The 222,465-nt window shown below is 40.6% G+C and overlaps 4 protein-coding genes and 1 long non-coding RNA gene across 14 annotated transcripts; 3 read left to right on the forward strand and 2 right to left on the reverse strand.

The window, feature by feature from the left end:
• Positions 1-535: 535 nt before the first annotated feature.
• On the reverse strand, positions 536-24,161 carry batf3 (basic leucine zipper transcription factor, ATF-like 3). 2 transcript variants are annotated; one of them, XM_052012134.1, is made up of 4 exons: positions 24,055-24,161; positions 23,278-23,769; positions 23,078-23,182; positions 536-2,589 (listed from the first exon to the last, which is right to left on the reverse strand). In XM_052012134.1, the coding sequence occupies exons 2-4, from the start codon at positions 23,350-23,352 to the stop codon at positions 2,377-2,379; spliced, it is 393 nt and encodes a 130-aa protein (XP_051868094.1). In that variant the 5' UTR covers positions 23,353-23,769; positions 24,055-24,161; the 3' UTR covers positions 536-2,376. The 2 variants fall into 2 exon arrangements, with proteins under 2 accessions (XP_051868094.1, XP_051868093.1); XM_052012133.1 differs by having other exon boundaries at positions 24,018-24,137.
• A 3,169-nt stretch (positions 24,162-27,330) lies between these two features.
• nsl1 (NSL1 component of MIS12 kinetochore complex) lies at positions 27,331-41,739 on the reverse strand. 2 transcript variants are annotated; one of them, XM_052012620.1, is made up of 7 exons: positions 41,500-41,739; positions 35,469-35,553; positions 34,489-34,619; positions 34,256-34,336; positions 30,997-31,054; positions 30,279-30,346; positions 27,331-28,908 (listed from the first exon to the last, which is right to left on the reverse strand). In XM_052012620.1, exons 1-7 carry the CDS (start codon positions 41,620-41,622, stop codon positions 28,627-28,629), a joined length of 828 nt encoding a protein of 275 aa, XP_051868580.1. In that variant the 5' UTR covers positions 41,623-41,739; the 3' UTR covers positions 27,331-28,626. The 2 variants fall into 2 exon arrangements, with proteins under 2 accessions (XP_051868580.1, XP_051868581.1); XM_052012621.1 differs by lacking the exon at positions 34,256-34,336 and having other exon boundaries at positions 27,334-28,908.
• A 12-nt stretch (positions 41,740-41,751) lies between these two features.
• Positions 41,752-72,981, forward strand: tatdn3 (TatD DNase domain containing 3). Of its 2 annotated transcripts, none has more exons than XM_052012623.1 (10): positions 41,752-42,023; positions 48,108-48,140; positions 48,915-48,988; positions 55,396-55,480; positions 57,180-57,242; positions 61,776-61,885; positions 66,849-66,904; positions 67,355-67,467; positions 69,730-69,810; positions 71,479-72,981. In XM_052012623.1, the coding sequence occupies exons 1-10, from the start codon at positions 41,970-41,972 to the stop codon at positions 71,620-71,622; spliced, it is 813 nt and encodes a 270-aa protein (XP_051868583.1). In that variant the 5' UTR covers positions 41,752-41,969; the 3' UTR covers positions 71,623-72,981. The 2 variants fall into 2 exon arrangements, with proteins under 2 accessions (XP_051868583.1, XP_051868584.1); XM_052012624.1 differs by having other exon boundaries at positions 69,733-69,810.
• A 12,224-nt stretch (positions 72,982-85,205) lies between these two features.
• On the forward strand, positions 85,206-132,103 carry LOC127568598 (uncharacterized). Its single transcript, XR_007956036.1, has 3 exons — positions 85,206-85,412; positions 118,698-118,904; positions 131,435-132,103. It is a non-coding gene; the product is annotated as an uncharacterized LOC127568598 (long non-coding RNA).
• Positions 132,104-164,785: 32,682 nt separating this feature from the next.
• Positions 164,786-196,459, forward strand: flvcr1 (FLVCR heme transporter 1). Of its 7 annotated transcripts, none has more exons than XR_007956026.1 (12): positions 164,786-165,602; positions 174,194-174,338; positions 177,419-177,556; positions 178,464-178,531; positions 179,063-179,166; positions 181,547-181,657; positions 185,985-186,090; positions 187,613-187,724; positions 190,505-190,539; positions 192,153-192,252; positions 193,873-193,928; positions 194,922-195,001. XR_007956026.1 is itself a non-coding variant. In XM_052012451.1 (11 exons), the coding sequence occupies exons 1-10, from the start codon at positions 164,967-164,969 to the stop codon at positions 193,879-193,881; spliced, it is 1,464 nt and encodes a 487-aa protein (XP_051868411.1). In that variant the 5' UTR covers positions 164,787-164,966; the 3' UTR covers positions 193,882-193,928; positions 194,922-194,991. The 7 variants fall into 7 exon arrangements, 2 of the variants coding, with proteins under 2 accessions (XP_051868411.1, XP_051868409.1); XR_007956027.1 differs by having other exon boundaries at positions 192,156-192,252; XR_007956028.1 differs by lacking the exon at positions 192,153-192,252 and adding an exon at positions 193,197-193,310 and having other exon boundaries at positions 194,922-194,964.
• The last annotated feature ends 26,006 nt before the right edge of the window (positions 196,460-222,465 follow it).

Raw genomic sequence — 222,465 nt, forward strand, 5'->3', positions numbered from 1 at the left:
AAATGCAGTGGGTTTCGTATATATGAGTAAGAAGTGCGAGTAGGTCACTCCACCTGTCATGCTTGCTCTGCCAATATATCATGGATGATCTGATTGTAACCTGAACTCAGCATTCCTGCCCACCTCCAGTAACTTTTCAATGCCTGTTTATCTCTGCCTTTTAAGGCAAAAATAGTGAAAGACACTGCTTCCGCTGCTTTACAATGAAGAGTGTTCAAAAGACTCACAACCCGCTGAGAAAAAAAATGTCTCATATTTGTCTTAACTGAGTGACTCCTTACTGTCAAAAAGTGTGATCCCTGGCTCTAGATCCTTCCACATTCTCTTCACATTCTGCATCCCTCTTCCTGTTCAAGACTTCTCAGGATCCAATATGCTTCAAAGATTAAAATAGTTGATACTCTAGGTAACTATCAAAGTGCAGAAAAACATGTTTAAGACATTGCTTGAAGCCAAAGTAAGATATATTTTATATATAAAATTGAAAAAGACACAAATAACCACCAAATGGGTATCATCATTCAGGTTGCAATTGGAGAGTTTTATTTGCATGCAGTGATATGAAAAATGCTTACTCATAATGTTTGAAGTAAACTTTAGTGTGTGTATGCATTCACAACCAAAGTCAGAATGAGCTGATTTCTTCTCTCACATTTTCTAATTATTCTACAAATCTCACAGAACAAAGGATTTTTTTGCGAGGAAGCCAACTACTTTGCCAATCAACCTTGTTTTCCATTCTCTAATTAGGTGAAGTAAGTTTCCACTCTGCACTTTGCTAAGATTTCTGATATTATGAGTGGCTGATTGATCCTTGGGGAGGCGGCGAGAGAGCAAGAATTCCAACTGTCAGTTCACTGCAATCAGATGCATTTCTCATCATTTTAAGCACTCACTAGCATCATGATTGGAAACCACTGAGCCATGTCTAATACTTCATCTGTTTTTTAATTTAAACAAGGTCACATGAGGTCATTATGCAGAAGAGAAGCATAAAAAAACCACAGTAAACAAGGTAATCTCATAAAAGCCACATAAAGATTCATGCATTTTAAACATTTTCAAAAATTAAACAATTAATCAAAATGTAACAGTTTATGTCGTATTGCTCTGCTAATCACTTAAGCTCAAAATACCATTGTACGAAAACTTCATAAATGCATTTGAATTTCCTCTTGTTTCTTTGAAAGTGGAAGTATTAACCAATTTATGTTAAATAGTGGAGCGAGATTTTAAATAACTAATGGATTGACTACATTAGGGTGTGGTCTGGGTGTTGTGACAAAGTTTATCACTGGACATCGGAACACAGGCATCAGAAACAAATTAATAGAAACCTGATAGATCATTGGGTAAGGTCGTTCAATAGAGCTGTGACAGGCTAATAGCGCAGCAACGAACTAGGGCCACATGCTTCCAGTAATGTTGGGTTTTGGCTGTAAAGCAACATGAAAACAGTCCATTTAAATCAGAAAGTAAACCACTCAGAATCTAAGGAGACAATTTATTTCACACAAGGGTAGCATCACTCTCAGGGGTTACTGAATGGTATTCCTTATTAATATCCATAAAGAGATAAAAGCTGAACAATTCTAGTCTATGTAGAGTCAGCTCTGTGTCATTACTTCATTTAGTGCAGGATCCTGATGGCTTGGTTCCTTCATGCTTTAGAGGAACTGAAACACCCATACAGTAGGGTTCCAGAGCACACGGTCACAAAATGTAACTGTTCAGTTATCAATTTTCTACTAGATTGAACACTGCTATTCGACTTTAAGTGCTGATTTCAACATTACAAGATTGATCATTTGGCTAATAATGGAAAAAACTTTTAGCTTGATTCCTATTTAAGCACACAATGTTGGAATGATTTCCTTCAGAAAGCTGCCTTTGTAATCAATAAAATCTTATTAATATGGTACACCCAATTATTGTTGTTTCTTGGTCTTCTTTTGATTACAGGTTTAAAAATAAAATCTCTGAGGGCTAGTGTCTCAATGTACCATGTTTCAGCTACATAATTGCTGAAAAAAATTGCAAATACTGCATTTGATTTGTGAGGAATTTATCACCTAAAGAGTCCAAAATAAAAAGCTGTGCATTTTCAATATACTTTCTTCCTGTTCAATAGGTAGAGTTTAAGCTAAGCAGAAAGTACACAATGGATAATAAATTTGCAAAATCTGTATCCTTAGTCTTGACCAAACAGTGCACAGGGTCACAGCAGCATCATATAGGTCACAATTTGGCCCATGCATAATGTACCTGGGACTCCTTAGGTTGCACACAAGAATAAAACACATTTAAAATTTTGAATATATATTTAACTTTTCATTAAGAAAAATATCAAATTTAAAATTTCATTGCTTGAACCATCTATGAGACTCCACTTTGGCCTTCACGAGATAAACAACTGGCGATTACATTAGGGTGAGGTCTGGGTGCTGTGGCAAAGTTCATGGTACAGTGTATGATTGGACATATTCGTTCATGATCTTTCAAAGCATCTGATAAATGTTTCACTTCTTCACTAAGTTTCCTTATTTCCCTTTTTAGCGCAGTGTTTTCCTGTTCCAGCCCTTCATATTCCTGTAAAAAAAAACAAGTCTTAAAGAAGAGGAACTCAAACCCATTAAAAAAAATGGTAGGCTAGAAGAATATTCATCATTAAAATTAGCTTCAGCACAGCTGCCTGGGAATCTAATCTTACAGTGCCAGAGTTCAAAACAAGAGGAGTTTGGGGTGAAAGCCTTCTGTGGGCTTGGGTTCATGCACACTTACTTTCAGTGCATGAGCTTCACAAGTGAATTGCTCGGACCTGTGTAACGGTTGTTATCTGTGTAAAGGACAGAAATTTGAAGAAGCATGTTAACCTTCAAGTAAGCATAAAGTTTTATCAAAGCAATTATAAGAAACATGGTGAGAGATGACGGAGGTCAGGGGGTAGTAGGACAGAGAAGAATGGACTGTGAAAGCTGAAAGGGGAACAGATTTTTCTAAAAAAATAGAATAAGCAGTTTTTCAGGGCAGAAAGCCGGATCAATTTCTGGATCAGGTTTTTTTGAATCTACAATTAGAAGTAGATTGGTTTGTTCAGTGTCAAGTTTCTTTGACTTTGATTCCAACACAACCTGATCTATATCAATGGCTCAGAAAATTCTGGGGTCTGGATATTGGAGGAGGCTGAGCTAGAAATGAATAGACTAAGATTTGCAGCTTCACAGCCCATGGTGCAATTAGATTAAGTTTACCTGACATAGACTTGATGGGATGAAGGGCCCCTTTCTGTGCTGTAACAGATCTTTCTCAGGTCATCTAATATAAACACCGTCCAGAAGGCTGGAATCCAGAGAGGATGGTGGGAGATGGGCCATTGTGGGCAAAAGAAGCCATCTGGGAAGTAAGATGTGGATTTAAAAAATAGCACAAGCTTAAGGTTGTACTGCTTCTCCTTCATGTTGGGGAGTGGGGATGCTGTAATAATGGTCTTGGGGCTGGATATCAGGGTGTGCGCTCTATGTAGGAACAGGTTCTAGCAGGAGGGAGCAGGCAGGTGCACATGGTGCAATGTTATTAAGGTAATCTCTCAGCAATTCCTAAATTCCAGCAGGGTCAGCACTGGAAACAATCAGAGGACATTATCTTACTGTAAGTGCCAGGACTGGGCCCCATGGATTTTCAGTCACTAATTGTTTATCGTTTATTTTTATAGATCAGGTAATAATAATGCACTGCATCAAAGTAGAAAGGGAAGTATCTTTGGATGTTCTCTGTTTTTATTTTAGATTACCAGTATCAGCAGTTTTTATTTTACTCTTCAAGTTTCATTTGAAGGTAGAATATTACAATTTACTCTCCTTACAAAACCTCCATGGCCTTCTTTCCTCCTGCGGGTAACAGAATAACTCATTCTCTGTTCTCTGCCTATGCTATTCTGATCAGCTGGGAGGATGTGCAGAAGAGGGATCCTATCTAACATATTCTGTAGAAAATGAATATAACACTCTTAACTGCGACATGGCATGCCAAAAAATAACACTACCATTATTTAATACAAAAAGAGAAAAGCTCGTGTTTGTAAATTGTGTTTACGAATTGCTTTTCACAACCTCAGGAAATCCCAAAGCATTTTATATCCAATTAATTATTTTCATGGTTACAACTTAAGCAATTTTTGGCAGCCTATTAATTGGGTATTAGTTTAGGGATAACAACAGCAGGAAGACCTCCACAGATCTACCTCAGATAGTGACCTGGGATTTTTTACAACGACCTAAGAAGTGATCCTTGATTTGTGCCCCTCCTACAAGAATGCATTGCTGACAATGTAGTACTCATCCTTTACTGCTATGCTTAGAACCTTGGAGAATAAAACCGCAAACAAATCAATCTTGTCAACTTCCCTCAGGAGACCACAGGTAGGGAAGAGTTTAGCTTTAATAGAACCATAGAACAATACAGCACAATACAGGCCCTTCGGCCCACCATGTTGTGCCGACCTTTAAACCTTGCTTAAGAATATCTAACCTCTTCCTCCAGAGTTTAGCTTTAATAGAACCATAGAACAATACAGCACAATACAGGCCCTTCGGCCCACCAAGTTGTGCTGACCTTTAAACCTTGCTTAGGAATATCTAACCTCTTCCTCCCACATATCCCCCTATTTTAAATTCCTCCATATGCTTATCTAACAATCTCTTGAACTTGACCAGTGTACCTGCCTCCACCACTACCCCAGGCAGTGCATTCCATGCACCAACCACTCTCTGGGTGAAAAACCTCCCTCTGATATCTCTCTTGAACTTCCCACCCATTACTTTAAAGCCATGCCCTCTTGTATTGAGCATTGGTGCCCTGGGAAAGAGGCGCTGGCTGTCTACTCTATCTATTCCTCTTAATATTTTGTATACCTCTATCATGTCTCCCCTCATCCTCCTTCTCTCCAAAGAGTAAAGCCCTAGATCCCTTAGTCTCTCCTCATAATCCTTACTCTCCAAACCAGGCAGCATCCTGGTAAATCTCCTCTGCACCATTTCCAATGCTTCCACATCCTTCCTATAATGAGGTGACCAGAACTGGACACAGTACTCTAAGTGTGGTCTAACCAGAGTTTTATAGAGCTGCATCATTACCTCGCGGCTCTTAAACTCGATCTCCCAACTTATGAAAGCTAACATCCCATAAGCTTTCTTAACTACCCTATCCACCTGCATGGATATGAACCCCAGATCCCTCTGCTCCTCCACACTACCCAGAATCCTGCCATTAACCTTGTACTCCGCCTTGGAGTTTGTCTTTCCAAAGTGTACCACCTCGCACTTCTCCAGTTTGAACTCCATCACGCTAATGCTAAGCCTAATTTTGACTAAAGCATACTAGCACATGCACAATACCCCATGATGTTTGCTAGCAATGAGCCATGTTACACAGAAACATAGAAACATAGAAAAACTACAGCACAATTCAGGCCCTTCGGCCCACAAAGCTGTGCCGAACATGTCCCTACCCTAGAAATTACTAGGCTTACCCATAGCCCTCTATTTTACTCAGCTCCATATACCTATCTAACAGTCTCTTAAAAGACCCTATCATATCCGCCTCCACCACCGTTTCCAGCAGCCCATTCCATGCACTCACCACTCTCTGAGTAAAAAACTTACCCCTGACATCTCCTCTATATCTACTCCCCAGCACCTTAAACCTACGTCCTCTTGTGGCCACCATTTCAGCCCTGGGGAAAAGCCTCTGACTATCTACCTTATCAATACCTCTCATCATCTTATACACCTCTATCAGGTCTCTGCTCATCCTCTGTCTCTCCAAGGAGAAAAGGCCGAGTTCCCTCAGCCTGCTTTCATAAGGCATGCTCTGCATTCCAGGCAGCATCCTTGTAAATCTCCTCTGCACCCTCTCTATGGCTTCCACATCTTTCCTGTAGTGAGACGACCAGAACTGAGCACAATACTCCAAGTGGGGTCAGACCAGGGACCTATATAGCTGCAACAATACCTCTCAGCTCCTAAATTCAATTCCCCATTGATGAAGGACAATACACCATATGCCTTCTTAACCACAGAGTCAACCCGCACAGCCGCTTTGAGCGTCCTATGGACTCGGACCCCAAGATCCCTCTGATCCTCCACACTGCCAAGAGCCCTACCATTAATACTATATTCTGCCAACATATTTGACCTACCAAAATGAACCACTTCACACTTACCTGGGTTGAACTGCATCTGCCACTTCTCAGGCCAATTCTGCATCCTATCTATGTCCCTCTGTAACCTCTGACAGCCCTCCACACTATCCACAACACCCCCAACCTTCGTGTCATCCGCAAACTTACTAACCCACCTGTCCACTTCCTCATCCAGGTCATTTATAAAAATCACAAAGAGTAAGGGTCCCAGTACAGATCCCTGAGGTACACCACTGGTCACCGACCTCCATTCAGAATACAACCTTTCAACAACCACTCTTTGCCTTCTGTGGGCCAGCCAGTTCTGGATCCACACTGCAATGTCCCCTTGGATCCCATGTCTCCTCACCTTCTACATAAGCCTTGCATGGGGTACCTTATCAAACACCTTGCTGAAATCTATATACACTACATCTACTGCTCTCCCTTCATCGATGTGCTTAGTCACATCCTCAAAAAATTCAATCAGGCTCGTAAGGCAGGACCTGCCCTTGACAAAGTCATGCTGACTATTCCTAATCATATTATACCTCTCCAAATGTTCATAAATCCTGCCTCTCAGGATCTTCTCCATCAGCTTACCAACCACTGAGGTAGGACTCACCGGTCTATAATTCCCTGGGCTATCCCTACTCCCCTTCTTGAATAAGGGAACAACATCCGCAACCCTCCAATCTTCTGGAACCTCTCCCGTCTCCATCGACGATGCAAAGATCATCGTCAGAGGCTCCGCAATCTCCTCCCTCGCCTCCCACAGCAACTTGGGGTACATCTCATCTAGTCCCGGTGACTTACCTAACTTGATGCTTTCCAAAAGTTTCAGTACCACCTCTTTTCTAATATCTACATGCTCAAGCTTTTCATCTGTATGGAAAAGGGAAAGGGGCAGTGCACATTCTGTGCTTGTAGGAAGTCAACACTTAAAATAGGATCCTCTGTGTTTTCAAGAAATGAATATAGTAGCATTTTTCTAGCTTTGTGCTGAGAACTGTTTACTGTGTTTGCTTTTATCTGTTTTACGAGTTTTTCTGAGGTTTTGGTCAAGGAATTGTCTGACAATTTTAGTTCAGGCAATTTTTCAAAAGAGAACTTCAGTGAGGATTCCTCTTTTTTGAATTACGTCAAGAACTTCAAAGCTGCACCAGAAATAATGGTGCTTTGACATCTTTCTTGAGCCTTGATTCGTTCTACTCAAACCCACAACAATACACCACCAAGAGCTGAGAAGATGAAGCTAGACATTATTTTGAGTCTCGACCACTCTGTTTCCCTCTCCTCCCACGATATTGACAGCTAGTCCATACAGACAGGTTCTTTCTGGACCTGTTCTCACTGCAAACAATTAATGAGGTCAACTTCAGAAAATACAGTGATGTTGACCAAGTATGAAAGCCTCCTCTGGTTTTGTCATACAGCTTTCCAAAACTAAATGCATGTGCTCTATGTAGCATGTTATTAGTTTATTAAAAACTACCAGGGATTATTAGCTATATTGTATGTAGGATTAGTTGTAAAAAGTTAATATAGTTAGCTGTTCTCTAATTTGCAACATTTTTGTAGAAGCTTCCAGAGCCAGTATTTGAGGAGGCATTGTAATAAACAGTCAAGTTTGTTAGCAGCTCCTGAAGTTTGTGTGAATAGATTCAGCACCTCATCTCTCACTACTCTAGTGATGAGGATGGAATACTTCATAAAGCAAAAACCGTAGAAAGTAAGTCTGGATAAGTCTGATAAGCAACTGCAGCATCCAGGGGGCAGACCCAGGTGTAACCAATTAAGAAGCAGTAGTTGCAAAGAGGAGTTTACGTAAAACTACAGTTCAAACACAACGGATATGACGGGAATGGGAAGCATTTCAATATTTACTTAGAATATGCTTTTCTATGCCAATAACATAGTAGGGCCAGTGGAAGGAAATGATCATGACAACATGGCCATTCAGAAGCAAAAAAAAATTATTTTAATAGAAATTAAGTTAAATGCGTAAATGGTTAATTTGGTAGCATTGCACGGGACTACTGATGTCCCATTTCATGAAGCTGTTTGAAATGCTGCAGAATTACTTTAAGAGATTTGGTACTTGCAAAAGCCTGAAGAAGGGATCAGTGATCGAATGGGTGAATTAAAGAAATGATTGCAGATCTACTATTTCAGAATTTTTTAGACTAGGCACTGCAGGATCAGCAGGGGAAAGCATTTATACCAAGCTTTTTAATACAATGAAGCTCCCATTTGATAAGACATACAAGATTGATATTGGTATGCAAAGAGCATCAAAGGACATGGGGGAATTCTGTTCAGTGCAGAAAGCAGAAGTGCACGGGATTGCTCTACATATGAAATAACTGCAGCATCTTCTTTATCAAGCCTAGGTCACATGGATGCAAAAGGCAGGAATCTCTGGTATAATTGCCAGGGAAACCAAGTTGCCCAATCCTGTCCATTCAGCACAGCTGACTGCTTCTGCTGTAATAAGATGGGCTATATAACATTGGTTTTCAAGTCATAACAACTGTAGGTACAGTCAGTTCACAGATATGCCGACAGCAAGAAGGCAAGCTCAGGAAGTAAGCATAGCGGGGAGCTCTGTATAATATTGAAATTAATGCAAATCAAGAAGAATGCATCTTAAATGGAATTCATGCCAACACCTGGGAAAAAAAGGATTTCAGAGCAACTTTTTTTGTGAGTAACCAGGATTTAGGGGTGAGCATTGATACAGCTGTTGGTTCACTTATGCCAAAGATTCAGTAGGATCCCACTGGCTAGCAGCATAAAAGGTACTGAAGACAATGGGCAGGATGTTGTGCACTGTCCTTCACAGTGGTCAGGGGAATGAGGTGCCTGCCCCTCATGGTGTAGACTGTGAGTGTAGGCCAATGTTACTGGCAGAGATTGGATGACAGTTATTAAACTTGATTATAATCCCATATTTGACCTTCCTGCTCTTCACCCAAATTGGAAAAAAAATGCAAACCCTCCTCCAGTAGTGTTCAAGTGACTTACACTTGGCAGAATGTTCGACTAATGTGTTGCAGGTTTTAATCTGCTCTCTATGCTCCTGCCACACAGGAAGAAGAAGGGTAATTCTCTTCCTCTACCTGTGTGGCAAGAGCAAACAGATCCTGGGAAAAAAGAGCAGGGAACAGTGACACTGGCCAAAAAGCAAAAGCCTAGCAATTGTGCCTTTCCACTATTTATTAGCAATCTGAAGTTTGAGGAACTGAAGAAGGCACTGATTCATCTTCTTCACTGAAAAGATTGGGTTTCACAAGAAATTTGGCTTTCCAGACCATGTATACGAGGAATAACTGGAAAGGTTATTGGAGCTTATGGGAACAAACTGCTGGATCAAGCAGTCAAACTTAACAAAACATGAAGCAAAGGAAGCAATTTAGGAAATGGAAGGCAAAAGAATTGTAGAACATTGTTTTATTATGAACCTTCTATATGAGATCACTCAGGAAATTTTCAAAGATGCTATTAGCATCAGAATTCTTGCCTCTCGTGACAGTTCATGAACACAAGGCACAGTGTATACTTAACTCAAAGGCAATGAAACTGCAGAACCTATACTGAAACAGAAGCAAAACATTGAGTTCAAAGGGTTCTCCATCATTGTTAACATCACTGGCAACAAGAGTCCATTCAATACAAAATGGGAACTAAAGTAACTTGCACATTAAACAACCTGATCCATGTTGCTACATAAAATATCTCTTCAGAATGTTCTTGAAAGTACCAGTAAATTAGAAAACCAGGGAAGGATGGGAAACAAAAGCATTTGCAATTGCCCAGTTTCAGTCTTTTGAAGATGTCAAAGAAACTGTTACAGCAATATCCAAATTAACAGGCTAATCTGAGACAAGGACAAAGAAGTGCTAATGCACACTGCAGGTTTTCAACTCTTCCTGACATGATGGATGAAACTCAAAGAGAAACTACTGAAGAAACCTAGACAATCAAAAATGAGATAGGCCAGGATACTAGAAACTTGCCAGGTTTTGATTCTGAGACACATAAATATGAAGAAGCAAAGTCAGTCAGAGTAATGGTGTAGAAATTCATGAATGCAATGCTACACTTGGTTATGTGTAACTTGAGGCAACGAGGTGGTGGCAGAGCCAAAGGATCCAAGTGTTGAAAGACTTCAGCACTGAAGGAAGGTTGTTGGGGGGGGGGGGGGTGGGTGCATGTTGCCACTTGTTCATACCATCCTCCAAGAAACTGGGTATGCTCTGGGTGAGGTGGATAAGGACGCTTTCAATGTTTCTTTCAATTGGACATTAGACACCAGCTTTGAGTCTGAGAATGATTGTGAAATTCATGCTAAACATGGACAAAGGCAATGATTCCAAAATAAAAAGCAAAGTAGGGTAATAATGGGCCCAGTCATGATCTCTAAAATGTGAGGGTGCTATTGCAGAACATGAAGAAGCTACAGAGCAAGTGGCATCAGAAAGCCCAACATTCTGCTGAATCCTCAAGTTAATAATCAGTTCATAGAATGGTTACACCAGAGAAGGAGGCCATTTGGTCCATCATGCCTTTAACAGCTCTCTACCAGAACAACTCACTCGTTCCACAGCCCTTTCTCTGTGGTCTTGCAAATTTTTCTTAACATATGTTTGTCCAATTTTCTCTTGAAGGCCACAATAGAACCTGCCTTCATTACATCTGGAGGTAATGCATTACAGATTCCAACCACATGCTTCCTAAAAAAGTTTTCCCTCTTATTGTGCTTAATTCCCCTTTATTTTATACCTTTGATCTCTAGTTCTCAACCCCTCTCCCAAAGTGAGCAGCCTCCCATTACCCACTCTGTCCATACTCCTCATTTGATATACATACAGTGGCATGCAAAAGTTTGGGCACCCCTGGTCAAAATTTCTGTTACTGTGAATAGCTAAGTGAGTAAAAGATGACCTGATTTCCAAAAGGCATAAAGTTAAAGATGACACATTTCTTTAATATTTTAAGCAAGATTACTTTTTTATTTCCATCTTTTACAGTTTCAAAATAACAAAAAAGGAAAAGGGCCCAAAGCAAAAGTTTGGGCACCTTGCATGGTCAGTACTTAGTAACACCCCCTTTGGCAAGTACCACAGCTTGTAAACACTTCCTGGAGCCAGCTAAGAGTCTTTCAATTCTTGTTTGGGGGATTTTTGCCCATTCTTCCTTGCAAAAGATTTCTAGTTCTGTGAGATTCTTGTGAGATGTAGATGGGCATCTTGGCTGGCATGGATGAATTGGGATGAAGGGCCTATCTCCATGCTGTATAACTCTATGAATCTCCATTAATCTAAAATTAGAAATTATGTTTATTGCCCTCAAGCCTATGCAATTAATATGGATTAAAAAAGCAATGGTCCTAACATTGATCCCTAGGAAATGCCACTATTCACCTTCCTCCAGTCCAAAATACAACTATTCATAGTCATACAGCATGGAAACAGGTCCTTTGGCCCAACTTGTCCATGCCGACTATGTTGCCCAGTGAGCTAGTCCCATCTGCCCGCATTTGGCCCATAGCTCGCTACACCTCGCCTAGCCAAGTACTTATCTAGATGGCTTTTAAATGTTGCTAATGTGCCTGCCTCAACCACTATTTCTGGCAGCTCATTCCAAATACGCACCATCCTTTGCGTGAAGAAGCTGCCCCTGATGTCCCTTTTAAATCTCTCACCTCTAATCTTAAACCTATGCCCTTTTGTTTTTAGCACCCCCTCCCTGGGAAAAAGACTATGTGCTTTCACCCTGTCTATGAACCTCATGATCCTATGAACCTCTATCAGGTCACCCCTCAATCTCCTATGTTCCTAGTTTACGCAGGCTCTTCTTGTAACCCAGGCCCCAAGTCCAGAAAATATCCTGGTAAATCTCTTCTGCACCCTTTCTAGTTTAACAACGTCCTTCCTATAACAGGGTGATCAAAACTGTACACAATACTCCAAGTTCAGCTTCACCAACGTCTTATATAACTACAACGTAACTTCCCAACTCCTATACTCAGTGCCCTGACTGATGAAAGTCAGCATGCCTAACGCCTTCTTCACCTTTCTATCTATGTGTGATGCACTCCTGGGTCCCTCTGATCCATTTAACTCCCCAGGGCCCTTCCATTCACTGTATAAGTCCTACCCTGGTTTGATCTCCCAAAATGCAATACCTCACATTTATCCTCAGCCCACATACCTTGTTGATCAAGATACCCCTGTAATTTTTCATAACCTTCTATACTATCTACAACAGCACCTATTTTAGTATCATCTGCAAACTTACTAACCATGCCTTGTACATTCACATCCAAATTGTTGATATAAATTACAAACAACAAAGATCCCAGCACCGACCCCTGTGACACACCATTAGACACAGACCTCCACTCAGAGAAACAACCCTCAACCATCATCCTCTACTTCCTACCACTGAGCCAATTATGAATCCAATCCACTATCTCCTCCTGGATCCCATGCGATCTAAACTTCCAGACTCACCTGCCATGAGGGACACTGTCAAAGGCCTTGCTAAAGTCCATATGGATAACATCCACTACTCCACCATCATCTACCCTCTTGGTTACCTCCTTGAAGAACTTCAAGAGATTTGTTAGACATGACTTCCCACGTACAAAGCCGTACTAACTGTCTCGAATCAGACCCTAACTCTCCAACTGTTGGTAGATCCTGTCCCTCAGAATCCCCTCCAGCAACTTACCCACCACCGATGTCAGACTCACCGACCTGTAATTTCCTGATTAGTTTTTGCTACCTTTTTTAAACAATGGTACCACATTAGCCACTCTCCAGTCCTCCGGAACCTCACCTGTGGCCAGAGATGAAGTAAAAATCTCTGCAATGGCCTCCGCAATTTCTTCTCTACCTTCCCACAAGGTCCAAGTAGGCACTAGGTTAGGCCGTGAGTATTTATCCACCCTAATGCACTTTAAAGCCTCCAATACCTCCTTCCTGCTAATTCATATGTGATCCAAGACAACACCACTCATTTCCCCCATTTCCTTAGCTTCCATCATTTTCTCCACAGTAAAAACTGAACAGAAATATTCATTGAAAATCTCACCCATTTCCTTTGGTTCCATACCTTGCCGGCTGGATCCTTCTCATATCCTCTTTTTGCTCTCTTAACTTCTTTCTTAAGTGATCTCCTGCACTTCTTGTAATCATCAAGAGATTCACTAGTTCCCAATTGCTTACGCGCAGTTCCCTCTTTTCCTTAACCAGAGCCTCAATATCTCTATTCATTATGAATCTTTGTTGTTCATTACTTAGCCAACTTTATTTCTAAACTATCAATAACTCCTTTGTGCCAGGTGCTTTAACTTTGCTGATAAGCCTGTTAAGTTGTACTTATCAAAAGCTTTCTGGAAGTGTACCTGATATTCTATTAAACTGGTTAAACGTGATTTGAGTCATGGAGAGTTACAGCAGTGAAATAGGTCTTTGGCCCATCAAATGTGTGCTGGGCATCAACCACACATTCGCCTGTAATGAGCCTGTATTGCCTTGTCTTAATTAATCCATTTTCCTCCATTTGACTATTAATTATGTTCCAGATCATTATTTCTAAAAGCTTTCCCACCCCCAAGGCTAAACTGATTGGCCTCTAGCTGCTGGGCCTATCCATACTCTTTTTTAAACAAGGGAGCAATATTTTCCAGTACAACTGGCACCACCCCTGTATCCAAAGAGCACTGGAGGATTTAGATTAGGGTCCCCGTGATTTCCTCCCGTATTTCCCTAAAATCCAAGGAAAAATCCCATCCAGTCCTGGGGATTTACCCACCTCAAGTTCAGTCAACATTTCTAATACCTCTGCGCTCTGAATGTTTAACTTAGATGTCACAACTATCTCCTATGTTATTACTTTGGAAGCATCTTCATTCCTGGTGAAGACAGATGCAAAGCACTCATTTAGTGCCCTCAGAATCCATGTGCAAGTTCCCATTTTTGCAGATAACCAAGGGAAACAAAAGTGAGACTTTGGTCACATTTACACATCATTATAGAGGTCTGATGGAATGAGAAGACACATGCATGGTTAAATATGTAATTGTAACTATAAAAAACATTCTTTCTTTTTAAAAAAGGGTGAGTGTTCCTTAAAGTACTGCATCATGTGATTAACTTGTGTATATGTTTCCAGACTGTCAGACTTTTGAGGAGCCATTGTAATAAATGGTTGTGTCTGTTTGCAGCTCCTGATCTTTGTGTGAATTTATACAGCACCTTCATCTCACAGTCAAACAGAGAACACTAGTTAAGTAACCAGCATTGTAACTTATCAATTTGTGTTTCTTTTTTGAAATTTCCATTATTTGCATAATTTCTCTGAAAGGCTCCCCTTTCCAATAGAAGGATAAGAATGTCAATAAAGATGAATTCACAGTTCGATTCCACTGCCTTTGCCTATGAGGAATCTCAGTCCTTGGCAGTGTTATTGGAAAACACAGAAAACGGGTGTAATTTCCTAGGGAAAACATGTACTCTGAAAATTTCCCCCATGTGTCAAAGCTTATGAATAACACAACAACAAAGGGCATTATGTCTCACTGAAACATGGCTGACACCTGCCTCACCTGACTGTGCTATTCAACCTGAGGGCTTCTCAATTCATCGAATGGACTATACAGTGTCCTCAGGCAAAATTAAAGGTGGAGGGGTCTGCTTCTTAATCAATAACTTGTGGAGCTTGGACGTGATGGTCCTGGCGAGTTCCTGCTCACCCAGCCTGGAATATCTAACGGTGAAGTGTCGACCATTCTATCTGCCAAGGGAGTTCACTTCAGCTATCCTGATGGCAGTCTACATCCCACCACAGACGGACATGAAGCCTGCATTCAATGAGCTATACTCTGTGGTCAACAACCTTGAGACAGGATACCCTGAGGCCCTCTTCATTATCGCAGGTGACTTCAATCAGGCCAACCTCAAGAGTGTGTTACCAAAATACTACCAGCACATCTCCTGCTCCACCAAGGGTGCTAACACCCTTGACCACTGCTATGCAACCATCAAAGGTGCCTTCTGAGCCACCCCTCATCCTCACTTTGGGAAATCAGACCACCAGGCTGTGCTCCTTCTCCCTGCATACAAACAGAAACTGAAACGCAAGGAACCAGTACAGAGAGTTGTGCAGTGCTGGTCTGAGGAAGCAGATGAGCTCCTACGTGACTGCTTTGAGACAGTGGACTGGTCCATGTTCAAAGACTCAGCTGCCAGCCTTGATGAGTATGCCACCACCATCACAGACTTTATCAGCAAGTGTGTGGAGGACTGTGTACCAAAGAGGACAATATGGGTGTTCCCAAACAGGAAACCATGGATGAACCAGGAGATCCACTCCCTACTGAAGTCGAGGACTGCTGTACACAAATCTGGTGATCCTGATCTGTACAAGAAATCGAGATATGACCTTCAGAAAGCTATCAGGGATGCCAAGAGGCAATACCGACTCAAAATAGAGTCCCAGACCAGCCGTCAGTTATGGCAGGGCTTACATACCATAACAGGCTACAAGATGAAGACGGGCTGCATAATTAACAAAAGTGCATCCCTTCCTGATGAACTTAACGCATTCTATGCGCGTTTTGAACAGAAGGGAAGTGGATTGTCACCACCCACCCTGACAGCCTCCAATGCAACTGAACCTGTGGTCACTGCTGAGGACGTAAGATCAGTCTTCCAGAGAGTGAACACGAGGAAAGCATCTGGCCCAGATGGTGTCACTGGCTGTGTGCTCAGATCTTGTGCTGATCAGCTGGCAGAAGTATTTGCAGACATATTTAACCTCTCCCTGCTTCAATCTCAGGTTCCCACCTGTTTTAAGAAGATCACTATCATGCCGGTACCGAAGAAAAGCAAGGTGACATGCCTCAATGACCATTCTCACTGACCAGTGGCTCTGACATCCACCATCATGAAGTGCTTTGAGAGGTTGGTCATGGCACGCATCAACTCCAGCCTCCCAGACAATCTTGACCCACTGCAATTTGCCTATTGCCGTAACAGGTCTACAGCAGACGCCATGGCCCTACACTCAGCTCTGGAGCATCTGGACAGTAAAGACACTTACATTAGACTATTGTTTGTTGACTACAGCTCTGCCTTCAATACAATAATCCCAAGCAAACTTGGCACCAAACTCTGAGATCTAGGACTCATCACCTCCCTCTGTAACTGGATCCTTGACTTTCTAACCAACAGACCGCAATTAGTGAGGATAGGCAGCAATACCTCCGGCATGATTATTCTCAACACCGGTGCCCCACAAGGCTGCGACCTCAGCCCTCTACTCTACTCCCTATACACTCATGACTGTGTGGTCAGATTCTGCTCTAACTCCATCTACAAGTTTGCAGATGATACCACCGTTGTAGGCCGTATCTCAAACAGCGATGAGTCGGAGTACAGGAAGGAGATAGAGAGCTTAGTGGAATGGTGTCATGACAACAACCTTTCCCTCAATGTCAACAATGCTGAGGTTGAGAGGGTTGAGAGCATGAAGTTCCTGGGAGTGAACATCACCAACAGCCTGTCCTAGTCAAATTATGTAGATGCCACGGCCAAGAAAGCTCACCAGTTCATGCACCTGTGTTTTAACCTATGTTGCTTTGTGGTTTACGGAAAGGAACCCACAGAGTCTGGTTAAGTATCTTCAATTAATCAAATTATAACAGATAAAGATAAAGTTCTACAGTAAGAGAAAGGGTCGGTCTTGGCTTCTGAGGCCAAATGGACAGTTCATTCTGCCACATCAACTCAATCACTTCAGTCAGTGGAGGCTAGGGAAAAAAACCAGAAGACTCTGGTCCATGTGGACTAACACTTATTCACCATACTGAGAAAGAAACAGTAGAAACACAAAACAAATCCATCAGCTGGTTCAATCTGGGCACTCAAACAAACACTACAGACCAACAACCTAACAGTGGGCAATGCATAATCATTTCAAATGTGGGGAAATCAGACATCTTGTGGTTGTACAATTGATATTTTCATGACTCCCACTTTATTACTGTGGCCACTTAGTCGATGTAGGTCACAGATCCAGGTTGCAATATTGGCAAGGGTTATCTGATTTCTTAATATACTTTCATAATATCTTTTACATATCAACTGAAGAACACTTTGACTAAAGTGATCTAGCTAAATGGAAATGCAGTAAATAAATAAATCCCAAGCATTTCATAATTCCTTTAAAATCCAAAGGGATGAGATATCATAATTTATATCATCATAACCTTAGACTTAATTACCCCTCTAACAATTAATATATGTTTTAAAACTGGCCAGTCATAAACTTCACTAACTTTTGGTAGCATTAGTTTATTTCTCTGCCGTGAATCTATCAATGATTAATTGAACTTGCTACATTCATCCCAAATACCACATTTGACATCTTCAATCCATGACTCAGTCACACCTGCAGCTCTACAAATTCTACTACTCAGCTGAGCTTCAAAAACTGAAAAACGGACAGCTGAATAAATATACAAGACAGGAATAAAAAGGTAGTTGATGGGATGGGTTGAGGAGGGGTGGCTGAGTTCTCATGCATGGACTAATGGGATGAATGGCTTTTTCCTACGATATCATTAATACATTCTGTGGGAAATATATTTTCCCTGATTTTCCACAGGTAAAGTAATAAGAGATCCACTAGCTTAATTAAACTATCACAACTTTCACATTATTATATAGGTTGTCCCCAGGTTACGACAGGGTTCCACTCCTTTGAACTGTTTGCAACCCAAACAGTTCGCACGTCAGAAATGCAGTGGTGAACTGGTTCCCTGGAGGCAGAAGATGCCTGCAGCACCGCAGCAGCTGGCAAAATCATACCATTGGTCTTCCAAATGCTTGCTCATATGTACAGTATATAAGTTGGACATTTGTAAGCTGGGGAGGACCTTTACCTGTTAATGTGTCAAAATGCAAACCATTGTAAGTCATAGGATAAAAATGATCTTCTCGTTCAATATAGCCTTGTTTCTTAAATAATCAAAGATTAAAATAACCATGCATAAAAATACTCATCTTGATTCAGTTGGGGTATAGAACAATGAAGAATGCATAAGTAACAGACATCACGGTAAGCAGATTGTCACTATGGATGGGAAATCAGTTGCGGAGTGGCAAGCTTGAAGACCTGATCTACCTCAAAAATGTGTCTCTGCTCTTCCTTCAATGGAGAAGGGCATACCAGAATTAATGCGGTAAAGAATGAATAACATGGGGTTCCTTCTTTTAGTAAAGAGAAGGCTGAGGAATAATCTGACAGAGACCTTTAAAATTATAAATTGTTTTGACATGCTAAATGCAAAGATGTTTCATGTGATGGGAAGGGTTAGTAAGTATCAGGCAAATATTTATTAAATCCATTTAGAGGTTCTGTAGAAACTGCTTTATCCAGATAGTGATGTGATGAGAATGTGTAAGTCATTGCCATGTGGTATTGAAGGAACATAGCATGGATACATTTAAGCGACAGCTGAATAAATATACAAGACAGAAATAAAAAGATAGCTGATGGGATGGGTTGAGGAGGGGTGACTGAGTTCTTATGCATGGACTAATGGGATGAATGGCTTTTTCCTGCTCTTTAAATTCAATGTGAATGCAATGTGAACATTTTCTATCCAGATTATGAATTCAATATTCACTGTAGTTTCACTCAGTGTTTGAACAACTGGATAACATTGACATGTGCTTTAATGTGCACCCACAACTTCGGTTTTATACCAATAATAACTTCTGTACACTTTGTAAAAAAAATAGGTTGACATTTCTCTTACTCGCTCCTATTCACCAAGCTTATAAAAACATTTGCCATTGTTTATCACTTCTAAACATTATCCACAACATTTTTACGAACAGGGAAATATAGGGAATCTACATTCACAACATTCATCTTTTTGTACACTTCAAAACTCTTAAAGTTTGCTCCAGCTGGATAGTCTAGAACTAGGAGTCATGTATTCAGGATAAGGTGTTGGACATTTCAGACAAAGATGAGCAGACATTGTTGCACCCAGACGTTGTAAATCTTAGACATTCTCTACTCAAAAGAATGCTGAGTTGTTGAGAACATTCAAGAATGTGGTCAATAATTTTTTATATTTTTTAAATTTTTTAAATAATTTTCTATAATTTACTAAAAGAATTAAAGGATCTAGGGCCAAGGTGGGAAAGTGGGGTTCAGATCAGCTTTGATATTCAACAGCAGCGCAAGGTAATGATTGGCCTACTCCTATTCCCATGTCTTATATTCCTGCAGACTTAAAGTATAAGTGTTAATGTATTTCAGTCAATGCACATGATTGAGATGGTACATTATTTACAGTCATTGTAACCAAACACTTGTTTTATCTAAGTTAAACACAGGATTTAGTGAATGTCATAGGTGTTGTTTAGCAACCTGGAAATATTGACACTAAATATTTGTTTTTCAAGGCAAAGATTTTCAGCACTGGGAAATAGAGTACATTTTCATTTCAGACGGGCAATATCAGCATTAAAGTCAACAACAAATTGCAACATACCCTAGTACCTTGTTCAGTGCTCAGGATGTATTTCCTGGTATAAGGACTTTAATGGGATCAGTACTAAAATGGATTATTATAGCATTATGTATAGACATGTGTTACTGGTTGAGAGGTCAGCCTTATATTGGCTCACCTGCAACGATGTTATGTTAAAGTGATCTCATCACTGCATGGTGAGGTGTGAATGAACCACTGAGGCAATGCAGTGGTTGCTTGTGAGGGCTGGGGACAAAGGTGTAGCTGCCCAGCACTAAGATCTGAGGCTCAGGTGGGTGTAGCCATTACTGGGAACCAACATCACCTGTTCCTTGTGTTGACAGACAGCCTAGATGATACAGTCTCTCTTGGTGCCAATAGTTGGTTGTAATGGAAGCTGCTGTCTCTTCCTTGCTTTCTTAGCCTGTGCAGCTCTTTCCCTCACCTCTCCCACACACACAGCGCATCCGCCCCTGCCCACCTGGAAATTTTCTCTGTGGTAATAAACTCAATAGCCAGTATACACATTTGAACTTGTTACCATAGAGAAATATCTGGGTTGGGGAGAACTATGCAGCTAAACAAAGAGAAGGGAAGACAGTAGCTTCCGTTACATCTAATCGGAGGTGATGTGAGGGGATAGGATCCAGGCAATCTGTCAACACAAGGAGCAGGTACTGCCAGTCCCCAACAATGGCCATACTCATTGTGCCAGCCAGGGTGCAGCCCTGAGACCCAGGTCTCTTTGTTGAGTGACTGCATTGCCTCACCAGCCTGCCTCAGAGGCAGCCTCTCCATTCTGACCTCTGGGTAATTCCTTACTGTGGAGAGGGCGGGAATTCAAGTCAAGTTCCCAGCACAACTGTATGCAGACTGAGCATGCACCTATGAGTGTTTGGACTCCAAGATCAAGAATACTGTAATGACTTAGTTCTCTTTGTTTTAGCCGCACTGTTCCAAAGAGAGAAGTTTCAAGTCTGATTAAAAGACAGATTAAACAGAACTTTACTTTGCATTTAACCAGTACTTTTCCATATTTGTCAGTGATTGCTATGACTATCTGATGCAAAGAAGGGGAAAATATTCCATCATCAGGGTAACTTTCAGACCATACAATTCTAAGAAATTGTATATTCGGTAATCCTGATTACAGTCATAAGGAAAAGTCAACTATTTAGATATGATTGTATAGCACTACAACAATTAACATAACATTTCTCTGTCAAATCAAGTGCTTATCTTTTGAAGTCTTTAACTTTTGATAAATACCTCAAGCATGAGAAATGTATCAAAAAGGACAAAACCTGCATGAAAGGAATTTATAAAGAAGCCATTAAAAAAAGGTCCGATGCTGTGCACACCTAATACATACTAATGCAATACCTTTAATACCATGAACCCTCCAATCCCAATATGGATTGAACCAAAGAACAAAAAGGGACAATCGCACTCTCTTAATCTTCTTTTGATGTTTTGAGGTCTTGCTTCTTAATCTTTTCCCTAGAATCTGCCTGCAGGATTGGCTCAGTGGTGGGAAGCAAGGGATAACAGATGAGTGGTGTTCTTGTGATTGGAAAGCTGTTACCAATGGGGCTCCATGGGGCTCAATACTCAAACCCTTTTTTTATTTTGTAATATATATTAATGATTTAGACCAAATGCAGAGGGCATGATCAAAAAATTTGTGGTTGATACAGAAACTGGCCCTGTATTGACAGTGACGAGGAAAGCTTTAGACAACAGGAAATTATAGATGGTCTGGTAAACTGGGAAGAAAAATGGTGTATGGAACATAATCCAGAGAAATGTGATTAAGTGGGGAGGTGAAATAAGGCAGGGGAAGAGGCAATAATGTCTGTAAAATATTGATAGATGTGAAGGGACGGTGGGTCTTGAAATGTATGTCCACAAACCCCCAGGCCAGGTCAATAAGGTGGTTATTGATGGATCAAAACTGGTGAAGGGTCTCTGGTCTAAAATGTTGACTCTATTTCTCTTTCCATGGGTGCTGACTGATCTGCTGAGTATCTCCAGCATTTTCTTTTTTGTTTGGATTTACAGCATCTGCATTTCTTTGATTTTCCATTATAGATGGGAACAATTTTCTTTATGATATAAGGTATAGAATATAATAGTGAGGTTATGCTAGAACTGTAAACAACACTAGTTAGGTCACAATGTGTGTACTGCATGAAGTTCTGGTCATCACCTTACAGGGAAGATGTGATTGTACAGGAGAGGGTGCCAGCTTTACAAGATTATACCTGCAAGGAAAGAACAGACAAGCCAGGATTGTTTTCTCTGGAACACAGGATGTTGAGGGGGTACTTAACTGAGGTGTATAAAATTATGGCTGGCACAGATAAATAAGAAAGACCTAGTTCCCTTTGCAAAAGGGTCAAAAACCAGAGGCAATAGTTAAAAGTGGTAAAAGGGTTAGAGGGGAGATGAGGAGAGTTTTTATTTACCCTGAGGGTGGTAGGGATCTGAAACTCACTACTTGAAATGTAGTGGAGGCAGAAGTAGTCATTACCTTTAAACAGTACTTGCATGTGCACGTGAGGAGATGTGATCTGCAGAGCTGGAAGGCGCGATTAGGTTGGAAAGCTTTTTACTTGACCAACTCAGGCAGAATTGACCAAATGGTCTCCCTCTGTGTCATAAATGTTTAATGACTATGATTTTCTCCGCGATTTGCCAAGTTGTCGTTGTAAATGGTAAAATGGACAAACCTTTCCTATCGTAGTCATTTTAAGTAAACTGGCTCCTAATCGCTTAAACCCTACACTATGCATGAATGTTAGCGCTTTGGAAATTTCCCTAAACAACTAGCTTTGCGGTTAGTATAGGGCCAAGGCCAATTATAGTCGTGGCAATCTCAGGCCTCAATATTCACAGCACCATGTAGCAGGAACATGGCACATAACGCGATTTAATATTGGTAGAATATGCATTTAATTCCTTCCTACTGACACTTTCATGATTTGGAAACGTATACCCAGTCCATATAGATTCGATGCAAGCAAACTCTCCACACAGTGCAAGGATTTTTTAAAGGAAGTCCCAGTTTTGCCATTGGGCTAGTCAGTATTAATACTCGCATTGGACTTACGTTTAAATTGAAGCAGTGTTTCAGCTTCAGAGGTTCGCTAATACGGGAATATATTAGATTAATTACTGCTGTCTCAAAAGGGCGATATTACTGAAGCTTGTTGATAGTTGTATTTCGTTATGTCTAATAGTATTCAGTATTGCAGTTTAGTTTAATGCATTTCATTATCCGCAAATTATGTTATTAATTATCGGGCCACTGCTGGATCTGTGTCTCAGCGCTATACCTCGTGTAGTTTATCTGCCTTCAGGGTCTGTTTCTTCCGACTTCTTTGCGCAGCAATTCTGTTTTTTTCCCTTCTTCGAAGTTTCTTGTTATCGCTTCCACAGTCCTAGAGTCCAAATACCAGATCTTGCTTTACAACATGCAGTGATAAATGGCCTGCGTAGTGCATTACATACAGTGTGAGAGAGGCGTTCTACTGACCTGAGATGCCCGGTCTGTGCCGCTGCTGTTCGCTGGACTACGTGCGAGAAACTCTGCAGAATCTAACCCAGACATGACATACAAATAATCAGATCTATGTGTAAACACATGCACAGCAGTAACAAAAGAAAAGGGTTCAGCGTAGCATGCTCTCAGGAGGCCGGATTTCCCATTGAAATGGTGTAGAGAGCTGGAGTCAAGTACTTAGGCAGATGTTTAGCACGCCTTTGGCCATCGATAATTGATCTCGCAAAACCTTTTCGCTGTGATGTAATTGTAAAACTAAAAGCAATTTTGAGAGTTTCACTTTTTAAAACAAAACTATTTTCTTCTTGGAATGCGCTTGCCAAATTTCAGTCACGTGTCTTGGTTCATAATTTAGGAAAGTAGGAATCTCCAAACATCCGCCCTGTCACGCAGAACCTTCGCTGGGTTGCCTGTCCTCAGTTGAAGACACACAATCCAGGGCATGAAAATCTTAACCGGTTCTTCCTAAAAAGAACAAGAGACGATAGTTACTGACATTGCTCCGGATGCTGACTTGGTCAAAAATGTTATTGGCATATCCCGATGAAAATTATAATTCACCGGGTCAATTGGAAACAAAACACAATGACCGGATTTGGGCATCGTTTCAGATTCATTCACAAACAGTATAAGGAATAGAGTAAGATTAGATATAATGGCTTCTACCGACTGTACCCTATACGCAGCTCAACGTAACAATCTTGTTATTTTACCTGTCATGAACTTCAAAGTAGTCAAAATTGTCCTTACACGTTTATAGGTGTCTCCACTTGCGCTGCGTATCTGAAAAGGTTTAACTACGTGCGAGTAGGTTTACAGCGCGCACACTTTCATCCCATTCACACACACAAAGAGCGCGCTGTGCGATAGCGACAGTTCATCAAAGATATGTCATGGGCGTATCCAGAACAAACCTATCAAACCGAACCGCCTGTTACCCAGAAGAAATCACTGAGGCACTCGAAGTTCAGTTGGGAAAAGAAAAAGACTGACAGTTCAGCGTCTGACAGTGGAAGCCTTGCTCGATCAAAGTGAACTTAACTTGGAATATTAGGTTCCTGCACTGCCCTAATTCCTTTTGAAAGCATTTAGATATTTGGGGCATCCTGTAGGAGCAGTTCTATATTCTTATCGACCTTGGGGTAAATATATATTGCTGTTGAATTTATTAGTACCTATCTCAATTTATGGGCTGCATTGATTCTTCCACTTAGGGCATTCTGTTATTGTTTTACTTTGTAATACCTCAATGCACTATTGTAATGAAATGATCTGTATGGACGGTATACAAGTTTTTCACTGTACCTAGGTGCGTGTGACAATAATAAGCCCACTTACCGATTTACTTTGACTATTTCCTATGTTTTATATTCTTAAGTTCTTTTTGCCTTAGAGTATTATACGATTAAGGAAGGTTTTATTGAGATTTGGAATTGGAATTTGGTTTATTATTGTCACATGTACCAAAGTACAGTGAAAAACTTGTCTTGCATATCAGTCATACAGATCGATTCATTACACAGTGCATTGAGGTAGTACAAGGTACAACAGTAACAGAGTGCAGAAAAAAGTGTACACTGCTACAGAGAAAGTGCAGTGCAGGTAGACAATAAGGTGCAAAGTCATAACAAGGTAGATTCTGAGGTCAAGAGTCCATCTTATCATACCAGGCAACCTTTCAATAGTCTTATTACAGCGGGAAAGAAGCTTTCCTTGATCCTGGTGGTATGTGCTTTCAGGCTTTTATATCTTTTGCATGATGGGAGAGGGGAGAAGAGAAATTATTCTAGCTGCTTTATCAGGCAGCGAGAAGTGTAGACAGAGTCCATGGAGAGGAGGCTGGTCTCCATGATGTGCTGGGCTGTGTCCACAACTCTCTGCAGTTTCTTGTGGTCACAGGCAGAGCAGTTGCCATACCAAGCCGTGATTCATCAAGATAGGATACTTTCTATGGTGCATCCAATACAATTGGTGAGGGTTGACAAGGACGTGCCAACTTTCTTTAGCCTCCTGAGAAAGTAGAGGTGCTAGTGAGCTTTCTTGTATCTATGTGGTTGGACCAGGACAGGCTATTGGTGATGTTCACTCCTAGGACCTTGAAGCTCTCAATCCTCTCAACCTCAGCACCATTGATGTAGACAGGAACATGTGCAGCGTCTCCCCCCCCCCCCCTTCCTGAAGTCAATGACCAGCTCTGCTTCCTGTACTCTGACACATCATTATTTGAGATACAGCCCACTACAGTAGTATCATCTGCAAACTTGTAGATGAAGTTAGAGCAGAATCTGGCCACACAGTCATGAGTGTATAAAGAGCAGAGTAGAGGGCTGAGGACACAGCCAGTGTTGAGAATAATCGTGGTGGAGGCGCTGCTGCCTATTCTTACTGATTGCAGTCTGTTGGTCAGGAAGTCAAATTTAGTTGCAAAGGGAGGTGTTGAGTCCCAGGTTTTGGAATTTGGTGATGAATTTGCTTAGAATTATAGTATTAAAGGCGGAGCTGTAGTCAAAAAACAATAGTCTAACGTAGGTGTCTTTACTGTCCAAATACTCCAGAGATGAGTGTGGGGCCGGGGGATGGGATCCGCCATAGACCTATTTCAGCGGTAGGTGAATTGCAGTGGATCGAGGTTGTCTGGGAGGTTGGAGTTAATGTGTGCCGCGACCAGCCTCTTGAAGCACTTCATGATGGTGCATGTCAGAGCCACTGTTACGATTGTCATTAAGGCATGTTACCTCATTTTTCTTAGGTACCAGGATGATATTGATCTTCTTAAAGCAGGTGGGAACCTCAGATTGAAGCTGGAAGAAGTTAAAATTGTTTTATAAAAGAGAGATTAGAATATGTTTAAGTAGACACATTAATTAAACTTATTAAGGTCAGGACTAGGGATCACAATCCTGAAATTCTGTAAAGATAGAAGTAGATTAAATACTAAGATTTTCTTTTCTCCCTGGTCCCTGAGTCTTTCAATGAACATAAATCTTTTCAAGTGAGTACCAAAACTACTACCAGCTGCAGAAGAGATCACCTTGTACAAGACAGAGCTATCATTAGGGCCAGACCAGCCTTTTGGTCTGGTTTCAGTTTCCCGGTGGGATCAGAGATGAATTTTCCTGTATTATGTTTCCTCTAATCAGCTTGGTTTTTGTATTCAATTTGACCTCTCCCAGGAGATTACATTGGTCCTAGGGAGGGTGTGTAGTGTACGTATGGTGATGCACAAGACTTCACAACTGTAAAGTCTAGTCTGGATAAACTTAAGTCTCAACAACTCAGATTTTGGAAGCCCCACCCTCCATAGCTAAGGGTTCTGCTTTAACCATGTACAACCAACCAGGATACTGTCACCTCTTCTCAAGAAAAAGCTTTTTGTCCCTTCCATACCATTGCCTGCATCACTGGAATTACCCTTAGTAAAAGGAATGGGGACAACTACAATGACAAATCTGTCGAATAGAGCAGAATGGAACCCTGTGTAAGGAGTTAACAATTGGTTTCAATTACATATGGCACAAAAGGCAGAGTTTGAACTGTTTGAGAGTGGAACTCACTAGTGCAACATCCTCATGAAATTGTGAAGAACATTCAGAATCCATTTTTAAGTTTCTGATGAGAATATTCAGCATTTAACAATTATGTACGTCAGAAGAATCAAACCATGGATCATGGCATGTCAGTACTTACCTATTGAGTATATCCTGCATGGATGCTTTCTTCATTTTTTTTAGTCTAACCCTTCTTCTAGCCTGTTCCCAACACTGTGCACAGTCCACTAATTTAGAGCTTGAGAACATGAAAGATGCACCTGGATTATTACATACAAGTTTGTTATACTAACCTAAAAAATGATATACTACCATAGAGGGATTGCAGCAAAGATTTACAAAACTGTTTTCTGGGATGGTGAGTTTGAGTAGATTATGCTTTTATTCTTTTGCATTTAGAAGTATGAGAGATGTCATTGAAATTTACAAAATTCCTACAGCTGGATGTAGGGAAGCTGTTTTCATTGGCTGAGGAATCTACAGCCAGGCATCACAGTTTCAGCATGGAAGATCACCCATTGTATATTTGAAGTCAGGATGGCATGTGACAAGGAGGGGAGAATGCAGCATGTGCTTTACCCATGCGATTGGTGCCTCAGTCCACTTAGCTAGAAATTGAGTTTGAAGCTTTGGTAAGTAGGTGCAATGCATCTTGTATATAGCACACACAATAAACAGAGTAGGAGAGTTAAGGTGATAACTATGTGCATTTACTTATTTAGCATAAATGCAGATATCAGTGCTATGCACTAATTATCAGATTACAGAAGTGCAAAATTATACTTTAAAAAGTCAATTAAACACCTGCAATTAACCTGAGCAATTTCTAACCATTTATGATTACTTGGATTCCCAAAAGGAAATAGTTGTAACACTGGTCTTGAATGGCACAGATCAGGTCAAAATTAATCAACTGTTTCAAGTTCCATAATACTCAGTATTAGTACAGGAAGGATAAAATACAATATAATATTTTCAATGGACAGTACAAAGTTCCTATTATAAAGCATTGTTCCCAATGTCAGAGAAAATCATAACTTAACTGAATCTATTTACAGTTTTTAAAAATCTATTTAAAATTATAAAACTGATGTAGACATGCTAAAGGGAATGTACAATTATGGATTTTTACAATATTAAACAAAAATGTATAAAGGTGTGCCACATCTTTATTAAATCCATAACTGACTTAACAGTTTAATTTGCCTAGATTCTTATCATATTTATATGCTTGCTTAATATTTCAGTTTCTGAATATAAATTTGTTCAAAGTAACAATATCATATTTGAATAATGTTGGAGCAACTTGGGTAATGATTCAAAGAGTTTTTCTTCTCCCCAGCTTCACTAAAACAAAAATTAAACCATTTTTCACATTTTCAAAAGGATGTTGCAATCTTACAAAAGAAAATCGATCACTCTAGAGAATTTTGAAATGCAGAAAAACAAAGAGCAATTTAATATATAAATCAAGGTCCAAGTCTAGCATCTTCTGCAGAAATGGGGCAAGATGACAAATGTGTGTTATGTTAATACTTCACCTGCTTAATATTCTATTTACTTTTATTCCCTCTCTTATGGACCCCCAGTGTTCTGTTCCATCATGTAGTTAATATGATGAGGCTCAATCTTTTACATCTGCTGATATTACCATAATCTTTTGCACACTTGGGTATTAATTGCTTAACATTCAATTTGTCTAACATTCACAGAAAACATAACTATATTTTATACAGGAATATACAAATTGTTGGAACTAAACATTTATAAGGGTTTATTGACCAAGATGCAGTCTTCGCTTCGGATATTTGTGATTAACAGAAGAATTTATTTTTCTTTTCCGTGAACTACGATTCCTCAGCGATTTCTTTTTATCTGTTTCTATGGGAGTGACATCCGTGTTTCCAATTGGAAAAGCTTGCCCTTTGTCATTTTGGAATTCCATCTCTGTATGATTTGAGAAGACAGTCTTATTTGTCTGCGATTGTTTCACGACAGGAGCAAGACTCAGAGTTTGCAAAAGTCCTTGTGCTTTCTCCATAAAGACTGGCAAATCCTTGGGGGAAACAAAAAATATGGTTATTGGTGCTATTACACCACATTTATTTTGTTCAAGCCAAGGAAAATACACAAAAGCCAAGTGATTTTTTTTCCACATTTTCTCTCCCAGGCAAATCCTATCCAGTCGATTAAGTCAAGAAGTTATACAGCCTCAGTAACCAAAGTACTTCAAGTTCATCTAAAAGGGTTACCTCTAACAAGTGTAAAATTTGAGGGATGTTATGACAAGGATGGTAATTCAAAAAAAAATCTTACAGCATTTTGTGCTCATACCAGCTTCTTCAAAAGAGCTCTTTGAAGCTGTAATTAGGGCCAGGAGACCTGTACACATCTCTACAGGACTGATGATATAGCAACAGACCAGTGCCCACCAGCACTGTACCCATGTAATAGTGACAGATGTGTGCCCACCAGTGTGGTACACTAGCATCCACAGTTGAATACATACTCACACCCAGACTTGGGACCCAGAAATTCATATCAGGCAATGATATGGTCCCAGGTCCACTTTAGGTAAAAAAGTTACTGTCAGTTTCACAAGGTTACAACAGCAAATAGTGGTTTCACCAACAATTTCTCCATCATTTGATCCAATGTTTTACTATCTAATTCCAGCCACTGGGTGGAGCTCTGTATAGGTTGCAGTGTTCTTCTTGATCTCTTAATATTACCATCTAGTGGCTACAATTGGAAAAACATCTGTGTATATGCCTGTCCTCCAGTCCAAATGCAGATTTTTGACCCAAAACATCAACAATTCCTTTCTCTCTTCCCCCCCCAGAGGCTGCTCAAGGGCAGGGCAGAGAATGTTGTCTACACAGACATCCTCCAGCATATTTGTTGCTCCAAATTCCAGCCTCTGCAGTCTCTGGTGTCTCCTCTGCGCAAATTTAACTACTGGCTAATAATGATGTGCTTGAAAGGATTGATTCTAAATCTAAATAAATTGTGGATCCTGGCTCAGACAACCAATCAAGTTTTTTTTGTCTGGTACCTCCATTTGATGGACAGATGTATGCATTATAATAATCATTGAAAAATCATATGAACACTTAAATGATTCCAAACATCCATCTTGTTTTAGAGAAATTTTCCACAGACTAATGACTATGCTTTTTACACTGCACCATTTCAATTAGCCAAGAGTATTATTTGGGAGGTGGAACTGGAAAGCCACTCAGAGAGAACTGAAGACCTCATACACCAAACTAGGGCAGGACTGAGAGGTACTCCTAAATACCTACCAAAAGCTCTTGTTGAAATCTTACAGTTCAAGAAAACTGAAGCCTCTGAAATTTGTGTTACACTGCTGATCGAGTTTCCTTCAGATAATACTGAAAATATAGAGTAATGTGGAATTCTTACCTTCATTGCGTCACTCATATCTTGAGAAATGTTTGATGTAGTTTTCATTATTTCAGTCTCCTTGGATACTAATGAAAAATGTACTGATTAAAATTGGCCCATGCATGAGTACCAAAAAGAGTTGGCAACTACAGTGGTTGGAACATCATGTTGCAACTGTACAAGTCGCTGGTGAGACCACACTTGGAGTATAGTGTGCAGTTCTGGTTGCCCAACTATAGGAAGGAAGGATGTTCTTAAGCTGGAAAGGGTGCAGAAAATATTCACAAGGATATTACAGGGATATGAGGGCTTGAGTTATAAGAGGCTGGATAGACTGGGACTTTCTTTTCCCCCCCTGCAGCATAGGAGGCCAAGGGATGACCTTATAGTTATACAGAATCATGAGGCATGTAGATCAGGTGGATGGTCAGTCTTTTTCCCCAGGGTAGGGGAGTCTCAAACTAGAGTACATAAATTTAAGAAGAGAAAGATTTAAAGGGGACTTGAGGGACAACTCCCTCCCTCCACACACACACCCCCCACACAAAGGGTTGTGGGTGTGTGGAGATGCTAGAGGAAGTAGTAAAGGCAGGTACAATTACAACATTTAAATGATGCAGCTGTTGATGTAGACTTGTTTTACAACACTCCTGTAAACTACCTTCTGTTGTTTTATCATGTTAAATGTATTACATCAACTTCAGGTCCACAGCAAAAATTTGTGCTAGGTGATTACCTTGTTCTGGATGGACCTCCATTTTCATTTGCATATTTACTGCTGGCTGATAAAGCTTCTGCAAGAGTGAAATCTGTATTAAATTTACAGCAGTAATAAACCAAATACAAACTAAATCAATTAGAACACTTAAAAAGTAGTGTTATTTCAATAATTAAGCGATCTAAGATGCAGACTGCATCACAAATACTAACAGGAATCAATTTCACCACCCCTGACAATGAATACCTAGAGTCATACAGCAATACAGCACAGATAAAGGCCCTTCAGCTCAACCTCAACCACTTCCTCTGGCAGCTCATTCCATATACTCACCATCCTCTAGGTGAAAGAGTTGCCCTTCAGGTCCCTTTCAAATCTTTACCTTCTCACCCCAAATCTATGCCCCCTTGTTTTGGACTCCCCTACCCTGGGGAAAAGACAATTACCATCCACCTTATCTATGCCTCTCATAATTTTAAACATTTCTATCTATAAGGTTGCCTCTCATTCTCCTACGTTCAAGGAATAAAGACCTAGCCTGGACAATCTCTCCCTATAACTCAAGCTCTCTAGCCCTGGCAACATCCTCGTACATCTTTTCTGCACTCTTTCCAGTTTAACCACATCTTTCCTATAACAGAGTGACCAAAACTGTAAACAGTACTGAAAGTGCAGCCTCACCAATGACTTATACAACTACAACATAATATTCCCAACTCCTATACTCAGAGCCTGACCGATGAAGGCCGGAGTGCTAAACACTTTTTCACCACACTTTCTACCTGTGATGCCACTTTCAACAAACTATGCACTTGTACTCCAGGGTTTCCCTGTTCCATTATACTCCATAGTACCCTACCATTCATAGTACAAGTCCAAAACTGGTTTGACTTTCCAAAATGCATCACTTTGCACTCATCTGTATTGAAATCCATTTGCCACCCCTTGGCCCACTTCCCTAACTGATCAAGATCCCCCTGTAATCTATGATAACCTTCTTCACTATCAACAACACCTCCTAATTTTGTGTCATCCACAAATTTACTGATCAAGCATTGTCCATTTGCATCCAAATCATTTATATAAATAATGAATAACAAGAGTCCCAACACGGACCCCTGCGGCACATCACTAGTCACCAACCTCCATTCCGAGAAACAACCTTCAACCACCACCCTCTGCTTCCTACCTCCTAGCCAATTTCCACATCAACTATGATACTGATTGAAGTGCAGAGTGCATAGCAACTCTTGCTGCATGTCAATGCCTCCACATATCAGCAGGGAGCACAATTTCATAACTTTTGAACATCACTTAAAACTAGCTTGTACTGCAAAGCAGAAGTGCACTGTGGCTGGACCAGGTGATGCAAAATAGTAAAGAACATCTGAACAAGTGAAAGCTTGGGCAGTAAGATTTTCACTGGGGGTCTTCTGGGAAGGACATGGGATGCTTTGTATTGCTGTGAAGGTCAACTACTCAAGCCTTATGGATATAAAGCCTGGGGAGCAGAAAATTAGTGACTGCATCTCTCTGGCAGGCAAACCTGGGTTCCATCTTGACTTCTGGCATTGTCTGTGCGGAGTTTTCATGTTCTCCTTGTGATTTCCTCGGCTTCCTCCAGGTGTGTGTGTTTCGTCACACATCCCAAAGATGTGCAGGTTGGTAGGTTAATTGGCCATTATTAGAGTGTAGGTGACGGGTAAATTGATGGGAATGTGGGGTGAATTTTAAAAAAATTTGAGTAGGATTAGTATAAATGGGGCTTGGTGGTCAGCATGGCATTGGTGGGCTGAAAAGTCTGTGTGCTGTACGCGTCTAAATGATATATTCAAGCCAATGTGTACTGGCACTGGAAGTTGCAAATGGCATCTTGGGGATGGATGGGATGTCAATGAGGTTAGATGCTTTTTCCAGATAATATTGAAATTCTTCATTATTGTTGAAGTTGCACCTATCTAAGCAAGTCAAGCAAATTCAAGTGCATTCTTAACTTATAGATAATGGAACACTCTGGGAATCAAGTGATCAACATTTTACAAGATACCCACCTTTGACCAACTTTTGAAGCCAAAGTGTGTGTGGTTAATCTAGTTTGAATTAAATCTGTGTAGAAAGGGTGGCAGTGATGCTGCAGGCAGTGCAGCTGTCCCAAAGCTCCAGTGACTTAAGGTAAATCCTGATCATAAATGCAGTATTGATGGAATTTGCCTGTTCTCCCTATTGACTGTGTGGGTTACCCCCAGGTGTTCTGCTTTCTTCCCACACCCTAAAAACATGCTGGTTGTTAGATTAATTGGATACTGTGAATTATTCCTAGCATAGGTAGCTCGTGGGAGAATCAGGAGGGTGTCAATAAGCATGTGCGAGAGAATAGGTTTTAGGGAAATAAATGGTGGAATGGAATCTGAAACTTAGCATCGATCAATGAACCAAAAGGCCTCCATTTTATAGGAAATAAAAAAAATTAATTGAGCAGTACAGAGAATATAAATTAAGTTGAGGGAAATGGTACTCAATTTGAAAAGGAGTAAAGAACGAGATTGTGTTTCTTTTCCAAAGTCCCAATTTGCAGGATTTCTTTTAATTGCTGTTCCTTTAAAAAGCTTATTTGGATGTTTATGTCAAGAAGTGGGAGATTTTACCCTCTTTCTTCCGTTGTAACACAAGATAAACTGAAAGAGTAGGCCCTGTGATCTCTTAGCTCAGCACGACTTTCCTATACTTACCTCATTGTTTGATTCCAGTCATATCCAAAAACCTATATGTCTCTACCTATGATTTATTCAATGACTGAACCTGCAACAGCTATCTTTGGCAGAGATTTTACAAAGTTATTACCACTTGGGTAAGACATTTCTATTCTTCACAGTAAACCAGTTACTTTGAATTTGTGACAATGGATTTGAGATACCCAAGCCAAGGAAAACACCAGCACTGCGCCTGGTTATCGAGGCCCTTAAGGAATTTAATGCTTCAATGAGACCACCTATCAAACTTCTAAAATCTTGAGAATGCAGGCCCAGTCTACTTGCTCTCTGATTATAGACAAGGCTGCCAACCCAGGAATTAATGCAAATTCCCTTTCATATATCATGAAGTCTGTACTATATAAAAGTAGTTTATGCAATATATTAACAGCAAGACTTTATGAAATGAATTGAACATAAAACAGTACAGCACAGGAACCAGCCCTTACGCCCAAGATGACTGTGCTGACTATGCTCATTTTAACTAATCCCATCTGCCTGCACGTGGTTTGTATCCTTTCACGTACCAGTCTAGAGGCCTCTGAAATCTTACTATCATATCTGCTTCCACCATCTTCCCTGGAAAAACGTTCCAGACACCTACCACTCTGTGTAAAAAGAAAACAAAACTTGCCTCGTAAATCTCCTTTAAACTTTCTCCATCTCACCTTAAAACTATGCCCTCTAGTATTTGAGATTTCTGCCCTGGAAAAAGAGACCCTAGAACACAAAAGATAAAGAAACTGAGAATAAAACATACCAGCAATTCCCTTTCTGCTTTCATGGTTTTAGCAAGATGTCCAATGATCTTTCTGGGAAACTGTTTACGTTTTGAGGTTGTCTCCTTAATGCATTCATCTAAATCGTCATCCAAATTCTTTATGCCATTTCCTGAAAATAAAATTATATCAGAATATTTAGTAAAAATTGACTTTCTTTGCCAGATAATAACATCAACAAGAATTTTTGCAATTAATGGCACAGCCTACTGAAATCAGTTTCTTTAGAGAAATGAACAGAAAAACACATTAAAACATCCTGTTGTCTAGCACAGCATTTTAACAATGTTAAGTTCAGAGAGATTTAAATTGCAAAGTAATTTCTTGTGCATTCAGAAGCAGAATTTAATCAAAGTGCAATGTCTGCTACAAGTATGAACAAAGAAAAAGATAATTAATGGAAGCTATTAGGTTCCACCATAATTCAACATTTTGATTTGAAATTCAAACCATTTAAATAAACTTGAAACCAGGTCAATTGTTAAACGTGCATTGTAACTTGAGATGCCTGTATGAAAAATAAGGACAATCGATGAAAATTAAGTGGGGGGGGGAGGAGAGACACCAAAGAGGGAGGGAGGGGGGAGTGGTTTACAGAAGTTGGAGAAATCGATGTTCATGCTGTCAGGATAGAGACTACCATGGTGTTATATGAGGTGCTGTTGGCTTCAACTTGGCAGTAGAAGCGGCTGTGGACAGACACATTGGTGTGGGAATGGAAAATGGAATTAAAATGGCTAGCCACTGGGGAATTTTGACTGTTATGCCAGATGGAGCAAAAGTTTAAGAATGGTTATATAAAAGTGCAGCACTTCCTAGATTTAAGCAAAATGAAAGAGGAGCTGGACAACTGCCACCAGAATTCAAAGGTAAGATCTCCTGTTAAGTTCAACATCTATCTTATCACTTCCGTTTCCACCATATATTCTGATAATGAACTGGAGTTTATATCGCTCCATACCATATCTGAGATCCTCTTCCTCTGAAACTTCTTGCCATAACATTCCATTGATAAGGATATTCTCCTGAACAGCTGTTTCAAATATCTACAAAATTTATGGCATATATTCAAAAATAAAAAAATAACCAGATTAATACAATTTAGAAAACAAAAAAATTCTAATTAGGTGATTTGTTGAGATACACCCACATCCTCCATTTCACCCTATTCTAACCCCCACCACTCTCCCCCCGACCCATCCAAAGCCCCTTCCTCATCCCCCACCAGCTCTTCCCAATTACCCCGGCCCCAACCCCCACTCCCCTACCCACCACCTGAACACCACCAACCCCCAACCTCTGCTCCAAACCGCACCCTCACTCTCCTACCCCAATCCCCCTCTCCCCACTCCTTCTGCTCCCCACACCCCCATTCCCCTCCCCACCGATCTCCACTCCCCTACACACAACATGAACACCACCGACCCCCAACTCCTGCTCCAAACCACACCCTCACTCTCCTACCCCCAACCCCACTCCTTCTGCTCCCCACACCCCCATCCCCCTCCCCACAGACCCCAACCCTTCCCCTGCTGCCCCAGATCCCCACCCCCAACCCTCCCAGCTCCCCCAACCCACTGACCCTCCCCGCTCCCCGACCCTCGCAAATTCCCTCATCCCCTGACCCTCCCTGGTCCCCCGCTTGCCACACCCTCCCCCGCTCGCTCCCCCCACGCACCCCCTCTGATCCCCTTGCTCCCCCCACGCCCCCTCCCTCACACTTACTCCGACCACACCCCCCACCCCCTCACTCCGCCCTCGTACATCTCCCTCCCCGCTCTCCCCCACACACCCTCCCTCCACGCCCCCTCCCCCCCTCCCATGCCCATTCGCCCCCCCCTCCCCTCACACTCCCGCCCATTCGCCCCCCTCCCCTCACACATTCCCTTCCTCTCCCACACCCCCTCCCCTCACACACTTCCTCCCTCTCCCACACCCCCTCCCCTCACACTCCCTCCCTCCCTCTCCCACCCCTCACACACTCCCTCCCCCCTCAGCTCCCCTCCTCACTCGCCCCTCTCCTCCCTCCTCACTCCCTCCTCTTCCCCCCCTCCCCTCTCCCGCCCTCACCCGCTCTCCCCCTCCCCCGCTCTCCCCTCCTCTTCCCCACTCTTCTCCTCCCCCTCCCCTCCTCTTCCCCCTCTCCCCCCTCTCCCCCTCCTCTTCCCCTCTCCCCCTCCTCTTCCCTTCCACCCCCCCTCCTCTTCCCTTCCACCCCCCCTCCTCTTCCCTTCCACCCCCCTCCTCTTCCCTTCCACCCCCCTCCTCTTCCCTTCCCCCCCTCCCCCTCTTCCCCCCCTCCTCTTCCCTTCCCCCCTCCCCCCTCCTCTTCCCTTCCCCCCTCCCCCCTCCTCTTCCCCCCCTCCTCTTCCCCCCTCCCCCCTCCCCTTCCCCCCTCCCCTTCCCCCTCCCTCTTCCCCCCTCCTCTCCCCGTCTCTTCCCCCTCCCTCTTCCCCCCTCCTCTCCCCGTCTCTTCCCCCCTCCCTCCCTCTTCCCCCCTCCTCTCCCCGTCTCTTCCCCCCTCCCTCCCTCTTCCCCCCTCCCTCCCTCTTCCCCCCTCCTCTCCCCGTCTCTTCCCCCCTCCCTCCCTCTTCCCCCCTCCTCTCCCCGTCTCTTCCCCCCTCCCTCCCTCTTCCCCCCTCCTCTCCCCGTCTCTTCCCCCCTCCCTCCCTCTTCCCCCCTCCTCTTCCCCCTCCCTCCCTCTTCCCCCCTCCTCTCCCCGTCTCTTCCCCCCTCCCTCCCTCCCCCTCCTCTCCCCGTCTCTTCCCCCTCCCTCCCTCTTCCCCCCTCCTCTCCCCGTCTCTTCCCCCCTCCCTCCCTCTTCCCCCCTCCTCTCCCCGTCTCTTCCCCCCTCCCTCCCTCTTCCCCCCTCCTCTCCCCGTCTCTTCCCCCCGTCTCTTCCCCCCTCCTCTTCCCGCCTCTTCCCGTCTCTTCCCCCCTCCTCTCCATCTTCCCCCCTCCTCTCCCTCTTCCCCCCTCCTCTCCCCGTCTCTTCCCCCCTCCCTCCCTCTTCCCCCTCACTCCCTCTTCCCCCCTCCCCCCGTCTCTTCCCCCCTCCTCTTCCCGTCTCTTCCCCCCTCCTCCCCCCGTCTCTTCCCCCCTCCCTCTTCCCCCTTCGCCCCTCCCCCCGTCTCTTCCCCCCTCCCTCCCTCTTCCCCCTTCCCCCCTCCCCCCGTCTCTTCCCCCCTCCCCTCTTCCCCCTTCCCCCCGTCTCTTCCCCCCTCCCTCCCTCTTCCCCCTTCCCCCCTCCCCCCGTCTCTTCCCCCCTCCCTCCCTCTTCCCCCTTCCCCCTCCCTCTTCCCCCGTCTCTTCCCCCCTCCCTCCCTCTTCCCCCTTCCCCCTCCCTCTTCCCCCTTCCCCCCTCCCTCCCTCTACCCCCTTCCCCCTCCCCCCGTCTCCTCCCCCCCCCCCCTCTTCCCCCCTTCCCCCGTCTCCTCCCCCCCCTCCCTCTTCCCCCTTCCCCCCCGTCTCTTCCCCCCTCCTCTTCCCGTCTCTTCCCCCCTCCTCCCCCCGTCTCTTCCCCCCTCCCTCCCTCTTCCCCCCTCCTCTCCCCGTCTCTTCCCCCCTCCCTCCCTCTTCCCCCCTCCTCTCCCCGTCTCTTCCCCCCTCCCTCCCTCTTCCCCCCTCCTCTCCCCGTCTCTTCCCCCTCCCTCCCTCTTCCCCCTCCTCTCCCCGTCTCTTCCCCCCTCCTCTCCCCGTCTCTTCCCCCCTCCCTCCCTCTTCCCCCCTCCTCTCCCCGTCTCTTCCCCCTCCCTCCCTCTTCCCCCCTCCTCTCCCCGTCTCTTCCCCTCCCTCCCCTTCCCCTCCCTCCCTCTTCCCCCTCCTCTCCCCGTCTCTTCCCCCTCCCTCCCTCTTCGCCCCCTCCCTCCCTCTTCCCTCCCCCTTCCCTCTCCCCGTCTCTTCCCCCCTCCCTCCCTCTTCCCCCTCCTCTCCCCGTCTCTTCCCCCCCTCCCTCCCTCTTCCCCCCTCCTCTCCCCGTCTCTTCCCCCCTCCCTCCCTCTTCCCCCCTCCTCTCCCCGTCTCTTCCCCCCTCCCTCCCTCTTCCCCCCTCCTCTCCCCGTCTCTTCCCCCCTCCCTCCCTCTTCCCCCCTCCTCTCCCCGTCTCTTCCCCCCTCCCTCCCTCTTCCCCCCCTCCTCCCTCTTCCCCCCTCCCTCCCTCTTCCCCCCTCCTCTCCCCGTCTCTTCCCCCCTCCCTCCCTCTTCCCCCCTCCTCTCCCCGTCTCTTCCCCCCTCCCTCCCTCTTCCCCCTCCTCTCCCCGTCTCTTCCCCCTCCCTCCCTCTTCCCCCCTCCCCCCGTCTCTTCCCCCCTCCCTCCTCCCCCCTCCTCTCCCCGTCTCTTCCCCCCTCCCTCCCTCTTCCCCCCTCCTCTCCCCGTCTCTTCCCCCCTCCCTCCCTCTTCCCCCCTCCTCTCCCCGTCTCTTCCCCCCTTCCTCCCTCTTCCCCCCTCCTCTCCCCGTCTCTTCCCCCTCCCTCCCTCTTCCCCCCTCCCTCCCTCTTCCCCCTCCTCTCCCCGTCTCTTCCCCCTCCCCCCGTCTCTTCCCCCCTCCTCTTCCCCCCTCCTCTTCCCGTCTCTTCCCCCCTCCCTCCCTCTTACCCCTTACCCCCTCCCCCCGTCTCTTCCCCCCTCCCCCCGTCTCTTCCCCCCCTCCCTCCTCCCCCCTTCCCCCCGTCTCTTCCCCCCTCCCCCCGTCTCTTCCCCCCTCCCCCCGTCTCTTCCCCCCTCCCCCCGTCTCTTCCCCCCTCCCTCCCTCTTCCCCCTTCCCCCCTCCCCCCGTCTCTTCCCCCCTCCCTCCTCCCCCTTCCCCCCGTCTCTTCCCCCCTCCCCCCTCCCTCCCTCTTCCCCCCTCCCCCCGTCTCTTCCCCCCTCCCTCCCTCTTCCCCCCTCCCTCCTCCCCCGTCTCTTCCCCCCTCCCTCCCTCTTCCCCCCTCCCCCCGTCTCTTCCCCCCTCCTCTTCCCGTCTCTTCCCCCCTCCCTCCCTCTTCCCCCCTCCTCTCCCCGTCTCTTCCCACCTCCCTCCCTCTTCCCCCCTCCCTCCCTCTTCCCCCTCCTCTCCCCGTCTCTTCCCCCTCCCTCCCTCTTCCCCCCTCCCCCCGTCTCTTCCCCCCTCCTCTTCCCGTCTCTTCCCCCCCTCCTCTTCCCGTCTCTTCCCCCCTCCCTCCCTCTTCCCCCTTCCCCCTCCCCCGTCTCTTCCCCCTCCCCCGTCTCTTCCCCCCTCCCCCGTCTCTTCCCCCTCCCCCCGTCTCTTCCCCCCTCCCTCCCTCTTCCCCCCTCCCCCCGTCTCTTCCCCCCTCCCTCCCTCTTCGCCCTTGCCCCTCCCTCTTCCCCCTGCCGCACTCCCGCCGTCTCTTCCCCCCTCCCTCCTCCCCCTTCCCCCCGTCTCTTCCCCCCTCCCCCCTCCCTCCCTCTTCCCCCCTCCCCCCTCCCCCGTCTCTTCCCCCCTCCCTCCCTCTTCCCCCCTCCCTCCTCCCCCGTCTCTTCCCCCCTCCCTCCCTCTTCCCCCCTCCCCCCGTCTCTTCCCCCCTCCCCCCGTCTCTTCCCCCTCCCCCGTCTCTTCCCCCCTCCCACCCTCTTCCCCCCTCCCTCCCTCTTCCCCCCTCCCCCCGTCTCTTCCCCCCTCCCTCCCCCCCTCCCTCCCTCTTCCCCCCTCCCCCCGTCTCTTCCCCCTCCCTCCCTCTTCCCCTCCCCCCGTCTCTTCCCCCCTCCCTCCCTCTTCCCCCCTCCCCCCGTCTCTTCCCCCCTCCCTCCCTCTTCCCCTCCCCCGTCTCTTCCCCCCTCCCTCCCTCTTCCCCCTCCCCCCGTCTCTTCCCCCCTCCCTCCCTCTTCCCCCTCCCCCCGTCTCTTCCCCCCTCCCTCCCTCTTCCCCCATCCCCCCGTCTCTTCCCCCCTCCCTCCCTCTTCCCCCTCCCCCGTCTCTTCCCCCCTCCCTCCCTCTTCCCCCCACCCCCTCCCTCCCCCCCTCCCTCTTCCCCCCTCCCCCGTCTCTTCCCCCCTCCCCCGTCTCTTCCCCCCTCCCCCCGTCTCTTCCCCCCTCCTCCCTTCCCCTCCGTCTCTTCCCCCTCCCCCCGTCTCTTCCCCCCTCCCTCCCTGTCTCTTCCCCCCTCCCCCCGTCTCTTCCCCCCTCCCTCCCTGTCTCTTCCCCCCTCCCCCCGTCTCTTCCCCCCTCCCCCCGTCTCTTCCCCCCTCCCCCCGTCTCTCCCCCCTCCCTCCCCGTCTCTTCCCCCCCCCCCCCGTCTCTTCCCCCCTCCCCCCGTCTCTTCCCCCCTCCCCCCGTCTCTTCCCCCCTCCCTCCCTCTTCCCCCCTCCCCCGTCTCTTCCCCCCTCCCTCCCTCTTCCCCCCTCCCCCGTCTCTTCCCCCCTCCCTCCCTCTTCCCCCCTCCCCCCCGTCTCTTCCCCCCTCCCTCCCTCTCCCCCCTCCCCCCGTCTCTTCCCCCCTCCCTCCCTCTTCCCCCCTCCCCCCGTCTCTTCCCCCCTCCCTCCCTCTTCCCCCCTCCCCCCGTCTCTTCCCCCCTCCCTCCCTCTTCCCCCCTCCCCCCGTCTCTTCCCCCCTCCCTCCCTCTTCCCCCCTCCCCCCGTCTCTTCCCCCCTCCCCCCGTCTCTTCCCCCCTCCCCCCGTCTCTTCCCCCCTCCCCCCGTCTCTTCCCCCCTCCCTGCCTCTTCCCCCCTCCCCCCGTCTCTTCCCCCCTCCCCCCGCCTCTTCCCCCTCCCTCCCTCTTCCCCCCTCCCTGTCTCTTCCCCCCTCCCTGCCTCTTCCCCCCTCCCTGCCTCTTCCCCCCTCCCTGCCTCTTCCCCCTCCCCCCGTCTCTTCCCCCCTCCCTCTTCCCCCTCCCCCCCGTCTCTTCCCCCCTCCCCCCGTCTCTTCCCCCCTCCCTCTTCCCCCCTCCCCCCGTCTCTTCCCCCCTCCCTCCCTCCCTCTTCCCCCCTCCCCCCGTCTCTTCCCCCCGTCTCTTCCCCCCTCCCCCCTTCCCCTCCCTCCCCCCGTTCACTCATTCACCCGCCGAGCCTCCTGCTGCCGCTCTCCCTGCAGCCGGTCGCGCAGCGGCTCCGACAAGCGCTCGAGCGCCGCCAGCACCGCTCGCCGCGAGCAGCAGCGCACGCGCACGCCCGGCCACGCCATCCACCCGCCGCCCGGTCCGTTAGTTCGGTTCAACTTTCAAACCGCCCGGGCGCCAGCAGACTTTGCCGCCACTTTTCCGACCCGCTAAAATACCCGCCGGGTGCAACCCTCGACAGTTCCGGCGAGAAAGTTCTGGTTCCGGTAGAGCTGCGGTCAACCACGTCGCGGCAGGAATGTACGTCCCCAATAAATCAATTATTAGAGCTCCATCTGGTATTGTTCGTGCAGAATAGATTCAATTTGCTAATTTGCAGAAGACTTCAAAAATAGGCAAATCCGAAAGTGAAACGCTGCAGCTTGCTAATGTCAGAGGGTGGTGAGGTGCACCCTGTCGTGGTCCGGGCAGCATGAGCGGATTCATCGATTGCCACTGTCACTTGGCGGCGCCGGATTTCCAAACAGTAAGAACACGGACTCCGGGCCCTTGTATTCGCACCAGAACCCACTGCCCTCTTAAAATGTCAATTATTATAGTGTAATATTTCAGGTCTCCGCTTCCTGGCGCCTGGTCGGAGGGTGCATTCCTGGTCCTTGCTGCTTCGAGCGTAGCAACACTCTTTCAGACAGGGGAAAAGCAACCGGGGTGATCCTGATCCTGGGTCTGATTTTTTTTAATGATGAAATGAAATTAAACATTTAGGCCTGAAAGTCCAAGATTATGCCCTAATTCTGAAGCATTTGTTACAGATTGCTTTCAGGCCCTTTACACTTCAGCACAACATGGTGGGCCGAAGGGCCTGTATTGTTCCGTATTGTTCTATGGTAAATAATAATTAGTCACTAATTACTAGTTACTGCCTACAATCCAGAGGTCTTTGGTGAAAAGTGCATGGAGGTGTTTGTAGAATCAAGCTTCAGTGTGAGTACTTGAACAATAGAAAGCACATTAAAGCTTAATGACTATACATGCACAGTATGAGGAGTGTCTGGAGCAAAAAACAAACTGCTGGAGGAACTCAGCAGGTCGAGCAGCATCTGTGGGGTGGGAGGAATTGTCAACATTTTGGGTCGAGACCCTGCATCAGGACTGAAACTGTCTATTCGGATAGGTTGTTCATAAAACGGTAGACATTTTTCTCAGTTTCATCCTATTTGATTTGAACACAGAAGATGCCTTTATTTCTAAAATATATTTTTAAATAATGATAAATGCCTGCTTTTAAGCTGCTGTCCTGTACCATGTGGATAAAGGAGTTGTTGGGAGGGGCTGATGCAGTGCAGTATGTGACCCAAAGAGATGAAAGATAAGTGATTGACTCATTTTGTTGTGTTTCCAGTCTGATGCTGTGCTAAGAAAACCATGTTGTCCCTGGACTGTTCAATGATGTTTCTGGAACAACGTAGTTTAAGTTCCCTGGCAGTCGTACAAAAGCAAATACATTATCTTATGAATAACTGATTTGGAAAGGGCATAAAGTTAACCCATGCTTAATGTCATTCGCAAATTTATCAATCATGCCAACTACATGACTTTCTGCAGAGAGCTTTTCACTCGTGCTCTTATTTACAAACGCTAACGACACTAGAGGGCAGTATTGGCACATATTCCTGTGGAGGAGGATCAGCAAGTACCGGAAGACTGGAGAGTGGCAAATGTTGTGCCCTTTTTTTTAAAAAGGGCTTCAAGGATAAGCCAGTGAGCCTAACATCATTGGTGTGAACATTACTGGAGGGGTGCCTGAAGGACAGGATCTACCACCATTTGGAAAGATGAACAATTAGGAACAGTCATCTTGGCTTTTTGCATGGGAAATCATATCTCAAAAATTTGAACGAGTTTTCCTGAAGAGGTGGTGAAGAGGCTTGACAAGGGCAGGGCAGAGGTTGCTATCTACATGGACTTTAGCAAGGCCTTTGACAAGGTCCTGAATGTTAGGCTAGTCTGGAAGATTAGATCACATGGGATCCAGGGTGAGCTAGCCAATTGGAATAAAAATTGACTTAGTGGAAGGAGTCAGAGGGTGGTAGTGGAAGGTTTTTCAGAGTGCAGGCCTGCAACCAGTGATGGACCGCAGGGATCAGTGCTGGTCCACTGTGGTTTGTTATCTATATTAACAATTTGGATGAGAATGTAGTTGGCATGATTGATAAATTTGCGAATGACATCAAAATTGGTGGTATAGTGGACAGTGAAGAGGGTTATCAAAGATTACAATGGGATATATATCAACTGGGGAATTGGGCCAAAGAATGGCAGAAGGAATTTAACTTGGACAAGTGCGAGGTGTTGCACTTTGATAAGTTAAACCAGGGTAGCACTTGCACAGTAAAGATCAGGGCCATGGAGAGTGTAGTAGAACAGAGAGACCTAGGGATACAGATACGTAGTTCTCAAAGTGTCAACGCAGGTAGACTGGGTGGTGAAAAAGGCATTTGGCATGCTTGCTTCATCGATCAGAACACTGAGTACAAGAGTTGGGACATCGTGTTACAGCTATACAAGACATTGGTGAGAGTATTGTGTGCATTTCTGGTTGCCTAGCTATAGGAAGGATGTCATTAAGCTGGAAATGGTGCAGAAAAGATTCACAAGGATGTTACCAGGACTGGAGAGGCTAGTTGGGTTGGTTTTTTTTACCCTGGAACATAGGAGGCTGACGGGTGACCTTAGAGAGGTGTATAAAATCATAGTGTAGATAAGGTGGATGCTCATAGAACAGTGCAGCACAGGAACAGGCCCTTCAGCCCACAATGTTGTGCCAAACCAATTACATTCATAATAAGATGCCCAAGTAAACTAATCCCTTCTGCCTACACAATGTCCATATCCTACCATTTCCCTCACATTCATGTGCCTATCTAAAAGCTTCTTGAACACCCCTATTGTATTTGCCTTCACCACCACCCCAAGCAGCACGTTCCAGGCACCCGCCACTCTGTGTTTTAAAAAAAACTTGCCCCGCACATCTGGGTTGGGCCGAAGGGCCTGTTTCCGTGCTGTATGATTCTATGAATGATAAAGGGCTGTGAGTTTTATATCATTCATATTATCCATTCATCACAGCATTTAATTGCAAAAGCAAACTGCTTCGATCAATCCACCTAGCAACCGATACTCTGAGTAAAGAAACATTTGTTAATACGTTAACACAATGTACTTCCTGTTGCTTCTTACTTTACAACCTTGCATACCTTAAAGTATTGTTTCTAGTTTGTTTTATTCATTATGTTTTACCTATTTTAGGTCATTCCAGCATGTATTCTAGATCTTTGCATTGGCAATAGGTATTAAATGTCGTTTTTCTCTGCCCTGAATAGGTGGTGCTCCAAGCACCTGGGGCATACTACTCACATGACCACTCTCAACGTAAACAGCTATTCATCCTTGTCTTTTGTATTGGTCTTAATACACATTGACCTTAGTTTTAATGGACTTGCTTACCTTTTTGCCATCAAGTTGAGAGATTAACTCCTCAAAGGTTTACAAAACTAGACAGGCAAAATTTATTTTCCACTCTGAAACCTTGTTAACGTACAAAAGAAAAATACCATGGTTGCTGGAATCTGAAATAAAAACAGAAAATGCACAAAATGTTATGGAATGCAGTCTGTCAGTAATTGCCAAGTATTATCACTTACCCCTTTAAATGTTGGAACAATGCTTGGCTGAATTTATGTAATTTTTAATATCCATGGGATGATTTTCATGTAAATTGGCACCTAACCTGGCACTTATTGCACAATCTGTATATATTAATATTTTGTGCAAAATGTTACATTAATAAATATATATTACAGCAATACATCTATTTTCAATATTTTGAAAACTTGGATATGGTAGAGTAATTTCATAGTGTTTCTTTTCTAAAGCTACAGCCTGAATTTCAGTGATAAAATGCAGTCATTGTAGTCAGTTTGGCTTATTTGCTGGCGTTCTCACTTCTGAATCGGGGGTTATGACCAAGCATCATGATATAACTGAGCACATGATCCAGGCAATTAAGTCCAGTATTTTGGGAGTAGTGTGAATTTTTTTTAAGATAATGCTTTAAATCAAGGGGCTTGAATAGTTGCACAGGGAAGAAGAACAGAACTCTCTTTTTGGTGTCAGCATTCTGCTTTCAATCAATACTTTACAATAAGTAAATTCATTGGCCAAGAAGCTCTGTTAATATAATGTTTAAATGTGCAAAGTGATTGAATATTATAACAAAATGCAATCAGCAGAAATATCAGATACCTTGTGTGCCAGCAATATGATGTCAGATTTCTGAATCAGGTCTTCTGTATGTTTGATGTGTATTTGTATGGAGATTGCTGGCATACACAGTGATGTCAAATGGTGTAAAATAAAAATGGGTTCAGCCTCCTTGGCATTAAAAATACAACCCTCTGCTGCCTGGGAGTCTGATGTGTATAACGTGTCCTCCATCGCTAATGATTGCACACTATGATGCTGGAGGAACTCAGCAGGCCAGGCAGCATCTGTGGAGAAAAGCAGACAGTCAACGTTTCGGGTCAGGACCCTTCTTCAGGACTTAAAGTGGGAGAATTCAATGTTCATGCCGAATTCAATGTTTAAATAATCCCCACACCCCTTCCCCACCCTCCCCCCAACCATGCTTCTTTTCTTCCCTTTCCTAGCCTATCTCCTTTTTCTACCCTTTTTTTGTTTCCTTTCTCTCCTTGCCTTTGACCCATCCCCTTGTGGATCTGCTCTCCCCACCTCCACTACACCTGCCTATGACTATCTCTTACCTGCATCTACCTATCACCACCTTGTGCCCACCCCGCCTCCCCTCTTTTGTACACCTATCACTGCTCTGCTTTTCCCTCCTATATATTGGCTTCTCCTCTTCCTGGCTTCAGTCCTGAAGAAGGGTTCTGACCCAAAGTATTGACTGCCTGCTTTTCTCCATGGATGCTGCCTGGCCTGCTGAGTTCCTCCAGCATCATAGTGTTTTTCATCTAGATTCCAGTGTCTGCAGTCCTTTGTTTCTGTAACATCATTGCCCTCCTCTCCTTCACCACTCCCCTGCCCAACTGCCAGCTAATATCTTCAAGTCTTCTGGATTGTCTTCCAAACTCCCTCATCATCTCCCCCACTGAAACAACCCCATGCCCCCTGTCATCTACCTGAACAATTTCTCTCCCAACTTGATCATCTCACTGAGTGGTCCTCTACACCCTATTCATTTCGCAGCACACGTTTCCCTTATTCATCACCCTGACTAACCATCACCCTGAGCCCCTCTGTAACTTACACTCCCATCACCAGGGCATCTCCATGTTTCTCCTCCCAATCATCTTTCCAACACTACAATCGTCTCCTTGACTACATCAACACTCCTCCCTGATCAGCATCCCAAATGAACCACCTCCACAATTGTTTCTCCCAATACTTTTCTCCTCTCTCAGCTGTCTCCCTCCTACCATGATTATATCTCTGCCCCTTCTACTTCAGATCAGGCTCCCAATATAATTTCTCTATACACCCTATGCAAATGTAGATCATGGAGCAAATAGGTTTGTGTGTGTTTAAGCAGGTATAACCAATTCCTTTGTGTATGTGCCTTGGTCTTCATGAATGATAGAAAGCAGCCAAGGAATCTCACAAAACTAGGTCTCATGCATTGCAAATCTGAGGCTTATTTTTACATTTTTAACAAGGTCTAGGCTATTTTTTACCTCTTTGTGGTCCTTGCTATATAGAAATTGACTGCAATTTGCCTACAAAACAACAGAAAAGGTAATTAATTGGCAGTGAAGTGCTTTGTAACATTTTGAGCATGTCAAAAACTCTAAACAAGTGTAAGATCTTTAGTGTATAACAAGTATGTTAAGTATAAGATTTTCAGGCTATTGTGGGATTGGTTTGTAAATAACAAGTTAAAAGTTACTTGAATAGAAATGAATTTAATTGTTGTGGAAATGACTGCAAATAATACAGTGCAATTCCACATTAAACAATTCGATTTGGATAATCCACGATCTGACCATTCGGAAATCTCAGTAGTTTGGCATCTGGGTCACCAGGTGATGTTTGCACTTTCTGCTCACCTGTTATTGTGTATCATGTTTTAGAAAAGTGAATTAGAAGTGTATTGGAGTATTAATAAAATAACATCTGATACCCTGGGAAAAACTGATGGTTTGGCACCACAAAAGTCCCAAGTCTGTCAGATTAATGGAGTTTTACTGCTTTGGTTTCAAGAAGTATTGACTGTAGTTTTGCCAACATTACTACTGCAAAATCTGGCCAAAGATGTCTTTGTGTGAACCCTTTGAAACATCAAGTGTGAGACTTGTGAAGGGCTACATGCAAGACAGGACTTGTTAATTCTAAAGCTGTGTTAATTTGTCTGAAAAGATATTACACATCCATAATTGCATTCGTCAGAAGTAAAATATATTTGGTAGTTAACAAATGAAGACTACTGTCATTAATAGCTAACATTATTTTATGTTTGATCAGCTACCTTTAACTAACTTTAGTTATTATTGTGTTGTTGATGCCATTACTGATCTTGTTCCTTTTGTTTTAGGATATTGATGCAGTGATAGAGCAATCTAAGAAGGTAAGTGCTAATGTATTTCAATTAATCAATCCTTTGATTAAATAAAATACAAAATAACTATGTGTGTAGATAACAAAGACGTCTACACACATCATTTACACACAAGCTTTCAGGAACCAGTAACCCTGAATTGCCATTGCCGTTATTAGAGTTACTGATTCTTGTCAGAAAATGTTCTCTCTCTTTCTGGGATCTTAACTTCTTTGGGAAATAAGCTGGAATCCAATTACATGCATGCAACTTTGAAAAATCTTGGCCTATGATAGGTTAATTAGCTGCTGTAAATTATCGCTGGTACAAGTTGGAAGTAGGGGAATTGGGGTGGAAGGAAAGAGAATGGGTTGTAGGGAAATAAAGGGATTGATGGGATTGCTGTAGCAACTGACATCATCTTATGGGCCAAATAGCCGCCTTCTGTGTCGTGGCAAAATATGATTTTGATTTAACACAAAAAATTCTTCTAAGGGAAAATTTTTACTGCCTTGGGTACAATACCTTAAATATGAATAGTTCGATGGGACTGCAACCACTGTCTTTGCCCGAGCACAATTTGCCCCTGCTTCACAGACAGCCTGTGGTACAATAACAAAACACAGTAGATTGTCACTCTAGCTGATCTGGAGAAAGTGAATCAAGTTTGATTATTATGTGAGCTGGTATGTTACCAATCCTGTTGAATGTGTGGTCTTTAATTGGAACTGGCCTATATTAGACTGCATTACAACAGCTGTTGATGATGTGATTTGTCACTGCAGCATCTTTTGTTTCTTACAGGCTGGAGTCCTAGCTCTTGTGGCAGTAGCAGAGCATGCTGGAGAATTTGAAAGACTAATAGAGCTTTCAGAGAAGTATGTGTGTCATACCTTTTACACAATTATTTGTAAAATCTCCAATCTTAGAATTGCTTTAATTCAGAGGGTAAAAGTATTCTGCAATTTGGTACTGAATAACAGAGATCCTGCATGTTTTGATCCTTGGTCCATGCTGAGATCACTTACGCCAACTCAGATTTAGCAGTGGTGCAACAGAAGAACATAAGAAACAGAAGCAGGAGTAGACTGTTTGGTGCCCTGAACTAACTCCATCATTCAATAGATCATGGCTGATCTTCATCTCAATGCCACTTTCTTGTTTGAAGTACCATATCTCTCAATTCCCTTAATATCTAAAAGCAAATCTGTTGATCCAAGTCTTGAATATACATAGCAACAGAGCCTCCACAGCCCTCATGGGAGAAAGGATTCTGGGGATTCACCGGCACTGGTTCAGAAGAGAATATGGGGGAAGCGACAGTTTGTAGAATGGGTTTGAAAAGGGGTGGTTCGGGACTGATAGCACGTTGGAAAAAAGGAAGGAAATGGATAGAAATGGTTAATTGTAGGGGAGTACTTATCTGGGGGCCTCCTAGTTCAGTATTGTGGGAGGAAAGCGTGTTGTCCAGGAGTGTCCAAAGAAGGGCACACCCTGTACAATGTGTTCAAGTTTTTCTCCTAAAGGAGAAATGCAAGGGAAGTGATGTTGTCTCACTTGTCCTGACTTGCAAGCTGCTTCAGAGTCAGAAGGTGACTGGTGCCTGAGTGCACAAGGTTGGATTTCCAGAGTAATATGAAGCACAATGATTTTCCAGGCACAGTTGTAGTACTCATTTTCCTAAGCATGAAATGTTTGAAAGGAATTGTGTAAAATGTTATTTGGAGATTGTTCTTAATCTATTGTAAAAATTTGAATAAATTGTACATCTTAAATATTAATAAAATTCTGCTTTTCAAACTGGTTTGTCAACACAGTCATTTAATAATGATAAATAATACAATAGTACTACAAGGCCAAAAATAACTTGCTTGATATAAGAAGAGTTGCATTATTTGATTTAATGATTCAATAGCAACATGACACCACCTTGAGCTCCATATGGTGAGCTCACTCTGTTTGGAACAGAGACAAATATTTAGGAGTATGCTAGCATAATATCATCAATATTTATCAAAAGGTATTTAAGCTATCAGTAAATTTCAAAATTAATAACTTTTTGCCAAATTGTTAGAATGTTTAGTGAATATTCTCACCTTACTTTTACATGCTATTCCTAAGGGTATTCCTCTTCCAGTGTTGGCAGCTCTTTGGATTCACTGACTGCACCACAGATATGGGCCATGAGTAACGGTGACTAAATCACTAAACTATAGGTTGGTACGTGGCCATATTAGATTTGTTCTTTATGTGGGCAAGAGTAGCTGGGGGATTTTCTGTATTGCCAGGTAGATGCCAGTGTTGTTGTTGTATTGGAGCTTGGCTAGAGGTGCAGCTAGTTCCAGAGCATTACAAATAGGTTGTTGTCTGATCTCATAGCCATTGTTGTATCCAGTGCTCTCTACTATTTCTTGATATCACAAGCTGAGTTGGCTGGTCTGGCCTCTTTGATGCAGGGAAGCAAAAGGAAATTCATCATCCACTTGGCTTTTCTGGATAAAGATTTTCATATTTGCTGTAGCCTTTCCTTTGGCATTCATGAACTGGGCTCCACTGTCATTGAGGATGGGGATGTTCTTGGAATCCATTTCTCTGATTAGCTGTTTAATTGTCCACCATCATTTAGAACTGCTGAGCTATGATCTAATCTGTAGGTAATGTGATCACATAGCTCTTTCTATTCCATGTTGCTTTTGCTTTTTAGCAATGCATGTAGTCCATTATTGCAACTTTATAATGGTGGCAACTCAATTTCAGAGATGCCTGGTTCTGCTGTTGGTCTGTCCCTCTGCAATCCCTGTTGAACCTTGCTTGACACCAGTGGTGGAGTGAGGAATATACTGGGCCAAAGTACTGGAATACAACACTTCTGCTGGCCTACAATATTTCATTGACATCCAGTTTCGAGCCGACAGAGCTTGTCTGCATCTATCATGTTTAGCACAATGGTAGTGTTACCCAATGTGTTGATAACTGCCCTCTGTGGCTGACATAGTCAAACAACACCAGACATAAATGCTAGTCAGAATTCCCTTCGTCTGTTTTACTCAGTATTCCGCCATATGATATATTTACTTGTAAATTCATTTAGTTGCACCATGCTCTTAAAAAAAATTGTTTTGGAATATTGACAGTCAAATTAATTAGATTCATAAAGTTAACCAATACACAAACAGGCCCTTTGGCCTAACTCATCCATTCCGACCAGGATGCCTATCTATGCAAATCCCATATCCCTCTAAACCTTTCCTATCCATAAACCTGTCTAAATGTCTTTTAAACATTGTAATTGTACCTGCCTCTAACACCACCTCTGGAAGCTTGCTCCATGCATCCACCACCCTCTGGGTGGAAAAACTTGCCTTTCAGATCTCTTTTAAATCTTTTCCCTCTCACTCTGTGCCCTATAGTTGCTACCCTGGGAAAAAGACTGACTATCTATCCTATCTATGTCCCTCATAATTTTATAAACTTCAGAACTGCTTGTCACCCTAGTAACCCTACCCTTGTAATTTTATAAACTTCTTTTAAGCTCACCCCTCAGCCTCCTTTGCTCCAGGGAAAACCGTCCCAGTCTATCCAATCTCTCCTTATAACTCAAGCCCTTCATTCTCAGCAACATTCCTTTGAATCATTTCTGCACCATCGCTAGCTTAAACATATCCTTCCCGTAGCATGGCAACCAGATCTGCACACAATTCAATACATGTGGCCTAACCAACAATTTGTACAATTGTATCATGGCATCCCAGCTCCTATACTCAATGTGTCCACCATGGAAGGCAAGCATACCATATGCCTTCTTGACCACGCTATCTACTCATGTTGCCACTTTTAGGGAAATATGTACCTGTATCCCAAATGTCTCGCTGTTCATTCCCTAGGGCCCTGCCATTCACTGTATACAGTATGTCCTGGCCTGGTTTAACTTCCCAAAATGTATCACTTCCCACTTGTCTAGGTTAAATTCCATCAGCCGTTCCTTTGCCCATTTTCCCAATTGATCTAGATCCTGTTGTGACCATGAAGAACCTTCTTCAATGTTCACTAAACCACCAATTTTGGTGTCATCTGCAAACTTACTAATCATGGCACCCACATTTTCTTCCACATCATTAATTTATATGATGAACAGTAAAGGACCCAGCACTGATCCCTGCAGCACCCCACTGGTTACAGATCTCCAATTTGAAAAGCAACCCTCCACTGTCACCCTCTGCCTCCTACCACCAAGCCATTTTTATATCCAGTTTGCTATCTCATGTATTCTAACCCTCTGTACTAGCCTACTATGTGGAACCTTGTCAAAGGTCTTGCTAAAGTCCATGTAGACAACGTCCACTGCCCTGCCCCCATCAATCCCCTTGATCACCTCCTCAAAAAAAATTCAGTCAAATTTGTGAGACATGATCTCCCACAAACAACACCATGCTGACTATCGCTAATCAATCTTTGCCTTTCCAAATGCCAAAAAATCTGTCCCTCAGAATCCTTTCCAGTAACTTTGTCACCCCTGATGTTAGGCTCACTGGCTTTTAGTTCTCTGACTTGTTCTTGCATCCCTTCTTAAATAAAGACACAACATTTGCCATCCTCCAGTATTCTAGTACCTCACCTGTGGCTAACAGCTACAAAAATCTCAGCCAGGACCCCAGCAAACTCCTCCCTTGCTTCCCACAACAAGATGCATCTGGTCAGGCCCCTGGGATTTATCCACCTTTATGTGCTCCAAGGCTGCCAACACCACCTCCTTCATAATGTTGATATTGCTTCAGGATATCACTGTTCTCTCCCCTGAACTCACTAGCTTCCATATCTTCTCTGCAGTAAATACAGACGAGAAGTATTCATTGAGATAGTTCTGATTATAAAGACATGGTTTTCCAGTACCATCTGTTACGGATAGTTATTAGTCTCCCAATATTAATAACTAATAAACATTTTTAGTTATGGTTTTGGTTATTCTCACAGTTCTCCCCTAAATAGTGTGTATACAAGATGTCCACCTAATTGTCTTACCTAACATCATATTGCATTTAAATCTTCTTTAATGGTTAATTGGTCTCATAGGTTCTCCATTTAACTTTTACCTGTTTTATTTTCATTTAATCACATTGTCCCTCTCCAAAATGTTAACTCAAATTGAATACTTTAGTTTCAAGCTCTTTGTATTGATGAAGCTCCTTTTTAACAAGAGTGAACAGGCTACTTGGGTGTGCCAGAGCTTGAGCAAACTTCTCGGGAGAAAGGAGAAGAATGCTTTATTTTACAATGCCTCCTACTGGAATAATAGGTAGACTTAAATATTGGAAGAAAGGAAGGATCAAACTTTGCTAACGTTCCCTAATGAATGTTTCCCTTGACATTTCATGACAATGCCATCATTGAATCCCAGCATTAACATCCTGGGGTTACCAGAATCTTAACTGGAACAATCACATAAATACTGTGGCTGCAAGAACAGAGGCTGGGTATTCTGTGATGAGTGACTTGCCCTTGATTTTCCAAAGTTCTTCCACTATCTGCAAGGCATAAGTCTGTTGTTATGAAATACCTGGATGATTTCAGCTCCAACAAGACATGAGAAGGAACTGGTTTGATTTGATTCACTTTGTTCATCACTGGTGGACCAAGCCTGCTGTATGTACCATTTACAAAATGCATTACAGCAATTTGTTAAGGTTTTACAGCACCACACAACTCTACTGACTAGGAGGAAAAGGGCAGCAGGCATTTGGGAACACCATCTGCAAATTCCCTTCATGTTGCATACCATGCTGAATTGGAAATATATTGCTGCTCCTTTATTGTTGGTGGATCAAAGTTCTGAGTCTCTTTACCTAACAGCATTATAGGAGTATCTTCACCAGAAGTATTGCTGTGGTCCAAGAAAGTCATTTTCTGCTACTTTGTAGAAGGCATTTAGGGATGGGTAAGAATTGCAGAGCCTGCTAAGGATATCCACACTTCAAAAGAGAATTAAATAGAAATGATTTCAAAGGTCACTAGAATTTTTGCAAAACAAATATCAGTGCATTTTAAAGGAGGAAAAAAGTAACTTTCTTGAAACAGACTTAAAGGTATTGCACTAATTTGAATTTATGAAAAATATTTTCTCCATTGTTGTATCTTTCTGACAACTTTATTCACTTGAAGGACTTCCAGCTGTAATTTTGTAGGATAGAATGTTCTTTTGATAAAATGAGTGATAGGTCTGTTGAGGCATGTATTAATTTGACTAACATGTAGTATCGTATTGATTTTTGTTTGGTTGCTTATAACAACAATGATTATTGTTTGGGACAACTTGTTCTCTCAATTCTTCCTTGTCTTACTCCACCCTGATGCTACCTTGGGCATGTTTTGCAAAGTTGCTTGTAAATTCATGTTACTCTTGCATGAAGAATGTACTTTCTCACAGGCATTGAGAATGCCGCCCATATATTCATGACTTAACTTGCACAGTGTTGAATGGCGTCATAGGAATTGTTTTTACCAATACAGACATGATGAGATCAACATTGGTAAAACATCCAATGATATAATCCTTAATGTTTGAATATAATCCAGGATCATGTGTTAAAATAACATTGTGGAATGGGAATTCTTGAATAGATAAATCATTAATTCTCCTCAGCTTGCACTTGACACCTTTGTCAAAGTAGGGCTCTCTGAAGTATCAATTATATTATTAATCAGACCTACCTTACAGTGGATATGATTTACTAACTTGGTATTTGATGGATTCTAAATGTTTTTGCACTGAATATGTAGAATTACTGACCTCAAACAAACAGTTTGCACTAGTATGAACTACAGACTTGAACAGATTTACATGGAAAGAATAACGAACTTACGTCACGTAGACTAGTTGAGGTAATCAGTGTAAATGCATTTAAAGGGGAAGCTGACATGAGGGAGGAATTAATAAAAGGATATCCTGATCAGGTTAGATGAAGTAAGTGGAAAGAAAATGTGGAATAGAATCTGACATAAACCAGCAGGTCAAATGGTCTTTTCTGTCTTGTTATATCTCAAAAACATGGGAATTGCTGAGGGAATTAACATACAAGGAGAACATTTTCACTCTGAGGGATTGTGTAGCCAATCTTTGAGTACTGAAAGCAAGGTGTTTAAATAGCACAGAGTTTCGAGGGTGCCGCTAAAATGAATTAAAGTTTTGTCATTTTGTGGACTTAATAACTGAATGCACTATGGAACATTTTTTTTTGATTTGTTAATGTACCATGCACTTAATAAAATAACTTACAATGATTACTTTCAGATATTCTGGGTTTGTGCTACCATGTCTTGGTGTTCATCCGGTGCAAGGAAGTCCACTACAGGAACAACGTGGTGCCACTCTTGAGGTAACACAAGGCAAAGTTCAGTGATAGTTTTCATGATGACATAAGAGGAATGTTGAGATGCCTTTTTTTAAGCTAGAATCAGTTCTCCATACTTTTTGTATACTCATAAATACACAGAAGGAGATGATTTGGTCTGTTGGATTGATGTCAGCTCCCATTTGTCCCACTGCCCCCTCTTATTTCTCTGTACACTTGCAGCTTATTCTTCATCACACTTGCTTATCAACTCCCCTTTGATTCTTTTTGCCATTAAACTACAATATGGGGTAACTTACTATAGCTATTTAACGTACCATTGTGCTGACTCATCACAAAATTTGTATAAAATGAGAATGTGGATTAATTAGCCAAGAGGCAAAATGGCTATCAGAAAGGTGCTTCTCAGGTTCCATTTAGTTTAAGACACTAATGTTAGAGAACAAACAGATGTGTGGATTTTACTCATTGAAAGAGGTAGAGTAATTTACTTGGCTGTTTTCAATGTTTTAGTGAGTAATATGATTGAATTTCACTTAAAATATTTCTGTTCCGTTCAATGTAAGTCAAGGTCTTGATTTCTAATATGCCTCATGCTATTGAAGTGCTCATCAGCCACCTTCTGGAAGATAACCAAAATGCAAGGCAATGGACATGAGATTGCTGTATTCATTACAAGCAATTGTTGTAACACTATGTTGAATCATGCTATCATGTAGCTAGATAGTGCACAGAAAAAGCAATGTCCTGATGATAAGGAACCCAGCATACTGTTTTAGAAATGTCCACTGATAGCGATGCTGTGATAATAATTAGAAGAGACCCTTTTTTTTGAAAGGTCTTTTAATGTACAGAAAGAGGTAATGGCCAAATATTTAAGATTAAATGTAGTAATTTTAAAGAAGGAGTGCTTTACCCACCTGTCAGCAGATTTGAAAATTGTTAATGACAGAAATTAATCTCTCATGTCCTGAAAATAAACGAGCATAGCTATGAGGTTTTATTCCTTTAGCTTATGATTTGTTCTAAGGGAATTTAATGTCAAATTAAATTTTATTTTTGTATCTCTTCTATCTACCTTTGTTCTCCAGATATTTTTTCCTTTCTTCTTCTTCATCTAATGTAAAATGAAATTCACTCATTCTAATTCACTTTTATTAGTTCTCCTTCTGTTTATTTTTAAATATCTCATTGATGAAAGAGAAATAATTTTTGTTGCATTATTAACCAGACCCAGATGTTCTGTTGTCCTAGCAATGCCAATATCAGTTCATATTTACTGGCAAGGCTTGCTGCAAAGTAAGTTTAAAACTTAGATGTGCAATTGTCTAGTCCTAATTTTCAGTACAAAATGCAAGATGTCTTGCATCATCACGGTAGCGTAGCGGTTAGCGCGACGCTATTACAGCGCCAGCGATCGGGGTTCAATTCCCGTCGCTGTCTGTAAGGAGTTTGTACGTTCTCCCGTGTCTGCGTGGGTTTCCTCCGGGTGCTCCGGTTTCCTCCCACATTGCAAAGACGTACGGGTAGGTTAATTTGGGTTTAAAATGGGCGGTACGGACTCGTTGGGCCGGAAGGGCCTGTTACCACGCTGTAAATAAAATTTTTTTAAAAATTAGTCCATAATGTTCTTATCTTTGGTCATCTCTTTAAACAACATAGGTTGAGCTTATCTCTTCATTTTGTTTTTCTTTTAAATTAAAGATCACTTACTCTCTTCCAGGATTTGCAGGATGCACTTCCATTAATAGAAAAATATAAGGAATGTTTACTGGCAATTGGAGAGGTAATGTACAGTTCAGCATTTCAAATATTTTAGTGTACTTCCAGGATACAAATGTTGATTATTAGGAAATCCCACAATCACACTGCAACTGCTTGGGATAAATTTAATAAAACAAAACTTGGTCATATGATTCTTGTACCTCATTTTGATGCTGTAATCACAATGCTGTGGATTGTTGCCCACAAAAAAATAAAAATGCATAGAGGACGATCTAAATCACTGAAAGTTGGTCTTTATATAACAACTTGCTTTTATATTATGTCTTTAAAATAGTAAATCATTATCTGTAATCTTGTGTGGCTTTATATCCCTGTAATCTAGTGTTTGATTTCCTTAGTAAAATAACATTTGGAAGCAGTATATTAGTTCATTAATATGAGGCATGACATATGGAAAATGTAGCGTATTTGGACACTTTATGGTTCTCAAGCTTCAGCAATGGTGAGTTCCTCATGTCATTCTGGGTTTTTACAAATTAACTGATACAATTGATTGCTATGATAAGTTAATCACATTGTTTGATGTGATTCTCAGAATGGTAGAAAGTTATTGACTTGAACCATGGTCTTTTATTGTCCAGCTATTGTTATGTTTCAGTGAAAGATGGTGAAAACTATATTAACTGGCTGTTTCACTGTTACCAGTAATGAAGGATGCGGCCAAATCCTATACTTCATTGGTGAAAAATGTTTGTCTATTTCACTCACCTACCCAAGCCATTCACATATTAAAGTCTCATGTACCACTGCAGTGAATCCCAAAAACAATCTGATTGTAATCTCTTTTTCTGCTAGCCCCTTTTCATATTTTTCTTAATCTTCCATTGGATTAAGAGAGAAAAAAGACTATTTATTTCCTTTTGTTCCTCTTACTGTCATTATTTTTCATTTGAATTTAATTCAACCCATTTCCATATCTACTTTTTGATCTGTTTCTATCATTATCACTTTCTTTCATTGGTTGAGGAGGAAGCCATTGAGCAAATTGTTAATGGTGTCCCAAATGCAACACTGGCATTGTTATGCCGATATCAGATCAGTAGCCTAAAATACTGCAATGTCAATCAATGGGGAGCATAAAAGTGTACTTTAAAGGCATTTGAAAGCAAACTAGCCATTACTGCTGTTTCTGACCCATTGAATATAGTACTTTTGTTGTTAAAAAGAAACTGATGATATCGAGACAAACCAGAAACATATTTTCTGGCATGATTAGTTAAACTATATAAACCCTTAAATTGCCCCATTTCTGTTTCTGTAGAAATAATTAAATAAAAGAATAACCTGAAAATAATGCACAAGCAAAGGTGCATCTGGCACACCAATTCCCCAATATTCTTAATGCTGGAATTACTGGATCGTTTTTGCAAAATAACTTTCAAGGAAACATACAGAGGAAGAGGCCAGTTGGCCCTTCTTATCTGTGCCAGCTTTTGAAGCAGCTGCTCAATTAATCCCATTCTCCCAATATTTTCCCATAATCTCGTAGCCTTTTCTTCTTCATGGATGAAAGTTAATTTTGAGAGCATTTGTATGTGTCTGTTCAGGCGGTGCGTTCCATATCTTACCACAAATACTGTGTAAACAAATATTCTTTCTCTCTCTCCCATTCCATCTACCCACCACCACTTTGCCCTCCCCACCCATCCCAAACCACCCACACAGCTCTTTTGACAATTATCTTTAAACTGTGTCCTCTGGTTATTGATCCTCCAGTCAGTGGAGACATTTTTCTTGTGTAGTCTATCAAAAACTCCCGTTAACTCAAACTTAAGCCTCCAATTAACCTTCTCTAAGAACAGAAAAAACAACTTCTTCCCACTTAACTGATCCCTATCATACCTTGTATATTTCAGCCAAATATCCTCACCATCCTCTCCTAATGCTTGACGTCATTACCGAATAGGCAAAGATTTATGCATGTGAATGTATTTCTCAACTTAGACACCTTAAAAATTTACTTCTTCTCAGATGCATCATGGTTTACTCAGGAGAGAAAATAATATCCAATAATATTGCATGTTAAAGCACAAACTTTCATTGTCCTTTTGCAATAGTGCATGAAATTATGTCAGCCCACTAAACTCGAGATACTTCATATAACTCTGTCAACCAAAGCAAAGTCTTCTTAATGAATAAAACTTCTGTTGTCTTATGTAAGTTTTAAAACAATTTAAATGTCAGAGTTACAAAGGTGGTTATGTTTGTCAAGGATTAAAATCTATTAAAATTGTGGTTATGACATTTTCAGTACTGTAATGATATAGCCTCAGCTACAGTTGTTCATCAGATGGAAAGAATTGCTGTACATACTATTATAATAAACTAATTAGAAGAAGATTTTTTTGTATGTTTGTAATGTTGTTCTAGGTTACTGGGTTGTTTCTGGGTTGTTTCCTAGCAACTGCAAAAAAAGACTGGTGAATAATTCTGAGAAATCAAAAACCTGAAAATTAGTGGTGCTGAGAATCATAAACTTGAAGCTGAGGGAGCAGAAGGGATGGGCAACTAGCTAATCGTTGCAAAATATCAGCCTTTTAGAGATTTTAAGACATTTAAAACAGTAAAGCAGTCAAATCCTTAACTGCAGTGGAATATCACAGTTTTTACTGCATTAATGAGTTAAGTGTGAAAGCAACAGATTTTAAGAATGTTAGCTCTAGAATGTTGTAAATGATTGTTTGAAAATACCATGGTCAATATTCAGACAGCAGTTCCTACCCCTCTGCCTATTGCCGTATTGTTAGGCCATAAGTTCTATTCAAGTCAAAGTTGTACAAAATGTCCATTTAATTTTTTAAAAAGGGCAGAAAAGGCAAAATGGCAAAATTGTGATAAAGTAGCTCATTCTGCTGTTAGTCTAATCAGATGATTCAAAGGAAATTTTCAATATCAACTCTAAATCATTTGCTGGATATATAGCTGCCTCAGTGATAAATAATCAATTGAATTCAACTTGGCGTGCTGACCTTGTTGGTACTGTTGTAAAGGTAAACATGGGTAAGGCTTGCTGGAAAAAGATTTGTTGAAGTGTATGTTTTCAAAAAGATAAAGAGAAGGGAGTCAGAGGTTATAGAATACTATTAAACAAAACAGTCTTTTTCATACAGGGACATTTTTGGAACTATTGCAATTGCTATATGCAAGTTTTAAAACAATTCAAATAACAGCTATAAAGCCTTTTTTCACCAGTTTATTTTAATATTTTAAGATCATTTTCTGTTGTTATAGCAGTAATAATTGCAGATGCAATTATGCTACACACTCACAGAGTAATGTTTATGTCATGTAATGGACAATTTTAAGTTTAAAACTAACAAAAGAAGTGCAGTTGAAAAGGATATTAGTTGAACTGTGCATACATCTAAATACAGCAGCTGACAGTTTGGCTTTTATGATCAATAGTACTCAAACACAAACATTTGCCCATTGAGTCATCCACTTTTCACAGTAGATAAAGCCTCTGTTCTAATTTCACCATCAATCAGACAATTAAATAATTAAAGTCCAAGAACAAAGACATTTGTTTACACATTACCACTTTAAAAACAGGATATAAAGACTTAATGAATCATGTGCAACAATGTACTGTATTTCATTCCATGGTTTCAAAGGCAAGGGTATGAGCAAGGTCATTTATTGGATATTTTCAGCTATAATTTCAGAAGAAATATTGGATTGCAAAATAACTTTATAAACAAGCTTCATCTATAATATCAAGATGTATTTGTATTGTGAATTTAATGCAAGGAAGTGATTCAACGAATTTGTATCTTTAAATGTACCATGCTGGATGTAGGGTCAAATGCAAAACAGTTATGTACAAAACATATTCACAGGATGTGTCATGTTAGCTGCAGATATAGCTAATGTATAAGTTTGTAAATTCCAATGGAAAATTGAAGAAAGACTTGGATTGATATTGGACTTTTCATAACCTCAGGACAACACAAAGTACTTGACAGGAAAATATTTGTGAACTGTAGTTGGGATTACAAAAGCAGCAACCAATCTGTTTACACCAGCTCCCTCAAACACATAATGTGAGAGCATATAGCGCATTCTTTTATTTTGCAAGATGTTAATAATGAGGGCCAATGTTACTGGCTTAGATGGAGGTTAACCACAGCTTTTCTTTGAGTATTTTATGTCCATCTGAGAGAGCAAACTGTTTAATGTAAAACAAGTAAAATAGCAGATTCTGAAACAAAACCAGGAAATGATGGAAGAACTGAGCCATAACTATTTAATGTCCTATTTAGAGAGTGCAGTTCTCCCTCGGGAAACTGAGGTAGTCTGGATTGTTTGTGCTCAATTCACTGGAACAGAACTTGAACCCACAGCTTCTGACTCATAGGGAAGACTACTGCAAACTGACCAACAGTTGACGCTTAAAGAGAGGTCTTGTAGTTAGTAATGGACTGAAAATAATACTTTTGATCATTTTGTTCTGAAATTCCATATCATGTTAGAAGTTTGATAAAGTAATTTTATATCAAAAATTCTCTCATCTAGGGTCCTGATTTTATTCCAGGTTGGGTTGGATTTTACCCCACGATTTGCCAGCACTGAAGTGCAGAAGAATGAACAAAGAAAGGTCTTCACTGAACAAATTGAAATTGCAAAGCAGTTGGATTTACCTTTGTAAGTAAAAGCTCTTCTTTGTGAAACACCAAGAATTTAAGGAAAAATCAGAAAATAAACTGCAGACACTGGAAATCTGCACTAAAAACAGAAAATGCTGGAGATGGTCATCAAGTCAGGCAACATCACTAAAAGAGAAACGGAGTTAATGTTTCAGGCTGATGATCTTTTATCAGAGAAATTATTAAGCTGAAATGTTACCCCTGTTTCTCCCTTCCAATATCTTCTTTGGCTTGATGTCAGATTTTGCCTAATGATGCACTCATAAAGTTGTGCGCCTTGTTTTACTATATTGTAACATTGTTGTTCAGACATGCAGCTTTGAGAATTATTCTGATGTCTTGGGCCATATAAGATTAGTTTCTTCCATGCTATGTTTTAAAATTAATGTTTCTCAGAGAGTTAAAGAGACCTTGTCCGTTTTAAGTAACTATTGTAATGCCATGGAAATTAAGAGTGTGAGATTAAGATGCACTTTTCATTTTCATCAGCAATTCTTCCTTGATGCTTAGCTGGTTCATTGAGCTTGTTTATCATCAATGCAAGTGTTGATGTATTAGTGACAATCTTATGTTCCAGTGAAACCCTACACTGAGAAATTATTGCTAGAGCAATCCATTCACTGGTTCATTGGGCCAGTCATTGCCATTGCTGTTAATCAATGTACTTGTTTCTGTCTAGAAGACTAGAAGGGTAATTTTGACTTTGGGATATTAGTAGAGGTGTATCATGGGCTGATACAGTTCCAATGTCTCCACAGACAAGATTATTACTGAAAGCCAAAGTGACGCCCAGATGTTTATTTCAGACTCATGTCGCCAAAGTAGTGATGCCAGCAGCATAGTTGGAAGCTCATTTCACCACTGTAAATCTTTCAATTTGTTTTGGTGGTTTCTCTTGCTATTCATTTAATTGCTCCCTGTATGCAGCATCTGATGGCTTCTACCTCAAGATGTTTTGAGAAATGATTAAAGAAAATGCTGATGTGCTAGTAATAAACTTGATTCAGTAATTGTGCCATTGATTGGTAAGTGTTACTATGCACACATCCATCCATCAGTTACGGAGAATTCCTAGAACCTGTCATTAGAAACCGAGTGACTGACCACATGGATATATGCCACAAATTCCGATTTAGTAGCCACAGTTGCCTTCAGGACATCACAATGCATGGAGGGAAGATTTCAGCTCCTGCTGCTGGGACAGGGAGCATCTGGTCATTGGGATAAGACGATTTGCTAGGTTTGTTGCCTTCTATAAGGCTTGAGGAGTAATAAATTGCACTGATGTTACATTCCCGACTGCATGTGTGAACCCAGAGCTGCTGATGAATTTCAGAGGTGATCACACCCTGAATTTGCACGTGGTATGTGACTACCAGTGGAAAATACTGATGGTCAAAGCAATGTAACTGGGAAAATCAGACTTTGCCTTCATCCTGAGGCAGTCTGCTGTGTCTGGCATATTTCAGTTGGCATACAGACAAATGAGTGACAAGATCTATTTTGTCCTTGCCTCCTCAGTCTCGTCCAGGCTCATGGTTGTGCTGCAGAGTGCATTCACAATTAGAACTATGGCACCATCAGAAGCCAAGTGAAGAATGCTATCGAGTTCTTCAAGATGAGATTTTTTTGCTTGAATTTTTTAACAGCCACCATGCAGTAATGGCCATTCTGTTTCATGTTTTATCTGCTTCAAGCTCCATAAACTCCTTTCCACTGCAGCAGGGTGAGGAGGATCACAACAAACAGTAATTGAAGAGACAACCCTAAGCCCCTTGAAGACCCTACTCCTTTGTCTCCAGCCACAAGCACAGTGATAAGACTGTGACCAAATCTTGCAAGACTTTGCCACCATGCAGATGTGGAACTTCATGTGGCAGATTACCATTGCAAAACATCTGTGTCTACAGACATAGACCCAGAGACTGTTCTTCATTGAGGCTGATGACAGCTGCCATACTGCCAACCCTATTTCTCAATCTGAAGCATCACTGCAGTCAACTTGTTGATATTGAGTTTATGGCTGATTGCCTGGAAGTTATGAAAGCTTCCTCTTTACCTTAAGGAGAAGCCTTGAGCTTTACCATCCATAAACTCTGTGCCATGTGTTGGCTGACTACTTAAAATTTGCAAATTACTCAGCATCCTCACTTTAGAAACATTCTTCACTTTGCAAATGGCCTTTTGTTACATATATTGGAGCTGGTTCCATAAATAGCAAGCATCAGAATACCTTAAGAATAAGCAGATCAGCCACAGTGGATCAACCACAGTGGAGATAGCAATGGAGTTACCAAATGCTGATCTGCCTGTTACAACAATGTCACTAGAGCTAACGAATAAAGGGAGACCATATTCCTCTAACTGCTTTCAGTTCCACAGGGCTCTTCTGTTCACCATCCATTTCAGTTTCTCCTTCTACACAAATCATGAAACTCAAAACGAAACTATTCAATATCAACAATTTTCTTACGGCCATTCAGTCACATTACTATACAAACGTTGATTAATCACCCTCGCACATTCCCTTGGTGTGTTTATCCCGAGTGCTTTTGCAGGTCTATTTCTAAGCAGTGCTTCCCATTGGCTGTTGCTAATCTGGTGGATGGCTGTTCCCTTGGAAAAGAGAAGGCAGCAAATAGCTGTGAAGGTTGACTATGAGCAGCTTTAAGATTTCTAACTGCTTTGTCACATCAAGAAAAGCAGCAGTCTTCCCAGTTGGCTGACAGGCAACTGGGATAGGGCTGTTGGAGTGGAGACGATATGAACCCAAGTACTTTCATGTTGAAAGAAGGACTCACTGACATTCGTTCAGCTATGGCATCAGATAATCTTGCAATCTATTGGAGGACAGATTGTAGAGGTGCCATCACAGAGTTAAAACCTCTTCCAAAAGCAGAATTCAGCACCATGATAGCAGCGGTTTACGCTTGGCTAATAGTGAGGAAAGCTTAAATGGCTGTAGTTGAATATTGTGGCCTGATCTGTTTGTGTCTGATCCTGTGCACTCATTCCGCTCGGCAATAATTGAGAGGTTCTACTTCTAGCCGTGGTTGGATTCAGTGAGCAACTCCCCTTCAGGAGGTGGGAGTTTAATGTTGATTAGTTTCAATGGGTGTGAAATTTCTCAACATACTTAACACACACTAATGAAGGATTGAATACAATTTGTAATCAAAATACACATAAGCTCTTGCATGAAGTACAGGCATGAAAATTATGAACATGGCATGGCAACGTCAGAACTCCCCTCTGCCTCCTCAACCCCCCGCACCTTCCTCCCCCACTCTGTCCCATTTTTGTTCATGCATTTCTAATCTTCCTAATCTCTCAATTCAGGAAGGATATATTGGCCTCAGAGGGATTGCAACATAGATTCAGCAAAATAACATTGGAACTAAAAATGGTTGATAACAAATAGAAGTTGAAAAACTTGGCTTGTATTTTGTGCAGTGATTGAATTGCAATTTTTATAAAGATTAATGAATTTTAAAGGGTAAATAAAGAGAAACTATTTCCTCCAGTGGTGGATAACCAGATTTGGAACAAGGAATATAATCTTAAAATTAGTGCCATGTCACTTAGGAGCAAAATCAAGAATTACTTCTTCATGCTGAAATCTGGAGACTGAGAAAAGGCTGTATTTACTGATCAATTGAAGCTTTCAAGATTAAGAGAATAAGTTGTTTATTATGCATATGAAGGAATAAGGTGAGTACAGAGCGACCACTGTGGTATTGAATGGCAAAAGCAAACCCCACTAGTTCCAAAGTACCTCTCTACATTGCCACCATAGACTGTGGTGCTAATGTTTTCAACAGCTGTACAATGTTAATTAAATTTTGTCTATAACATCAGGTGCAGAATAGACTTTCCCCTATCATTCACGTTTTGAGAGAATTTTAGAGGAAGGTTGGGTTGGCCACGAATTTAATTTGCTTGAAAATTGTTCAAACCCTGTAAGTGTATTTTAATGTATTATTGTATGTATTTTCCTTTCACAGTTGGTTCACTTATACTGCACTGAATCATACCTGGTAATGAAAACATAGTAGCCCTCTATTCCACTATAATGGCAGACTATTTGGTTGTATTAATGCATGTCTGGAACTTTGCTAAATTGTCCTTAACTGGTAGACCATGGTTGGACATTCCTGAAGACGCAACTTGCATTGTCCTTTGATGATATTTGATAAAATGATAGGTAAGCAATGTATAATTATAGATATAAAAGCACATCACTGTGAAGAGGAGGAATAGTTTAGACATTGTGTTGCTATATACAGGTGCAATAATAATAAAATGTCTCAATTTGGATTTCCTGTAATCACGTGCCGATTTCTCAATATTTTATGGTGAAATTTAAAGACAGTCATTGCTGAAGTTTATAGAATTGTTTTCAACTGTGTGTTTTCATGCATTTGCATATGGACTCTTAAGAAATTACAGCAGATTCACAAATTAGAATGGGAATAAATCAAAAATGCAATTCTGTTACTAGATAGAAAATATTTTTTAAAAAATACCTAGCTGTAAGGCACTAAAAGTACAGTCACAAGGTTTCCATTTAAGAATTGGTTTAAAAAAAATCAAAACAGCAAATTAAGTCCTTTTATGAGCTATATTAGCAACAGAAAATGTTGGAAGCACTCAGTAGGTCATGGAGCTTCAGTGGAGAGAGAAACAGTTAACATCACATATCAAATGATAAGTGAGTTATGTGCAACAGTCTTTGTTTCTTTGTTACTTGGGCCCACTTCCCCAATTATGTTTCTCTTTCCATAGATGCAACCTGACCTGCTAATGGTTTCCAGAATTTTCTGTTTTTTTTTCCCGTTTTCCAGCATCTTTTTTTTAAATTTTCCTTTTAGGAGTTGATTACATTTTAAATTTAACCTGATAAATCATTTGTTGTACTACTTGCATTTTTTATGCTAATTGTTCCTTTATTATCCTTTCAGAAATGTACATTCTCGCTCTGCTGGACGTCCAACTATTAACCTACTGAAGGAACAAGGTTTAAAATTTACATTTTTCTTTTTGACTTGATATGCAAGGCCAAATGGAACTGTCATTTTTTTCTTAACGTTCCCCACAGTTTATTTAATCTCCATCTTTTCTTGCTGCATCCCATTCCTCCCAAGTGCGGTTATTTAGTCTTCTTGCCAAATTTGCCATGCCTAAGTCTGGTTTGATAACAGAATGACATCTTTGATAGGAGCTCCATTATGCAAATCACCGAGTGGAGAGATGCAGGTTCTGAAATAGAGATTGCTAAAATTTTACACAGCTAATCTCTAGTCTTATGAAAAGTGGGAAGTGCCCAAATAGGGAAGAGTCTATGCACTTCAGAGTGTGCTTGGTCTCATTAAACATGATGTTAAGTTTTCTTAACATATCAAAATATGTGGCTAATGAAAGAAAATGGATACTAAATATTGTAATATTAAAATATATATTTTTCTAGGAGCTCAGAAGGTATTGCTTCATGCCTTTGATGGAAAACCCTCTGTGGCTATGGAAGGGGTGAAAGCTGGGTTTTTCTTTTCAATCCCACCATCCATTGTACGAAGCGAGCAGGTTAGATCAAATACAATAATATTCTCTAAAATGTATGTTAAGTATACAGAAATTCTTTTAATTAAAGTAATGAAGACCCTTTTGAAGGCTCATTGATTTGTCACTAGTTTCTCTTTTGTATGCTGTCTAACTTTATGACTATTTTAAGACACAATATTTGTGAAAAATAAAACACCAGTGAAAGAATTTTATCCTTAGTTGCTGGTACTAAATCTGCCATATTATGGTAACTGCATGCTTTACTCTGCTTCTAAAACTACAGTAGAACTGAGGTTCAGAAACAGAGAAAAACATGCGATTGCTACTGTTTTCAGCAGGTTAGGTGCTACCAACAGGAAATTAATTTCTAGGCAATGCTTCTGGATCCACCAATTTGTTCAGTCAGTCTATCATGACCAACTTTAGTGCCCTTGGCTCCAGAAACAACTCCTTTTCTTGTGTTCTGGTCACTTCCCTGGTACGATCCCTGTCTTTAATTGAAGGACCACAGATCTACACATTTTTAAGCACAACTGATATAGCTATCTATTACACCTCTGGATGAATAGCATCAAATGCTACCAAACCTGTACTCTTTTATCAAATCATCACTCCTAGAATCATCCTAAGGTGAAAAGGTTTCTGCAATACCAACCAATCCTAAACCCTTTCATATCTAGCTCCTCCAACAACTATAGGAGGTTCATGAAGTCCTTTTGTCACTAAAATTCTCCTGCTTTACTACACCATTCCTTTTCCCATTGAACCAAATCTCCCCACTGCCTCAGACCTGATTTTATTTTTGTCTCTCTTCACATTTAATTTGAACAATATCTTGTCCCCAAGAAACCCAGTTCCTTCTCTCTCAATTCAATTAGTATTACATTACTGATTACCCAACTTCCCTTTTTGTTGCCCACAGTTAGTCAACGTTTCAAAACTACCATGACCAACCTCCATTCAAACCACCCACTCACAACACTTCTGCCTTTGCAAACAGCAGGTCTAATTCTTGAATCTGTTATCACTTCTAACCTGTGTTCATCTTTCCCATGCATTTTCCCTGCCATAACAACAAATTTCCTTGTGACAGATGATATCCTCTGTGACCCTGGTTCTCTTCCTCCTTGTCCTCTTTCAACTTCTCTACATTCTTTGACCAATCACACTATCTTCATTTAATGCTAATTTTCTATTGTTTACCTCAGTGTTACTACCACTGCCAATTTCCACTCTTACCTCTTTAATTGTAGCAAGGGTTTCTCTTCCTATTCCTGTGATGTACCAATCCACAAGGATCCATCCTTTGGTGCGTGGTCTCTTTAAGACGGCAGCAGTGTGGCACAACAGTTCATGCTGCTGTGTCACAGCTCCTGGAACCCGGCTTCAATCTTGACATGGGTGCTTTCTGTGCAGAATTTACACATTCTCCTTGTGACTGTGTGGGTTTTCCCCAGGTATTCTGTTTCCTGTCTTATCCCAAAAATGTGCTGGTACACGAATTGACTTTTGTCAAATAACCATAATGCAGGTTATTGGCAAAAAGAATCAAAGGGATTTGATGGGCATGTTTGATAGCAAATAAGTTGCATAAAGTTAGGGAAGTAAGAAGAGGGGAAATGGTACTAATGAAATTAACCCCTGGAAGCCAGCATGAACCCAATGGGCCAAAAGGCCTCCTCTGTATCATAAATAAAAGATCTTTTGTGTTGTCAGATTAGTTGCCCAGACGATATCTCAGTCTAGGTTGAATTGGTTCCATCCTCCTCGGCCACCTCACTGAGATCAAACCAAACCACAACTTTGGCAGAGAAAAAAATCCCACTATATGTGGACAGCATCAAGCTTAGAGGTGAAAACTGCATAGTTTATTAACTTGCCTGGCTCAGAAGTATGATCACGTGGATTGGGTCTTGAAAGATTGCTGCCATCTATGGGACCGTACCATAACAAGTCAATTATACCCCTAAGACAAAGAGAGTAGAAAATTGCATATTGTGAAGAGAAAACTACTAAACCAGTTGGGTAAGTTAGGCACATACGTATGTTGACATTTGGTAGTCATTTACATCAATTTGTGTAAATTCAAATCTTGCTATTACAGACCTGTGCAACAGAGTACCTTTATTGCACAAGATTTTTGTTTAGAATAGTCGTAATTGTAATTTAATTTTTTTTCCATAGATTTAATGGATTTTTAAAGACTTTTAATTTGAATTTTTACACTATTTTTTGTATAATTCAATCTGTGGTCAAACTAATTTTTGTGTTCTTTTATCCAAGAAGCAGAAACTGGTGAAGCAATTGCCATTAGAGTTTATATGCCTAGAGACAGACTCTCCTGCATTAGGACCGGTAAAACAGGTAAAACATTTCTTTGGCCAGTAAAACTGATTATATGCTTAATTCTTTGTAATTTATATGTTGTCTCCTTCAAACGAAGAAGGATTTTATAAAAGAGATGAATTCTGAATTGGTTTAGAGCTGATAACTAATGTTTTGATGCATCTGAAAATCATTCAGATAACTTTTAATTTGGCTGAAAGAAAACGGTGGCAGAGCCTAATAGAATATACCCTTGGACCTGTTCAAAGCTGGGAAAGGCAACAGCCAAGAAATTAGAAATTAAGGAAATATTGTAACAATCAATAACAGCCTGGTTTGTTCCAGTATGTAAGAATGTTTAAACAAAACCTGAATCCTGCTTCTAACCTATCCTCTTTTAAAGGAGGTTGGAATGTGGTTGATATGGTTCTAGTTTTAAAGGTGGTTGGAAAGTGGTTGATGGGCAGTCAATCTGCTATTAAGAAAAAGATACATCCCTTAAATGTCCCATGCCTTAGAATTAACCACCATCTTATACCTAATCCTCTATGGCTGAGTTTTCTAGGGCTGGGGATCCTTGTCAGGAAAAAGGAGTTGAGGTCTGCTGGAACCAGTACATGCCTTTTACCAATTGGATCCAGTTTATCTGCTTTACCTGAACTCCCCACCAATTCCATTCTTCTCCTGGAAACCTCTGATCTCTCTATTTGCCCACCACTTCCAAGTTTGCTCTTACTTTTCTAATCTGCCGTCAACCTTTCTGATATCAACCACCAACCATTTCAATCTCCAAATGAGGCCTTTTTAGTCTCTTCCACTGCTGATCATTCCATTCCCCCTATCCCCACCCAACTTTTCCCCAAAACAAAATTTTCTGCCAGTAGTGATCCTTAAGATCTCCTTTTTCAGGCTCTTCCCTTCTATGATACCTAAACCATTGATGCCTGCCTCAGGGTCTCTGATCACTCCTCTCCATTCCAGCCAGCCTCATCAGAGATGGTTCCTAAATTTGGTACAAAAAACACAGCATATCTGAAATCTGAAGTAGAAACACAAAATGCTGGAGTAGGCTGAGAGAAAGAGAGTTAACAGGTTTGAGAAAAGATAAGTTTTATTACACAGAGAAAAGTGGGGGAAAGAGGAGGAGAGAACACAAGGGAAGGTCTGTGCTCGGGTGAAAGACACAAGAAATTAAATGCTTAAAGACTGACAATTCACAGTGAAAGAAGATGGCAAGGTGAACAAAAAAAGTACGACATGGAGGATGTGCCCTTTCATTGGCTGTGAAACACTTTGGGATAGCCTCAAACAGTCATGCAAGTAGCTATACAAATGGAAATCTTTTACTGTTTTTTATTTTGTTGTCAGTGCTGAAATCAGACAACTTACTACTCAAGGATCAAATCTGCCACCTTTTGGTTCTGTATACTTCAGTCCTCTGCAAGGAATTACATAACCAGGATAATGGATTTTGATAAAAAATGATTTAACGGCACTGTCAATGTAACTTAATTTTAAATTTTTGTGGCTCACGAAAAAAGATGAAAAGGCTTGAGGTAACTTTTCCAAAAAATCTATTATTATCCAATAAGCATTAAGTTCTTTAAGTTGTTAGTAGATTAATTGTTTTTTGTTTGTTTCTTTCACTGCTGCCTATAATCACACTCTGCTGTGATGAAAATGACTGAAATTATTGTTGGTTTCCAGATAAGAAATGAGCCCCGGAACATATCAGTCTCCTGTCAGTACATTGCACAAGTTAAAGGACTTACAGTGGAGAAAGTCATGGAAGTGACAACACAGAACGCAATCAAACTTTTCCCAAAACTTCAGAAATTTATCCATTTATAAATGATCTCTGCAATAAATAAGTGACAAAAATTAGGATATATTTGTGGATGCAATTTAACCTTAAGGTAGAGTTAAGGCACAATAAAATCAACCTCAAAATGCAATCTAATAGTTGTGTCAACTTTACCGGGTTCTCATAGAGCCATATAGTTATACAACATGGAAACAGGCCATTCAGCCCAACTATTCCATGCTGATCAAGTCCCATTTGCCTGAATTTGGCCCATATCCCTCTAAATGTTTCCCTTCCATGTACCTCTCCAAAAATCTTTAAAACGTTCTAATTGTATCCATCTGTACCACTTCTTCTGTCAGCTGATTCCATATGCCCACCACTCTCTGTATGGAAAAACATGCTCCTCAGGTCCCCTTTAAATCTTTTCTCTCTCACCTTAAACTTATGGCCTCTAGTTTTAGACACCCCTACCCCTGGGAGAAGGACTGACAATCCACCTTATCTATGCCCCTCATGATTTTATAGACCTCTACAAAGTCACCCCTCAGTCTCCATCACTCCAGGGAAAACAGTCACCATTTATCCAGTCTCTTCTTATAAATCAAGCACTCCAGTCCAGGCAACATCTTTGTGAATCTTTTCTGCATTCTCTAGTTTAATAACATCCTTCCTATAGCATGGCAAGCAGAATTGCACATAATACTCCAAGTGCAGTCTCACCAATGTCTTGTACAGCTGGTTTACTTCTTTACTTAAAAGTGTATGCATTCATTCTAAGATTAAAATTACTTTCATTATTCTAACTTGCCAAACATTGGTAATGCAAATCTGAACTAAAAGGTTTTGGTGAATAAATTTTATTTTTGAAATAAAAAACAAAAATTAGGAATTCACAATAGATCCAAATTTATCTAAATTAACAAAAATATGTTAGCATTTGAGTGTGGAGAGTTCATCAAAGGAATATTCTGTTATATAGTTTTCAAACTGGCATTATTAAGAGACACTTATCAAAACACATCCATTAGGTAATGATCCAATTTTTTTGCCCTGTAATTCAAAATTATTATATGTCTAGTTACTTTAAAAATAGATGTATTAAATTACAGATACCTAGCTTCTGGGGATGCCTTTTATCACAACAGCACACTTTTTGTAATGTCCTGACATAGCTGTCCTTAAATTTTAGATTTTAATGGTGCAAATCATCTTCTCTTGTGTTGTATAATTTTATGAATTGCCTTGCAATATGAAACCGTAGGCAGCAAAATAATCAAATCAATAATGCATAAAAATTATCTTTTTTTTCAAAATTTTGTAGTTATAAGGTTTTTGAAAAGGCCATACATCCTAAAAGGAAATGTAAATTGACAGTTCTGCAGAAAAATGTATATAAGCCTATTTTAAACACTAAGGGTTAAAACCAAGAACAAGGTACTTGGTTTACTTGCACATTAATTCTGGATTATAAATAAAATATAAAAGTTAAAGACAAAAAAATCAAGATGCCTGGCTTAATCTGCCACAGTTTGTAATTAAGCCAAATATTCAGACTGTAAGTGGAATTATGCCTGGAGAAGGATCACCCAGAGTTTTAGAGCTGTTTTTCCCACAGACTTCAATGTGCTGAAATCCCTCATCAGTCTCATAACTTTAGATAGCAACAAGAACATCAAGGAGATGCATATTTATTTCTTTAATAAAGGATAAATTTGCCTCAAGACTTAAAAAGCACAGATTGCAATTATGAGGGATCAGATGGTTTGTTATCTCGGTTTTGTTACCAGGGAGGTTAAATTTAGAAGTGAAGTTCAGCCAAGTTACAACTGAAAACTTTCAATGAGAATGGGACTTTAGCACGTAACAACATATACTTGTCTGATTAGAATTGCGCTCCAATCTAAAGACTTTGAAGAAGGAGTCAAAAATCAGGCCCATTTCCATCCACAATACATTAAAGTGCAAATTTTAACTGGTAGTTAAGGATCTCTGTGCCATTTTTCATTATAAGCTTAATTTAACTGTTAGACTCAACTCCTGCCTGAAACCACTGTTAATGATATAGCTCCAGTGGGCTAACAATTGGGAGGCTCTTGTCATGAATGCAAGGAATTGTATCTCAGAAAATGTAAATAATGAGAAAGTTCAGGAGATGATTTTTAAGGAGGAACTGGAACCCAGGTAAGAGATGGAGGACTAAAGACTCCTTATAGGGCCTGGATGAGCAATCCTCCTGACCCTTATGGAAACATAAAAGATTGAAAGCTGCTTTCCTTACTTGCCCCTGCCAGAGCCTGAGGTAACAGGAGTCCTTGAATCTGGAATTAGGTGTCAAACACACATTGCACTCAAAAATCCATTTGAAGTTTGATTGCCATCATTGATCCTGATCTTTGAATGTTTTTGAGATCCTTGCATCCCAACTCTCTCTCAAAGCAATTAAAACCAAGAAAATGTAACACCAAGTTGGAGGGCAGGATGCTGCCTCCATTTTAACCACCAGCCCACCTGGGTTTTGTCTGTGTGGAGAGTTAAAGTCAGTTCCCAGAAATCTTTTGTTGGTGCAGAATTACCCTCGAGTAGAATTCTTACCTTTTCTGTCAGGTTTGTCACATTTTTGTTTTATTTAAACTTACGTTTTTTCTGACTGAGTCTTTCAGGGTTCTGTCAGAGAGATGACTAGTGCCATTACACTACATGTGCTGGATATCTGATTTAAAAACAGACAATACTCAGCAGGTCAGGCAGAAATCATCAGAAATGTTTGGATGGAAGCATTTGAAATGTTAGCCCTGTTTCTTCTTTGTTTTTATTGATGTGTAGTCGGGATACGTAATGCTGTTCCCTATTTCACTACTCCCATGTTTACTTCTGCCCCCACAATGCCCAGCTATAGTTTCCTCCATCCAATCATTTGCCTTGGTTTTCCACCTGCTTCCCACCAACAATACAGCAAAAATCCACTGCTGTAGTCCCACATCCCTTCTGTTATCCAGTTTTGTCCTGTGGTCTTCTCCCTGTGTCCCCAATCCCCTGCTGTGCCCCATCCAACCATCCTGTGGTTCTCCATCCATTCCCCGTACTGTGGTAGATCTCCCTCCAGTACACAATCCCCTTCTCACAATCCACTCAGTATTTTTTTTAAATAAGTTCAAGATTCATGAGGGACATACACATATGTGCATGCATGTTGTTAGATGACATTGTAAAGAAGATTTTATATTAATAGAGGTACAGTAGATAATATTTACTGTCGATGAAAAAAATCTGATCCCATTTTTATGAATTAGTTTTCCTAGAATATTACCAGAGGTTTGAATTACATAACCATGATTCTGTTTTTAAAAAAAATGGCCTTCATAAGTCTAATATATTGAAAATCTTTCAAACACATACTGCATCACTTCCTGCTGGAATGCAGCTGTTTTATACAATACATTCTTGTGTCTGCATTTATAATAGAAAACATGAATGTAAACTTATCATTCTGATTGCATAATCTAGACACTTTGTTCCCACAATTTTCACAAAATGCTTACAAAAAGGTATTGTTCAGCTGCCAACATCCCTCCATAACTAGGCAAATTTTCAAATATACAAAATGTCTTTAATTATGATTTTAAAAATATATTGCACACTAACAAATTAATATTTACAGAACGAATAATGTTTTGTGTCCTTATGTCTTTCATTGTTGTTTTTACCTGAATGCTTCAGTCTTTCAAGAGCCTAGACTGGCAGCTGATATTTTGCTCTGATCTGTGATGCTGTGAGCTGAGTTTCAGTTCTGCATTCTGGCCACATAGAGAAAGCCTGATTTTACAGGATGTATCAGTACAATTCAGTGAGTTTTAGTAAGCAGAAGCAGAGCAGCTGAAAAATATCAAAGGGAAATAATAGATGCAAGAAAAGGACATAATTTTCCAAGTGAAATACTGTGGAAGATAAAATAGTTCCATATGTGTACTTATTTCTTGTCCCTGGTGGAATGGTGCCTTGATATTAAATGCTGGCAATCTAGTCATGCATCCTTGTAGGGGTCAAGACTGTTATGAGATTTAGAAACAAATGGCTGTGTTTGAACCCAAATTGAGCATCACCTAACCAGTTGCTGGTGATTCGGTGTCTCTTGATGCCACTATTATATCCCCTGCTATAATTTAATGATTAATTGGAATCAGCATATATGAAATAAGAACAGAAGATGTTGGATGTACTCGGCAGGTCAGGCTATATCTATGGTGAAAGAAACAGTTAACATTTAAGATCAATGACTTTTTAATCGTAACTGGAAAGACAAAAAAATTGCATCATTGGAGAGACTGAATGCAGATTGGCTGATCACTTTGCAGAACATCTCTTCATCACTCCGAATCCCTGGTTGCCTCATTTGAATTGTCTATCGCAGAATCATTCTTATCTCTCTAATTTGGCCATCTATGCTACTCCAATAATGCTCCATATAAGCTCAAGGAACAGCACCTCATCTTGTGAGCTGGCGAGAAAAGTATTGATTTTCATTTTTTTTTCTATTCCCATCTTCATCTAAACAGATTTGATTTTGGTTTCTTCGCTGATTCCAATGCAACACCCTTTTTCCTTCACCATCATCCTTTCAGTTACAGTCTTCTGTGTTCCAGCAATATCTTTCATTAGAATGTGGCAATTGGCTGGGTTAGATTTATTCTGTTTTAAAGGGGTTTTCCCAGGTAAAATTTGTCTATCATATTTTAAGGCAGATTCCAGTGTTACACCTGCACTGTTCATCCAATGAGTGTTGATACAACAAGGCATACTGTCTGTATGTGTCTGGGACACTTGTACATCTTTTAATTTTACTTGCAGTAAATTTAATTGACTGAATAATGTTTCTATGATGATAGAGACCTCAGGAGGGAACCAAGACAAAATCAACCATTCAGTACATTCACCAAAAAAAGGTGGCAATTAGAATCAGAATCAGATTTATTATCAGTGACATATGTCATGAAATGTGTTGTTTTTCAGCAGCAGTATAGTGCAAGACATTAAAAATTACTATAAGTTACAAAAGTAGATAAATAGTGCAAAAGAGGAATAACGTAGTGTTCATGGACCATTCAGAAATCTGATGACAGAGGGGAAGAAGCTGTTCCTGAAACATTGAGTGTGGGTCTTCAGGCTCCTGTACCTCGTCCCCGATGGTATTAACGTGAAGAGGGCATGTCCCAGATGGTGAGGGTCCTTAATGATGGATGCTGCCTTCTTGAGGCACCGCCTCTTGAGGACATCCTCAATGGTGGTGATTGTGCCCGTGATGGTGCTGGCTGAGTCTACAACCTTTTGCAGCTTCTTTTGATCCTGCACATTGGAACCTCCATACCAGACAGTGATGCAACCCATCAGAATGCTCTCCACTGTACATCTAGATATTTGCGAGAGTCTTTGGTGACATACCAAATCTCCTCAAACTCCTAATGAAGTAGAGCCATTGGTGTGCCTTCTTCATGATTGCATCAATGTGTTGGGCCCAGGATAGCTCCTCTGAGATATTGATGTCCAGGTACTTGAAGTTTTTCACCCTTTCCACTGCTGACCCCTCAATGAATACTGCTGTGTGTTTTCCTGACCTCCCCTTCCTGAAGTCCACAATCAATTCCTTGATCTTGCTGATGTTGAGTGTGAGGTTGTTGTTGCGACACCACACAACCAGCCGATCTATCTCACTCCTGTATGCCTCCTCATCGCCATCTGAGATTCTGCCAACAACAGTGGTGAGAGCTGTGCCTAGCCACACAGTGATGAGTGTAGAGAGAGTAGAGCAGTGGACTAAGCACACATTCTTAAGCCCTTGACATTCAAATTGATTAATTTCATTTTTAAATATGCATTAAAAGTGAAAGGAGACTGACCTGGAATTTGCAGTCAGTGCTGAGTTTGAAAAATGCTCCTTCCAGAGAACTAGGAATTTCTTTGGGATGGATTTTTAACTTCTTACTGGTAGTGGTTGCAATTAGATATCAGATCAAGGTGATCTGTGGCTTCCAGCTACGACCACTAATGTCTTCAAGCAGGCGGAGTAGCCGATCATAACAAAAAATTCCCAGAGAGCAAAGCCAGGTGTGAAAACCACAATCTTTAACATTTTTATAAGATTTTATAGTGCAAAATAAACAGTTACATGAATGAGGTTTGAGGTAGAAGCTGAAATATTATGAACTTAAAAAAATTGTTTCAATTTACACATTTATGGAATGTTGAAATATTTATGTGAGGGTATAATCATACACACTTAAACAGCATTTAGAGCCAAGGATATTATTAGTAAGCCTTTATAGTTGTTCTACTTCTCCAGAAAGGCTTTAAAATGAACTGCTTTGTGTCCTACCACAAGATTTGAAAGCCATTCTTACAGTGGACCATACACGATCAGTAACAGTCATAGTGGTCTTGTTCTCTTGACTTTATTGCCTTGAGCTCTTTTGAGAATGAAGCTAGTGACATCACTGACTCCAACATAAGAACATAGTAGATGCAGGAGAAAACCATGTGACCCTCATAGCTTGCTCTGCAATTTAACAATATCATGGTTGATCTTTCTGCCTCATCTCCATTTTCCTGCCATGTCTTTATATCCTTGACTCCCCTGTAGTCCAAAAGTCTGTCTAGTCCCTCCACAACTATCTGGGCTAGACAATTCCTTTACAATATTTTTATTAAATCCATGAAAAAAATACAGAGTACATGCATCAAAAAAGAGGATAAAAATACTACTGAATACATTGTGTTAAATCATACTTAAGATCACAATACTGAAAATTAATAATCATGTGATAGTTAATAAAGAAAAAAAACTGGAATATTTTATTATAAGAAAAAATCTAACCCCACTACCAAAAACTGAAGCTGTTTGATTAAAAAAAAGACAAGGAAAAACCCTTGACAATTCCAAAGAAGAAATTTTACCTTATAAACTGTATAACCCCTAATCCTAAGTCAACATCCCTTGGTTCTGGATCCTCACCTGAATAAAGAAATAATCCTCACAGTATCTATCTTGTCAAGCCTTGTCAGAATATTGTATGTTCTATAGGATTATGCTCAATCTTTCCTCAGAGCACAACATTCCCCGATCAAGAATAAATCTACTTCAGTGATGACATGGAGAGCCAGACTGAAACATTTTGGTACTGAGTTCAAATACAGTATATACTATTCTGACCCAGAGATAAAGTAGTGGCAACTCGCTAATATTGGAAGGTTCAGAATAAATAACTTAACAAGCATTAACATGTCCCTGAAGACTGTTTACACAAATACAAGGATTCAATTCAATAGAAGCCACTTCTGAATTTAGAAGAACACCATGTTGTTAGAACAGTTGTATTGTTACAGAACTGCATCAGTTCTCACGGGTAAAACAAGCTTATTTGGAGTTGACTGTTCGAGGAATCACTTTATTCAGCCTGAAGGCTTTCTGGGAAAAAAGGACTTTTGTGATTGCACATAACGGGACATTTGTTTTCTCTGTGCATTAAGATGACTGTGGCAGAACTGAAGGACTCTTTATTGTGTGCTATGGAGCATTAGATCCCAATTAGCCGGGTGCCAATTCAGGTAACAGGCTTTGATTGTTCTACTGAATTTGATGATAATTTCAGAGACAACCAGAGTGTGGCAAGACTGTTTATGGCTGGCCAAATGTCTACATAAACTGTCAACTAAGGAATGCAAAAACCTAGGAAAATATTTAACTGTTTTTGGTAATTACAGAGATATATTTAGGTGAGTGTATGGCAGAACAGTTACTTCCTTAATGGAACAATGAGCAGGAAAGCACCTGACACCTGTGATGTCTCCCCATGCATGCCTTTATGTGACATAAAACGTGGTGATTGTCATGATCTTCACAGACACGGGCAACACAGAGTGAATGATTGTCTGCCCCACAGGTTTCTCTGAACCAGGTGGCACATCTCAGTGTCTATGTATACTACCAAGCCTGAAACTTCTCAAAGAGTTCTCCTCCATCAAGCACCGAAAGCTGGTTCTATCAGTAGAAGTCTTAACAATATCATTCATCATGCAATTCCTGACAAAGCAGCTTCAAAAAGTACATTTACTTACAAAACCTTGATAGATGTTTGTTAATCCATTCTCAAAAGGGAAGGAAAACTCAGAGTTGAGTAAAAACAGTAGTGGTTAATATTTTCTATCAGTTTGACATTTTTCCCTGTTTTTTACTGTTATTACCACACAAGAAAATAAGAGTCATTCAGCACAGAAACAGGCCCTTTGGCCCACCACATCTATGCTGAACATCAATTACCTACCTATACCATTCCCATTTACCGGTCCTTGGTTCATAGCTTACTATAAGATAAGATCTTTATTAGTCACATGTACATCGAAACACACAGTGAAATACATCTTTGGCGTAGAGTGTTCTGGGGGCAGCCCACAAGTGTCGCCATGCTTCGGGCGCCAACATGGCATGCCCACAACTTCTTAACCCGTACATCTTTGGAATGTGGAAGGAAGCCGGAGCACCCGGAGGAAACCCGGGGACACGGGGAGAACGTACAGACTCCTTACAGATAGCGGCCAGAATTGAACCCAGGTTGCTGGCACTGTAATAGCTTTACACTAACCATGACAATTCAAACGTTTGTTCAGATACTTCTTAAATTTTGCAAGGGTCCCTGCCATCCCCACCCCCTCAAGCAGTGTGTTCCAGGTTCCAACCATCCTCTGGTGAAAAAGCTCTTCCTCAGATCCCCTCCAAACTTCTTGCTCCTATAGAGGGATACTTTTGTTTTGGGCACAATCTGGCACCATGTTGACAGTTGAAAGAACGTAGAACGTAAAACACAGTGCAGGAACAGACCCTTCAGCCCACAATGTCTGTGCTGACCATGGTGCCAATTTAAACTGCACATCTGCCTACGCATGGTCTACATCCCTCCATTCCCTGTCTCTCTAAGTGCATCTTAAATGTTGCTATCATATCTGCTTCCATTACTGCCCCGGCAGCGTGTTCCAGGCACCTAGCACTCTCTGTGTGAAAAACCCTGCCTTGTAAATCTCCTTCAGGTTTTCCCCCTCTCACCTTAAAGCTATGTCTTGTAGTATTTGACATTTCCACCATGGAAAAAAGACTCTTGACTATCATAAAGTATAATATATTTATTTATTAGTCATATGTACATCAAAATACTCAGTGAAATGTGTCTTTTTGCATTATTGAGAATATGTAGGGCAGCCCACAAGTGTCGCCACTCTTCTGGCACCAACATAGCATGCCCACAACTCCTAATATCAGGTTGCCTCTCAGCCTGATAGCTCCAGAGAAAACAACCCAAGTTCATCCAACCTCTCCTGATAGTTAATACTCTCTAATCCAGGCAATATCCTGGTGAAAGACCACACTATTTCAGCTTGAAAGCTTCAGTATCGTGTAGTCTTAAAAGTGTGGCAAGCAAAAGACAGCCTGCTGGAGCATGCCATATTCCCAAAGCAGGAAATTGGCTGATTTTAGCATGCAACCAGATGGTTAAGAAGGCAGGTTAAGGGTGTGAAGAGCTAGGGTAGGAATAGTAAAGCATGAGAACTTTACTTGAGTAGAAGGAACAATATATGTACTTTTCCGAAGGGCCTTAGGCGTTTCCTTCTTCTCTTACACTTCAACCTCTTCAGGTCTATGACTAGCATGTGCCATTTGTTAATGATGAAAAGGCAACAAGAGTTCATTAAGTCCTGCTTATTTCTTTTTGAGGGTTGCAATTGCATATGTGACTAAATTCCTGCAAACATTTTACATTGCAGTTGGTTTAGTGGGCTGGAGACTGCTTAAACAATGAGGTTTCCCCATCTGATATAGGAGCACTTGCATCTCTCCCTAGCAGGACAATCTATTTTAATATTTTTTTAAGAATTTCTCAACACTACTCTCATGTGCCACATTAACTCTAAGCTTTGATCCTGCACATATGAAACTGTGTATAAAAGATAATACCTAGAAAAATCCTGACCAGTATTTAGGTAACCTCTGCAGCATTGCTGACTCAAATACTGTTATAAACCATGTTTAGATCTCAGATTAGTGTCACAGATGTCGTACGTTGGTCCATGAACTATGTCTGAAGAATTTAATTGTAATTATAAAAAGGATATCTAAGGATTAGAGAAGAAGCTTGAAACACTCAGCACATATCAGTGAGGTGAGAAACAGAGTTGCCATTTCAGGTCAAGGATCCTTTGTCACAACTTGAAAGTTTGCAGAGCTGGGCAGAGTGAAGAGAAAAAAGAGAAATAGAGAAACAAAATTATTTCCCTCACCACATATGTCTGACCTGTTAAGTGCTTCCAGCATTTTCTGCTTTTGATTTGAATTCAGAGGAAGGTTGCTGAGGTCTTAACTGCTAACTGAACCATGCCCTACTATCTTATGGAATTGTCTTCAGAAACAGGCTATTGTGCCTGGACAGTGTAGCCTATTTTACTGTTCATGGTTGCAAGATCACATAGATACAATCATTCCAGGTGAAGCAGTGATTCACTTGCACTTCTTTCAATCTAGTGTATTGCATCCGGTGTTCACAATGTAGCATCCTCTACATTGGAGAAACCACATGCAGATTGGGTGATTGCTTTGTGCAGTGCCTATGCTTAGTCCACAGGGGTGACTCTGAGCTTTCAGTTGCATGCCACTTTAACTCTCAACCTCACTCTTTTCCTGACCCATCTGTCTGCAGCTTCCTCCACTGCCATAGTAAAACCCAACATAAACTAGGAGATTAACATCTTATCTTCTGTATGGGCATTTTGCAACCCTCTAGAATAAGACTGAATTCTCCAACTTCAAATAAACTGCTCTCTCATCATTTCCAATTATCATGCTTATGCCCCTTCTCACCCTGTTTCTTTTAAATGCCTTGCCTACAGTCAATGGTCAGTCTTAAACCTGATCAGTCTTAAACCTGTCTCCATATGGTCTTTTGTCTCACACCTCACTCCTCCTCCCCCAGCTCTGCTTTGAAAACTGTAAACCCTTCACTCTTTCCCCAGTTCTGAGGAAGGGTCACTACCACATAACATTGACTGGTTTCTTTTACAACAGATGCTGCTTGACTGGCTGAGTTCTGTCTGATTTCATTGTCTTTCTCTCTCTTATTCTTTGTCTGCTCTTTTAGAATTACTGGCTTTACAGAACAGAAAGGCACCATGTCTGCTGTAGTTCTTTCCTACTGCAAATTCAGACTAATTTCAATGCCATGGTATTTTGTACCTTCCCATGCTTCAAAAATTCATCTAATTTTTCCTCAAATCTTCTTTGTCTCAGCCACAAGCTAATGCAATATATATGATATTAGAATAAACAGATTTTGTTTACGCATTACACTCAGGATAAAATAATCAGAAGATAAGATATCTTTATTAGTCACATGTACATCAAAACACACAGCGAAATACCTCTTTTTGTGTAGTGTTCTGGGGGCAGCCCACAAGTGTTGCCATGCTTCCGGTGCCAACATAGCATGCCCACAACTTCCTAACCTGTACGTCTTTGGAACGTGGGAGGAAACTGGAGCACCCGGAGGAAACCCACGCAGACACGGGGAAAATGTACAAACTCCTTACAGACAGTGGCCGGATTTGAACTCGGGTCGCTGGCGCTGTAAAGCATTACGCTAACTGCTACATTACCGTGTAAAGTTATCCTTTTGCAGTATCCTGTACACCCATTTTATTTTTTCCTCAATGTTATGTGATTTTCACACAAATAATATAAAAATTAAAAGGTTAGTTTATTATTCTGCTCTTATTCTATCGTGTTTTCTAATATCTTCTATTTCTTCAAAAGGAGTAGCATGTCAGATCTGATCAGGGCTCCAACCTGGTTTTAGATCATGAGGGCAGAGGCAATGATCAACATGCATATTGGCTCAACTAAATGGACTACTTTTCATTCCCTGTAATCTGCAATCTCCTTGCTCCTGCATTCCACATCACAGAACCCTCCCTCCCATCCTTTGGTCTTACTGTCTTTTTTTCTTTATTGACCTCAAAAAATGGAATCACTAGGGCAATATTGGGAATGGAGGTTGTTGGGAATAATTGAGTAATGCACATGATGACCCTTTTAGTACACCCTTCCTATAATTACCTTGTGATTTTGACAGCTACCTTATCCCTGCCTGTGTTCCAACCTGCACTTCATTTACCATCATATTTTTCACTGCCACTTGGATACTCTTTTTCCTGTTTTCTATGTTTTAGCGTCATACAGTTTGGAGACAGGTCCTTCCACTCACCTAATCTGCATTGACATTTTGTTTTCCCCAGGTTCTCTTCTAGTCCTTCGTTCATTCATCTTCCCATTCCCACCAATACCATAAAAGCATCACTCCTCCACATTCTATTCTGAATGACCCCTCTCCATCTCACTGCTAAACTCAGAGCAAATTGACCTCAAATGCTTTGAACCAAAAATAGTCCTCTCACCAGTGCTGTAAATATAATTAGATGTCACAGAAAATTGAAATAAATTGTTTTAAAAAAGCTAATAGGGACTGGGAATGGAGAAGGAATACCGGCTGTATGAAGATATCACAATGGAAGTATATATCATCCAAGTTATCCCTCAGGCATTTTCTTAACAAGGCAAACAGCCCAAGTCCTTCCAAGAGCCCGCTGATTGCCACTATCTTGCCACTCAGATACGAAACTGATCAGCCGTCTATAAAGAAACAATCTTTCATTCACTTTAAAATCAACGGGTGGTTTCCATACTGTAGCCCCAGGTGTATTGAAAATTTATTTATTTTCCCAAAAAATTACAGCGACTCCACTTCAAAAGTACTTCGTTGACTGCAAAACATTCGGAGACTTCCTTGCCTTACACAAACGCTAATTTTGTAGGGATTGGAGGGGCAATTTTGGGATAGTGCAATGAGTTCTTGCCGGTTTCCACAATCAGTATCACCAGGAAGAAGCCTACGGGGAAGGGCATTTCGGATGGATCTTCCTCGTCTGCAGAGCAATGGGAATGTTTCTTAAGAAAATGCTCCTCCCAGCGCTTTAATGATCAACGTTTCGTAATCGCGCCAGAAGTGGAAGATAAACTACAAAAGCCGCATTGAAAATGCACTCGGTGTGTAAGTGCAGGCAAGGCAGCGCCTGTGCTCTCCTGGACACGTTGCTGACATGAGTCACGTCCCCAGCTCGCACCCGAGCCTCTTGGCATTGACCATTCCCCGGGCCAGAAGCGACCGGAAATCCAGCCGCCATAGCAACCGGGAACTGAGCCTCACCCGCCCCCCCCGGCTGCCATGGCAACAGGGACAGGCTAAGCCGACAGCCATGGCAAACCAGACACCACCCCCCCCCCCCCCCCGCGTCGGTGACGACAACAACAACAACAATAACAAAGTCTCTGCCCTGCCGCCTGTGGGGATGGTGGTTTTGGCGCTGCCAAACACAGAGGCAGCCCTGGGCCATGTGGAGAGTGGGGCTGGTTCGGGGTTAGCGGGCGGCGCCGTGCAACGAGGAGTCAGTGTAACTTTCCACACTGCCGGGTGCTCAGAGGCGGTATCCACGCCGCTCCTCTTTCACAACAGTTTGAACGTTGGTAAGACTGGGCGCGGCCCGGCTGGACGACAATACCCCTTTAGCAATTCGCACGCAAAAACTTACGTCTTCATTTATCTGGGGAAAGGAGCCGCAAAGCCATTGAACCGAGTTGTTTTGTTCATGCATACTTTATATGTGTGAATAATGAAACAGTCAGCCGGGTTCCAGCCGGCTCGCTTGCCTTGCCATAATACGTGCAGTTAATAATGGATGAAGCCAACCGGTATGGCTTTTCTCTTTTGACTCTATTAATACACAATAGTAATCTACCAGCTAGAAAATACTGAGGTCGGACTCCATTTGTGGAAAAAATAGCATTTCGGGCTCATCAAAATAGAGATAGGTAAGTTTTTAAGATGCTGAGAACATGGGAAAGAGGCTAGAGGAGAAAGCCTGCAGGAGTAGCCTGTATGGTTTAGATTAAAACACCAAAGGGATAGCCAGTGCAGAGCAAATGGGTTAGATAAAGAAGCAAGTCGAGAAGGGCTGTAAATGGAAGCAGTGGAACCATTACCTGATGTTGACCTCATTGTTGAGTGTGGAATGCTGTAATGTACAAGATATAAAGATGAACCTGTCAAAGTTTGATAGAGCAGTGTGAGAGGCCAAGGTCAGACTGGAAATGGGTCAGGGACTGAACATTTGGGATCATCCTTGCAGATCAAGTGGAAGTCATAGAGACAAATGGCATGGAAACAGGCCCTTCGGCCCAACTGGTCCATGCCGACCAACATGCCCCATCCAAGTTGGTCCCATTTGCCAGCGTTTGGCCCATAACCTTCTAAACCTTTCCAATCCATGTACCTGTCCAACTGTCTTTTAAAAGTTGTTATTGTACCTGTCTCAACCACTTCCTCTGGCAGCTGATTCCACATGGATAGCACCCTTTGTGTAAGGAAAAAAAGTTGCCCTTCAAGTTCCTCGTAAATCATTCACAAAGTAGTTACACAATCAACGTTTGGTCTCCACAACGCAAATACAATATTCTGATTGAAGGAGGTACAAGTAAATTTGTACTTGTGGCACGGTAGTGTAGCGGTTAGCGTAACGCTTTACAGTGCCAGCGACCCACGTTCAATTCCCGCCGCTGTCTGTAAGCAGTTTGTACGTTCTCCCCGTGTCTGTGTGGGTTTCCTCCGCATGCTCCAGTTTCCTCCCACATTCCAAAGACGTACAGGTTAGGAAGTTGTGGGCATGCTATGTTGGCGCCGGAAGCATGGCGACACCTGCGGGCTGCCCCCCAGAACACTACACAAAGAATACATTTCACTGTGTGTTTCGATGTACATGTGACTAATAAAGATCTTAAATTTGTTTATCTAGAAAGAGTGCTTCGGTCCCTGGATGGTGGGAAGGGATGAGGTAAAAAAGCAGGTGCGGCTGCATGGTTAGGGTTGGGTGCATTGACTATGATGGAAGAATGAGTCAGAATGTCAGGAAGGGTGTGTTGGTGGTGATAGAGAAATGAATCAGAATCCGGAACAACCCATTCAGAATACCAGAAACGTAAGGAAGGATGAGTATGTTTAGTAGTGACATCTTGTTGGAGGTATCAAAAATGGTGTGGGGGATGCACTGAATGTTAGAGCTGGTGGGGTGGAAGATGATGACAAGGGGACCTTTACTGGAATTCTGAAAAGGAGAAAGGGTGAAGTTTGGAGGTATAGGAAATGAAAGTGATGCAGTTGAGAGCCCTGTCAACAATGCTCCAGTGGGATCCTTGGCAAAAGGAAAAAGAAGGTTGAATTGGAAGCACAGGTATGGAAGGTGGCACCATTAGAACAGATGAGATGGACAAAATTAGTGGATGGAATCACCTCCAAATAGGAAGCAGGATGGGAAGAAATTTTGTCAAGGGACCTGTGGGAATCGATGGGCTTATTGTAATTTCCAGGAGTTCTTTGAATGTGATCCAGAATCTCAGATAGTTTCTGGAAATTATCAGTATTGCGAGGACTTCCGCTTCTGCTCCGGATCACTGCAGGTCGAAAGCTCTTCTTCGTTGAGCTCACATCATCATTGGCTTTTCAGGCCAAAGATTGCCAGCCCTAACTGCACATTTGTTAACTGGAATATTGGTTCTTAATTTGTGTCCAGAGATAAAGGCAGAGTGGTTGAGAAAGGGAAATGCTGTAGATCCACTGTGTAAAGATGATTGATAGGAAGAAATGTTTGGTGAAAGTTGGTGAAATTTTCAAGTTTCAGACAAGAAGAAGAGAAGTCATTGGTAAAGTAATCAAACTGATGCTAAAAAAGGTGAGGGAATGTACCGAATTAGGACCATAATATAGATGATCCATATAGCAAAGAAGCTCAGGGGCAGCAGGCACATTAGAACACCACCAGCCTTTGCAGGTTCCCTTCCAAAAGCGCACTACTCTGACAAATATCGCAATTCTTTGACAATTGGTCTACTCATAGAACTGTGGGAGTAACTATACCATAAGGACTGTAACAATTCAAGAAGACAGCTTACTGCCACCTGAAGGACTATTAGACTATAAGGCAGCACAGTGGCACAGCTAGTTGAGCTGCTGACTCACAGTTCCAGCGATCTAGTTTCAATCCTGACCTTCAGTGCTGTCTGTGTGGAGTTTGCATGTTTTCCCTGTGACTGTATGGGCTTCTTCTGGGTATCCTGCTTTCCTCCTACATCCAAAAGTCATGCAGGTTCAGTTGGGTACTGTGGATTGCCCCTAGTGCGTAGGTATGTGGAAGAATCTGGGGGGAGTTGATGGGAATGTAAGGAGAATAAAAATGGGATTAGTGTAGATAGGTGTTTGATGGTCAGCAATAACCTGGTGGGCTGAAAGGCCTGCCTCCAGGCTTCATTATTTGGGCATTAAATGCTGGACTTGTCAATGATGTCCACATCTCATAAGTGAAAAAGTACAAAAATAACATACATTGCTAGAAGCAAGAGAAATAAAGGACTGCAGATGCTGGAATCTAGATGAAAAACACTATGATGCTGGAGGAACTCAGCAGGCCAGGCAGCATCCGTGGAGAAAAGCAGGTGGTCAACATTTCGGGTCAGGACCCTTCTTCAGGACTGGAGATAGGAAAAGGGGAAGCCCAATATATAGGAGGGAAAAGCAGAGCAGTGATAGGTGGACAAAAGAGGGGAGGCGGGGTGGGAACAAGATGGTGATAGGTAGATGCAGGTAAGAGATAGTGATTAGCAGGTGCGAGGGAGGAGGGGAGAGAAGACCCACCAGGGATGAGTCAAAGGTAAGGAGGAAAAAAAGGGGGATAGAAAAAAAAGAGATAGGCTAGGAAAGGGAAGAAAAGAAGAGGCATGGTTGGGGGTGGAGTTGGGGATTACTTAAACCGGGAGAATTCAATGTTCATGCCGTTAGGCTGCAAGGTTCCAAGACAGAAAATGAGGTGCTGTTCCTCCAGTTTGCTCTTGGAATTCTTCTGGCAGTGGAGGAGGCCAAGGACTGATGTGTCATAGTGTGGGAGGGGGAGTTGAAGAGACTGGCAATGGGGAGATGCAGATCACAGTTACGGACAGAGCTCTGAGAGGCGTGGGGTGAGAGCAGAGGTGTGGAAAATGGCAGAGATATGGGTGCGAGCTCTCTCGACCACAGTGGGGGGTGGGGGGGGAGCCACGGTTAGTAAAGGAGTTGGACATCTCGGATGTCCTGGAGTGGAAAGCCTCATCATGGGAACAGATGAGGTGGAGAAATTGAGAAAAAGGCACAGCGTCCTTGCAAGAGACAGGGTGGGAGGAGCTGTAATTGAGGTAGCTGTGGGCATCAGTGGGTTTGTAGAAGATGTCAGTGGATAAGGAATCTCTGAGATGGAGATGGAAAGATTGAGGAAGGAGAGAGATGTGTCAGAGATAGTCCAAGTGAATTGGAGAGCAGGGTGAAATTTGTGGCAAAATTTATGAAACTGTCGAGTTCTATGTGGGTGCAAGAGGTAGCACCAATGCAGTCGTCAATATAGTGGGGAAAGAGTTGAGGAATGGGGCCAGAGTAGTCTTGGAACAGAGACGGTTCAGCATAGCCAACGAAGAGGCAGGTATAGCTGGGGCCCACGTGAGTGCCCATATGTCTTTGGTCTGTAGAAAGTGAGAGGAATCGAAAGTGAAATTGTTTAGGATCAGGCCAAGTTCAGCCAGGTGGATGAGAGTGTTAGTGGAAGGGGAGTGGTTCTGTCTCTGGTCAAGAAAGAAGCGGAGGGCAGTGAGGCTGTCATGATGGGGAATGGAGGTGTATAGGGACTGGACATCCATGGTGAAGATGAGGTTGTGCGTGTTGGAGAACTTAAAGCTATGGAAGAGTTGGAGAGCGTGTGATGTGTCATGGACGTAGGTGGGAAGGGATTGGACTGGGGGAGACAGGATAGTGTCCAGGTACAAGGATACGAGCTCCGTGGGGCAAGAGCATGCTGAGACAATAGGTCTACCGGGACAGTCCTTCTTGTGGATTTTGGGGAGGAGATAGAAGCTGGCAATCCTAGGTTGCGGGACTATCATGTTGGTAGCTGTGGGGGGGAGATCTCTCAAGGTGATGAGGTCAGTGATGGTGCGGCAGATAATGGCCTGGTGGTCCTTGGTGGGGTCGTGGTTCAGGGGTTGGTAGGAGGAAGTGTCCGAGAGTTGCCATCTGGCCTCTGCAAGGTAGAGGTCAGCACGCCAGACTACCACAGCACCACCTTTGTTGGCTGGTTTGATGACAATGTCAGGGTTGGTGCGGAGGGAGTGGAGAGCAGAGCATTCAGAAGGGGTAAGGTTGGAGTGGGTGAGGGGAGCAGGAAAGTCAAGATGGCTGATGTCGGAGGACCATGTGGCAGTGGGAACCTCTGACTTGGAGTAGGTGGGGAAGGGGGTCCGGAGGACTGTACGTCAGTGGGGGTCTGGAGGCAGGCGATCTTGTGATCCTTGATGGCGGTGAGGGAGGCGAAGAATCGTCCATTGAGAGCTTGGATATGGTGGAGAACGACGAAAAATAACAGAAGCAATATGTGTTCCCTAAGTTACAGGTTTTATATGATGGAAGTAGGTGAGAGCTTGTTTTAAATAAATCAGGTTGATTGGAATGTTAAAGGATGGGTATTGGTTTTACTAGTTATTATCTCTAGCCTCTGTTTCTACCTTCCTGTCCCTCCAGCTGCCTCCATCTGCCCATCATCTCTCAACTCACCTGATTCCACCTATCACACACCAGCCTTTGCCTCCCCTCTCCCTCTCACTTCAATATACTGGCTATCTTCCCTCTACATTCTCCCAGTCTCGATGCATTATCTCAATCTGAAAGCATTGACCATCCTTTTGCCTCTACAGATGCTGGTGGATGCGCTGAATTCTTCCACAGGCTTCACCTTTTGAACCTGTGCGTCCACACCTCGATGGGCTTTGGGCCCATTTTGATGTCAAGCTCTTCTTCCATTGCATCAGCCTCAGTGCCTACTTATTTGGCAAAGAGTCCTCACCCCCCCCCCCACCCCACCCAATTGATGACCCCTTCTCATGTCTCCAACACACTTCCTCCTCATGGACACCCACTTCTGGCCTAGGACCCTCGTTTGACCTTTTCATTTTCAGTTGCTGATACGATATCAACTACCTTGACGTCTCCACTTCCCTCACCCATTCCAACCTCATCCCCTTTGAACATGTAGCTCTCCATTTGGCACTAACTATGGCCTCGTCATCAAACCCACAGACAGAGGCGATGCCATTGTCATCTGGCGGACTGACCTCTACCTTGCAGAGGCGAGATGGCAGCTCTCAGATACCTCCTCTTCCCTACCCCTGGACTACGACCCCACCAATGAACACCAGGCCGTTGTCTCCTACACTGTTACAGATCTCATCACGTCAGGAGATCTTCCCTCCACAGCCTCCAACCTGATAGTGCCCCAATCCCACACTGCCCGCTTCCATCTTTTATCCAAGATCCGCAAACAGGACTGTCCTAACAGGTCCATTGTTTCTGCCTGCTCTTGCCTCACCGAACTTACCTCCTCATATTTTGACTCTATCCTATCTCCCTTTGCCCAGTCCTTTCCAACCTACATCTGGGGTACCTCTCATTCCCGCACCATTTTGACAACTTCTGATTCCCTGGTCACAACTGCCTTATTTTCACCATAGACATCCAGTCTTTATACATCTCTATCCTTCATCAGGAAGGTCTTATGGCTCTCCGCTTCTTTCTGGAATAAAGATCCAACCATCTCCCCTCCACCAACACTCTCATCTGCCTGGCAAAACTTGTCCTTACCCTGAACAACTTCTCTTTTGATTCTTCTCACTTTCTACAAATCAAAGGTGTATCCATGGGTACTCACATGGGCCTTAGCTATGCTTGACTTTTTGTTGGCTACATGGAGCAGTCATTGTTCCAAACCCACTCTGGAACTACCCCTCAACTCTTTTTTTCTCCACTATATCAATGCTGCCTCCTGCACTCATGTGGAACTCGGCAATTTTATCACCTTTCCTACGATCTTTCACCTTACCTTCAAATTCTCTTGGGCCTTTTCTGGATCTCTCTGCTTCCTTCTCAGAAGATAAACTATCTCCCGACATTTATTATAAACTCACTGACTCCCACAGCTACCTTAACTATATGTCCTCCCAGTCACTTGTAAGGATACCACCCCTTTCAGTTTCTTCATTTCCGTTGCATCTGTTCTCAAGAAGGGGCTTTCTGCCCCAGGATGTCCGAAATGTCCTCCTTCTTCAGGAAACGTGGCTTCCCCTTTACTGTGGTTGGTAGAGCCCTCACCTACATCTCCTCCATTTCCCATACTTCTGAACTTACTCTGCCTTCCCCAGACAGGACAGAGATAGAGTTCACTTAGTCCTCACCTTTCACCCTACTAGCCTCCACATCCAGCACATCGTCCTTCGTAATTTCTACCAGCTGCAAAGCGATCCCACGACCAGTCACACCTTCCTCTCCCCACCCCTTTCAGCTTTCTGCAGGGACCACTCCATGACTCCCTGGTTTGCTGATCCTTGCCCCCTGGCACTTTCCCCAGAAGTACAACACTTGCCCCTACACCTCCTCCCTCACCACCATCCAGGGACCCAAACAGGCCTTCCAGGTCAGACAAAGACTCATATGCACCTCCTCCAACCTCGTCTACTGCAGTCGGTGCTCCTGACATGCCCTGCTCTATATCGGCGAGAGCAACTGTAGACTAGACGGCTGTTTTGTGGAGCACCTGTGCTCTGTCCACAATGGCCAACCTGACCTCCTGGTTGCACGCCATCTAAACAATCCCTTCCCCTTCTCGCACCAACCTGTTAGTACTCATTCTTCTCCACTGCCAGGGTGAAGCCAAATGCAACCTAGAAGAACAACACCTCATATTCTGCCGGGTAATCAACAACCAATAGTACGAACATTGAATTTTCCAATTTTAGGTAACCCACACTCTCTGTACTCTTTCTCTGTCTGATCCTCCCCACCCCCTTTATAAAACTTTACTTATACAGCACAGTAAAAGTCCCTTCTGCCCCAATGAGCCAGCGCCACCTAATTACACTCATGTTAACCTGCTAACCTATATGTCTTTGGAATGTGGGAGGAAACCGGAGGACCTGGAGGAAACCCATGCAGCCACGGGGAGAACGTACAAACTTTTTACAGACAGCAGCGGGAATTGAACCCCGATCGCTGGCGCTGTAATAGCATTATGCTAACCGCTATGCTACCGCGCCACCTGTCACTGAGTTTCATTCCCTTCCCTCACTTGGTTCATTCAGCCTATTACCCACACACTACACCTACTTCTATCCCCTCCCCCAACTGGTCCATCTACCCCTCATTCGTCCCTTATCTGGTTCCATCTATCACCTTCCTTACCTACTGAGTTCTTCCAACAGTTTTTTTTTGCTCCGAATTCCTCTAGCAGTCTGTTTGTTGCTTCTGATTCCAGCATCTGTAGTCTCTTATGTCTCCTGGAAATTGTTTTCACCCCTTTTAAAAAAAAGACATGGAGAGCCCTCAGCCCATCCTGGTGGACATCTTTGTGATAATGAGACTGTTAGGACTATGAATCTTTCAAAGTAGTGGCGAGTTTTGAGAGAGCATGGGGATGAGAGCATAATCAAGGTAGATCTCATTTCCTCTTCTCCCCTCTTTCTGCATCCGAAAGCCAGCTTTCTAATCTTTACCAGCTCTGATGAAAGGTTCTTGGCCTGTTAACTCGGCTTTTCTTTCCACACATGTTGCCGGCCCTGCTGAATGTTTTGAATGGTTTCTGCTTATTTCAGATGTCCAGCATCTCAGTGTTTTATAATACAATTACCCTCTCTCACTATTGTTAAGGATACCAGGCTGCAGAGTTGCACAGTTGAATTGTAAATATTTACTTTTCTTCAGGTACTGACACAAAAGGTCTTTAAAATTACCTTCCTAAAAAACCCCACCCTCGACCTCTACTATTGCAACCATCTACTCTTTTACCTCCCTTTCCACTCCAAAGCTCTTGAGCACCATGCCTTCCAAATCAGTGTCTATCTGTGCCGCAATTCCATGTTTGAATCTTGACTCACGAGAAGTACAGAACACGAGGAACTAAGAGTAGGAGTCAGCCACCTGGCCTCTCAAGGCTGCCCACCATTCAACATGATCAACGCAGATTGCCCCAGCATCACTTACTCTTCTGTGCCAATTCCCCACAGCACACAATTTACTTATCTTTAAAAAAAATATTTACTTCATCTTCTAATATCTGCAATGAACTAGCCTCCAAAACCCTCAAGGGAGAGAATTCCAGAGATTCACCACCCTCTGCAAGAAGAAATTCCGATACACCTCAGTGTTAAGTGATACCCCACCTCCCCCATTGTATCTTGTAACCATGTCACCTTGTTGGAGACATTGCCATTGGTGGAAACGTTTGCCCACAGGCCCTGTCAAGCCCCCTAAGGATTTTATATTTCAATAAGATCACTCCTCACTCTCCTAAAGTTAAAAGTATACAGATTTTTCTATATATGATAGGACAATCGTGTCTTTCCAGTAATTAGCCCAGTGAATCTCTTTTGGACTGCCTGTAATGCTAGTATATTCTTTCTTAAATAAGGGAACCAAAACTCTGCACGGTATTCCAGGTGTGGCCTCATCAATGCTTGTTGCAATTGCAACAATACTTCCCTATTTCTAAGCTCCAGCTGTCTTGAAATAAAGGCCGTTTGCCTTCCTAATCACTTGCTGCACCTGCCTGGTAACTTTGTATGATTCATACACAAGAACACTTGAATCCTCCCATACTTCAAGCATTTTGCAATCTCTCTCCATTTAGATAATAGTCTGCCCTTCGATTGCTCTTACGAAATTGCATGACCTCACACATACCCACTTTAAACTACATTTGCCAAGTTTTTGCCAACTCAATCTGTCTGCCTTATTACAAAATCCAAATAACTTCACCCCATCTATTTTAGTGTAATTGGAAAACTTGGATACCTTATACTTTGCTCTCTCCTCCAGGTCATTAAGATAAACAATAAATAATTGAAGACCAAGATCTGATCCTTGGAGCGCTATTTACATTCTATCAACCTGAAAAAGAATACTTTCTTCTACTATATACCTCTGCTGCAGCCCAGAAAGCATATGTCCCAACATTGTTGTAGTATCAAACTTTATCCCTCTCCTCATCTCCTACAACCCAACATTCAGTTTGATGTCTGTTGCCATTGAAATGGCGAATCACACCTTTTATTTAACATCTTTTCTTCCATTGTCCAGTTAAATGGGATTGCCCTCTTTTGGTTTCAAGCTTATTTATACAATCATGACTTCTAAGGCAACATGATTGCATGTTATCTCTAATATCCCTCAGCAATCTATTCATGCAATCCGTTCTGCAGAATACCTGCACTCTGTAACTGCAACCTGCATCTTCCCGTTGCCAGTCTCTTCAACTCCCCCTCCCACACTATCACTGATATGACAGTCCTCGGCCTCCTCCACTGCCAGGAGAATTCCAAGTGCAAACTAGAGGAACAGCACCTCATTTTCCATCTTGGAACCTTGTAGCCTCACGGCATGAATATTGAATTCTCCCACTTTAGGTAATCCCCACCCCCCCCTTCCCCACAAAACCCCCCTCCCACCATGCTTCTTCTCTTCTTCCCTTTCCTATATCTTTATTTTTCCTCTCTCTTCTTACCTTTGACCCATCCCCTGGTGGATCTGCTCTTCCCACTTCCACTACACCTGTCCATCACTATCCCTTACCTGCATCTACCTGTCACCACCCTGTGCCCAGCCCGCCCCCCCCCCTTTTGTCCACCTATCACTGCTCTGCTTTTCCCTCCTATATATTGGGCTTCCCCTTTCCTATCTTTAGTCCTGAAGAAGGGTCCTGACCCGAAACGTTGACCGCCTGCTTTTCTCCACAGATGCTGCCTGGCCCGCTGAGTTCCTCCAGCATCATAATGTTTTTCATCTAGATTCCAGCATCTGCAGTCCTTTGTTTCTCTATTCATGCAATCTTACATATTCGCCAGTGAAACATAAGGAAGTCCCAGTCATTTTTCTCAGCTCCCAACACAAAATGGGTACCATTGCCAGAGATCTCATCTAGTGCTCCATAAACAAGAGTTGATTCAAAATTTTGCTGCCCTTATTTGAATTTGTACCAAGTCCTTCTCACCCAACATCCTATTCTGCAGTATCATTGTTTCCATTCCCTTAAAATTCTTATTAGCTAATAACATCAGTAGCCAAAGGAGACAAAAGAGCTTAACTGGAGAGACAAGAGACAGTAGTTGCTGAAATCTGGAACAACAAACTGTCAACGTTTTGAGTCCAAACTCTACCCATTGCTCTCCCCTACCTTTTCTGCTTCTGAGATTAACTTGTTTCTCTCTCTGTTCTGATGAAGGGTCTTGGACCTGAAATGTTAACTATTCTACTTTCCACAAATGCAGCCTGACCTGCTGAATTTTTCCAGCATTTTCTATTTATTTCAGATTTCCAGCATCTGCTTACTTTTTTGATTTTTCCCTTAGAATTCTACTTGTTTTTTTTGAAAACCCCTCTATAGGTTGGACTCTGCTAAATCTGTATCCTCCCACCTTAGGAAACTCCTAGCTGCAAATGTCAATTTTCTTTTATGTATCCTTTTCTTAGGCAATCCCTTAGATTCAAAGATGGTCTTGCTTCCAGTCCAGTTGTGTGGACTCTGAGGTGGATAATGAGGCCAATGTGGAATGGACAGACTGTCTTGCGAGGAAAGGTTGGACAAGCTAAGCTTGAATCTGCTGAGATTTTGAAGATTGAGAGATGACATGTTTGAAGCATAAGATCCTGAGGGGTCTTATCAAGGTGGATGTGGAGAGGATGTTTCCTCTTGTGAGAGAATCTAGAACTAGTGGTTACTGTTTAAAAATAAGGGGTTACGCATTTAAGACAGAGATGAGGCAAGATGCTTTCTCGAAGAGAGTCATGAATCTTTGGAACCCTCTTCCACGAAGGGCAATGGAAGCAATGTCTTTGAAACTTTTAAAGTGCAGTTAGAGAGACTCGTGATCAGCAAGTGGGTGAACGGTTACTGAAGATAGATAGGAATATGGGATGATGAACCAAGTGGCCTACTCTTGCTCCAAATTCACATGTTTACATAATTCGGGAACTGAGGATTCAGTCTCAGCTGGGGCAGAAGGTGCTTGATGGGGTAGGTGGGTAGATACTTTGGGAAATGGTGTGTGCCTTCTGCTGCATATGCTGGGCGTCTGGAACTTGAGGTGGTCAATGCGATCTCAAATGCTCCTCCTCCATTTTGAGTGATCATGGGCCAGGCATTCCCATCCAGGGGTCTGAATGGTTCTTCCAGATGAAGCAGCAATTCACTGGCAGTTCATTCAATTTGGTGCTTACAATGTGATCTCTTCAGCTTGAGAAACCAAACGCAGATTGGGTGACCACTTTGCAGAACACTTATGTTCAGTCTACAAGGGTGATCCTGAGCTTCCAGGTGCCTGTCACTTTAATTCTGTGTCCTACTCCCATTCTGACCTCTGTGTCTTGACTTCCTACATTGCTGATGGAACAACACCTCCTTTTCTATCTGGGCATATTGCAGCCCTCAGGATTCAATGACTAACAATTTTGGGTAACCATTCTTTCTCTTCTCTTCGCACATGTGGCTGCACTTTTCTGCTTCAATTTGCTTTTTTCTCTTCCATCTCTGACTGGACTGTTAGAATTTAAAGTGATTGTTACCTTGACAGCTTTGATCTGCATCCCTTCACATTCACTCTGTTCTCTCCACCCTCCCCCCTCTGCAACTTGCTTGTTTTCTTACCCTTCCAGTTCTGACAAAGGGTTCTTGACCCAAAATGTCAACTCTGTTTCTCTCCCCATTCATGCTGCCTGGAGTAATAGAGTTATACAGAATAGAAACAGGCCTTATGGCCCAACTCATCCATGCCGACTGAGGTACTTTCCTGAGCTAGTCCCATTTGTCTACATTTGTCCCTACCTCTCAAGACCTTTCCTATTCATATATCTGTTTAAATTTCTTTTAAACTTTATAATTGCAGCTAGCTCTGCCACTTTCCCTGGCAGCTCGTTCCATATACCCACCACCCTCTGTGTGAAAAACCTGCCCCTCAGGTCCCCTTTAAATCTTTCCCCTCTCACCTTAAACCTAGTCTAGTTTTGGACTCCCCTACCCTGGGAAAAAGACTATGACAATCCATCTTATCTATGACCCTCATGATTTTGTAAACCTCTATAAAGTCACCCCTCAGCCCCTTTCATTCCAGGGAAGACAGTCCCATCCTATCCAGTCTCTCCTTGTAACTCAAGCCCTCCAATCCCAGTAAAATCCTTGTGAATCTTTCTTGCACCCTCTCTAGCTTAATCACATCTTTCCTATTGTATGGTGACTAGAACGGCACAAAATATTCCAGGTGCGGTTTCACCAACATCTTGTACAGTTGTAACATGACTTCCCAACTCTTAGACTCAGTGCCCCGACCAATGAATGCAAGCATGCTATGTGGCTTGTTCAGCGCCCTGTCTCCCTGTGTCACCACTTTCAGGGAACTATGTACTTGTACTCCTAGGTCTAGCCCTGGTTTGGCTTCTCAAAATGCATCATTTTGCAATTGTCTGAGTTAAATTCCATCTGCCATTCCTTGGTCCACTTTCCCGGATGATCTAGATCCTGCTGTAAACTAGACAACCTTCTTCTGTTTTTGATTTGGGATTCTCATAAGTTGTTTGGGACATTGTGAGAACATCCTTGAATCATTTACTCTGTCCACTTGGTAATGCCCCCCTCTTTGCTCCCAATGTCAACTGTGATGCCATTTTGCCACCTTTATCTGATGCTCTGGATTCTATCTTTAAATCACCCTCTCTATTTAACACCTTCCTTAAAATCTACCTTTTTGGCAGATTTGGTCATATTCCTGATATCTCCTTCTCTGGCTTGGTGTCCATCTTTATCTATATAATGTCTTGGGACATTTTTCTGTGTTGAAATACTATTAATGTTTATGTTGAATAGACATGACAAACTCAGTGTCTAAAATTAATGTTGCCTTAAGTCTCAGTTATCACTTGGAGGTAGAGATATGGCTCAGTGGGATTTTCTTTTCGAACTAGTTGGTATTGGCCAAAATGAAAATGGCAGGAGATACTCAAGGCAGAAATGCCTATTGAGTTTTATGCCTTCTACTTGTATCTCCTCAAAATCTGCCTTTTTTTTACCCATGGTATTGTATGCCTTTCTTCTGTGATAGTGTCCATTTTTTTGTCATGCTGTTTATGGAATCTTGAAAATTGGTTGCCATGTTTATCTGCACTTCAACAGCAACTAAACTGCAAAATTAATCAATTGGCTTTGAACAGATTAGAATATTTTGAGAACATGAGAGATTCCCTTTATTTTTGCACTTCTCACAACAAATAGTTTCTTTGAATGTATATCAAATTACGTTAAACTCCACAATCTGGCTTCTAATGTAATGTTATATATAACTCCCGAAGATTGATTGGCAATCCAAATAGTCACTATTTCCCATTAAGCCCAATTAGTTTCCTGAAACTGACCAATCTAAAAATCATTACATTATACTCGAAGGTATGTAAACATTAAAAATGTTGTAAAGTACAAGCATACAATTGGAGAAGATCTCTTGGTGAACATTTGTGGGCTGTAGCAAGATCTACCTATATCTGTAAAATGTGCAAAGTAAACACGCTCAATCATGACAGAACTGCACACATCAAATTTTCTAAATCCATTTATTTCAATTCACTTTAAATCCAATTTGGGTTTTCACATGGTATGTACCATTTCCATACTGAGGTGCTTATACTCCTCTATGTATTGTGACACTGAGAATAGTATGTGTCAAAGTAAACTTTGGGAATTAAGCGATATGAAAGCACACCTTGGTTTGCTTGAGTGCTAAAGTATGCTAAACAGGAAAGGGAGAAGTGGTTGGTTAGAGCAAGTGATAAGTGATTGCTCAGTTTCAGAAATGATTTGGGTCAAGGTTCATCAGGTGAACATAAATTAATTGTACCAGCTTCCTGACGACATAAACGTGACTCTACAGAAACTTCCTTTTGCTATTACAATATTTGGGAATGATAAATTTGTACATATTGTTAGATAATACCAGAATAGGGTAGCTCAATGCTTTCCAAAGAACCTTGGCTTGGCTAAAGTTAGCAGAACCTAGGCTAATGTACTGATAGCCTTGAACCTCCAATGATTTGGTGTCAGGTAGACAAAAATAATTTTATAACAGGTCTCATCAGAACTAAGTCTTTGACCCGAAACTTTAACTCTGTTCTACAGATGTTGCCTGGCCTGCTGAGTGTTTCCAGCATTTTCTACTTTTATTTCAGATTTGAAGCTTGTGCATTCTTATTGGTTTTCATAAGAGCTCTTGATAATTTTAAAACATTTTAATTCTAAATTCATTTAAGGAAGAAACAATCTCTGTTTCTGCATCAGACAGGATGCCAGAGCACTGCTTCACTGCAAGTGAATTACTTAAGAAGTGTTGTCAGTGTTGATATGCAAGTAGATGTGGCAACAAGTTTATATATAGCAAAATCTGACAACAGCCATATTTCCTTATGACTCAGAAGGAGGCCATTTTGACCCATTGAGTCAATACCAGCTCACAGAGCAATCCTATTCACCACTAATTTTCCCCATAACCTATTCTCCCCACATTCCCATCAACTTTGCCCCAGATTCTACCATTCACCCACACAATCTGGGGCAATTTAAAGTGTACAATTAACCTATTAACCCTCACATCTTTGGGATGTGGGAGGAAACCAGTGTTTGCAGGAAAAACTCATACAATCATAGAGAGAACTTGCAAATTTCTCACAGATAGCACCGAAGGTCAGGATTGAACTTGGGTCTCTGGAATTCTACTAGCTGCACCACTGTGGTGAACAGTTACCGCTGAAATATTGTTCCAGGTCAAGTAATCAGAACTGAATAAATGGTTGTAATGTTTCATTACACTTGCATTCATTCAGACACAACCTGTGTACTTTTCCATTGTGGTTTGGAGCTAAACGAGTATTGTGCCTTCTAGGAATATTTGTGGATGTGAGGACGCAGGCCCTGATCCAACTAGCTACCCTGTGAAGCTTTGACCCCGCAGCCTGATCCAATTACTTAAGAAGATGCATTATTGCTCGCCTATTTACAAGCCTTGGATCCCTCCCAGAAGGCTGTGCCCTCTTTTAGTTTTCTACTTACTCAAGGTAGGAACCCAAATGGAAGTTAGCCCAATTGACATGCTTAATTTTTAGTTGGGAATGGAGTACTCTGGAGTAGCCCATGACCCACTGCTAGTCACTGACTTGGAGCAAGGAGTGTTCTGATATGCAGCCCATAGGATTTCTGGTCCGCGAGCTGGAGCAGAGATGGTGGGATTCAATGCCTGAACCCAGGAATCCAAATCCAAGTGAGGAAGAAAGTTTGGACAGCAGGAATAAAGAACTACTTCTCCTTCTGGCCTACGAGAAGAGCTTGGACTTGGAGCTGCCCACCTTACTTCAGCTACCAGCTTGTCTGAAGTTTTAGAAACCTGGCCTACAGAATAAACCTGCAACACAGCTTAAATCAGTTTCCCTAAAATATATACATAGCCTCCATGCCTCCCGGAATGGGATGGCTGCCTGTCCCTGTCCTATCTTCATTAAATCCTTATAGCTAATTTGGAGATGAGTTAGGATTGGATTTAAAAGCTATTAAAGTTTTAACATCTGACCCAACCTCAATCACCCGTTAAAACCAGGAACCAGAAAGTGTACCAGGAATTTTAATTCAATGCCCAGTTATGTACAGAAAAATAAATATAGCATGGGTTAAGAATTAAAAAAGGAGGAACAGAAGGGAAAAAAAGATTTTTTTTAAAAAAATGGCTTTTCATTTCAAATTCCCAACAGCAATTAGGATCTGGAGGAATTGAAACTGCAATTTTAAAAGTAAATTTTCAGTGACAAAATGTTTGTTCAGCATTGTAAATTAAATTCATAATACTTGAAAGGACAGGCCCTGGTCTCTTTTTTTTATATACTGCAGTTACTGGGCTCTAATATGGAAATACCACAAATTTGTGGTTCATCATGTGTCCGAAAACCAACTTGGTGAGATAGCAAATAGTGTGGCTTCCGGGGAACCAAGGCAGCTTGAACAGCAACATTTTCATTTTTACACTTAACTGGACATATGCAGAGATGAGACATAACTTTAAATCTTTAATATCTTTGAATCCATATATCCTTGACATTATTTACCCTGTGAAGTACAGGCCAATAATGTTAGCTCCATCTGCAGAGTATTGTGTGCATTTTTGCTCTTTTTTTAAAATCAGATCAATAGAATTTTGCATTTTTTCTTGAATATAATTTTTTATATAATATGTTAAACCCAGCAGCTCTACATTTTATATATACCACCTTCCATGGAAACACTAATGTACATAATGTCAATGGGTTAATTATTACAGCAATTAAAGCAAGACAATATCTGCTACTAAATCCATCTGCTCTTGCTCTGGAAAAATCTCAGTTTGCTCAAATATTATTACCTTTTGTCAATTCATGTTGAAATCCACATTGATTGTTTCTCCTCAATCCATGTCCTTATAGGTAATTATTTCATAATTTTCATCAAACAAAATCAGATTAATTGTTTAGTATTTTTCTGCTCAATTCCATTGCCATGCTTTTGACCAGAGGTGTCAATGTGGCTTGGCTCCTGTCCTTCGACCTAATAAATTGAATTGAATTTTGAAAAATCATGGTTAGTCTCATCACTACTTCCAAACAAGCTGTCAATATTCTGGGGGGCACATGTAATTAATATATAATTTTTAGCATTAGCATTCCTTACTTCATTAATGGTTGCCTTTCTACTGTATTATTCAATAATTTTAAAATAATTGTGTTGTTTTCCAAAATTTAAGCCAGGGCTCAGTGGGAACTCTCTGGCTTTGAGCTCGAAGATTGTGAGACTCAGTCCAGAATCCAGGATGCTTGGCCTTTGTCAAGATTCCAGTATAGTATTGAGGGAGTGCTGTATTATTGGAATTATTGCCTTTTGCTTGACAGGATAAACTGAGATCTTAAGGGCTTGTAAAATATCTCAGGGTGAAAAAAATCCAGTAACGTTCTCATACGTTGGAGAATCTTCATCATTCAGTGTCCATCATTGAAACATTATTATTATTTCTTGACTGTTAATGGTGATTTGCTGTATACAAATTGACAGCCACATTTCCTGCATTATTACCAGTGATTACCTGACAAAATGTACTTCGTTGGCTGTAAAGCACTTTGGAACATCCTGCAGTCCTGAAACTCATATGAATGCAGTGTTCTCTCATTAAATATGAACATTTGCTGCCACTTCATTACATACCAGTCTGATTTTGTCTATATTTGAGCAGTCCCACCCCGGGATAATTTTCCTTGTTCCCAATTTAATCTTCAAAAGATTTATAAAAACCTCTTCAAGCAGCATTTTATGCCTACTTTTGTTTGTAAGTCTTAATGTGCCTTTTTGCTTCTGTTTGTAGATATTAAGCATCTAGTTATCACAGGCATTATCTTTTTCATTCAGAATGAAGGAGGAAAGGGCTTCCATTGAAAGCTTTTAATGGAAAAGCCAAATCACGTGATCCTTTGGGAACTTCTGATCTTTGAGGAACTTTACTCCAGCTTGTTTGGATGAAAGAGGAAGTTTCGAACCAAATTTGCGCAATAATGAATTAAAAGAAAGGAAGCTATGAAACAAAAAAAATTCTTTACCATTGCTAGGAAGTCTCTGGCATCAAGCTTCTTACGCATGAACAATCTCTCTCCTCTCCTCCTCCCCTCCCCCTCCCCCCTCCTCCCGCTCTCTCCCAAATTGAAGCAATCTTTTCCCACCATTCTCATCCAAGTGACAAAATGTGTTTTCATTACCTCAGAGGAAGCTTCCTACTGGAAATTCTGTTAGTGCTGCAGGAGGTAGTAATTGAGTCATTTAGTCATTCTGTGTTCTTACTGTTAAAGACTGTATGCTCTGAGCCGCAAAGAATCCTTCCTCTTTGCTTGTAACATGACAACTAGATGGCATGTATCAAAAACAGCTTGCATGACCCCAGGATTCCCCAAAATCCAATGAGGCCATTTGGAGTCACTGTTGCAGTGTAGAAAACAAGGCAGTCAACTTACTCACAGTAATGTTCCAGAAACAGTGTAGAAATAAATGACCAGATAATCAGGTTTAGTTATATTGGTTGAGGGATAAATTGTAACCAAGATATTGGCAAATCTCGTTTCTTCTGAATAATGCCATGGTATTTTCAGAATCTTCCTGAGAGGGCAGATAGGCCTCGGTTTAATCAAAATAATTGTGTAGCATACCATTACTAGTGCACTGAAATGCCAGTCTACATCTTGTGGTCAGGGCTAAAGGATTTCCTGGGAGTTTCCATTGTGGCCTATTCTGGGAATTTCTCTTATGCTCCAGTAGTATTGCAACAAAGAAAGATCTCACAGAAAGAGGAAGGGGGAAGAAAATTGAAAAAAATGAGTCAGCAAAGCAGTAGATATAGTCCAAGAAAGATACAGGCCATCTCCAGGTAATGAACGGGTTCCATTTGTACAGACATCATTAGTTGATTTTTTTTCCGTAAGTTAGAAAATGCACTAAAATCACTCGAGATGGTAACCAAACCTCCAAAGTGTTGTAATCAAAAGTATGTCCTTTAGACTTTTGAATTTAATAATATTATGAGAGCTCAGTTTTATGTAGGGGTGTCCATAAGCAGGTATTCATAACCCATGAATGGTCTGTACCATATTCTTGAAATTATTATCAACCATTCCTCATCAAATCAGATGTGAAATTTAAGAATATCCACATTAAATTTGCAGCTACTAAGCTCATTTTAATTTATATAAATCCATATATTTCAGCTCTCTGGAAATGTTAGCAGGTCATGTGCTTGATTCACATATGCGTTGTTGTGTGCCCTGAGAGAGCTGTTTGAACTCAGGCGAGTTCATGGATGCAGAATGAAATTACAGTGCATGCTGCATTGGATACAAATCAAAGCCCAATCATGGCTGTGGCAGATGAGACTTCTACTCCTGAACCACCTACACATTCCCCATAGCTGAAAAGAGAGGGAGAAGGGAAAGAAACAGGAGTAGAACATATGCACAGGAGGGGCATAATCAGCCCATCATCTCCATGCCAAGCAAAAAAGAACTCCCAGCCTATTCCCAGCTTCTGTCACAAGGTCCATAGTCCAATGGACAATGGCTCTTCAAATAAACATCCTGATACTTATTAAATAGCAAAATATTCAGATGCTGTAAATACTCAACAGGTCAGGCAGCATCTCTGGAGGGAAACAGAGAGAGTTAATCTTTCAGTTTTATAACCTGGTTCAGAAGAGAGGTCTTTGACCTGAAACATTAACTTGCTATCTTGCTCCACAAATGTTGTCTGCGTTTTCTATTTTTATTGCCTGTAAATGCATTAAGGGGTTCTATCTCTCCAGACTTTTGAGACAGTGAGCTCCATACCCCTACCACTCTTTGGGTGAAAGCAATTTTCCTCATATCCCCTCTAATTCCTTAAATCTTTGTCCCTGGTTTTTGATCCTCTGTTAAGGGAAACCGACCCATCCCATTTATCCCAAATAGTCCCTTCATAATCTTGTCCACCTCAACTGAATCTCCCTTCAGCCTTCTCTTTTCCAAATAAAACAACCCTAGCTTATCCAATATTTACTCATGGCTACAGTTTGCAAATCCTGGCAACATCCTGTAAATCTCTGGTATAGCCTTCCAGTCACAAAAACATCTGTCAACTATTACCCTTTGCTTCCTTCCACTGAGCCAATTTTGGATCAAGTTTGCTGCTTGCTCTTGGATCCCATGGACTTTTATTCTTTTGGCCAGCCTGCCATTTGGGACCTTTTCAAAAGATCCCTGCCAGCAGGCATCTGACCTGAGACGAAGTGTCTGGGCAATTTTAAGGCTCTAGGATCAGACTCGTGAGTTGATGTGAGTCTGTGGTAGAGATCGTTCTTGAATTGAGGGATTGCCATTGACAACAATTTATCTAATCACCTGAAGAGAGGAGTAACTACCTTTGTAATATGTGTGTATCTTTAGTTTAGTCCCAGTTAGTCCCAGACAGATTAGACTCCTTGACAACTGTCTTGGCAAAGCTATTTGGTTTTAAATAGCTATCTTAACTGCGGTATAGTCATATTTCCTAATATTGTATAACTTAGCAATAAATAAAAGTTCAATTAATATTAAAATAACAATAACTATAAATTCAAGGCCATTACTAAAAATACAATCATACAAACAGCTAATCATGCACAGCGAAGTTTAATCCCTTTGTGTCAAGATGCAAATCTCGGTGTGACGAGTCAGCTGCTCCAGTCCAGCCCGAGCAGTTCCAGATGGGAAAGCTGCAAAAACCAAGACTCTCACAAGTGAGGATTGCAGTTGGGATTTTGATTATTAAATAATCATTTATAGACAGATGGAACATCCCAATCTGAAGAACATGTTATCTTTAGAGCAAATCGGTTAACCCATGACTCAGAAACCCAAGAGTTGAAACAGAATCAATACTGTGATGCATACAACAAATTTAGATCAATATAACTTGGTTGTTCAATTGGTTTAGCATGGGTATGATTAAAAGGTTATTGAAAAGTAAGGAATTTAATAGAAAACAATAATATAAATTGGGTTATTTGCTCCAAATAGGGAAGAGAAGAGCAGAGACATCTTGCTTCCAGTTGTAGAGGGCATCAGTGAGGCTGCATCTTAACTCAGGAAGTATATACTTGTGATAGACAGAGTACAGTAAATGTTACCAGATTGATTCCTGGGATGGCAGATTTGTCATGTGAGATGAAATTAAGCAAACTGGGCCTTAATCCTCTTGATCTTATTGAATGGTGGAGCAGGAAGGAGGGGCCAAATGGCCTACTCCTATTCCTTTTTCTAATGTTCTTATGCCTCTGACTGGACAAGCAAATGATAATCTTAACAATTTCCTTGATTTTTTAAAAATTGTACACTACTGTGGAGTCTCTGCCTCGGTCAACCTACTCCAATTAGCTCCACTAAGGGAAGCCCTTATGAAGTCATTTCATTGCAGACAGAAGGAAGATCTTACAGTTATATGGTGTCTTTCTAGATCATATAGGGAAATGTAGCAACCAAGTTACACTCAGCCAGATCTCACAAAAACAGTGAAAATCATGACAAATTAGACTATTTCAATAATATTAATTGAAGGATAAATGTTGGCTAAGACCTTGGGGAAACACCTCCTCCTTTAAGTTGACACAAAAGAACAGAGAGGGTTTCTTTTCAATGTGTCCAGAAGGTTAAGTGGCTTGGCATTCAGGATGAAATAGTCAATTGGATTCAACATTGGCTTAGCGGGAGAAGCCAGAGAGTGGTAGTGGATGGATGTCTCTCGGACTGGAGGTCCGTGACTACTGGTGTGCCGCAGGGATTGGTGCTGGGTCCATTGTTGTTTATCATCTATATTAATGATTTAGATGATAATGTGGTAAACAGGATCAACAAATTTGCGGATGACACCAAGATTGGGATTGTAGTGGATAGCGAGGAAGGCTATCACAGCTTGCAAAGTGATCTGGACCAGCTAGGAAAATGGGCTGAAAAATGGCTAATGGAATTTAATGCAGACAAGTGTGAGGTGTTGCACTTTTGGAGGACAAACCAGGGTAAGACTTACACAGTGAATGGTTGGGCTCTGAGGTGTACGATTGAACAAAAGGACCTGGGAATACAGATCTATAATTCCTTGAAAATGGCATCACAGGTAGATAGGGTCATAAAGAGAGTTTTTGGCACTTTGGCCTTCATGAATCAGGGCATTGAATATAGGAGCTGGGACGTTATGTTGAAGTTGTACAAGATGTTGGTGAGGCCGAATTTAGAGTATTGTGTGCAGTTCTGGTCACCTACCTACAGGAAAGATATCAATAAGCTTGAAAGAGTGCAGAGAAAATTTACAAGGATGTTACCGGGACTTGAGGTCCTGAGTTATAGAGAAAGGTTGAATGGGTTAGGACTTTTTTCCCTGGAGCGCAGGAGAATGAGGGGAGATTTTATAGAGGTATACAAAATTATGAGGGGTATAGATAGGGTGAATGCCTCAGGTTGGGTGAGAATAGAACTAGAAGTCATAGGTTTAGGATGAAAGGTGAAATATTTAAGGGGAATCTGAGGGAAATTTCTTCACTCAGAGGGTGGTGCAAGTGTGGAACGAGCTGCCATTTGAAGTGGTAGATACGGGTTCAATTGTAACATTTAAGAGAAGTTTGGATAGATGTGGATGGGAGGGGTTTGGAGGGATATGGTCCGGGTGCAGGTAGATGGGACTAGGCAGAGGTTGGCATAGACTAGATGGGCCAAAGGGCATGTTTCTGTGCTGTGGTGCTCCATGACACCATGTGATCCAATTGCTGACAGATTTCACATCAGGATTGGCAAAACTAGTTGATACCAAATAGATTCCAAACATTCTATGCAAAAAGATGCATTTCACTGTGTACATGTGACTAATAAAGATATCTTATGAGACAGAGTGGCTGAAAGATAGGTAGAGGAAAAAGAGTTTTATATACTCTTAAATAATATTGAGAATCAGAAATATGAAAAAAAACTAGCATAGTAAACAAGGCCAAGCCAGCCAAAACTTTGCCACTGATGGAGGAATGAGAGGAGCAAAAACCTAGCGAAGGATAGATTTTGAGGCTGAGGACAGGTATGAGTAATGGGATTTGAGAAAATTGTAGATGTGGGAAAACGTGAGGCCTGAAGTATAAAAAGATAAGAATTTTATAGTGAATGTATTAGAGACAATGATCTAACTAGATAAGAGATGACAAATGAAAGAATAGACCTTAGTAAGGAACAAGAAGTCAACAGTTACATTCTAGATAATTTGGAATTTATCAAGTGGCAAATTCAGTTAGAAACCACTGGACACATTTGTCTTGGGTGATAAAAATGTAGATAATTAGGTAAGTTGGGCTGCTATTGGAGGAAGTACCAAAGATTATTGCCATGATGGTGAAGATTAGAGAATACTGTTCAACTAAATTCAATGAAAGTATGAAGTTGTGTATCATTAGATTCAGTTTAGGAGTATGGCTAGGAAGATAGGATGGCTTCAATGACACGAGTGGATGTTATGGTAGGTCCTAAAATGGTGGCTTCTTAAAACAAATGGTAAAACAAAGACTTCCGCCTTCCCAAAGGTAAAAACAGTTCAGCAGTATGGAAATGGTCAATGGGTTGGAGTTTGGTACTGTAATTTTCATAAGAAAATTGACTCTGTAGATGATGTCATTCAAGGGACAGAAGAAAGGGAAGGAATCTTGGTGGATTTTGGAGGAGGAGATATTCCTAGCTTCATTGGAAATAGCAGGAATGTCATTACATGAAAAGAGATTCTCATAGCTGGGCAGTAGAGAACTAAATGTTCAATCCTGACAAATATTGAATAAGGTCAAGCAGAGAAACCACAATCTAAAAGAGAAAACAAAACTTACAGATGCCGGAAATCTGAACTGCAAACAGAAAATACTGGAGATACTTGGCAGATCAGTCAGTATATGTGGAAATGAAGCAGATTAAACATTTCAAGTTAGTGATCTTTCATCAGAAAATTTAGAAAATGGTATGTTTTAAGTTGCAAAGGAGGGGGTAGGTGGGGGTGGGAATCTTAGAGTCTTACAGCACGGAAACAGGCCCTTCGGCCCAACTTGTCCATGCCGACTGTGTCGCCCAGCGAGCTAGTCCCATCTGCCTGCATTTGGCCTACAGCCCTCTAAACTTCTCCTAGCCACGTGCTTATCTAGATAGCTTTCAAATGTTGCTAATGTGCCCACCTCAACCACTATTTCTGGCAGCTCATTCCAAATACACACCACCCTTTCCGTGAAGAAGCTGCTCCTGATGTCCCTTCTAAATCTCTCACCTCTGGTCTTAAACCTATGCCGTCTTGTTTTTAGCACCCCCTCCACGGGGAAAAAAACTACATGCGTTCACCCTGTCTATGACCCTCATGATCATATATACCTCTGTCAGGTCACCCCTCAATCTCCTACATTCCAGGGTATAAAGTCATAGTCTACGCAACCTCTCGTCGTAACTTAGGCCCCCAAGTCCAGGCAACATCCTGGTAAATCGCTTCTGTACTCTTTCTAGTTTATTAACATCCTTCCTATAGTGTGGCTATTAGAACTGCACTCCAGCCATGGCCTAACCAATCTATTATAAAGTTGTTCCATAACCTCCCTGATCTTATATTCTATGTCCCAGCTAATGAAGGCAAGTATCCAGAATGCTTTCTCCACTGCCTCATCCAATAGTACTGCAACCTTCAGTGAACCTTGGATTTATACACCAAGATCCCTTTGTTCCTCTTTGCTCCCTAGGATCCTACGTTCATTGTGAATGTCTGGCCTTATTAGACCTCTCGTATGGACCTCCTTGTAAACTGTAATTTGCTTGCAATATGAACTGAATTTTCATTTAACCAGCTCAGGAAAATCAAGTTACTGAGCTGATACTGAGTTACAAAGGAGGAACCACAACAAGAAAAACTACCAATTGCTGACAAGTTTTTTTCTGCGTGTCACATGATTGAAATGCTATTAAAATCTTGGATTTATTTGAAAAATAACATTAAATCTGGACTGCAGAGTAGATATCAACACAATAAAACTGACATAGTTACATTAAAACAACTACCAGTTTAAAAGAAAATTTAACAGATACATAGTTTTCCTACATGTCTAATTTATTGTGGTTAACAGGCTCCAAATAACCACTCTGCTTTCTTTTACCACCACAAATAGTGCAGACCTCAGGCAATGGCAAACTAATTACTTGGTGGTTGTGCCAGCAGTGGTACAGAATGTGCGCAGCAGTTGCTCAAGCTTGGTGCCCCCAAATACTTGTAAACCATGGTACAACAGAAAATGAATTCTCAGTAACTCTATAACACAAGCTGTTGTACAACTGCATTTTTTACAAGTATCTCAAGGAACATGTGGAGCTAGCAGTGGCCATGTTACTGTTTTGATTGCTGTTTCTAGGCACTTGCTTTTTAAACACTGCGGCCCATACAAAATTCATGGCACAAAGAAATGAGGTGGGTAAGGCAAAATCTTGCTGTAAATGAATCAAAGGGAAAATGCTAATAATAGGGTGGAGACCAAGAAAACGCAAAAGACCCAAATGTTGTTGATGCAGTCTAAGAGAAGATAGTGAAGACTTGTTAATCATAGCTGATCCATATGGAGAAGGTGTAAATGGAGAGAGAGATGAATGGTTGGAAGCCAGAAAAAAAGCAAGAAATGCTGGAATTGTAAGATCCAGTTACTGGAAATTTGAAAGCATTTAGGAGGCATCTGGATGGCCAGTTGAGTTGCCGGGGTATATGAGGCTGTGGCTGGATGCGGGTAAATGGGATTAACATAGTTGGGTGCAGCTGTTGGCTATGGTGGGCTGAAGGGCCTGTTTCTGTTCTGTATGACTCTATGACCAGAGTGTAGAGGAGATCTTCCAGGATGGGTTTGTTTTCTCTAGAGCGAGGAAGGTTGAGGGGTAACCTGACAGAGGTATATACAATTATAGGACGTGTAGATAGGGTAAATAGTCTGAATCTTTTTCCAGTGGCAGGGTTGTCAAGAACAAGAGTCCATAGATTAAGTTGAGAGGAAATGGTTTTAAAAGGGATTTGAGGGAAAAGTTTTTTAAACAGTGAGAGGCTGATATCAGGAAATTGCTGCCAGAGGAGGTGGTGGAATCAGATATGTTTAAGAAACATTTAGACAGGCACTTAAATAGGCAAGGCGTAGTAGGATACGGACCTAATGTGGCCAAATAGTGTAGAAGGGTAAAAAGATTGGCATGGACGTGGTGGGACAAAAGGCCTGTTTTTGTGCTGTATAACTCTGTGACCCTATGACTCCAATATATTGGATATACTCAACAGGTCAGGTAGCAACCGTGGAGAGAGAAAAACTGAATTAATGTTAAACCACAAGATGGACAGAAAGGATTACAGTTTTGATGCACACATGGGCAAAATGTCTTACTGCTGGGATGCAACTGGGGTTTTACAGGAGAGATAATGATGGAGCCAAAAATCAGAAATATACTTGCCAACTTGAAAGGAAAAGAAGGTTGTGGGTGGAGTTCAAGTTTCATGGGAGGGCTGGATTGAGGATGATGGGTAGTGAGTAGTGCTGAGTGAGGAAAGTGATAAAACCAGAGAAAAGAGAACTATAGACAATGTTTAGAAGCTAGCCTAGGGAGAATTGGTCAAAGGAGCAGAAGTAGGTTTTGTGGAAGAGATCTATTTAGAAAGGTTAATGGGGGAACAATTGCAAAGTGACAGTTGAATTTATAGCAAGAGGAAGAGAAAGGGAGAACAAATGGGGCAGATTGTTTGCCCTCAGATGGAAATAAATCCATGAGCTTCTCACTTAGAATTGGAGGTGGGGGGGGGGGCAGGGTGATGGTGGTTGGGGGATGCGTGGAAGTTAAAGGAAACTTAGATTAGAGGAGATGCTTCTTCAAATGAGGACTTTAAGGTTGTTTTGCAATCCAATCTGATTCTAATATATGTGATTTTTGGCTGTAAAGTACATACATATTTAGCTACATATGATAAAGATGCAAAAGATGATTGTTCTTCAGTACACTGTAGTTTTCTCTCTTCTTGCTTGAGAGCACAAACTTGGAGACTGTATCAGGAGGAGCGAGCTGGTGGGAACCAGTGTTAGTTTTCTTAAGTTAAAAGTAGACATGAGAGAACAATTTAAAATAACATCAGCAAAAAAAATCAGTTTTTTAAAATTAATAAATGGTAAGAACAGAATTGTATACAACATAAAGCAAAGAAGCATTCATGCCACCCTATCCATGACAATGTTTGTGGTCTACTTGTATTGGATGAAGATTGGGCAGAACTGCATGGGTAATGATGCCATCCACTTTTGGGTATAGTGCTCAAGTTCCTTTCTGTCACTGACAAATGCTGATGCCCCAGAAACTGGATCCTTCCTTATATCGGTTCATAATTTTAGTAATTTGTCAAGTTCACTTGTTTGATTATCCTTAATCAAAAGATTACTACCTTCAAGGTTCTGCTTTTTAATTTAGCCCTTGCCCACTAGCAGATCCTCCTCTTTGTTCTCTCTGAAATGGATCACCACAACAAATTCGTACTTTTACATTTGCAGCTGCTTTTCTTGTTGACACACCCCACAGGATTCCAATGATGATTAGAGAGGATTCCCTCCATCTTTTTAATTATTAAATCCAAACTAACTAGAAGCTTTCTATTTTGTTCCACCCCACCCCCCAACCCACTGTGGCCTATCTGGACTACTCAATGATGCCCTGGTTAGAAATCTAAAAGCCTATTCTGAAGCCTATTCACTTCTCTCCACAAACTAAATTACTTCATATTATGAAAGTCAAACATCTGCAGATGCTGGAAATCTGAAATAAACCCAGAAAATGCTGGAAACACCCTGCAGATCAGCCAACATCTGTGGAAAGGAAAACACAGTTTAATGTTTCAAGTCAAAGACCATTTGTAAGAGAAGAAAAGTTTGTTTTAAGTCACAGAGAAGGTGGGAGAGAATTTCGTAATGCTTGGATAGGACCATCTTCTGCAATTTTCCCTCTATGCCTCCTCTTGTTTTCCCTTTTCCTCCTGAGTGTCAATCATACACTGAATATGGTCTAATTGTTCTGTTGTAAATAATCCTGCTGTTTCTAACCCTCCCTGTGTGATGAAGCTCCTTTAACTCTCATTCCAATTCATTACCTCTGAGCTAGTGTGATTCATGACAGAGACATTTCCCATATGTTTATCCAGAACTGCCTCACTTCCACGTATTCCCACATTCTGCAGTCCAAGCATTCTGTCTGTGCTATTGTTATCTATGCCATTCTTACGTTCTTATTCACTGCTGTATCGTTCTTTAGAGCAAACAAATTTATCAGCTTCTCCATGAGCAACTGGCAGCAACTTGACAGGGTGCTACACTTTGCACAAGGTGGGATTCCCACAGGTACTTTCATGCTGTACATGCAGCCTCATTCAAAGGGAAAGCATTCTGCTCTAATGTAGGGCAAAGTCATGGTTTGCAGCACAATGTTATATGATTGGATTGTTCCTTCTGTGGCAATCACTTTCAAGTCTTCATTTTTAAGCCCTATACTGTGCCAGCACTGTCTGGAAAATAAGTTTCTGGGTGGCTTCTGGCTGTCCTCCAAATGTTTTCTCAGGCTTTGAGCTGAACAATAAAGTATAAGTAGGCATGTTAATGTACCAAGGTAATAAATGAGAACTCATGTTAGGTTGAAGATATACTTTGATGCCTCAGACATGTTTCACACATTCTGCAACATGCTTCTATTGAGATTTCAAGGATTGTGGTTGCATTGTTTTTCTTTATGAAAAAGCCTTGTCATGGAAGTCTCAATGGAGGAAGATCTCCACAAGGAGAAACAAATTTATCAAATGTAACAACAACTCCCTGAAAAAGACACAAGAATATCAAAGAGCTAAAATAGACATTTGTGCCATCCTCAGGCAGATTTTCTCATGAGTGCTGGCCCAAATGCTTTAATAGTACTCTGCATTTCCTCTATATAAAGGTGCCATCAAGCACAGACATGATATGCAATAGCAAAAGACTCCTTCATACGAGGAAAACAAAAGCAACCTCCATATCTTTCCAATTAACACCATCAGCATGCACAGATATTAGAGTAAGCAAAATGTCAGTTTGAAACCATAGCTGTGTACATAATAAGAGTCTGCCAAATAAAAAATAAATATCAGACATGTCATAGCAGTTTCTGTTTCTATTTCAGATTTTCAGCATCTGTAGTTTTTTGATTCTCTCTCTTTATGCCCGGTTTATCAAACATTTTGTTGTTGATCGTGAGGACCATACAAAATGATATCGATCTGCTGCTAAGTTGGGCAGAGCAATGGCAGATGAAAATTTATCCTGACACGAGTGAGGTGATACATTTTGCAAGGTCTAATAAAAGTAGGACATATACCATGAATGATAGAGTCCTAGGAAGTGCTGAGGAACAGAGGGACCTTTGTGTACAAGTCCATAGATCCCTCAAGAAGGTCTACAGGATGCTGGCTTTCATTAGCCAGGATATGGATCAGGTCATGTTAACAACTTTAAAAAAGTTCAGTTATGCCACAGCTGGAGTATTGTGTGAACGTCTGCTCACCACATTATAGGAAGGATGCAAATGCTCTAGAGAGGGTGCAGAGGGGATTCACCAGGATTTTGCCTGGAGATGAAATATTTTAGTTATGAGGAGAGGCTAGGTAGACTGGGCTTGTTTTCCTTGGAGTAGAGGATGAAGGGAAAACAGAATTATGAGGGGCATAGATGAGTTGATATTGAGAAACCTTTACTTATAACAGAGATGCTTAAATCCAGAGGGCAAGGGTTTAAGATGTTTGGAGGGAATCTGAAGAAAAATATTTTCACCCAGAGGTAGTTGGAATCTGGAATGCACTGCTGGCACACTCACAACATTTATCATATCACTCCTTTGTATCAAAGTATATTATTTCATGCTGATCACTATTAAATGCACCTTTTTAAAAACACAGTTTGCAGTAATATGCATTTATGATTGATTATATATTGTACGTGCACAGAGCACTTACATACCATGTTTGAAATGTGAATGCATTTAAAGGTCTGGGTGAAGGATGTTATCTAAGCAAAGCCTGAGGATTCAAGGAGCACTCTGGTCCTTCAGTGTGACAGGGACGTCATTTTAGGAGTCAGATTAGTTTCAATTGATTCATTCTTGTAATTGAAAGATCATTACTTTTCCTGCACTGAGTGGCCATGTGACCACAAAGAACTTAGATTTTAAAAAGCCCGTCAAGCCCACTCCAATATTTAGTAAGTTTGTGGCTTACTAAATATGCTCAGTACCCAGATACTTTGATTTCCTGAGCATCCAATAATCCTGCAGGAAATAGCCATCAATTCACCTATTGCTGCCAAGAAGGCCTGTGTTCCTGGTGCTGTAAAACACCTCCCCTGACACTCTCACTTTCCCTAGTGTCACTTCCACCATTACATCAGCAGCATTTCTCTATCCTCCTGTTGACAGACAGGTGAAAAATGTAGAGTATCTTTCCTGCAGCATATGGTAGAATTTATTCTACATCCTATAATGATTTGTACTGCTGTGGGTTTTGACCATCTTTATACAGTCCTTACCAACCCTTCCCCACTGTAACTACCAATACTTAACCCTGAACAGGACCTTTCCCAATCAGAGTGGTTCTGTTACTTGGACTCGTACAGAAAATTTAATAAGATTTGTCTCTGGCTTCACAATAGAAAATACAGTGACTTTAAATTACATCTTTATAAGTGATCTTCATTTTTTATATTTTACTAAGTGCTCTGATAACTATAGTCTTTAAGGGGTGAGCATTCTGCATATAGTAACAGTGTGTGCTCCTATAATTTGATCTTGAAGGAGAGATTAACTTCAACTCCCATCTGGCTTTTGTGGTGATGCAGTTAGCTAACAAAGTCACTGCAGAATAGTGTCCTGGCTTATAGTCTCATTTAATCAATACCACTAAAAACAAATTCAGTCATTATTTATCTGTCTGTAGCATGCAGAATCTTTGCTTTTAGTCATGTAACTGTAATTATTCTAATATGAAATGAATTGTATAAGCAAATTCTATTTTTGTTTTGCTGTGGAAAGCGATAATCTATGCACAAGTATTAATAATGTGTTACACAAAGTGCCATAAATTTAATCTGTTAAGAGGCTTAGGGTGAATGCCCAATAGGTTCCTTGATTGAAGGAGCTGCAAAATTAAAAATGCTCATTAGCCATACACTCAATTACAACAACTGTTCATAAAGCCCCTTCAGCACATGTTATGAGGTGCTTCACATAGTATTATTGAACAACAATTTACAATAAGGAAATATTTAGGCAGGTGACCTAAAACTTGGCTAAAAATATATGTCTTATGGAGCATATTAAAGAAACAGGGAGAGCTTTAGGGACAGAATTCTAGGATCCAAGGTCTGGACAACTTAAGATACAATTTTCAGAAGTGGAGCAAATAAATTCATGGATGATAAAATAGCCAGAATTAGATTACAACTGATATTGCAGATTGTTTTAGGACTAGAAAAAAATTATAGGGTCAGAAGGACATGACTATGAAGGAATTTGACAACAAGGTTGGGAGATTTAAATCAAAGGATTGCTTAACTGGAAAGGTGGGTATATGAGGCTGGGTATGAGGTAGGATACAGCAGAATTTTGGATTAGCCCAGGTTTACAGAGGTTAGAACTAGGAGTGAATGGAATAGTTGAGCTTAAAGACAACAAAGGCATGGACAAGGATTTCAGAAACAAAGGAGATGAGATGGGACAGAGTTGGGAGATATTGAGGAGGTAGAAATAGTTGGGTTTAGAGATAGACCAGATATGAGGTCAGAAGCTATTTATAGGGCGGATTCAGCGGCAGGGTTATGAACAGGCAGATCTGAGAAAGATCTTGTGTATTTTTTTCACTTCCATTCAAATGTAGTCACTTTATATTTTAGAGATTTTCAGGTCATTAGGTGAGCTGGGTCCTCATATCAAGCTCCTGCCAATTCCACTCTTCAGGTGAAACATAGGACGAAGCAAAGGAGTTACAGTACCTCTGATATTAAAAAAAACTATGTGATGTTTTAAAATGAGATTTTCCCTTGTTTGCTTAGGGATTTGCAGTGTGGAAAAAGAACATGCAGCAGATTTCCCAGTAATACACAGATGGAACTCCAATCATCTGCTCCACCATGGCTTTGTTGCTTTGGCAAAAAGAGTTTTCATCTGTTGCCACTGTTTCCATTGCAGAAATCAGGGGCAACAGAGTCATCTCATTTGTCCTAAAGTACCACCAGTGCAGGCAGCAGGATCCCTTGCAGCTAATTTGTTGGATTTCTGAGCTTCATTTTCCATCCTCTACTTGTGTGTGTCAAATTACTTTTAACGTTATTGAATTGATTAGCATATTGGAAATAGAAAACTCTAGTTTTTAAGTTGCTTCCAAGATTTTTACAAGTCTATTTCACTTCACGGTCACTCATACAGTTGGAAGCCATTCGTAAAAGATACCTTAGCGTAATTTTATTTTCCTTTTTGTACAACTTTGGGAGCTTTTTTAAATAATTGCTTTGTTGCAGTTATGAAATTCTCTTTTACAATGAAGATAAAGTAGAAAACCACAATGTGTGTGAAATACAAGATCAACTTTTTTAATGTTGTCAGATGGTGATGTACTGCATCTTAAATAATGGAAAACTGTGTTGGTGACATTTGTTTTTAACCTTGAGTAATATTTGCCAGATAGACTACATCAGAAGTAAATATCTTCATAATATACTACTGTAGCGGTTGCTACCGCGAAATAAAACAAGAAGCTAGTCGAAGGATTGTCAAACAAGAACTCGTTTATTTTCCCGCCTTGCGCGGGCCTTTTAAGGGAGACTGTTCCCGCCCAATGCAACTGGCAATGACGTAAGTACTACGTCATCAAGTCTTTCCCGCGCGTGGGTTCTCCCTGTCGCTTGGGAAAGACGAGGCCCGCCGCCATCTTGGGCCTCGTCGCTCCGATGCCGCGCGACCCGACTGCTGAGCTGGTTCGCCTGACCGGACGGTGAGTCGCTACACTACCATAATAAACTCACAGAGTATATGTGATATTGTAAAAAGTAAGATGATGCTAAACATGTGAAAAAGGAAAACACCAATTGGAATATCAGAAACAAAATACTGTGAATCTAAGATACAACAGAAAAGGCTGAAAAGCCTGTCCCATCCTAGTGTGGTGCAATTAACACCATTTTATCCTTTTCTGCCTCCAGGTGCCTCCCTCTAAGTCCCAGCAGTCATGCAATTTCCTGGAAGAGGCAAAAGATAAGAGGGAAAAAAATATTGGCCTGTGTACAAAAAATAACAGGGAGATTCCTACCTGATCCTCAAATCTTCTGTAAATCATGGACTAACACCATCAGACATCATTAAACCACTTGATCTCCTCAGTCCCCGAAATAGTGCACTGTGATATAATGGTGAGTATGTTGCACTCAATCTATTCTGTGAATGTGCTGCTGTGATTTTATCAGTAATCACATTCCAGAGGTATAGTCCTAGAAATGTGAGTACTAAGTATGAATGTTAAGGATCGGGCCATGTTATCATATATTGCAGTGAAGATGATTCTATCATGTGCATATTGCACAAAGGCTTCATGGTGCCATTATTAACAAAAAGAAGGAAATTTCTTTTTGTTCTGTGATAGGTTTTAAACAAGAGCCTGTGAGATTTAGCATAGGGCCCAATGCTAGAAGCTTTTTGGAGGTTTAAAGAGTGCCTAGATAGAAAGGTAATTTCCAAAAGTAGGTGACGAAAGGTTTATTATTGTATATTTTTTAAATGAAAGATGTGAGGTCAGTGAAATGTGCTGGACCCTTCTGTATCTTCAGTTGTTACTAAATAAACAACTCTTTTCTGGTACTCTATTAGTAAAGGAGCCACAAATTGATCTTTTTCATGGTTTTCAAAGCAGTTTTATCAAAATTATTATTTTACAAGTGAAAGATCTTGTGAAGAAGTTCACCCCCATAACATCTGATTAAAGTCACAGGGAGTTCTTAATGTTAAAAGCCTTAATGTCACTATCACACAGTTGGACATTTGGGAAATACAGGCACATTCCTCAACACAAAAGACATTAACTTATTTTGGGCAACACCTTTACCACAATAACAAAAGGAATATCCAAGGCAGAAACAGTTACTCCTTCCCTTTCTCTTTTTTAGAGATTTCCATTTTCCCTCACTTCATTAGAATCTGCACTTTCCTTTTCAGAAATGTATGTGCCCCTGGGGGTTGCAAGTCTATAGGGATGCAACATGCAGAGTGTACATGGGAAACATAGGGAGTTGTAAAATGTGTGTGTGACCTACAAAGCATTATGACTTCATTTTAACTGAATTTATAACTTTCTGCTACAGTTAGAATTTTTTGCACCAGTACTGGCCATCAACCAGAAGGTGACTAATGGCACGTTTTGCACAGTGAGTTGTGAAATAATCTTGAATCAATAATCAAGAAACAGGGTATTTACTTGACATGATTTAACAATAAAAACACCACCACAAGTTGGTTTATCAAACATATTGCACAATGTTTGACTGAATCATAAAATGTGGGGGAATTCCAACAGGGATCAAAGAGGACTTTATTAGCTGTAAAGCATCTTTTACTCGCAAAATGCTGTATAATACAAGCTCAATTGTTATATTATGGTGATTTGAAACATCCAGTAAGAGAGAAAAATAATATTAAGCTTTTGATGTTTCAACACTTTTCATAAAATAGAACCATCTTTCCTAGAATGCTTTGTTTTACTTCTGTTCCCGAATTCTGAGAGAGAAGTAAAGATTAAGTTTCTTTTAAATTTTATTTACAGCGTGGTAACAGGCCGTTCCGGCCCAACGAGTCCACGCTGCCCATTTTAAACCCAAATTAACCTACCCGTACGTCTTTTGGAATGTGGGAGGAAACCGGAGCACCCGGAGGAAACCCACGCAGACACGGGAGAACGTACAAACTCCTTACAGACAGCGACGGGAATCGAACCCCAATTGCTGGCGCTGTAATAGCATCGCGCTAACCACTACGCTACCATGCCGCCCCTGAATAGATGATGGCAGTCACTTGATTTGTCACCCTGTCCTATTGTAATTGCATTATGAGTCTGGGCTGTCTGGTGATTCATGGAAATTGTTTTTTTTTGGTTGTAGCATGGTTAGAAATATAAAATTTCAGATGGGTTAGAGTGACTGACATACATCATCAGTCTTTCATCCTGATAGTCAGCATTTTAGCATCCATATAGTGTTGGCTAGTACAAATTGGACATTGGACCCCTTCTTTCCCAAATCTTTTGTCCAATGCACCTGAACAGGGTCTATCTGTCTTCTCAGTAAAACCCATAGTATTAATGACAGGGTTTGTAACTTATGCATTTCACAGTTGGTAACAGAGTCAAATAGTAAAGAGTTAGGAGGTGGAGGATGGGAATAAAATGGTTGCCAATGAAACAAGAGGGTAACGAAAGACAGTTGTTTTATATGTAAACAAATATAATCTCACTGACATGTTTGATCACGTATGCATTGTGGCATGCAATCTGCAAGAATGTTAAATAAATCAGACACGTTTTATAACTCCCACACTTCCCTTATACCCTCTGTATGTTCTTTTACTACAGATTTCAGATGTCTGTCAGTTCAGATAAAATGCTTGTTAAAACTGTGTAGTTTATTCATGGATCGTACTCATTAATTTGGGTATAATTCTGTCAATTCTGCAATATCGCTAACAACCGGATTCATAATTCATGCAGAGTACAATAACATGTTTGGGAGTTGATAGCACTATTCTTAAGTTACTTGATAGTAGAGCATTGTTGAACTTTATTCCTTCATGTAGAGTGATTTCCAGACACCTTTGCCTATCCTAAGAGTGGTCCTTTTCATGTCTGATTGATGAAAGCTGGATATTGTTCACTATGATTTGGTGTGATTGACATACTGATATTTGTTTTTAAACATCACCTCAGTTTTCAAATTCAAATCTCTCCATGAGTTCAGCCTATCCCATTTTCTCTAATCTCTTTCAGCCCCATAATTTTCAGAAATATCTGCATATCCCCCAATGCAGATACGTGCATCCCTGAATTTAATTATTGGAACTGCCAGTGTGCTAAGTTCTGAAATTCCCTCCCAAAACCTCTCTTTCTTTAAGATGTTCTATAAAGCTGTCTCTTGAGCCAAATTTCTGGTCATTAGCTCTTTTATTTTCTTATGCGGCTTAGATCAATTTTTCTGTGTGATAACACTCCAGTGAAACACCATTGGATATCTTTCCCACATTAAAGGAGCTATATAAATGAAAATCATTTTTTTATTCTTCAAATGAATGAGAAGACAGTAGATACTATATACATAAGAGACAGAAATAGATCCATTTAATTCTTTATGTCTGAAAGCATCAGTACTAATCTAATTCACTGTGGTACCAAGTCAGCATCACAGTGAATCACAAAGATATTCTCTGCTCTCTTCCTTCTCCCAAAGGAAGGAATATTCACAGGTAATTTTCAAAAGTTCATGTTACTTCAAATTTACAATATAACATGTTCTCCACAGAAATCATGTGACAGGGACCATAGAGCATAAAAAGAAACCAAAGTAAATTATGAGTAAAAATATAGAGGATTTCTTTATAATCGAATATAATGGGGATGAAAATTACTCCAACTACTACAAAACAAAATGCCAGATGTTTAGATTGAGTTAGTGAACATTAAATATAACCTCTTAAGAGGATTTGAAGACAGAAATCCAAACAAATATAAAGGTATATTGCATTGAATTGATGCAATGAGAATTCATATGCACATTTTATTTTGACTTTTCTGTGTACAGTATCAGAATTAACAGCTGTAATCTAGAGATTATGTGTTTTTTCCCCTCAGGATTTGAATTTTTCAATTGCATTAATTACAGGAATGGATTAGTGGGATAATGCTTTCAACTCAATTATTTTAACTGTCAAAACATAATTCTTTCGGATAATGATTATCAAATGGTGGCATAAATTTGTTTACAAAACTTTCAAAGCAAACCAAGGTTTTTTTTCAATAGCTTGAACTCAAAGTTAGTTTGATCAAATGCTTGCGAAATGCCTTGAGAAGTTTCATAAATGTAAATTATTGCTCTTTTTCACCACAATATGATGAAATTACTTCAACCTAAGACTACATTTAAGTCTTTCTAACAATATCTTAATTTATTTAGCCTTAATCAGTGTAGAACAGAAGAGCTTGTTTAAGAAGGTTAACACAAAGATGGAAGATAACCTGAGCCAGGTACTACCATCTACATGGGGTTCTTCTCTGAGTTAACAACAACAAATAATATTGCCTACAATGTAGTTAAATGTTCTAGAGAACTGCATGGAATCAGAATAAAGTAAACTATTGCACATAGAGCCATATGCATTCTAGCATTTTATTCATGTGCTATGTGTATTAAGGAGCAGTTCAAAGGAGAAAAGAGATAGAAAGTCAGAGAGAAATTCCCAAGTTTTGCACTGAGGCTTCTGAGAGGTTAGCCTTCAGTAATAGAGCCCAGGAAATTGGAGAAGTGCAGGAGGCTGCAAATAGAGGAATTCAAGAGTTCTAAGAAGTTTATAAAAGCAAGAAGGTTACAGAGAGAGAGGGTTAGAGCCATGGAAGAATTTAAACTGAAGGGTGAAAATTTTAAATCTGAGGCGTTGCTGTTCCTGGAGGTAATATAACATGGTAGTGTAGTGGTTAGCGTAACGCTATTACAGCGCCAGCAACCCAAGTTCAATTCCGCTGCTGTCTGTAAGGAATTTGTACATTTTCTCCGCGTCTGTGTGGGTTTCCTCCAGGTGCTCCGGTTTCCTCCCACGTTCCAAAGACGTACAGGTTAGGAAGCTGTGGGCATGCTATGTTGGCGCCAGAAGAGTGGCAACACTTGCTGGCTGCCCCCAACACATTCTCAGTAACGCAAAAAGATGCATTTCACTGTCTGTTTCGAGGTACATGTGACTAATAAATAAATGTTATCCTATCTTATAGGTTAGCAAGGCCAGTGGTGATGGGTGAATGGAACTTATGTAAATAATATGAGCAGCAGAATTTTGGAGGTGCTGGTCAATGCTGAGAACAAGGTGAGGGCCCAGACAGGAAAGACTTTGAATATTTGAGTTAGGAGTTAACAAAAGCATTGGTAATGTTTTCAGTAGCAAAAGCACTGAGGCAGGAATGAAGGTAGGCACTATAAGGGAGGTGGAAGTTGGTGGCCTTGGTGCTGACCATGTTATGCATTAGGAAGGCCATCTTGAAATCAATAGGATGATGAGATTGCAAAGAGTTTGGTTCAGCCTCCATCAAGGAGGGGAATGCATTCAGTAGTGAGGAAATAAGTTTTCTGTCAGCAGTTATATACATCCCTTCAATCTTCATAATGTTTCATTGGAAGAAATTTCAGTACAGGCTGTTGAGAAGCACCATGAAAAATTGGTTGCATTGAATAGATCAAAACAGGTTATGGCGGGGTAAAGGCAGTTGTCATCTTGGTAATTTTGGGACCCTGACAGCATTGTCTTCAGATGATGTCACCAAGGACCATAACGTAGAAAAGAAACACAAGGGAATAAAGTTCTTGGAGGAGTACAGAGGTAATGGTCATTGATCAGTAAGAGAATTCACAGAGAGAATTTTACGTAGGATTTTCCAATTCAGATCTCCATTCACTCAAAGAAGTTACTCAGCTAATTTTAGTTATGTGCTCATTGAATGCTGTAACTTCGATAATTCAATAATTCAATCTGGCACCAAAATAGTTGAACAAAGTGAGTTTTATTTGCCCACACAAAATTAATACTCTCTAGTGTTAAAATGATAGTTATCTACACTGAGACATATTAAGCAATGTCACCTATTCTAATGGTGGGTACAAAATATATATACAGTCATGTTTAACAAGTTCAAGTTTCTGAATGTGTTTGAACATAGCTTAGTCAAGACTTGCCTTTTTCCTGTGGGACCAAAGGGATGTAATGCTTCGTCCCACATTGATCTGTCTCGAAGTTGCAAGAAGGCAGTTTGCTTCTCAAGTGCTAAAAATCTATAACTTTACCATAAAATTTCACCCCAGAATAACTAAACAATAAACATTTTCTTCCCATAAGCTATGTCAATTTGATCTGATGACATTTGTCAATGATTTCATTCTCAATGGTAATGGAAAGATATGATGTTCTCAAGGCTGCCTTCCTGTCTATGAAAACATTTCTTTTTAGGCTGTTTGCCAAGGATCCGACCTTCCTTTCAACTGGTGCTTGCAGTAATTTAAACCTAACTTCTCTGGTAGTCTTTTTACTTAGCATTCCATTGCACTGCCTATATTTTATGGTTATGAATTTTTACCTTACTTACACAGACATCCAGGTCTACTTCTCTTTGTGAACTGGATACATCACAGGCTGGAAAAGAGAAAATATTAATATTAACAAACTACTCAGTAGGATTTAGTTAGTACTAGATTTTGCTAACCCTGTTGGTATTTGTTTCAAACTGGCAAAAGCTAGTGGAGATAGTTGAAATGCCAAGTTCTCACAGGATTGAGGAACAAGCATCAGTGCCCACATTTGATGGATGAACTGGGGTTCTGGAGAGTTTGGTTGCTGAAGTTTTTCTCTGAAAGCAATAACCTTAAATTTGTCTTGTATGTTTGTGTCATTTTCTCTTCCTTTTGCTGCTTTACCCTTAAGGCATCTGTTGAAGTGCAGAGATGGCTTTTATTTTTGCACATTTGTTCAACTTGCTGGTTCTGTTATTTTAATGTGTTGTTGACTTTTGTACAGTATCTTCCACAGAGTTAATGACTGGTATTCTATTGAATGTAGATATGCTTTGCCACATCAACAAATATGACTGAAACAATCCCCAAGGTGTTCTCATTATGATTACCCTGAGACGTGTATGAAACATATCAGACCTGTCATTGTCATTATTTTTTAAAGACAGTTTTGCAACATTAGATAAGATATCTTTATTAGTTACATGTACATCGAAACACACAGTGAAATGCATCTTTTGCATAGTGTTCTGGGGGCAGCCTGCAAGTGTCGCCACGCTTCCGGTACTGACATAGCATGCCCACAACTTCCTAACCCATACGTCTTTGGAACGTGGAAGGAAACCAGAGCACCTGGAGGAAACTCATGCAGACGCGGGGAGAATGTACAAACTCCTTACAGACAGCAGCTGGAATTGAACCCGGGTTGCTGGCGCTGTAAAACGTTACGCTAACCACTACACTAGCGTGCCTGCCCAATGCAGCACAGCGCTCTGCCTTTTACCATAGGTCATTAGGGTCTCCATTATGTTTAGGGTTCTTAATACTAGATTTTGTGTTTACTCAATGACAATTCCCGAAACCCCAACACTCACCTTTTGAAAGTAGGCTTGATTATTAAGCATAACCGCCTTATGACAACATGCAGTGTTGTGTCTTACTTGAACCAGAGCTTATCTGCTGAAGTGTAAGAGAGTCTAAGAGTTAAAAATTACAGTTTGCATGGTATTCTGACAATGTAATAGATAACATGTTGCTGCCTGAGCTCCTCATCTTTATTAAGTGAAATGAATTTACTCTCTTTCAGACAAAGAAGCTGAAAACCATCAGACACATGTTAAACTGTTAAGCAAATGGCATTTATTGAAAGCAGTGCTGAGAAATTCTCCCTGAGAGTTATATAAATATTCCCAAATGGAAGTGCAAAGGCACCATTTTTGGAAGAAGGACTTTGCTTGTCTACCTAAATTTATGCAATACTCTGCCTAAAGGAGAGGATTGCATAAATTTTGATGCAATATTGATTTGATGCCAGCACTCACATTTTCAAATGCCATTCTCCAACATAATCAGTGCCTTAACTTCACAAGGGGATCTTTCATACAGCCCTCCACCCCCACACCCATCCCAAGGTCAAATGGTCATTTTTAAGGGGATCTTAAATTATTCACAGATTAGTTCTCAAACTATCTTAGGAAATAGGAGAAGGCCATTTGGCCCCTCGAGTCTGTGATAGTTCTCAGAGCATTCCCATCAATCGCATTCTCCCCTTGCTTCCTCGTAACGTATTCTCTTTCAGTCAACTGCCCTGTTTCTCCCAGCATCACCCACACTAGGGGTAACTTACAGTGGTCAATTACCCCAACAACCTGCACAGCTTTGGGATGTGAAAGGAAACCAGAGCACTGGGGGAAGCTCACACGATCACAGGGAGAACTCATTGCTAGTTGCAGATATGAAAAGGCTTTACAGAGCAGAACAAGCTGCCAAAAGGTGAATTTGTGGTGGGGTGGTCTTAGGTAGCCACTTCTGCTTAGGGCTTTAGTAAGTAATTGTCTTCTCTTTTTTTTCAATTTCAAAAATAGACTTTATTCATGATAAAAAACAAATATACAAAGGAAGAATCAGTGTAAAAAAAACCCTTTACATTTGTGGTCGTTACATTCAGTGGTGAAGTAATTGTTTTCCCTTAACTTCAATGAGCAAGAATGCTTGAGTTATCTTTTCTTCACCAAAGAGCTCAATAATGAAATCTGCTAGTTGCCGGACTTACCACCGCAAGTTCAGGATTTTGGGGTCAGCAATGACCTCACCATGGACCTGTGGAAAAATCAATTCATAATTGATATGGATCTCACAATAGTCAGAGAGAATTAGAGGAACAAATCTGTAATGAGATAGCAGACCAATGTAAGAAACAGGCAGTAGTCATAGTGGGGGATTTTAACTTTCCACATATTGACTGGGACTCCCACACTGTGAAAGGACTGGATGGCTTAGAATGTGTCAAATGTGTTCAGGAAAGTTTTCTAAATCAATATATAGAGGTACCAATGAGAGAGAATGCAATACTTGATCTCCTATTAGGGAACCAGACAGGTCATGTGACAGAAGTATGCATAGGTGAGCATTTTGGGTCCAGTGACCATAATGTCATTAGTTTCAAGTTAATTATGGATAAGGATAGGTCTGGTCCTCGAGTTGAGGTTCTAAATTAGAGAAAGGCCAATTTTGTGGAAATGAGAAAGGATCTAGGAAAAGTGGATTGGGATAAGTTGTTTTCTGGCAAGGATGTGTTCAGTAAGTAGAAGGCCTTCAAAGGCGAAATTTTGAGAGTGCAGAGGTTGCATGTTCCTGCCTGGATTAAAGGCAAAGTTAACAAGCATAGGGAACCTTGGTTTTCAAAAGATATTGGTGCTCTGGTTAAGAAAAAGAGAGAGGTGTATAGCAGGTATAGGCAACTAGGAACAAATGAGGTACTTGAAGAGTATAGAAAATGTAAGAAAGTACTAAAAAAGGAAATCAGGAAGACAAAAGGCAACATGAGGCTGCTTTGGCAGATAATGTGAAGGTAAACCCAAAGGGTTTCTACAAGTATTAAGAGTAAAAGGATAGTAAGGGACAAAATTGGTGCCCTAGAAGATCAGAGTGGTTGTCTATGTGTGGAGCCTCAGGAGATGGGGGAGATCTTAAACAGTTTTTACTTAGGAAATGGGCATAGAGGATATGGAAGGAAGGGAAACAAGCAGTAGGGTCATGGAACATATAGAAATTAAAGAGGAGGAGGTGCTTGCTGCTTTACAGTGAATAAAGGTAGATAAATCCCCTGGGCCTGACAAGATATTTCCTCGGACCTTAAGAGAGACTAGTGTAGAAATTGTAGGGGCCCTGGCAGATATATTTAAAATGTCCTTAGCCATGGGTGCGGTGCCAGAGGACTGGAGGGTAGCTCATGTTGTTCCGTTGTTTAAAATAGGCTCTAAAAGTAAACCAGGTAATTACAGGCCGGTGAGCCTGACATCAGTAGCAGGTAAATTATTGGAAGGTGTTCTGAGAGATCGGATATACAAGTATTTGGACAGCCAAGGGCTGATTAAGGATAGTCAGCATGGCTTTGTGTGTGGTAGATCATGTTTAACGAATCTTGTAGAGTTTTTTGCAGAGGTTACCAAGAAAGTAGATGAAGGAAAGGCTGTAGATGTTGTCTACATGAACTTTAGTAAGGCCTTTGACAAGGTCCCACATGGGAGGTTAGTTCAGAAGGTTCAGTCACTAGGTATCCATGGAAAGGTTGTAAACTGGATTCGAAATTGGCTGTGTGGGAGAAGACAGAGAGTGGTAGTGGATGATTGTTTCTCAGACTGGAGGCCTGTGACTAATGGTGTGCCTCAGGGATCTGGTGCTGTGTTTGTTGTCTACATCAATGATCTAGATGATAATGTGGTAAATTGGATCAGCAAGTTTGCTGATGACACTAAGATTGGAGGCATAGTGGACAGCGAGGAAGGCTTTCAAAGCTTGCAGAGGAATCTGAACCAACTGGAAGAATGGGCCAGAAAATGGCAGATGGAATTTAATGCAGACAAGTGTGAGGTGTTGCATTTTGGAAGGACAAGTCAAGGTAGGACATACACAGTAAATGGTAGGGCACTGAGGAGTGCGGAGGAACAAAGGGATCTGGGAGTTCAGATATATAATTCCCTGAAAGTGGCGTCACAGGTAACAGGGTTGTAAAGAAGGCTTTTGGCATCCTGGCATTCATAAATCAAAGTATTGAGTATAGGAGTTGGGATGTTATGGTGAGGTTGTGTAAGTCATTGGTGAGGCCAAATTTGGAGTATTGTGTGCAGTTCTGGTCAGCTAACTATAGGAAGGATATCAGTAAGATTGAAAGAGTGCAGAGGAGATTTACTAGAATGTTGCTGGGTCTTCAGGAGTTGAGTTACAGGAAAAGATTGAACAGGTTAGGACTTTATTCCTTGGAGCGTGGAAGAATGAGGGGAGATTTGATACATAGATAGAGTTCATGCGAGTAGGCTGTTTCCACCTAGATTAGGAGAGATAAGTACGAGAGGATATGGCTTTAGGGTGAAAGGGGAAAGGTTTAGGGGGAACATTAGGGGGAACTTCTTCACTCAGAGAATGGCAGGAGTGTGGAACGGGCTGCCATCTGACGTAGTAAATGCGTGCTCACTCTTAAGTTTTAAGAATAAATTGGATAGATACATGGACGGGAGAGGTCTGGAGGGTTATGGACTGGGTGCAGGTAAGTGGGACTAGCGGAATAACGTTTCAGCATAGACTAGAATGGTCGAATGGCCTGTATTCTGTGCTGTAGTGTTCTATGGTTCTATGGTCAAAAGGCCAGCTGACTCCATCTTCAATGGTGAAGTTGTGTGAAACAGTAAGGTCCTCTGCATGTAACTTCTATCATTTGCAAAAAAATACTGAGAAAACCGTTGAAAGCTGAGGCAGTTGTCTAAGCATTATGAACATTTTGAATATTTCTGACATTCAAAGTTAGTCCTAAATTATTAGTATTCAAACTGAAAAAAAATTAAGCATACGAAATACGCATTTAAAAGGTAAAACTATTATAAACAGCAAAATACATAAATTAACTAAAATCATACAAAAATTGAAAATTAGCTAAAACTTACCTTGATCCCTTGCAGACAATCCTTTCCGTTCAAACCACTGGAACTCTTATTTCTACCCATTTTCCAATTTAGCCAGTTTGTACATTAGCACGTTTAAAGTAGTTTCAACCATTACTATTCTACCTCAGTGTCAAATTATTGATTTATGCTCACACTTAAATGCCCTTACAGTTACTTACTTTCTTTGCCCTTCCTGCTGGATTCCTAGAACTGGATACAAAAATCTCCTAGCCAAAAGATTGCCAACTACAGAGAGTTATTAGTTTTGCTTGTTTTGCAGATGTGCCCCGTTTAGTTTCCCTGTGGCACAGTTCTCGATCATCTACAATACCTGGAAATAAATTGCATGAATTAGATAGATACACTAATTGTTTGAATGGCTAGCCTCTGGGAAAACATTGCAATGGAAACCTGAAGCAGCCATCTTTCTGCATTAACTTCATATCTTCTTCATTGTTGGCCTTCGATAAAGGACTCCTTATTTGCCTTGGTCCTCTATGGTGGGGATTGACTTTCTGCCTGTCATTTTAGGACCCTGGAAAGACGTGTGTAAAAGTAACAGCCACCAGATGGTTCATTGAAAACCCAGTGCTTCAGGTTGATGACTTTTCATTGGAAGAGAAACTAAACAGATTATTTCAACTATGCAATCCAAAATAGAGTTAAAAATGAAAGAGAGAGAAAAAAGAAATAATCATCTGAAAGATTTTTTATGTTCTTTTGAAAAGGATATGCTTGATGGTTCAGTGAACTAAAGCCTCCTATTGTGTTGTATAGAGATTGAACTAGAATTGTTCCTGGATCTTCAAGTATTCTGATTTAGTTCATCACAGTTAGGTTAAATTACTAATAAGTGCATTATAATTCATAATTGGTGGGGCAGAATATGGATTTAATTAGTACCATGTATGAATATCATCCTTGCTGGTAACATGAGAAAGCTTGGCTTTGTTTCTCCTTATTGGCCAGTTCTGGTACAAACAAGAAAAGCAAGTTATCTGAAATTGTTTAATTTGATATTGAGCCCTGAAGGCTGTAAAGTGCCTGGACAATAGGTGAGATGATGTTCCTCCAGTTTATACTGGGTTTTGTGGGAACTGTATAGGAGGCTACATAAAGATCAGAGTGAGAGTTAGAATGAAGAATTAAAGTGATTGTTTGTGTCTGTAATATTTACTCAGTTTTTCTCTTTCCACAGATGCTGCCTAATATAAGGATTTTCCTTTTGGTGACAGGCATCAGCATTTTACACTTTAACACCTCCCTTTATTTTCTTGCTCTCTCTAACTGTCCTCATTAATCTATTAATGAAACAGCTCCATGAACATTAGGATCACCTGGGTAGAGATGCCAGTGATATTCCCTCTGTCCTATCCATGCCCTGACACCATCCCACCCTCTAAGTTAAAACTAGCTTGTTTTTTTTACTTGGGATAGGGTCTTCCACCTGAAATGTTAACTCTGGTTCTCTTTCCACAGGTGCTGCCTGACCTGCTGAGTGTTTCCAGCATTTTTTGAAACAAAGTTTATCTGTTTCCATGATACAACAGAGCAACATAAATCATAAATCATTGTCTTTATCGTACATGAAAGAAACTTGGAACATTTTTGATAAAAGATAGATGAAAATCCAAGACACAGCCCTCATAAATCAGGAAATATATTTTCATCATCTCTATCTCCCTGACTAAACTTTGTAATCTATCAAGATAAGACTTTTTTAAATTAGTATACAGATAATTAAGGGTAGATGATTATCTAAATTTCCAGTGTCACTCCTGATGCTCTGTGATGGAAGCACTGAAGATGAATATTTACTTAAGTTGGCAGCAAAGTAATGCACTGACGAAGCTGTTGATGTGACTATTTTAAAAATGTAAACATAATTTCTTAAATCCTTTAACAGAGCAATAAAAAAAGCATGTAATTTATTAAAGAAGTGATCTCTAAATAACATTTCACAAAAGGACCCAAACTGCTTTCTGTAATAGGATTGTACATTCAAAAAACAACATTTGAACAAGCACTTTGATCATGCTAGAAGTTTATGTGACAATCCTGTCAATCTGTGATGACCTCTGGATAAACTGTAGCCTTTAACTCTTTTCTCATGTCATAAGTGAGAAGGCTAGAGATTATCTTTCAAGCCATTTGCAGCCCTAATTATTGAACCTTTATTCAAAAGATTACTCTTGATTTTATTGGTGCACCAAAACTTCACAATGTGAAGAATAAAATAAGTTCTGACGCAGCAATTCAAAATGTCAAAAAAGTTGATTTTAAGATATAAGATGAAGATTAGAGAACTTTCTAAATGAATCACATTAAAGGATGAGAGCACATTTGTTGTGGTTCCAAATGGAATGAGCTTTAAAGGGATTAGGTGCCTGATTACCGATTATCTAACTATATAACTCAACTAAGAACACACCACGCATTTGGCAAACAGATAGGAATGTTCACCTCTGGCAGACCTTGAAGCCATTGCTGTAGTTATTGCATATGCTGGGCAGTGTATTTTCTATAGCTTTCTGTTTGGAGAGGAGCAATGCTTAGGCACCAGAAAAATTATAGATAACCAAAATAAGAAAAATGTTCTAATTACATTAATACTTAGCTGCAATGCAAACAAGCTGATCCCCATTTAAAACTTAAATTATAGATCAGGGTCTATACTGCAGATAATATAATAATCTGTACTTATTGTTACTATATTTCAAGGTTAAGTTAATAAACCAGTATTAAGGATTAACTACCAAGTAGAAAATTACCAAGTGTACTCCACATTTAGTTGTTTTACATGTACATTTAAGTATTTCACCCTGACTCATGACCAATGCAATAAATGTGATGCCACAATTGAGTTCAATTGATTCAAAGACTAGAAAGTATACCTGGGAGAATCCAAGTCTGAAAGTTGTAGTCACATACTGTATTATGCATTTATTCGCTGATTCATCAAAGCAATACCTGGATGTTTGTATGTTTCTTATTGCCATTTGTCAAATTCAAATCAGTCACCTCTAGGGCTTAGCCAACCATTGAATTCTCTGTTCAAGTGAACTGAATCATGCAAATATTTGGAAAGTTCACACTTTATTTGATATATTAGATAAGGGTTCTGTGGCATTTAATTACCCAAACAATGTAAATATTCAGTGTTAACATAGCTAGTGACTAATAGAGACAAGACGTTAGCATAAATTTAATAAATTAGCCTATTTTCTGGCTGTAAAGTTCTATGATTACATTATCACTCTGGCTGACGCTACAGAGACAGTATATTACAATCTCTTTAAAAAGGCAAAGGATAAAATGGTGAAGACAAACAATAATCAGTCCATCAATGAGCTTCCCCATTAAAACTCTGAAAAGGGACCTGGATCTTATTAGATCCTAGCATTTAATACCAGTCCCTAAATTTCCCCGATGCTGAGCCACCACCTTCAGCTGCTGTGGCCCTTGTGGTGAAATTAGTAAAAAGTTGACCTGGTAAATATATTTCCAAATCAGGATGGTATGTGAAACAGTGCGGAACCTGCAGGTAGTGACATTCCTCTGACTCTCCAGCTTTTGTCCTCCAAAATTACAGCTCTGGGAGGTGACAAAGAAGTCTTGGTCAACTGTAGGTCATTTTGCAAATGCACACATGAAAATCACAGTGCACCTTTGTAGGGAGCGAATCATTGGAGAAGTGGATGAGCTGTCAATCAAGCAGGCGATAGCCATGGTGCATCAATGGTGGAGGGAGTGAATCATCACAGTGGTGGATGGGCTGACCCCAACTGCATAGCTTCATTCTGAATAGTATTGAGGTTCTAGAATGTTGTTGAAGCTAGCAGTCCTCTAACCTTTCATCAGATTTGTTCCTCATGGATGGTAGAATGACTTTGGAGAGTTAGGAAATGAGTTACTTACTGGAAAATAGCAACCAGATCTGTTTGTGTAGCCACAATATTTATATGGTTGCTGTAATTAAGTTTCTGGCTAATTGCAATGCATTGGATGAGATGGTAGAGGGGTTCAATGGTTGCTTTACTACTGGATGTCAAGGGGAAGTAGCTAGCATTCTCCTGTTAGAAAAGATCATTGAACTGCACGTGTGATGTGAATGTTACCACCACTTAACACTCTTGCTGCATGGAGGTATGGACTGCTTCAATTTATGGGAAGCTGAAAGTAGGACTGAGTATTGTAATTGTGAGCAAATGTCCCATTCCTGACCTTATGAAGGAAAGAAGGTCATTGATAAAGCTGTTGAAGATGGTTATATCTGGGACACTGCACTGAGGAAGACCACTGCAATAAAATGGATAAATCCCCAGGGCCTGATACTCAGGGAAAGAAGGGAAGAGACTGATGGGGCCTTGACAGAGATCTTTGTATCCTCTTTAGTCGTGGGTGATTGCCAGAAGACTGGAGAATAGTCAATTTTGTCCCTCTGTTTAAGAAGGGAAAAAAGGGTAAACCAGGAAATTATAGGCCAGTGAGCTTTACATCAGTGGTAGGGAAATTGTTGGAGAAGATTCTTCAGGACAGGATTTACTCACAATTGGAAAATTATGGACATTAGGGAAAGTCAGCATGGCTTTGTGTGGGGGAGGTCCTGCCTCATGAATTTGATTGAGTTCTTTTGAGGAAGTGTGTGGAGCAGTGGATGTTGTCTACACAGACTTTAGTAAAGCTTTTGACAAGATCCCTCATGGTATGCTCTTCCAAAAGATTAAGTCACATGGGATCCAAAGTGAATTGGTAAATTGGATACAAAATTGGCTTGGCCATTGACGACAGAGGGTAGTGGTGGAGGGGTGTTATTCTGACAGGAGGTCTGTGACCAGTGGTGTTCTGCAAGGATCAGTGCTGGGAACTCTGTTTGTAATATATATTAATGAGTTGGATGAAAACGTAGGTGGTCTGAATAGTAAAATTGAAGGAATTGTGGATAGTGAGGAAGATTGTCAAAGGATACAGCAGGATACAGATCAGTTGGAAATCTGGGCAGAGAAATTGCAGATGGAACGTAATCTGGACTAGTGTAAGGTGATTCATTTTGGGAGGTCAAATGCAAGAAGAAGGTTTACATAAATGGCAGGAACCTTTCGGAGCATTGATATACAGAGGGATCTTAGGGTGCAAGTCCATAGCTCCCTGAAAGTAGCAACACAAGTGGATAGGGCGGTAAAGAAGGTGTATGGTATGATTGCCTTCATTAGTTGGGGCATTGAGTATAAATTGGGAAGTCATATTGCAGCTGTATAAAACTTTGGTAAGGCCACATTTGGAGTATTGTGTGCAGTTCTGGTCACCACACTATAGGAAGGATGTGGAGGCTTTGGAGAGGGTGCAAAAGAGGTTCACCAGGATGTTAAGCAACAAACAATCTGCTGCAAGAACTCAGTGGGTTGAGCTGCATATGTGTGGGGTGGGGGGGAGGAATTATTAATGTTTCAGGTCAGGACTGAGAGTGGAGAGGGAAGATGGCTGGTATTAAGTGGAGAAGGGGGCGGGGGGTGGTGTGACAGGAGTCCAGGGTGATTGGTTGACCAAGGAGGGGTGAAAGATGACAGGCAGGTTGTGCCAGGTAGGGGGAGAGGAGTGGGGTTGGAGTTGGATGACAGTGGCAGGTGAATGAAAGCTGGAGGCAGACAAGGAGAGAGAAAAAGAATGAGAGGCAGATGGAGCAGGGTGGGGGTGGGAAAGGGAGATTGAAGGTTGGAGACAGCTGCTGGAGGGAGATAAGCAGGAACACAAAGGGCTACCGGTGCTGGAGTCTGATAAATAAAGGAGATAAAAATGGGAACCTTGAGGGGAAAGGTGAATGACAGATTCACCTTTCTCTGTAACTGTGACACTTTACTCTGTACTGTTATTGTTCTTACCTGTACTACATCAATGCACTCTGTACTAATTCAATGTAACTGCACTGTGTAATGAATTGACCGGTACGATCGGTATGCAAGACAAGTTTTTCACTGTACCTCGGTACAAGTGGCAATAATAAACCAATACCAATACCAAGATGGAACCATGGTGGACAGAAGTCAGACACAGAGTCCAGAGACTTTATTTTATGATACCTGTAATATTCACAGTACATTTCTGTGGATAGTTAAAAAGCACGTGGGGTCAGATACATGTCTCCTCTCTCTGTTACTCTGTCCTCACTACTTGTACTTTCACTGGGCCTTGGTTCAGTCAGGGCATGATAGGATATTACACTTTTGGTCAATTGCTGGGTTTATGGACACAAACTGCCTCTTACTTTACAGCTGCCTCCACAGCTGCCCAGCCCCATTAACATAGGTACAGTTAGCCACTGTTCCTGACACAGTTTGCAGATTTTTATTTTTTCCCTATTTTGTCAACACCTCTGCTGAAGCAGGCATTACATGTTGATATAGTTTAAAGGGAGCCAACTGCAGTTTGATTTCTGATCGAAGTAGGTATTCATTGAATGTGAAAGTAAACAATGGGAGTAATTATAATCAAAATGCCTGTGGGGAAACTTATGTGATCAGCTCAGGAGCAGTATTGTTTCCTGCCTGTTTCATCTAATTGAATTCACCAGGAGGTCAACTGAGTTAGTTTCTTGTTAGAAAGGTTAAGTAAAAATTATACAGTTATAGCAGACAGCATATCTTATTGTAATTTTGTCTTCAACTAATGTGCGTTTACCCAAGATAATCATGGAAAGCAGAGTTTTAACTTTCCTAACTCAAAGATGCTTATTCCTTTACATTCAGGAATATCACAATTAATACGTGGATAATTTTCACTCTTGTTTTGCAATCTAATTTATTTACTTTCAATGTTGACTAAATCAAGATTTTACTTACCCTTGTAACAGCTTTATTTCCTGTGAGATTTCAAGATATAACTGCCTTTGGTTGAAGATTGATTAGTTGTACTCAATCTTCGATTAGGCCGTGACCAAAAATAAATATGCTTAGAACATCAGAAGCATGAAATGAGAAAATTTTGCGCATGGAGCCATGACTGCAGTAAAGCAAGGTAATGCTTCATCATGGAATATAAAGGTTGCTTTATGTAGGTCTGCCCTTACAGAGGGAGAAACAGAAACATGCATTATATCAGAGGCCACAACTAACTGCACCATGGTTTAATACTATTCAGCGGCAACTGGAATAGTCCTGGGTGTAATTCTTGATCCATGCTGATGTAGCTGCTTTCAACTAGGGTGGCAATGGGGAACCACAATTAGCTTCAGAACAAAAAGCAAAAAAAAAACAATTATTTCTGATTACTTTCCAGAAACTCATAAGGAAAATTGCATGCATAGATAGAATCAGGTGTGGTTAAGATTTATCACTATTCAATTTCAAGATTCCACAGGCGAGTGATAACCATGTTGCCAAAGTACTGAGAAGACGATGTAAGGTACCTTTGGAATGAGATGTGAGTCAATACCTACAGAATAAGGGGAGAAAATAAGAGAATAGTAGGAAAAGTCTTTGAGGTCATTCATTGTTACTTTACAGATAATTGGATTAAATTAATTAATCTTTTTTTGTCCGCCTCCTCATACATGGGTTGGTTATGTGGAAATGTTGCAGCTAATGTGAAAAATTCTTAGTATCCATTTCTCTAGCATAATATCATTTGCAATCTTCCCATTTAATCATCTGAATCTTCTACTGTATTTAAATTTCCTTCCTGTGTAACAGAAACAGAAAAAGCTGGAAGCATCCAGAAGGTCAAACAGCATCCATTGGGAAATAAATAGAGTTGACATTTCAGGTCAAGGACCATTCAATTCTGATGCTGCTTGATCTGTTGAGTGCTTTGAGCAGTTTCTATTTTTGTTTCAGATATCCAGTATTTGTAGTTTCTTTTGCTTCCAGTTGTGATGGCATGTCTCTGACTCAAGCTACAGCTCAACAACTGAACTGGAAAGACTCAAGGCGTGGACAGGGAGCTGCAGGATTTAGACCTGCTGATGATGAAGCAATGTTTCCAAGTTAGGATGGTGCATAACTTGGAGGGTTATGCACCTTTTGGATGGTGGAAAGGTTTGATGGTGTCAGAAATAGAGTCACTTGCCACATGACACCAAGCATCAATGTTACAAAATTTATAAAGCTAGTCCAGTTGATATTCTGGTCTATCAGTTATCTCCAGGATGTTGATGTTGATGGTGTGAGACTCAACAGTGATGATGAATTGAATGCCAAGCATACATGATTAGACTCACCCTTGTTGAAGGTGATTATTGTTCGGAACTTATGCTACTTGTCACTTGTCAATCCGTGCCTGAATGTTGTCTATGTCTTGTTGAATGCAAGCAAGGACTTGTTCATTGACTGGAATGCTGCAAATGGAATTGAACATTATGCATTTCCACTTGTGACCATTGAGGCAGCTGCAGATGACTGGGCTAGGATGCTGCCTGAGGAACTCCTGCAGTAATATCCTGGAGCTGGGATAATTGACCTCCAACAACCACAACCATCTTCCTTTGCGTAAGATATGACCTACCATTGAAGTTCCATTTTTCCAGGATCAAATGTTGCCTTGATGTCAAGGGCAGTCACTCTCACTCTGCTTCTGCAATTCTACTCTTTGTTTCATATTAGTATCAAACCTATAGGTCTGGACCTGAGTTCTGAGCAGGTTAATGGTGCATAATTGATGGTTGATAGCACTGTTGATGATGCTTTCCATCTTTTTGCTGATGACTGAGAGTGGACTGATGGGGTGGGGACTAGGTGAATTGAATCTGTCCTGCTATAAGACATACCTGGGCAATTTTTCACATTGATGGGCAGCTGCCAGTGTTGGAACAGCTTGGCTAGAGGCATGGCTTGTTCTGGAGCACATCTTCAATTTCAGTGTAATCATTCAACCGGGAGCCTGCACAGGATTCCAGGTGAAGCGCTAAGTTAATAAAATGCCTCAGGTTTCCTCTGCTGCCCTGTCAAATGCCTTGGTAATTTTCAAAACCAATGTTGGATCTTCCATCTGTCATCCTGCCTGCACTGAAAGCTGTACCCTTATCTTGTCTTGCAAGGGAGTATTGAGCTGAAAAGCTGGAACAACAGGCAGCTAAAGATACAACATTTTCAAGGACACTGATATGCATACACTTATGCAAAAATTAAATTATTTTAATGTGCCATGACCTGTGTGGTTTCTGCAGAGGTAACAGCAGGTTATTCAAAGCTCTGTTTGTAGTGGTAAAAGGCTCTTGCTGACGTCCTTTGGTTTTTTTTAGAGTCTGTACGATGATGTACTTTTCTATTGATTGTGTGGCCAGTGTCATGCACTGATGAGTACACACGTCCTCAACAAGAGACTGCAGATGCTGGAATCCTGAGCAATAAATAAACTACTAGAGATCTGAGTAAGAACATGGAGAACAGTAGAAACCACTGAGGGGGAGCAGTGAGAGAGGGAATGCTATCTCCCCTCTATACTCTCAGTCCTAATGCAGGGTCTTGACCTGAAATGTTGGGTCCTAATGCAAGGTCTTGACCCTTTGCATCTGCAGATGCTGCTTGACCCACTGAGTTCCTCCAGCAGTTTTTTTGTTCAACAGGGGGCATTATTATGCTGGAAAATACTTTGGTGCAGACAGGGCAGCCCTATGAAACCAAAGCCGAGCTGTACCAAAATTGGCAGTGTGATTGAAAGTGAGGAAAAAATTCATAAGATGCAGGAAGATATCAACGGAGCACAAAAGTGGCAAAAGAAATTAAGTCTGAAGAAGTGTAAGGTATGGCATTTGGGGAGGGCAAACATGGCAAGGGAATGCACAATAAATGATAAGATATTGAGTGTAGGAAAGAAGAGGGATTATTAAGAGTGAACGTCCACAGATCAATAGCAAGATAGAAAAGGTGGTTGATAACGAATACTTGCTTTGTTACATTACAAAACACAGTTAAGCTACAGGTCAAGTACAGTGTATAATTCTGCTCACCACACTACTAAGAAGGATATGATAGCACCAAAGAGGTTTCAGAAGAGATTTCAGAGGACGTTGCCAGGGCTGGACAAGTTTAGTTATGAGAAGAGACTGGTTAGGTTATAGGTGTTTCCTTCAGAACAGAGGATGTTGAAGGGAGGGTTAATGAGCTGTGTTTCACAGAGAAGAGGAAGAGCTTATTTTAGCACACAGGCCAATTACCAGGGAATTAATTTAAGTTAACTATCAGAGAGTAGAGGAAAGTTAAGGAAAAACTCTTTCATGTCGCTAAGCATGCAAAATTCTCACAGGGTTTGACTGGATAGATGCAGGGAGGGTGTTTCCCGTGACAGGGATGCCTGTCTCAAAATAGGGCATCAGCTATTCACAAGAGAGATAAGTGGAAATTTCTTCACCCAGAGGGTAGTGTGTATTTCAAATTCCCTACCCAAGAAGAGGCTCAATCATAGAGTAAATCCAAGATAGATAGATATTTTTTTAACGGGAATTAAGGCTGTATGAGGTTAATGCAGGAAAGTACTGAAGTAAAAGATCGGCTCTGATAATGGATGGAGGAGCAGGCATGAGGGGTCAAATAGCCTACCCCAGTTTTAATGCATACTACAGAGTGACATCTGGAAGTGGCAATTAACCGATGTTCCTTTTTGTATAGCATGGACATAATAGGCTCAATGGCCTCCTTTCAATGTTTTAAATTTCGAGTATTCCTCTCCTTCTTGAGATGGCAGACGTTGCCATCCAATGACTGTGCAATTGTATTGAAATCAGGTTAGGACCCTTGGCCTATGACTCCATGCTGTTGGCTATGGAGAAAATCATCTTTTCAGTTGTCATAGCAGATTTGTTCATGTTGAGCTTACTGTGAATGCCTATCTGTGCATTACAGTTTGCCTCTTCTCAAAGAAAATTTTTCTTTATTGGCCTCCAAAATACGGCAGCTGAGTAGAGTTTACAGAGGATTCATCACCTCCTCTTACTTACTCATGAAATATGAGTCACTTTATTGGCCCAACCAGTGTCTGAGTGTCTGTGCAAATTCACGGTCTGTGTGAGTCTGGTGATGGGGCACCGGCAGAAAGATTCATCACCCTCCACATCAACCAACTCCTGCTGCATTCTTGAAGGCCTTGTGGATGATAAAAGGCAAGAATTATATCCATCGGTATAAGAATATTGAAAGTTGGCACAATGAAAATGATCATATCTCCGTTGCTGATATCAAGTCAGCATTACTACCATACGACATGTGGGTGGATTTTATTTAACAATGTAACCAGCCAGGCAAATGAGAGCTCTCTGTCTTCTATCTCCTTCACTTGGGTTCACCTTAACTTCACTGATCCCCATTGACTCCTCCTCTTTAGTTGTTAGCTTGAATGATCTAAGGAGGAACCCTCCAGTTGTCTTCCTGGTGTTTGGTCCTCTCTTTTGCAAGGAGGAAAAGCAGAGATCAAGGAATTAGGGTAAATGCATGATGCAACAACAAAGGATGGCAATAAGTGGGAGGTATAATATTGCATAAGGATGAAAGTGAGTGGGGAAGGTGCTGGTTAAGTGGAATATGAGGAAGTGAATACCAGAAGAGTGGGTGTATTGACTGATGAGATGGAATAGGATTGAGAAGTGAGAATATGCGGTGATACACATATCAGGGTTAAGAGAACATGGAACTATGCTCATTTTTACCTGCCCTACTTCCTACATCAAATCCAGGTCCAGAGAGCTTCTGATGATAACATCCAACCTCTCCTCATCAGATGGCCTCCTCCATTGGCTGGGAAGCACATTCTTGTCTGGCCCTTCACAGCACCCTGCAGTACAACCAGATAGGTATCCTTGAAACAGGAAGCACCCTTTGTCAGAGACACAAGAGATACTGCAGATGCTGGAATCTTGAACAACACACACAAAAATGCTGGAGGTCAGGCAGCATCTATAGAGGGAAATGAACAGTCAACGTTTCGGGTCGAGACCCTTCATCAGGACTGCAACTACTTATTTCCCTCCATAGATGCTGCTGAATTCCTCCAGCATTTTGTGTGTGTAGAACCCTTTGTCTGTTTTGACCACACTGCAACATTTCAGGTTCGCTGTCAGCCAACTTATTTGCTCCATCTCGCATGTTTGGAAGGTCCCTGAATAAACTAGAGTTGAGATCATGCCTTGTGGGTCCACACCACATCCATGGGAGGAATATGAAATTTGGAACGAGAATGATTGTATGATACCTGGATAACAAACCAATGCCAGTCATGCTTCCCACATTTATAGCTGTCCCTTGGAATAGAATCATAGAACAGCACAGAGAAAGGCCCTAATGGCCCACCTCATCCATTCCGACCATGAAGCCGATTTACACTAATCCCATTTGCCCGCATTAGGCCTGTATCCCTATATGCATTTCCAATCCAAGTATTGTAATGGTATCTGCCTCCACCACCTCCTCTGGCAGCTCATTCCAAATATTCACTACACTCAGGGTGAAAAACCTACCCCCAGATCTCCTTTAAATTTCTTCCCTCTCATCTTAAACCTGTGCCCTCTAGTTCTAGACTCCCCTGCCCAGGGAAAAAGATTCTGACTATCTTTCCTATCACCTCAGCCTCCTACTTCCAGTGAGGATAAATCCAGCCTATCCAATTTCTCCTTACAACTACAGCCCTCTATTCCAGGGAACATCCTGGTGAATTTCTTCTGCATTCTCTTTATTGATACCACATCCTTCCTATAGTGTGGCAACCAGAGCTGTACACAGTACTCTAAGTGTGGTCTAACTAATGTTTCGTACAACTTCAGCATGACGTCCTAACTCCTATACTCAATGCCTCAGACTATGAACACAAGCATATCGAAATGCCTTTTTTGCTACCCTATCCACCTGTGTCGCCACTTGCAGGGAGATATGGCCTTGCACCCCAGGGTCTCTCTGTACAGCAGCATTCCTAAGTTCCCTGCCATTTACTCTGTCATTTAAGGATTTGACCTCCCAAAGTGCATTACCTTGCACTTGTCTGGATTAAATTCCATCTGCCACCACTCCTCCCAACTTTCTAGCTGATCTAAGTCTAACTGTATCTTTAAATAATCTTCTTTGTTATCTGTGGCTCAACCAATTTTTAGGTCTTCTGCAAACTTACTAATCATACCCCCTTACAATCTCATCTAAGTCATTTATAAATATTACAAACAGCAAAGGTCCCAGCATCAGTCCTGGTGGTACATCACTTGTTTCAGACTTACAGTCAAAAAAACACTCATCTGCCACTATCCTCTGCCTCCTATCACCCAGCCAATTTTGAATCCAACATGCTTCAGATCCCTTCTACCTTAATCTTCTGGGCCAGACTACCACGCAGGACTTTGTTAAAAGCCTTGATAAAAGTCCATGTAGGCAACATCTATGACGCTGCCTTCATCAATCTCCTTGGTTAGTTCCTCAAAATCTCAATCATATTTGTAAGACATGATATCCTCTGCAAAAAAAATGCTGACTCCTCCTAATTAGTTCCTGCCTTTCCAAGTGAACATAAATCCTGCCCCTCAGAATCTTCTCCAACAACTGCTTCTGATATACCACTGATCTAAGGCTCACTGGCCTGTAGTTTCTGGGCTATTCCCTACTGCCCTTTTAGAACAAGCTGACAACGTTAGCTAGCCTCCAGTCTTCTGGCACCTCACTCGTGGCTAACCAAGATGCAAAATTTCTCCACCAGAGCCCCAGCAAGCTCCTCCCATGTTTCCCTTAGCATGTTGGGATAGATATTTTCTGGTCCTGGGTATTTATCCACACTAGTGAGCTCCAAATTTTCTAGCACTTCCTCCTTCCTAATGCAAATGTGCACCAGAATATCAGCTCACCCCTCCCTCAACTCTCCAGCTTCCACATCCTTCTCTGGTGAATACCAATGAGAAGTATTCATTTAGGATTTTGCTCATATCCCCTGGTTCCACACATAGATTATCCCTCTGGTCCTGAGGGGACCTATTCCTTAGCTACCCTCTTGCTTCTGATATATTTATAAATTGTTTTAGGATTCACCTTAACCCTACTAGTCAAAGTCGTTTCATGGCTCCTTATTGTTCTTGATTAACTTGTGTTTCTTTTGGTGCTGATTTGTGCTGTCCCTCAGAATCTTGTTCCATTACCTTGCCCATCACTGATGTTAGGTTGGCTGCTCTGTCGTAACTCGGTTTATTACTTGCTGCTTTTGCCAACACATAAGCCATCTTTCAGTTTGTTGGCACCAGGCCTGTAGCCAAAGAGGATTGGAAACCTTTACCTTAGTGTCTGAATTCCCTTGCAGCGGCTATTTCCAGTGATCTTCAGGGTTTGATTCCACATATGACTGCATTGGCAGAAGTCCCCTTAGGCTGAGTCCCCTTGTGGTTGCTGTCACTGCCATTCCCTGATATCTGACTCCCTTTCTGAATACTGTTACTGTCAGTGCCTGTAACTTGACTCCTCTGGTGACCATAGTTGCAGCCTGTGCTTTAGGCTGAATCCTCTTGTGGCTATTGTCTCAGCTAATTCCTGGGGTCTGAATCCTTACCCTTATTTTCTCCCATTCCCTCACCACCTCCACCTACTACAACTGCTGTCCTTGTTGGTATGTCTCTAATTTCATAGTGTTCCCAAGGACAGCTGATTATCATTTCTCTGTCTCCTGTAAGGACAGAGATCAGGAAAAATGCCCTTCACAGCAGACTCTGCCTTGGATTTAGACTTAACAAGTTGTTTTGATAAACACTCCAAGGGCAATATGATCCATCTGCAGTTCTCTTCTGGACAATGGCACCATTGTGCAGCATTCTCAAACAAATCACACAGCATCCAAGGAAGAGATTAGGTCAGTTCCTAGGGTTTGAAAAATCTTGGGTTAGGTACTCAAGAGGCTGGCCATTGCAAATGAAATCATGGCCCAGACAAATTCAGTGCTATTAGGAAGTGGGAGTCGAAAACGTTAATGATGAAAAGAAAGACCTCTTTATACTTTAAGCAGTTTTTGTTATTGGAAGTAGGTACCAGCATGCTTCTTGAATCCTGCTGCTCCTGCCAGTCCCTGTGATTTGACTCCCCTCATAATTGTAGTTGCTGTTGGTCCACTAAGATTTCAGTTGCACCCAAAACCCCACCCCCCACCACTTTGCCCCTGCCCTGCATGAACTCTGTCCTCAATGACCCCCCCCCCCCCCCAACCCCTGCAGCTGCTATTCCTGCTATTGCCGGGGATTTGACTCGCTCAGATGAGCTGACCCTGCCGGTTTCCAGGATATTAATAAGCAGCATCTTTGTTTAAAATGTCATTCCCCTGTGAAAAGCTCTCTTCGCTTCCTTCTCTCCCATTTCTAGAAATGTTGTTCCACTGGCATGTTTGGAGTAACTCATCTGAATGGGTTTAATGTTCAAATCTTAGGGGTGCAGTAGCACAATGGTTAAGATACTGCACTCTGTACTAACTCAATGTAACTGCACTGTGTAATGAATTGACCTGTATGAGCAGTGTGCAAGACAAGTTTTTCACTGTACCTCGGTACAAATGACAATAATAAACCAATACCAATACCACAGGCTGACAATCCAGAGAAATTAGTTCATACCTCAGCATGGTATTTGAATTTGGGGCAGCACAGCCGATACAGCTGCTGCCTCATTGCTCCAGTGACCCAGATTTAATTCTGTCCTCCAGTGCTGACTACGTGGAGTTTGCATATTCTGCCTATGACTGCAGGTTTCTCCTCCGGGTGTTCCAGTTTCCTCCCACACCCCAGAGATGTGATGGCTGGTAGGTTTATTAGTCGGTAGTGTAGCTGTTAGCGTAACGCTTTACAGCACCAGCGACTCGGGTTCAATTCCGGCCGCTGTCTGTAAGGAGTTTGTACGTTCTCCCCGTGTCTGTGTGGGTTTCCTCCGGGTGCTCCGGTTTCCTCCCACTTTCCAAAGACGTATGGTTTGGGAAGTTGTGGGCATGCTACGTTGGCGCCGGAAACGTGGCGACACTTGCGGGTTGCCCCAGAACACTCTACGCAAAGGATGCATTTCACTGTGTGTTTCAATGTATGTGATTAATAAAGATATCTCATCTTATCAGAGCATCTTGCCTGGATGCTGGGTTCTGAGGCCAAGGATGAGATGGAGACTGATTTGAATCAGAATCAGATTTATTATCACTGACATATGACGTGAAATTTGTTGTTTTGCGGCAGCAGTACAATGCAAAAACTTAAAAATCTATCGGTTACAAAAATAAATACATAGTCCAACAAAAAAAGGAATAATGAGACAGTGTTCATGGGTTCATTGATCGTTCAGAAATCTGATGGCAGAGGGGAAGAAGCTGTTCCTGAATCAATGCATATGGGACCTCATATGGCTCCTGTACCTCCTCCCTGGTGGTAGTAATGAGAAAAGAGCATGTCCTGGATAGTGAGGGTCCTTAATAATGGATGCCACCTTCTTGAGGCACCATCTCTTAAAGATGTCCTCAATGGTGGGGAAGGTTGTGCCCATGATGGAGCTGGCTGAGTCTACAACCCTCCGCAGCCTCTTGCGATCATGTGCATTGGAGGATCCATACCAGGCTGTGATGCAACCAGTCAGGATGCTCTCCACCGGACATCTATAGAAATTTGGAAGAGTCTTTGGTGACATACCAAATCTCCTCAAACTCCCAATGAAGTAGAGCCGCAGGCATGCCTTCCTCATGATTGCATCACTGTGTTGGGCCCAGAATAGATACTCTGAGATGTTGACACCCAGGAACTTGAAGCTGCTCACCCTTTCTCTGCTAACCCCTCAATGAGGACTGGTGTGTGTTCTCCCGACTTCCCTTTCCTGAAGTCCTCAGCCAATTCCTTTGTCTTGCTGACATTGAGTGCAAAGTTGTTGTTGCGACATCACTCAACCAACCTTCTATCTCACTCCTATACACCTCCTCATCGCTATCTGAGATTCTATCAACAACAGTAGTGAATTTATAGATGGCGTTTGAGCTGTGCTTAGCCACACAGTCATGGGTGTAGAGAGAGTAGAGCAGTGGGCTAAGCACTCATCCTTGAGGTGCGCCTGTGTTGATTGTCAGCGAGGAGAAGGTGTTACTACCAATCCGCACTGACTGCGGTCTCCTGATAAGGAAGTCGAGGATGCAGTTGCAGTGGTAGGTACAGAGGCCCAGGTTTTGAAGCTTGGTTATTAGTACTGAGGGAATGATGGTGTTGAACGCTGAGCTGTAATTGATAAACATCAGCCTGACATATGTTTTGCTGTTGCCTAGGTGCTTCAAAGCAGAGTGGAGAGCCAGTGAGATTGCATCCACTGTAGACCTCTTGTAGCAGTAGGCAAATTGCAGCAGGTCCAGGTCCTTGCATAGGCATGAGTTAATTCTAGCCATGACCAACCTGTCAAAGCACTTCATCACAGTAGATGTGAGTGCTACTGGGCGATAGTGATTGAGGCAGCTCATTCTGTTCTGCATGGGCACCGGTATGATTGCTGCCCTTTTGAAGCAGGTGGGAACCTCAGACCACAGCAGTGAGAGGTTGAAGACGTCCTTCAACACTCCTTGTATACCACTGGGGCCTGATGCCTTGTGAGGGTTCACCCTCTTCAAGGATGTTCTGACATCAGCCTCTGAGACAGAGATCACAGGGTCACCAGATGCTGTGGGGATTCGCACAGGTGTAGTGTTATTCTCCCTTTCAAAGCATGCGTAAGAGGTGTTGAGCTCATTGGGGAGTAAAGCATCACTGCCATTTATGCTGTTAGGTTTCACCTTATAGGAAGTAATGGCATGCAAACCCTGCCAGCAGCTGTCGTGCATCCAATTGTGTCTCTAACTTCACATGGAATTGCCTTTTCACTCTCACAATGGCCTTCCATAGGTCGTACCTGGACTTCTTGGAGGATTATGGGTTGCCGGTCTTGAACGCCACAGTCCTAGCCCGCAGCACAATATGAATCTCCTGGTTCATCCAGGGCTTCTGGTTTGGGAAAACTTGGTATTTTCTCAAAGGCACACAGTCATCCATGCAGGTCTTGAAGTCAGTGAAGACCGTGATATATTCATTCAGATCCGCAGATGAATCCCTGAATATTGGGAGACCACAGTCAGTTCAGGTAGGTAACAACATCTCCTCCTTTCTGACAATCAACACAGGGGCACCTCAAGGGTGCATGCTTAGCCCACTACTCTACTCTCCCTGTACTCATGACTGTGTGGCTAAACACAGCTCAAGTGCCATCTATAAATTTGCAGATGACATTACTGTTGTTGGTGGAATCTCAGATGGTGACAAGGAGGCATACAAGAGTGAGATAGATCAGCTGGTTGAGTGGTGTCGCAACAACCTCACGCTCAATGTCAGCAAGACCAAGGAATTGATTGTGGACTTCAGGAAGGGGAAGTCGGGAGAACACACACAAGTCCTCATTGACGGGTCAGCAGTGGAAAGGGTGAGCAGCTTCAGGTTCCTGGGCATCAACATCTTGGAGGATCTATCCTGGGCCCAACACATTGATGCAATCACAAAGAAGGCATGCTAGCGGTTTTACTTTGTTAGGAGTTTGAGGAGATTTGATATGTCACCAAAGACTCTTGCAAATTTCTATAGACGTCTAGTGTAGAGCATTCTGATTGGTTGCATCACAGCCTGATATGGAGACTCCAATGCGCAGGATTGCAAGAGGCTGCAGAGGGTTGTAGACTCAGCCAGATCCATCACGGGCACAACCATCCCCACCATTGAGGACATCTTCAAGAGGCAGTGCCTCAAGGTGGCGGCATCTATCACTAAGGACCCTCACCATCTGGGATGTGTCCTCTTCTCATTACTACCATTGGGGAGGAGATGCAGGAGCCTGAAGACCCACACTCTATGATTTAGGAACAGTTTCTTCCCTTCCACCATCAGATTTCTGAACAGTTCATGAACACTACTACATTCATCCTTTTTTTTCCCGTACTATTTACTTATTTATTTTGTAATATATGGTAATTTCATCTATTTACACTACTGTTGCCACAAAACAATAAATTTCACAACGTACAAGTCAGTGATAATAGTTCTGATTCCACCTTCCTTTTTTGAAGAGTGGAGTTGTACATGTGACTAGTAAAGAAATCATACCTTAAATTTGCTACCTTCCAATCTGTAAAGACTGCTCCACAGTTTAAAGAATTTTGGAAGACGAGCTTCAATGCATTCAATATTTCCAGGGCTACTTCCTTTAGTACCTTGAGATGTAGATATCAAGCCCTGGGGATTCATCACCCTTAAGGCCCATTAATTTCCCAAGCACTATTTCTTTACTAATAATACTGATTTCCATCAGTTCCTCCCTCTCTCTGGACTCTTATTCCCGAACATATCAGGCAGGTTATTTATTTGTGTTCTTCTTTATGAAGACAGAACCAAAGTATGTTTTAATGGTTCTGCCATATCTTTGTTCCCAATTATAATTTATCCCATTTCTAACTGTAGGTGATTTACATTTGGCTTCGTAAACTTTTTCCCTCCACATGTAAAAGCATTCACAGTCAGTTTTTATGTCCTCTGCAAACTTACTCTCAGACTCCATCTTCTCTCTCTTGATCAACTTTTTGTCCTTTTTAAACTGCTCCCAATCCTCAGGCCTGCTGCTTTTTCTAGTGATTTCATATGCCACCTCTTTACCATCCCTAATTTATTCTCCTTTGCTTTTTCTTCCCCCATAATGAATGTTTGGAATTCCAGAGGGGATTCTAAAATTTTGGTAATCCTAATCTCAGCAGAGCCCACATCGTTTACTCTTGATGCAGAGGTGTTATGCTGTGGAACACTGTTATCAAAGCCACTAATTCATGATGGTTGACAAAGTCATATCGCATTTTGATTATGAAGCCTTTTGGGATTTTTTTTTAAAAGTTTCCTGGGTGGAATGCCTTTATAGGGATGCTGTGTATACTTAGCTAAAATGCCAAACCAATAGCTTAAGTACTATTATGATTATATGTTCCCTTCATTCAACTTAACAAAAAACTGATTAATTGGTTGATTGATTGATTTGTTTGGAAGAAAAGAACTGAGGGGAGATTTGAGGTGTATGAAATTATGAGAAGCCTGGACAAGGTAAGCAGAAAGGACATAGTTCCTCAGCAGAGAAGTCAGTAAGTATTGGGCATTGATCAAAGATCATTGGTAGAAGGAGTAGAGGGGAGTTAAGGAAAACAAAAATCCTCAATTAGTACGTCTGAAATTCACTGCCTGAAAGGGTGGTGGAGGCAGAAACCCACATCACAATTAATAAATACTGGGTTGAGGAACCAAAAACTACAAGGTCAAGAGGTGGGGGTGACCTGAAGCCCATTTTTAAGCCACAAAGGTCTGGATGTTGTCCTTCTTTGCTGTACATTTCTATAATTCTAAGAACAAGAGCATACTCTGCTCATGGATAATCCAGCATTGTTTCAGTAAAAAATTGTGTTGAAGAAGTTGAAACCTTTGTCCTCCCATACAGCCCATTAAAGTACTGTGTTGACTTAGCATTTCAAAGCTTTTAATAACGTTCAGTCATAGAAATAATAACTGCAAAATCAACATACAATTAAATGCAAAATCCATATCTGTAGGACTGAAACTAAGACCTTTGATATTTTGATTAAATATTTATGAAGGGGGGTTAAAAGTAAAGGTCTTTTCTGTATACCTTTAATAGTTCCAGAGAACTTAAAGCAGTTTTACAAAATATATAATAAAGAAGAACTCCCTTAAATGAAGAACTTCATGACTTGATCTGAGGATTAAAATCTTTTCACTTGTGGAAAGACCACATAAGAAAAAAAAACAATTTACAATTTATTTTGATAATTAAGTTTTTCGGCTTCTCATGAATTAAGTTCTACGTTCCAAATTCACAGAGATTATAGTTTGTGAGTTATTGTAAACTCATTTTAAATTAGGTTAGTTGATAACACAATATTTCTTTACTACATTTCTCCTGAATATTACTAAAACAAATCCAAAACTATCTTCAAATGTAAATAGTTTTATAGGGTAATAAAGTAGAGTTTTTACTTGCATTTCAACTTGATTTGTTTATGGTTTGCTAAGAGGCTATGAGTTATTTTTTTATTATCAAGTTTTAAGGTAAATGAATAACTTTGGATTTAGGTACTTACTTACTGAGAATAAGTAAGCAATAACTTGTAGGAACTTTAATAGAAATATTGAGCAACAGATTCCAGTGATCAACTCCACAGGAAAATAGGAGCAGGAATAGACCACCTGGCCTCTCTAGCCTGCCCTGCCATTCAAATGATCATGGCTGATCTACCCTAGGCCTCAACTCCTTTTATGTCCCACTTGAAATAGCCCTCAATGCCTGGTCTTTCAAAAATTCATCTCCTTCCTTTTCAAAAACCTCCAAGATAGAGAATTCCAGAGATTGTGAGAAGACCTTGCTACACACCTCAGTTCCAAATGACCATTTCCCTAACTTGTTAGTATGTCCCCTCAGTTGAGACTCTCCCACAAGCTGATGCATCTCTACTTCCGTCATGACTACTTAGGATCCTATATGTTACAATACAATCGCCCCCTATTCTTCTAAACTCCAAAGAATACAAGTCTAACTTTTTGAGTCGTTCGTGATAGGATAGACTAATATTGGACTGTCTCCATGCTAGTATATCCTTCCTTAAATAAGGGGACCAATACCCACCAACATCCTGTACTTCTGTTCCTAAACTCCAAACCTCCTGTAATAAATGCCAAAATGGAATTTACTTGGGCATGCCAATGGCTCTACTCCATTAGGAGTTTGAGAAAATTTGGTATGTCACTGAAGACTCTTGCAAATTTCTATTGATGTACAGCGGAGAGCATTCTGACTCGTTGCATCACTGCCTGACATGGAGGCTCCAATGCACAGGATTGCAAGAGGTTGTAGACTCAGCCAGCTCCATCACATGCGCAATCCTTCCCACCATTCGAGGATATCTTCAATAGGCGGTGCCTCAAGAAGGTGGCATCCATCACTAAGGACCCTCACCATCCGGAACATGCCCTCTTCTCGTTACTACCATCAGGGAGGTGGTACAGGAGCCTGAAGACCCACAGTCTTCCCCACCATTATCAGATTTCTGAACAGTCCATGAACACTATCTCATTGTTTCTTTTATTTTGCATTATTTAGTTATTTTGTAATTATATAGTTTATGTCTTTGCATTGTACTGCTGCTGCTGCAAAACAACAAATTTCTTGTCATATAAGACTGTGAATAACAAACCTGATTCTGATTCATGATTTATCTACTCCAAACCTCAACTCCTTCTCTGTGCCAGTTTCCCATGGCCTTCAATTCCCCCGATCATTCAAAAATTCATCTACCTTCACTTTAAATAAGATATCTTGATTAGTCACACATACATCGAAACACACAGTGAAGTGCATCTTTGCATAGAATGTTCTGGGGTCAGCCCGCAAATGTCATCATGTTTCCGGTGCCAACATAGCATACCCACAACTTCCTAACCCGTATGTCTTTTGGAAGGTGGGAGGAAACCAGAGCACCCAGAGGAAACCCATGCAGACACAGGGAGAATGCACAAACTCCTTACAGAGAGCGGCCGGAATTGAACCCGAGTCGCTGGCATTGTAATAGTATTACGCTAACCACTACATGAGCTAGCATCCACATACCTCTGGGGTACAGAATTTCAAAGATTCCCTACCCTCTGCGAGAAGAAATTTCCATACACCTTGGTTTTAAATGACTGTTTCCTTGTTCATAACTCTTCCAGTAGTGAAAACATCTAAACATCAACCCTGCCATTTCCCCTCAGGATCTTACACATTTTAATAAGATCACCTCTCATTCTTCTAAATTCCAAAAAATACAGACCCAACCTGTTCAGCCTCCCCTGATAGAACCCTCCTCTAGTTCCAGGGATTAGCCTGCTGAATCTCTTTAGGCCTGCTCCAATGCAAATATATCCCTTCTTAGTACTTCACAGTACTTCAGGTGTGGCCTCACCAACACCTTGCACAATTGTAACAAAACTTCCCTATTTCTAAACTCTAACCTCTTTGCAATAAAGGACAATGTGCCATGTGCCCCCTTAAGTACTTGCTGTACTTGCCTGTTGACCTTTTGTGATTCAAAGACATAATTCTGTAAGCAATCATAAAACATTTACTTTTGGCCAAAATATAAAAACTGTTTGAATTCCCCTATCAGTTCTATTTCCATTATTCAATTTGTTGAACCCATAATTAAGGCAACTGATTTTTTGATAGTAATTTGAGAAGTTGTATAATCTCTCATGTAGCTGTAGTCATTGGAAGCTAAACTCCTTATCATTATAATTTAGTCTTTGACCTACTTTAAGCCAATAAAAACACTGTAATTGTTGATATGTTATCACTGTGTTTTGTAGCCTTCTAATTTCCAGACTTACTGATTCGGCAAACATTTGAATGCAAGGTGAAAACTAACCAATTCTGACCATCTACAATTGTGCAGAGATTATGTTAGAGTGGATATGTGCTAATATTAGGCTTTAAACTGTGTTGCAAGTTAGCAAGTGAAAAAATCTGAAAGAAAATGAAAAGCAAATGCAATTCAGAGGAATAAACTAAATTAAATTGAGGGAAAAGAAACGCAAACAAAAAAAAGCTGATTCAAAAGAGAAACATATAAAATATGTGAAAACTAGATAAAATTGAAATAAATGTTACTGGCCAGCCACTGAGAATAAGTAATTTGCAGTATTTTCCAATAATAATTCCAGACAGTAATATAGCAAAGCATACAATCACATAGTAAACTGAAACAATCGATGATCAATTGCATATGGCACAGGCAGCTTATTTAGGACCAGAAAAGAATGTTTTACATTTTCTGATTGATATTTTTCCGTTTTGATAAATATTTTATTTAGGGCTCAAAAAAAAATGATCCTCTTTTGGAGTCAGAGGATGTGGCAGACATACTAAATGAATATTTTGCATATGTTCTCACTGGGACCTGATCAGACCAGTCACATTTAACTATTGTAAAGCCAAGGCCTTGTATTCATTTGGGAAAGCATCCTTCTTCATGAGTGGCATTGCTTTCACGGGCCTTGTAGGCATGATTAAATAACCTAGAAGAGGTATTTAAACGTGCTTCGGTCAGCACAGAATGCTACTGCACCTCCATGCACTTGCATGGAAGACTGAAAGCAATTATGGAAGCTTTAGTGCATGCTGATTTCCATTAAAATTGTATCAGTTACTGAACATTATTGAGAACCACATGGTAGAATTTCTAGGACGATAAAAGGTTGTCAGCAGTTGATATCCAAAAGTTACCTGGGCTTGGTGGAATACACTCTAGGTCACTGAGGGAAGCAGTGTTATATAGGTAGTGGAGTCTCTGATCACTCTCTTTCAATCTTCCTTAAATATGGCACCTGTAGGATTTCAAACATTACACTCTTGTTCAATAAACATGAGGGGGAAAACCTAGCAGTTACAGTCTAGCCAGCCTAAATCTGTGGTGATGAAATTTTGAAAACAATAATCATTGACAGAATCAGTTTGCCATTACTAAATATAATGAAAGTGCATGTGAGTTTATTAGAAGCAACTTATGTTTGACCAACTTGTTTGAATTCTTTGATTAGGTAATGGTGCGAGTCAAGAGCACATGAACAACCCAACTAAATGACTTCAATTTAAGGTCATTAGCAAGAGAGAAAAGGTGATGTTAAAAAAATGCACAAAGAATTATAAGAACATAAGAAATAGGAGCAGGAGTAGGCCAGCTAGCCTGGTCCACCATTCAATAAGATCATGGCTGATCTGGCTGTGGACTCAGAGTCACCTACCTGCCTTTTCCTGAGAATCCTGAATTCCCTTACTATGCAAAAATCTATCCAACTGTATCTTAAATATATTTAGTGAGGTAGCCTCTACTGCTTCCCTGGGCAGAGAATTCCACAGATTCACTACTCGCTGGGGAGAGCAGTTTCTCCTCTGCATCTGGAATGTTCTGTTAGAATGATGGAAGGAGATCCAATAGGAATAAAAACTTTCAAAAAGACAGTGGATGAATGAAGTAGTTAAATTGAAAAGAAAAACACTTCTCTGAAGAAAATGAACAAGGATACAGTACAATTGTTTCTCCAAGGGAAGAGCATAAAGATATGGGACTATTGCTTTGAAGAGGGAAAAAACAAATGATATGGGACTTTACATCTTTGAGCTAAAAAATAAACAGGGGCATGAGAATGTTGTTTGGAGGGAAAGAGCAGACATGGGATATTGCCTGTCTGAAGAAAAAGAGCAGGAATATAACACTATTACTTCCCCGAAGGAAGTGAGCAGGGGAATAACACTAATGCTTCTCCGAGAGAAAAGGGAAAGGAAAAGGAAAAGGAAATGACACTTGAGGGATAGGAACAGTGGTAGGGACTATTGCATGTCTGAGGGAAAAGATTAAGACATGCGATTAATTACACAGATCTTTCAAGGAGCTGATTGAAGTACAATAGAGCAATTGTCAAGCCATCACAGCTGTAGAAGAGGCTTGACCCAAATAGTAGAGCAGCAGAGACGACTTAGCAGTGAATGATGACTTTAATAATAGACTGCAAAATAACAAGCCACAAGGGGCCCCAAAACAGGAGAGAATAGAAACTAAACACCACAAGCAACAAGGTAACCTTAGGCAGGGAGAGCGCAGCTAGGAGCAACTGGTTAGGACCAGCTGATTCATTTCAAGAACAAGGACTGTGGATGAGAACTGTGGTTAAATAGGCTGCAAGTGATGAGGGAATGAGCGGCAGGTGAATCCTATTAGCTGGGTGGAGACTGGGAGGTGTCTGTGAGAGTAGGCCCGACACAAGCTAAGTTTTGCTTTATTCAGTGTTTCTGTAAATCTAATAATGAACATTAAGACATTTCACAGCATATAACATCAAATATCAAGATTGATGGTAATGTGAAATAGCCTATCTAGTTTTTAGGTTCATATTGAAAGTATTATTATTTGGCAGAGTTAATAACCATGAAGTTGTACCTCAGTATAAAAAGAGACAAGAAAGCAAGTTTGTTTAAATATTGTGGTCTTCAGCACTTGGATGTTTCTTGTTTTGGCAGGGAATATTTACAGTAATGTGTGCCCAGGCTGACTTTGGAATATTTCTAAGGAGGCAAAGATAATTTGAAATAACTTGCAGAAGGTCTCCATTGGTGTGTGTTTCAGGAGTTATTCAGTAGTTGGTGAGGAGGAAGCAATCTCCTCTCCTCAGCTGTCAGCACCAATTTGAATGAATCTGAGCAAACTGTGATATTCCATGACTGCTGAGATTGACTGATTTCACGCAGGCCGAGGGCTAATTCAATACTTTCCAGTTTTCAATTTATCTTTGTGTTTTTGTTAGTGAAAACCTAAGGCACTGCAATCAGAATGTGACAGGTAAGATAGCAAGCAAAAGCAGGCGTTTACTGTCACATTTGAGCTCTGTCTTCGACTGGTTAGAAGTGTTGAGCAAACTCGGCAAGGCTCATCAAATCTGTGAAAGATGCTGTTTGGTCTGCTTGGAGTTTGTTAGTCGTCTAGCACAGCGAGATGTCCATAAGGGAATGTTGCCGACTGGCACATTCCAGGCTGCAGGAGTATGTGCTGAGAGATACACTGAAGCTTGGTGCAGCCAACGCAAAGACTCTGTGGAGAAGGACCGTAGGTCTTTCCACTTCTGGACATTGAGAGGCTGAGTCTGGTGAAGAACCCCCTGAAACAATGAAAGGGTGCATTGCACCAGGGAGCTATTGAGTGGCAATGGAGCTATGTTTAAAAAAGTGTTAACACTACTGAATGTATTGGCCAAATGACACTAAGAATGTAAAAAGTTTTGCACTGTGCTTTTCTTTTTGTATATATGAATACATTTTATGAGTTCCAAAAAACATGACTGTTTATTCCATTGGTATCCCCAGGCAGACTAATTTCAGAAGCTTCAACAAACAACATTAAAACCCAGTGAGCAGTCAACTGCCTAACGTTGTTCTTAAAGAGATGACAGTCCTAAAGCAGCATTTACCCTTTTGCAACCAATAGTTCATATACTAAATTTAGCTTGCAAAGCTGTCCTTTAACATGAATGGGCATGATACCACCCATTCAGCAGATGTGACACTACGCATTTTAATAGTTAATCTTTTCCCATACAATTTAAATTAAAACCAGATCTGTCACCACTGCCTGCAACAAAAGGAACTCACATGATCCAGTGGTTTCACACACACAATCTGCCACATCTCCATTATTTTTTCATTATGAATATCTGAAGGAAATTCCAGTACTTCCAATTTTGATTGAATGCAATCATTTTAACGTTGCTCTGACTTTTAATGATTTTAGTGCCTTTGCTCTGTCGTACTGTCCTCCATCATATGTAGTGTTTTATTTTTTTCCAATCATCTTCTGTTTTTCACTCTTTAACCTTTGTAATACGCACCTTTTACTCTCCCCTTTCTTTTTCTTCCCATTTCTTGTTTCTCTTCTCTCTCTCATCATTCCCTCTCTTTCCATTCCCCCCTCCCCCTCCATCCCCATCCCTGTCTCTCTTTTGCATTCATCTTCAAAAGACAACTGAATGCGGTTGAGTAAAACACACTGTTTATAAAGACACTGAGGATGATAATCAGAGGTGAGGTGAGAGGAACTGCTCTTGACATCAAGGCAACATTTGATTGATTGTGGTGTCAAAGAACCCTGGCTAAACTGAAGTCAATGGGAATCAGAGAAAACCTCTCTGCTGGTTAGAATCACACCTAGCACAGAGGAAGATGGTTGTGGTGGTTGGAGGTCAATTGTCTCAGCCACAGGACATCTCTGCAGGAGTTCCTCAGAAGAGTGTCCTAGGCCCAACCATCTTCAGCTCCTTCATCAATGACTTTCCTTCAATCATTAGGGATGTTTGCTGATGACTGCACAATGCTCAGTGCCATTTGCAATTCCTCAGATAACGAAGCAATCCACATCCAAATGCAGCAAGTCCTGGACAATTATCCAGGCCTGGGCTGCTAGGTGATAAGTAACATTTGCACCACAGATGTGCCAGGCAATGATAATATCCAATAAGAGAAAATCCCGCTATCATCCCCTGACATCCAATGGCATTACCATCACTGAATCCCCCATTATCAATATCCTCAGGGTTACCATCGACCAGAAACGGAACTGGAGTATGCATATATGCAATGTGGCTACAAGAGCAGATCAGAGGCTAGGAATCCTATGGTGAGTAACTCACCTCCTAACTCCCCAAAGCCTGTTCACCATCTACAAGGCTCAAGTCAGGAATGTGATGGAATACTTTCCACTTGCCTGGATAAGTGCAGCCCGCTTGATAGGTATCCATCCACAACCATTCACTCACTCCACTACTGACACACAGTAGCAGCAGTTTGTACCATCTACAGGATGCACTGCACCAACTCACCAAGACTACTTAGACAGCACTTTCCAAACCCATGACCTCTACCAGCTAGAAGGACAAGGGCAGCGAAAGCAATGGGAACACCACCATCTGGTTGTTGCCCTCCAAACCACACATCATCCTTATTTAGAAACATATCGCCATTCCTTCACCATTGCTGGTTCAAAATCCTGGAACTCTCTCCCTCATTGCACTGTGGGTATACCCACACGTCAAGGACTGCAGTGGTTTGGTTCAGGAAGGTAGCTCACCATCACCTTCTCAAGGGCAATTAGGGAAGAATAATTAAATACCAGCTCAGCCTGCAAAGCCTGCATCCCTCGAATGAATATAAAATAAAATTTCTATGTGCCTGACAGAAGCCAGATGGATGGTTGATGAGATCTCTTTTTCCATGCGCATGTTGTCAAACTCACATGGTACAGTGGTGGCACGGTAGCGTAGCGGTTAGCGTAACACTATTACAGTGCCAGCGAGCTGGGTTCAATTCCCGCCGTTGTCTGTAAGGAGTTTGTACGTTCTCCATGTGTCTGCATGGGTTTCCTCCGGGTGCTCTGGTTTCCTCCCACATTCCAAAGACGTACAGGTTAGGAGCTGTGGGCAAGCTATGTTGGTGCTGGAAGAGTGGCAACACTTGCAGGCTGCCCCCCAGCACGTTTTCAGTAATGCAAAAAAATGCATTTTGCTGTGTGTTTCAATCTACGTGTGACTAATAAATAAATATCTTATCAAAGCAACTGTATTCGGCATGTGAACGGAAAAGCCACTGGAACTGGAATTGGTTTATTATTGTCACTTGTACCGAAGTACAGTGAAAAACTTGTCTTGCATGCTGTTCATATAGATTGAGTACAGAGTGCATTGAGGTAGTACAGGGTAAAACAATACAGAATGTAGAATAATATGCAACACTTACAGTGAAAGTGCAATGCAGGTAGAATGAAGGGAAAATGAAGGGAATATCTCTGATAGGGTGAGGTCTGGGTTGTTGTGGGGATAAGCTGTTGATAAATTTATCTGGATGATGGGTTAATGAAGGCATTTTGTGAGTAATAATAAGAACAAAGAAATTTAAAAGCTATGAAATGGACAGTTGGAGATCCATCTTTAATGCATATTCTTCCCATTAATGTAATTTTTTCTCATGTAGCGTCATCAAGAGTTGTGGACACTTCAGGGTTTTCAACTTCTCTATGGTTACCAAAGGAATGAGAATGTTTTGAAATATAAGCTGTAGTGAATGCTGTTTAGGTCAGACCATGTTGATGGAGGGAGAAAAACTGAGTCAATATTACAGTGCCATTTTAATTCCCTATCCCACTCAAACTCTGGCCTGTCTGTCTGTGGCCTCCTGCACAGATATAACAAGGCCCAATATAAGCTTGAGGAACAGCATCCTTCTTCTCTCTGGGCATGTTGCAGCCTTTCCAACTCAATATTGAAGTCAACAGCTTCAAGTGACACTCTCCCTCTCTTTGTATCAGAACTGTTAGTCTGCTGATGGTCATCCATCTGTATTTGTGGCTCAGTTTTTCTCCTATGTTAGCATGCTCTGGTCCACTTAGCACTCCCTACAGCCCTGTATTTTGTAGATTTTACTTTCCTCAGTTTGTGTTCTCTCTCTAAATACCCTCACCTCACAACATTTAAGTTTCTTCATGTTATTTCTCTCTAAATGCCCTTGTTACCCACCAAGCAGATGACTTCATTAACAGCTTATTCCCCATTGCAACCTAGACATCCTATCAGAGAAATTCCTTTTATCCTATTTATTCTCCCCCATCATCTCTGCAACTTAGAACTAATACATAATACTAATATTAATATTTAATACTGGTAAGTAGGGCAGGCAGGGTAGTGTAGGGCAAGCATGGTAGTGTAGCGGTTAGTGTAACGCTATTACAGCACCAGCAACCCAGGTTCAATTCCGGCCACAGTCTGTGAGGAGTTTGTGCCTTCTCCCGGTATCTGTGTGGGTTTCCTCTGGGTGCTCCGGTTTCCTCCCACATTCTAAGGACATACTGGTTAGGAAGTTGTGGGCATGCTATGTTGGCGCCGGAAGCGTGGCGACACTTGCGGGCTGCCGCCAGAACACTCTATGCAAAAAGATGCATTTCACTGTGTGTTTCGATGTACATGTGACTATTAAAGATAGCTTATCTCTTATTCTAGTCCTGTCGGAATGAATGCTAACATTGCATTTGCCTTCCTTATCTAATCTTATCTTATCTTATCTTAATATTTTCATTCTTTGACAAAGGGTCTTTGACCTGAAATGTTAACTGTGTTTCTCCACAGATGCTGTATGAACTGCTGAGTGTTTCCAGCATCTTCTGATTTTATTTCTGTCCCAATTTTGCAAGAACAGATGGTCCCCAGCCCATGTGGTTGAAATGGATCTAAATTAAAATTGCCCAGGCCTACTTTTTGCAGCCGGAAGCAAGTTTCCAATTTAGCTTAATAACCACTCATCCAAATTCCACAAATGGAGGCAAATAGTCTGGCAGTTTACATGGGGTGACATATAAAATTATAAAAGCACATTTGCCAGATTGTGCATGAACATTAATATCCTGGTGTCATGTATGTAGCAGTTAGCGTAACGCTATTACAGCACCAGCAACCTGGGTTCAATTCCGGCCACTGTCTGTAAGAAGTTTGTACGTTCTCCCTGTGGGTTTCCTCCGGGTGCTCTGGTTTCCTCCCACATTCCAAAAGACGTACGGGTTAGGAGCTGTGGGCACGCTATGTTGGCGCCGGAAGAGTGGCGACACTTGCGGGCTGCCCCCAGCACATTCTCAGTAACGCAAAAAGATGCATTTCACTGTGTGTTTCGATGTACATGTGATTAATAAATAAATATCAATGTTGTTGAGGAGAGTGTACTTTCTTTTTTGGTAAGGGGCTTTGATAAATGTTGCTGACAACCAAGTGTGGAAAAGGCAAAATTATAGCCACTTTCCTAAGCACTTCTGATGCATCTGCATTTTGTGCCTTGCTGCAAGTTTGCTCGGCTCTATTGTCTTTGGCTCTAATGTCCTATTGCTATCAGAGATAGCCATATAAGGCAGATGAACCATATGTTGTTTTACAGAGTACAGCCTGCCAACGCAGGCCCAATAATTTGTTGAATGTGGAGCACAGTGACATAGCATGTTAATTGCTAGCCTACTTCTTTATCACAACAAACTGTTTATGTTTTACCCAACTGTTGGCCATGAATGACTTTCCTCTGATAATAAGGAAGGTCAACAGGCAGAATAATTTTATTGCAACTGCATGTTCTAATTTATGTCTGCAATAATCCAAGTCAAAATAAAAATTTCAAATGATAATTGGAAACAGTTGCATAAGATAAGTGGGATAGAAATCAAATACGGTATCTTGTAAATTGCAGTATCTTTGGCTATTAACCAGCCCTGTGCCTCAAATCCAGTTACCACCTTTGCTCCAAATCTTAGTTCCTATATTTTACAGAACTTCCATTTCAGTTTTGATATTTTATGATGATTTAACCTACAGAATTTTATGGGAGTAATTCCAGATTTCCACAGTCCTTTTCTGTGAAGAAATCCTTTTTGATTTTGGCCCTGACTGGCCAGTCTCAAATTTGATGGCTGTGGCCTGTTGTTCTGGAATCTTTTACCAGAAGTATTCATTTTTCTTCATTTAGTCTACTAATTTCTTTAATTATCTTGATTTGGCTATCAAATGGGTTTATCTTTTATGGACTCTGCTATTGCTTTTGGGGGACCAAACTGACACCTGATCACTCACATGTTGATGAAGGAATTAGTGTGCATGAAATTCTGCGGAAGCATGCAGATTAGATAGATCATCAGGGTACCATACAGTTAATCAGGGTACCTTTCCGATTTGATGCCATTGGCATTATGGAATTCAAAGTTCAAGCTTATCCTCTCTCTTAAGCTTGTAGAACTCTTTACATGTTAAGCAAGAACAAGAACTAAACCCCATCCTATCTCTAATCCTAACCTCCAGGAACTATTCCATTTAGAGGGATCATCAGTTGCTTAGATGCTACTTGCTAGATGATTTCTTCAGATTGTTGATATGATCCTATAAGTGTTTGATGTTTTCCACAATGTTTTGCCTCCAGGGGATTGAATAGCAGGTGCTAAGGATTTTTGATGACTTCAAGGCATCTGCCGAAACCAATTCCTCCCAGGTATTAATGGGCATTCCCCTCAGAATATAACATGAACAGCAGAATGAGCAAACGATACCCAAAACAAGACACAATGTTAGAAGAGGGAAAGAGGGCAAGGGTTCTAGCTGGAGTCAAATCTGCCCCTGGCATTCAGAGAGCAATTTTCCTATTTGAATGCTATCAAGGAACATTGTGTGAGATATCTGTGGTGGAGCAGGAGATATTTGCAACATCTCACAAAATGTACTCCACAGTTATGTGATGTTTCAGGGCTGAAATCAGAAAGATTCCTCCATAAAAAATGATAGTGGAAATTTGGAACAAACGCAAAAACTGGTAAGACTTGGACATTTCAAAGCTGAAATCGGGTTTACGTAAAGTGTGGCATCTAAGCTAATAGAACAAAGCTGGTTTGAGGTACAGGGTCAAGGAGCCGAATAGTCGATTCAAAGATAATTAACAAAATTTCATTTGCTTGCATCAGAGCCTAATGGATGGAGAACGGAGTACGCGCAACATTGGACTGTAGACATTCCGTCATTAGATGGTGTAATTAATTGCACTCTAGCATGTCACACCCTCTGTGTACCAGAAATTAAGAGGATTTTATTCCAGCTTGTATGCAACCAAATACAGAGAATCATGCCGATCATGAATCATGCTGGTGCTATGCCAGTGGCTATGATGCCATCATTTTGCTGCAGAGTTATCTGCTTTTAAGCCACCATAGCAAAACAGAGTGGCTACAAGATAATGTGCAAATGTACCTGACATGCATGCAATGCTGCCACATGAAATCTTGACACAGTGGATGTCAAGATGGTCTGCTGCATGAACTGGCCATCATGGACAGTCCAATTCAAAGTATGCCAGCCTCCTTGATCATTAGCTGTGTTATTACTTGGCTGTTAGTATTTTAAAGCAATTTTTGTACATGTATCCCCAAATCACTGCTCCTTGTAGTTTCCAGCTTCTCATCTATTAAATATAGCTTTCTTCAGTCCAAAGTAGATGATCCTGCCTTCCCTCAACACTAAATTACAGTTACCACACATGTTCACTACCTAATCTAGATCTATTCCTTTGCAACTATTCCTTTTGTCTACAGTAAATGAGAAAATTAATAATGTCATGATCACACTTTGAAAAATGACATATTGTAGACTTGTTAGTGTACATTCGTAATGAGGTGTGCTGTTGATTTGGTTTGGGGTAGGAAAATTTAAAAAAAACTTGAGATTAATGAATTGAGAATGGCTGATTCATCCAAGAAACAAAAACCTCGCCTTTGCAGAGATGGCAAAAAAATGTGACTATTCCATAGCATCATTTTCAGTTCATGGTTTTAATTACTTGAATTGCACAAAGAGCTCTGCAACAAAAATGTGAGTCAGGTTTTTGATATAATTTGCTCTTTATGTTTGTTTGCAAACAAAAATCCATTGAATTATGCATTTTTTAAAAAAATCGTAAATATTAGTTGTTTTGCCATTTTGGGTCACGGGATACAATCGTGTCGGATGGGCACATGATCGTAACAACCATTTTAAAAAATAGGTCTAAAGTGGATGATCTTGCACAAGCTTTATGTCGTGTGTCCTACAAGACAATATTTTTGAAAGCAACCGAAAAAGCTAAACATAATTCTGAATAAGATTGCAAGGTTTACGAAATGCTGATAATACCGAGCAGAATTCAACATTTAACATTTCTTTTCTTCACCAAAGGAACAATGATGTCATATCAGCAGATTTTGTAATTGGCTTACTGAAAGCCGAGGCACGAGTTCAAAGAGGTATTTTAGTCTTTCAAATCAAATTAACACCAAAGGAAAGAAATTTAAATCCCTTGTCATCAAACGGATTTATCCTCTTTCTTTGTTAATATTTGCAATAAAAAAATCTTAATCGAGAATTTCGGTTTTTTTCCTCATCAGTCCCATTACTAACAGCCCATTGGACAGATCGGGTGTCAATCACTTCGTCCTATAGGCCTTCCACCTGCGTATCTGATTGGCCAACTCACATACCACTCTCCTCTGGGTGGGCACCATGATTCGCTAATGGCTTCCCTCGCATCGTCCATGCTCCCCCCCTGCCTCGGCGGTTGATTGGTTAGAAAACGCGTTAATTCTTGATCGAGCCTGACCGCCTGTTTAATTCGCCCAGAGCAACTGTCAATCATCACCCCACCCTCCAAACGGCGACGTCAGCGCTGGATAAACGGCTGCATCCCCTCCGCCTTCGTCTCATTCACTTAGGAAGCGTCCGCAAGGTTGAACATAAGCGGAAATTTGCTATATATTTTACATAATTTTACACAGACCAGACACACACACGTAGATTTTAATTGTCAAGCAGATATATAATTCGCCTTTATAGGTTATAAAAGAGGTATATATCTCATTTAACGTCGAAATAATATTGAAAATGAAACAAAAGGTGACAATGGTGGACGTCGAAGGAACAGGATGTCCTGCCACAAAGACGGCATCCACCGTTTGCAGCAAAAATGTGGTCATCAACGGTCATGTGGAAACGGCAGAGCGCGAAGGTACGGCCGTGAAAGGTGCGCGGTCTCCGGAAGAGAGGGAGGCCATGCTGACTGGCAATGTGAAGCCGATCGAGTGCCGGGTTTACTGGACCAGGTTCGTGATCCTGATCGTGTTCAGCCTCTACTCCATGGTGAACGCCTTCCAGTGGATCCAGTACAGCATCATCTCCAACATCTTCAGCACTTTCTACCAAGTCTCCTACGAGCAGATCGACTGGCTGTCGGTGGTGTACATGCTCGTCTACGTCCCCCTCATCTTCCCCGCCGCCTGGCTGCTCGACAAGAAGGGCTTGAGGATCGTGGCGCTGCTGGGTTCCGGCCTCAACTGCATCGGAGCGTGGATTAAAATCGCAAGCGTAAGGCGAGACCTGTTTGGGGTGACCATGTTCGCCCAAACGGTCTGTTCCATCGCTCAGATTTTTATCCTTGGTCTGCCCTCTCGAGTGGCCTCCGTATGGTTCGGTCCTCGAGAGGTGTCTACGGCGTGCGCCTCCGCCGTCCTGGGCAATCAGGTAAGGGGCATGAGGGGCTTCGAGTTTCTCCCGTCTCACCGCGGGAAGGAGGAGGAGGAGGGGCACCAGTTCCCGCCGCCAGCGTTTCGCCCGCTGCAATTCCGCGACGCAAAGGGGGGAAGCGTAAACTTGTGCGGCGCCTTGGCGGGCGGCGCTGTTGCGGCGGGTGGGGTGGGTGAACGGACCCCCGCCCACCCCCTCCCCTTCCTCCCTCCTCCCTCCATCCATCCTCCTTCCATCCATCTTCCCATCATCCCCCTTCCCCACCCTCTCTTTCCTTCCCCCCCCCCCCCCCCCAGCGCGACCACCGCCGGGTTTTTTTTCTCCCTCTGCGTTGGACTCCCATCGCCAGCTGCCTTCGCACTCTAATGAGTGCCTTCTTCCTTCCTTTTCCACCGACACGCCTCCGCCCTCCCCCCGGGGATTTTCCGGGTCTGCGAATGTTCTAGAAGGCCCCGACCCACAACGATGTAGTTGCGTCGCAGTTTTTATTTAAAGATGTAAACGCTCCTTCCTCCTGTAATTTGAAGGAGATTCTTTCAAGGAGGAGCGGCGTTTGATCGCTGTCCCTCTTGGACCGCCTGCACTTGAAATTTTCCGTGTAGCGCGGTTAATAGCGGTCTCCTCCCCACCTTATTAGGAGGGGGGTGGGGAATCGGAATCGCAGAAAGGCGCCAACATTTCCCTGACATTGGTTTTGTCTTTGGTTCCGTCTCAGTATATCAGTTTGCATTCTCTGCCCAACCTCGACGTCCAAGTCACATTTTCTCGCCCTTCGAGTTGAGGACACGTAGCTTAGTCACATGCATGCACTATTTAGTGGACTTCATTCCATGTTCTGTGAGAGATGCATGCGTCATGTTTTGATCACAGGTGATTGCAAAGAAGATGAATGTTAATAGCACATCAGTGAGGAAATCGGTATCCTAATTAGCTACCTGCTATAACTGATATCTAGGTCCATTATTAACTACTTTGGCAATGCGATCATTCACGCTATCAATAATGTTGCGCAAGATGAGACTCTTAAATGGAGTACTCTTCACCTTCACTAGAGGAAAATTCCATTAGAGGATAAGGCAGCAGCCATGTCCTAGCCCTTGGGCATAAGGTCACTGAAGTGGACAGCTTAGAACTGACAAATCACAGCCAAATTGTCAATGCTTTTCATCGTTAGCCAGTGAAATTCCTGAAATTCTGGTCTCCATTGTTAAGAGTCGGTTTGGTTTGTGAGGATTCATTGTTTAGATTTAGATATGATCTTTGATTTTTCCATTCCTTTTTTGATCGATCTTGCCTTTTGATCTTAGTTGGTTTCTTCCTCTTACTGTTTCAGATCATGGCATGATTTGATGTATGTAATTTTGAGAAGTTGATGAGAGTAGATTTGCCAAGCCCTTTCCCCTTTCTGTTTGGGCTGTGACAGTTTCTGTGCCCAGGAATGCCCTCTCTTTCTCACTATTAATGATGGATGCATTCAGAATTAATTTATTCTGATCTTTTCTTGATTTTTGTTTTCACCCCCCAGTTTTTTTTGCTTAAGGGGGTCTTTAAGGTATCACTGAGGTATTTGGTGTCCACTTCGAGCAGCCAATTTTGTTACTGTTTGTATGCTTTAACATGTCTTCTATTTTCTCTTAAAATCTGACAAATAAAATATTTTGTAAAAAAAAAAGGAAAATTCCAGAAAATTTCTGTGCCATGCTACTGAACTTTAAAAAAAAACTTTAAAAAAATTCTCAAGGAATGGTCGACGAGGAATTCCACCATTTCATCAGTTTCATACAGAAGTTGATCAATTCTCTCGTACTGAAGGAGAAAGTGGATTCAGACATTTTGAGTTATCTAATTACTTCAAACATAACAGACAAAACTTTAAAAAGATGTGCCATTATGTTCTTAATCTTAAAGTATCAATAACAGGTGAGGCAAACTACTGTGATGCAGCTGAGAAATCCTTTTGCGGAAGATCATAGAATGATTAGCCCAGCTAGAAAAATCTAGTGAGGCACTAAACATGTAGCTTCAATCAAACATTGTAGCTTCAGCTTCAATCAATTAGCAGCGTTGTGAGAACTTACAAATGTGACACCATCCATAATACTGGGCATAGATGGAACATTGAAAACTTCTGACTTGCAAGCTTCAGGCATAGAACAAACACAGAATTGTGATAGCACTCATTTCAGCTTAGCAACATATATCATGACTAGCAGAACACATAGTTCCATGGAGCAAAATAGGATCTTCAAATGATTCTTGCAATAATGACCCTACAAGGAGGATGAAAATCCTGTCCCACCAGAGGTAAACTGCAAATGGTTCAGTACACAATCATTTTGCAGGATGGTGCTAAGTCATTGAAGTGTTCTGCATGAAGAACTGCAAATCAAATCTTTGGAAGAAGGTAAACCAAATAATACAGCCAGAGGACGATAATCTGTCTGTATAAATCCTAATACAGCATAGGTGACAGATGAAACATATCATCATGTAACCTACTCAAATTACTGGTGAGCCAAGTGGCCAGGTTGAGCATCCTTGTGCAAGAAGTGATAGACACTGGAGTAAGTGCAGACTTACTCAACAAGAGTGCCTATAACAAATGTTACAGTCTTTCGTTCGGTGGCAGGCAATTCTGGTTGAATAATTCATCTTGCGGCTAATGACTGAAGTTTGGAGCCAAATTTTTTTTGAAACTTGACTCATCGCAGAATGTCATTGAATCGGCTGCTGAATCCAGGTATATACTCTATAATGTGGATATTATGAACAACGTAATAATGGAGTTTCTTCAGCAGCATTCCAAATCGCTACCCAGCGTACTTTATTGGCATACTTGGATATCATTGCTCCATGCAGCCCAAGTGAGGTAAGAAGCCTACTGGGAATGGTAAACGATTATGCCTGATTTTGCCACAATCACCCAACCCATTGTGGGAGCTGACGAGAAAGAATGTTAGTTGCAGCTGGGAGCTGGAGCAACAAACTAATTAGCAAGTAACAAGATAATGGCACATGCTTGGCCAAGATGGCTGAAAGTTCTGTAAAAACAAAGTCTAGTTAGTCTGAGAGCTGTCCTTTGTGTTCATCTCAGAATATGGTTTATATATTAGATTATTTGATAAGGATACTGCATCTGTTGAACAATATTTACTCAAATACAACATGAAGCAGTAGGCAACACATGGAGTTCTGAACATGTTCATTTGTACATCTGGAGCTCAGTACATAATAGTTGATTACTGATTAGAAAACTGGAGGGCATTTGACAACTTAAAATCTGGAGGACTTGTCACGACAGGCATAGACTTGCCAGTTAAGGTTTTCACACGTAGACATTCAGAATGGATTTTTGGATAGAAGTGACAAAAATAATTTACGGCTACCCATGAAGTTAATTCTTTTGCACCTGCAGCTGCCACTTTGGTTCAGGTTGACTGATTTGGCACAGAGTTGATACTTTAATGTTTTGGTCTGTAGTACATTTATCACAGCCATTTAGGAACTTCTGCATTTACAATTTTAGATTAAGATTCAAGATTAGACTGTTTCACTTTTTGAGCACGGGGTTATTTGATTATCTTCAAACAATTTTTGCATGGATGCAACCAATACAACATGAAATATTTGACATAGCTTTTTTTTTGAACAAGTTTGGCTGATTTCTACATTTTCTTATACCTTTTGCACCATTCAGATGAGATTGCATCGTTATAATTATCAATGGATATTGGAAGTGTCACAGGATTTTAGCTGTTTTGGAAATTAGTGGTGGAGGGGACTCCTGGTTGCAGGATTTAGGGTGCAGGATTTACTTAGGTTGGGGAATACCACTTTTCTCCCCTGAACTGCTCACCTTTCCTGAAAATTGTTCATTCCTTGTTGGCTTTTCAGTTACCTTCTCTGAAGGGTAATGTGCGACTCTTAACCAAGAGATGGTGGGTTGCTTTCTTGAAGAGTTTTGTCACAAGTAACTTGCTGAGATACTTCAGAAATCAGTCGGGAGTTAACTATATGTTTAATTCTATTTTGCCAATTGCTTCTTGGTATCTCAGCAAAATAGCCAATGTTCATGTTGAAGGAGGACTTTGGCAAACCATTTGCCATGACGAGAGATTTACCTCAGCTAAATAATGGCACGCTATCTCGTCCCTGCCACAGATTCAATTTTTTAAATCACTAATTCCACTCCTCATAACTGTTTGTTCTCTGAAATTAAAAAGATTCTTACTGGCTAGTCCTGTTGTCCAGCTTGATACATAGCTAAAGGAGATTATTTCCATGTCTGTAGCAGCCCTTACTCCAACTCTGCGTTTGCTTGGCTTATATGCCCTTTTCCTGCCCTTGCGTCCCAGAGGTGACTATTTGAATGGTTTTGAACAAGGTTACTATAAATTTAGTCTCATTCATCCCTCTTCCTTGTATTTGCTCACTGGCCTATAGTGGCCCCAGGTGAAGGACAGCCTTGATTTATTTAAGCCATTTTAATTTTCAAATCCACCATTACTTTGCCCCCTCATTACTTCTGTAATTTCTGCCAGCCCTTCAGTCTTCTGAGATTTTGCATGTTGATCATCCCAAAATTTATTTACTTTTCATATTTGCCTTCTGTTGCCATGGCCCTAAGATTTGGGATCTCTCCCAAAATAGCTCTTCCTGTCTACTTCTTTCTCATTGGGATGCTTAATAAATCCTACAACTGACCAAGCATTTCGTTGTTATTCCCTTAAAATGCTCTGTTGAGGTGCCTTGGGATATATAACTGTTAAAGGAGCTATGCACTGCAAATTATTGGACAGTATAGCTGAGAGCTGTCACGTTATTCATGTCTGGAAGTCCTCGTTTCCATCTCGCTGCTCTGTCCTAGTAGCATTATTGTCACTAACACTATTGTGGTTACCAGTGACAGAGTTAACTAACTTTATTGGGATAGACCAAAGTACCTTTGCATCCTATTTTACTGCCCTGTGATTGCTTGATGCAAAAAAAAATGATGACTTTTCTTCACCTTATTTTTCTTGAGGACGGCATATCTATATCTCATCCCTAGTGGAGCAGGTTTTGGCAGTGGGAGCAGTCCCAATAGAGCATAGTCCCATGAATATGGAAGTTGATGGGGGGGGGGGGGGGGGTGGTGGTAGGTGAGGATAATGGAAGCTCAGAAATAGTTCTTAAGGAAAGGGCAGTGAGCAGAAGTGTGAGAAGTGGAACAAACGTGGCTGAAGGCCCTGACAGTCACATCAGAGAAAAATGCTTGAAACTGGTATAGAAGGGAGCATCATCAGAACATCTGAAATGGAAACGCTTAGACTAAAGTCCTTGCTGGAAGAATGATGGAAAGAAGTATACTTAAGATAATTATGTGTTTATGATGGATGAAAATCTAAAGCACTGTGGATGCTGAAAATCTGAAAAAAGCAAAATGCCAGAAGCAATCAGCAGGTTAGGCAGCATCAGTGTAAAGAGAAGCAGAGTTAACATTTTGAGTCATTGACCTTTCTTTGGAACTGGAGAAATGAGAAAACAAATGTGTTTTGCCTTGTAGAGAGGGGCTGATTTTGCCATTGAACCCATCTCTCTCTCCCCTCATCTTTCAGCATTTTGATGGGACTGTTCCCTTCATATCTCATTGGTTTGCTCTTTCATCTCCACAAACCACTCTCCTTACAGCACATTCCCTTGCAACTTAGGAGATGCAATATGTGTTCTCTTACCTCGTCCCTTCACACAGTTTAGGGACCAAAATATTTTACATGAAGCAGCAGTTTACTTGCACTTCTTGTAATGATGAAGTCTCTACATTGGAGAAACCAAATAGAGATTGGATGAATGCTTTGCACAATACCTCAGTTCAGTCTGCAAGGATGACACTGAGCTTCTAGCTGCCTGCCACGCCAGTTTTCTATTTCACTCTGAGCTGTCTTTGGCCTCCTACACTGCTCCAAAGATGGCTAGCAAGAGCTTGAGGAACAGCAACTTCAGTCAAGGCATGTTTCAGTCCTCTGAAATTGATCTTGAATTCAACAGTTTTGGATAATCAACCTTTTTGTGTTTAAGTCAGAGATGACCTGTGCATATGCAAGAGTGTCAGGCTTCACTCCATTTTTCTCCCTCACGGATGCCACTGGGTGTTTCCAGTATTCTCTTTCTGCTTCATATTTCCACAACTACCTCTGACAGTTCCAGCATGTTCTTTTACTTTTTTTTATTCTTTCTTGAATTGTCCTTGAATATATAGATGGCTATAAAAGCATTGCATCACCTGGACAATCTAAGTCACCATCCTATCACTGACATTTCCTTTGTTCTTTTACCCCTCCCATTCTCTGTCGTTTAAAACATATTTTTCTCATTTCTGGTGAAGGGTTACTGATCTGAATCATTAATTGTTTCTCTACCTGCAGAATGCTGCCTGACCCCCTGCATTTTCTGTATCTCTGCTTATAGTGGATATAGACTGGTGGCCTTTCTTCAGAAATAGCATGTGCAAAGAAAAAGTTTTTTAAATACTTGCATGGGTGTAATTCCTTTAATATCCCTTTTAGAGGAAGTGTTTTGCCGCCAGTGAAGTGGTCTTGTGCTGTAAGATCTGGAGATGGAACACATGAATGAAGGATGGAAGTTGAGAGCAAAAGCATTCAAATCATTGTATTGATAAAGAAGTAGAGTCATAGAATTATACAGCACAGAAATGGGCCCTTTGGCCCAACTCGTCCATGCTGACAAGCAAGGGAGGCAATCTCAGGGTTTGGGAAAAAACACAAAAAGGCAAGCATACATTCCCTTGGCAACACTTTTTTTTAGAGGAAGTTGGTGTCAAAAGAGAAGTTACTCAGTGGGAACAAGTTCTACTAAATGAGGACAATTGACCATTATTTAAGATAACATCTCCAAAATCCCTTTCTTATCCAAAATCTTTGAGCACCTTGTCCCCTCATCCATGCCCTTCCCCTCATTTGCGTTTGAGTCCCTACAGTGTGGCTTCTGGCCTACCACTGTATTGAAGCTACCCTTTACAAAGTCACACATGGCATTCTTTGAAATCTTGATTCTGGTAAGCTATCCCTCTTCACTTTTCGTGACTTCATTTTAACCTGACAAATCTGACTTCCCAATTCTCTTCCCACCTCTTCTCCATTGTCAAGCTGGATTGTTCCATTCCAGCTTGGTTAAGTTCCTAGTGAATCATGGGGAGTAAAGCCCTGACCTGATTGCTTCTCACTTCTCTACAGTTGCCCAAGTGTCATTTCTTCATCGTATTCTATTTGACTGCATGCCAATCTCGGTGATTTGAAGAAAATACTTGCAGGTCTACGAAGAGAGGATAGCAGAATGGGAATGGCTGCATTGCACTTGCAAAGTCCTGGCACAAACTCTAAAATCAGATGGCTGCCTCCTCTGTGACCATTCTCTCTAATTGTGCGAAGGCATAATGGGTTCCACATGCTGGTCATGTTTTCTTGGCTTCACCTCAAATGCCTTCCTAAGCTGCTACTCCATGTTAGATTGGTTATGCTGTTTAGTCAATAAACAGTTCTGAATGAGCATAAATTTTCTGCACAACAAAATATGATGAACTCTGGAGCTATTGCCTTCAGTCTCCACCATAAATTTTACTCCCTTGATATCATTTCCATCCCAAGAAATTGTCTTGAGACAGACCAAGGCATTTTACCCCTTGTAATTTTTGATACTTCTGAATTTTAACCAACAGAATTACTCCATTGCTAAAACTGTCTTTTTCCCCCTGCTGATATTGCCCAGATTAACCTCTGAAATTTAGTTTTTGTGGATAAAGTTTTAAAGTTTATTTTAATTGACATTTAAAATTCATGTGAATGTCTATTTATTAATTACATACCGCATTCAGAACATAGCCAGTTTCTACACTGTCAACATGTCTACTGATAGAAACCCTCAGCTGTCCTTTTGTTATCTGATGACTTAATATTCTATTGCTGTCCTTGCCAATCTTCTCTACTCTCCATGAACTTCAGCACATCAAAAACTGTCCATATTGTTAATTACACCAAACCTTGTTCACCACCCATTTTCTTTGTGCTTACTAGGCTCCGTTGGCTTCTGCTCTATAGATACTTGATTTTAAAATTTTCATTCCAATATTCAAAATCCCTTCATAGACCCTCTTCCAGTTTTGTCTCTGAGCTTCAGCCCTTCATTCTCTAAGATCTTCACACCTCTCTGGCTTCTTAATGCATCCTAAATGTCCTTTGTTTCCTCCATTGGAAGCAGAGGATTTGTTGGATATATGTAAAGGACTGAACCAACATCTGTCATTACAGTTGCACAGCCAGAACTCTGCAATGTTTTAAATCTTAATTTGCACTCAGAGGTGTATCTGGGTGAAAATGGGGAGTGAAATTCCCCTCTTAATCTTGCATTGCAATTTCATCCGTACCTCAGTAAAAGTTTTAGATTATCTCAGTTTATTCAAGTCACTACAGGTAAAATTAAATGCTAGGAATTGAATTCTGATACTTGTGAGTATTATAGATGGATTATTTTTATTTAGATAGTTGAAAACACCATTTTTCATACAAGTTTTCATTTGTTACTATGTTTCGCAGCTTGGTGTGGCTTTTGGTTTTCTTTTACCTCCAATTTTGGTGCCTAATACTCCAGATGATCTTGATCTGATGGCAAGCAACATAAGTATATTGTTCTATGGAACAGCAGCAATAGCCACAGTGTTGTTCATCCTGGTTGTAGCAGGTAAGTTCATTTCACTTTGTTCTAACATCAAATGGTAGTTTATATTTTTGGTTCCATATTCATCCTGTTTTATTATATTTATATAATGTATTACACAGCAAAATCACACTATAATTTTACATTGTGGAGTAGTCAACAAGTAAAGACAGGATAGATAGTAGCTTTTGAAATTTTTTTTGTATTTGTACATTTTCTCTCATTCACTGTTTTAAATTTGTGTACAATAGACCCCCTTGCTTAACTTAGCAACTATACAGGTACAAGTTGCATTCTGGGATCAATTTGGGCATCATTAGATAAGCATCAAAATTGCTGCAGAAGATTCTTGAATGTGGGTCCATTCCAGAACTGCAGAACAGAATTTTCCCACTTGGCACCCTGCTTATAGAATAGCATAAAATACATCGAGCATTATCCAAAATAAAATGTGTTAATTTATTTGAACTGGTGAAAAATCTATGCTCAGAATACCATCTTTATTTCTGAATACATTTCTATCAAAAGAAAAAATTTGGTCATGAAGAAATGGAATTCATATGTTATGGAAAGTAGAATTTTACTAGAATTTTTCCATGAGTCTCAAGATCATAGACTATTCTAATCCCAAGCATTGACATGATTCTGAATATATAATGGATCATATATCCAACATAAGCAGTACTCAAGTACATCCTTTTAACACCTATTTAAATATCTGTCATTGAAGTCTTGTGGAGAAAGCATCTATTTCACTAAGTAAGACTGAATTATCAAGACCTATTTGATCAAAGTCAGACAGGCATAATCAGCCTTTAGATAGGGTGTGAGTATTAAATCAGCTTTCTAAATTGGTAACTAGATGTTTTGCTTTTATAGTGAATTTGAATTGAATGCATCTACTTTGGTTACCTTGACTCGTACAAACGTTTCCTAGGCTATCAAATTTTTGGACTACTAAAAATATGATACAGGCCAGAAAAAGACCACTTCTTATTTTGGCTCTGAAAGACCTAACCAATTAGTTGTGGCTCCCCACCCCCGAACAACAACACCAAGGCTCTTTATGCAAGGGCCTTCAAGGTTTTGCATTTCAATTATGTGACCACATTTTGTGCAAATAAGAATTTTTTTATGCCTTCAGTATTCTCTTGTTTTGTATCTCAATTTTCTACTAATACTTGGTTAACACAAAGCCTGGTGCATATTTGAACTGTTTGTAACCATTGCTGAAAAATGATCCATACCTGTTTTGATCGGTATGCAAGACAAGTTTTTCACTGTACCTCGGTACAAGTGACAATAATAAACCAATACCAAGTTGTTACGTAGGTCTAGTGGAGAACGGCTTTATTTCTTGTGTAGAGTAGAACACTTATACTAAAATAAGCCCTGTATTTTGTAGCATACCCAAAACATTAGTGTTATCAGAACATAAGAAATGGTATTAGGAATTGAGCCCCTAAAGCCACTTCCACTATTAAGTCATTTCACAGTTGTTCTTAGACTCAACTCCACTTTCCTGTCTTTTCCCCATAATCTTGACTCCCCTATCGTGCCGAAAGAGGAGAATGTGAGAAAACCAGGTAAAAGGAGAATTAATTAATAAAAACCATGTAACCAAGGAAAACCAGTAACTCGTTCTACATTAGATTGGAATAGACGTATCTTTCTGTTTTTATCTGAGACTAAATTGTAACTAAGAGGCACAAGTAAATAAACCCAAGTAAGTAAATAAATCTAACAGGATTCTTGGTGATCCTTTGATTACAACTAGTTCCTATTTATATTATCTGGGTCAGGTCCTGCTGAGGTCTTTTAACCCCTTTGATACCTGCTGCTGGAAGTATCTATAGTCCAAGTAAAAATGAAATTGTGTGTCTTAAGCTCAAAATAGACTTGTAAGAATAAATTCAAATGAACACTAATTGTGAAGCTGCAGGATACTTGAAATCCAGTAACCTGAACTCATTCAAATCTCATCCCTAACTGCGGCCACTTCCTGTCATATGATGATTAATTTTTTTTCTTTTAAGTGAATGCCATTAAATTGGAGCAGAAAATGCCAAAGAAAGACCTAAATAAATGCTAGCAGTGTTGGCAAGTAAAATTTTGTAATTTTCTTTTCATTGTCATGAACTGCATCTTGTACAAAACTCTATACATATCCATTTACATGCCATTTGCCCACTGTTCTCCCATTTTTGGCAACCTGCTTGAGGGTCCCTAATTTCCAAAGCATTGTTTAAAACCCTTATCCTTCAAGTACTTTCAAAGAATCCTCCACTCCTCACACTCTGTTGCCTTCAGTGTTATTTATAGTTATAACCTTGCAATCTCCATTTCTTATTTTTAAATCTCCTGTTTAATCTCCTCACTGCTTCTGGCTCTGTCATATAAGCAAAATTTAATGGTTTAATGATCCATTGAGAAACAGTAATTTAAGGATAACAGAAGGAGGTAAAACATTGCAGCCCTAATTTTTGAGTGTGCACCTTGAGTGCAGCTCAGTTAAGTATGGAGTTATCTGTTGTCTCTATTGTTTGGAGTTTGCATGCTCCAGGTTGAAGGGTATTTTGTACTCTTAAGTGAATGTCAACTATTTCTAAGTGATTTTTTTTCTGTTTAGTTTTGCTACACTATCTACTTTTTTTTTGTGTCTGTCTGATTTTTTTTTATTTACTGAATTAATTTTGCATGTGCGTAGAATATGGTTAACCTTGAGGTGTTTGTTAACTTTGTTTCTGCTCGCTTCACAGAAGTTAAGAAATTATACATAATTGAACCACTTGACTTGGCAATAATATACTGTATGGTTTCAGAAGCTTTCTGGGTGGTATCTTTGTGGGTAGACTTTGTAACAGCTTTCTTAAAGTGGTAGGATGATGTTTAGAAATGACAGTTAAAATTTCCATCTGGAGTAAACTTTGAAATATCAAGTCAATGGAAGTTGTTTTGGTTATGAGAATTTGATCTGTCTTTTACATCCTTGTGATACTATTTCATAAATCTTAGCTGGGATTTGCAGTCCATTTTTAATTTGTGTAAGCTGAAATTTGACTTGCTTTGTTTAGTATCTTACTATCTTCTGTTTCCCTACTTAGTATTTAAGGACAAACCTCCACTTCCTCCAAGCCAGTCCCAAGCAGTGCTTTTGGACAGCCCTGATGAGTATTCCTACAAACAATCGATTGTAAATTTGTTTAAGAGTGTTCCATTTGTGCTACTGCTACTAAGTTATGGTAAGAATTTCTGTTTTACTTCTGGATTTTAACACTCATATTTATTTTGGTTTAATAGGTAACAAATAGTTATTTTCCATTTTGATTTGTTCTCAAATTTTCTTCATAACTGATTTTTCATAACTGTTAGTGAAGATTCCACCATTATACTAGTTTTGCTAGTCCATTTTGCTAGTCCATTTCTTCCATCTGTTGAAGATCACTGATATAAAGATGTATGAATCGCAGGGGTACAATTGCAAGAGAAGCACCAAAACGCTGTGGTACAACCAAAGCCTTACAGAAAAGCACTTACAAGTATCCACAGCAAGGTTTTTGTACCAGCAAGGTTTGTTTTGGAGTGTACTCAGCGTCTAGTTATGATGTTTTATGATGTAAGCTTTAGTCTGCAAGCTGTTTTTTTTTGTTGTGATGTGAAAGAATTTTCTTTCAGTTTGTGCTTATGCAATTTAAAATATATTCCATCTTCTCCAACATTGCTATCATTCCCCACGTTTTCTCTGCATGGCTACTTCTGTTACTGTCTGGGTTCACTACCTCAAAAGCAAACTGAGATTAGAAGCTTAGGGTTCTTTGGTCAGGTACTAATCTAACAGACGTTACCTATTTTGGGATCAGCTGCTGTTTGATGTGCTTTAGTCGATGGATTGCCTGTTAGCAGTTCACAGTAGTATGAAATACAGACTTGCACCTATACAGCATCTTTCACAGCCACAGGGATGCTAGTTGAGATTTCATAGTTTTGAATTAGTTGGTATGCTGAACAGAGTTAAGATTTCCAAATCTTTCTGACATTCCAGAGGAAGTAAATGAACAAGAAAATTACGAATATAACAAAATGCATAGTTTTAGGAAGTGAGATCCTTTGTTTGACAGTAGTAATGCTTGCATTTTTAATATTTTCTAGGTATTCTGACAGGGTCATATTATTCAGTAGGAACACTATTAAATCAAATGATCATTGCTCACTATGAGGTAAGTAAGCCTTTATATTAACTAACTTAGTACCTTGATTCACTTATGGAATGTGCTGTGTGGGTCATCATTATTGAAATGATGTCCACACTATTAATGGAATATCATTTTGAACATAAATGCATAAGATGCCAGACAACAGAGTAACTTAGTTGCCTTCTCTTCATGCACTATTTCTATCTACCGATTTTTTTTTTTGGTTTATTAGAGTTAAAAGTGAAAATTAGAAGTAGTGATGTAGTTCCATATTCACTGTTAGCTTGTTGTTATTTCTCCAACCTTATTTTGTACACTGTGTTTTGTATATAGATGTCAGTTCATCAAACAGTGTTGCATGTTTTTATAGATGCATTGATATTTTGTGGAAGGCATGAAGTTAATCACTTAATTATACAAGCCATTGGTGCAGTTTGAAGTTTAGCCATTTATGCTTAATTATTATGTGAAATAAACAACTAAGGTCCTGTGAGAAATTTAGTATGCATGTAGAATTTTATATTTCATCCTGAAAGTTATGTTTTTGTTTGCAAGGGACAAGAATTGAATGCTGGGAGAATTGGACTAACTTTAGTGGTGTCAGGGATGGTAGGTTCCATCATTTCTGGTTTCTGGGTGGACCATACAAAGGCATACAAGTGAGTATATCACTCCACTGTAGCATGAGTAAAGAACCTAAATGTTTATTATTTAAGTAGGATGATAATACTGATTTTTTTTTGCATTGTTCTTGGATTTTTAAACCTTTTAGTTAACATAATGACTCCATTTAACAGAAGTGACTAAGCCTCACCTTGTTCTTTTCAGTTATGTTATTCTGGGCATTATTTTGATGCCAGTTTGAAGAGTGTTTCCTTCAGATTTTGTTCATCAATGAATATTGACAGTAATTTATGAGCAATTGCTAAAATGATTCAGCTGTTGGTTGTTGCCAAGTATTTTAAATTTGTCTCTGAGGCCCTGAATTATTAACTTTCTGCTATAAAAGGCATTCGGATTGTAATCTGAAAGTATAAACTCCAGGTAATTATAATTCTACTTGCACTTGTTAGAATGCAAGCAGTAAATTTTTAAAGCAAATTTACTTCTTGTAAATTTCCTTTCTTAATTTTCTTCATACCATGCCTTCAATAAATATTGGATGAAAAGACTTGCTGTGTATTTTTAGATTAGATGAAAAGAACTGTAAATTTTTACTACTTTGGGTCCAATTCCAGACTTTCCACAGCAAAGCAGGTACTTGTAGTTCCACCAACTAACTGGTGATCAGTTTTTGTTAGTTTTCTTTCCCTTTCTATCCCCTTTGGAATTCTAAGTGTGACAGAAAGCTTATTGGTACTCTCATGATGCCCAATCTACAGAATTATTTTTTGCTTTAATCAAATTATCTGAATTTCATTAACTTATTTGCTAATGAATTCTAAAGCAAAGTACCCCTCATTCTACGGGAATCAACTAATATATATTTTTTAAAAAATGGGAATGGAAGCTGAACTGGAACCTATATTTAAAAGGTACTGGGTATGAAAGTAAATTGCCTGGACTTTCAGTATTAAGCCCTTGACACTGATATACAAGTCTAATTACATTTTGCTCCAAATTCTTAATATAATTTTACTATAGTGGTGTGACTATTTGTGCCTGAATTGTAACTCAGACTGGCTGTAATTCATTAGATATTTGGCTGGTGATTCTGTGCAACTCGATTATTATCCCATACTTCAATGACCTTTGGGGCCCAAATGTATCTAGATCTTTCTGAAGCAGTAGAATAAAATTCTGACAGTCTGCTCCCTGGTTATTTGGAAATCCCAAGGGTTCAGCATCTAGCTCACCATGTGATGTTTCCCAAACTCCATTCAAACTTACCAAGGGCCCTGTTTCCTGCACTTCCTTGAAACTTAATTGGTCCACTGGAAAATTTATTGTATTACTGTGTAACATTCTTTTGTTGGTGTGTGAATCGGACTAACATCCAAGGGTCCAGAAAATTTGCCAGTTTGATAGGATGTTTGTCAAATTTAAGTCAACATAGTTAACATCATGGAACATTATTGGAATTGTATATTATCAATTTCCACTTCACTCTTTGTAAGCAAGCAACAGCTTGATCACATTGTGCAATTCACCTCCCATCAATGTTGTCAATGACAAAAATGCTTAAACTTCTGTTTGTCAGTCCATACCTGTGCTAGAACAGGCTTGGACTAATCAGCCTCTTGAGGCTGACCTACCATTAATTCACAGCTGTTACACCTCCAATCTGTTTACCCACCTGTAGTCCATATACCTTGAAAACATGCTGCTGACAAAAAAAATCAATCTGTCTTGGGAACATTTGAATAGACAAAGCAACTGCAGTTTTGTTTTTGAAGAGTAGTTCCATACATCCACAACCTAAAACAGCATTAATGTTTAAGATTATGATCTTGGTTTGTGGATTTCCCTTTCATTAATTCCTATAACATGATTAAGCCCTTTAGCCTTCTAAATTCAAGCAATTGTAAGCCAATGTTTTGAACCCTGTTTGACCTCAGACTCCCGAAACACATTCTATTCCGAGCTCTGTCATGGAAAGGAATTATCAGACAGGAAAAGATTCAGTGCTCAAGTTTCCTTGAAGAAATGCAGCATCCCCACTGATTCTTGTGAATCTTTGGGATCATATTGAGAACTTTTTCCTCTCTTTTGCACTTAACTAATTTGCCTTTTTTCCTTCAGTGTCATTCCTCTGCTTATAGATCTTTAAATTTCATTATTTGTGTTAACTCAATTTTGGTTCTGTTGATCGCAGAATACCTATACCATTGTACACTTTCTGTGACAGTGTTGTCAATTCTTACTTTAGCAATTCATGTGCAAAATTTCTCCTTCAAAGGTGAAGAGGGAAAGATCAAATTGGGCATGCTGTAGTTTCATAAGAGGAATTCTGAAGTATTTTCTTAATGGACATACTTTATTTGTTTGCCAAAAGCTGATATAAATGTTGTAAAGGAGTTCTACTTTTTTCTTCTACAGGCAGACCACCCTTGCAGTCTACATTATTTCATTTATTGGAATGCTCATTTTCACCTTCACGTTAAGTCTTGGCCATATCGAAGTAGTCTTTGTGACAGCAGGAGTCTTGGGGTAAGAGGCCATTATGTCTTTCAACAAAGTACGTTAGGGAATGCTCTTACATGTGTTTGGGATAAAAATGTTCAGAGAGCTGCAACTGTTGTTGGATATACTAGAACATTGAAAATATTAGTTGTCAATGTTTTTTAAATTGATATTTTAGAACTATCCATTCCAAAGCAACATAATAAACATTCAAATATAAAATAGCTATTAGGATGCAGTATTTGACAATTTTGAAATCTGCCATAGAATCTGTGTCTTTTTTTATCCTTGACAACTTTTGTCCCTCTATATTTTTGGTATTGACTCTGAACTAGGGTACAGTTTTAAACTAACCTTGATGATGTGTAAACTTGTTGAATAATAACTGGGTATTCTTCTTCAGAGGGCCACATTTTGAGACCTACCTGTTGTGACCTGATACCCATGTGTACATCTTCTGCAAGGGTTTCAGGATAGCAATCAGAATGGGGAACTCTGCCCTTCCTTTTCACCTCTTATCAACGGAGTAAGGACCATTCTGTGCCTATGCATTGGCTAAGATTTGCTAACTGAATGCAGAATGAGAGCTGCGTGGTCTGTTTAACCTACCTTGGGTAAACTTGCCGAGCCATCAGGGGAGTCTGGTGCCTCTGACTTGTCCATAGTATTATTTGTATTAAGTAAGCAAATTCTGGCAATTGCAACTTTTGCAGTTTTGGCTTTTATTTTTCAAGTTCAAGTTGATAATGTTTTCTGAGAGCCAAATATGTCATGGGAACAGAATGATTTCACTGTAGACCTGCTTTTTAAGTGTAACTCAGGATCATAATTAGAATCTTTTGTAGCCACTTTAATCAGGACATCTATTAATAATTAACAAATGTTACTGTTTAATAATTGTGACCCAATGTTAGAGTTGCAAAGTAACTGGCTACAGTTCTTTGAGCTGTCACGTTAATGGTTGCTGCCTCTGCTTTGTCACTCACAAGGAGTGACAACCCTTGAGTTCAGATAACGTCTTGGTTTATGTAAAACATGGGATCCCCTTGGTTTTTTTCTCTTAATGCAGATAATGCCAGAATGATAAATATTCCAAGAATATTATTAACTGCTTAGCAGTAATCTAATTTACTATATTCAAATTAATTAGTCAACAAATTCAAACATTAAATCTTTATGGGAATGAGCTTTCCCCTTGAGCCCTTCGCTGAGATGTAATGGAATCATTATCAAGTTTATTTGTGACAATGTATCCGCTTTTTATTGTTCTTTAATACCTGTTAGGGACATAATGTTTTTTAAAATGTTTGTAGGTGGCCCAGTGGTGTACTAACATGTTGCGCCACAGAGTAATGGACATGGGTTCACCGCGCGATTCCTTGTATGGTGAGTTCTTGATCTCAACCAGTTAGTCTAGGGGAGAGATTTCCCCAGAGAAAGGGAGGGAAGTCAACTGCACACCTCCAACAGCTGGTTCAAGAGCACTATTAACAAAAACTTGGGAAGAGGTGGTCATCCCACCTTTTGCAAGAGGCTGAGAAAATAATTCTCAGAGCTGAGTGGAATAACTAAATTCCCATCCCAGCTTTGACCTGTTGAGGTTTGACCTTCTCATTCAGAGGTGAGCAAACCAAATGTAATGAGTTGTGTCCATAGCGCACACTAAGAACTGCCTATACTGCAGCAGTTACCCTTACAGCTGTCTGTAAGAATTTATTGACTAATGCACTGGGACCCAACAATAAGTAAGAAATAAAGATGTTCTATTGCATTGGTTAAAGTTCTTTTATTAACCTGTTGGAAAAATTGTTCCTTTCCATTTCTGAAATGTAAAATGCAAATTATAATAGTATGCACATTAGATGTCTTGCAACAAGTCTTATTTCACTTATCCAGTACAACTCAGTATTTTGCAACCTAATAATGCTAGTTTAATTGTTATATCTCCATCCCTCCATTGTGGGATGTAGTGATATATTTTATCCTTCTTTTCCTAAGTCAAAGTTTAGTAGTTTTATTGAATATTTAATGAACTGGATTGAATAGATTTGTCTTGCACTCACTTTTCTGAGCTCTAACATTTTTCTAATTTGACATGTCTGACATATATGTACAATTTAGTTGTCTGCAATGTTGAATTATGAACTTGACTATCAGTTTTCCAACTTTTTTCTTCATGTGATGCCCATTTGTAGTGGTGAACACGCACTGAATAAGCATACAGTTTGACCTTCGCGACTATAAACTGCACAAGTGAAAGATGATTTTCTGGAAACACTCACTTCAGTATGTGCCCAAAAATTGGAGGGGGTCAGGCTTTTGATTTTTCTTTCAACCTTTTTATTTGTTCAATTCTCCTAAACCAACTTGTACCATCTCTGCTGCTGTTTTGTCAAATTCTGCAGGGACACAAGCATGCTCTGTGTACAATAACTTGTATAAATGCAGTTGTTTTTTCCTTTTTCAAAAAAGAGCAGTGTATTTTCCAGTACATCTTTGAACTCTTTTCAGTGAAGCCAGCAATCTACTCGGTATTACTTGGACTCAGAAAGCTGTCCTGAATGTAGGGCAGTTTTATCTAATAAAAGTTGGAATTGTAAACATGATTTACTGCCTTTCATTGCATCGCCAAAACGTTTCAGAAATCAGTGAAAAACAAGAAAACTGCAGATGTTGGAAATCTAAAATAAAAAAAGAAAATGTTGGAAGTACTCCAAGGTCAAGGCACATCTTTGGGAAGAAAAACAGATAATGTTTGAGTAAGGTTCTTTGGTGTGAAACTTTAGCTCAATTTCTCTTCCCACAAATGCTACCTGACCTTGAGTTTTTCCAATATTTTCTGTTTTTATATTGGGAAATCGGTATTGTCGGCTTGACTTCATTACAATAGTAGTTAGATCCATCCAAAGAGTTAACTTTCACTTTGCCAAGAGATTAAATCCTCGTAGATCATATATACTCTGTGCTGCTTTCTGCAGGGCAGCAGTAGTGGTTCTACAGTTTATAATTGAATGAGCGTGACTCTTGATTATCTTGCATTTTATCAATTTTCCTTTGTTAATCCCTGCCAAGGCTTAATACTTCAATTATTCTGACATTGGGTGTAGAATAGCCACTGGTTTTAAACATAAATGTGGTACTGAGCCTTACAGCAGTCAAGGATAAAATGAGAATGTAAACTAGGAAATGTTCATTGTGCAACCAATATGTTAGATAGAATACTCTTCTGCTTTACCCTTCTCCAATGCTAATCTAATTCCTTCTCTTCCCATTATCTATAAGCACAGAGATGTATTTAGCTGATAATAAAGGTTATGGATTAAATCCAGCCAAGCTTTTAACTGGAGCATCTTTGCTTTTAATTTTGCCTCAAAGGATATTACTTTAACTGGTATTTTGGTTTATGATGGCAGCATTGCCATATTGACATAATCATGAAGCAAAACTGAAGAGTTGTGCTTCTGGAGGAGTAATAGTGGTGTTGGTCCATATTTCACCAATTAAAAACCAGAATTTTGTCTGCCTGTTGGCAATAGATTTTTAAGTATTGGAAGTCTAATTTTGAATTCTAGAATTTAACTGGGGAAGATAAGATCACATGTTTATTCTTTACAAAGCTTTAGAATAAAGCTTCAGTATAGTACACTGAAAAGGTACAGTACAAACACAATCTAAAGCTATGTTCATACCATATGAGTATAAACCACAAGGCTTAGTTAACTGGAATAAATTCCAATGCACATGTGGTTCCAGAGGAAGTCTGTTTGGACAGTAGAAATTGTTACTCATACTGATCTAGGCTGCTCTTTTCTGATATAGAGTAATCTAATTATAAGACACTACTATATTCTAAGATACATAAATGTTCCCGTTAAATGTTTTCAAATAATTATGTTAATTAATATTAGTCTGAGTTTTTGTGATCGGTGTATGCATCTATAGTCCCAATAATTAAATCACCTTATAGCCTATGCTGTACTTGGATGCTGTACTTGGGTGAACCTGAAAAATTAGGAAAAGAACTCAGAACTTCAATACCAGATCCAGCTTTACAGTTGCATTTTTAAAATTTCTTTTGCCTGCTCCCCCCCCACCCAAGAGAAAAGCCTTAACATCTTGAGATATTGAGATCCACTTTAATAATTAATGACTGTTAGGTTATTGTAAGTATGAATCCTTTAAGAGTTGCAGTGTTTTTGTATGTAATGAAATGTTCTAGATTTATTCAACTTGTGGCAGCTTGTTTAAACTGGGCAATACACAAAACAAGTTCAGTGATTAAAGGATACAAAAAATAGTTCTGACATGCTGCCTTTTCTGTGCAAATTGACTAAATATATCTTTGTATTTTCAGTTTTTTCATGACTGGTTATCTTCCATTGGGCTTTGAATTTGGTGTAGAAATAACCTATCCAGAATCCGAGGGAACATCATCTGGACTTCTCAATGCTTCTGCACAAGTAAGAGATTGGATGATTAATTATGATTTAGATTGGTCAGGTAATAATAGAAGCTGGTTCGATACCTTTGCAAAATAAATTCTATAACTGGCAAATAATCTGAAAGTATAATCGTATTTCCTTGCAACCAATTTCAATTGATTATGAATGCAGAGGTGTGTGATGGTATTACTTACTGTAATTTGAGGTTTCATTAGCAAAATGAAGGCAAGATTTTTATGGGGTTTTACTGGCAGTTCCACAGCAAATTGCTTCTGTATTCCTGCACCAATTCCAACATGTTCAGGGCTTTGCTTGTGTATCTAAATGTACAATTCCCTAATTTGCTGACGGATTACTGCTTTGCCATTGGATTTGCATTGGAATCCACTGGTAGAGCACAAACATGATGGAAGTGCCCATCATTTAAGCTGGAGGATCTTGCTGATCCTGTGCCAGCTTATTTCAATAAGTTTTTTTAAAATTGTTTTATTCTTCAGGTTTTTGAACACCTGAGTGCCAGATATTTAGAAGCACTGAAAAAATGTGACAGCTTTGATATATTGTAAGATTGAAGTGGCGACTTTGCCTCCTGAATAAGCTGGTTATTCAGGACTGACCACATGACTGATCATGTTATGCAAGGTCTTGCTAATTAGTTTTGGAGAATTTTGGTAAGCAAATTCTTAGTGGAGACTCATGACATAATGCAGAACAATTGTATCTCAGCACCAACTGCAGGTGTTAACTACATACTGTAAAATCTGGGCCAACTTCTCAAACCTACAAGTTTGAATATACAGTATTTAATTGAATTGGCAATGTGCTGATAACCCTCTGAAGGCACAGTGCCAGTTTGAGGCATCAACCCTTCCATTATTGGGTGCTCCTGTTTCTCTTTGGAAAATGGGCACAGTATCTATCATATGTTCATCTGCCAAAATCGTAGATCATTCCATTGGAAGGCACTGGTTTATTCCTGTGAATGGCGTTAGCAGGATCAATAGTCAGAAAAACTCCTATGGCTCCGATGTGGCCCCATCCATATTACATAGCTTATCTGGTAAATAACACTTCTATATGAACAGGTGTTTTACTTTATCACTAAAGGAGTGATGAAAATAAAGTTTCAATCTTGTACAAGCCTAATTTTAAAAATAAAGCTGTTTATATTGATTAAGGATTTTTTTGAGTTTAATGCTAATTTGTTTTATGATTTGTCGAAGTGCGCTTAAGACTAACTGTTAAGTGGTTGAAGTTGTAAATTTAGAATGATGTATTGGCTATTTCTGTTATATTTAGTCTTTGTCTCCAAGCATTCATGTGTTGGCGGTTTCCAGGAATTGCATATGTACCGATTGCCTAGGAAAAGGGAATTTAAGTCTAACAATGATATAGTTGAATGAACAGCCAACACTAATGTCTACTTTAATGGGGTATTATTTGATAATTTTGGAATTTGTGTAGATAACTCCTTCAAGAGTAATGGGGCATTGTTAATTTTGGACAGTTATTTCAACATTAAGTTTTCCTGTGATTGCAGCTATTTGGAATTGTGTTCACGCTGGCCCAAGGAAAATTGAAAGCTGATTATGACGCATTTACAGGAAATATCTTTCTTTGTTCTTGGATCTTTGTGGGAATCATTCTTACAGGTAATTAGCTGCTTTTACCATTTAAAACTTGATGTGTAATGCATTGCTGTTTGAGAAAAGCAGCATCTCCATCTACTAAATATATAAATGATAATATGGAACAATGAAAGGGCCTTTTGGCCTATTAAGGCCATTCCCTCCACAGATCTTGTACATTCTTCCCTATTCAGGACTCCATTCAGCCCAGTCAGTTTTGCGCAGGAGGCAGCCATCGACTGAAAAAACTCCAAGAAGATAAAGCTCTGAATTTTTCCCCAGGCTCACTCTTGTTCCTTTGCTCTTTTTCTCTTCTCCACACCTGAAGGGTAATGAAGGAAAATCTTTGGACTAATCTGACCATTCGGTATACGCTACTTATGGTTCCAACAATGTAGTAACCATAATGTTCTACGGTGAATAAAATCCATCTATTTCTTTTTAAAGCTTGGAACCTCTACAATGGTTCTTCAGATATTTGTCCAGCTCTTTTTGTTTTATGAAGTTAATTGCCATTGCATTAACTGCTTTTGCTGGGAATTTACATTTAGAGAAAGGAGAGAAAGATGCTTTCTTTCATTCTCTTAGTTGGCTTATGAAGTTGCTAATTTCCTTTTTTTTAAATCAGTCCCAGCAATATCTCCACCTCCCAATTATCTTTGCTGTTCTAAATATTCTCCAGTGCCTCAAAAGTGTTTTGAAGATTAAGATTTTCAAACTGATACATAATGTTTGAGATCCCACCAGTGAGTTACATTGTGAAAGTAATTTTATTTCAGTTTAATCATTTAAGAAACTTTCTGATATTTTGACTATGGTAACAACATTGCATTGATGTGATCTTTGCAGAGAAGAGTCATTCTTCATGCAAGTAATTTTCCATCATTCATCTTTTACATTCATTCTGTATAGTTACATTATTTCCTATTCATACTTAGCAATCTACCTTTCCTTTGAATTTTGCTTGAAGTTACCCAAGACTTCTAGAATTGCTTTCAATCTTGTATATTACTCAACTATTACTTCAGTTTTCTCGACAAAATTTTAAACCATTTGAAATGCTTTCCTTTCATAATCTTATTTTCCTCATTAATTGCCCAGCTCCTATTCCTCAGCCTGTTTGCATTAATTTGAATGAATTTGATTAGTCTTGTATGGAACTTTATCCAGTGTTTCCTGAAGAACCAGATAAACTTTGTTCACTGGGCATTCTTCTTTCTCTCTTGCTTTATTGCAACTTCAAATGATTTCATCATGTTTATGAGACATAACTTGTTGCTCTGAAGCCCTACTCTCAGACCTCCATGTTAACGCCATGGAGAAGTAAGTATGTTAGCATTTTGTTGCTGGTGCTTTGATTTATAAAAGTGCATCATTTAATTCCTCCTGTTAATAAGCCTCTTCTCCCATTCACATTAGAAATGATTTAGCTACATTTAGAATATGTCTACAGTTTTGATAATGAAGACTGATATTATTAAAAACATAATTTCTTCATCCGTTTTCCCCATTCTTGCCCTTTTAAGAAGCAAGTGAATGGGTTCTTGTACAGAGGTTATTCCTTACTACTACCTCTAATCTTGTTCTTTCAATTGTATGTTCTATTCCATTTGTTTCTTGTTACACTTCAAAGTAGCCTTATTTTGCATCTGGATTCCTTTAGATTCTATTTTCGTTCCAAAATATCAAGAATCTAATCTTCGGATTTGGAATATAACTTTCACAAGCATTCATATTTCTTAAACTCTTCCTGTGCCTAAAGCTGTTTAAATTTGTTATTTATGCATCAGTTGTACCTCCAATGCTTCAATTAGAATTTCAAATCCATTTGTTCATTTGCTACTTTAAGACGAGAGTTTTGCATTTCCAAATTAAGGAATCTGTTCTATTCCTGAAAACTACATCTATTATAGATCTATTGTGGTACTCTTTCCCATCAAGGAATGGTGACTGATTTCCTATATGAAATTGTTCATTCATCCTTTCAATTTACCCTAATTTATCCACTTTCTGCAAGAGCTCTGGTTCTACCTCACTCCATTGGTGCATAAACCTGTCCTATTATGGCCTTTAACTACTTTATGGAAAATTGTGCTGCATGTACTATTGCTACACAGCTTTCTTTTATGCTTGTTTTATTCTGATTTCTGTATTAAAAGCCCACCAGTCCCACCTTGTTTTGAAATACTGCTATTTATTCCACAATGACAATTTTGCAGTTTTTAATAGGTACTTTCCCTCAAGAATTTGGTGGTTGTGTTGGATGCCAGCAACAGGCATTTTGTATAGCTTTCAGTAACTTCCAGTTCCTCCTCGATTTTATTTCCATTCTTTAAGTCGGTCACTGTCATTAACTTTGTTAACAAGTCTTTTCTCATAATACAGTTCCAAGTCCAGTATGTCTCTTCTGTTTCTTTGTCCATTATGAGTACTATGCATACCTTTAAGAATCTACTAGGTTTTGTCCACTTTTGATTCTCTCATATCCTTGATTCTATGCACATCTTCCTTTTTTTCCAGATTACTTGCGTTCCGAAATTGTCTTTTAGCAACTTTATTTTGAAAATTCTTGCTGCACTTATTGGGCTTAACCCACTGGAAAAAAAGGCTGCAACAACTTTGCCAACTCGAGGCTTATATTCTATATACCTTCATCGTTTGTTGATATAAATTTTCAACTAACTGTAACTGTAAACATTGTGCACACTCTCCACCCAAAGTATTGTATATATTCTTAACCAATTTACCCAGTTTTTTTCCTAATAAATCGCAGAGCTCCTTTTACCAGCTGCTCCTCTCTCCAGCACAGGAAGTATATAGCCAGTTCAACAAACCACAGGTACTAAGTTTTGATTGTATGTTGAGTACTGTAAATACATATAGTAAATTACAGTAGGTTTTCACAACTTTTGTGCAAATCAATTAGCAAAAATGGTATTAGGTGAATTAGTTAATTAAAAAGTCATTTGGAAGTTGTTAGTAGTACATAAACCAAGAATTTGGAAACTGGGGAGATCAACCAATGGATAAAATGTGAATATAGAGGGATGATGTTAGATCTTTTAAATTACATAGCTGAAGAATGAAGTTCGGGGAAAATGTTTATGAAACTTCACTCCAAGTCCTGATGGATAATTACAGAAGAACTTTTGACTAAAATTTGAAAAGACCTACCATCTTGTAGCAGTACAGATCACATGATCCCCAACACGCTCTCTGGTCATATAGATGCAGCTCTGGGTACACACAACTACATCTCACGATCCTTGAGGCTTAGACAAGATATGGAGCAAGGAACTCTGTGTATTTGGTTGAGCTTCCATAATAGTGAGCTATTCTCCAGTGGGAGGTTGCTGCTAATGGTTAGCCCTAGGAGAGGTTGTGCACAAATTCTTGACAACATACACTGACTCCTCAAAACCTCCTGAATGTATTGCAGCTTTTTAACAGATTTCCAGTATCTCTTCTTTATACAGTGTGTGATCACTCTTCTGTCACTTGAAATAAAGGCATATGGCAAAACATGGTGGCTATGCAAGTGACGGTAAGAAAACAAAACACAGTGGTAAGGGAAGAAGTTCACTTAAATGGATTATCATGAATGAAAAGCTCACAAAGGGAGAAACTATATGTAAATTATAAAGCTAGCTGAAACATCTTTCAAGGATCTGACCCCTTCACAGACATTATGATGTTCATAAACTATTAAGCTTTCATTCTTGCAGTTTACATCTTGTGAACTCTTGAGCGTCTGCAGCTTTATGGTGCACACGCAGCTCTTGTTTGGTTTGCTGGCATGTTTTTATTAACAAGTCAATTGTGAAGCTAGTCTCTTTAGGTTTTAGGAAAGAAATATAACCAGTCAACATGAACGAACCAGGATTGTGACTGTCCATGGACAATCGTGTACAGGGTAAGGCGGCGTTACGCTGCTGCAAGTAAAAGAAACCATGGTGTTACCAGAAAAAAAGTTTCTAATAGGGATTGATTGTACTATGGATTGGAATACTGTCCCCTCATCTCTGGGGTCTCTGTTGAAATGAGGCTGTATGTAGGGTATGAATGGGGTAGTTTTAATTACATGATTTGCAACTAATAATCTACTTCCTTAATTCACACAATTCTCCCACCTGGAGCAGCTGGTGGTTTGATACCAATCAAAAACCTAACTTTGAGAGGCCAGAAAATAAAAGTAGCTGTGGAGGAAAATGTCACACCGATGTTTGAAGCTTATGGTTAAGATGTTGTGTTGGGGCAGATTAAAGGGAGTTTTATTCTGCATCTGACCAATATGTGACCATGCAAGGTGGGCATAATGCTGGCTTGGGCTGGCAAAAAATGCACTTCTAGTTCTGGCTTAACAAAAAAAAAATTAAGCATTTGACATGCTCTAAATTATATTCTTTGTGCATCAAAACAAGTTAGTGTCAGTTTATTTTTTTGTTTCTTCAGCAGAAAGTTCATACTCTAGTCTGTCCACCCTCTGATGTGGAAAAGTGACATTTTTTCCCTCCAGCCACTAGACATGGTATGCAGTTGATTGTTGTTAAAGGTAATTAATTTATAGGGTATGGCTTAATAATAAAATGCCATTTTAAAAAAAAGTAAATATGTGCAGATGTTATGTGCACACTCCAAAATCAGTTGAACTTTTCAGTAGTTAGGCCAGTGTGGAAAATCACATGTTACTCAAGCCTCGGGTACTTCTAACAGCTATAAAACGCAATGAATAGCGTTTACTGCATGCATAAGTAATCTGTTAATAAATTTATTTGTTTTAAAATATAAACTGGAAAAGAATGGAGCATCTGCACAACTGATGTACTTAAATCTACACGCACTACCCATGAAAATGCAGTTTTAACATGGTGAATTAGCATCTATTTTACGTTCGACATAGCCTTTATGCACCGCACCAAAAAGAGGAGAAAGAATAGTTGGGAGTGATTATGAGGCAGTAATCTATTTTGGGACTTCTGGAGGACATAAATTACAAAATGAAGCTTGTGGATTTTAATTCTTTTGAACATCAGATTTTGTGTTTTTGGACCATCATGGTTTGCCTTGCTTTGTACTACTTGGGTAGCAGTCAGTCACTGGTAGTTAAACAGTACAGGTGTCCTCAAAGATGGATGTGACAATAGCAAGCATTTTGTGCTGCAGTCACATAAATTGGTAATACCAGGAGGAGTCTCTACAGGATGTTTTCCAAGCCTGGCTTTCTGCACAGCTGCTTGCTCCAAACCCAAGTCATGGACTGTGACTGGGAAATGGGTCTGACCTGATCGATGGAAATTGTTAATTCTTAAAATATTTAAAATTTTTATATTCATTTAATTTGGAACACAGACATTGAAGACTTGTATTTAATAGAAACTAAACCAGTAATAATGCTAGTTAAATTACACACAAAGCTTGTATTTTTGTGGTGGCTATTAGATAATTTTGTTTTGTTAAACTATTGATCCTATATTCATGTCCTCTATTTTTTTTAAGGCCTTGAAATCACTCCCTTCTATTGATAACTTCTAATATGTGCTGGATGATTTTATTTCTAAATTGGTTAGTCTTGCTATTTTCAGCCAGTGTTCTGTCTGGAAGCAGTGTGAGGTAAGGACTCTGCAAAAAATTGTAAAGTCAATACTTTGTTTTGTGTATGGTGCTGCTATGCAATCAAATTAAAATATAACTTGTTGGTGACTTTCTTAAAAGGTTGACAGAAGTCAATTACAATTTATTTGTTCCTTACTGGTTTCTTGATAAATTGATGCCTTTGTATAATATTTCCAGAAAGATATTAAGGTGTGTGTAACTGATAAATGTGTTTTGTTATTATTTAGGACAACTTTTGCTTAAATAATGCGAATGAAATCTCTTCCAGTAATTCTTATTTTACTTATAATTAGAAATGTATTTGTAATATCCTTATACTTTGGAAACTGTCTGAGTCTCCACTTTAATATGTGCATTTTTGAAAGCTTCGTATTTTTGGCTTTTAAAAGGTGCTGAACAAAGTTTGCTGTATCAGAATTTTACTGAGATTGTTTAGTTGACTGCATAGGTAGACTAACAACTCTTAAAATGTTATATATTCACCTTCATAGGTTCCTTTTCTGATAAAATGTGCACATAAGAGAAATAGATTGTTTCAAAATTTCTATTTTCTTTACAGTTTTCATAAAAACAGACTTAAGAAGACAACAAGCAAACTTAGCTGCAAATGCTCAGGTACGTTGATTAAATCTTCTTTATTGGATGTGTAGAGGATTTACAATCAGTTCTTTGAAATTTCATTTATCCTTTGCCTGAACATCCTGCCCGAGTATATGAATTACCATCAAAATGTGGGAAGGGGGTGGGTGGGTACATGTTGGGTTAGTCGAGCCTGGCAATGCCTTCCCTTTCAAATTTGTCTTCATTTGCTGAGATTTGGATCATGCCCAGGGACTTTCGGTATTTGTGGAAAATGCTTTAAAGAGGTGATAGTATTGTCAAATTCCAAGTTTTCTCTCATTAAGTGAACAATTAAGACTATTTAGGCTTATCTTCTTTCTCTACCTCTCGAGGTTCAGTATCTTTTACCTAGTATCATTGAGCCAGTATCAGTTTTTGTTTGACAATATCCTCTGATAATCTGCTGTCAGAGCTTGGAAATCCCAGTGGTTTGGCATCTGGTTCGCCAGGTGATGTTTGCACTTACCACTCACCAGGGCCCCAGTTCCCCTTCTCCCAGATCATTCAGCAGGGCCTGGGTTCATTTAAATGTAGCTGTGAATTAATTGTTTGTAAGTACTAATGACATAACATCCAATAGTCTGGAAAATCTGCCATGGTTTGATTGAATCCAGAATCAGGTTTATTATCACTGACATATGTTGTGAAATTTGTTGTTTTGTGGCAGCAGTACAGTGCCAGACATAAAAATTACTTTGAAGTTTCAAAACTAAATAAATAGTGCAAGAGAGGAATAAAGAGGTAGTGTTCATGGGCTACTCAGAAATCTGATGGAGGGGAAGAAGCTGTTCCTAAAACATTGAGTGTGGGTCTTCAGGCTCCTGTATCACCTCCCCAATGGTCGTAACATCTACCAGATGGTAGATAAGAACTTGGTAAAACGAAGTGTCCTTTCTTTTCTAAGTGTTCCTGTGAATAATGTTGCCATAATTGTAATGAAAACAGTTAGAGGAACAATTATGAAATATATTTATTTTCTCCCCTCAGTTGGCTGATCGAGATTCACTAGAAAGAGTTTCCACTTCACAAAATGAACTTCATGCACCAGAAGAAACTACAATCTAATTAATATGGGAGAACAGATGGCAGTGGTACAGCGCACAATTAGTAAATGGCACTGAAATAAATGAAGAGCTGCTAATGGTGCAATGGTTAGAAAAATGTGATAATTTATTAACAGTGACCAATATTTATTAGTAGTTCAAATAATGGACTCATTTTAACTAGTTTCAAGAGCATTAGATTGTTTTATTCCAGTAAGATGGATATTTTTGCAAAAAAAAAATTGGAAGTTGGATTGGTTTGGACAAATCATTTCTACAGAAGATTTAAACTGGACCAGATTTCCATTTTTATATGTAAAAATGTATGAGAGCCAAGTAACTTGAACATCTTTGTCAGTCTTACATACGGACTTTTTGTTTAAGTGTTATTTTTAAATGTTACTTTACCATTGTCTGGTAATTTTCCAAATGTAAGCACACTGAATTTTTGACATTCTCATTACTTTTTTAAAAAAAAATGGCTTTGTGATTTTGTTATTGCTCTTGGGCATGTTGGATGAGTTCTGAGAACGGGTCAGTGTTCTGAAAAGTGAGGGAGAATTCAGTCTCCCAAAAATGTAAAACTCTAGCCTTCTTAATGTTCAAAGAGAAATTTAGTTTTTTAAGTTAAATTGTGTATAAATAGCTCTTGCACAATTTGTAACATCCATAAAATCAATTTCCATGGAAATGCACTTGATACTTGTTAAGTAGTCAAAACTGTAATGTGCTTAGCAGTAGCTCACACAGATTTGATATGTTTGTAATATATAGTTATATATATCAGCAGCGAGTTGCAATTTTCCGTTTTGATCCATAGTTATGCTATGGATATCAAATAGTATATACGTGAAAATATTAGTGGACAGAAGTTATTCATACACCACAGTTTGCACTTAAATCTATTCAATTCACGGGAATGAATACAGTAGGTTTAAGTTTCACAGATGATATTCTATCTTGAACTTCATAAGAAGCTAGAGAGTAAAATTGTAAAGTTTGTTGTCCAGTGCAGTCTATGTACTGTAAGCCCCCAGATGTTTGGGGGAACAAATATCTGTTCATCGCAATAGTTGTGCCTTTAATATTGATATGAAAAGATGCAACAGATTTTAACTATTTAGGTGCATTAAATTCGAAGAACTGTATTAAGATCTAAATGATCAACCTCGTGCAAGGTCATTAGTCCGCCGGATGGTACTGTATATATTGGCAATGTAGAACCAAAGTTATTAATTATGCACCTATACTCTCATACATTGTTAATCTTAGAGCATCTGTACAGTTGGAGTCAATTCTGGTTATTCACTTGCAAATATTCATGGTTCTGTCACTTTACCAGATGATAACCATCAAATTATGAACCTGTCACTGTGGAGTGCACATAGTTGTGGTTACTTTGGTTCATGTTTCACATATCTGTATATAATTGTATCATTTTCTTCATGTGATTTTAATACACAATGAAATTTTTATTTTGCATACAGTGGTTTGTGTTTTTTTTTCTCTCTCTCTCCCTCCTCCTCCTCCTCCTCCCAGATAGCTTTGCTGGAATCAGGAAATTTTGTAGAGAATTGCCAGAGTGTTTTTATAGTGCTTTGGTATATTTTGATGTTTGAAAAAGAAAATGGGTGGATGTGGCTGAACTCGAAACTTCAAAACAAAAATAACTGGTTGTGCTGATGGAATTTGCATGAACAGCAATTTGAGGCATTACAAACAACAATATTTTAAAGCTGCTGTTTAATATGAAACATGGTATGTGATGCCATTAGTTTAAAGTCTTCAATTTGAAATGGGGAAAGGCTGAACCTTTTACATAACTTAGTTGCAGGGAGGGACTAGCTTGTGCATATTAGTGCATTATCCTTTCACCTTTGGGAATTGGGTTTCAATCATGCCCACACTGATGGAATGAAAATCTCATTTTGTCTGGAGATTGTAAAGATCCCATGTGAACTAACTATGCTGTCTCAGCACAGGATTTTTATCAGGCCCTCAAGTCAAAGTTGCATAAATTAGAAAATCAGGTTAGTCAGTAAAAGAAGCAGCAAACAAAAACAAGTTGTGTACGCTCAGTAATTTGGGTTGTGGTCATTGCCAGGTAACTTTATTCTGTTAGTTTCAGACCCAAGATGTGAATTAAAAATCTTGCTGGAAATGGAATTAACATTACAGGTGAAAAAGTTAGAAATGTTTGATCTTAATGTGCTTGAATCAGCATGAAGCTTATTTCTCACCACACCACCAGTAGAGGCTAATGCAGAATTTGGTTGTAGAGTTTAGGACTGTTCACAGGTCTACTCAGCCGGATGTCATCATCAGCCAGTGCTCCCAAAAGCTCTGTTTTGTCACTGGATTAATCTGAATTTTTGTAATCCATGACTCACTAGTACTGTAAATATTTTTAAATCGGCAGGTCAGGAAGCAACTGAAGTGTGGGGAGTGTGTCCCTGATACCGGTGGTTAGCGGTAAGACCATGTTGTAGTACTGATGACATTTACTTTGTATTATTGAGCATCAGAAATATTGATTAAACCTATGGCAGGTAATTGAAATATATTGATAATGTACCTGTCCTTTGAAGGTTTCCTGGGTTGTCTAGTAAGTGCATGGGAAGTATTAAAGCACCTTTGCCATATCTGTACAGAGGTAGTTGATAATCTTAAGAGTTGGTGCCATTTCTCTAGGTTCCAACTGGTCATATATTTAAAAAAACTAAATTTTGCCATACTTTGAAAAATATTACAAGGTTTCTTGCTTTGGGCTACAGTTTCTAATAGAGTATATTGATAAGCTTTTTTTATTTGGTTATGATACTGGATAGCCCTAATGTGTTCTGAATTATTTTTTCCTTTTCATCTGATCACTTTTTCTATTTACTAACCCCAACTGTCTCCCACTTCTTGCCCAGTTAGACATTGGTAATACAAACCTAGACACTTTGGTGGATTATCTTACTACAGCTGTGCTTGCTTCCTGTGTTCTCAGCAGGTGTATGTTTTTAGCAAGCAGGATAGTAATTTTGTTGTTCCATACCTATGTCTTTTTAAACCAAGGGTACCCTGGCTATACGCTATTCTGACCACGGCCATTGACAAACATCAGTAGTGTGTTTATTGTCACTTGCTGAACAATTTTTTATATAAATATTCCTAATAAATGTGGTAAGTAGGGCAGATCATCCAACATTATATTCCAAAATCTCACTGGCATCTGTGATACTTGTGAAGGAGGGAAGAGAGCTTAATTATCTCAATTAGCTTTTCAATTACAGCAACCCTAACTAACTGAGCAAATTCTGGAGCCTAACATTTGTCCTGAATGGCTTGAACCAATGCAGCGTTTATATAACAAGCAACAAACAAGCTGCTGGAGGAACTCAGTGAGTCAGGCAACATCTGTTGAGGGGGAGAAAGGAAATGTCACTGTTTTGGGTCAAAACTCTACATCAGGATTAAGAGGGGTGAAGGTCAATATAAAGAGGAGAGGGGGAGTGATGAAATGGGCCAGAGGTGTTTGATGGACTGGTGGGCAGGGGGTGAAGAATGATGGGCAGATTGAGCCAGGTAGGGGATAAGGAGGGGTGGAGTAAGGATACAGGCAGGTGGATGATGGATGGAGGCAGGCATAAAAAAGGCAGATGAAGCCAGAAGGGTGAATGAAGGTGGAGACAGCAGTCCAAACATTTATATAATCTTGCTAAGTATTCTTGTCTGCTGAGCATTGTTGGCTGCACTTTAGATGTTTCCTAATCTTGCAGTATCACCACTATAGATGGTATGTAAGTGCAATTATACAATTGAGCTGCTAGCACAATTTTAACAGCATTCTACCATGCCAGGGCTAGTATTTGAAACCAATGTATATGTTTATAATTTGAACACCCAGATTTGAAGAATTAATTTCTTTGGAGACCTTTTCAGAGTTTATAGCATGATTTTGCAATTGTGGTGGAATGTCTTTAAGATTACAACTTAAACCATTAGAAATCACTTCTTGAATATTTAGCACAAAGTTTGGAAAAAGTATCTAATTTTATTGAGAAATGAAATTAAGATGAGGTGCTCTTAATTAACTGACTAGTTCAATAATCATTTAATTGTTGGCTTTCCATCTGTGAGGATGACTTTGACCCAACCCACCAGTCAAGAAACTACATTAGATCATTCACATGATTTAATTTGTGTCTAATTATTTTTAACTATTGAGGTTAGTGGCCAATCCAGTCATAGAATCATAAAAGTTTATGATGTATAAGGATGCCATTTGCTCCATGTCTGTGTCAGCCAAAACTAGAGCTATTTAGGTTCCTTGTGCTTCCCGGTAATGATTAGTAGCCTTGTAGGTCACAGCTCTCCCAGGTTTCTGTCTCCTCAACCCTTTCAGGCAGAGTTATAGACCCCTCACTGTTTCAAACAAAAGCTTTTTTCTCAAATCTCTCATCCTACTATCAGTTGATTATCCTGAACCCTACTTAATCAGCCTCTGCCTGAAATCCTATTTTTATTCCGACCTGACACTTTTTGTCTTGGGATCCCATGTGCATTTAGTTTGCTAATAAATCTGTTATATAATTTGGAACTTTGTTAAATACCTCACTGTAGGCTACATCAAATGCCGCATCGTCGCCAGCCCTCCTCGTCATCTCAAAGATCTAATTAGCCACTATCTTCCCTTACCATTTAGAGGGGCACATTAATTGATTTGTTGATTTATGCCCTGCCCCAGAATTACTTCCAACACTTAGGCCACCTTATTGGTTCCTAATAGAACCTCCTCTGTTCCTGCCAGAAGGTTTTCATTGAAATTATTTCTGTCTTTGGAGAGCAAGTTTGCATTTAATACCATTGTTTGATCCATTTTCAGGAGTAGCATTTTACCTTATGAAAGCTGCATAATCTGTCACTAATCACTGAGCTGTGCTAGTGTATCTGTGGTCAAGATAGCACACAAATTGTATTTCGATTGAGAAAAACATTGAGATATTTGACAAAATCTAAATTATGAAACTACTATTTACTTGAAGTGGAAATTGCAGGACTCTGCAAATAAAAATGCCTAGTCAATAGCTCATTTCAGCATTTCTAGATGTCTACAGTTAAATATTATTGCTTCAGCCTACTGAAATTCTTCAATTTGATAACTTTTAGAAAAGTCAGCAAAGGAATTTAATCACTGTTGTCCTAATCATGCTTGTAATTTGAATCATCATTTGAGTGTTTTTATATGTTCACTCTCATTAAGAAAAAGTGAGGCATTTTTCAGTAGTTATCATGCTTATTATGTTTATTGTGGTTGTTTCAAGATAATTCCAGAACTTGTAATGGGGAATTTTATTCATAATTATTACAGCAGTGTGCTGGAGCAGCAAGGTAGACTGACGCAGTAGGAGCAACTTTTGAAAAGTATTGCGTGAGAGGATCTAAAGGTATAATATTTATTGAATGGCAGGGCAATGTTTGTTAATTATGTTCTGTCTGATGGAATGTTTCAATTTATATTCTGAGCTAAGAGCACTGGTCTGACTAAAATGCTTCAGTGTCTAAGCACTGATGTGATTAGTTTGCACAGGTAGACTAGAATTTGCTGCTGAATGTAGCAAGTTATCAGATTTGAGAGTAGTTTTCACAAAGACAAATACATTTTAATCCAATTATGCCATTCCTGTTCTGTTTTTAATTACTAGGAATATTATATATTTTTGTTTTATATTTTCAATTGTCCTTTCGTAGTTTTCAGTTAATAGAATCTTATTGAACAGGATTGGCCATTTGGTCCCCTTTGCCTGTGTCAACTCATGAGTTACTCAGTTATTCCCACTCCCTGACATCTTTCCCACAACTCTGCAACCTTTTTCTTTTACAAGGATACAACCACCACTTTTTGCAAGCTACCAATGAATATGGATCTATTCCCCTTTCAGATATGATATTACGGATCATAACATTTTCTTTCTGGTTGATATGTTACTTATCATGTGTCTGTGTCCCCCTGGTTATTCACCCACAGACCAGTGGAACCTGCATCAAATACTTTACAATTTTAATCATTAGCAGTTTTTCCCTTTACCTCATCTTAAGGAAGAAATTTTAGGGTGCTCTTACCTGGAGAAATTGTTTAGGTTAAAATTTTACTAGCCACTAGTTATTGTCTACAATTCTCAGGTCTCTTGTTTGAATTGTGCAGTTTTGGCCCAGTTTTGTATGTGGTATGCTGTCTGCAAAAACTTCAGTTTTATCATTGGAGTGATAAGCAAGTGTTAGTGATGAGGAAAAAATGCAGCAGGGAAGAATTGATGGTGGTTACTTTTTTTTAAATTGTACAATTATCGCAAGCTGTTGGTTTTTCAGGATGAACTGCTAATGAGGAGAAATAGAACTTTAATTCGTGTCTTCAGTTTCCCCATGCCTATACATAAATACATCCAGATTTCCTGATCTCAGCTGTGCTATTGGAGAACCATTTGGAACTTGGTACTACTCACTTTTCTCCTGGTCCCTCCATCCCAAGCAAGTGTAAACATGGCATTGTTTCCCTAATTTTTTTTTTAGTTTTCTTTCAGTACTCCAGTTGGACCAAAGTCCTACATTCAAAGAAATGGTATGTTTCGATTTCTTTGTTTTGTAGAAAGGTAAAATGTACTGAAAGGATGGTTTGCATCCTATTCATGACTCAGATTTCAGACAGTTCTTTAAAAACGATGTAAACCTTGATTAAAGGGTGTCACTTTATAGAACTATAGAAGAATGCTTGAATAGTTTAACATTGAGCTATTTGATATTTTTTAAATTATTTTTTCCCCTTAAATGGCTTGTCATTTGTGTGTATGTATACTCCAACTTGAGTTCTGATACCCTTTTAATGAGTCTCTGCATTTAAAGATTTTGAACTTAAATAATTGTAAATATTGTAATGTAATTATTGTATTATGTATGTATATGTGTTTATTATATATGATGGTTGTTATACACAATATCTTCAAGTGAGTTGGTGATTTTCTTCTATATCTATAAGGTAGAGGTGATCCACTTAAAAAGCCCAGATTGGTACCATAACACATTTTGTGGCTACACACTCCAAAAACGACAATATCTTATTACTCAGTATATAATGGGTATGTTTAAAATAAATGGGCAGTTTTAAAATTAAGTAATGGAGAACGTTATTTAGATAAACTGATATACCAAACACCATTTGGCTATGAAAAAGTTCCCCTTAAAAGAGCATTTTCCACTAATTGAGGGTCTTGGTTGACCATAGCACTATTCAAAGTTAATAGTGTAGGATTGTTGAATCATCATTGTCCATTAAAATTATTTCTTAATGGATTCATAATTCAGATTAATTCAGTGATTAAAGTATTAAAAGTTGCTAATACACTAACTTTTCATGTATTCAACTTATCGTTACCTGTCCTTGAATAGGTATTCCCAGTGGCATTCTTCTATAGTGTTGTCCCTATTAGAGGAAATACTGATCATTTTTTTCATGCAAACACTAAATTTTATGTTTAAAGATTCATTTATCTGAATATTGAGAATTGTTTTACACAAATGTTCAACTAACAAGTTGACATGTTTGATGTACCTGACGTAGTTTTAAAAGAATTATTCTGATAAGAATTAAGAACTATCTTAAAAGTTCTAAGACTTTTTAAATCTGTATGATAAAATTCTATTTTTTTTAGATTTGTAGAACTATAAGTATCAGTATAGTTTACAAAGCAAAACAGACATTTATTCATTTGTTATATGTTGAACCTGTGTCTTTCAGTTAGAACTGTTGTATCCTCAACGATGTATGTTGTCTAGGGCAGGGTAATTAAAATGATTCAAATATCTTTGTTTCCATCTCTAAGCTGTTCAACATTGTGTTTGTATGTGTATCTGATATAATCTTAATACATTTGCTTGTGCCTATCTATCAATGTTTGTGTTCATCTGGATAGATTAAAATGGATTGTGCATGTATTCAAGATGTATACAATTTAAAGATCAAAGTAATTAGTGCTGTTTTGTGGTAAAAACCAAATGGTGGCTTTGGCAGAAAAATCCTACTAAACACTGCAGAAGTTTGAAGGTTTTCCAGTGGTTACCCATTGTACATTTGGAACTTTGTAACCCTTTCAGAAGGGCTTTCGTTTATTGAATGTGTCATTGAAGTGAATAGTGACTTTTTTTGTTAAAGAAAATGTATATATTTACTTGCCAACATTCGAGCAAATTTTCCCTCCATTTGGCTATCCTTGCATTGGTGCCTGATGTCACGAGAGTAATTTACCTGTGTTGGACACATTTAATTCAGCGATGTGCCCATTTGCTCAGGTTTTGTAACTTCTATTACTTTTCATGTTAAAGTATACTTATTTTTTTATTGACCCCACATTTTTGGTTAGTTTAGCTAATCTTGCAGTGAGAGACATCTAAATTAAGGAAAATTGATACACAACAGTCTCCTTAACAAGTAGTCATTTCCTCCCAGTTCATTTGAATTGGGAAGAAATAACCACCCAAAATAAACATGTTAGGCATCTTACCTGAATTTAAGATGCGTTCATTGTTGATTTGTCTAAATGATGAACCCACCCTTTTCAAAGACAGTTGCCTATTTTAAAAAGTAACTTAATTTGTCGTGCTCTGTAATTATTTCTTTGCTCTTCTTGGCTGAACGTAAGAAGGGGAGCAATGAGTGAGGTCATTTTTGTTTTAAAAAAATTGTAGGAAATTTCTGTCAAAGTTACTAGAGCTTGAAGATTGGAGTTTCAACACAAGTTTTTAAGTTATTTCCATTTTATTGCCTTCCATGGAGTTTTGATGGCTTTTGTGAAGTGTAAATCACCCTATTGTATGGTTTAAGGAGGGTTGTAATCCTAAATCTTGATTGCAACTCAAGTGTTAATAGATTTCAAAAGACACATAATCTGCAAGGTGAAAGCTTCTTTCGGGCTTATTGGTGTTCCATCTTTTAGAAACCAAAATCGTTTATAGAGAATTGTTTGCATCTTAAATGCCAGCAAATCTCTAAATCATTAGAATGTCATGGGTACCAGAGCACTGAGTGTGCCGAGAATATGCTATAAAATGGTTTCCAGGATCCTGAAAGTTTTCTGAAAAGGAGTGGTTTGGGGGTTGGATGTAGCAATCCATCCATCTTTCTTTATCCATTATTTGTATATCAAAGTACTGTTTGTTTCTGAAACTTTGGGTGGAGTTTCTTTAACACCAACATTACATTTAAATCATTTATCTGGTTTAGCACTGTGAACGAACTGTGTATAACAACTGAATATCTAGTTTTTTTTTGCTTCTTAGAAGTTATGTCTAATTATGTCTTGTTGTACACATATTATATCATCTCTTGTTTTTCGCAAAACATTTTAAAATAAAATGTCAAAATGGTAAATAGGCTCCAGTGTATTTTGTTGGAATACCATTTTAGTTCGGGGGTTTTAAATGGTTTGGAGGTGGACTTGCAGCAAAGGATTGATTTTTGCTTTAACTTTATCTTTCTGGTGTAACAGATTTCATAGTTTCTTGAAAGACTCAGTATTTGTTTTGGGATTGTTGACTAGTCAAATATTTTGTTATTTTCAAATGGAGAGATCAAATTTTGTCTATGTTTTAATCATATGCTGTTTACAAAAAATGGAGTACTTTATGCTTTAACACATTTAAATTTAGTTTCATTTTGTTGCAAGCCCATATCTATCTATCCCTGTGGATATGCACAGCATCTTACATATTACAGAATGGACAGAGGTTGTTCAGCTCATCACATTGGATAGGTTTTCAACTATAGCAGTATAATATCTTCCAGATTGACCGAGGCTGAGTGTGATGGCTCAGTAGGCAGTAAAATCAAAATCACTTATTGTATTATAAATCAAATGGTCTTGTGGAAGCCATGGGACATTAAACCTTTGCACCTTGCCAGAAAATGAATAGAGTTTACAGGGTGTGTCCATTAGAATAAGAGAATTTGGATTTCATTCCAGAAACATTCTGTACTTTAAAAACCATGCTAGAAAAAAAATGCATGAAATAATACCTCGTTAAAAATTTTGGTTGTAGTTTATCAATTTGAATCAGCCTTGTGACAAAGATTAATGGGTAAGTGAATAGAAGGTAATGCCATAAGATTGCACTTCTAACAAGCATTTGTAAAGCCAAATTCCAGGCACTAATATGATCTATCTTTAGTTGTTCCCTCTGGATAATATAAACAACTGGAAGGTGTCACCTTGGCTCAAATGACAGATCATATGGCCCAGATAGTTACATCCATCTCCCTACCCCCAATACCAGACTTGTGTATAATTTAGGGCAGCATTCCTGTGCACTACTTATTGCTAATTCCTTATAATTGCCAATTAAGCTGAGACAGTTTGTTTTTCAACACCATTTTTTGTTTGCAGCTAAAGGCTGTCTCCCTGAGAAAGACTTTTAAAATAGGAATAAAACAGCATCCACTGAGGTTAATTTTGGCAATATCTTTCAAATCCTACTTAGCTAGAACACAGGAATAGGCCCTTCGGCCTACAATGTTGTGCCGAACCAATTACATTAGTAATAAAATGCTCAACTAAGCTAATCCTTTCTGCCTGCACAGTGTCCACATCCTACCATTTCCCTCACATTTTGTGCCTATCTAAGAGCTTCTTGAACGTCCCTATCGTATTTGCCTCCACCACCACCCCAGACAGCGTATTCCAGGCACCCACCACTCTGTTTTTAAAAACAACTTGCCCCACACATCTCCTTTGAACTTACTCCCAATCACCTTAAATGCATGCCCTCTGGTATTAGACATTTCAACCCTGGGGAAAAGATACTGGCTGTCTATCTATGCCTCTCATAATCTTATAAACCTCTATCGGATCTCCCCTCAGCATCCGGTGCTCCAGAGAAAACAACCCAAGTTTGTCCAACCTATCCCCATAGCACATGCCTTCTAATCCAGACAGCATCTTGGTAAATCTCTGCACCCTCTCCAAACCTCAACATCCTTCCTATAATGTGGTGACCAAACTGAATGCAATACTCCAGATGTGACGTAACCTAAAGTTTTATAAAGCTACAGCATAACTTCCTGACTCTTGAAGGCAAGCATGCCATATGCCTTCTTTACCACCTTATCAACCTGTGTAGCCACTTTCAGGCAGCTATGAACTTGGACCTCAAGACTCCTCTGCTCATCAACACTTAAGGGTTTTGCCATTAAAAGTGTACTGTCTCTTTACATTTGATATCCGAAGGTGTAACACTTCACATTTGGCCAGGTTGAACTCCATCTGCCATTTCTCTGCCCATATCTGCAATTTGATCTATATCCTCCTGTACCCTTTGCCAGTCTTCTACACTATCCACAACACCACTAATCTTCATATCATCTGCAAACTTACTAACCCACCAATTTGATCCAGGTCATTTATATGCATCACAAAAAGCAGAGGTCCCAGTACATATCCCTGAGGAACACTAGTCACAGACCTCCAGCTAGAGTAAGTCCCATTAACTATTACCCCCTGTCTTCAGCCAATTCACCTTGGATCCCATGCATCTTAATCTTCTGGATGAGCCTCCCATGAGGGACCTTGTCAAATGCCTTACTAAAATCCATGTAATCAACATCCACAGCTCTACCTTCATCAATCACCCTCAAGTTAGTAAGGCACAACTTGCCCTGCACAAAGCCATGCTGACTGTCCCTAATTAGGCTATGGTTTTCCAAATGCTTACATATCCCATCCCTAAGTATCCTCTCCAGTAACTTCCCTAGCACTGATGTGAGACTCACCAATTTATAGTTACCAGGATTATCTCTCCCCTCTTCAATAGTGGAACAATATTAGCTACTCGTCAGTCCTCCGGGACCTTGCCTGTAGCTGGAGAGGACACTAAGTTATTGGTCAAGGCCCCAGCAATCTCATCTCTTGCCTCTCTCAATAATCTGGAGTATATCCCATCAGGCTCTGGGGACTTATCCACCTTAATGCTCTTTAAGAGACCTGATACTACCACCACCTCATTTATTTCAAAATGCCCTAGCATATTAGCATGCTCCACACTGATCTCCCTATCCTCCACATCCTTCTCCTTGGTAAACAGTGATGCAAAGTACTCATTAAGGACCTCACCCACCACCTCTGCTTCCAAGCACATGTTCCCTCCTTTATCCTTGAGTGGTCCTACCTTCTCCCTAGTTATCTTCTTGCTTTTGACTTATGTATAGAATGCCTTGGGACTCTTTAATCCTACTTGCTAGGGACTTTTCATGGCCCCTCCTGGCTTTACTAATTCCCTTCTTGAGTTCCTTTCTGGCTTCTTGGTACTCCTCAGGTGCTCTGTTTGATCCTAGCTTCTTAAGCTTTACATACTTTTCCATTTTCTTCTTGACTAAATTCACCACCTCTCTCGACATCCAAAGTTCTCTTACCCTGTCATTCTTGTCCTTCCTTCTTACCAGAACATACCCGTCCTGTAATTTGTGCAGTTGGTCTTTAAATACCCTCCACATGTCAGATGTGGACTTGCCCAAAAACAGCTGTTCCCAAGTAATTCTCCCTAGTTCCTGCCTAATGCTCCCATAATTTGCCCTGCTCCAATTTAATACTCTCCCGCAAGGTTCATACTTATCATCTATAGTTATCTTAAAACTTGGAGTTGTGATCACTGTTTCCTAACTATTCTCCCATTGAAAGATCAGTCATCTGGCCAGGCTCGTTACACAACACCAGGTCCATCTCATTGGACTATAAGATAATATATTTATTTATTAGTCACATGCACATCAAAACACACAGTGAAACGCATCTTTTGTGTAGAGTGTTTTGGGCGTAGCCCGCAAGTGTCGCCACACTTCTGGCGTCAACATAGCAAGCCCACAACTCCTAACCTGTACATCTTTTGGAATGTGGGAGGAAACCGGAGCACCCAGAAGAAACCCACGTAGACACGGGGAGAACGTACAAACTCCTTACAGACAGCGACGGAATTGAACCCGGGTTGCTGGCACTGAAATAGCATTACACTAACTGCAATACTATTGACATATTGACTTAAGAAACTCTCCTGGATGCACCTAACAAATTCTGCCCTGTCTAAACCTCATATACTAAGGAGGTCCCAGTTTATATTAGGGATGTTGCAGTCCCTCACGACAACAACCCTATTAATTTTACATCTTTCCCTAATCTGCCTGCATATCTGTATAATCCTGTCAGAGTCATTGCACCCATTCTTGTTCCTATCCCTCTCTCAACCAAGTCTCTCTTATGGCCACAACATCATAGTTCATCATCCTTACCCATAACACTCCTAGCATTCAAATACACACTCTTCAAGCTGTCCGTCCCATCGTGTCTATTACTTTGCTCCTGCCTGTTTTTTTTTTACTGGCCCTGATATCTACCTTCCTCTCAATCCCTCCACTTTCTGACCCAGTGCTCTGGTTCCCATCCACCTGCCAAACTAGGTTGAACCCTCCCGAATAGCACTAGCGAACCTCCCGGCCAGGATATTGGTTCCCCTCCAGCTGAGGAGCAACCCGTCCTTCTTGTACAGGTCACCCCAGCCCCAAAAGAGGTTCCAATGATCAAAGAACTTGAAGCCCTGTCCCCTGTACCTCAGCCACTCATTCATCTGTTCTATAGTCTTATTCCTGCCCTGACCAGTACGTGGCACCAGGAGTAATCCAGAGATTACTACCTTGGAGGTCCTGCTCTCCAGCCTCTTTCCTAATTCCCTATACTCACTGTGCAGGACCTCTTCCCCTTTTCTACCTATTGCATTAGTGCCAACGTGCACCATGACCTCTGGCTGCTCACCCCCCCACCCCCCGAGAATATTCTGCCGTTGCTCTGAGACATCCTTGACCCTAGCAATACGCCATCCTGGTGTCTCTTTCATGGCCATAGAATCTCCTGTCTGCCCCCCTAACTACTGAGTCTCCTATTGCTCTGCCTGACTTTACCCTTCCCCTGCAGAGCCGGCCACAGTACCACTGACCTGGCTGCTGCTGCTGTGCCCTGATAGGTCATTCCCCCAGCAGTATCCAAAGGGGTATACTTGTTGCTGAGGGGTATGGCCACAGGGGAGCCCGGCACTGACTGCTTTTTCCCCTTACTTCTCCTGGTGGTCACCCATCTACCTGAAGCCTGTACCCTGGGTGTGACCACCTCGGTAAAAGTCTCATCTATGAGGTTTTCAGCTTCCCAAATAGTCCTGAGTACATCCAACTCCAGCTCCATTTCCTTGACCTGGTCAGTCAGGAGCTGCAGCTGGGTGCACTTCCTGCAGATGTAGTCATCAGGGAGAATGTGAGGTTCCCTGACATCTCACATCATACAGGTGGAGCATTCCACCGCCCTGACTCCCATCCTGCCTACACTGAATCAAGGACTAAGGATTTACAGACAACAAAATAAAGACCTTACCTGTTCTTACCTGTGCCTTTTTACTAAAACCTTTCTTTTTAAAGAGCTGCTTGCACTCCCCTCACCTAGGTCACTTACTCAGCCTTTTCTCACCAAAGCCTCAGTCCCCCACTCTAACACTGGTCCACTCACACAATGACTGCTCCAAATTGGCCGTTCTGTTTAACCCTAGCTTCTTTTTATTGGCTGTTGCCGATTAGCTAATTAGCCAATTATTACTAGCAATATGCATGTGTGCCCCTTTAAGGGTCCTGCTCACTGAAAAAGAACACAAAGCACATCGACTCTCCTCTTTTGAAAACTGCCGCCTCTCATTCCAAGTCCCGGTTCCCACTCACTGAAAATGAACACCGAGCACAGAGATCACCTCTTTAGAAAAATCCCGCCTCTCATTCCAAGTCCCGGTTCCTGCTCACTGAAAATGAACGCCAAGCACAGCGACTCACCTCTTTAAAAAACTCCTGCCTCTCATTGCAAGTCCTGGCTCCCGCTCACTGATACTGACCCTGTGGATTATGCACTGGCCTCTCTACAAAGCTCTCCAGAATACATATACTTGTGAATAACAAGAAACTGCTGGAGGAACTCAGCAAGTCAAGCAGCATCTTTGGAGGCAAAGGGATCTCTGGTGGAGACCTTGCATCAGGCTTAAGGGTGTAGAGGGAAAATAGCCAGTATAAAGAGGTTGGACGGAGGGCTGAGGCTGGGGCTGAGGGATGATAGGTGGAACCAGGTGAGGTGGGGGATAATGGGCAGATGGAGTCAGGTGGGACTTTAAGAGAGGCTGGAAGGTAATAAATGGAACCAGGTAAGGGAGGGATGATGGGCAGATGGGACCAGGTGGGAGAGAGTAAATCTAGGTATGTGAGGTTGGGTGGAAAAAGCAAAGAAAAGGAGTGAGAATCTAGGTGGACCAGAAAGGAACGTGGGGTGTGGGTTTACCTGAAATTGGAAAGTTTGTGGTATTGGGTTGTAGGATACCTAAGTGGAATATGAGGGCTTGTTCTTCTAATTTGTGTTTGGTCTCGCCCTAGTAGTTGAGAAGGCTGAGGACAGACATGTCGGTGTGGGAATGGGAAGGAGAGTTGAAAAAGCATGCAACTGGAAGTTCAAGATGGCCAACGTGGACAGAGTGCAGGTGCTCTGCAAAATAATCACCTCGGCTATGCTTGGTCTCACACATGTAAAGGGGGCCACATTGGGAGCACCAAATGCAATAGACAAAGTTGGAGGAGGTGCACGTGAGTCTCTGCCTCACCTTCGGGTCCCTGGATAGTGGTGAGGGAGGAGATGTAGGGGCAAGTGTTTCAGGGGATGGCGAGGGATGAGAGGACTAGGGAGTCACAGGGACCTAAACAGCCCTTGCAGGTGAGGCAGAGATGAACCCATCCCTTTGCTTCCACAGATGCTGCTTGACTTACTGTGCACCTCCAGCAGTTTGTTTTTTTTGGCTCCAGATTCCAGCATCTGCAGTCTCTTGTATCTTTATTTGTGATTAAGATTCTTGCTATCCATAAGCTTATTGTAGATGATTGCGTTGACAAAATGGCCATGACAGAATCCAAGCCAGATGGTAACACCTTCCCTTTAAATAACTCTCCCCATCTTGCTGTGCTTGATCTGTCCCACTGGCAACATGTTTTTTATCACCAAATTGCACATTTGTCTGTCCATCATCTCATAAACAATGGATCAAATCAAAGGTCTGCAGTCTACCATACATGGTCATGAATGGTGTAGACATGGGAATGTTATGTAACAGCTGTACAAGATGTCGGTGAGACCGTACCTGGTGTATTATGTGCAGTTCTGCATGTCATGCTATAGGGAGGATGTGATTAAGCTAGAGAGGGTACAGAAAAGATCTGCAAGGATGTTTCTGGGACTGGAGAGCTCAAGTTATAAGGAGAGACTGCATAGGATAGGACTGTTTTCCTTGGAGCGAAGGGAGCTGAGGGGTGACGTTATAGAAGTTTATAAAATCATGAGAGGCACAGGTAGGGTGCCTGGTTTTTACCCGGGTTAGGGAAGTCTAAAACTAGAGGGCACAGATTTAAGGTGAGAGGGGAAAGATTTAAAGGGGACCTGAGGAGCAAGTTTTTCCACAGAGTGTGGTGGGTATATGGAATGAGCTACCAGAGGAGGTGGTAGAGGTGGGTACAATTACAATGCTTAGAAGACATTTGGGCAGGTACATAGATAGGAAAAGTTTAGAGATATGGGTCAATCACAGGCAAATGGGACTAGCTCAGGTAGGTACCTTGATTGGCATGGATGAGTTGGGCCGAATGGCCTGTATTTGTGCTGTTTAGCTCTATGATAATTAATTAGCTAATGGGGAGAAGGCGGCTCTAAGGACATCTCCATTCTCCATAATGGTGGTGGCAGCATTTGAGCGTGAAGGAACATGCTGAAGCATTCAGAACCATATTTCAATCAGAAGTGCGGAATAGATAATCCACAGTTGCTTCCTCCTGAGATCCCATTACAGAATCCAGTCTCCAGCCAAGTCATTTCACTCCACATGATATCAAATGGCTGAGAGCAGTGGATACAGTAAATGCTATGCTACCAGACAACCTTGCAGCTGTAGTACTGAAGAGCTGCAGAACAGAACTAGCTATACCTTCAGCCAAGCTATTTCAGTACAGTTACAACACTGGTATGTACTTGACAATGTGGAAAATTGCCCAGGTATACCATGTTCACAAAAAGCAGGACAAATCCAAACTAGCTAATTCCTTCCCAATCAGTCTACACCCAATCATCAGAAACTGTTGGATGTGTCATTAGCACAATGCTCAGTTTGGACTTTGCCAGGACCATATGGCTCCAGACCTCATTTTACCCTTAGTCCAAATCTGGACCAAGGAGGTGAGACTGACTGCCCTTAAATTCAAGACAACATCGGCTGAATATGACGGTAAGGTGCCCTGGTAAAAGTCAACAGACATCAAAGGGGAAACACTCCAGTGGTTGGAGTCATACCTTGTACAGAGGAAGATGGCTGTAGTTGATGGAGGTCTATCACCTCAGCCCCAATACATCACTGCAGAGTTGCTCAAGGCTGTGTCCTCAGCCCAACCATCTTCATCTGTTTCAACAATAGCCCTCCTTCCATCATGAGGTCTGAAGTTGGAATGTTCACTGATGATTTCACAACTTTCCTGCAATTATTTTAATGATGTGTTTTAATGTCTGTTTGATAAACATCATTTAATTTTTTTATATCAATTTTAGTTTTATATGTCTTTGAATGTAACAACTTTGGAATAAGGGAAAACCTTACCTCAAAACTTTGGCTTCTGTCAAAGCTTGTCGGCATTCAGGTGGCAGGGATTTAGTAGGGTACCACCTGAGCTTTGGTCACCACTGAGTCCTTAGTATCTGGTCCAACTGAGTGTGCAGGTAGGTAGGTAGGGGCAGTGGACAGTGCTTACCAGCAATGGACCAGGTCCAGATACTTTGTCTGATGATCCAAAATAATTAGCAAATATTCAATTACCTTATTTTCAAAGCAATTTTCTTCTATTTGCAAATGCTCTCTGGCATAATTTCCCAAAAAATATAAAATATGCCTAATGTAGTTTTGAGATCCTTTCTTTTTTCCTTACAATTCTCTTTTTACAGCTTTTTCTACTTGTTTTGTATCCCTTTTGCTGCTGGTTATAGCATGAAGCTTGGGTCCTCATTTGATCAGAGGCCCCACGAGGCATTTCATTCATCTGAAAATTTGAAGCGTTTGAAGGATTCAAGGAATTGTAAAGAAGACAGGTCATAGTTTGGGAAGCAATGATACATTCAAGGACTGGAGGGAAAGGGAAAGGTAGGACTGTAATTTGCAAGAAATTGGGGGTGGGGAGCTCGAGAGTATTTTGAGGAAGGGATGATGGTAGATTTGAAGGAGTGGGGAATATGGAGAGTACCTGAACTAACAGAACTATTAACAAAAACATCTGATGTGCAGGCCAGGAAGTCATTGGCTTTGTGGAAGGGCCAAAGAAGCAGGCAAGTCGTACAGACATAATGTACTTGAAGAGAATAGGGTTGTGGTAGGGAAAGAGTGCCATACATGTTACAGTGTTACAACCCCATGGGCTTGAGAAGGGGTAAAGGAGGCAATTTAGATAGTCTCTGACAAAAATCCACTGGTTTCTCGCATGTTGAGGGAAAGGGAAAGGAATTTAAGGTTGTGTACGGGTTTAGAACAACACTCTGGGGTTTTCAGGCTGACCCTGAAATGGTGAACAGTTTTGGCATCAAGAACAAAGATACTTAGTTCTTTTTGTGATCCAGCAAAATCTGGAAGTTAATAGCGAAACCGATTACTTGCAACATCCATTCAAATTTGCATTGCTTGCACACATGGAATCAAGACGAGAAAAAGTAATGGTTTTTGTGGAGACTTCAATATCGAAAGTAGAAGTGAGTTTGTGGTTCACCAGCCCAGTAGCTGTAGAAATGTTGTATAATTAGATGGCCTGAGGCAAAAAAGTTCAGGTTTCAAAAGATTTAATTGTAGATTTTCTGGGAACAAACACAGGAAGTGAGGCTGGAAGGTAATGAGGAATATGAGGGGGAATCAGAAATAACTATGATAAGAACCACAAGGCCAATAAGGTTGTAAGTAGGTTGGAGGGTTAATATTGATGCAGAGATTAAATGAGGATAAGTGGGCACTGAACCTAGAGGACAGGCAGTAAATAAGATAGGGATTGCAATCACAGAAGATCAGAAGTAGCTTGCTGCAGAGACTGAAAAAATCAGTGAAGACAAGCGAAAAATTTGGGTGAATGGGAGTAAATGAGACAAAAGAAGTGGAAAAAAGTAGAGAACGTTTTCATGGAGTTTTTTTTTCCAAGATCTGGGCATCATTGGCAAGGCCAGCATTCATTGCCCATCCTAAATTGGCCTTGAGAAAGCAGTAATGAGCTGCTACCTTTGACTGCTAGTCTTCACGTGAAAGTACTCCAATGGCGCTGTTGGGTAGGGAAACCTAGAATTAAGTGACAAAGAAGGAACAGTGATGTACTTTAAAGTCAGGATGATGTGAGACTTGGAAAGGAACCTGCAGATGTCGATGTTCCCTGTGGCCCTCATCCTTGGGGGTTGAGGTTGCAGATTTGGGAGGAACTTTCAGAGTAGCCTGAGTGAATAACTGCAGTGCTTTTTGTAGGTGGCACACATGAGTGCCAATATGGAGGGAATAAATATTTAGGCAGGTTGACAGAGTGCAAATGAAGCACACGGCATTGTCCTGAATCCGATTAAGCTTCAGTGAGCTGTTGGTACTGCAATGTTTCAGTGCTTCAGTAAGCTGTTGGGCCAACATGGAGTATTTCATCCAATTCCTGATTTATGGACATTGGAAAGGCCTTGGGATGTTAAGAGATGAGTCACTTGCCCCAGGATACCCAGCCTCTGGCCTGCTTTTGCAGCCATGGTATTTATTTGGCTGGCTCTTGCATGGCTACTGCCTGGATTTATGAAAGGAAAAGGATCAATCCTGAGAACAAAAGAATTAGGAGTAAGTGCAGGCCAGCTGGTTGTTCTTGCCTGCCTCTCCTTCCATCTCAATTGCAGACTTTGCATCAGGACTGAGAGTATGGAGGGAAGATAACTAGTATAAAGAGGTGAGAGGGAGGGGTGTGACAGGGGCTGGTAGGTGACAGGTGGAACCAGGTGAGGTGGGGGGTGATGGGCAGAGTTAAGAGGCAGAGGCTGGTGGGTGAAGGTCGAGAGAAAGGCTGGAAGGTGATGTGGAACCAGATAAGGGAGTGATGATGGACAGATGGAACCAGATGGGGAAGGACAGGAAGTGTAGGCCAAGGGAGGAAACCCTGGTGGATAGGTGTGTGAGAAATAGGCAGATGGAAATGGGAAAGGTGAATAAAGGGAGAGAGAACCTAGAAACATCAAATGTCCCTCTTGCCTCCACAGATGCAACTTAACCCATTGAGTTCCTCCAGCAGTTTTGTTTTTTATTTGCTCCAGATTTCAGCCCCTTGTCTCTACTAGGCTGATAACCTGTTTCTTCTCTCCCTCTTTTCTTAAATAGTGGGGTCACGTGCCAGCATCCAAGCTGCAGGAGGCATTCCAGAATCCATAAAATTTTGAATGAGCCTACTATGTTTACAGCCATATATTTCAAAGCTCTGGAGTGCAGATCATTCAGTCCTTGTGATCTGCCAGCTTTCAGTCTCTAGTTTTTTTTAATAACTCTGATGTCCTTTAATTATTCAGTTCCAGGTTCTCACTTGAGTTTCTGATGTATCTGGCAGGTTTTCTCATACCTTCATTCTCTAGGTTAGTGTGCTCATTGAGATGAATGAAAACTCCAATCCTGCACCAGGGTAGACTGAGTAACCTCCTTCACCACTCCAACCAGCAACCAATGTGAACGTAGGGAAATCCCAATAACATGGGCTCCAGCACAGGACATCTGCCACTCAGTAAGTCCTAGGTTTACAGCAAGTCCATGGACGTGCAGACGGCTGAACGTTGTCTGTTTCCAGCTGGGGAGATCGTCACAAATCATCAGAGGTATGATAGACATGAAAAATGAGCAAAAAAAAAATTCACGAGGAGGAACACTAAATCGATGTAAGTAGAAATAAAGCCAATGGGAATGAAAAGGGTGGGGATATAAATAAAAGGAAAAACAGTATTGCATTTCTGTAGTGCCTACCATGACCTCAAATATTCCAAAACCTTTTACAGCCAATTTTTTTTGAAGTAAGTGAAATGGCTATGGGACCTGATGGCTATCAACTCGAGGTATTAAAGATGAGTGAAGAAACTGTGGTTGCTTTCTGTGCAAATGTTATTACCTGTAGGTTCCACTCCAAGCTTCACCATTCTGACTTGGAAATATATTGCTATCCTTCATTGTCTTTGTCTAACTACCAGACAGCAGTAGTTCAAGGTAGCCTTGTCAGCAATGCCCCCATGCTGTAGATGAATTAAAGATATTCCAAAGTACTCTTGCTTTAAAGATTGTCTACTTGGTTGGAAAATTACCAGTCCATTCCATTATTTATGAAAGGTTGAAGATGTAAACCAGGAAATTATAAAACTATTAGACCACAGCTGATTGACTTGGAGTTAATTGAATCTGACATTAGGGACAAATAACATTTGCACTTGGACCAATATGAATTGATCAGAGAGCATTGTTTTGTGAAGGGTACGACATGTCTACTGAGTTGAATTGTTTTCAGAATGTCATTGGTGCAGTAGATAATTGTAAGTCTGTACATGCTCTTCATTGAGAGTTCCAGAAGGCATTTGATAAGGTTCCACACAAGAGATTTTTGCTGACGATAAATGCATATGGGAAAGGTGACAACACTGAGTTGGTGCAGAAGGTGGGAGATGAGTAGGAATTATGGTTACTCCAATTGGCAGGATCTGGCCAGTGATATCCCCCCAGGGACGTGGAAAGAGCCCATAGTTTTTCCACAATTGTTATAGAATTTAGATGAAGGAAGAGTGAGCCAAGTACCAAAGGTTGTTGATATCACTTTCATGATGCATTTAATTTGCAGATGGAAATAGAAAGTTACAAGGAGATATTGATGGATTACATGAAAAGATCAAATTATGGCAGAGTTCAGCACAGAAAGCTACGGTCTATTCAGATCCAAGATACATCCAAGCATTATAAGATATCTTTATTAGTCACACGTACATCAAAACACACAGTGTTCTGGGGCAGTCCGCAAGTGTCGCCACGCTTCCGGCGCCAACATTAGCATGCCCACAACTTCCTAACCCGTACGTCTTTGGAATGTGGGAGGAAACTGGAGCACCCGGAGGAAACCCACGCAGACACGGGGAGAATGTACAAACTCCTTACAGACGGCGGCGGGAATTGAACCCGGGTTGCTGGCGCTGTATAGCATTACGCTAACTGCTACGCTACCATGCCTGCTAGTAAAAGAGGGGAGAGCTAGGTAGGGGTCCTTGTACAGAAAATTAATGGATACACATTTTTTTATTAGGCCATTCAGAACTTTGTAAACCTGTAGCAGTGCAGTATGTGTGAGTCCTCATCTCAGAGAGACTGTATAACTACAGGTGTACAAATTTCTGTTTAGGGGAACAGTACAGATACAGATGCATAAAACTCTGGAGAGAGAGAACAGCTGTAGGAGCATGAAGCTCCTTTTAGAGAGTAAGTACAGCTACAGTTGCACAAAGCTCTGGTTAGATTGTAGCTTAGGTACTGCATTTAGTTCAATCATGTCTGAGAATATATTGAATCATTGGTGCAGATTCACCAGAATGAAACTGAGGATAAAGGGGTTAAATCATGAGAAAGCTTGTGCAGAATGGGCTTGTATTCCTTTGAGTAAACAAGATTAAGGAGTGAACTAATTTCAGTGTCTAAGATGATTAAAGGATTTAATAGAATATTTGTCCCTGATGGCAAATCCAGAACAAGACCCTAAAATTAAAAAAAGAGAAAATACAGAAAATACTTTGCTGCCTTAGCTGCTCCAGTGAAGAGACAAACTAAGTTCATGTTTCAGATCAACAACGTTTCCTCTGCTTTGATGAAAGGTCAATGGCCTGAAATAGTAACTTCCACGGCCTAGCTTTAATTTGGATTTAAGTCAGGCAACACTTCTTTATTAAAGGAGAGAGGAAACTAGATCACACTGTGAAATTCAGATTGAGAGATTTTTGTTATACTGGTGTATCAAGGGGTATAGAACCAAATGAGGGAAATGATTATATGATGCAGATCATCCATCATATGATTGAAAGCCAGAATGGATTTGATTCAAAAAACAATATCCATGACTCTGAAGTCTTTTACTGAAGGTAAGTTTGACTATTTACAGAGCAAACCAAGACATAGTGTTGAAACCCATGGCCTCCTCTAGTCTATGTGGTACCCAATGAAGTTGTCCAACCAAGGCTGGTTTTGTGTTTTTTTTTGTGTGGTCATACTGAAGAGATTTCTGCATTTGCCATCTAGGTCTCATTGCTCCTCATCCTTATTTGTGTTCTTACTTTTCAATAATTCCCATATTTCAAACTAGAAAGTAATACCTCACACTTGTGTTCTGAGTGAGAGAGAGAGTGAGAGAGAGAGTGAGAGAGTGAGAGAGAGAGAGAGAGAGAGAGAGAGAGAGAGAGAGAGAGAGAGAGAGAGAGAGAGAGAGAGAGAGAGAGAGAGAGAGAGAGAGAGAGAGAGAGAGAGAGAGAGAGAGATCAGGCCCTTCAGCCCAGTAATTCTGTCCCAATCATCAACCACCCAATCACACTAATCCTACATTAACCTCATGCTTAATCTTTCCACATTCTCATCAATTACTTTCAAATTCCGCCACCCACCTACACATACAATGGACGATTAACCTACAAACCTGCATATCTTTGGGATGTGGGAGGAAACTTGAACATCCGGGGGAACCCATATGATCACAGGGAGAATATGCAAACTCCACACAGACAGCACCCAAATTCGGGATTGAAGCCCAATCTCTGGCACTGTGGAAGCAGTGGCTCTACCAGCTTCATCCCTGTGCCAGCCACAGTGTGGAAATTCATTTACCAACTAAATACACAAGTCAACTTATTTCTTGTAATGGTCCTTCAACAATGATAAGAAATGAACTGACTATACCCCCTGAAATTTGGTGTCTTCTGCAAATTTAGAAATTGAACAGTACAGCATAGGAACAGTACAGCCCTCCAGCCCACAATGTTTTGCTGAACTAATTAAACTAGTAATTAAATGCCTAACTAAACTAATCCCTTCTGTCTACACAATGACCGTATCCCTCCATTCCCTGCACATTCATGTTCCTATCCAAGAACGCCTTAAATGCTTCTGTCGTATTTGCCTCCACCATCACCCCTAGCAGCACATTTCAGGCACCCACCACTCTCTGTGTAACTATACTTGCCCTGCACATCTCCTTTGAACTTACCCCCTCTCATCTTAAATGCATGCCCTCTAGTATTAGATATTTTAACTCTGGGAATAAGATACCGGCTGTCTATCTATGCCCCTCATAATCTTATAAACTTCAATCAGGTTTCTTAGCTTCTGCCGCTCTAGAGAAAACAACCCAAGTTTGTCCAACCTCTCCTCTAATTCAGGCAGCATCCTGGTAAATCTCTTCTGCACCCTCTCCAAAGCCTCCACATACTTTCTATAATGGGGCAAACAAATTACATTTTTAGATTTCAATTTAAATGACAATGATTTACGAACAACATTGGTCCTGTGCTGGTCCACAAGGCCCTACTTTCTGCATTCCACCTTCCAGAATAGCTATCCTTTATCTATAAATCAACTATTCCACAATAAGAGAACTACTTTAGTATCTTAGAAAGAGATGCCAGAATAAGCAGAAGAGAAAATGATTGATAAATCCAGCACATTCTAACTGATTGTCTAATTAAATAGCCTTCAAGAGTATGTCCAAAAACTGAAACATTTAAACTAAATATAAAATGAAACCTTCCAAATCCAGATCTCTGGAATAAAAATGGAAGTTGCTTGAAATACATAAGTTCAGTATATATGCAGAGAAGACTCAGGTTATTTTGAGTTTGTAACATTTATTAGAACTGAAGGCTGAGAGATAAACAGGCATTGTACTAAGGATGGTAAAATGAAAAGAGAAAGCCGATTACCAACAGATTTACCACGTACATAGAGGAGTTCATGTATTGAATGACCTTCAATGGGTTTAAAAGGAAACATTCTGTCAGAGAGATAATGTAGACAATGTTGGGGGCAGTAGATGAAAATAAACCTAAGAAATTTTACAACAGTCAATTCTGCAGGAAAAGTAAAACAACAGAATACAAGATACCAATCTAAACTTAAACTTGAAAATGCAGGCAAAGCATGTTTGTCCTTCACAGAATCATAATAAACAAGAGACTGTTTTGAAAGGCAAAAAAACTGCAGATGCTGGAAATCTTAAAATAAAGTGTTAGAAATACACAGCAGGTCAGATAGCATTTGTGGAGAGACAAGAGTTAATGTTTCATGTTGATGACCTTTTGTCAAATGACATGTACCACATCATCTTCAACAAGCTGTTTTGATAGTATCTTCCCAAATCTGTGGTCTCAACCTATCAGAAGGACAAAGGCAGCAGGAAAGAGCACCAACACCTACAAGTTACCCTCCAAGTTACTTAGAATCTTGATTTGAAAATATGTTTCTGTTCCTTCACATTGTTGGGTCAAAATCTAGAATCCCGTACCTAACAAAACTGAGGTTGTTTCATTATCATAAAGTTTGGAGCAGTTCAAGAAAGCAGCTCAGCCAATTCTCAAGGGAAAGTAGGGTTAGACATTAACTGACAGAGACACTCACATCCCGTGGAAGAATAAAATAAAATCACCAATCCAAATCCCTCTAGCTCTATATTCTAATTAAGTGCTTTTGATGCAAATATTAACCCACTTTTTCCCTAATAGGCACTGACAGAAATGCATACATCACAAGAATCCACTGCTGTGCTGAGGGTGTAGCTGTGCTTTGAAGTTATTAAAGCAATAGATGTTCATAAGAAAGAACTGCAGAACAGCATGCTTCTGGATACATGTGCCAATCTTCATCAGAACACTGCAGAAGACATAAGGCAAAGAAGTGAGATTGGGAACTGGGATGGAAATGTTCAAGCGGCAACCTGCGAAGCAAAATAATCAGTGGCATGGGGCAGTGGTATGAGAAAGAACAAAACAGAACACATGAAATAGGAGCAGGAGTAGGTCATCAGGCCCTTCAAGCCTGTCACCTCATTTAATATGATCATCGCTGATCTATGCTGGCCTCAACCCCTCTTCTGTGCCATTTCTCCCTGCCCCTCTATTCCTTGACCTGTCAAATACAGTATTTATCCACCTCAACTATTAATATTTCTAATGATCCCATTTCCACTGCCTGCTGGGACAGAGAATTCCAGAAATGTACTACCCTCTGCAAGAAGAAATTTCTACATAGCTCAGTTTTAAATGACCAGACCCTTCTCTTGCAATTATGTCCCCTTGTTCAAGATGTTCCCATTAGTGAAAACATCCCAACATCTACTCTGTCAAGCCCCTTTGGATCATTATATATTTGAATAAAGTCACCCTTCATTCTTCTAAACTCCAAGGAATACAGGCCCAAACTGTTTAGTCTCTCTTGGTAGGACAAGTCTCTCATCCCAGGAATTAACCTGCTGAGTCCCCTATGTTCTGCTTCCAATGTTACTATATCTTTTTTTAAGTAAGGGGACCAAAACTGTGTGCAGTATTCTAGGTGAGGTCTCAGCAACACTCTGTACAATTGCAATAAAACCTCTCTATTTTAAAAATCCAAACCCTTTGCAATGAAGGCCAAAATTTTGTATGCCCTCTTAATTACTTGTTGGACCTGCCTGCTGGCTTTTTGTGATTCATGCACAAGAACACCTGGATCCCTCCGTACACTACTCACTTGCAGTCTCTCTCCATTTAGATAATAATGTGCCTTTTGATTTCTCTTACCAAAGTGCATGACCTCACATTAAACTCCACTTGCCAGTCTTTTATCCACTCAGTCAATCTATCTATATACCATTGCAAAATCATAGTATCCTTATCACAACATGCCCTTCCACCTATTTTTGTATTGTCGGCAAATTTGGAAACCTTACATACTGTTCCTTCCCCCAGGCCATTAATGTAAGTGGTGAACAATTGTGGGCCAAGAACTGATCCCTGTGGTACTCCACTAGTTACCTCCTTCCAGGTTGAAAAGGATCCATTTATTCCAACTTTCTCTTTTCTATGAGACAGCCAGTTTCTAATCCCTGTGATACCATGGGGTTTTAATTTCTGCATCAGCCTCCTATGAGGCATCTTGTTAACGGCTTTTTGGAATTCTAAATATGACATCTACAGATTCCCCTCTATCAACTCTCCCTGTTACATCCTCAAAGAATTCAAGCAATTTTCAAACATGATTTACTTTTCATAAAACTATATTAACTAGGTTTAATTACATTCAACTTTCCAAAATGATTAACTATTACTTCTTTGATTGCTGAC

Source organism: Pristis pectinata, chromosome 3 (genome assembly GCF_009764475.1).
Source record: "Pristis pectinata isolate sPriPec2 chromosome 3, sPriPec2.1.pri, whole genome shotgun sequence".
NCBI lineage: Eukaryota > Metazoa > Chordata > Chondrichthyes > Rhinopristiformes > Pristidae > Pristis > Pristis pectinata.

Coding starts and splice junctions, on each gene's coding strand:
- flvcr1 (XM_052012449.1), top strand. CDS start 164,967: ATGAAACAAAAGGTGACAATGGTGGACGTCGAAGGAACAGGATGTCCT. Junction 178,532..179,062: donor TGATCATTGCTCACTATGAG/GTAAGTAAGCCT, acceptor TTTGTTTGCAAG/GGACAAGAATTGAATGCTGG. Junction 179,167..181,546: donor GACCATACAAAGGCATACAA/GTGAGTATATCA, acceptor TTTCTTCTACAG/GCAGACCACCCTTGCAGTCT.
- batf3 (XM_052012134.1), bottom strand. CDS start 23,352: ATGTCTGGGTTAGATTCTGCAGAGTTTCTCGCACGTAGTCCAGCGAAC. Junction 23,183..23,277: donor GCACAGACCGGGCATCTCAG/GTCAGTAGAACG, acceptor TTTGGACTCTAG/GACTGTGGAAGCGATAACAA. Junction 2,590..23,077: donor AGGCAGATAAACTACACGAG/GTATAGCGCTGA, acceptor TTTTTTTTACAG/GAATATGAAGGGCTGGAACA.
- tatdn3 (XM_052012623.1), top strand. CDS start 41,970: ATGAGCGGATTCATCGATTGCCACTGTCACTTGGCGGCGCCGGATTTC. Junction 55,481..57,179: donor AACGTGGTGCCACTCTTGAG/GTAACACAAGGC, acceptor ACTCTCTTCCAG/GATTTGCAGGATGCACTTCC. Junction 66,905..67,354: donor TAACCTACTGAAGGAACAAG/GTTTAAAATTTA, acceptor ATATTTTTCTAG/GAGCTCAGAAGGTATTGCTT.
- nsl1 (XM_052012620.1), bottom strand. CDS start 41,622: ATGGCGTGGCCGGGCGTGCGCGTGCGCTGCTGCTCGCGGCGAGCGGTG. Junction 34,337..34,488: donor AAGCAGAAAGGGAATTGCTG/GTATGTTTTATT, acceptor CTTTTTACACAG/AGTGGTAGGTGTCTGGAACG. Junction 31,055..34,255: donor TTTCAGAGGCCTCTAGACTG/GTACGTGAAAGG, acceptor TCACTCTTGCAG/AAGCTTTATCAGCCAGCAGT.